The sequence below is a fragment of the Coptis chinensis genome, chromosome 8 (assembly GCF_015680905.1).
Source record: "Coptis chinensis isolate HL-2020 chromosome 8, ASM1568090v1, whole genome shotgun sequence".
NCBI classification, from domain to species: domain Eukaryota; kingdom Viridiplantae; phylum Streptophyta; class Magnoliopsida; order Ranunculales; family Ranunculaceae; genus Coptis; species Coptis chinensis.
In genome coordinates, this window is record NC_141463.1 from 9,537,176 (window position 1) to 9,759,862 (window position 222,687).

At 36.3% G+C, this 222,687-nt stretch overlaps 9 protein-coding genes, 10 long non-coding RNA genes and 7 pseudogenes across 28 annotated transcripts; 11 read left to right on the forward strand and 15 right to left on the reverse strand.

Moving 5' to 3' along the window:
- The first annotated feature begins 12,861 nt into the window (after positions 1 to 12,861).
- LOC147479797 (disease resistance protein RGA2-like) lies at positions 12,862 to 16,248 on the forward strand. The gene has a single exon (XM_086578500.1). The coding sequence runs from the start codon at positions 12,862 to 12,864 to the stop codon at positions 16,246 to 16,248; it is 3,387 nt and encodes a 1,128-aa protein (XP_086434626.1).
- Positions 16,249 to 17,841: 1,593 nt separating this feature from the next.
- On the forward strand, positions 17,842 to 19,070 carry LOC147479798 (ESCRT-related protein CHMP1B pseudogene; annotated as a pseudogene). Its single transcript, XR_015204153.1, has 2 exons — positions 17,842 to 18,024; positions 18,173 to 19,070. The product of XR_015204153.1 is annotated as an ESCRT-related protein CHMP1B pseudogene (transcript).
- Positions 19,071 to 26,566: 7,496 nt separating this feature from the next.
- LOC147479799 (uncharacterized) lies at positions 26,567 to 30,441 on the reverse strand. The gene is made up of 3 exons (XR_015205001.1): positions 30,141 to 30,441; positions 28,963 to 29,025; positions 26,567 to 26,588 (listed from the first exon to the last, which is right to left on the reverse strand). It is a non-coding gene; the product is annotated as an uncharacterized LOC147479799 (long non-coding RNA).
- Positions 30,442 to 33,031: 2,590 nt separating this feature from the next.
- LOC147479800 (G-type lectin S-receptor-like serine/threonine-protein kinase SD2-5) lies at positions 33,032 to 35,200 on the reverse strand. The gene is made up of 2 exons (XM_086576727.1): positions 34,192 to 35,200; positions 33,032 to 33,900 (listed from the first exon to the last, which is right to left on the reverse strand). Exons 1-2 carry the CDS (start codon positions 34,872 to 34,874, stop codon positions 33,384 to 33,386), a joined length of 1,200 nt encoding a protein of 399 aa, XP_086432853.1. The 5' UTR covers positions 34,875 to 35,200; the 3' UTR covers positions 33,032 to 33,383.
- A 4,900-nt stretch (positions 35,201 to 40,100) lies between these two features.
- On the reverse strand, positions 40,101 to 41,054 carry LOC147479801 (uncharacterized). The gene is made up of 3 exons (XR_015206096.1): positions 40,934 to 41,054; positions 40,311 to 40,542; positions 40,101 to 40,239 (listed from the first exon to the last, which is right to left on the reverse strand). It is a non-coding gene; the product is annotated as an uncharacterized LOC147479801 (long non-coding RNA).
- A 10,652-nt stretch (positions 41,055 to 51,706) lies between these two features.
- Positions 51,707 to 52,348, reverse strand: LOC147479802 (uncharacterized). Its single transcript, XR_015203705.1, has 3 exons — positions 52,314 to 52,348; positions 51,988 to 52,215; positions 51,707 to 51,870 (listed from the first exon to the last, which is right to left on the reverse strand). It is a non-coding gene; the product is annotated as an uncharacterized LOC147479802 (long non-coding RNA).
- A 3,395-nt stretch (positions 52,349 to 55,743) lies between these two features.
- On the forward strand, positions 55,744 to 57,433 carry LOC147479803 (general transcription and DNA repair factor IIH subunit TFB1-1-like; annotated as a pseudogene).
- Positions 57,434 to 61,914: 4,481 nt separating this feature from the next.
- LOC147479804 (PR5-like receptor kinase) lies at positions 61,915 to 65,247 on the forward strand. The gene is made up of 3 exons (XM_086577631.1): positions 61,915 to 62,357; positions 62,490 to 63,524; positions 63,812 to 65,247. The coding sequence occupies exons 2-3, from the start codon at positions 62,842 to 62,844 to the stop codon at positions 64,257 to 64,259; spliced, it is 1,131 nt and encodes a 376-aa protein (XP_086433757.1). The 5' UTR covers positions 61,915 to 62,357; positions 62,490 to 62,841; the 3' UTR covers positions 64,260 to 65,247.
- Positions 65,248 to 71,878: 6,631 nt separating this feature from the next.
- Positions 71,879 to 76,723, reverse strand: LOC147479805 (disease resistance protein RGA2-like). The gene is made up of 3 exons (XM_086577633.1): positions 73,093 to 76,723; positions 72,691 to 72,805; positions 71,879 to 72,534 (listed from the first exon to the last, which is right to left on the reverse strand). Exon 1 carries the CDS (start codon positions 76,698 to 76,700, stop codon positions 73,116 to 73,118), a length of 3,585 nt encoding a protein of 1,194 aa, XP_086433759.1. The 5' UTR covers positions 76,701 to 76,723; the 3' UTR covers positions 71,879 to 72,534; positions 72,691 to 72,805; positions 73,093 to 73,115.
- Positions 76,724 to 76,866: 143 nt separating this feature from the next.
- LOC147479806 (uncharacterized) lies at positions 76,867 to 79,858 on the forward strand. Its single transcript, XR_015204707.1, has 2 exons — positions 76,867 to 77,361; positions 77,448 to 79,858. It is a non-coding gene; the product is annotated as an uncharacterized LOC147479806 (long non-coding RNA).
- A 4,080-nt stretch (positions 79,859 to 83,938) lies between these two features.
- Positions 83,939 to 84,831, reverse strand: LOC147479807 (ESCRT-related protein CHMP1B pseudogene; annotated as a pseudogene). The gene has a single exon (XR_015204705.1). The product of XR_015204705.1 is annotated as an ESCRT-related protein CHMP1B pseudogene (transcript).
- Positions 84,832 to 89,546: 4,715 nt separating this feature from the next.
- On the forward strand, positions 89,547 to 90,925 carry LOC147479808 (transcription factor SRM1-like; annotated as a pseudogene). The gene is made up of 2 exons (XR_015206407.1): positions 89,547 to 90,077; positions 90,205 to 90,925. The product of XR_015206407.1 is annotated as a transcription factor SRM1-like (transcript).
- Positions 90,926 to 93,904: 2,979 nt separating this feature from the next.
- Positions 93,905 to 100,759, reverse strand: LOC147479809 (histone deacetylase 15-like). The gene is made up of 5 exons (XM_086580427.1): positions 100,657 to 100,759; positions 100,094 to 100,176; positions 99,945 to 99,990; positions 99,512 to 99,681; positions 93,905 to 94,358 (listed from the first exon to the last, which is right to left on the reverse strand). The coding sequence occupies exons 2-5, from the start codon at positions 100,150 to 100,152 to the stop codon at positions 94,325 to 94,327; spliced, it is 309 nt and encodes a 102-aa protein (XP_086436553.1). The 5' UTR covers positions 100,153 to 100,176; positions 100,657 to 100,759; the 3' UTR covers positions 93,905 to 94,324.
- A 12,733-nt stretch (positions 100,760 to 113,492) lies between these two features.
- Positions 113,493 to 114,173, forward strand: LOC147479810 (uncharacterized). Its single transcript, XR_015203694.1, has 4 exons — positions 113,493 to 113,585; positions 113,660 to 113,741; positions 113,821 to 113,944; positions 114,038 to 114,173. It is a non-coding gene; the product is annotated as an uncharacterized LOC147479810 (long non-coding RNA).
- Positions 114,174 to 114,776: 603 nt separating this feature from the next.
- On the forward strand, positions 114,777 to 115,275 carry LOC147479811 (uncharacterized). The gene is made up of 2 exons (XR_015206136.1): positions 114,777 to 114,843; positions 114,927 to 115,275. It is a non-coding gene; the product is annotated as an uncharacterized LOC147479811 (long non-coding RNA).
- A 1,997-nt stretch (positions 115,276 to 117,272) lies between these two features.
- On the reverse strand, positions 117,273 to 118,021 carry LOC147479813 (ESCRT-related protein CHMP1B pseudogene; annotated as a pseudogene). The gene has a single exon (XR_015204706.1). The product of XR_015204706.1 is annotated as an ESCRT-related protein CHMP1B pseudogene (transcript).
- Positions 117,273 to 123,095, reverse strand: LOC147479812 (disease resistance protein RGA2-like). 2 transcript variants are annotated; one of them, XM_086577635.1, is made up of 3 exons: positions 122,679 to 123,095; positions 119,602 to 122,565; positions 117,273 to 118,433 (listed from the first exon to the last, which is right to left on the reverse strand). In XM_086577635.1, the coding sequence occupies exons 1-2, from the start codon at positions 122,729 to 122,731 to the stop codon at positions 119,625 to 119,627; spliced, it is 2,994 nt and encodes a 997-aa protein (XP_086433761.1). In that variant the 5' UTR covers positions 122,732 to 123,095; the 3' UTR covers positions 117,273 to 118,433; positions 119,602 to 119,624. The 2 variants fall into 2 exon arrangements, with proteins under 2 accessions (XP_086433761.1, XP_086433760.1); XM_086577634.1 differs by having other exon boundaries at positions 119,602 to 123,094.
- Positions 123,096 to 124,450: 1,355 nt separating this feature from the next.
- Positions 124,451 to 125,008, reverse strand: LOC147479814 (uncharacterized). The gene is made up of 2 exons (XR_015205802.1): positions 124,939 to 125,008; positions 124,451 to 124,687 (listed from the first exon to the last, which is right to left on the reverse strand). It is a non-coding gene; the product is annotated as an uncharacterized LOC147479814 (long non-coding RNA).
- A 7,383-nt stretch (positions 125,009 to 132,391) lies between these two features.
- LOC147479815 (uncharacterized) lies at positions 132,392 to 135,878 on the reverse strand. Its single transcript, XR_015205093.1, has 3 exons — positions 135,620 to 135,878; positions 134,174 to 134,234; positions 132,392 to 132,616 (listed from the first exon to the last, which is right to left on the reverse strand). It is a non-coding gene; the product is annotated as an uncharacterized LOC147479815 (long non-coding RNA).
- Positions 135,879 to 136,985: 1,107 nt separating this feature from the next.
- LOC147479816 (putative disease resistance protein RGA4) lies at positions 136,986 to 137,621 on the reverse strand. The gene has a single exon (XM_086578501.1). The coding sequence runs from the start codon at positions 137,619 to 137,621 to the stop codon at positions 136,986 to 136,988; it is 636 nt and encodes a 211-aa protein (XP_086434627.1).
- A 5,360-nt stretch (positions 137,622 to 142,981) lies between these two features.
- On the reverse strand, positions 142,982 to 143,884 carry LOC147479817 (ESCRT-related protein CHMP1B pseudogene; annotated as a pseudogene).
- A 4,616-nt stretch (positions 143,885 to 148,500) lies between these two features.
- LOC147479818 (transcription factor MYBS1-like) lies at positions 148,501 to 150,164 on the forward strand. The gene is made up of 2 exons (XM_086578286.1): positions 148,501 to 149,229; positions 149,357 to 150,164. The coding sequence occupies exons 1-2, from the start codon at positions 148,847 to 148,849 to the stop codon at positions 149,826 to 149,828; spliced, it is 855 nt and encodes a 284-aa protein (XP_086434412.1). The 5' UTR covers positions 148,501 to 148,846; the 3' UTR covers positions 149,829 to 150,164.
- A 2,892-nt stretch (positions 150,165 to 153,056) lies between these two features.
- HDA15 (histone deacetylase 15) lies at positions 153,057 to 173,918 on the reverse strand. Of its 3 annotated transcripts, XM_086575848.1 has the most exons (19): positions 173,799 to 173,918; positions 173,249 to 173,513; positions 172,973 to 173,146; positions 172,452 to 172,566; positions 171,599 to 171,675; positions 167,789 to 167,864; positions 167,571 to 167,635; positions 167,319 to 167,374; positions 164,909 to 165,032; positions 164,693 to 164,818; positions 164,457 to 164,507; positions 163,341 to 163,409; positions 160,982 to 161,090; positions 160,416 to 160,495; positions 159,255 to 159,337; positions 159,106 to 159,151; positions 158,671 to 158,842; positions 154,923 to 155,801; positions 153,792 to 154,838 (listed from the first exon to the last, which is right to left on the reverse strand). In XM_086575848.1, exons 2-18 carry the CDS (start codon positions 173,501 to 173,503, stop codon positions 155,455 to 155,457), a joined length of 2,025 nt encoding a protein of 674 aa, XP_086431974.1. In that variant the 5' UTR covers positions 173,504 to 173,513; positions 173,799 to 173,918; the 3' UTR covers positions 153,792 to 154,838; positions 154,923 to 155,454. The 3 variants fall into 3 exon arrangements, with proteins under 3 accessions (XP_086431976.1, XP_086431975.1, XP_086431974.1); XM_086575850.1 differs by lacking the exons at positions 153,792 to 154,838; positions 154,923 to 155,801 and adding an exon at positions 153,057 to 153,507; XM_086575849.1 differs by lacking the exons at positions 153,792 to 154,838; positions 154,923 to 155,801 and adding an exon at positions 153,057 to 153,510.
- Positions 173,919 to 174,496: 578 nt separating this feature from the next.
- On the forward strand, positions 174,497 to 180,001 carry LOC147479820 (uncharacterized). 2 transcript variants are annotated; one of them, XR_015205627.1, is made up of 4 exons: positions 174,497 to 174,612; positions 178,798 to 178,898; positions 179,003 to 179,131; positions 179,240 to 180,001. It is a non-coding gene; the product is annotated as an uncharacterized LOC147479820 (long non-coding RNA). The 2 variants fall into 2 exon arrangements; XR_015205628.1 differs by lacking the exon at positions 174,497 to 174,612 and adding an exon at positions 175,304 to 175,568.
- A 4,423-nt stretch (positions 180,002 to 184,424) lies between these two features.
- LOC147479821 (uncharacterized) lies at positions 184,425 to 185,158 on the forward strand. 2 transcript variants are annotated; one of them, XR_015206920.1, is made up of 3 exons: positions 184,425 to 184,579; positions 184,713 to 184,814; positions 184,929 to 185,158. It is a non-coding gene; the product is annotated as an uncharacterized LOC147479821 (long non-coding RNA). The 2 variants fall into 2 exon arrangements; XR_015206919.1 differs by lacking the exon at positions 184,425 to 184,579 and having other exon boundaries at positions 184,698 to 184,814.
- Positions 185,159 to 189,570: 4,412 nt separating this feature from the next.
- LOC147479822 (3-isopropylmalate dehydratase small subunit 1 pseudogene) lies at positions 189,571 to 190,464 on the reverse strand (annotated as a pseudogene).
- Between the last annotated feature and the right edge of the window lie 32,223 nt (positions 190,465 to 222,687).

Here is a 222,687-nt window from a genome sequence, read left to right on the forward strand (position 1 = left end):
GTATGGTTGAAATGATGTGTTTTCTGTTGAATGCTTTAGTTCTCTTACCAACTTATTTTTTGAATGCCATGATACCCTTTTTTTTTGCTAACTCCTATTTTAGGCCAAAGTTCCTCACTAAGTCACTAGCAGATTATCCTAGCTTTAGATACTTGTGTGTTTGGAATTCCATGGGCAGGAAGGCTGGCTTCTTCTTGATCTTTATTGAAATTCTTTACATGCTTATGGTGGGAAATAATGGGAGAGAGGAGAGAGAATGGGAGTGCTACGCAACACTGTGCATACCCAGGGTTAACCTAGGTATTTCACACCTTTTTCTTACCAATTCTAGACTTTTTTCTAAGGATAAGCTCTCCATCTTCATGCCTTAGATAAAAAGCTTCCTTTTTTGGCATAGTTTGACGGGCTTTGACCTGTCAAGTTAGTACCTTTTCTATTCCCCGCAACTATATGGGTATGGCAAACGAACCAGCATGCCCTTGGGCTTTCTTAGAAGGTCTGGAAACACAAAACGAGTTAAATGTTGCAGATGGAGGGAACGCTAACATCCCAATAGCAACGATTAATCGAAAGGAACCTGAGGAAAACACTAGAAGGGTCTCTTTTGCAGACAAGGTAAGGGGAGAACAACCATGTCATCTGGATCTCTCAGATCTCCCTACACCTGAGATGAAAGGTAACATGCCGTCAATCAAACTACCCAAAAGAGCACTCGAAAGAGGAATGCAATACTGCAGATTCAGCCTGGTGGGTAGACTGGATTTCCAAAGGCTTAAAGTGGAAGAAGTTAGAAGAATGGCCACAGAGAAGTGGAAACCCAAGGGGGACTGGAAAATTATACCACTTGGAAAAGGATTCTTCATGATACGACTGGTTTGCGAAGAGGATTTTAGATCAATATGGTGCGGGGGGCCGTGGAAGTTTGGGGAACAAATTCTCAGGCTCACAAAATGGACTCCTGACTTTGATCCAGATGCACAGAGTGCTTCTAATGCACTGGTATGGACAAAATTTCCCAAACTCAGCCAACAATATTGGGACTATGAGATCCTCATGGCTATGGGGAAGACTCTTGGGGCTCCAGTAGGAGTTGATAAGCACACGCTGGAGCGCGATTTTGGCTTCTTTGCGAGTGTGTTAGTGGAAATTGACCTCTCGAAACCGATACCTGGCAAAATATGGGTCGAGGAGGAAGGCGGGAAATCTTTTCTTCAAGAGATTGAGGTGGTCAAAATACCCAAATACTGCCCACATTGTAAAACCGTCGGACATACCATGGCTGACTGTAGAATCCTCAAGAAGGTGAGAATTGATGAGGAAACTAAGAAGAAACAAATGGAGGAGACTACCGTAGCAACAAATAAAGAAGGACTGACTAAAAAGAAAAGAAAGAGGAGCAAGAAGAATAAGAACAAAGGTGGTGAAGCTGGTACTAGCGGAGCCAAAGACATGACCGGAAACATAGTTGAGACACCAACTGTTGGTGAGGGCGACAAGGGGGGAGAGCCAGCTATAGTTGATACTGCTTTCGGAAGCGGAGACACTGGTTGAGGAAACTCGAACGCTAGAGGCTAATATAGCAGTTGAGGTCCAATCGACGCCACCAACCGATGAGCACCTAAATGCAGTTGCACTTATGCCCTTAAGTCCCCGCTTTAGCAGATAATTCTCTTGCTGCAACCCCAAATGATAGGGAATTTGGCTTAATTAAGTATTTCTCCAAATTTAAATGCTCCCGAAAAACGCAAAGAGCTCCTCAAACTCTATTGTGTGGAAATATTGCAATGAATGATGCTAGTAACGGATCTGATTCCCCATCTCGAGGGGCGTGGTTGAAGACTCCCCTATTACTCCTCAATCATCTAGCGGAAATCGGCAAGCCATGAAGCACAAAGGTTCTTGGAATCACCTAGTTAGGGCGGACCAAACCGAAGGAGAATGGCGGACACAAAAGAAGAAAGGTAGCAAGTCCAGGCCGGGGAAGGAGCCCACTCCTCCCCCCACTAGGACAAGAACTCTCCCAGCAAGGTATAGATGAATTGCATTTACTGGAATGTAAGAGGGTTTAGACGTTCTCGTCCTACAACCTACCTTGTGGAACTGGTAAATGAGTATAAGCCGGACATTATATGTCTAGCGGAGCCTATGATAAAACCCCCCACCCACACACCTAATTTTATTAGGAGGCTGGGTTATTGCAGGAACTTCGTTCACAATGATATTCCTTCAAAGACGGGTAACCTTTGGGTTTTTTGGAAAGAAGAAATAAATGTTATTACTGTGGTTTCTTTGACATGTCAGCATATAACAATTCAGTTTGATAAGTTTACAGTTTCTACAGTTCATGCTAGCACTTCTTATGTTATTAGAAGAGCTCTTTGGCATGACCTGACGGGGATTGGGAGCAATGTGGATATTTGGATGGTAATAGGTGACTTCAATTGCATCACTCAAGCATCAGAAAGAAAGGGAGGAGGCCTACCTTGCCAAAGGGCGGTTAATGAGTTTGTTGACTTTATGAACGCTAACTGCCTGTTGGATTCCACTACCCTGGGTCACAAATACTCTTGGTCCAATAGAAGACTTGGGCATAAGAGAATGGTACAGAAAATAGATCGAGCCTTGGTTAACCAGCACTGGATAGATGCAGCAGCAGATTGGAAGTGCAAGATAGCCATGAGGAAGTATTCCGATCACTCCCCCATAATAGGTTGGAATGCTAACATACCGAAGCCTTGCAATATACCATTCAGGTTTAAGAAAATTTGGCTACAACATGAAGGTATCAAGCAAATCATTTCTAACAGCTGGAATCAAACATTGGATGATGTCCCAATTAGAAAGGTGATGAAAAAATTGAAGAGACTGAAAGAAGTTTTGAAATACTGGAGCTGGGAAGTCTTTGGTAGCATAAGGAAGAATCTAAAGAAAATGGATGATGAACTGGACCTTATTCAGCAACAGCTTGAACACGACCCACTAAACACCTATTTACAGCAACAAGAGTATGACAAAGAGCTCGATCTTGAAGAGCTTAAAGGCACCGAACTCAGTATTTTGCAGCAAAAAGCCAGGACAAGCCGGGCTTTTGATGGAGAAAGAAACTCTTCATATTTTCATGCCGTAGCGAAGTCGAGAATGAATAAATCTCAGATAGCAGAAATCGAAGATGCACAGGGTCAAGTGATCAGGGAACAGAGGGACATAAAGAAATTTATTGTTTCATCGTATGAGTTGAAATACGAGCGCCAACATGTCACAGTGAACCCATACATCATGAACTTGATTCCACACTTGGTTACTAAAGAAATGAACGACTTCTTGACTGCAATCCCCAATGCATTGGAGGTGAAGGAAGTTGTCTTCTGCATGGACCCAAATAGCTCCCCTGGGCCAGATGGATTCCAAGGCTGCTTTTACCAAAGCTTCTGGGACATTGTTGGACATGATGTAAGTAGTGCGATTATCTCTTTTTTTAGAGACAACAAGCTACCACAAGCCATGAATACTAGTTTTCTGGTACTGATACCTAAGACTCAAAATGCCAGAGCCCTTAACAAGTTCAGGCCTCTCTGCCTTAGTAATTTCTTTTTTAAAATTATTACTAAAATCTTGTCTTTAAGGCTTAAAGTGTATACTGACAAGTTGATTAGTAAGCAGCAGCTAGCATTTGTAAAAGGAAGAACAGGTATCACAGGAGTTGCTCTGGCTTCAGAAATGATTAATGAACTCGATACCAAAAGAAGAGGAGGCAATGTGGGGCTGGCCGGATGTGACTCAAGCTTTTGACACACTCAGTTGGGATTTCCTCATGGAAGTACTCAACAAGATGGGATTCAATAGTAAATGGTGCAGCTGGATAAAAACTATTCTCAGTAGTGCTAAACTCTCACTCATGATAAATGGTGGGCCTTGTGGTTTTCGCTGCGGCTGCGAGGGATTTGGCGGGGGATCCACTATCACCTATCCTCTTTGACCTAGCAGAGGATGTTCTCAGCAGGGCCCTTCACTGGATGTATACAAATGGGCATGTGGACTATATGGCTTTCTCTTCTGGGCCATCCCATTTGCTCTTTGCGGATGACATTTTTATCTTTGCAAATGGAGGCATAAAAGGTCTTAGGAGACTATGGAGATTACTACAAGACTACCAAGTCTCTACTGGGCAATTCTTTAATGTAACTAAGAGCTCTCTGTTCTTAGGTGGCATGGACGATCGAAAGAAAAGCAGGGTAGAAGACCTTTTTGGAATAAAAGAAGGAAAGCTTCCAGAAAAGTACTTGGGGGTTCCATTGTTTAGGGGAAGGGTTACCTCGAGACATATTCAACCACTTGTGGACAAGATCAAGCTAAGAGCATCGGGTTGGGCAGGAAGAATGCTTTCTTTCCAGGGCAGAGTGGTGCTAGCTCAATCCATCTTGAATAGTATTCCAGTTTACAATATGTCGATTGTGCAAATGGCCTTCGAGATGCATTAAAGAGGGAGAAGCGACCATTAGGAATTTTATTTGGTCCGGGACCCTACAAAGAGGAAGGGGATCACTTTGAAATGGGAGAAGCGTGTGCAAACCAAAGAGACGAGGGTGGCTAGGCTTGAAAAAGCTTAGGGACATAAACTTGTCTCTCCCCGATGAAGTTGGGGTGGCAACCGCCTTACACTTGACACCGACCGAGGTCTGTTTCATGCACACGACGGCATAAAAATGTTGAATGGGAACTGCTCACTTACCATAAAACATCTACTTGTTTGGCCTGGGATCAGTGGGCCTTTAACGGAGCTCAATGCACACACAATCGGATGGGTGGTGGGCCAAGGAAAGGACATAGATATGTGGAGGGACTCATGGGCGGGAAAAGCTATAACTGATTGTCTTCCCCAAGTAAACTGGAAAGGGTTCAAAGCTAGGGTGGAGGACCTAATAACGGACAACAAATGGGACATACCGGCTCAGGTCACATCGGTGCTTACTTCACTGGGTATAAACGTCACGCGAATTTCAGCAACCTCTTGGAGAACAAGACCGGAGAATATGGAAGCCCGATGATCATGGCAACTTCTCCGTTAAGTCCGCATTACGAAACGATTCGGAAAAAACGGAACAAGGTGAGCTGGTGGAAATGGATTTGGGCAACACATATTCATCCAAGAGCAGGTACCGCAACCGCTTGGAAACTTATCCGCGCGCCCTCCTCGGATGATAGAGTGAAGAGAGCTGGTATCAAACTAGCGTCCAGATGCCGACTATGTAGAAACAATGAAGAAACAGTGGAACACATGCTATGGGATTGTCCTACTGTCAGAGAAATTTGGGATTGGTTTGCAGGAGTCTTTGAAGTTAGGCTCACCAATTATAGCTTCCGAGAATTGATCAAAGCAATTAACAATAGAAGCCCGATTGTCAAAACACTATGGAATGCCGGTGTGGTGCATATCACGGTGCAAGTGTGGAAAACTAGAAACAAAATTTTTTTTGAAGGGAGATTTTTCAATAAAGATCGATTCAAAAGAGATATTCTTAAGGAAGTGAAAATAGCATCGTGGCTGTCCAAAGCCACTATGCATAATACTGTGCATGAACTGGCATTCCTTCACAGATTGGGGGTCACTTGCAAGCCTGCAGTAGTTCCTATAATCAAAGAAGTCAAGTGGATCCCGCCGAGGAAGGCGAGGAGATAAAAGCCAACACCGACGGCTCCTCTATTGGCAACCCAGGTAATGGAGGTGCGGGTGTTCTCTTTAGGGATAAAGAAAATCGGATACTAGGTGTTCTTGCACAAGGGCTTGGAGTAGTAACAAACTTTGAAGCAGAATATTGGGCAATCATCTTGGCAGCAGAACATGCCGTCGCGTAGAGGATGGCTGAAGTTATGGATAGAATGTGATTCATTGGGTCGTGGCTCAAAGCCTTATGGGAGAGAACACGCCATGGAAGATCGAGCAAGATGGAAAATAGCCACTTCAAACTTAGCTCTGGAGAATAACCCATACCTTTCGCGAAGCTAACTTTGGAGCTTTTGCGGCAAGGCATGCTTCAACTCTTGATAATAGACAAGCTGTTTGGAGTGACATTCGACCCGTTTTGTCCCAAGAGTGGAGTGTCCCTTTCGATCCTATTTTAGATTCTGTTAAGTCAGATGAAATGTAATCTTACTATCTCTCTGTAACACATTCTTTTATTCGTAATACTACTCCTTACTTGCGTGCAAAAAAAAATGGTGGGAAATAATGATGTGTAGTGTTGAATCCTTTAATTCTCTTGCTATATGATGACTGACAATTTGTCATCTGTTAGGGTTTGCTTGGTATAAAGCCAAAAATAGAGCAAATATTGATCAATTATGTCTGACTTTGAAGTCATAGAATGGACTGAATTTTATTTAACTTTTGTATCTCGATTGTCGTCGTATATTAGATTGGATTTGATTATATCTAGCTCTATGCAGGCACAGTCTTAGATGAACTCTGTTATTACTTGTCTTCACGAATCTAAACAACTCGTGCATGTCTTTGTGGATTTACAGGGCAGCTGAGAATATTAAACCCAAGGAGTTGGATTCAAAAATACCCAAGGATATTCCAAAGGAGGACAAGCACTGAGGTTTTTCTGGGGATCTATGGGCTGACTAGTATAACGGTAAATAGACGAGTGCAACTTCAGTTTATGTTGTTTTTCCTCATATTTTTGTCTCTGCGAACCTGGGTATTTTCGTTGTTTTTTTTTTCCTTTTCTTGGTGAAGTCTCCTTAAAATGAGATTCCTATGAGAGATTACTTTATTGATATTGTAGGTACTCTTGGTATTTCATTGCAATGGGTTATGTGTGATACTTAACTAGTTGTAATTGTACGTACGCTAACGAATAACTAAACCGTATATATAATTTTTTTTTTTCCTTCAACTGTTTCTTTTGTTTGGCTGATATGCTTGATTTTATTTCTACATCCATAGTAACATAGCAATGAATTCTAGTGCATCTAAACATCGATAGAGAAGTAATACAAGAGAAACAATAACCCTCTTCATTTTTTCTTGAAAAGACTTCACAAATGCTTACAGTGGAGAAAGGAAGCAGACAACTTACTTTTTTATTGTTTGCTTCAGGACTGAAAATAGAAAGTCAAACATGCCCAACGTGGCTATCATCCATAATTTTACATCCATTCTTAGAGAAGTTTATCCAAATCATATTTATTTGCCATAAATCATTATTATTTTAGCCTTAATTAGCAAAGTACGAGGTGATGACTTTTCGCCTTGTACTTGGATAGTGATGTTTCTTAAGCCCACTTGGCCATAAGTGACATGCCACCAGAACCTAATAGAACAGCAATGTAGGACTTCATTTGCAGCTTTATGCTACCTTGCAACTTTGGCCCTATGAAATCAGCTGCTAAAAGGTCTACCAATGGCATATAGATCAATAATCCTGCTGATGAAGCATTTAATAACCCTAACGTGGAGATGTATGTATGTTTGTTACATTGTATAAGTCGTGTATTAAGATTTCTGGGATGTTTGTATATTTATAGTTTTTTTTTTATTCGAGGATTGGTTACTTGACTTAACTGGCATTGGTCGAGATGGTTAAGTAGCTGGTTCTACGAATCAGTATATCTTTTAGTAGTTGAATGTACGACTAAGGTATGGGGTTTTATATTTGGTTTGAATGTATTTTTATTAAATTTTTAAGGTTATGACAGATTTTATATTTATGAAATACCAAAAATACAGAGGAGATTTTGTCGAAATTTTCCATAAAAATCACATATCTTCTATATGTAATTGCATGAGGTTTGGGGTGTTACATGCATGAACTTCTGACGAGAAGATACAGATTAGCAAGAAGAATGTGAACATGAATTTCAAAACTGAGGTGGCCATTTGAGATTCCAAGATCGAAAATGTGGAGATGATAGTTGTTTTGTGTTGCTTCTTAGAATCCATACTCTTTAAATAAGACTACAAAAGAATTTCAAAGCCTAAACTAACATTATCAATTCGGAGATCTAACAATTCTGTACTCTCGTAGTGATAAACTTACTTAGCAAATTTGCATCTGTATTCTGTACCACTTCCTCGCGACACTAGAAAGTTTAATTTTAATCCGACATAATGTTAAGAGAGCTCGTTTTCATTTCACAATTTGAATAAGCACTAGACTAGGATTTTTTGGAACACACGACATCAGCTAATAAAAAGTTTAAGTGTAACTGATAATAATATTCCTACTGAATTTTAATGCCATTTTAGATGTTTCGAACCGTCGGGATCAGCTCTGTTGTATTGGTTTAACAATTCTGTGAACAATCAAAATGTAGAATTGTGGATTACTAGGTCCGATGGTGTTTATGTACCAAGAGAGTTGCAATAGTAGCTCAAGACCAGGAGTACATGATCTGCACCAGTAAAAGGAAACGGAATGAAGGCTGTTGACTTTTTTATCAAAAAAAAGGTCGTTGACATCCTCTCATTTGTATTGGAGTATTGGACAACTTAAGTTCCGAACAGGTATTGTACGTTTAGTACTCAGCCGTACATGGCACATGGCATGTCATGGTAGATGACATTTTTATCAAAAAACAAAGGTCGTTGAAAAAAGGCTGTTGTCATTTTTATAAAAAATAAAAAGGTCGTTGGCATCCTCTCATTTGTATTGTACTAGTTAATGCCTGTGACTACGGCGGATTTCATAAAATGACATCATCAATGGTGTATGATATAAAATTGTACATATATTTATCTAATAGAAAAATTATCCATAAGAACTATCTATGTGATGCTAGAATTTTTGATTTGCTAGCGTGGAATGTCTTTTGAAGAATTTTTTATTTGTGTGATGTTGGAAAATGAATTATAGCACAACAATCTTTAGAATTCATCGTGTTTTGTATGTATTGATGTTTATTGTTTACTAATACAATATTAACGTATGAAATGAAAAACGAATATAAAACTTAACATTTTAATTGAATGGACATAAAAAATAAATTTACTGTACACCAACGAACTCCATACAACTTATGCATAATGCATTTGATAGAATAGAAACGGAAGGAAGGAATATACAACACAATGTATAGAGTGCAGTTACAAATCTTCCATAAGGTGGAAGCTTTAGAAGATTCATGCAAGGAGCCGATGTTGGCAATCGATAAAGAGCTTCTTCAGAAGCATCAGCAGCAGTCATGTACTTGAGCATGTTTACTCAGTAACAAATAGGAAAAGAGTTTTTAAAATGATAAGATGACAGTAATATCATGATTTCCTTCTTCAAGGATATATAACCTCTGGATGCAGAACTGCGGTTCTAGATACTTGAACCCAAGCAAAGGTCCGCGAGAGCATCCTGTCACAAACCTGCAAAATGTGTTTGATAAGTTGAACTGAACTTCAGTTAACCCTCCTTGTTGTACATATAGAGGCAGCAAACATATGTCCTACAATATTATGAGTACTTCTTTCTGCTTTGCAACCAATGCCATTAAGTAGCAGGAGTAAAAAGATCATTTAGACTGTACACTGAACTGAAATGTACCAAAATGATAAGGTCTATGGTACAACAATTACTTATTTCAAAAATTTCTTCTGATTTTCCAGTGAAAACTTCTTTAGAACCTCCCAGAACATCTCAATAACATAATTTTTCTGCCAAAAAAAATCAGGTTTATACAATTAAGTAGACTATGATTGAGATGTGCCTACGAACTGTCAAAAATACAAAATGCCTTATGATCTAACTATACAAAATCAGTGCAACCACATCATAGTAAATGTATTTTAGGAGATACTTGCGAACCTACCTACAAATTCTTTCTACAGAGAGCTTAAAATTCAATACGTTACATCATTGGTAATAAGTCTTGGCAATGTTAGGTTTCTCTTACCAATTAAAAATATAATTAGGAACCCCCCCCCCCCCCCCCCCAGAGATACTTGCAAAACGTACAAATTCTATCTACAGAGAACTTGAAATTCAACATGTTACATCACTGGTAATAAGTCACGGTTTAAGTTACCAATTTAAAAATAAGTGGCGCCTTTTAACATCCCCCCGCGCTTATCGTCACTTGTATATATATTAAAGAAAATCAAAAGTTTGTAGAAGAAAAATCATAACTTGAAAAAGATAGTGTAACATACCTTCATGCTATCCGAGAGATGCGCACTGAAGTAATCATCGGTACAGTAAAATTTCACGGGAATTAAAAAACAAATCTTTCTGTTGCCATTTGATCTATCCCTTAAGGTTTTCGAAAAGCAATAGCCCAAGTGAGAGGGAGATTGAGGGGCAAAAATAGGGAGATGGAGAACGAAGATTTTAGTCTTAAACTGGTGACTCTCTTTATATTTATTGAATCCCAACCGTCCAAGTTCTCAGGCGAGACCGAGAACGAAAGTTTTGAACACGAAGGGTTTTCCCAATTAATTAATTAAGAATTTTATTGTTTTTTATTTATTGCGTGGCACTCGTCCCGACCGTCGATTTATACCCCTTCAAAACAAATCCCAGCCGCGAGTTAGGAAACAGCTCTGTTTTGTTATATTGATAACTTGAGTTCCGCACAGGTATTGTATGTTTAGTACTCAACCGTATGTGTCACATGGCAGTCATAGTGCTAATCAGCTCACCCTGGAATAAATTTCTGGCTCTTCCACTGGTTTACGGGTACCACTTCTGCATATGACAACTTAAGTTACATATCTCTAACACTAACATTACATTAGTTAACAAATATGAAGATGGCCGGAGATAGTTCAGGTCAGTTCATCTCATCAATTTTGTTTTGAGAACTAGCTTGTGATTTCCTAGCAACCGAAATTGGTTGCAATTACAGACATCTCAAGGAAGACTGCAGTTCATAAGTCTTTGCTCGAGACTATATCTCTTTCTTTCTGATGAATAAGAAGATCAAGTCCACGACACTCTCATCAAGTAGGAAATTTGCAGGTGCATCGTCTTGAATTTGGAATTGTGATCTGTTCTTTGCATCCTCTGGGATTCCCTTTTTTTGAGCAGTTGAGAAAGAGGGTTGTGTATATGGACCTAGCTATGGCAGGCCAATACGTGGAAATAATTAGCTAAGGTCAGTTTATCTCATAGAGAGAGAGAAAGAGAAAGAGATCATCCCGGGAAAAGCAGCAAAGCGCAAAGGGTAAATGCGTTCAGTCCCTTAGAATTCGTTTGACCTCATCCCGGGAGCTAGCAGCCCTCTTCCAAGGCGCAATCTGATTTCATCCAAGAGGCATTGTCAGTCTGCTGGCCTGTTGTAAGGTAGCCAATCGACTGCCAACCTGCTTTTGTACTCCAGATTTAGCTGATCCAGTACCATTTAACACTGTTAGATCAACTGTAAATGGATGTCTAACGTTTGTGCACACGGAGACCGTGTGTGTGAAGGGGTTCTAGGATACTATTTTGGTCCCAATATGCGCTCATAGCAAAATCTAAATATTTCTCCCCTCCGAAACCTTGTCTATGCATAAATCTAAGCTCAACCAGCATTAGTTATACTTGATGATAGTACATTCACCTTGGCCATCTGTCAGGCAAAATAAATATACAGAGTAGAGTAAGAAAGCCTCTTTCACGTTCATAATGCTAAGGAGCTACAACGAAGAGAAATCCAAAGCTACAGCATACCAGTTCGAAAGTAAACGAAAAGAAGCAATTAGGTACTTGTTTTGGTACAAATCAATCACATTTACAAACGACTAGCAATAAATATTAAGCTTTTAATTGATAATTTAAACCCAACCTACACAAGCTTCTGATTCAACTCAAAGGCGTGGAAAAATAAATAGTTTGCACATGTCCAACCACCAAAGCCGGATTCATTCCCTGATTTTAAATCCAAAAATTCATAGAAAATGGCCAAAGAAAGAGAGGACCTGCGCTATATAGGTTGAGTGTTATCTGTTAATATATTAGTTTAGTATGAGATAGTTTAGAATGCTATGACTTTGGCTGAACCTGTATTAGTTTTCTAGAAATTAAGATCGAAAAGGATATGTCTACTAAACAATGAGAATGACTGAATTGGTGACAGGCTGACAGCATCAACATACAATTTTCAACTCACCCATTTTGGATGCACTTTCGACGATGTTCAACTTTTAGTGCAACATTATTTTCACATTAAAAATTAGAAGCGCATTAGGCATGGCTTTCACCTGTTCACTGGAATTTCCAGTGCAACAATGATCCATTTTTGCGTCAATAATTCTCAAATGAGTCTGGGATACAGAATGGGTATCAAAATATGTCGAGGTAATTCAGTTTAAAAGTTGTTCGACAATGTGTTAAAGTATATAATTAATATCACTTTAATTCTATGCAGTGAAGTAGTGAACATAGTCATTTAAGGTGCATGCTCCATTAGGATCTGATGAATATCTGACAGAAATATGTTCTATGCTCTAATCGATAATGTAAGGTGCTTGAACAATTGAAGAAGTATCAAGGTACGTTACATTGCTTAAACTTAAATCATTGCCCTGATTTCACTCTTCGATTATATATAATATATATAGCTTAGCTTAACTCTATCTCAATAGCAAGTTGACTACGTTTATTACAAGTCGCCGTCTTAGGCGCCTCTTAGCACATGGCCTTCCACTACTATAAATAACAAATGGGTTTTCATGCATAAAACAAGCTATTCCATCAAATGGTTTTTATATAAAACAAATGGAAGCTTCAACGTAGACACCATGTGAATTTCTCATCTCTATATAAGTAGAGCCTTTCATTGATTTGTTCATTGTAACTGGTAACATCTCATTTGCTCTGTTTTCTGATCAATTTTCTTAGCCTTTCTGCAAACACAAACAAGTTTCATCATTACTCACGACAAGAAGAGATGGCTGAGGTGCTTGTCTCTCCACTTGTCGACTCCATCTTAACAAATTTGACCTCTCTGATTCGCTCGGATGAGTTTGGTCTACCCTATGATGTTAGGAAGGACTTGGAGAAACTCTTAGGCAATCTGTCTAGTATCCGAGATGTCCTTGATGATGCCGAAACGAAACAAATTAGAGTCAAGTCGATTAGAGTTTGGCTTAGAAAGCTCAAGGAGGCTGCTTACGATGCTGAGGACATCGTGGATGATTGCGTATTGGAATTTCGACTGCCCGAGTCAGAGGTCGGCGAGATGAGTTATGCGGAGCAAGTAAGTTACTTCCTTTCAACTTTTTCTGGTTTCAAATTTGTGTTTGGTCACCAGATAGGAAAAAGAATTAAAGAAGTGCGAGAAAAGTTTGATGAAACTGATGCTGGGATATCTAAATTCCATTTAAATTCTGGAGTTGTGAACAATGGAGTTGAAGAGTTTGCTCAAGACCGAGAGACTAGCTCTTTTCTAACTGTGCCACAGATTTATGGGAGAGTTGAGGACCGAGAAAGTATCGTGAAGATACTGCAACACAATGCCAGCAGTCAAAATAATCTTTCCATATGTCCCATACTAGGAATTGGTGGTTTAGGGAAGACTACTCTTGCTCAATTGATCTATAATGATGAGTGGGTTTATGGTTATTTCCACAAAAAAATTTGGATTTGTGTCTCCGATGATTTCAGTCTCAAAAGAGTTACAAAAATGATGATAGAATTTCTCTCTGAAGAAGCCTGTGCTCTTGCAGACTTAACTTCTATGCAAAACTACCTCAAGAAATTATTAAAGAACAAAAAGTTTTTGCTGGTACTGGATGATGTATGGGACCATGATCGGGAGAAGTGGAATAAAATAATTCATCTTCTCACATGTGGAGATGAAGGAAGTTCAGTCATTGTAACAACTCGTCTCCCGACAGTGGTAGAATCTATACGTTTCCAAACATTTGTAGACTCTACCACATGCATCATTAATCCAACACATGAACTCAGTTTTCTACCAAAGCATGATTGTTGGCTTCTATTCAAGCAATATGCGTTTGGTATGGAGAATGATGAGATCACTCCAAACTTGAGAAAAATGGGTGAGGAGATTATAAGCAAGTGTGGAGGCGTACCTCTTGCTGTAAAAGCACTAGGAAGCCTGTTACACTCCAGAAATGATGAGTTTTGGAGATGTGTAAGAGACAGCGAAATTTGGACTCTGGAAGAACATGGGGAGAATACCATCTTACCTGCATTGAGATTGAGTTACAACCATTTGCCTCCAATCTTGAGGCAGTGTTTTGCCTATTGCTCCATATATCCAAAAGATTATACGATAGAGAAAGCAAAATTGATCCATCAATGGATGGCAAATGGTTTTATCCAATCTACTGGAGGGATAGAGGTGGAAGACATCGGTGGTGAAGTTTTTAACGAGTTACTGAGGTGCTCTTTCTTCCAAGATATGTGTGAAGATGTAACTCTGCAAAAAGTTACGTTTAAGATGCACGATCTCATGCATGATCTTGCATGCTCAGTTATGGCCAATGATTGTTTGTCTGTGAAAATTGGTGAGATAAGAGATGTCCCTCAGAAGGCAAGACATGTATCGGTGACATATGATTCGGCACCATCGCAAGCAACTCTGAACACAATTTTTAAATCCCAATCATTCTGCCGCACAATCCTTTTCCAGCACTGTGCAACCAGTTCCCTTTTAGAGCTCTTTGTATCAAGGCTATCACAACTTGAGTACTTAAGAGTGCTAGATCTCAGCAATTTATGGACCTTCAGTAGTTTACCACCTATTTTCGGTCGTTTAAAACACTTGAGGTATCTCAACCTCAGTAACATGAACATTGCATCATTACCCAAATCCGTCTGTAACCTAAGAAACTTGCAGATACTAGTGCTAAGCTACAACTTCAAATTAACAACTTTACCACCATCAATCGGAAACTTGAAGCAGTTGAGGTGCCTTGATCTTTATCAAGTTGGAATCAGGGTTTTACCTGAATCTATTTGCTGCCTAACAAATTTACAGACCCTTAACCTAGAGAAATGTAGCAATCTTAAAATGTTGCCGAAGAACTTGAGCAAAATGAGGAAGCTCAGAAAACTAGTGATTGGAAGTGACATTTACGTTGACATTAACATGGAGGATCCAATGTTGACTCACATGCCATTGGGAATCGGTGAATTGACTTGCCTGAAGCAGTTAAGTACGTTTGTGGTAAGTCAACTTAGTGACTCCGCTGGTATCCAGGAGTTGGAAAAGCTAGACCATCTTGAAGGAGAATTAGCCATAAATGGGATTCAGAATGTGGTTGATCACAGGGATGCTTACAAAGCCAACTTAAGTAGTAAGAAGAGCCTTTTAAAGCTACACCTACGGTGGCCGGTTGGTGGGTCTGACGTTGAAATTGAATGCAACAACAGCAAAGAGGTACTAGAAGCACTCCAGCCTCAACCGAACATCGAACATTTGCGTATTCATGGGTACCCCGGTGTGATGTTGCCTGGTTGGGTAGGGTCTTCTACCGCACTCCCAAAACTGATTCGCCTCGAACTTTATAACATGCCTAACGTGGAAGGATGGTCTTCAGAATGTCTGCTACTCCCTTCTTGCCTCCAAGATTTGCATCTTTATAATTGCCCCAAATTGAAATTACCCACGCCACTGCCGTCTTCTATTACACACTTATCTGTGGGGAAAGGCAACGATCCTTCGCTCGAGTCGGTGGAAAATCTCCTCAGTCTTTCTTTCCTTCGGATTACGGGATTTGATGAAGTGGAAACTCTTCCAGAAGCACCTCTACGAAACCTTACGCGTCTGCAATATTTGGATATCTACGATTGCGACAAACTGAAAAGGCTTCCTACGGAACCTGAAAACCTTTCGACAGTTACGAATTTGTTTATTTGGAGATGTGGAGGTTTGGAATCTCTGACGGAGGGCTTACGAAACCTGACTTCTCTCGAAGAATTGGTGGTTAGCAAGTGCCAAAGTCTAAAATCTCTGTCTGAATCATCGTTGCAACATCTAACAGCCCTCCAGAAGTTGAGAATTTGGGATTGTCCAGAATTGGAAGTCATGTCGGTTGATTTTCAGCACCTCATTTCCCTTGAAGATTTAGAGTTGGATTGGTTGCCTCAGTTGACGTCTTTACCAGAGGAAATAAAGCATGCCCGTAGACTTCGAAAGCTTGAAATTATGAGTTGCGAGAATTTGAGAAAGTTACCAGAGTGGCTGCTAGAGCTTCCAGCACTAACTTTGCTTCGTGTCATCGAATGTCATCCAGAGCTACATAAAAGATGCGAGGACTGGAACCGGATTCCCCACCTTCGAGTCGAGAATCATGTTGAATTGTGAAACCATCAAAACCAATGATTAGGGTAAGTTACTTATCTCATTCTCTACAGAATTTTCTAAATTTTCATTAACCGCATAATGTTCTCTTGACTTTATTGTTAATTTTGTCACCAAAGTTACTTATATGTTAGGAATCAATCCTGGGAGTATGCATGTTCTAACAATAACAGTTAATTTTAACCACATTTGTATATGTTTTATCTTTTTGGTTGGTTAATACTGATAGTTTCATATTGGTTCTTCACATAAATGGCTACTTGACTTAGATTTTACATTTTTTTCTTTTTGCAATTTTAATCTATATCTGAGGAGGAATACGTGTGATATGATCCTTTAGTCCTATGGTTTTGCTCTCCCCTGTTTTTTGTTTGAATGCTCCTTAGTTCTACTCTAGTTACATGTACAGGGGTGATGTACTTCGATGTTTGTGTGCCCGATGTTACATAGGTTCTCATATTGGTTGTGTTTTTACTCTTTCTCTTTACACCACACATTATATTTACGTTTCACTGATTCTCTATATGAGCATGTTGATATTTCCATCCATCTCACGGATTTGCTCTATAGTCATATCATATAATTCGCCAAAGTATAAAACCATTTGGAAGCCTTTTTTATGTAGTGAAAACTTTGTTTTGCCAATTTAACGTATAAAACCCAGAGGTGGAAATAATCTTTGTTCTTTTTAGATAATTAGTTGGAAATAAATAATCAGACAATATTCATATGTGAAAGTTGAAAAGCTAGCAGTGGAGCCCAACTGATGAAGTTTGACTATTTTTCTTTAGAAGTGAACTAAAGAATTTTGACAAGCAAGAAGCACAAGTGCACTCAAAATACTCGCGAGCTTATTTGTAAGACACTATATATGTGCATCTATAAGGTAAACCATTAATTGAAGTTATGTAAGACACTATGTAAATGATGGTTTGTTGCATGGGGTCCCTAGCTGTTGTGCCATGAGTAATCAGCTATAGAGTGTAGTACCTGGATTGTAGCCCTGTTGGTCTGAGCGAGATGTCTTCTGGATTGTAGCCCGTTGGTCTGAGAGATATCTTCCATGAGTATTCTTATACTTGTGTTGATGACTTGACCTGATGTGCTGCTGACTTATATTCCACGTGTCTTCCTGTGATTGGTGCTTGATAATTGATAAATATATGTACTTACAATTACTATGTAATCAGTTAGTAGTACTAAATACTAACTATAACTCATATTACTGTTTTTATCCACCATTTTTTGCTGGCGTGGTGTTCACAGCCCTTCGAGTGGTCCTAGTCACCATGGAGTCCTGCCACTAGCAGGCATTTAGAGTCCTGCCCGCACTCTAAATCCATTTGTTTGCAGCCTTCATTGTTTGTAGAGATAATTCATCGACATCCACATTTCAAAATGCAGTATAAATAAATATATGAAATAAAACTTACCTGAAAAAATATTTTTTTGTACATAGTCACCAGACACTGAAGTTAAATCAGTTTGCAGCATTGTTTGTAGAGATGAACATGAGTGAAATAAAAACTTATGAAAATATGTACATCCAGACACTGAAGTTACAGTTCATATGTTTATTGATTATCACATTGTGGTAATTTTGAAGCAAAAATTACCTATCGGTGTTGATGACAGGTAGCTAACTGATTGTAACTTCTGTGCAGGTTTTTGTCCGAAGTTGTACATCGGAAACCTTGTCACATACCAAAGTGCAGCCCTTGCCCAACCTGATCTGCATTTTTCTTAGTTTTTCTTCATGAAGATTGGTGATATTCAAAGGTGTTACTCTTTTTCACAGTGTTTTGCTTCATATTTACAGTTTACACTACTTTTCACTTTGTCGTACTGCCAATGGAAATATGGTAGACATGCATGCCAATGTTATTACTAAGCAGTAAGCATAACATCTACCTCCAAATTCCTTCAGGAAATGATGCACATGCGGCATCCCTACTTCATCAAATCATCCATTTCAGATATCCGATTGCTCATCTGAAGGGAACCCTGGGAATGCAGGTTGGGAAGCATTACTTAGTAAAAACAACCATTTCTTGAATCAACCAATGATTTTGAAGGCATGGCAAACACAGAGAAGTTGATGAACCAAATAATGGAACTAAAATTGACATCAAAATCACTCCTACGCCAATCTCAAAAATGCGCCAAAGAAGAAAAGTCCGAAAAACTCAAAGTCAAAAAAGCCATAGAAAAAGGGAACATGGACGGAGCAAGAATCTACGCCGAAAACTCAATCCGCAAACGCAACAAACAGATGAATACTATATCCAAATCCATGGGGTCAATTGTGAACTCGTTGGAATCTTCACTTACTACTGGTAATTTTCAGAAGATGTGGGAGACTATGGACCAGTTTGAGAAGCAGTTTGTTAATATGGAAGTACAAGCTGAGTTTATGGAGAGTTCGATGGCGGGGAGTACTTCGTTGAGTACTCCAGAAAGGGATGTTAATAGTTTGATGCAACAGGTGGCATATGATTATGGGTTGGAAGTTTCTGTTGGGCTTCCTCAAGCTCATGGTCATGCTATTGCGGTGGCGTCTAAGAGTAATGAGAAGGTTGATGAAGATGATCTTTTCGAGGCGATTGGCTGAGCTTAAGGCCAGAGGGTAAGGGTTTATAATGTTAGTGTTTATGTATAATTTAGATTTCCATTACTCCATTTGGTTTTAGGTTTCTGTTTGTGAACAAAGGAGTTTGTTTTGCTACTATCTTAAACTTAATGTGTTGCTATCTACGTGGGATGACTGTTATGATATCTAATGTGTTGTTTGGAGTATATAGTGGAAACTTGATTGATTTGTACAACTATGTGAACTTGCTCTTTTTTTGTTGTGTTGGTAAGTGCTTGAGTAATGTTGTGCATGATATAATTCTTGAGGTTGCATTTGGAGTTCTCCGTGGCCAATGCCATGACTTGGAGTATGATACAAACCATGACATTACCACATTGGAGCCTCTTCATTCCTGATGTTTATACTCTGTTAAATTTTGCTTTATACGAAGCACAGACGATAGGGTAAGAGTTTTGCATTCACATGTTCTTTTAGAAAATCAATCTAGCTAGTATCTGATATCCAATGTTGGTCTAGTATTCAGCTTAGTGCTTATGTTAGCATTGTGGTTAGTTATATGTTAAACAGTACCGTAATTATCAGCTGTGCTATGCGATTACACCACTTGGGGTTATATATCGGAATGACAAGACCCTGATGATTGAGCTGAAGAACATGATCAGGGCGTGAAGAATAGTATTAAAATTTGCAGTAAACAAACTTCTCCTTGGTTCGTTGTAAATAAGGATACCTTTCCACAATGTTTCATAAATTACAAGTACTCTTCTTTAGATAAGATATCTGAGTTTCATAGATTAGATATCATAAACTGTATCTTTGTGATGCATACAGTAATGTTCTGAGTCACAAGTATAGCGTACTTAGCTACCCTGTAGGTTTAGCATTACAATTTTGATATGTTTCCCACAAGATTTTACATAAACCTTGTTCTCTTCAACTGTTGGACTCCCTAACCAATCACAATTAGTTATCTGCTCTGGTTAAATTTTCATGTTCTGGTTTCTAAGTGTATCTTTATGTGATTTGAGTTTCAATCGTAGTTCAGCATTGGGGAATCTCATTTATGGTCATATAAACATCTTCTTATGGTCGTATAAACGTTATCTTATGATAATAAGAAATGATTCTATCCCTACAACTGAACCAAAAAATTCATATTATTTAGTATAGTTTACTGCTTGGTTGGACGTGATAACTTGAAACAGTAAAAAGACAAAAGTGAATATGTATATTACTGCATTGAAAATACTCTTTGAATCGCTCTGTTTGGTTGGACTTGTTTCTTTCTCCTTGGCTCCCACTTATAGGTTTCACTGTATTCAACATTCTCGAACTTACAGCTTTGCAGGGTTCCAAATCTTTGCAAACAAAGGCATAGGAAAAGAATGAGCTTTAGGGGAAATTTTGTCAAACTTAGAGTCGAGAGTAATTACCCATACTTAAATCTGTGCAGATGGCTACGTCTTTGTGACAAGGTTCTTTAGAAGAATCTTTTGCTCCTAATATGTTCTTAGAGAAAATTTAAAATGTATCTCTTCTTCGACGACTTTGGCATGCGTTTTCACATGTGGTGGTGGAGTGAAATGTTCACCAGTGTCTATAGCCTAGTCAATTTAGTACATACAGAAGGATAAGAGCTCAGCACTCACATGCCACATGTTTATTTAGAAGATCAATCTAGTATCTGATAGCCATTGCTGGCACTGAATTAAATGTAGATGAAATTGGCGGACGCAACAGTTAAACAAGATATATACTTTAAATAATTAAATCAAGAACCTTAAATAAAATTCACTCTATTTCTTCTAAAAAATTCGTAAAGCATCAACTAACTGAAAAGTGAAAACACTAATCACAAGGCCCTTATTTTAAAATACGTAAACTAAAGTGTATCTACGGGTCGTCATGGCTGAACTATAGTGCTATTGCCATTCTGGATGACTGCAGGCTTGCAGTACCTAATATGATACTAGTATGCGAACCTGTGCCGCGACTGGTTTATCAAAAAGTAGCCAGTGCAGGCGTGGATTTTACCAAAAAATTTCCAGTGAACTACAATTTAACATACTCATTTGCAATTTAACAAAAGTAGGCAGTTATTTTGTTGTGATAACTGGAGATTACTTTTTCTTGTTCCAACTGAACTAATTTGCAGAAACCATCAAAGCAGAATATTTTTAAAATACTTCAAGTGCTTCTGCTTTTATTGTGAAGCTTATCTCAAACAACCAAACAGATAAATTACACATCAATTGAGACTTCGAGAGATGTAACGGTTCAAAATAGGAAAATGTTCAAATTGGATGAACTAACAATTTTCCTATTGCACACTCGAGAAGAATTGCTAAAACATAGTTTTACTGTGAATCAACCGAGCAACAAATAAGAAAAATATATAATTAAAGCAACTTCAACATATAACTTGAGTGTATTTTCGTATGTCGCCTCCTCGCGACTCCTTCGTTTCACGCCATGATTCTATTGATGAGAAGCCTTATGAATTCAATCAATCCCTCAAGAAAGAATAATTTTAAATCTCATAATTAGTTATTATTTCAATATTTTATTTCCAAGTATTAGAGAATGAGTATGTTACCCTAATTTCTACACATTGTTTTTGGCATTTGGTTCTTCATCCTCTTGTTTGATGATTTTGATGCCCCGTTTTAAGATAGGTTAGTAGTAGAGCCCGAACATTAGCTATGACTATTATCGGGTATGAAAGGAAGCTAAAGTTCCACACAAATTGCTTAGGCAATAAACCGCAAATGAAGAAAATTTTAACAATGCATTATAAGCAACAATAAAATTTGTACTTACCTTTTCAATTTTGTCTATTTTGAGACGGTTAATGAGCTATCTTTTTCCATTTTCACAGCTTGTACTTTGTTATTCTAACTTCAAATTCATATTCCTTGCCAATTGGTTTTTCTAATATTTCGTAAAACCAAGTCGGGCCATTTTCCCGCATAAAATATTTTAATATCATCGCGGCGAGATTTTTGTAAATAAATGTAATTTTAAAGAGTTAAAGCTAATTAATACTGCTTTCTCAATTTTCAACAACATCCAAAGGACGCCAGTAACAAATATTCGCCTCATCATCAAACGTTGTTATCAACTTTTTGCATGTTGAATCTTCTATTTCAAATTGGACTTTGTACCGCATAGAATGTAATTACTTTAGTCTCTATGATAATATTTGTAATTTATTTAATAATATTTGTTTCAATACCTTTTGTTGGTTCTTTCATTGAAATGGAACAATAGTCACACCACCATTCCGATATTTTAGTTCTACCTTTCTTCCTCGACCGTCGCTTTCACAACAATTGTAATGCCAGTTGTATTTGTTGTCAATATCCTATATTTTTGCTTTAAATTTGTACCTTTTTCCCCATACATTGATAATTTCAAATTTTTGTTTAACAAAACAATAATTGAAAAGAATTACACATGAACTTGGATAAAAGGCAGAAGTTACCACCGATGAAGTACTCATTAGCAATGTATCAATTTCTTCTAAATTTTTCACTTGAATTGCCTCTCACAGATAGGTAGATGACCTTTTTTCGAAATTGGCAATTCCACCGTGGATTATTTGAACTCCGATTTTACATGAGAGATATGTCATAAACTTTAAAGTATGTACATGATTTTTTCCTATGAAATAAGTAATTGTTACCTATTTTTAAAGTATGAGCATCATCTCGCTTCCGTGTTTATATACACCTTTGTCGCCGGTGTTGCTTGTAGTACATATTTACCCGCCCAATAACTTTGTACATTAGCACATATCACTCAAATTTATTGAATGTACATATTTAGATAGATGTACCCTCGAACAACTGACCGTTGTTGAAGTCACGCTTATAATATCTCTCGGGCCATTTTTGTTAGGACTTGTGGTATTTGTTTAATCCGATCTCCCCGTGAAAGTAATTTCCAAGCATTCCATTCTAATAACAAATAAGGAAACAGAGTTAAAAATATACCATTGGTGATTAGTTGGTTTATTAAATAGTAGAATATCATTAATAAGAAAAGCATACCTCCCATTATCAATGTAGATTGATTTTTATCCGATCGTCCCATTCTTGTGTGAACATTTTTTGCAATTCACCGATGTTGTTGTAGAAAACCAATGACATCCGAATAAAAACTTTATTGGTAAGCTTATGATGAAAATTTTACCAATAAACTTAACTAATGTAATTTGAAAAAAAATGTTAGAATTACCAAGAAGAAATTGCCTTGCTTATCACGTAAATAATTTCTTGAAATCGACAAAGTTTGAATAGTTGTCGTGGAATTGATGTTTCATCCGGGGCCATTCCTCATGGTAGTATACTTCTCAAATGTTATCTTGTTTTTATTGTTCACGGACATGAAGACCTAACGCTTTTAATGCTGAATTTTTCCAAATGTACCAATCGAACCATCTTGAACTTTTTCCTTAAACCGTGGATAGATCTCCATAGGTATAGATGCATTAATTTGGTCACCCCGTATGAATGAAAAAATAATGGATATAAATCTTAAAGTGATAAAAAAAAAAATGTTGAATAAGTGTGGTACTTACTTTTTCGTCAATAAGGATCATATCCTTACTTAACAATGTCTCATTTCCAACCGTATAGTGGTCCCAAATTTTCTATCAATTCTTACTCTGAGCTTCAAATTCTAACTGACTTGGTGGCTTGCTTTATCAAATTGTAATGAGTTGTCATGTCTAAATGCCGCAAGTAGATCGACCGAGAACGGATAAGTAGGAGATTATCTTTTCAAAGTTAATATAATTAACTAAAAAATAAATATAAAAGGAAAAACAAATGTATGTCCAACGGTAGTAAACCGTAGTGATTTCAAACACTTGGCATATATAGAAAATGGGTGTGTATATTCCAATAAAGAACAAAAGAGAATATAAAAAAAATGGCTTAATGTGAATAATGTCTCCATAGTAGCCGATGGTCCTCTACAATCGCAATAGGATAAAAAAATTAATCGGGCTTAATAAGTAATTAGCTTCTATAATGGTTAAAAAAAAATGAAAATTTGAGATTAAACTAATATTTTTTTTACCTCATTGTAAATTGTTGAATGCTTCTTTGTAGACAATGTTCGAGTGTATCCTTCGGTTCATCACCATTTTTCTTGATTAGGAATTTAAATTCGATCTTGTAGTTGTTCCGCGGATAATCGCGAACGATAGTTGTCCATGACCTCAAAACCGCTTAGGCAAGTATACCCCACACGCTTCAATGTCCGTCCTGACTTTTATTTATTGTCATTCTAAACAAATCTTTATTGAAATCAGATTCTCTTCAAACCGAAGGCCGCTTAGTGCACTTATAAGTTGTCTCTATCCTCGTATATCGGTTTCCCGCCAATGTTGCTCCCTCGCTATAATTTTTGCTCTAATGACCTTTGGAGCTAGTTGAATAACAATAAGTCCGGTTCCATTACAAAGACCAAGGCTCTGGTTTATGTTTCTAATGAGCATGATTGGGCGCGTGCCAAGTTTCAACTCCAAATTGTGGTTTGGAAGACCGGATCCTTTAATTGTGTTAAGAAATTCAACCCTGGTATATCGTGATAAATCGCTTCTTCAATATTTTCGATATGGAGCTTATTGAATCGGGCACAAGTACTCCACGCGATTTGTCCCTCGAAAAGAAGATGATGGGGAGTTGATATCATCTACGCATTCGTTTGTAGGCTTACAAAATACATCTATCTCTCGGGCGTAGTTGTCATCCATGTATTTTGATGGTAAATCTTTGTAAATACTTGACACGATATCACTTATGCTTTGCCATCGCGGAATAAGAAGATCATTAGGAATTTGGATCCAATTTTTCTTTACCTTCGAATATGGAAATGCCGTAAGCTTCCTTCTCCGAGGTCTAATACCCACTTGCTAAAATCGACGCTTGAATGAAGAATGCACATTCTTTAAGCGATGTTTCTAGTTAGTTTGAAGACTTTGCAATGCCGCCAAATATGTGATCCGCTTATCGATGAAGAAATTATTATTTCCTTTGTACCTCTTGGAATGACAGGTAAAATCTGCCCGAAATCTCCCTAGCGTAATAATTTTACCTCCAAAGATCTTGTTTTCATTTTGCCCATTAGATCTTTCAGCCGCCTTGTCATCTTTCTTCAAAATCATGCCTCGTGGTCATAGGAGCTTAGTCCCCATACTATAAGATCACGTGAATAATAAGTCCGCCAAAGATGGTGTTTTGACTTATATTGCGTGTCGAAAGTACTCATCAATTTCTATTGGGATTTTAAATCTTGAATGCTACTGTCTTTCCACTGAAAAGTAGAGTTGCTATTCCCGGCTACAACCGCGAATGGCTATTTTCCCTTGTGACCGCATGATTGGTCAAGATGGTATTGTAGAGGAATGTCTTGCCGGTCCTCCTCCTCCATAGACAAAATAAACCCCACCTGAGTTTGTATTGATCGCATTTATAATTTCATCATATATAGTCCTCGGTCATGATTCAAAGTTTTGCATTTCATGAAATTGTCGGTGCATTTCATTGTGACTATAGTCTTGTTCTTCCGTGATGAGTCTATCTGGGTCTCTAGGTTCTGACCTCATGTCTTTGAACGGTATCTTAAAATCCTTCAGTTGACGGTTGACTTGTTTAAGTAATCATTCAATCTCGGTCGCATGGTTTCTAAGCTCTTCAGGTGTTAAAATCAGATCACCGTCATTTGCTCGAGTTCTTTCTTTGTCCAGTATGTCGTCTGTAAACAACTCCCAATGTTTGTTCCATAGAACCAAAGGTTCACTCACCTCACAGAAAACTAATAGTGTCGCAAATAAGCGCCTCCAAGGAAGCACTACCGAATTTTATTGACTTGCTTCAACGATTGCATCGTTCCATTCGTCGTCATTTTGCAACAGTCCAAGTGCAAAACACGTTGATTTGAAATCCTCATACACCTTGCCGTTGACAGTTCTAAGATCTTTATATGACCTTGCACCTTTTTGAACATTTAATACCATTCGCAAATAAAACCGTTCGCCTGACGTCGGATGTGCATAAAAGATCCTTCCGATTTTTACTCAAATTTTGTTGGGTTCACCAAAGTCCCATAGTTCTATATAAAGAAAAAAAAGATAAGAAAAAGGATATAAGTTATTAATCGAAATATTCAACGTATTTAATTTAATACTTACCAATATCGCGAGTACTGTTGCGAAGTGGAATGCTGTCAATGAAATCAAAATCTGACAAATTAAAATTTGTTGAATTGTTGTTGATGTTCTGAAAATCAACATCAGTAGTGATGCTTCTTTGCCTATTCACGGTTTCTTCTCTGTGCATAGACTGAACTTTTCGAATATTTGAAATTCTAGTAGCACGTGAATCATTTATAACCAACTCTCTTTGTGGGAGAAGATTGCATCTTAGCCTTGATTTACGAACCTGTTTATTCTTGTCCTTGGCCATAGGGATTTCTTATAATAAAGATAAAAAAAGGTAGAATTATAATTGTAAGGGACACTTAATATAGAGTATACAAAAGAAGTACTCAGATATAACAAAAAAAAATTAACCATGCACTCACAAAAAAATCTAATATAAAGAAAAGAAGTACTCAGATATATAATTACATGCACATACAAAAAAATTATGAATTAAATCATGTAATTTAAAATTTTAACATTACCTCGAAGAAACGACGGCATGTAAGAATCCAAAGAGGCAAACTCTAATATAAGGTTCTGTTAACAATAGCAAACAAAGTTTTGTTAGAAAATAAAGTTTTATAGCTTAGAAGTTTTATAACAATAGTAAATTCAGGACCCAACTGCAAACTTTAGGAAAACCAAATTTACAAATTGACATTAAGACATTTGATACCTGCTGTTAGGCCATGCATGGCAACTAACAGTCTCACTATCTTGTACTCTGACTTAGACACCATATATTATATTCAACTGTATGCGTTGAGGGTATCAGGAGATAGAGCAGCATATTACAGCTGCATGATCCTTTCCAATCAAGACACACTACTTGATGATGTAGGGAGGCATTACTATCACTAAACAGCCCAACACTCAAGTGAACAACAATACATTTGGAGTTGGGCTGGAACAAAAGAAAGCACTCAAAGGACTAATAAGTGACTACTTATAGAGTTTAGCACATTTATATATGTCCGGGATGAGGTGTAGGCTAGCACATGTTCTTATGGGAAAGGGAAGGTTTAAGGGCTAAATGAATAATTCAATGAAGTACAGACTGGAATTTGTTTTTAGATGAATAAAGTTGTAACTCTAAAAGAAAAGTATAAAAGAAGTTATAATGATCTTGTATGTTATCAATGTTGTTGTGGACTTGGGGCTTCAACACTGTTATATTGGCATCACATGGAAGTGGAGGATTTTTTGACTGTCATTAGTTCTATATAATGCTTAGATATTATGGAGATACTTTTCCCCCTTTACAGTTGCTACTAAGCAAGGTGTCCCACTTTTATCATAAACAGGCTCCAGCTGAAAGAGTTAAAGCCAAGATGAAGCTTCAACTTTCACAAACTGGTATTAATTTAGATGCCGATTTTACCTCTTCCTTGGTTCTATTCTTGTTAGTCTTTATATGCTTTTGTTTATGCTATGGCCTGTAATTTGTGTGCGCTGTATCCGCTATCCCCTTATTTTCATTAACCGTTAGATGACTGGGGTTTGTGCGTGGGGATGCAATCAAGGATTTGAACTTTGAAGCACATATATTTCTTGTGATCAGAAACACAAAAGACTTATTACTGATGATAAAAGGTTATTAGCTGTAAGGGTTTTCAGTTTTCACACGACAGTAGTAGAAATATGCCAGTGAAAGGCAGTGCTCAACAGATGAACAAAACTCTCTAAGCTAAAACCACTGGATCTCTATCCCAGATCTTAACCAATAAAATTAAAAACATCCCGCAAAAGATAAAGAAAAAGAAGTGGATCTCATTGAATCATAGATCACCAAAAAAATTCTTCATAGATGCTTCTTAGATGGTGATTTATTTGAAAAAGGAAAAACTCTGAAAACTTTAACTTTCTTTTAAACCAAAACTCCCAGCAGACAGTGTGATTTACATTTATATAAATTGTATTCCCTAGCAATAACTGCTTCTGACTAACCACACGGTAGCAGTTGTCTTGCTTTAGGGAAACTTTTTTTGCTGGGAGGGAAAGACACTTATTAGTTCTGACTTTCTTCCCCCAACCCACCCACACCACTACTTGTATGGCAGTAATGCAGTTGTATGTAGTTAATTACGTATTACCTAGTCTCCTATGTGCCCAATGCATAATAATTGTCTTTCTTCAATAGATATCAAGATATGCTCACCAAATGTAAGGATAATAGTATTGTTAATAACTTAATCTATAAATATTAAGATACTTTATTGTACAATGTTTGCAGACCCTAAACACACTCTAAGTTAACGTTGTCTTTGTCTCTATGATAAGTTCAACATCTAAACCCAGACCACCTATTGTTCTTCCTCAGTACATAATAAACTCCTGCAGTGGGAAAAGGGAGGCATTACTATCACTAAACAGCCCAACACTCAAGTGAACAACAATACATTTGGAGTTGGGCTGGAACAAAAGAAAGCACTTAAAGGACTAATAAGTGACTACTTATATCCGGGATGAGGTGTAGGCTAGCACATGTTCTTAAGGGGACTTTTAAGTTACCTAGAATAAAAAAGATGGAAAAAGATGTCCTGCAGTGGGAAAAGCACATGAAGCAGTGCACTGGCGAGTTCTATCAGTTATCAGTTGGACTGTGATATTTTGGCCTACAATTATTACTGTTAGTTGTAACATGCAAGCAACCAATAAACGCGAACTCAAAACAAACATTGACTTTTTGTTCCAAAATTGGTAAGGACAGAAGGGCACACATCAAATGCTGGAGCTATATAGTCTGTGTATCATATAAATAAATAAAAGAAGAAGCATAAAGTGTTGCAGACTTGCAGTCACTGGAAATCAAAGACTCTTTGACAGGGTTGATGTAACATGCCAATACGCAAAACCAAACAGGTCTCTAGCATAGAATAAAAGTGAGACAATGTCAAGTTGTATTACAAACCTCCTCTGCTTTCTTTTCCCAATCCTGAAATTCAGCTCTAGCACGCTCCCTAGCCAACAGTGCCTATTATAAGAAACAGACATAGTTATACTCCAGCATTAATTTATCCTTAATTTCATAATTTCTTTTAGATCTAAGAGATAAACACATATGAGCAAGTCAATATTTTCCACTCATACTACATGATTTGAAAATATGTCCAAATACACATCCTAAGAAGTACACCAGTTTCTAGGTAAAAACACTCTTGGCATATCATAGTCACCGTAGAGATAATGAAACAGAGCCCTGACTTCTGCGACGTAAAGCACAGCTCAAATCGTTTCCACTCATACTACATGATTTGAAAATATGTCCAAATACACATCCTAAGAAGTACACCAGTTTCTAGGTAAAATCAGTTCCAAATTTCTTATCTCCAGTGTATTACTGAAAAAATGCACGTCAAATTACTTTTAAATCAACGTGATCAGCCCATGTCAGTTTTTCCACTCTTACAATAAGTACAACAATCCTTATACCAAAGTTATTTCTAACAGAAACCTATTAAGGGTCGTATCCTATGTGCGTAGGGGGTTGTGTACTAAGGTCGAGAGAAGTCATTAGCTGAGAAGGCTTACTGCTACTGTCAAACACTCTTGGCATATCATAGTCACCGTAGAGATAATGAAACAGAGCCCTGACTTCTGCGACGTAAAGCACAGCTCAAATCGAGGGATGAGGACCATTACAAATTAATACTACTGGGTCTACACCTACGATTAGTTTTGCAGTAATGCATGCATTCCCTTGTGTTCCAATCCAACAATATTTTATTTCATGTACTTTAATTATGGAGAGAAACTAACCAGACATGGCTACTATGGAAAGAGCTAGAATGAGTGACAGAAAATAGGATGCAAAGTTTGGGCGAAGAGAATGAGTAACCAGACATGGCTACTGTCAAACACTCTTGGCATATCATAGTCACCGTAGAGATAATGAAACAGAGCCCTGACTAATCGAGGGATAATGAAACAGAGCCCTGACTAATCGAGGGATGAGGACCATTACAAATTAATACTACTGGGTCTACACCTACGATTAGTTTTGCAGTAATAATAATTACTGATTTCACATATCCATCAAACTTTTATAATAATAATTAAAAAAAAAAACAAAAAAGGCAAAATTCTAACCTTATACCTCTTCCACAGCAACCCACACTTGATAATGCTAAACTCTCAAGAAAGCCCTTCATATATATAGAGGTGTTTGATTCCGATTGAAATTAGTGAACTTGGTGTTTAATTTGGATTGGAATTGGTAATTAGTGTTTGATTCCGATTGAAATTGGTGGGTGTTTGATTTAGGGGTATTTAATAAATATTTCAAACTCAAAGGAGGAATGGCTAAATTATAATAAAAGAGAGATTTAAATTGGCTTACTCGAGAGTTGAAGAGGCTGCCCGATAGACCCGGCTATCATATAGTGTAGAGATGTGCATATCCATGTTTTTGAAGTCTGAACAACGGTGTCTCGTGCCATATATTATCATTGTACGAGGGCTCCATTAATTATGTAGTGATTGATCAGTGTGTGTGATTGTGTTCCATTCATCTCGACTGTCTTTTGCTCTGTTCAATATCCATTCCTGGTTCCGCTCTGAACTCGGGACTCATGGTGGAGATTACCTTTAGTCTGAGAAGATGAAGATGTAACCAGAATTACACATCAATCTGATTTTCTTGATTCCATGTTTGATTTGAAACAGTATCATTTGGTTCAGTATCCCCTTTCAATACCAAGGCAGAACTCTATTACTAAAATCTTGTTACCAGTAGAATCAGTGTAAGTTTCTCTCGGAGGTTTTGTAATCTGCTTCAAGTTTCTTTCGGGCCAAATTTCCTTCTGGTTAAATTTTGACGTTCTGGCTTCTGAATGTTTGTATATGTTATTAGAGTTTCAACTATAAGGGTGCTCCTAGTTCAGCTGTGCAGCTCCTCATTTTTGTAAGAAATGAGAACTTTTTACTGCTTGGCTGGACGTGATATATCAACTTAAAAAGGAAAAAACGAAGATGGTTTTATTGAACACAAGTTCTATTCTGAAAGTACTTTTTGATGGCTCTTTTTACTTAGATAGGTCATTGTTTTGGGTGAACTAGTATTACCCTAGATTCCCCTGATGGGAAATTTGGGTCTCTCTCCAAATACACACAAAAAAACACGGTCCATCTAATTTGATTTTTTTTTTTTTTTTTTTTTTTTTTTTTTTTTTTTTTTTATTTAGAGAAGAGATCCTAATTTCCCATTTAGTTGGGGGTTGGGGGGTAGGGGCGGTAATATTAGTTTCAACTATAAGGGTGCTCCTAGTTCAGCTGTGCAGCACCTCATTTTTGTAAGAAATGAGAACTTTTTACTGCTTGGCTGGACGTGATATATCAACTTAAAAAGAAAAAAACGAAGATGGTTTTATTGAACACAAGTTCTATTCTGAAAATACTTTTTGATGGCTCTTTTTACTTAGATAGGTCATTGTTTTGGGTGAACTAGTATTACCCTAGATTCCCGTGATGGGAAATTTGGGTCTCTCTCCAAATACACACAAAAAAACACGGTCCATCAGTTTGTTCTTGTAGAAATTTTTTGAAAATTACTCCTTGTCGAAGACCTTGCTATGCAATAGACGGCATACGTTGGCCTACTTGATGAATCGTTATGGATTGCTCTTACATCATTCATGTTTAATACTACTAAAAGTTCTGAACAATAAAAAAAAAATACTACTCTAAAGTTCTAAGCTAGATGAGTGATCACAGTGCCAGTGAAATATAATGAATAGCTTAAAAATGGTGGTTTTAGAAGCATGGTTAGGACTTAGGATCACGTTACTGCTGCACATACCCTGATAATACTTGTAACATCTAGAGACGTGTAATGTGTTTTTGTCAAGAAAAACAGAGATGCGTTGCCCAAAAGATATTTAAAAACTGATATTTGTTCTCAATATATTTTAACAAGCTAGTTAATGACTGGACGAAGCCAAGAAATAACACCTTACGTGTATAACAAGCAAAATGATCGAAAATCTCCTTTAATTAAGATCAAACAATTGTCCAATTCCATCGAATTGAGAATGATTGTTCGTGCATTGTGCAACAAGTCGAGCTCCTATGCCAACAAACAAAACCTCCACACCGCTCCAACCTGTCAGTGCTGCATCTTCCGTTGCTTTAAAGGAAAATCTTCCCTTGCTTTAAACGAAAATGCCATCCCGCTGATGATCTTCCCCACTCGCTTCACACTCCTTTGGTCCATTTTTGTTCTTATGATTCCACCAAAGAGAATTGAATAACAGAATTTCCAAGCTACCATTCATCAGCTTGTTCTATGATCTACTGTTATCTTCATTCATCTTATCACCTTTACTTGCATGGAAACCCCCCACAATTTTGTCAACTTATCTCTATCTCTTTCAAGTTGCTACTCTAGGCAATGAAACATGCCCAAACATAGACTAACAAACCCAGTGCTCACCATTTTAAACCTGATGTAAGTACTTTGTCATTCCTCAATAGTACCAGCAGCATGGCCCCAACTGCCTCTCCTATTCATTTTGAAGCCAATGTGGGCCGAACCCTCATTGTTGGCACCATAGTACAAAATATCAGGATATGGGTATTTATCGATACTCAATTTCTGGATATGTATCGTGGATATATCCCTCTCTTTGGGGATATTTGACATTGTTTCACATGTAAATATCGTGGATATATCCAAAATATCGACAAATATCGTGGATATTGTGGATATTTCTTGATATATCATGATACATTATTTATATTTATTTAAAATATAATGGTAAATATTAAATAAAATTGTTATATGTACAAAATATCGCTAAATATCGCTAAATATCGTAAAATATCCCCAAATATCACAAATATCGCAAATATCGTCAAAATATCACCGATATTTACAGTTGTATATATCTCTTAACATATCGTGATATTTATATATCTTTTTCTGAAATCTGGATAGATATCCCCAAATATCGCGATATATCAGGATATTTTGTACTATGGTTGGCACAACAAGGTTCATTGGTCAGTTCATCGTTGATACTAGCTTGTCGTTGATACTAGCTTGGTCTCAGGTATGCCGACTTACTTGCTTGTGAGGTCCACTTCTCCTTGTTCTGCAAAGGCCAAGATCATCAAGGTTCTCCAAGACAAAGGAGCCATCGTCATTACGTCATACATGTACATCTCATTCTCTTTGGATATTCCTATTGAGGAAGTCTTGCTTCCGTGCCAACAAACAAACCTCTACACTGCTCCAACCCGTCAGTGCTGCATCTACCCTTGCTTTAAACGAAAATGCCTTCCACCTAACAATCTTCCCCACTTGCTTCACACTCCTCTGGTCCATTTTTGTTCTTATGATTCCACCAAAGAGAATAGCAGAATTTCCAATTTCTCATCGGAATCCAACTTCAATATTTCATCATATCCACCTATTAATCTTCCTTTGACAAACATTATAGGAGGCTCTACATCCTTCTTCCCAAACAATGTTACCCATTCCTCCCTATAACTGTAATACACAGAAATGTCTCGCGTAAAAAACATAATTCTTTTCATTTGTAGACGTTCAACAATATTTCTAGAATTTTGAACGGCTTCCTGACTTCCTCTTGTACATGTGTAAAGGACAACATCATTCTTGCCTCTAGGTGGGCACCTTCTTTCGAAGGACTCTAGTAACAGTTTTGATCTACTCGCCGCTTTTGAAGAATCAGAAATCTTATAATGTTCTTTCTTTCTACGTTCTGGAGTGTTATTACCCAAACCAATTTTAACAATCTCTCTTTTCGGATCAACTAGATCGCTCTTAGAAGAAGATGGCCTCAAAGTTGAATCCTCTTCTCCCGCGATAGGGCATTTCTCAGACAACCTGAAAAAAAAAAAGGACCTTTAGTAACATATATTGAAAAAGGATAGTAGGGTAATGCAGACCCGCCTAACCTTAATAAAAATCGGGTATATATAAACCAGTTATTACAGTTGTTAATTGATAGTAATTTTCATGTAAATAAGTTGTGTTTACTGTAAGTGTCATGGAATTCAATTAGCATTAAAATACAAAAGAAGTTGTCTAGCTAAATCTTTTCAAGACTGATGCTCAACAATATCAAGTATCAATGCTCAATTTCTGAAAGAGAGATTTTACAGCTAGTGATGTTACCGTTTATCAGAAGTGGGTGGTCCACAACTTTCCGTGGAACCACCTGTTATGTTGCTTGCACTTGAAGACTCACTACAAAGATAATTTGGATTAGGAGGTTGTGGAAGGTGTATGTTCCCTTCAAGAATCTGCACCACACGGCTCATGGTAGGTCTGTCATCTAGCTTCTGTTGAGTGCACCATAACGCGACCGTAGATAAAGTCTTTGCTTTTTCAATATTCTTGTCCTCAATGCCACACTCCTCAAAAAATTTGTGCAATTGTTTCTTAGCAAACTTTTCCCAAACGTGACCAGGAAACCAATTTTGGCCTTCGTCAATCCTCCTCCTCCCCAAAACTTCAAACAGTAGCATGCCAAAGCTATAAACATCACTTTTGGAAGTTATTGGCATTCCCATCCACATTTCTGGGGCAGCATAAATTCTAGTTCCTCTAAATCCAATGACAGATCTATGACTTGAATCCCAATGAAAAATCTTAGCTAATCCAAAGTCACCAACCTTAGGGATAAGATTAGAATCAAGGAGCACATTACCAGCTTTTACGTCGTAGTGAACTATTAGATCATGGCAACTCTCGTGCAGATACGAGAGGCCTTTTGCTGTCTCAGTTGCAATATCATACAGCTTCTCCCACGGCAAAATTAAGGTGGTTCTTATATAAAATCTTATCGAAAGATCCATTCTCTAAGTATTCGTAGACAAGTGCTTTCATGTTGGCCTCAAAGCAATACCCAAAGAGTTTAACTAAGTTTCGATGGGAAGTACTACTCATTGTTGTCACTTCAGCTATGAATGTGTCTTTCATGGCATCCATCTTGATATCGTTCTTCAGTTTTTTAACTGCTACTAACATACCGCCAGGTAATTTACCTTTAAAGACGTCTCCATACCCACCAGAGCCTAGTGGAATAGTGAAATCCTCGGTAAAGCTCGTGAGATCCTGATGTGAATATGGATGTATTTTGTGTCTTACCAGTTCACCTAATGATGATTCAATTGGATTGTCATCGACCTTGTAGAGAAAAAAAAGGATTTTTTCTGCTTTTCGATCGATCAGCGCCAGCCGCTCGTATAGCGACCCGCTCGGGCTCCAAGATGTTTGGCGCCCCCCCGCCAAAGCGCCACCATTTCGGTGCTCGTTGATTTTGGCGACCAGCGCCAAAGGAGCCAAATCCGTCTTTTGTTTGCGGGCCACCGCTACAAGAATCGCGATTTTTGTTTTAGTATAAAAACAAAATCGGTTTTGGAAAACCTAACTTTTCCAAAACCAAAGAGTGATTACTGAGAGAACAATTCTTTGTGAGTTGAGTGTTCATCCTTTGTGAGTGAATCGAGAGAGAGACTTGTGTCGCCACTCCCCGACATCTAGTAAAGCTTGGAACTCGCAGCTGGAAGTAGGCAAATCGTCGAACCACGATATATCTCGCCTTGTGGTTTGTTCTTCTTTACATTGATTGTTTTATTTCATATGCTTGTTATTTGATATCGGAAGTGTTGGGATATTGCTTGGAGGGTGTTGAAAGTCTTGTTTATCGAGAAAGATCAATCTTTGTGTAGGATTGATCCGCTTGGTGCGGGTAACGTTGTTTCGCGGCTTAATTATTCACAACAATTGGTATCGAGGCGTAGGTATAATGACCTAGGGATTTTTGAGTTTAGTACTAAAAAATTTGTGTAGACAAGGTGTTCGATTAAATTCGGTGAAACCGTTTCTTTTGGATTATTGTGTGTAACTTGAAAGATGGTTCCCAAGATGTCAAAACGAGGTTTGAAGTGGAGAAGTTTAATGGGAAGAATAACTTTGGGATTTGGCAAGTCCAAGTAAAGGACATCCTCATCCAACAAGGTTTGCACAAGGCTTTGAAGGGATTAAATCTAAAGCGACAAGTATGAGTAATGATGATTGGGAAGAGTTCGATCTTGAGGCTTGTTCATCAATCCGTTATGTCTTGCTAATGAGGTCATGTATAGTGTGATGGGAGAAAATACATTTGCCGGTATTTGGCTCCAACTAGAGTCTCTATGTATATGACCAAGAGCATGATTTAACAAGATGTACCTTAAGAAGCGTCTTTTTATCGGTACATGATGGTCGATGGTTCAACGATGCAAGAGCACGTTAGTGAGTCCGCCGACGCCTAGCGGATTATTTGAATGTTGGTATGAAGATGGATGATGAGGATCAAGCGGCATGTTTAATATTCTCCTTGCCGAAAAGCTATGAGCATCTAATGACTACATTCATGAACGAGAAGTCGCCGATCTTGACGAAGTTCAGAGTGCACTTCTTTCTTATGAGTTGATGAAGAAGACACGCGGTAGAGAATAGCATTGATGCAAGTCGTACAGCTAGTGGCAAGAGGAAATTGCCCCAACAGAATTATTCAAGTAATGATAATTCTAGGTCCAAGTCAAAAGAAGCCTTTAAAACATGTACAATGCTACAATTGCAATGAAAAAGGACATTACGCAAGTAATTGTCCTCACCGAAGAAAGAGAACAAAGAGATGGTCGAAGAAAGGTAAGGCAAAATTTGAGGCAAATTATGCTTCGAGTTCTGAAGAGGGATGAGTTAGATCTCGTGTGTCCACAAGACTATATATGAATCGAGAGGTGGATCCTTGATTCGGATGTTCCTATCATATGTGCCCGAATAGAAAGTGGTTTACTTCTTATGAGAGCATTGATGGTGGTTCCTGTTTTAATGGGTAATGACGTTGTTTGTAAGACGGTAGGAATTGAACTATACGTCAAGATGTATGATGGTGTAGTGAGGACTCTAACCAATGTGAGACATGTTCCCCGAAAGCCAAAGAAAAGTCTTTTCTCTTGGTACCTTTGATCCAAAGGCCACAAGTTTTGGGCGGCGGTGGAGTCCCAAATATTGTTAACGGCTCTTTAGTTGTTATGAAGGGTCAAAAATATGGAACCTTTCTTAAATATCTTATTCTCATGTCATGCTAAAAATGTAAGCTCACGTTATTACATTCTTCCAAAAAGAATCAGACCTAAAAGAAAACTAACGGACTCGCTCGCATCTAATCCCAATCACCCGCGGTTCCTTTGCCTTCCACCTATGTTCCCAAGAACACACCCACGTTACCAAACAAAGCAAACATGGGTCGAAGCAAAAATGGAATTTTTGGTATGAGTAGACTAACCACATAAAACCATTATCATACTTTAATTATTCAAACAATCACTTTATATTATCCCATAACTTAATCATTCACAGCTTGGAAGGCGGGTGAAGTTCCAATCAATTCAACCAAACATAGTGTCTTCCCAAGCAAGACTTCCATTCTATTAACTTCATTATCATAACTTCGTTATTATAACTAGGTAAGCGAATTAAAACTTACCGATATCCACTTTTGGATAAGGGTAGGACGGCCCCTCTGCACAAAATATTGTTAAGTCCTACCCTCCCGCAAAAGAAAGTTAGAACTTCTATATAACTCCACGTAGATATTATATTAGGTATTCAAAAGTAAACCCAACGCCGTGATAATCAAATAATACAACTACCCGCAAAGGCGATACCTTAGTTCCTCTCTAGGCAGGTCAAAGACTCACGGTCATTCATGGCACATTCAATAAATACCCCTATATAACGCTTAACGGGCCATTTATGGCACATTCAATAAATGCCCACCTAACATATGGCATCATGGTCATAAAACTAAATTCCAAAACTTGAGGTGGAGAGTTCTAAAAGAGTGCGGTAAATTTTGTTTACGCATTATTGAACTTTATTGCATATATTATTTCAGAGAATGTAGGAATATCTTGATTCAAGTAATTTTGGTTTACGCGTTATTAATTTCATGGATGTATAAGTGTCATAACGTTGTGTATCGTAAAAGACTGAAAAAATCACAAAGCAGTAAATACACGTACACAAGTATATTTAGAAAGGTCCTAGCCTAAGTCAAATATGCTAATAGTCCTAGACTTATCCTAATAGACCGAATCATAATTTTAGGAAAAAGTCAAATTTTCGGGTCAACTGGTCAAAGTCAAAGTCAAAGTCCACTCTGGTCAACAGTCAAAGTCAGAGTCCACTCTGGTCAACAGTCAAAGTCAGCCATCCCCAAACTCTTCTAACCCAAAGGCCCAAAGTCTAAGGCCCATAGTCTAAACTTAAGCCCAAAAATAAAATCCAAAGGTTAAAACATATGAGCCCATCACGATTTGGCCCAAGCCCAAATCGATTTTGTTACTGTTCATCTCCTTCCTCTCAAATTTCCACCAACGCCTCCACCGCCTATACAGCCACCACCGGCCAGCTATAACCAAAAAGAACCCTGCGGTTTTCATCCCCACGAAAAACCCCACCTACCTATACCGTCAATTCATGATTCCATCATATTGTAAAAATTGAGATCGACATCAATAGAGCTCCAATCGTCCCCTCTCCATCACCCACTCCACCACCAACACATCCACCTCAACCCAACAACAATCTCCCAACCAAATCCAAACAAAAACTAATCCAAACAAAAACTAATCCAAACAATCAAAAACGCAGGACGGTTTGGTCACCATTGAGCTCTTAGGAGCTTCAAGACACCCAAATGCAACCATTTATCACCCTAATGGTTCCAATCTCCCATTCAAACAACAATCCATATCAACTTGATCTACATCAACACCTCAACCCAAAACCCAATAAAATCAGCTTACCCAAACTCCATGAACAAGCTTATATCCAACGATATATCAATAATTAAATTTGATTCAAAATCATCTTTTTATTTCTTAAGTTTGTTTACACAAAGAGACTAAGTCGATCACGCGATCGCAAACTAACTAATGATATGTAGAATAAGCAAGATGTAGAATAACACCGGCGAATAATTGAGCGTAAAGTAATTATGCATTATCGGATATCGGACATTAAAGTTTTAAACGGACTTAGAAATATTGGTTCGATTGAAAGATAAAATATCTACTCACACGTTTTAAAACCGAACCGCTTTCGAAGCGAAACCCGAAAGCCCGGACGTCTCACAATCCGCTTAAAAGATAATCTTCCTCGTTCAAAACATTTTCGGTAAAAACTCTCCTCTTTTTTTTTATAAACCCTCATTGTGTTTTTTTCCTCCTTTAAAACTCGTGGAGAAAAACTCTATTTTCCTTTCCTACGTTAAAAACAAAACCCCGAAATAGGGAAGAAAGTTTATCCCATAAACCCACGTCTCCTATTTCCATTAACATTTATCCTATTTTATTTTATCTATTATCTATTATTATTATTATTAGGAAAAATAAAAGAAATAAAACACGGGGTGTTATACTCGGCGTGTTATAATAATATTTATGTACATATGTTTATTTTTAACTTACTTTTTGCTGTGATCAACTCTAGCAACCTTTGTACATGAGCTTCCTATCAATAAAATATACTAATTTAAATATTATTAAATATATAGCTTATCTACATTATTCCTCCATCTGATCTTTTTTTTGTTCCAAATTCTTACTGCCAACCAGACTCAAAGATTTCAAAATCTTCCTAAGTCTACGATTTTAGAAAGCATAATTACCCAACTTATTCCATTATATTACAAGGAAATTCAATTTCAGATTTATTCGACACACCACCATCCAGAATTCGCCTTCCCCTTATCCTTCGCGTTCAACTCGCAGTCGCATAATTTCCTCCTTTAAACTACATATCGTTGTCTCCAACATGTCAATTTGTGCTTCACTTAAAAACGATTTCCATCGGACCATCGGAGATCAAACTCTTGGGCCTCTACCGGACCTTTCGGCGTCATCGATTTTCTTCTAGCTCTTCAACACGTTGATGATACTTATTTAGAGCTCTCTATCTCAACTATATGACGATTTCTCTCGGCAAACCACCGGGTTGCAACCTTCTTTTGTGGCTGCTCCTACGGTTTTCTTTCTTAACACTCCTCACAACATGGGTTCCAAAATCTAGCCATTCATCGTCAGCCACTAAACTAACAGTCTGATCGTTCTGTACGTCTAAATTTTCTTGATACTGACGTGCGACATCATCAAGCAGCAATTGAACCTATACAAAACATTTTACTTTATAAATCTAACAAGAAAGTCAATAAATTTATAAAAAAAAAAAAAACTTACAGAGGTCAATCCATTTTGAGCATTAGTAATTCGCCAACTGACACATCATTGTTCCCATCCCAAACAACCCCATCTATAAAACTAAGTGACCGACGTTCCTGACTTCTGTTTAGTTCCGAGACACTTGAAATGCTTAGACAATCCCAGCCAGTAGCATGTACACGTTCAACGCGTGTTGAAGACTCTTCCATAGCCTTGCGCTTCATATGCTCCTCGGCAGCTTCACCCTTGCCTTTTTTCATAACAGAAAAAAAACCAAATGCATCAAACCATTATATAGTTGTTTTACATCTCTCTCTCTCTCTCTTTGTCTATTACTACTTTTTTTTAAACGTTTTTTCTACTGAGGGTTATTTCAAACGTCTTTTAAAAATCATATGTATACAAAGCTTTGCATAACTCTTACACGAGACAATTACCATGACTAACATAAAATAGCCCAATATAGCATATTTAACAAAAAAGTAATAAAAAAAATAACGCTTTAAACTATAGTTTTGCCATACCTCATGCTCCTAGCCTTTTACACCTCCTTCAACTCAACCCCTTTCTCTCTTTCTGATATTATGATCACAAACAGTACTCTTTAACAACTTATTTTTTCGTATATATCCTTCCATTACCTTGACGTTAAAATCGGGCCCATTATATTTTTTCCTTTGACCCTTCTTTGTTGGCTCCTCCTTACTCATCATTGCGAAATAGTATTTCATCATATAAAATTTTACGGACTGTTCAGACAAAAAAAAATATATTAAATATATTAGAAAAAAAAATAAAATAAAAAATAAAAAATTATCACAAACTGTTAAAGAACAAGAAGCGAATTTATGTATGTCTAAGGAAACTCGGACGTTTCTTAAAGAATATATATTTTTTTAAACTAAAAAAAAAAAAAGACAAAGCAAACCATAATGTTTTAAATAAATTAAATAAAAATCTACAAATCAACTTTATATACTAAAAGCGCTTATGATTGAGTTAAGTAGTTCGGCCTTTACAAACCAAGTGACTCAATCCAATGAGTACAATAAACTAACTACAGATAACTTTGAATCTTGAATAAGGCCCAACTACCAAAACATTTAATGATATAAGGCCCACCTCATATAGCTAAATTATCATCCGACACATTTTCAAACCCGCATTCTAATAAAGATGCCACAAAAAAAAAAAAAAAAAACCCCATACAAAAGTCATGGCGATAGGCTCAAGGATTACATCATTGGCAAAAGGAGCACTGTTTACAAAATAGTCAATAAAAAACTACTTTAATTATAAGTGAAAACATTACGCATGTTCCCCTCAATAACAATTCATTCTAACATACGTATCACTGTACTGTACTTTTAAAAAATATCAAACATGTATTGAGACATACAAGTATGAACATGTGATGACTTTTAAAATACTATACAAACTAAACTATAAAATTTGCCATATATCATTTCATTATCATACGAGCTTTTCGCTGTACTAAAACAAGTTTTTTTTTCCTTTATAAAAGATGCAGGAAGGATTTGATAAGTTTAAAGTTCTTTTATTTATGCAAACAAAAACCGAGTCCAACAAAAAAAACAATTCCATAAATCCAAAGTATACTGCTGTGAGTTATAAAGAGTGTATGAAAAACCATGCTACTTCAATTGGTGGATATGCTAATGATGGTTGTTGCCAATATATGCATATGCTTTCACTTAGTACCACTGTTGTCAATGGAGATTTATCACTTAAATGTACGCTTTGTGGGTGTCATCGAATTTTCATCGTGAAGTTCTTGAGTCTAGGTAAGGTTGATAAAAAACGATTGTTAGATGAACCTGGTAATCATATGAGCAAAGAAGTTTGCATCAGTGGTGGTTCTAGGAGTGTCAAGAGTAAGAGATTTATAACAAAATTTACAGAAGTTCAGCAAAAACAGATGGTCGTGTTTGCTAACAGATTAGCTTGGAAAACAAAAAAAAGTGATGTTGTTGCCATTAGCCAGTTTTGTTTGAAAAATGGCATTGAGATAAATGTTTTCAAAGTGTGGCTATATAATAACAAAAGCAAAAGGTGAAGCAACACTAACACCTACCCCTACACCTCTTATTGCAGTTGCAACATGAATATTTAACCTACTATGTTGATTTCTACTACTCAAAAAAATAAACAAAAACTTTTTGATTTTGTCTATTTGTTGTATATATTTTTTAAAAACTTTTCAATACTAAATATTGCAAATCGATCAAAAAGTTATTTGATATGTAATTTTTTCCAAAAAAAAAAAAATCCCACCCTTACCATTAACTCCATTTTTTTTTTTTTTTTTTTTTTTTTTATAGTTTATCGATTAAGAAAACATTTACGACTGAGTCGTTCGAAAATCATATATTATTGGATGTTAACAACCGTCTTAATTGTACTTAGCTTGATGTAAACACTTTATACTTAAATTTTCTTTTAGTATTGTCAAACTTATCATGATTTAACTCCTTCTATGTTTTATTGTTTTTTTTTATAAACACCCTTTTTCTCCTTATTCAATAACAGTTTTAAACTTCACTTGGTCTTTGTTTTTTTTTTAAAAATTTTTTTTAACATTTCTTAAAATTTTATATCGTGTCGTACACTTTAGTTAAAGTTAGTTTACTCTCATAATGGATTGTTTACTACTTCAAAATAAGCTAATCTTTGTATAACGTATCAATAACGTATAATACATTGTGTTTGTTTTGATGCAGAAATGAAAACAAAGAAATCAACCTCAATGAGACTATTGCAAGCGCTTCTTCTATAACAGTTCCCTGCTTTAAAAAGAAGGACAGTCAATAGACCCTTGCATTTGTTTTTTTGCGTCTTCAAACATGTAACTCATGGTGCTCTCAAATTGCTTGATACATGTCACATGCATTATATTTACATAAAACGAAGAATGCACTTACAGTTAGTTCTGTTTTTTTTAATTGCATTTTTTTTTTAATTAACTTACTGCCAGGAACTGCTACACAATATATAGTTCCAACATTGTCGATGATAGACGCTTAGCAAGATTTTATAACTGGCCGTACGCCTGTACTTAACGTTGATGGCTTCCAAAGGCTGCAAAACCTTTGCCTTATTGTCAAGTTTGCAGAGTTAGTTTTGTTAACTATTTGATTCTGCGGCTTTGACAGCCAATTGCTCAAATCGATAGTGGCCAAACTTTTTATCCATCTGTAAATTTGTTTTGTAATTTAAGCAAAATACGGCGTCGTTCTATTAAGTTTTTAAAGCTTTCTATAATGTTATTTTTTATTTATGGGCAGACATCTACATGTTATTTCCTCAACTGAACATGCAAATAATATTACATTAGAATTAAATAAAAAAAAATGTGCACATTGCTTGATTGAGATAACTTACGATTCTTGCGAGAAATTAGTATCATTCCGCACATTTGACGTGGCTTAAAACTAGATTATGAAAGTAACCTTTTCTACCTACTTGACACTTCAACTTTTTCTTTTAGAGCCCACCCACGCTTCCACATATCAACTTAAAATTATTACAGAGTCCCCACATTTTTAATTATGTCTTAATATTTAATTATTTTTTTTGCCACTATAAAGCACAAATTTTATTACACTTATATTTTGATTCATACAATAATTATATTCCTCATCCAATCTCATTAGTCCTCCTCATCATAAACCTAACTTCTCAATGACTCCAAAACCGGCCGGAGAATCCCTCCCTCACCTCACCCCGATCCAAATAGATTACTTTGGCTGAAAATGCCCCCAGATAACACAGTTGATCCCATGGAAGGGATCCATATTCTTCACGGGTGTATCAAGGCAATGTATGCATGTCAAGGATTTATGCATGAACAATTAACAGATTTTACAGCGGCGTATTATAGTCTTTGATGAAGGCAGGGAACAATTTCGGAAAGGTACTCGCAGTTCTTAAAAAACCACTCACAAATTTTGGAGAGTCAAAGACAAATTTTCGAGCACCAAGGAGACCTTCAACAACAAATTCTCCAACATATAGAACAACTTCACACTATTGTCACAACTTTTCTTCCACATCCTCCCCGTTATAATCGTCCGCCTGGGCCAGCGTAATCTAATTATGCTTCAAATTAAAGGTCCTCAACTGTCTTCTCTAAGATTCGTATCAGTTGTGTAATATTGAAGTTATGTCACATTTTCGTTGTGTGAATTTATGTCTTTGCATACTGTGTGTAATATCTATTATTATATCAGAAGCAAATAAACACTTTTAATAAACGTTTACGTTACCCTTAAAAAAAATACATATAGCACTAACATCACACCTGACACACAAAAAAACTTAAATAGTATAATCAATCTGACAACAGCACTCATTACCACAAACATCATAATTGACAACATGGGTGATTTTCTTTTCATTTGGCAACATTGGTTGGTTTGAAGCAGTAAATTGCATCACCTTACTAAAACATCCAACCCAGTCACATTTAAGCCACATTTCAACAACTTTACCTGACCAATCCCATCACTTAACCAAATACATAATACCTCTGCAGCTTGCTTCCCTGCATCTTCGATTAAGGTAAGGACAGATTTGAACTGTGTGGCCTTCTTGCTCACAAAGTTGACAAATCTAGAAAAAAATTAACCAAAAAGCAAATATCATAATTTAACTCATGTCATGATGTGGTCTTTATTGATGTATTTACTCTGTTGTTAGCTAAATTAAGCTTTGTGCCTAATTTAATAACAAAAAGAGTTGTACAAATGAAGTTTTAAATTAAGTTATCTAAAATACCTTCGTTGCTACAAATGTTCGAAAAGCAGCTCCACCCATTTATGTTAAACTTATCAACCTAAGAGAAAGAGTTTAACACAAAAAAACCATATAAAGAAATAACTGCTATGAAAAGTTCTGGGTAGCCTTTTATAATACATTTGTTTAAAAAAAACATTTTTTTTTTGCCCATTGGATGAAAATGAAGATTTTTGACACGTCGCATTAAATATAGTTGAAAATGAACAATCCAATTATATTATTATACTATGTCGATATATAGCATACATTAGGTTGACCACCCTTACTATCCAACATCCCATCATATTTACGTAAGTCACGTTAATCTAAAGCGTTTCCTTTAAAAAATTTAAATTCATTTTGCCCATGATATATTAAAAATTTCCAACGGACTTACACAAAAAAGTACGGACCCCTCTTTCTCCAACTCACGGACTAACTTTGACATATTAACCTTATCTCTTTCTTCTCTAATTTCTTAAGAAAACGACTCAACCACAATATTCATACCTCTCGCATCTCGTGGATTCCAACCACCAACCTCCCTCAGGTAATTCTTCTCTTAAAATTTTTTCGCTTATTTTATGCCGTTTCTTCCTTAAATATATTATTCGTCTGTTACACTGTCTTCTTCATACGATTTCCATTTCAGATCATCATAACCTTCGAATTTTTTTTTTACTTAATAGTTAACTGATTTAAAAGATCAAGCTACAAAAAAAAACAAAAAAACATTGTAAGTTAGAAAATAAGAATTTTCATAATAACCATAATAATACTAATTATTATAACAATAACAAATCAGATGACTTATTTGTCCCAGTCGTTATCTTTACCATGTTGAGCCATTTTTCCCACACAATATATATCATTTTTAAATATATATTTAACTAAGTTTGATTTTCTATACATTCTTTACAATACTAATTGCGTTTTTTTTTAAAGATACTATTTCGTTATACTTCATAATTGTTGGAATTGGCATCAAACTAACGTATGATTAATTTATTTAACTTTTGTTATTTTTTTCTTTAACAACAGTAACAACCATGTCCAACAGATTTGATGTTGAGGAAAACGAGATTGGAGATGCAGTAAAAGTTTTACTGTTAGCAGTAATTATTTGTGTTTTACTCCTTTTATGGAAAGTGGCTTTAGGTGTCTAGACCTAAACAAATGTATGTTTACTGTTTAACATATCACTGCTTTAAATTCAGTAAAGATATTAAACCATGTCATTACATTTTTTAGCCAATATGTTTTGTTATTGAAATACTTACTTCTTCTGTAAGACACCTGTTCGCAATTTCCATTTTAAATACATTAATGCAACACATGTCAGTAATTATTACTACTATCAGTAAATCCAAAAAATGCATCCTAATAAAAAAAAGGTCTTCTTAACTTTTAAATAATGAACGTTATATATAATCACATTCCCTTTAGAAAACGGATTGTGGTAGGAAGAAAACTTGAGACTCATCTGATGGCATTGGGTAAATGGATTGTTGTTCGGAGTTATACAAAGGTACTATTTAAGATAGTGATAGTACCCATATCTATATATTATTACATACTATTTGAACACATATAGCTAAACAGTTTGTTTGGGTTATCTAGAAATACCATAAAATCATATGAAAAAAATGGTGTAGTTAGTTTTATTGAGCTACACCAATATCTTAGTGATCTTCCATCATTTTTTTTACGAAGTAGATGTTTGTTAAAAAAAAAAAAAATCAGCTTTGAAGTAGTGTTAGAATGTAATTGTTTATTACACTGCAAAATATGATAATCCAATTGTCTGATCAATTTTCTAATAAATAAAAATTTATAAAAAACCCTTACTACATGTTGAGACAAAACAAAAAACGTTGGCGAACAAGGGGACAACATTGTAATTTATTTTTTACTTTCCATTTATAACATGTGGTTTAGTATAAGTTACGTGCATATACAGAGGGCTTTTATCTAACTAACTCTACCTAGCTTTCGTAAATCCCTTTTTTACAATTTCCATATTAAATGCATTAATGGGACACGTGTAAGTAAGTATTAGTCCTATCAGGAATCAAAAGCATTTGTAATCATAAAAAAACAGGTCCTCTTAAGTTTTAAATACTTAACTATATATGATCACATTCCCTTTAGAAAGTCTTTTTTAACATCCACGTGCAGAGCACGTGCACTAATGCTAGTATGCTTTAATGTGAATGCAAACACTATGATTGATAGTAATAACCTATTGGAACTGAGGCAATATTCACCTACTTCAGGTTACAGCTTAAGAAAACAATATAATTTCTCTATAGCTTTTGACCACGATATAAAATTGCAATATTATTAAATCAAGTAGATTATGGAATCAATCCTTTCAATGTTGGGGTCGTATACTCTGTAATACATATGTGCTTACATTGGTTGTCCTTACAAATATACATTTGTTGTAGCATTACAAAATAAGTTCACATACAAGATGTAAGAGTATGTATATATGTGGACATTGTGGAACATAAAAAATGCTTCAAACATCAAAACAATTATACTTAGCCGGGCTTTTCTGTTTTTCTCGGTCAATTTATCCACTTTCATCCACGGGGATCGATCACAACCTTCTTCTTCTTCTTCTTCTTTGTAGGATCAAAGGAAGCAAGCTCCAACAAAGTGAATTGGTAAAAATATGTTAGTAAGATCGATAACATACCGAAGAGCAATGATCCCGAATGTTATTGTGATCATTGCTCTATCAATTCACTTCAAGAGGGTTCCTTTAATAATATCAAAATATTAGTTGTGATCATTGCTTTGTATCAGATTTATAGAAGTCGGGTGGGGAATTGATTGGCAAAAGGTCTATTGAGTTTGACAATTTTCCGTTTGAAGATCTCATCATGAGGAAATGATGTTCAGAGTTATGTTTAACACTTTTTTAGGCGATCAAATATTCGAGGAGGAGATTGATGCACCGTGGGATGCTAAGGACCAGTTACCAAAGGACTTCAAAGCAGAGGTACATGACAATCATTTAATGGGAGTATCTATTGTTGAAATTGGGAATGGGTGTTTCCACCACATATTTTCATTTATAGCTTATTTGTCTTGTGGATGGCATAGTTCAACAATGGGAATATTCTCGCGTAGATTGCTTTTGATCTTTGCTTTACTCCATAGAATTGGATGACTGCTCTTTGGTCCGACACCTAAGAAGACAGAGTTAGAGCGATGTGAACCGCCACAAAGGAGACCATATGATGGACCCAATGGAACCCGATGATGAGGCCAAGAGGATTGCTACCGCTTCTATCGGTGATTAAAAGATGCGGCCGCCGCTTTGCCGCCGCCGCTACCATGGGAAGAGGAAAGATAGAAGTAAGCAATATTTGTCAATTTCTTATTTGCTATAAATTTCTGATGTATATATGAATTTCTAAGGATTCATCGTGATTTTGTTAAGTGTGAGGTTTTGGGGCAGAGTTTTATGCTTCATCAGATTAGGGACGTGCATAAGCTATTTTGTTCAATTATATTATGAATCAAGATTTAGGGAAGAAGTTAAAGGTGGTGATGGGATTGTTTGATAAGCTGCTGGAAGGGATCATGAGGGAACATGAAGAGAAGAGATGTCATGATAAAAGAGGAGGGATCCGATGGATGTTTTACTAGAAATTCTGAGAGATGAGAATTCCGAGGTCAAATTGACTAGAAACGACATCAAGTCTTTCATCCTTGAAAGTGATCTTTTGTGTTTCCATTTCACCAAGTAGTGGGTTTTTGCAGAAAAAGACACTCTTCGCTGCGATCTTGTATGTAGTCTTTGTCAGATACATACCGAAGTCCCCGACCAATGGCTAGAAGCAAATCGCTTAATTTTTTTTTTAAGATGAGACCATTACATGGCTATAGTGAGTTTTTCTATATTCCTGCAGACCAATACTAGAAAATAAATCTGACCCGAGATAGCCCTGTTAAACCTTGAAGTTTATTGGCACCTTCCATAAAAACAGAATCAAATGGATGAGACATGAAAGACAAACACTAAGACTAGCATCATTCATAACTTAGTAGTTTTTGTTGAATTGCCACCCTATTTTGTTCTATTTTTCACTATTACGACTTGAACATCCTTACATTCGAATCTAATTGGCTATTAGTCGATTACTATATCCTTTTTCAGGAGCTTTTCAGAAGCAGTACGTGACTCGACTTCTACTTCAATCCAATGGGCATTGGCAGAACTTATAAATCATCCAAACAAATTCAAGAAACTTTGAGAGGAAATTGATGTAGTCGCCGGGAAAAGTAGGCTTCTTCAAGAATCTGATGTAATCGCTCTCCCTTACTTGCAAGCGCTTGTAAAGAAACGCTTAAGGTTACACCCTCCAAAGCACCCTTTATAATCCGGCAAAGGTGTGATGAGGGACTGCAACATTAAAGGCTTCAACATAATGAAGGGTACTAGGACAATTATTAATGTGTTTGCTATTATAACCGTGCCTATGAGCCAATTTCTTGAGAACAAAATGTCCAAATCCTTCGGACCCGGCAACTACAGTGGAAATGGATCCTAGAAGCTCTCTCTCCTTCGACACCACTATTATCAAGCTCTTACACAAAAACAGGGGCCTCTTTTCGGTTGACGCAAAGACTTCTTACCAAAGATTGGTTTGGCCAAAGCTAGCTATACAACTCTGAGAATGGCAATGCATTCATGGTACAGCTTTGCCAAATCCATGTTGAAGATGGGAGCAATAGAAGTACTCTTTGGAAATGCAGGGAAATAAGGAAGAAATGTCGATAGTAAACCCCTTAAGTTATTGAAAAAAATATCGATAAACCCGAATGTCTCAGATTTCTTTGTGCAACCAAAAAGTGTAGAATGTAATATGTCGTGCTTGACCTACACGTTTATACCAGAAAGGTTCCCAAATGAAAGTTTCGGGCATAAACAGAAGGAGATAAAAGGACAGGGTTTTCATTAACTAGGGTGATTAATATCTCAATAATTTCTATTATGATGTTAGTTGGTTAGGTTCACTCTTAAATAGAAAGTGAAACTGATGATGAATTTCAAGATGAGATGAAGCTTAGGAACTCTAAAACTTCTGAAATTGGAGCAAAAGATATTCACAACTGATTTGCCAAACTCAATACTTAACGCCCCAAAACTATCTAAACGTTATATACCTCAATTCAAATCGATTTCACTAAAGATCTCCGTTTCGTAACTTATTGGTCATGAATCCAGCTTCGCATCAATTTCAAATTCCTCACAAACTATCAGTATGTTTGTAGCAGCTTCCCCTAAGGCTAGATTCCATTTGATGAGGATATATTTGGTGCAGTCATCTAGAGATTTGTTGCAAGTCAGAAGGATATTGGACAATAAGGGCTCAACTTACTTCAACTGAGTTTGAAATATTCAAACTAGACTTCGATGGCCTTTAAGTAGGATGAAGTGAAGAGTCTTTCTGCGAATCGACCATTGTTTTTGGGCGATAATTCTTCAATATGTCTATCTCCATCAGTCTTCCCCGGGTGCAAGACAATTGCATATACTTCACAGATGATTATTTTGAAGTTGTGTGTATGTTTTGGTATACATGCATTTTGGTATTTTTGTAGAAGATAACTATTTTGTTGTTTACGTGTGATTTTCAGGTTTGCAGCGATTCAGCTCCACTGCTGTTGCTAATAGAAGCAAATATCTTGGACCTCAAATCACAAGGCCCGCAGCGATTTTGCCCTCGGTTGCTAAGAAGCAAACATCTTTCAGATTAGGGGTGGTCCGACATGATTTTAGTTACGAACTTCGTAATTTTAGTTTTGAAAATTCTTTTGTGTAATTTATCACATGGTAAGACCGTTCAGATTGAATGTGAAATGGAACTTCGATCAAGTATGATATTGGTAGAAGACATTGGTAGACACTCCATATTTTAGTTGACATATATCGAACAATAGAGTAGTCTAACAAATATTTTAGTTCTAACATATGTTAGTTCCAAACTAAAGGAATTACCAATGGAAGTAACAAGCACAACTTCTTGAATTGATGCATGACTAAAAACTACATAATCACTAACTAATCGGGATGGTAAACATGGTTTGAAAGTCATCCGAGCAAGATAGAGCATTCCTAATGGTGCGAGTCTACACTAATAGCATTTTCTAATAAGAGAAATCTGATTCGATTGGAACAAATTGATCGGCAACAATTTTATCTCCAAACTAATAAAATTGGTAAATCAAACCGGTAGTCAAACTTAAAAATGAGTAGAAGTGATCTCATTTGAGACAATAATACTACTACAAGTGATCTCATTTGAGTCTATAGTAGATCCTTAAATGACTTTCTAAATTACAATTCAAAACGAAAAAAAAAACAGTCATCCAAACACTAAAAAACTAACTTCAGCCTTCAACTTTCCTATCCATTTACGTGTTCAAGAACAAATGGACACATTTGTTTTCCCTATACATACTCTGCCATTTTACTCCGAACGCAGGTTAACTACCAAACTTGTCAAATCAAACATAAAACATTCAATTCAACAAAAATAAAAATTATGATAAAAACAAAAAACGACGAGTAGATGATATAAAGGAAACAACCTCTTCATCAGATTCATCCAAATCAATATACTTCGTAAGAACTTCAACCAAATATTCTATACAGTTCAAGAAACTTAATCCATCAAAGTTTTCCCTATAATACGCGCATAAATTATCCGCTTCATTATTTAACCAGAACATCTTTATAGCATACGAACGAATAACAATACTTCACAAAACAAAAAATTAAAAATTAAAATAATAATAATAATAATAATAAACATCAAACTAATAACATTATAAATAAATAAATTACAAATAAAATAAATAAATAAATAAAACTTACTCATCTAATCTGTTCCTCATCCTTAGAACCGACTGATGAGTTTCACTATTCGCGTAAACATTAGATTCACCACGGTGTATACAACACCTCTTCTGCTTGATTTTTTTAATGAGATATTCAAAAAAACCAAAAACAGTCATACACTCATAATTATATCGAGCATGCGATTTGGCAGACCATTTGTCTTTTGGAGAACAAAAAAAATTACGAAATTTACAAGAACAATCACTACAAAACATTAAAAAAAAAGAGAGAGAGAGAGAGAGAAATTAGTAATCATAACAAATATAAACATGTAAACATAAAACAAAAATAACTCAACTTACACTTCCATTTCGAACAAATTGCAAGAAAACCAGAAGAAAAAAATGGTACATTCAATATATCATGTATCAACATAAACACATACATTTAGTTTAGGATTTAGGAAAATGTTAAAAACTTACATATAGTTTTTTGAGAAATAAAACAAAGTATGTATTGAAGATTTGAACAAAACCGAGTTGGGTAGAAATTAAGCCCCAAACCCACTAGAATTTTATTCAAAAATACAATATAGAGTGCATGTTTGCCATTCAATTTACCGTGTGTTTGATTCAGCCCATTATAATTCGGACATTCAAACTGTGAACACAGCGCTTTACCTTAAACAAATACAACTCAACACATTATATTTGAACAACAAATAAACACGAAATTTCAAAATCCACTTTTCTTACTATATATATATACATATTCTTATAGTTCTAATATTCCATCACTCTCATCATCATCATCTCAAAGCTTGATCAGCCAAAAAAATAAAAGAAAACCCTAGCTCCATTCAAGAACAGTACTTGAAAGAGATCGAGTTCTTTGGTCAAGGATATACTGAAGAGAAGAATAGAAGATAGAGGAAACCAGAAGAAAGAATCCCAACAATATTTGTTTTAGACGGCTAATGGGTTATCTAATGGGCTTTTTATGGGTTTTTTGAAAAATAAACAATGAGGTCCAAACAATTTAAAAAGTTCAACAAATTAATGGACTATATACACTATTCGCTTTTACTATAAACTACTGTGCAAATTTATACACACTTTATTAACCCTATTATACGGGCGAAAGATAATCAAGAAGAAAAAAATTCGATGACGATCGTAGACTTGGTGAGGTGGAAAGAAGGTGACAGATACAACAAACACACGACGCCGCGGCGATGGTCACTTTAAGAACTACGGAAAATATTAGCACTCGAGAGATTTGAGATGGACAAAGTGTATGAATTTGAAACGAAAGTCGAAGAAGATGAAGTAGTAATGGCGTACTCACAATTAAATTGCGGGAGTGCAATTCCGTTGAACAAAGAAATTGCGCAATTATTGGAGTGGTGGCAAATTGCACCGGGACAACTGCCAATTATTACTAGAAACTCCAGTGCAAGTTTATACATGAACAAAAACTTATTAATAAATAATACTCTGACCAAACACTTGCAAAGATGCAATCACATTTTTTCTTCATGCTTTACAACTTCAATTTGATACACCTAAATAGTAGATAAATAATAGTTCAATTAATAATAAAAAAATCGTTCTAATTCGTTGATTTTTCTTCCATCACAACTTAACGTTTTGAACTAAAAGTTCTTAATGCCTTTCATAAAATACATACATATTTAGAAAATTTATTCAACCATATTGATAAATAATAGTAGATAAATAATAGTTCAATTAATAATAAATAAATCGTTCTAATTCATTGATTCTTCTTCCATCACAACTTAACGTTTTGAACTAAAAGTTCTTAATGGATTTCATAAAATACATACATATTTAAAAAATTTATTCAACCATATATTCATCTATCAAGGTAGCAGGCCCGACCATAGGTCGGGCTTAATGGCTAGTATATATAATAGCATTCCCTTTTCCTGGTCTATGAGGGGTCTATGAGGGTGTCCACGTAATCAAATTTTAAGTGCCCTCTTTACTCCCGAGAAATCAGGAGACAAATCCAGAGACTAAAATATAGGAAATAAAACTTTCACAGTGAACAAAACACTAAACCCTAACAAAACAAATTCCTCTATTCTTCACAAAAAAACCCACCCCAACTTTTCTATCGTCCACTTTCTTTGGAGGGCTTGATGATCTATTTTTTTTTTTTTTTTTTTTTTGGATAGGAAACTTGATGATCTAATTAACAGGCTAGGTAAGTGATTTTGAGCCGAGCCTCGAGCTCCTCCGTGAGATGCTAGATAAAGGTCTTCAACCAACAATTGTGGCGTTTATTGTTGGGGATGAATGGGTTTAAATGCGGGGATGCCGAGGAAGATGGTGAGAGACGTACTACTAATAAGCTGGATGGCATCATGCCTAACTCAAGCACCTACGATTCTCTTATAAAAAGCAGCCTGAAGTTTTTGTATAACTCACGAGTGCTCACGATGCAAAAGGCATGACTTGGAATCGGGTTTCTTGCTAATAGGGTTCCTCCTCCCTCTTGCTGCCTTATGATCCGAGAACCATATTGGTGAGTTTGCTCTTATTTCAATCATGTGTTTTCTTTAAGTCATCATATTATCTAAATTCAGTGTCGTGAGTTCTCCGGTGTTGAGTGTTCTACTAATTTCTACTTGATATTTTACCAAATCTATGATTACCACCAACCGGGAATCGGAGTAAATTACCATCAACTCAAATGCATAACGTGTTCATCGACACTCTAATCAACTTTTTTTTTACCACTAAAGGAGTAAAGAGGTTAGCATGTGGGTAGCACCCATGTGAATCCCACATAAACAACCCCACACCAAATGAAAGAAGAAAATAACTCGTGGCCTGAAAATTAACAATTAATAGCAAGGACACATTACTAAGGAATTACTTTGTGTTGGAATTGATTTATTGTTTTCTCTCCTTTGAAAACTTAGTAGCAGATAAGAGTGAAAACGCTTAATGACGATATCGCGGTGCTCTTTTTCAGTTAGATTTGGCAACTAGAGAGCTGGTATGCTCTTGAAATTTTTTTATTTCCGGCATACATTTTTGTTCTTGAAAAATTATTGTCGGGGCGATATTTTAAAAATGGTTGTGTTCTTTGAATATGGAGTAGTATGAAATTGCTTAAGGACTGAGGAACAAGCTTACGGATGTACCTCTCAAACTTAAATGGTTATCCGGAGTAGAAAATTTGTATGTTTGAAAACCGAAAGTAGATATCACATTTCGATGGAATAATAACAAAGAAATATCTATCTTCTTGGTTTTAATGTATTCGATAGTTTTTCATTTTCTTTGATAATTCATTATATTATTAATATGAAGAATTCAAGTGATTGATTTTGGTTTGGAGCATTGTTTTTAATAGTAATCAATTCGTTGAAGTTGTTGTGCGGTGTAATTATAAGACCATGGTAAAGGATCTTGGCGTGAAGGGCGTCGATAATGATGGAAGACGAGAATAATCTTTACACCTAATAATCCTATACGTGAAGCTTACCATTGGGTTAGAATCAGTCCAAAAGCACCTATTTAACATGAAGGGGAACCACAAAGAAGCTATTCTAAATCTTATACTAGATACTACTATCAATGGGGGCGTTGCAATTTTGAGTTTGCAAATTTCTCGAAAGCACGATGTTTCTTTGTGAATTTATCAGCAAGTTCCTTACTAATAAGCTTCAATCTAAGAAATCATGTCGGAAGGATCCCAAACCAGTTTTGAGATATTTTTGATGAACAACTTAGTCTTCTTTGGGATGGATTTTTAAGTATGAAGCTGCTTGAAGAGAATAATGAGTTGCAGAAATTACACAAACAATTTGTGTCGAGTGGTGTATGCGTGTTGTCGGAATCTGAATTTTGGGTAACAAGAAAGGAGTTGCTTTCTCTTCGATGCCGACAAGGCTATGAAACAATAAGTAAGGTTTAAAAGTGCTATGATTACAGATATCAATCCGGTGATAGATGGGAGGGGCAACAAAGTCACTTTTAACTTGACACGGGGATCATTGATCAAATATTTCTTTGGAAAACCGGTCATTCACAAGGCATATATGAAATTTGTCCCTTACAAGTTCTCGAAGTTGAGTTTTGGACAAAATATTGTCAAGCAAAGTATCCGTCATGGGGAAAGCAATGTTGCTCTTGTTGTGGATGCACGGTGATAATGATGAGGTGATTGCTTCTTTTTAAGGGTGATGAAAGCGTTAGCCAATGATTTCGGCGAGAAGCTTAAGCGAGTTGATCCAACCTTAGACATGGAAGCTAATCAAGGCGATGATTACATGCATCGTGATGAAAGTTAAGGAGATATTGACTTAGAGTGTGATGAGTACAATCTCTCACATAATTTTAACCAAAGCATGCAGTAGTTGTTCTTCAAGGAAGAGCCGAACATGTTGCATTAGGAAACACTTAGGCTAGCAAATGTGAAGCACTTTCTAGGTCCAAAGCGAGGGGTGAGTTGGATGAGAGTGCAACTCAAAACAAGGATGGAAATGGTCTACCGGATGGTTGCAATTGAAGATTTGTAGGATCCTCATCATAAGCTTCCGTTTGCACCTCTTTCTATTAAGGATCCTCGACAATATTATGATTCTCGGCATGCTACTTATTTGTTAGAAATGTGGGAGATCACGAGAATTCAACACAAAACCAATCAGTCATGACTTGAACTTTCAAAGATACTTGCGGTTTTGCAAAATCTTATTTCGGATATGAGATAAAATGGGTTTAGTGATCTGTTGTAAGGCCGATGTTGCACTTAAGGTTCTAATAGACTTGACTCAACATCACTCAAGTACCAAGTATCACATTGGCAAGTGCCCTCGGGAAAATGTCCTTGACCCGACTACTAGAGGGAAATAAAGAGGAAGCCCCGCATCACTTTCGACATCTACACAAGAATTCTTGAAGCACTTCGGTCATCCTATCCAATTACGACAAGTTACCACTACACTAAGGTAAGTAGATTAATTGACGCAGTGTCGGAGATATATCTTAAGCTACAGGGGATAAATATCTCAACTAATATATATATATCAACTGTACAGTCAGATTTTCGGCATCAAATATCTCAACTATATATAGCATATAATATGTCATTTAATCTAAACACCAATTCAACGATTAGGTTTTCCTTTCGGCCATTCCTCTGACTGTCAAGGACGGTCTACCTTTAATTCGAATTTAATTTGGTAATACTAATGGGTGTTTCAACAGTCATGTTCCTTATATTCTTCGTTTTAGAGTTGGTATCATTGCTTTCGTATTCATTTTTTCTTAATAATCATTATTTTTTATAAAATATTGTGTTTAGGGATTTTTCACGCTGGCGCCTTTTTACCCAATAATATTGTAAGTGTTCACCTAAATTGGTGTCTCTTCATTTGCAGGCTTCGAAGAGGCAATATTTTATTCGCCTAAATCCTAAGCAAGACGCACGCAAACAAGAGAGGTGAAAAAGGCTTTACGGGTCTCAAAAGCTTTTCGTTTAGGTTGACCTTTGAGGGCTTGACTAAGTTTTCTACATAACAGATCAAGTAGTGGCAACATAGCCATAACCGTCAACATTCACAACCCAAGTAATATTCTATCCTTATAAACAATGGTATTTTTATTTTCAATCAGTAGTTTTCTTCCTGCAGATTTTATGTCTCATAATTGAATGTGTTTTAATATTGTTTTATCGCTTCTTATGTAGCATGGAGGTAGTTTCTTTGCAATTCAACAAGTTGCTCTATGCATGCCTCCCATAGCTATGTGAGAAATGTTGACTGGAACCTTCTTCGTCATCGACTTTCTAATTTGATGGACAACCAATGTGAGAACAACTTAACGTTTCCCCCAACACCTAATGTTTATGAAGTAAGGTTTCTTCTTCTTCTTTTTTCGGTGCATCTCAAAAAAATTGTAAGCATGTAACATGCTCCAAGATATATTAGGTTGAAAATGTGTGGGTTTAAATTTTACCACTTTCATATCATATGCAAAATGTAAACAGTTTTGCCTAATTAGAAAAATAGATTAACCGATTAGAGAATATATCAACCAGGTTTAGGTATTGAAGCTTTCAATGGGGTTTTTTTTTATATAGATAATACGCAGGTACTTCTTTTCATGATAATTGCTCAAGTACGACAGGTTATTTGTTGTTAGATCGAGATAATGCTATCTCTGGCCTAAGTTTAGGCTATGTTTGCTTACATTTTACTTGGCGATGAATGGATTATTAAGTACATTTGGTGTGGTATTAATGTTAGGTGTTGCAATGACAAATGCTAACTAATGTGACGGCCATGCGATAATCACAGTGAAGGCTGCAGTTATTGCTAATGGGCATTGGAATGTTCATCTACAAATAGGTTCAGCAATACATTTATGTTACAAGAGCAATAAACATAAAATCTCACTTTTGGTCAGATCTACCTCGGGTGAGCTCTCTCCTTTTCTTAATAATATAATTATCCTTTTATTTGTTCAGTATCAACCTAAGCATTCATTAAAACTTAGTACCAATGTACAGTGGGATATCCTAAAACCTTGAGATGAAAATTTTGACACTAACCCAGTTGTTTATAATTGCATGTATGGTGTTGTCATACCAAATATTAGTATATAGATTAACGAGTTGATGCGTTATGAGTGCGATAATAATATTTTAATAAAGTTAGTGGAAGTTGAATGGTGTAATTGTTATTTAACTTATGGTTGTAAATCAATTAAATAGCACATGAGTTTTCTTTGCATGTGCTTTAGTCAAGAGACTTATTTTGTTGTGAATTAAAATGAGTATTCAGCGGGAATGGAGTGTACTTTTTTTACTTGACTTCGTCCTCAAAATTAGAAACTGGATAGTTTAAGTGCCTACTAATTAGCGAGTAATAGCTGGCTACTTGACCGATCCTATTAGCTATCTCATTACTACAATGTGTTGTTCTATAAATTGTTACTACTTCATTATATTTTTTTAACAACAATTGTGACTTAATTTTATAGAAAGAGCAAGGTAAATTGATCTGGAAGATTTGAAGCCATACTATCTCTCTAATTGAAAAGGTGAGGTGAACTTACTGTCAGTTGTGCTAATGTGATTCTTTATTCTTTCTAAAATCTATTGATTAACCACGTAATTTTTTTGTTGCCTTTGTGAACTATTTGTATAATGAACATTTTGTTAACCTTTAGACTTATTATTGTGTTTATAAGCTATCTTTCATTTCTTTTGGACATGCATATACATATTGGTTAGGAGAATCTAATGGTACAAAATGTATGTATTTTTGGAAGCTTAAATGGGATTTAGGAATGAAGTCTGAATGAAGAAAATAATGTTTGAGATTGAGTTGCAAAGAAGAAATAGTTAGGGGCTAGGAAGAGAACAATTTGAACCTGCACCGAAAGGTATAAAAAGAAAAGGGATCTTATATTGCTTAATTATACTTCTCATTTATTTTATATCTTGCTTTTGAATCTTATATTGTTTTTAATTACTTAGGTTTTCTCTATTGGATTGCTTTGCTAAATGGTACGTTCGTAGTTGAAGTTTGAACTTTGAACACTTTTGATACTTCTTATAGCATTATATACACATAGTAAAGTGTTTCTTGGTTGTTTGCAGATTGATTAAACATATCTAAAACCAAAATTTAGCACTATCAATACTAAGGTTGGTGCCCTTTGGATATGGAAAAGCAAAGCATCTCTACTCATTATATGAATTTTGTCCGTCCTACTTCGTGCAATTTATGGATGAAATTGGTTTTGGTTAATTGATTTTGTTTTTTATATATTTTTGCATTTATATAAGTTATGCAAGCTTCATATAAGTTATGCCATCTCTGAAAATTTGATTTTTTTTTTTTTTTTGTCAACAATGGTATATCCAAGAAATAAAGTGGAATGCAATGATTGTATGACATGCAGGCATGCAGCTTAAGATATACACAATGCAAGAGCTTATGCATGTTTTAATTGATGCTGCCATTGACAGATCATCAGGACAAGGAGCCGCTCACAGAAGACATCAAGCTAGAGATGTAGAAGAGGCAGAACTTAAAGTTGCCCAAGTGGCCTTAATATATACGTATAAAAAAAAAATGGTTGTGCATGAGGTGAAAGTCAGAGGTGTTTAGGGTTACATGTTATGGATATATATCTACACACCACTCATTTAGGATTGGGTGAAGAAATGATATCTAATAATCAAAAGATTTTTACTAATATAAGAAGCAAGTGTTTGAACGCATTCATTGCATCCCTTGAGCTAATCATGGGAAATATAATCTATGAACATAACAAATATATCTGAACAAGTCTTCTTGAAACCTTGAGCTACTTCCAGTGCTTTTCAGCATTCGAATTCATCCTTAATCTACTCTTAAGAATTCTGGGGGTGGGGTGTGATAGCTTATGAGTTACGACATGCAAATCTTCGGGGAAAAGGAAGAAAATAGTATTGCAAAGCTACATAACAGACTGAGTCTCCTCATGGGTAAATATTCCTTAAGATAAACATGCAATAGAGATTTAGGATAATTATTTAAGTTCCCAAAAGTTCAGGTGACAAATAAAATTCATTACTGACACATGCAATTAACCATTGAGACAAAAAAAAATTCCATCTATTACATAAAATATACTACGGTGAGTAAAGTTAAAACCCCCATCAATTAGGAACCAACGTGAAAGTATTCGAATAAATTAATATAAGTCTGCCATACAGCTCAGTGCAATAATTATCTGTAGTAAAAATACAATTTCAAAATCAACTAAAGAATATACATTTAGTAAAAGTGTCATGTGTTAAACGATCAATTTTTTCAAACATTACAATAAATAAATAAATTATTGACAGAAGCAAATCCTTTCTGCACACTCAAATCAATTATTCATAAAATAATAATAATAATAATAATAATAATAATCTGTAAAAAGCAAACAAGGAAATTTGCAGTACAATCAACGATGGGCAGATGCAGATGAAGGTATTATCAGTGAATTTTTTAAAAGAATAAAGTGTGAGTTTACACGTGTTATCTTTTGGTGGAATAAATCAAATCTTACCACGTGTTCATTATACAAACAAATGGGCTTATGCATTAAGCACATCAAACAACATTAAAAGCCTAAAAATTGACAGCCCATAAATAATAGACTTGAAAAAAAAAAAAAAAAAAAAAAACAGGCCCGACCACATTAATTGTACGGGTTGAAAAACAATAATAATTTTAAAATCAGAAACCCAAGCAATGTATTATACTTCAAAAATCAATACATTGATTATTAATTCAATTGGACTTTGGCCTATTTAACCATTAACAGTCAATGTACATATATTATTTTTTCAAGTGGACTTTGGGGCCTTTGGATTGTTAACTATCAATATAGCAGGCCCAACCTATAAGTATTTTTTAAAATTTTACCAAAAAAAAAAATAAAATAAACTGTATTTTTAATTACCGTTACAAAATATATAATAGAAAGTAAATAAAAAAGTAATAATGGCAAAGCCATAATGAAAAAAATTGCTATTAGATAACACATAGAATAAATAGTAGAAATAAATAAAATAAAAAACAATGCATTTCACAGGCTAAACACGCTAACAAGTGTCTAAACATATTTAATTAAATATATATACCGGCCTTTCATACATTTCTTCATGACAATCAACAAACTCATTCTGATCATGGAACAAAACTCATTAATGGAATTAATTGTGTTCGAACTAAAGTATTCTACCACTAATGAATCGTGTGACGTATACAAGTATTGTTTTCTTTTCATTTTAGTTAAATAAAATTGTAGGGAAAAAAAATCAAAAAAGACAATGTTAATAATTATTTATTAATGAAATAATTAAAAATAACCTTTTATGAAAACAATATTATAAAACGCAACCCGTTTGTAGGACGGGTTCAAAAACTAGTTCTAACAGAGTAACAGTAAAATGAGAAGTGCAAATTTAAGGAAATATGTTGCTGGCTGATCTACAAGAATTTGTGGACAGACTTGTCCACTGTCCACAAACAGCAGATTTCTATTGGTTAAATCCATTCTCGGTCAGTTTAACAGTATTTTTGGGCAGTAACACAGTTTCCACCGATCAGAAACGGAGATCTTGTGGACAGCAAACAGTTGCTTGTCCACAAACTTATTCTGATCTCCAATATAGTTCACAATCGTTCTTTCTTGATTGGGCTTGGAGTTGGAGGGAATATTGGTGGGAGCCAAAAATCACTGCTAGAGGGGTTTTACAAAGTCGAAAAATAAATAATAAGATTAACAAACTCGTCATTTGCCTCTTCAGTTTCTCTTGCCTAATCTCAACCCTCAGAAGCACAATTTATAAATTAAACACACCCGCAACAGAGACTTTACCAGGTGAAATAACTCATAAGTATTCAAAGTTTTCATTTGCTGAATTGCTTTATTATATTTTATAATCTTTAAATTCTTAGAATGAAACGTTTCCATCTTTTGTTTGCTTTCTATTCATTTTTTTTTTCTACTTAGATTTGGCTCATGGAGAAGGAGGTCGATGACAATCCAATTGAATCATCATTAGGTGAACTGGTAAGACACAAAATACATCCATATTCACATCAGGATCTCACGAGCTTTACCGAGGATTTCACTATTCCACTAGGCTCTGGTGGGTATGGAGACGTCTTTAAAGGTAAATTACCTGGCGGTATGTTAGTAGCAGTTAAAAAACTGAAGAACGATATCAAGATGGATGCCATGAAAGACACATTCATAGCTGAAGTGACAACAATGAGTAGTACTTCCCATCGAAACTTAGTTAAACTCTTTGGGTATTGCTTTGAGGCCAACATGAAAGCACTTGTCTCTGAATACTTAGAGAATGGATCTTTTCGATAAGATTTTATATAAGAACCACCTTAATTTACCGTGGGAGAAGCTGTATGATATTGCAACTGAGACAGCAAAAGGCCTCTCGTATCTGCACGAGAGTTGCCATGATCTAATAGTTCACTACGACGTAAAAGCTGGTAATGTGCTCCTTGATTCTAATCTTATCCCTAAGGTTGGTGACTTTGGATTAGCTAAGATTTTTCATTGGGATTCAAGTCATATATCTGTCATTGGATTTAGAGGAACTACAATTTATACTGCCCCAGAAATGTGTATGGGAATGCCAGTAACTTCCAAAAGTGATGTTTATAGCTTTGGCATGCTACTGTTTGAAGTTTTGGGGAGGAGGAGGATTGTCAAAGGCCAAAATTGGTTTCCTGGTCACGTTTGGGAAAAGTTTGCTAAGAAACAATTGCACAAAATTTTTGAGGAGTGTGGCATTGAGGACAAGAATATTGAAAAAGCAAAGACTTTATCGGCGGTCGCGTTATGGTGTACTCAGCAGAAGCCAGGTGACAGACCTACCATGACCCGTGCAGTGCAGGTTCTTGAAGGGAACATACACCTTCCACAACCTCCTAATCCGAATTATCTTTACAGTGAGTCTTCAAGTGCAAGCAACATGACAGGTGGTTCCACGGAAAGTTGTGGACCACTCACTTCTGATAAACGGTAACATCACTAGCTGTAAAATCTTTCTTTCTGAAATTGAGCATTGATCCTTGATACTGTTGAGCATCAGTCTTGAAAAGATTTAGTTAGACAACTTCTTTTGTATTTTAATGCTAATTGAATTCCATGACACTTACAGTAAACACAACTTATTTACATGAAAATTACTATCAATTAACAACTGTAATAACTGGTTTATATATACCAGATTTTTAAGGTTAGGCGGGTCTGCATTACCCTACTATCCTTTTTCAATATATGTTACTAAAGGTCCTTTTTTTTTTCAGGTTGTCTGAGAAATGCCCTATCGCGGGAGAAGAGGATTCAACTTTGAGACCATCTTCTTCTAAGAGCGATCTAGTTGATCCGAAAAGAGAGATCGATAAAATTGGTTTGGGTAATAAACTGTTACTAGAGTCCTTCGAAAGAAGGTGCCCACCTAGAGGCAAGAATGATGTTGTCCTTTACACATGTACAAGAGGAAGTCAGGAAGCCGTTCAAAATTCTAGAAATATTGTTGAACGTCTACGAATGAAAAGAATTATGTTTTTTACACGAGACATTTCTGTGTATTACAGTTATAGGGAGGAATGGGTAACATTGTTTGGGGAGAAGGATGTAGAGCCTCCTATAATGTTTGTCAAAGGAAGATTAATAGGTGGATATGATGAAATATTGAAGTTGGATTCCGATGAGAAATTGGAAATTCTGCTATTCTCTTTGGTGGAATCATAAGAACAAAAATGGACCAGAGGAGTGTGAAGCAAGTGGGGAAGATTGTTAGGTGGAAGGCATTTTCGTTTAAAGCAAGGGTAGATGCAGCACTGACGGGTTGGAGCAGTGTAGAGGTTTGTTTGTTGGCACGGAAGCAAGACTTCCTCAATAGGAATATCCAAAGAGAATGAGATGTACATGTATGACGTAATGACGATGGCTCTTTTGTCTTGGAGAACCTTGATGATCTTGGCCTTTGCAGAACAAGGAGAAGTGGACCTCACAAGCAAGTAAGTCGGCATACCTGAGGCCAAGCTAGTATCAATGATGAACTGACCAATGAACCTTGTTGTGCCAACAATGAGGGTTCGGCCCACATTGGCTTCAAAATGAATAGGAGAGGCAGTTGGGGCCATGCTGCTGGTACTATTGAAGAATGACAAAGTACTTACATCAGGTTTAAAATGGTGAGCACTGGGTTTGTTAGTCTATGTTTGGGCATGTTTCATTGCCTAGAGTAGCAACTTGAAAGAGATAGAGATAAGTTGACAAAATTGTGGGGCGTTTCCATGCAAGTAAAGGTGATAAGATGAATGAAGATAACAGCAGATCAAAGAACAAGCTGATGAATGGTAGCTTGGAAATTCTGTTATTCAATTCTCTTTGGTGGAATCATAAGAACAAAAATGGACCAAAGGAGTGTGGAGCGAGTGGGGAAGATCATCAGCGGGATGGCTTTTTCGTTTAAAGCAGGGGAAGATTTTCCTTTAAAGCAACGGAAGATGCAGCACTGACAGGTTGGAGCGGTGTGGAGGTTTTGTTTGTTGGCACACGTACAATCATTCTCAATTCGATGGAATTGGACAATTGTTTGATCTTAATTAAAGGAGATTTTCAATAATTTGCTTGTTATACACGTAAGGTGTTATTTCTTGGCTTCGTCCAGTCATTAGTAGCTTGTTAAAATATATTGAGAACAAATATCAGTTTTTAAATATCTTTTGGGCAAGGCATCTCTGTTTTTCTTGACAAAAACACATTACACGTCTCTAGATGTTACAAGTATTATCAGGGTATGTGCAGCAGTAACGTGATCCTAAGTCCTAACCATGCTTCTAAAACCACCATTTTTAAGCTATTCATTATATTTCACTGGCACTGTGATCACTCATCTAGCTTAGAACTTTAGAGTAGTATTTTTTTTTTATTGTTCAGAACTTTTAGTAGTATTAAACATGAATGATGTAAGAGCAATCCATAACGATTCATCAAGTAGGCCAACGTATGCCGTCTATTGCATAGCAAGGTCTTCGATTTTTTCTACAAGGACAAACTAGGACCAAAATATTCTCCTGAAAACCTTTTCAAACACCCACCGGAGTACCGGACCCATCTAAGTACTATCAAAAAAAAAGGGGGGTTAACTAATATTACCACCCCCAACTAAACGAAATTAGAGTCTCTCCTCTAAATACACAAAAAAAATAATAATAAATAAATAAATTGGGTTGACCGTATTTTTGTGTGTGTATTTGGAGAGAGACCCAAATTTCCCATCAAGGGAATCGAGGGGGTAATACTGTTGGAATCTCTTGTGTATTTCTAAATACTAGTGTGTGTGTGCAAAGTGGAGGAGATGAACAAATGGTATTCTCGCCACTTTAGTGCATAGTAGATAGTCCCATTTGGTTATCCACCACATCGGGTGGGGTTAGGGATTGGGCTTGGGCTTCTTGTTGTGGGTAGTGGTTAGACCAATAGCCTAAACTTGTTTTGCCTTTTTCTTGAGCAAACAAGTTTGATTAAGTGTTCTATTAGGAGTTGGTCTCTCTTTCTCCTAACCTCTATAAATAGGAATTTGTGAGTCCATAGAGAGAATAGACTTGATCGAAACTCAACTCAAAGAAACGAAACTCAAACCGGTTCTTTTTTTCTTCTCTTCTTCTTTCCGGCATTGGGAGAGAGTTATATTCTTTGTTAGAGGGTAGTACGTTCTAGTGCAAAAGTCGTCATTTCGGCATTAACCATTGAATCTCGTGAGGAAGACGCCATTTGTTGCCTTTCTCGCACCATTGGAAGGGCGAAATCTTTTCTTAAGGGACTGACCTAATCCGCCTTGGTTATTCCGGTTATTCTTCGTCCTTGTTTCTTTATTTACTCGTCCCTTCGTTTCTACTTACTTAGTTTCGTGTTCATACAACTATTCTAACAATCTTAAGGAAAGAAGTTTTGTATTAGAACAAAGGAGAGTGCTTTAATAACGACAATCAAAAGATAAGTCTTTTACTTTGAGTTATTGTTTGTGTTATTGGGTTATGACTTTAGAAATTTTCTAATAATTTCGTTTTTATAGGAAACCAATTAAAGATTGAATATTTATTGATCTTTTGTGGTTTATCAAACCCTATATGGTTGTAGACTTTTCTCCTACGTTTGTGGGGAGTCAAATATGAGATTTCTATCAAGAAAACGTCAAAGTTCGTCTTTTTTGACAGCTGCGTCAAATTCGTTACGGAAACTGCTATAACTTTCAGCTCAGAGCTCGGTTTTGCAATCCGCTTCTTGTGTTGGATAGCTGATTCAAAGAGCTTTCCAGTGGTATAAAGCTTGATACCCAATTCTTCATGAGCTGGTTCAGAATTACAGTTCTTTTGAACTGTTTTTTTCTAGAAGGAGGAAAATATGGTAATCCGGTTTTTCAATCGGTTAGGTATCGTATTCTTTCACTCTTTGCAATTCTTTTGGTTTAATTATATGGTGATATTCTTGCCTTGAGTTGCATGCTAGTTTTCTTAGGAGGAAATCCTAAGCTTAAACTTCTTTAATAACCTAGTCAACAAATTATACGTGTTTATCACTGAGGAATTAATTGGTTTGACTAGAAGTAGTTTGATATTATTTTCTTTGTACATATGTAGATGTATGTAGATGGTCTAAGAGTGACCTTAAGATATTTAATATCAACCACACTCAAATCTTGGATAGTAATTATAATGTATTCAATGCATAAATTGCTTACCTTTATTGAGTGAACGTGTTGTTAGACGATGGTTATAATTGTATTGTTGTGAAAATACATGTTAGATGAAGTAACTTGTAGCATATATCCAATATAGCATATGTTAAAGTTGTGTAGCATGCTAGTTTTGGATATTAATCATCGTGGATGGATTTACTTTTAAACTTGATAATAGTTTATTGGTAAAATTTTTCTAGTTGAAGACATTAATGGGTTCGAGCCATTAGATGTTGTGGTAGTACTTGAGGTCTTGTTAATAGGGTATCCTATCTTGCTTGAGCTCATGTAAAAAGAGGAGGTGAAGTCCTCAGTTGTTTTGCATATTCAGTGGCTAGATTTGCTTAAATATCGTATACTTTTTGTTGTGAGGGGTACAATTAAAGTTTACTTTTCCTGAACCTATGATATGATATTTACCATGTTTGGCATGAATGCATTATTTAACATTGACATGAAGTTTAACCATGTCATATATTATTAAGTAATGAGTATCGTTGTATACGAGAGGAAACAATATGGGAAACAATCATATCCTCATAAACCTAATTTAGCCAAGGAGATGTAAGGTTATGGATTGTCTTCTTAGACAATATCCTCCGGTGACTATTTTAGACAAAGAGATGTAACGCTAGTGGATTGTCTTATTAGGCATTATCCTCCTATGACTATGGATAAATAGCTAAGGTGATGTACAAGTGCGTGGATTGTCTCCCTATGATAGTTGGAATGTTGAATGATGAAAAGAAGGATGATAATGATATTATCTCGGGTAAAACCCTTTTCATCTGATTCTTCTATTCTTTAAGATTCATTAGAATCTTTTGTGGATTTCCTTTCATATAGATAACATGAACATAATATGACTATGTTTATATGATCCAGAATCATAAACTTGAGTAAAATATATTCTTGTCATAAGAGTGCATTTTATTGTTGTTGTTTCTTTTAGTGTTTGTAGCGGTATAATGTGTTTTGCATGTAAGTTTGATTAGGTTGAGTAACTATTGAACTGTGGGGGGTGGTGACCCATATGCATAACACTGTTTTACCATAGTTTATCTCACAAGATAATTGGAAAGACACTGAACTACAAAGTATGGAAAGGTCTTGGGACTATCCAAAAATGCTCCAAAATGTGGGGGGTGTCTTGCCAAGGCTATTGTGAATGAATCTAAAAGAAGTCTTTTTGAGACCTAGAATTATCTAGTAGATATTCATTGGTGAAACTCATAATAGTGATGTTTGTTTTCAGTTGTCATGAGTGATAACAATTTTGTAGATACCACACTATTATTGAATGTCTTATATGCTAATTTTATTTGAGGTTGTACTTTCTGAGAAATTGGCATAGAGTGGTTGAATGTTCATACTGAACTACATAAGATAATCCCATTATTTACGCACAAGAAATTTGGAAGACTATCAATGAGTATTTCCACCATTAACTTGGTGATGGTGTTTATATGTTTCTTAAGGAAGATTCATTAACCTATAAGGAAGTTGTGCAATACATGAGAAGTGTCCTTTTTTTAAGAATACAACTCCTCTAAACTGGACTCTTGATTTATTGGGGGATCTATAGGTTGAATTGGATCTTCAAGAGAAAACTAAAACGTGATAGTTGTATTGCAAAATACAATGCTAATAATAATAGCCAAGGGGTTTCAATCAGAGACAAGATTTATACTATTTTGAAACCTTGCTCATATAACTAGAATTTCTTCTACAGAATTCTAAAGACTCTAGTTGAGTAGTTGTGCGGAACTACAATACCAAGTAGTACCAGGTGATGAGCTGAAGGTATACAATTTAGTTAAATCTTTGTATGAGTTGATTCAAGCGTCTATAAATGGCATGAGCAATTCAACAACATATTAGTGTCATATGGATGTCAAAGTACCGTTGTTGATAAAAAATGTGTACTTTCTTTAGAGCAAAGCAAGACATATGTGTTAATCTCTCTTTGTTTAGATGATTTAATATCATGAGTGCTAGCATTGAGAATGTGTATGAGACAGAGAAATTCCTATTTGAAACACGTCATAAACCATCATTGAAAATGATAGTTTATTATGTTGTTAAACTCATTTACATGAATCGCTATATTAGGTTGTCAAGATGTTGACGTTTGAATATGGTTGAAGGCCACAAGTACCTTAAAACGGGCCCGCCGGATGGTATAGGGAATTTCGGGCACTATAGAATTGAATGATGGTGAATATAGGAATTAAAACTCATGTTGGTCTCATTATATTGTTATAACACTTAGTAGAAATATTTTTCATTGAAAAGTATGGGTATTATGATAGTAAGCATGTGTTAACACATTTTGTGGCAAATATCCATCTTATGAAAAATAATCTCCTTGTGTTTTCTTATACTAAATATGTCAATATCATTGGTAGCCAATTGTACTTGATGGATAATGTATGTGAGACATGACATTGCCTACATTAATGGCATCTTGAAATGATAACCTATTGTGTCCTTATAAGGAACTTTGATGTATATTGTCGATTATCCAAGTACTTATAGCGAGCCATTGATTATGGATCGATATTTAGTAGATTTCCATCATTGTTAGAAGGGTAATATGTTATAAACTGGATCCAAGAATGTTTATGTGTTTACCTATGGTGGAAATTGAGTGTCTTGGATATCATCAAGCTAATCGCCTTTAGAAAAGGCATGTGATGATCCGAGTGGGTTAGCAAGCTCTTGGCAAATCTTCCCATTGGCTCTAAAATGACCTCGATGTGTATATGCTTTGCAACTATCTCATTGCAATAGCTAAGACATGTTATCTTATGTGCAATGGGAAAAGAATACATGTAAGTTGAGATATAACTTAATCAAGCATTTGCTAGAGATTATGTTAGGTTGGACTTAGTTTGGCCACATGTCTAACCGAACTTCTTTGGAGGCAAGTGGTTATCGTCGAAAGGGGATGAGACTTTTGCCTTAGATATTAATCGACGGCAACCCCACCTATGTGATTGGAGATCCCATGAATTAGGTTCAAAGGGAAAAACAAGTCACCTCGTCGCTCTGGTATGCTATTGTCTTTCTTTGAGACGTCCCACCCTATGACTAGATAGCATTTTTGTATACTTTGTATAACTTGAATAGCAATGAGAAAAGAATGAGTTACTTTACTCTTAATGGAATCCATAGTCCATTTTTTTTTAATGAGATAGTGTATTCTAACTGCTATGTACACTTGATGGATATCCACCTACGTGAATGTAGAACTGGGTCGGTTCTTATGAGTATTCAGGCAAATACTCTAGAGCATTCACATAACACGAGCAGTAGAAGGGCCAAAAAAAGCAACAACACCGCAGTAACGGCATATAATGAAAGAGCAATGTGGGTGCATGTCCTCTATTTTACTACAAGGGAATGTTGGTTCAAAGATTTTTTAATCCACCACTTTCCGTATTATAAGACATGTTACCCTATGACCTGGTTCAAGCCCAGAAAAGCACCAATTATCTTATGCATTGTTTTTTCGATTCTCTCGGCATTTCGTTAACCCATTTCTTTTGTAATATCCTATTCCAAAATAGTGGGACTATTAGTATTTTGAAATAGTGGGGGATTGTTGGAATCTCTTGTGTATTTCTAAATACTAGTGTGTGTGCAAAGTGGAGGAGATGAACAAATGGTATTCTCGCCACTTTAGTGCATAGTAGATAGTCCCACATTGGTTATCCACCACATCGGGTAGGGTTGGGATTGGGCTTGGGCTTCTTGTTGTGGGTAGTGGTTAGACCCGATAGCCTAAACTTGTTTTGCCTTTTTTTGAGCGGCAAGTTTAGGTGTTCTATTAGGAGTTGGTCTCTCTTTCTCCTAACCTCTATAAATAGGATTTGTGAGTCCATAGAGAGAATAGACTTGATCGAACTCAACTCGGAGAAAGTAAACTCAAACCGGTTCTTTTCTTCTCTTCTTCTTCTTGTCCACCGCTTGAGAGAGTTATATTCTTTGTTACAGAGGGTAGAGTTTCTAGTGCAAAAGTCGGGCTGTTAACCATTGAATCTGTGAGGGAAGACGCTTGTTGCCTTTCTCGCACCATTGGAAGGGGCGAAATCTTTTCTTAAGGATGACCCTAATCCAGCGCCTTGGTTATTCAGGTTATTCTTTGTCCTTGTTTCTTTATTGCTACTGTCCCTTCTGTTCTACTTTAGTTGCTGTGTTCATACAACTATTCTAACAAATACCAGTTCACCCAAAAAAATGACCTATCTAAGTAAAAAGAGCCATCAAAAAGTATTTTCAGAATAGAACTTGTGTTCAATAAAACCATCTTCGTTTTTTTCTTTTTAAGTTGATATATCACGTCTAGTTCTCATTTCTTACAAAAATGAGGTGCTGCACAGCTGAACTAGGAGCACCCTTATAGTTGAAACTCTAATAACATATACAAACATTCAGAAGCCAGAACATCAAAGTTTAACCAGAAGGAAATTTGGCCCGAAAGAAACTTGAAGCAGATTACAAAAACCTCCGAGAGAAACTTACACTGATTCTACTGGTAACAAGATTTTAGTAATAGAGTTCTGCCTTGGTATTGAAAGGGGGATACTGAACCAAATGATACTGTTTCAAATCAAACATGGAATCAAGAAAATCAGATTGATGTGTAATTCTGGTTACATCTTCATCTTCTCAGACTAAAGGTATTCTCCACCATGAGTCCCGAGTTCAGAGCGGAACCAGGAATGGATATTGAACAGAGCAAAAGACAGTCGAGATGAATGGAACACAATCACACACACTGATCAATCACTACATAATTAATGGAGCCCTCGTACAATGATAATATATGGCACCAGACATCGTTGTTCAGACTTCAAAAACATGGATATGCACATATCATATTAGGTACTGCAAGCCTGCAGACTTCAAAAACATGGATATAGTATTCATCTGTTTGTTGCGTTTGCGGATTGAGTTTTCAGCGTAGATTCTTGCTCCGTCCATGTTTCCCTTTTCTATGGCTTTTTTGACTTTGAGTTTTTCGGACTTTTCTTCTTTGGCGCATTTTTGGGATTGGCGTAGGAGTGATTTTGATGTCAATTTTAGTTCCATTATTTGGTTCATCAACTTCTCTGTGTTTGCCATGCCTTCAAAATCATTGGTTGATTCAAGAAATGGTTGTTTTTACTAAGTAATGCTTCCCAACCTGCATTCCCAGGGTTCCCTTCAGATGAGCAATCGGATATCTGAAATGGATGATTTGATGAAGTAGGGATGCCGCATGCGCATCATTTCCTGAAGGAATTTGGAGGTAGATGTTATGCTTACTGCTTAGAAAGTTAGAAATAACATTGGCATGCATGTCTACCATATTTCCATTGGCAGTACGACAAAGTGAAAAGTAGTGTAAACTGTAAATATGAAGCAAAACACTATGAAAAAGAGTAACACCTTTGAATATCACCAATCTTCATGAAGAAAAACTAAGAAAAATGCAGATCAGGTTGGGCAAGGGCTGCACTTTGGTACGTGACAAGGTTTCCGATGTACAACTTCGGACAAAAACCTGCACAGAAGTTACAATCAGTTACTCAGTTAGCTACCTGTCATCAACACCGATAGGTAATTTTTGCTTCAAAATTACCACAATGTGATAATCAATAAACACACAATGCCATGACGAATCATGTTCATATGGACTGTAACTTCAGTGTCTGGTTATGTACATATTTTCAGGTAAGCTTTTATTTCACTGCATTTTGAAATGTACAAAATTAACAATAAAGTCAAGAGAACATTATGCGGTTAATCAAAGTTTAGAAAATTCTGTAGAGAATGAGATAAATAACTTACCCTAATCATTGGTTTTGATGGTTTCATAATTCAACACGATTCTCGACTCGAAGGTGGGGAATCCAGTTCCAGTCCTCGCATCTTCTATGTAGCTCTGGATGACATTTGCTGACACGAAGCAAAGTTAGTGCTGGAAGCTCTAGCAGCCACTCTGGTAACTTTCTCAAATTCTCGCAAAACTCAATTTCAAGCTTTCGAAGCCTATGGGCATGCTGTATTTCGTCTGGTAAAGACGTCAACTGAGGCAACAAACCCAACTCTAAATATTGAAGGGAAATGAGGTGCTGAAAATCCACCGACATGATTTCCAATTCTGGACAATTCCAAATATCCAACTTCTGGAGGGCAGTTAGATGTTGCAGCGATGATTCAGATAGAGATTTTAGACTCCAGCAATCTTCAACCACCAATTCTTCGAGAGAAGTCAAGTTTCGTAAGCCCTCCGTCAGAGATTCCAAACCTCCACAATTGAAAATATACAATATCGTAACTGTCGAAAGGTTTTCAAGTTCCGTAGGAAGCCTTTTCAGTTTGTCGCAATTGCAGATCTCCAATTGTTGCAGACGCGTAAGGTTTCGTAGAGGTGCTTCTGGAAGAGTTTCCACTTCATCAAATCCCGTAATCCGAAGGTAAGAAAGATTGTGTAGATTTTCCACCGACTCGAGCGAAGGATCATTGCCTTTCCCCACAGATAAGTGTGTAATAGAAGACGGCAGTGGCGTGGGTAATTTCAATTTGGGGCAATTATAAAGATCCAATTTTTGGAGGCAAGAAGGGAGTAGCAGACATTCTGAATACCATCCTTCCACGTTAGGCATGTTATAAAGTCCGAGATAAGTCAGTTTTGGGAGTGCGGTAGAAGACCCTACCCAACCAGGCAACTTCGCACCTGGGTACCCATAAATAAACGACTCTTCGATGTTCGAGTGAGGCTGGAGTGCTTCTAGTACCTCTTTGCTGTTGTTGCATTCAATTTCAACGTCAGACCCACCAACCGGCCACCGTAGGTGTAGCTTTAACAGGCTCTTCTTACTCCTTAAGTTGGCTTTGTAAGCATCCCTGTGATCAAGCACATTTTGAATCCCATTTATGGTTAATTCTCCTTCAAGATGGTCTAGCTTTTCCAACTCCTGGATACCAGCAGAGTCACTAAGTTGACTTACCACAAACGTACTTAACTGCTTGAGGCAAGTCAATTCACCGATTCCCAATGGCATGTGAGTCAACCATGGATCCTCAATGCTAATCTCAATGTAATTGTCACTGCCAATCACTAGTTTTCTGAGCTTCCTCATTTTGCTCAAGTTCTTCGGCAACATTTTAAGATTGCGACATTTCTCTATGTTCAGGGTCTGTAAATTTGTTAGGCAGCAAATAGATTCAGGTAAAACCCTGATTCCAACTTGATAAAGATCAAGGCACCTCAACTGCTTCAAGTTTCCGATTGATGGTGGTAAAGTTGTTAATTTTAAGTTGTGGCTTAGCACTAGTATCTGCAAGTTTCTTAGGTTACAGACGGATTTGGGTAATGATGCAATGTTCATGTTACTGAGGTTGAGATACCTCAAGTGTGTTAAACGACCGAAAATAGGTGGTAGACTACTGACGGTCCATAAATTGCTGAGATCTAGCACTCTTAAGTACTCAAGTTGTGAAAGCCTTGATACAAAGAGCTCTAAAAGGGAACTGGTTGCACAGTGCTGGAAAAGGATTGTGCGGCAGAATGATTGGGATTTAAAAATTGTGTTCAGAGTTGCTTGCGATGGTGCCGAATCATATGTCACCGATACATGTCTTGCCTTCTGAGGGACATCTCTTATCTCACCAATTTTCACAGACAAACAATCATTGGCCATAACTGAGCATGCAAGATCGTGCATGAGATCGTGCATCTTAAACTTCGTAACGTTTTGCAAAGTTACATCTTCATCCATGTCTTGCAGGAAGAAAGAGCGCCTTAGTAACTCGTTAAAAACTTCACCACCGATGTCTTCCACCTCTATCCCTCCACTAGATTGGATAAAACCATTTGCCATCCATTGATGGATCAATTTTGCTTTCTCCATCGTATAATCTTTTGGATATATGGAGCAATAGGCAAAACACTGCCTCAAGATTGGAGGCAAATGGTTGTAACTCAATCTCAATGCAGGTAAGATGGTATTCTCCCCATGTTCTTGAAGAGTCCAAATTTCGCTGTCTCTTACACATCTCCAAAACTCATCATTTCTGGAGTGTAACAGGCTTCCTAGTGCTTTTACAGCAAGAGGTACGCCTCCACACTTGCTTATAATCTCCTCACCCATTTTTCTCAAGTTTGAAGTGATCTCATCGTTCTCCATACCAAACGCATATTGCTTGAATAGAAGCCAACAATCATGCTTTGGTAGAAAACTGAGTTTATGTGTTGGATTAATGATGCATGTGGTAGAGTCTATAAATGTTTGGAAACGTATAGATTCTACCACTGTCGGGAGACGAGTTGTTACAATGATTGAACTTCCTTCATCTCCACATGTGAGAAGATGAATTATTTTATTCCACTTCTCCCGATCATGGTCCCATACATCATCCAGTACCAGCAAAAACTTTTTGTTCTTTAATAATTTCTTGAGGTAGTTTTGCATAGAAGTTAAGTCTGCAAGAGCACAGGCTTGTTCAGAGAGAAATTCTATCATCATTTTTGTAACTCTTTTGAGACTGAAATCATCGGAGACACAAATCCAAATTTTTGTGTGGAAATAACCATAAACCCACTCATCATTATAGATCAATTGAGCAAGGGTAGTCTTCCCTAAACCACCAATTCCAAGTATGGGACAGATGGAAAGACAATTCTGACTCCGCGCATTGTCTTGCAGTATCCCCACGATACTTTCTCGGTCCTCAAGTCTCCCATAAATTTGTGGCACAGTTAGAAAAGAGCTAGTCTCTCGGTCTTGAACAAAATCTTCAACTCCAGGACTCAAAAGAAAAAAGTGTCTCTCAGCAGCAATTTCATCAAAATTTTCTTTAAACTCTTTAATTCTTTCTCGTATATTGTCACGAATGGAAAAAGTTGTGATGGAGTTACTTACTAGATTCTCGCCAACCTCTGACTCCGGGCAATGAAATTCCTCATCTATGATATCTTCAGCTTCGTAAGCAGCAATCTCTGACTCCGGGCAATGAAATTCCAATGCGTAATCATCTATGATATCTTCAGCTTCATAAGCAGCAATCTCTGACTCCGGGCAATGAAATTCCAATGCGCAATCATCTATGATATCTTCAGCTGCGTAAGCAGCATCCTTGAGCATTCTTAGCCAACCCCTAATCGACTTGTCTTTGATTTGTTTCTTCTCGGCGTCATCAAGGACAAGTCGAATTATAGAAAAAGTTTTGGAGAGTTTCATCAAGTCCTTCTTCAGATCATTGGGTAGACGAGAGTCCGTGCCGATCAGAGAAGTTAATTTGGGAAGGATGAAATCAACAATGGGGGAGACAACTACTTGAGCCATATCGTAGTGAAGGGGTGATGATAAATTTTTTGTTATAAGAATGAGAGAAAGATATCGCACAAATATAAATAACTGGAGAAACAATGGAGAAAATTTTCCACCACTCATTTCGCTGCTACGTCACTGTTAAACTCAGCAAAGACCCACACGGCCACAGAAATGGATGAAGTTGGTGGTCAATGGAGACTTCTGAGTCTTTAACAGACCCACACGGCCACACCATGAAATTATGTCCTTATGTCGGCTACTCGTTTTACTTTTGAACAATTTTCTCTCTCAACAACTCTCAAGGCTGTGAAGCAATCAAAGAATAACCGCGCCTTCCTTATTTGAAAATAAATGACAGCTTGACGGATTTTAGTGGAAGAAAAATATTTTAAACCAAAGACTTTGGTCAATGGAACAGTTGACTTTTTCATCTGCTAATTTACGCAGCAGCAGGCGCAAATTAGAAAAATTTCACACTCTCAAAAGTCAAAACACTCTTCCATCTCACACTTCACCCCAGAAAGGCGCGAAAAATAAAAATGTCAAACAGTATTGTTGACCAAGACCAAGAATGGTTACTCTTTATCTCAAGCTTCTTTATACAACCAAGTTTGTTCATTTTTTCTAAAAAAAACTTCATTTCTTTATTTAATTTGAATTATTTAAAATTTTTTGGAAGCTCTCTGGAGCCCACAGACGAGAGAGCAAATTCTCTAGCAAATTTACATTGTTTGGTACGCATCGCCTCTCGGATTTGGACTTAAAATTGATAAGCTTAGAGGTATGTGTATTCTTATTTCAAAAATGAGTAACTAACTATTTGACAAGATAGAGTCTTACTGAAGCTATATAATCATTTCTCTGCAGGGCATTCATATGTTCTGAAAGCCTTTCGGTTTCTATAATTTATTTGTGTGTTTATCTCGTCAACCTATTGGCGATATTGTGATTGGTGAAGCTTGAGATCAGCTGGCTTCTCTCATGTCCAAAAGCTTTTTGGCTAATAAAATTTGTTGGCTAAGAAACATCACTGCTAAGGAAACTTGCTGGTTAAGAAACCAGCTTATTTCCTTCATGCCAGCTATTAGGTGTTCCTTTTTCTAGTTTTAATTAGTGGACTAATAGATCATTAGACCCGCTAATCATATCAGTCGTTGTCGGCAAGTATCGAAAGGGGGAGCCTGGGTGTAGTGGGTGGTCCTTGAAGATTCTGACAAGATTTTTCGAGGTAGTTTTGCATAGGATTTATCTCTGCAAGATTGCAGCCTCTTTCAGAAAGAAATTCTATAATCATTTTTGCAACTCTTTTGAGGCTGAAATCATCAGAGACACAAATCCAAATTCTGGTATTAAATTGATCTACAACTCTCACATCATTATAGATCAATTGAGCAAGGGTGGTCTTTCCCAAGCCACCAATTCCAAGTATAGGACAGATGGAAAGATTACTTTGACTCTTCACATTGTCTAGCATTATCTTCACAATAATTTCTCTGTCCTCATCTCTCCCATAAACTATTGGTTCAGTTAGTTTAGAGCTAGTTTCTCGGTCGGGACCTAACTCTGTACCACCATCCTCTTTAAGTCCACTACTCAAATGAAACTTGAGCCTTTCAGCAGCAATTTCATCAAATTTTTCCCTGAGTTCTTTAATTCTTATTCCCACTTTGTGACGAAACACAAGGTGTGTGAAATCAAAACAAGTTGAGAGGGAGTTACTTGCTTCCCGGCTTCGGTGCGTTGAAATTCTAATGCGCAATCATCCATGGTGTTTTCGGCTTCATAAGCAGCATCCTTGAGCTTTCTTAGCCAATCTCCAATCAGCTTGTCTTTGATCTGTTTCGTCTCTGCGTCGTCAAGGACAGATCGAACAGTGCCCAAAGTGCTGGATAGTTTCTCCAAGTCCTTCTTCACACCATATAGTGAACGAAACTCGTTCCTGATCAAAGAAGTTAAATTGGAGCGAAGAAGTTCAACAAAGGGGAGAGACAAGTACATCAGCCATATCTTAGTGAACGGGTGATGATGTAATCTTTGTGTTGTGTTTATTGGAAGTATGAGAGAAAGATATCGCACAGACACTTGTATAAATAACTTGTTGGACACTTGCATGCTTGAAACGTAACAGACGAAAGGAACATCATGCGCTCGCTGCACATAATGGCATACTTCATTTGAATAGTAATCTTTAGTAAAAGGCGAAAGAATACTTCGCTTTGTGCCTCCTCGCAAGATATGCTTTCAGTAAGTCATAAGTTCTGCTTGGTGCTTATGATATGTTATTGTTTAATTAGCAAAAGTCGAAAGAATAGTTCGCTTTGTGCTCACCGCAAGGCTGCGTTGATGTGCCTAATAAGTCACAAGTTATTAGTCCTTATGATGTTATTAGAATTTCACCTATATTCATCATTACAAGTATGTATTGGAGAAAAGATGCGTAGTAAAAATGTTTCAACTGCTTTACAATCTTTTGTCAAAATTATCTACTTATATATCATGTCGTCTAAAATTTGCAACAATTTCCCCTCTCATAGACTTAGAAGTTTATACGTATACCATTACAAAAGCTAATTCTAAATATTAAGAGTTAAGTGATAATTCTAAATATTAAGAGTGAAGTGATCTACGTGTAGTACGTATGGAGGTCAAATGATTCTGCCGGACTGCAACATATACGATATACCCTTACCAGAGGCCTTTGAGAAAAGAGCCCTAGATACATATTTTCTTGAAATGTCTGTTCTCTGTTTCTATTACATACAACAGCAACAGCAACAGCAACAGCAACAGTAAGAGGATTATAGTAAGGCAAACTGACCTTAACTAACTCTTTCTGAAATTGGCCTGCCATACGTATGTCCAGATACACAACCCTCTCTCTCAAACAAGCAACGAAGATCCTGAGGTTGCAAAGAACAGATCCCACTTTGTAGTTCAAGTGTCTCACGTACTGACCCTTGCTGTCCTATTTGATGAGTCAATACCTTGGACTTGATCTTTGTTTTCATCTGAATGAGGTACAGGGACACTAGCAAGAGACTCTCGACCACACACTGCTGCTCCCATGAGAATATGATATTGTCTTCCTTGAGATGACTGTTAATAGTGTTATTGCTACCTATTTCACAAAAGACAACTGATAGGAACCCAGTTTGATAGAATTTCGGATGACGGTTCTAAGCATGTAGTTTTTGTTCAAGTTATAATGTGATAGTAAATAGATTGTAGTACTTTTGTAATTGTGGTTGATGTGGCTAAACAATAAATATCTGAGTTTTTCCTATTTCCTTTGAAGTGGTCTGCTTTGAACTATACTTCGAGACTGGTTTACTATAGTCTATAGATAACTAGATCGAAGGAACCTCTATGATTGTGTTTCCATGGAATTCAATGAAGTATTGTCCATCAGTTAAGAGAAATAGCTCCTTAGCATTGTGAGCTTCATGAGTATGTTCTGAAAGAAATGCAGTCGCCAGACCATCTTACTCAACAGATGGCAAAGGTGCATGCACTCACGTACAAGTGCCGTTTGAGCTTAGACTAACTAAAGGAAATCGAATCAGGTGGTCTTAAGATCAAAAATCAATTTCCAAATATTTTTGGGTAACACATTCCTAGATGTCAGAAGTATTAACAGGGAAACTGTTTTCCACATATAGCATTTGTATCAGTAACATAATCATCTCCATAATCACAACCATGTCTCTTAACCCACCATACTGAAATTATCCTGCACTTGCACAGTATTTAGTCATCTACTTCAGATTAGTATCAGTTTCCTAAAATTTCAATCATGAAGTGAAGGGCAATCCTTAAAAGTTAATAATGTAGTCCAACAGGCACAGTTGACCACACCTCAAAAACACATGAACTGTTGCATAAACAAGCTTTTCAAGGAAAAAAAATTTAACTTTGCTCCAAGCGCATATTTGGAGCAAAATATTTTCTCCTAAGAACCTTTTCACACACACCACATTAGCCATCTCGACAAACATCTCAGGAGAATAATTGCTCCTAACCACTTTGGAGTAAAGTGCTCCTTAAGAGCAAATTCCTCCGCCTTATTACACAAAGATTCAGTTCCCTGCAACGCTGTAGGTTCGAAAATGTTGACTGTGGAAGGGTCTCTAAGTGGGAGCCAAGGAGAAAAAAACAACTCCAACCCAAACAGAGCCATCAAAGAATATTTTCAGGATACAACTAGTATCCAATAAAATCCAGCGTCGCCTTTTTCTTTCCTGTTTTAAATTTCAAATATCACATCTAGCTAAACAGTTAAAAGTTCTATCTAATATCATTAATGATACACAGACCTACTTAACCGACCTACTAATGGTAATCATTGATTTACATAGAAATACGTGTCCGTGTGTATTGCAATCCAAACCAACATTATCCAAATAGTGAGTCGCAATAGTAGGTCTAAAAAGTAGGTCCGTGTAGCACTACTCATCTAATATATGACATTTCGGGTCAATAATTGCAGATGGTATCAAATCCTATTATTATATGAGGATATGCATATGACCAAGTGCTTCATACAAACATAACATCGGTGCCATCAAATGAGGTTTCCCCAATGCTGAACTAAGAGTACGTTAGTTAAAACGCAAGTAGGAAGTACAGATCACATAAAGAAACATTCAAAAGCCAGAACATCAAAATTTAACCAGAGAGGATAACAAATGATAAGAGCTGAGGACTTCTCTACTGAATTAGACCTGTAAAGAAACTTGGAACAGAGTAACAAAACATCTGAGAGACTGCATTGATTCCACCAAGAGGTAATAAGATTTTAATAAAAGTGAAGTTTCGACTTGATACTCAAAAAGGGGACTATTAACCAAAATGATATTGTTTCATATTTAAGCATGGTTTTATGAAAAACAGATTGATGGGGTTATATCTTCAGTGTCTCAAATTCAAGTAAGCATACCTCAATCCAAGTTCAGAGCAGAACTAGGATAGGGATATGAACAGAGTAAAAGACAGCTGGAATGGACGGAACACACACATACATACACACACAAAGAGGACTGGGAAGATAGCTTTGAAGCTACTTTTCATAAGAATATAGGTAACTCTTTGCTGCTGCGGTCAGGGGCAATGGTGGCTGCTGCAACATGAGGAAGGGCAATATCAACAGAACAAGCTAAGCTGCAGGCAGCAGAACCAGCAGTTACTCTCACTCGAAAGCTGCAGCTCAAGTGCTCAACAGCTGGGAGGGAACACTGAACAGCAGGGAAGGTGATCGCAATCATCAAGGAACATAACCAGATTTTTTAATTGTCATAAAGGCCAATAGTTGAAACTTGAAAAAAACATGGTTTTTGCGGAATCTTGTAATTCGGTAGTTTGTAGAAAAACTAATATAATCTCTAAAGTTCAAGCAATCAGAAAAGCAATCAAGGAAGCATAACACAAATCAGGAGGTTCTATGAATAATACGCAGCAGAACTTAGCTACTCTCTATGCTTTTGGACTACCGAACAAGCTTAGAAGAGCACCAAGGACATTGGAGTGTTACTGGACTCCACCTCCACCGAACACTATCAAGGTAAATACCGATGGAACTCAGGAGTCAGGACCAGCCGGGTGGGGTAATCTGTTCAGGATACACACAGGCAAGTAATAGGAACTCTTATAGGTGGCTTGGGAGTGACCACATGCTATGTTGCAGAGTCTATGGCTATTGTTCAAGGATATTTTGGTACCTAAGTTCTATAATATGTGACTCACTAGAGTACTCATATGCACCATGAAGATGCAGTTTATGATATCCTATGTTACATCGACATGCCATAATTTTTTATATTTCACCATGTGTAATATAAATCTGTATCAGATACGTATCCATGTGTCCATGTCGAACACATATCGGACACTTATTGTATGTGACATACCTTCATTTTTTATATTTCACCATGTCAGACACTACATATTTGTGTTGGATACGAACACACATATCCGTGTCAATGTAACTTAGATGATATCTAATATGTGAACTTCAGATTTTCATCCCAAAACAAAGAAGCGGGCAGGAATCTGCCTGCTGCAAATCTTACTACTCTTCTTCACGTAACAAAAGTCCTTATTTTAAAGGACGTTTTACTAGACAACGAGGCTTACGCCTCAATCGCCTTTGAGGTTTTCCTTAAGCCTCTAAGAGGCCTAGTGCTCGAGGCTCTTATGTGTTTTTTTCTATGTTACATGGACACGCCATATTTTAAAAATAATCCATGTCGGATGCGTATACACGTGTCTGTATCGAACACATATTGTATGTGATATACCTCAATTATTTATAATTTGTCGTAATCAGACATTTCGTATCCCCATCAATGTAAACTTATGTTTTTTTCAACAATGCCAATATGCTATTAAATCCCCAATTGCTATGGGGAAGAAAGGATGAAGTACAATCTATTCCTACATTTCAAAGACTACACATTCATTGAAGATGTCTCCCACTCAAAACCAAATCGACTTGGTATCCGATTTTAACAACACATAGTTTAACAAATCAACCAAGCTTGCACCATAAACTCCACGGCCAGAATGCTAGAATTTTGCAAGTCCAAGCTACACCAACATATTATAAGTTCTATAATGATAACCCCAAATCAATAGCACAGTATACGTTTGACATAGTAGCAGACCCATATCAACCACCCAAGAACACTTCACTAATTCCACAAACATAAATCTAAAACCATCAAATAATAACAACTATCTAAAGTTTAAAAACCAAATGGAGCAATAACAATCTATACTCACAACCACAATACTCTCATATCGCATGTCCAAACAACACCAAGATATTATGACATAACCCCACATGGCTAGCATCATAATAAGTTTGAGATAAGGGATGGGTTCTAGGGACATTTTATCTTAACACGTAAACAAACTCAAAATCGTTAGGGCATTTATAAGTTTTGGATTAGACTAATTTTTAGTAGATATGATCTCTTAACTATTCTAAACATTGTTACAAATAATAAAAAAATCCAAAAATTCCAAACTTGCAAAATGTAGTTAGCAATTTACAAAATTTGACTAATTGTAGACCATTTATTTTCACCATTTTTTATATTATATTAGGCAAGTTTAGAATTTTTTTTATTTTTTTGATTATTTGTGACAATGTTTAGAATAGTTAGGAAATCATATCTAAAAAAAATTAGCCTAATCCAAAACTTATAAATGCCCTAACGATTTTGAGTTTGTTTACGTGTTAAGATAAGATATGTCCCTATAACCCCTCCCTTGAGATAATAGCAAACAACACAACTACCCAACAACACTTAAAATACAAAACTAACCTGTTCAACAAACAAAAACCTAAAACCATCGAATGTTACCAATTACCGAAGATTTAATAACCAAATGGAGCAATCATAATCCAAGTTCATAACAATTTAAGTATCTGTATCTTCTATCCTCCACACACACAATCAAAGCTCCACAAATAACACACACTATACATAAAAACTTAAAAAACCCATCATAAACCCTTACCCTCTGGCCTTAAGCTCAGCCAATCGCCTCGAAAGATCATCTTCATCAACCTTCTCATTACTCTTAGATGCCGCCGCAATTGCATGACCCGCAGCTTGAGGAAGCCCAACAGAAACTTCCAACCCATAATCATCCGCCACCTGTTGCATCAAACTATTAACATCCCCTTCCGGAGTACTCAACGAAGTACTCCCCGCCATCGAACTCTCCATAAACTCAGCTTGTACTTCCATATTAACAAACTGCTTCTCAAACTGGTCCATAGTCTCCGACATCTTTTGTAAATTGCCAGTAGTAAGTGATGATTCCAACGACTTCACAATCGACCCCATGGATTTTGATATAGTACTCATCTTCGCTTGCGTGTCGAGACGTGCAACTACCGCGTCTAGACGGGACGCTAGGCGTAAGTAATTCATCTGTTCGCTGCGTTTGCGGATTGAGTTTTCGGCGTAGATTCTAGCTCCGTCCATGTTTCCTTTCTCTATGGCTTTTTTCACTTTGAGTTTTTCGGACTTTTCTTCTTTGGCGCATTTTTGGGATTGGCGTAGGAGTGATTTTGATGTGAATTTTAGTTCCATTATTTGATTCATCAACTTCTCTGTGTTTCCCATGTCTACACAAAAAAAAATTGGTTGATTTCAAGAAATGGTTTTTCTTTTTTCCTTCGTTTTGGGAAACAAAGATTTTAATATATGATGATGAGATGGTAGTGAAACCGTGTTACAAAAGGACACGGTTAGGAATCTGGGCTGTTGGGAAAATTAAAGAATAAGTCCCAACTCCCAAGTAGATTGAGAGTATGGCCCAAGTTGTAGATATCTCTGGACCTTATTTGGCCCATCTGGATCGTTTTCGTTGATGTAATGATTAATGAAAATGTCGGGCAAATGCAATATATCGGATAAATTGATGTTGGCATTGACCGCCATGAATAATTTTCCGATATCTGTTGCCAATTTTTCTAAACGCAATTTTCAGTAAGTATTTATGAATTATGATGAGTTGTGTCACGATGGGTATCTGAAATTGGATGATTTGAAGAAGTAGGGATGTGCATCATTTCCTGAAGGAATTTGGAGGTAGATGTTTCTTATTAACAACTTCAAACATTCCTGTTCTACTTCGAAATCATTGCTAGTCTAGTTCAATTAAAAACTAGAAAATGTTTTGGGTGACGTCAAATATTTTCATTACTGACGAGTGTTTGAAAATGGATTCAGGAATCAGGAGTATAGAGTATAGACAGAGCTATATATCGACATTATGGCCTTATGGCAAGACAATATCAAAGTTTTATTATGTACAAACTGATTTCTCGATCAAACCTACCTTGACCTTGAAAATATATACTGCTGAATAGCTGACATTTGCGTGATATATTTATATCAGAAAAAAGTGTTCATTCTCTTGAAAACGCAAATCTTGTAAAGGAATATGCCGATATTACAAGACATTCTGTGAGAACGTTGTAATAGAAAGAGTTCTGGTGAACAATTAGAAACAGAAGGAGCACCAGTCTGAGAGTTTGGATTGAAACTAAATGTATAAAATACATTTGCCATATATACATTACACTTTGAGGTTTTTCAATTCGATATCATATTCGAGGCAGACCTACATCATGTTGATAGAGCCAAGGGACTGGTGCATGATGCTACCCGGGTATCCTTCTCTGGAGCTGATTTAATGTCGTAATCCCCTACCAGAATTTTGGATTGTACACTCTTTTACTGATTCTAATGTACTGTTGCCTAGTAACAATATAGATTCACTGGAAACCCAGTCACTTTAAATGAAAGCATTAAGTAAGCAAAGAGATGCCTCCAAAGCAAGTCTTTTTCTTGTCCGTACTCCATTTCGCCATCGGTTAATGAGTTTCAAGGGACAACACAGAAATGTCTTATCAAACAACTCCTCCCATCTAATTAAGTAAGAGAGTAATTATATTCCATCCCAAATAGAGTTAGTAAAAAAATAACCAAATATTTAACTTTGATGCAATATACATAGTCCCAATGTATTACGCTTTCTCTTACGAAACAAATTCTGTAAAGGAACATCTCTACACTATATGATAGCCGGGTATTTAGCAACTCCTCTCCACTCTCAAGTAGGCAATTTGTAATCTCTATAGTTGTTAAATTTTGAGTAAACACCTCCCTCACAAATATTAGAACAAACCCCCTATTTATTAATAATTTAAAAAGCCTCCCTAATATCACTTAAATTATATAATTATCCCCAATTTTCCTCGCTAATATTAGAACAAGCTCTTTTTTATTAATAATTTAGAAAAACTTTTTTACTATCACTTAAACAATTATAATTAGAATCCAAAAAAATCATGTAATTATTTCCTATTAAAAAAAATAGATGAGCTTTTCCTACATAATTACAATTACCAATTAGAATTAGAATCCAAAATAATCATGTTAACTATCGAACTCGAGAGACGGATTTCAATACTTTTAAAACTTTAGAAAGAAAAAAAACCAGTGCACAGCATGGTTTGCATTTGCATACTTGTTCCGATAATACTCCAGAGCCTGCGAAATTGTTTTTCCATATCCCTTAATGTGATTGTACTTGGAGAACCAATTACTTGATCTGGGGACCATGTATGGTCATTCTTCTGGAAATAACGAAATTGAGGTTTAAACCTTAAGGTACCTATTCAACATGGCCTCAAGATCAGTCAATTCGTTCTCTTTTAACTGTTATTTCAGTATTGCCTCTGGATGCGGTGAATAGCCTATATTCCCTAACAAATTTAGTGGCAGTATTTATGTCAGACCCACATCTGTGATGTACATGTACTGAAACTACTGATATCAATTTGAGACATATACATGATACCATGGTAATAATTTGGGTCTATTTTAGAAATATTTCCAAATCTAGACAACTGAAAGTGAAAACAAAATGTTATAGCTCTAGGACCACTCATCCAAAATATCAAGGAAAGTTCCATGAACAAATTAATTGATAGTCGTTCTTTGAGGACAGCAATATCCACTTTATGTGATATTCACAATTCTCTTTCTGATGCAGTCATGTTGTCAACATTGTCACATGATGCCATTAAAGTAAGATGTCTTTTCTTTTAAATATGTTCTTCAACTATACATCAAGAATTACCTTGTATTGAAGAAGCATTATTTTTCAAGAATATATATACTAATGATTGTTTTGAGTTTTACGTTAGAGCATTCCCAATGCAAACAGTTTTGAGGAGAAATAACAACTTGTCATCCTTATGAGCCAAAAAACAATAGTCCAATACAAATGTGACAATGAGGGTAGTAGCACTTGCTATTGAGATAGTTGTTGATTTGTGATCTTTAGATGAAACTTTTTATTTCGTCTTACGTCTTTTTTTTTTTTTTTTTTTTTTTCGGACAGGATGTTTCATTCCGTCCCTTGAGTTTTTAAACTTTTTTTTTCGTTTTTTTTCTTTCGGATGGGATATTTCATTCGTCCGACGTATTTTTTCGATATTTTTCATTTTTACCTTAATAAAACATTATGTCCGAATTTTAAAGTTACATTTGCATTAGCCAACCCTTAATAGCTTATCACCAAGAAGATAACTATGAGAGGAAATAGTCCTATGTGGCGTCTATGTGGAGGTAGCAAGTTGTTGTTTGCATTGAAAATGCTCGTATAGATTTTCTATGCTTAGTAATAACATTGGCATGCATGTCTACCATATTTCCATTGGCAATAAGACAAAGTGAAAAGTAGTGTAAACTGTAAAATATGAGGTAAAACACTATGAAAAAGAGTAACACCTTTGAATATGATAGGGAATTGATGGGTGCACGCCTATAGTTTGGTCTCCAAGAATGAGCGCACACACCTATGGGCTATTTTATATCGAATTTATTATTTGGGGGGTTTTAATTAGTGAACTTTAGGGTTATGTTAGTCTTTATTTACTTATAGTTTGGACTCCTATTTAAAGTCTCTTAGGCCCTGTTTTACTTATTAGTTTGGACTCCTATTTTTTAAAGCCTCTCTTGAGAGTTTGTATGAAAACGGTATCAGAGTTTGTAAAAGACACTTCTTGTTTAGTCAATTTATTTGATCGACTATTGATTAAAGATTGATTATTCAGATTGTTTGAGAGCTACGGTGCATTACTCCTACATCAGAATATCACCAAGTTGGGAAGGGCTGCACTTTGGTACATGACAAGGTTTCAGATATACAACTTCCGAAAAAATCCGCACGCAAGTTACAATCAGTTAGCTACCTGTCATCAACACCGATAGTGGTAATTTTTGCTTCAAAAGCACATGATTACATGACGAATCATGTTCTGATAAACTGTAACTTTAGTGTCTGGTTACCTACGTATTTTCAGGTAAGTTTTTATTCCACTGCATTTTGAAATGTGGATTGCGATGTATGATTGTATCTCTACAAACAATGAAGACTGCAAACAAATGGATATAGAGTGCGGGCAGGACTCTAAATGGCTGGTGGGCGTGGTGACTAGACCACTCGAAGTAGCTGTGAACACCACACCACGTCAGCAAAAAAAATGGATTTAAAGTGCGGATAAAAACAGTACGTAAAGACTGAAAACAATGCAGAAATTAAGAAATTAAGTGATTACTGATTTCTGATTACATAGTAATTATATCTGGCCCTTCCTATCGAGAAGGGGGCAGATCCCATTGTGGCTTTTGTACTAAGGTTTCGAGTTTTATGAATTGAAAATACCCTTAGCTAAGAATTAACTTTAATTTCAATCCATCCATACAAATGTTAGTAGTGACATTTTTGTCTTATGCAATTATTATTATCTAACTAGAAAGTATATACAGCTCTTGTTCTTGCTGAATTCTGCTATTGGATAGAGAGTTGAATCTGAACTGTAGTACTAGTCGTGCTTCCTAAGATTTCAAAGACGGTTAAAGTCATGACTGGGCTTAGCTATGCCTACTGCTAGTTTGTAAATTTGTTTCATAATTCCTGGCAATTTTTATTCTTAAGTCTTAACATAAAGATTTTTTTTTGACAATTTGCACAATGAATAATTCTGTTAGGTGCATCATAACATTGTCATCTGCCTTGAAAAATCATCATGAGCATGTTGTACAAAATAACAGAATGAGTAGAAGAGGAAAAGGCCACGTCTGACAATCACCTTCAACATATGTTAGAGACCCCACAAAGCTAAAAACAAGAAAGTTTTTCTAGGCAGGAAACTGAACCAATTGTTTTGAAAGATTCTTTACCTCTCCCATTCCATGATTTCAAGTTTTGAGGACTTGAGGCGCAACTTACACTCACACTCACACTAGTAGTGAATGAAACCAAATAAAAGAAGTCACAAGTGAGTGAGTGAGACAACACACCCATCCCTACATTGTGGTCCTCTTTTCTTCTTCACTAATACCCCCATCTCCCTCCTTATCCTGCACCCTCTCTAGCTTCTTTCCCCGTCCCTCCTATCCTGCACACACTCAATTACTCTCTTAACTGCTATGACTCAAATGAATAACCCCATTGAAAAAATATCACTACATCTTCATCGGCTAAGTTATTAGGTTTAAGTACATATATACATAGAGGAAGAAACATGTCGGACGATGGACAATGGACTAGAGAAGAAGATAAAGCATTCGAGAATGCAATTGCAGCGCATTGGATTGAGGACTCAAAGGATAAATGGGAGAAGATTGCTACATCGGTTCCAAGAAAAACGGTGGCAGAAGTTAAGCGACACTATGATATACTAGTGGAGGATTTGAAGGCAATTGAGGCTGGACATGTCCCAGTTCCTAATTATGTAGGAGACGAAACGACGACAAAAGAACACCAGGAAGATAGTAAAATGAATTATAATTATGCAAATGGATTCTATGGAGTAAGTGGAGGTTCCACCAGGCAAGGAAGTAAAGGAGGGTCTAGATCGGAGCAAGAGCGACGAAAAGGAATTCCATGGACTGAAGAAGAGCACAGGTACAAATGCAAAAATATATTTGAGTTTGAACTTCCATTTATATACGGACTAATGATATAAACATGATGAAGAACAAGGACACATTTCCAAGTACTAATGGATCTAAATGATTGTTTTGCATTACAGATTGTTCTTGCTTGGACTTGACAAGTTTGGAAAAGGTGATTGGAGAAGTATATCGAGAAACTTTGTCATTTCAAGGACACCTACTCAAGTGGCTAGTCATGCGCAAAAGTATTTCATACGATTGAATTCCATGAACAGAGATAGGAGAAGGTCAAGCATACATGACATTACAAGTATAAACGGTACTGATGTCTCCTCGCCCCAAGGACCAATTACAGGTCAACAAACCAATACAACTACCTCAACTGCAACTGCTGTAGGACCATCTATGAAGCATCGGCCAATGCCGCCTAACATGCCTGGTGTAGGAATGTATGGAGCTCAATGGGTCAGCCAATTTCTGGTCCGGGAGCTCACATGGTATCGGCAGTTGGGACTCAGTTATGCTTCCCCTGGACATCACCCTGCCCATTCTCCATATGTTGTTCCAGTTGCATATCCAGTAGTGCCGCAGGCAATGCATCAATAGCATTCACAAACTCTTTTTGCAACTCCGGGATAAAGTACGACTTGATTTGAACTCGTTGAGAACGCGTCGCCTCAAGAGAAGACCACTATTGATTAGTGCAGGACATTGAGTTACTGTAATACTGAATCCTGGCTAGTGACACTCAGTAGGAAATTTCCACTTTCTTCATTGCATCCAAGGTGTAAATTAATTTAGAGCAGAGAATGATTGTTTTAATAAAATAACTACCAGAAAGTAGGAATTATGATGGAACTGAAGTACGTCAAATGTACAAAACTTTTGGAAGAACTTATGGTTGGGAAAATCTTTGTTGAATAAGGGGAATGATTTACATTTAGTAGTCAATTGAGCAATCATAAACCATGTAAACATGTTACGGAACATATACTCTTCCTAACATACACACTTTTGAATATATATATATATATATATATATATATATATATATATATATATAAACCTGAAACATAAGTTTGCCATTCTATATACAAGAAAATCACAAGGACAAATTTGGAGAAAAAGTAATTCTACGAACCCACTGTTTCAAAATTAGAACCCTCGAGCACAAAACTTAGGAGAAAAGTAAGGAACCGAACCCACTATTCCAAATTGGAACCCTCAAGTACAACTTATTTCAAACTTTGGGTGACTATTAAACAAAGTTGGATCTTTACCATTACTAAGACTCGAACTTTGGGTGTTATTAAACAATATAGGATCTATAAATAACATCTAATAGCTTTTCTTGCTAAAGAAACATTTTAATTTTTGAAAAACATAATCTGTATAGACTTGAACTTTGGTTTATTGGAAAATGAAATGACTCTAAGACCAACCTGGGCCACTAATGAAGTTGTGAAAATGTATGTACTAAGTGAATTATATAATATTTTCAACTTAAGTATTGACCCACTGGTTGAACCAATGACCCACTGGTCGAACCCGGTGACCAGATGACTTGATTTCATATGAGGTCAAGATCCGAAGTTGGGTCTAATAGCTATCTTATGAATGTTCATACGAAAGGAGGGTATGAATATTCAATGTTCATACTAAATCTGTAGGTGTCATTTTAAATGCAGGGCGGGCCGTTAATTATTTCGTCGAGGGGTATACTTGACATTTCATTTACCCGATCCGTTTTTATTTCGTCAAAGGGTATATTTAACCTTTCATTTACCCGTCCTTGTGAATTCGAAAAAAAAATGTGTCCTTGAGAGTTACTTTTTCGAATGATTTTGTCCTTGAGAGTCACTCCATGTTCTATATACACGCCTAAAAGTGGAAAGCATTCATGTTATTTTAATGGCTTCAAGGGAATACTAACCAACAATGCTATAATGATTATCATATGTTTTTTTTCAGTAAAATAACGTTACTTTCATTTAAATATAGCAAATACAAATATATATATATATATATATATATATATATATATATATATATATAGTACCAAATCTAAAACAACTCACAACTTTATCTACAAAATGAATTAAAACCTAATTTTTTTGTGGATATGATATACCAACCATAAAGATTATCTCTACAAAAATTCAACTCGTTTGATATCCTCTAACCTAGATAAAAATTGTTGTTCACTTTTGAAAAAATATCTAATAGTCTAGAAATGTCAGGTTTTTCTAATCATCTTTTGCCAATATTAAAATTGTCAAAGCAATTGAATTTTTTGACATCCACAACTTGCACAATGAACTAAGAGGGCTGATTTTCTGGGAATATGTTCTCCATACAATAGAGATCATCTCCACAAAATATCAAGATATTTGAATATGTCTAATCTTGTCAAAAGTTGTGTTTAAGTTCAATATTTATCTAACGATCTACAATTTTAACACTCTTTTTAATAAAGGCTAGACACATCCAATTGAGAGACGAGTTTTGGTGGAGATTCTATCCATTGTAAGAAGATCTTCTCTATCAAAAATCAGCCTTTAGTTTAATGTGCAAGTTTACTTTTAGGTTTTGATTCAGATGAGCAGAAGCTAAACTCCTTTTTGAATTGGGAATTTGGGATGACCTTGCAAAAGGAAAACTTAGTAAAATTCACTAATGCCTCTTCCAAGAAACTGATATATTCAGACCATCCTGCTTCAGTGCTTCCTGTTAAAAACCTTTACTTAACTTCGACTAAATTCTCAACACCCACTTCTAATGCCTCTAATAGTCCATCCCCTTTGGAGTTCTACTACCTCTGACTCAGTTTGCTATAATTGGCATGCTTCCTGCAGTACTAATTTTGCTAACCCCATATGCTAATTCTTTAGCTTAAAGCACTTCGCCATTTCAGGTGCTCATCCCTTGCTCGTTGGTAGGCAATGCCTGCCTGATAGGGTTATGGGTCCATAAGGTCAATATCGAGCAAGAACAGATTGTTAACAAGACCAGGAGATGTTGGGTTGATGCTTATGGAGGTTTATCAGGATAGAGTTACTGGCATGCAATAGAATATTCCAAATGTCTAAACTCACTATTTTATTTATGGGCTAAAGATGATAATAATCCTATTAAACCATATAAAGTAAGCTGTATGGCGAAAATAGTCCCGGCATGGACGGCGAAAATAGTCCCGGCATGGACAATGTCAAGTTTGTTGACTGAATGCGTTGTCACTAGTGACTTGGATGATTATGTCAAAAGTAGGGTGAACTAGTGTTACCCCCTAGATGGAAAATTAGGGTCTCTTAGATGGAAAAATTAGGGTCTCTTATCTAGATTACGGAACTTGATTTGACCGTTAAAGTCAAACAACTGAAAATAACATAAATACCTCCTACCTAATTAAAATTGAATATTTTCTTTTTTTACAAACAATGAAAGCATTTATGTAATTTTCAATTGTTTGACTTGAAAATTAACGGTCAAACCAAGTTAACCGTGTGTTTAGGGGGAACCATAATTTCCCAACTAGTAGGGGGGAAATCCTAATTGGCTCATCTAGTGGGGGATAATACTAGTTAACCCTTATGTCAATGCATTCCGAAACTATTGACATGTAAAAACTGAGGAACAAGCGAACAGATGCGAGCCACATTCTAATTCCACCATACAAGCCTGTAATTCAAGAAAGAACTCAAATATGAAAAGCTCGCCAAACTTTTAATCAAGGCAACATCAAGTGGAAACAGAAAACACCAAGTCCATATTATCGAAAAAGAAAAACACCAGGTCCAAAGGAGGTAATGAGATAAATTACTGAGCAAAACGCAAAAAGAAATAAAACACTTCTATAACAACCATCAAAGGCAGCCATACTACAGTAAATTTGCAGTCATGCGTTAAGAAATGCAACTTTGTAGTCGTCAACTTGTCTATACAAGGCTAAAGTCTCAACTCTATTGGACGCTATTTCATTAAACTACATTAACGCATTCGTACATAAAGGCATTGACAACTGACCAGAAAATAAACAAAAAAAATGTCAATGCCGCCAAAAAAATCATTCCCATCTACATCAACTTGATACAAAAAAAGATGGAAATGAGAGTAAGCAAATGAATAGAAGATGCTCATAACGTGACCAAAAGTTGATATGCTGGAAGAGGTCACGTCCTTTTCCGTTTTCGTTGCCCACTCAAGAGATGAAACCATAACACTTTCTGGCCCCATCTCCACCACAGCGGAGGGAGTAGCCTACGTTTCTTCTTGGCTTGTTTGCCTGCAACTGCTGAAACAAAGATGTTTAGTAAATGATTTGTAGCCAACAAGAAGTAAAGCTTAATTGGTTAGTCAAGAGATTTCCAACTGCTATTTTCGCACTTCAAAAACAATAGATTCAGCTCAAATCTGGAATCCAAATGTAACTTATCAGACTTCGTAACATAGGTGTCCAATATAGGAAACCATTCAGGGTCTCAGTTCTATGCTAATCCAAAATGTGAGGGAGTGATATCCTCATTCAGGAATATCAAACACGTGTTCAGCATAGTAAAAATATCACACCGACCTCTGACTTAGTTCCCCGAACTGCCTTTAGAGCGACTTAAATCATCAGCTCACATCCACGAGCTACGAGATAATTCCAAAATGGATTGACTCGCACATCTTCACATAGAGCGTTCTATATCATGACTCAGCTTATCTTCTAGAAGCAATCATTGCCAAAGCCTTACTTATACATTCTGTTTCCGCAAATTACGAACCACTATAACCACTCCCCATCATTATAGAATTCCTACCAACACCATTCCAATACTCCTCAATCTCGACCATACATTTGTATTTGCCCGTACACGTGTTGGATAAAGATCCATATTCACCAGTTATAAATACTCCCTGCATGAACTACGTCAGACCTGATTCTTCTCTCCGCCCGAATCGAGGCAGATCGTGGCGGTTAAGCTTCAACAACGAACTCGGTCTTTACCATTTCCAAACACATTCTTTTCTCCTATCATATTTGTAAAGGATAACTAAAACACTCTTTTACATTGGTGTCGTCTGTGGGGACCGAACAATCGAGAGACCAGCAGCTTCCACATTCACAAACACGTCCGACGCAACCTCTTAAATTTGGGACTCAACGACCTCCAGAGCAGTTCCAGGCAAGACATGAGCATCACATGCATCTCCCGGTACACTTAACACTGTTGTACTGGGAGCCCCGCATTCATGCTCCTCTCTGAAAACTTTATACTCTGCTTCTAGCTCGAGGAAATCAGCGTCCAGAACGTCGTAAGCTGTGATAGCCTGCTGAGCGACGTCCTTGCAATGCTGGGCATAGCCAGTCACCCTGACAATCTCTGCATTCGCAGCATCAAGTTTCTCCTCAGCGGCATGTAGCTTCAGCTTGGCGTCCTCCAACTCGGTGCCCATCAGAAGCTTTGCCAAACAAACACCCTGGTGCTCTTTCTTCAGCGCTTCAAAGTCCTCACGATCCACGAATACGGCGTCACGGACATTTTGCAACTCTTCCTTCAACTTGGTGCCGGACTCCTTCTCGATTTCGGCAATTAGAGCAATCTCCTTCAAACCACGGTATCCACTCACAAGCTACACACACAAGCGTGCAACAACGGTCGATAAGTGGCGTGCAAATACAAAGCTAATGAACAAAATCTGAAGAACGTCACTTACCGGACAGAGCCATGTCCATTTGCCTTAGATTATCGCGGAAGACCCTTCCGTGTCGTTCTTTACGGCTACCATCTAGAGATATGTGATCAAGCAGGCAAGATGCAATCTTACTTGACTTGAAGCTTACATCAGTTCGCTTCACAGTTCGTTGCACCCCCTGGTCGTCCACATACACCACTTGGCGCTCCAAGTCATCATCAGCCATAATAGACTTCCCACTCACCATACTCGGGGCCTTCACCCGGTTGCGGGTTCTGGGTATTTGGGAGTGAACTCTGACCGACCCCAAAGGTCTCCAGATCCAAGAGTGGTGCAGGCCTCAACCTGGTGCTATGAGTGGTCTTGCCACCAACTCGTTCACCACCAGAAGCGCCCCCAACTTCGGAGCTATCCCCAAGCACATGCCTTGCAGCCTTGGCAGTCTTAGCAGCTTGTTGCTCACTCATATCAGCCTTCCTCTTGGGTACCTGAAATTTCGAGGCTTGAAGCTGATAACCTCCAAGTCCAAGGGTGAACTACTAGACCCCCTCCCCTTCAAATTAAACTTCTTTTGGACCCACAAGCCCCGAAACACCCGGCACCTCATACTGGTCGCTTTTAGGACCAACACGGCCTAGGTTCCTATCCTCCCTTGTCACCAGATTGCTCTTCCGTTTCTCCATCGCTACTTCACCAGAAGATTCACCAACAGCAAGGCCCCGAGCCCTTTCTTTCTGATACCTCCTCCTCTTCTCCCTGACCACGCGCCCTCCTCGCTTTACAAAATAATGCGCGACCTCCGGTAGTTTTTCCTGTTTCTGAGCCCGAGTTAGCTTAGCGAACTTCTCTATCACCTCTCGTTTAGTTCGTTTATTTATAACGAGCTCTGCAAAAACAGCACAAAATCATGTTAGTTAACATATCAACAATTCAAACATCGAAACAACAACATAATTTACTCCTACCCACCCGAAAAATTGCAAACCCTAGTTTGCAAACTACATCCTTGGGCACAGAAGTTCCCACTAACAGCAACGGCTTCCTCTCCCAAGCCTCATTGCTCACACCATCCAACACGCTAGATTTTCCAGTCACCGTTTGCAAGCTAAAGTTAAAAGCACTAGATCGCTTTACCGAGTAATGCTCAATAATGTCAGCGACCTCTATGCGGTATTCACCACTCGCATTCAGCAGATCAAATACCCTAAGCAGCTACCAGGTATTACCCACAAACTGGTAGGGTACTTTCCAGCAAGACGTCAAAATCTCACAAGTCAGCTTCGAAAACGGTATCCTCATACCAGCCCTCAGGGGCACCCTCGCAGACTACTATCCCGTAGTTCGGCGGTGTATACCTCTCACTGAACACCTTTATGTTCTTGTCTAGTTCATGTATCTCCAGGTCGCCCCCTTGATATCATTACACTTCCATAGATCAGCGAAGCTTTCGCGGGCACGCTTATCTACAACCCTACGGGCAACCCACTAGAAGGCGTCCCTTTATCACAACCTGAAAGTACTAGCTACAACAGCAGCAGATTCAGATCGTACTTCACCCCTCCACATCCTCACCCTCACATTCTATTGAGTCATCCCTCTCATCCTCCATTTCCCCACAGCTCAACGATACCTCTCGAATCTCTTCAGATCGAGTATCGTCCGAATCAGACATTCCTTTTTCTTAGTGATTACAAGTCCTAAACAAGACAAGCTAAAAACAACCTAACAACTCAACGAAACAAGCAAGGACACAAGAAAAATGAGCAACAACAATGGTGGGAGCACTAAACTGAAGAGTTTTAGTCTCTGCGATTCTGGAAACGAAACAAAAAATGACTTTTCGAATCTCCAAAAGTTATTTTATATAACCACCCCTCCAATTCCCAATGCATCATGATTACAACCTACGCCCTAGCCCACACACGTATACCAAAGACCTGTCTTTTCAAGATTATGAAAAAACGGAGACACGTTTCCTCACCAACTGCCCAGATTCTGTCACGAGCCAGTCACATGCTAACTATCACCCCACATCGGTTAGGTCATACAATTTAACTGACTTCCATAATGCGGTGGGTATTTTCCGCCGACCAGCATCTTCAATCATGCTCAACACGCACTACCATTTTCTTTCAGCAATCGCTTCAATGAACAGCACACCCTACTGAGAGGGGGCTGTGTGAGAGAGTGATATCCTCATTCAGGAATATCAAGCACGTGTTCAGCATAGTGGAAATACCACACCGACCTCTGACCTAGTTCCCCTTTAGAGCGACTTAAATCATCAACTCACATCCACGAGCTACGAGATCGTTCCAGAATGGATCGACTCGCACATCTTCACATAGAGCGTTCTATATCATGACTCAGCTTATCTTCTAGAAGCAATCATTGCCAAAGCCTTACTTATACATTCTGTTTCCGCAAATTACGAACCACTGTAACCGCTCCCCATCATTATAGAATTCCTACCAACACCATTCCAATACTCTTTCTCAATCTCAACCATACATTTGTGTTTTGCGATTACGTGTTGGATAAAGATCCATATTCACCACTATAAATACCCTCGCGATGAACTCATTTCGGACGATTCTTCTCTCCCCTCGAATCGAGGAGGAGATCGTGGCGGTTAAGCTCAACAACGAACTCGGTCTTTACCATTTCCAAACCCATTCTCTTCTCCTATCATATTTGTAAGGGATAACTAAAACACTCATTTACACAGAACATTTATACCACACTTAAGCTTTTCTATTTTGTTCTTTCCTTTTAGGACTACAAATCTGGAGCAGCAACAAACATAATAAATGTAATCTGGAGCAGAACACGCCACATTGTGTACAAGAACATCTTCAATACAATACCCAAGAGGTTCAATGGAGCCATAACAAAGACCATCTCATCAAAACAGAGAAAATGAATTGGTGTTCCTAAAACAGTAGCTTAACGCCTTAACTCCCAACATGATAATTACAGGTAATAAAAAGCTACTCAAAAGGACCCCTTTAATTTGGTTAATGGAACCAAGTGTTTCTAAATTTTTGTTGTCCAATCAAGAAGACAGAACTATGTTGAGAACTTCATCCTCAACATAGTTCACCAAAAACTAGAAAATCAATAGGGTGACAAATTGATGCCCCAACAAATCTATCCATGTATCTAAAAACAATAGGGTGACATACTGACATATCTTCCTGAAATTTCCCTCAATTATTCCCAGTATACGGGTTAGTCATATAATGCAAAGAAAACATGGGCATCGCTGAGCTCAATTCTTAAATAGAGCTCAGCTCATTGAAACCTCAAACAACTATCAGTTAGGCTCCCGTGATATGAGACTATCGTGGGGACAAATTCCATTATTACCTTTCATGCCATTTTATACAGTTCAATGTACTCTAAAGAGATTGCCCTTTTTTCTGTTAATAAGTATACTAAGAAATTTCAAAAATACATTTTTTTCAATCAAAATGTTATTTTTATTTAACAGCCAAAATAACTGATTTGACATGCCTGGCCTATCTCTGCGAGCAAAAACAGATGCCACAGAGTCGAAACAACCAGCCAAAATTATTTAAAATAAGGGTTAAACAAACCAGTTTTTCCTACAATCAGAGCCCCAGAGATTAGTCAATTAACAGCCCATCAACTCACGCATTATTGCATTGTACAAATCGCGGACTGAGTAAAATACAAGACACTACAAATGCCAATGAACAGAAAATAAACCAATCAAACTTGCAATAAGGAGAACAGACTCACTGTGGCTTTCGAAAGAAACTGATGGCCACTGTGACTGTAGTCTTGTGAGGTGGGCTTCCAGCAGGCCAATATTTCATTTGAATTTGCAAGACTTCCATAACCGTCCGAAGACCAGCTTTGGTAGGAAGAACAACATCGGGCTCACATTCAGGAGTTTCACCAAGTAGTACCTAGTATATATATATATATATATACACAAAAGAGAGGTAAATATCTGATAGCAAAACCTGCTACTGAATCCATAACTATAACACAGTGCTCTTCTTAAATATACATATAGAGAAAAGAGAACAATTGGATCTAGTAAGTAACTTCAATGTCTCATACAATGTAGTCATCTTCAAAATTGTATTCACCTAACAACCTAGGTCTCCCTATTACTACATAAAATAATTGAAGGGTACAATAAGTGAATGTCCATTTCTGGTAATACCTTTATCACTGCTGTAGCCGAAGATGATATTGACCGAAGGTTGTACCTGAAAAGCATACATTGGTTAATTATATATATATAAAAACTCTCAAGTAGATTAACGATACACATTTACTTGTGAAATAAATGGAATATGGAAGTACTCCCACCCTCCTTCCAGAATAACTAGCAGCTTTCCATCAGACAGAGCACTCAACAGGTGTGTCATCCGTGCAAAACCAGAGGGAGTAACCTTAAAGAAAAGTTAAATATGTAAGAAAACAACCAGAAAGATGCAAAAAAAAAACAAAAAAAAAAAAAGTTGATAGATCCAAAGCTTTGAAACCAGTGCAACTCAAACCATATAGGTGAGTTAATCAGAGCTGTGGCTATTCAATCAAGGTGGAAACCAAAAATATGTAACAACAGCACAAAAAGCGTGGAACCAAACACACAAGAATGTTTTCTAAAGTGCACATTGAGCTTCAAAATATCATACTATGGATAGAAAAGAAAAAAGTGTTTTCCCTGCACATTGATACTACTTCAAAATGTCACATGTAAATCTGCTAAGTTGCATAATATTTTCATGTAAATATGAAAAATTCGCACGTGCGCGGAAACACTTGTACTGAAAGAGCTAAAATAAGAATAAAATGAAATGGTACATTTTATGTACATATAATCTTTGTAAAACGTACAGAACAAATGCCACATATTTGCACTTTCGTACCTGCCGGTTTTCAGGTAACCAAGATAAGACACTTTCACGAAATATGGTATCCCAGCCCCCTTCATGTGTCGAGATTTTTAGAATTTCGCTTTCAAAGGTACCGCTGTTTTTAAGGAAGAGACATTTCTATTATATGACATGGTTACAGCAGGTATTTAACATTTTTTTTTACAAAAAAAAAAAACAAACACAAAAAGTCTCATACTGCTGGGCAGCGTCACAGTTACACTTAATACACCACTCCAGCAAATCAACAGTCCATGTTGGAGATGAATGCTAATTACTTAAGGTCTGTCTTATAATAGATGCACATACAAGATAGAAGTCGTTCGGAAGTCCATAATAAAAAAAGAGGAATTGGACCACAAGTTTTAAGTAAATCACAGCCTCTAGTTGTCATCTTAGTGTCTTAGAATTTATACAGCTGACAACTGTTGAATTTTATAACAGTACATCTTATGAAGCTTCTTCTTACACATCCAAGAAAACAAAGCGGTACCAAATGCACAGGGTTTTCATAGATCAATTAAAACAAAAAAAGGACATAAACACGAGATAAAAGTTACCATTTTATCAAAAGATAAAATTCTTATCATCACAACAACAATGGGGATCACCTCTGGCAGCGCCAATCCTGCCGATATAATTGTGAAATCAGGGGGCAAACTCTGGGGCTGCCATCAAACAACAAAATATAATGTTAGATACATTTACTCTAGGTGAGGGTAGAAAAATTTTACAAGTGACAAGGTATCGGATGAAACAAACAAAGGAAAAGGTTACATTGACCCAGAAAAGGTTACATGTCGATTTATCCAACACGGATACGAAGTGTACGACCGACAAAATACCAAGAATTGAGGTAAATCACATACAAATATACAATATGTGAGCATGTTGTGTTCGACACGATACAAGGACACATGTCCGACATGGATTATTTCTAAAATATGGCGTGCCCCATGTAACATAGGAAACACCAAACATCTTGTGCAAAAAATTAACTCGTTACCTCCCTAAAGGAGACAGAAGTCTTTACAATTTACATTTTTCTTGATTAGGAACTCTACAATTGTAATCCACAATCCATTCTTCAATATCATAGATTATTATAACAGAAAGATTTCCTTCTTCAAACAAGAAATGGAAAGGATGAGTAAACCCACCTATAGGAAGGCACAACGTGCTGGAATGCTAATATGTAATCATTGTCCCCACACCCCCACACTTCCATGGAATATTTACACAATAACCTTCTGCACCCATACTTCCAACCTACAATGATGTAACATGTATGTCATTTTGGACAGGACAAAATACAAAATTAACTTTAAAAGTAGGGTCAAAATCCTGATGTTAATATGCAGATTCTCATATGATAGACTCTGAATTTTGGAAGCGATTTTAAATTGTCTCACTCAAAAATTTTGACATTTTAATCTAAAAAACAATATGCAACATTCTAATAATAATTTATTCATTTTTCATCTCAGATAAAAAAAATCAAACCATTGTTGAATTACAACAGTGCAACTGAAAAAATAATGCAAAAGGCCCACATAAAACCTCCGACAGCAAAATTCAAAAAGAAGAAAGCCACAAACTAAAAATTTCTTGCACTCTTTCCCATGCTTTAAACTTGGAGGATGCTAAATCGCTATAAGTCCCTTTTTATGTTTAAGCTATAGACCCACATATTCCAAATATGAATGGTAATTAAATTTCTTACACCAATATGCTTAATATTTATGAATGTTTTAAAGTTTAAGTAGCAAGGGAGCTGTCAAACCTCACTCCAAACTCCCCAACTCTCAAATTACAATAGCTCGCTCATCTCACAAACTCATTTCCAATTGCACAAACAATCAACAAAATCTACACCCCTAAACAATGGAGTAGCAACACATGACCAATCAAAAAGAACCTCATTCACTTCCGCAGCCAACTCATGCACATGCACCTCCTTTTTCCTTGTGTTCAAAAACTTGTGTTTCTTTCCATAGTGTCCACATAATAGCAATTGGTAATTTATCAGCTAACCATGCGGCTTTGTTAGTGGAGCCAACATTATATTCTTCCCTAAAGCCTCTTTAATAATAGATGGTGGCACCCAAACAATGTTAAAAGATGAGAATAATGTTGTCCAAACCCCAAAAAGGGAAGGAAAATTTAAGGAGAAGGTGATCACATCTTCCTCCACAGCCTTGAAAGTGAGCAGTCATTATCAATATCCATACCCCTTGATTTAAGGTAACAATAGTTTAAATCCTACCCAAATAAGCACCTTAACAAAAGGCAGATACTCTAAATAGGATACAGTTTTTCCAAAACCGTTTCAATGGAAAATTAGTGATCCATTCATTCTCCTCAAGCACTACCGATGCGTACTCATTAACCATAACTTGGTAAAATGATTTCATCGCGGAAGGCATCCTTATCATCAATACACATAGTCTTGAATCCACTTCTCAAAAATTTCTACCCACTTGTAAATTGCAGCCGCGAGATCTCCTTATCTTCCAAAATCTCAATCATTGAATCCCTCCTCAGTATCACATTCCATTCCACACCATTAGCACCCCTCTCCATGTGTCCAAGCAGAACCTTTTTATCAGTAGCAAGTAAAGATACAAAGTCTTTCCCAATGGTACAGTGTGTGTACTATCTATTGGTTTGAAAGCACAAAGACATGAGAGGTAATGCTTATAATTCAAAGAAGGCAAAAGGTGTACACAACATGGGGAAGGGAATGAATGTACTTCTCGGTTTTCTACATTCAAAATGTCATAACACTTACGCAGATCTACATTTAACACTCTCAACAAGGGTTTTTATACTTCATAAAAGCCTAAGGTGACGAAATTGTACAGAAAGTTTACATAAGTGCCTGAAAAGGATGGTTTGCATTTATCTAACATTGTCAAAAAGACCACAAATTCAAAAAAAATGGAACATTAATTTAATCGAAGTTGAAAGCAAAGTTTTACAACGTTAGGACTTTGAGATGGAGTTGGTTACATACTTCCATATAATAAACTTCGAGCATATTAGTTCATATCATTACAAAGCACATTTGAGGCTTAAGAATATAAAGCGTGTATGAGCATATCAGTTCCTTTAGAATGCCTTCTCTACTACTCTCATGCAATTGCCTTCATGCAAGATTTTTTCATAATCAAGTAGATCAAAGATTGAACTTGACTTCTGGTCATTCATTTTGTTATCTAGAAAAAGTAGAAAACAAAACATCATACAACTAGATGAACCAATTGGTGGGATTTTATGCAATCAAAAGATAAAAGATGCCTCAAGTCCTCAACTACAGCTAAATACTGTAAGATACAAGAAAACTTACTTATCAACTTATTTATAATTACTTCCCATTACTTCCAAAAACATGTCATTAAACAAATATAAGAACTAATCTGCAGTAGTAGAATACAAACAACTTGTACCCAAGAAAATAAAGTATCATCAAATATTAAAAACAAACCACGTACCTCAACAGCTGCTCCAGTACCAGGATAGAACCTACCACCTTCATGTCTATGCATGGATATATACAATACCTAGAGAATAGTAACCCATTCAGTAAGCAATAAGAAATTGAAACTAATGCACCTTCAAATCAACCACAAACTTATATTATGGAATTGGTATTGATTTATCTTTTTCGTTTTTTCAGTATATTATGTTCTTGACAAAACACATTACACGTCTCTAGATGTTACAAGTATTATCAGGGTATGTGCAGCAGTAACGTGATCCTAAGTCCTAACCATGCTTCTAAAAACCACCATTTTTTAAGCTATTCATTATATTTCACTGGCACTGTGATCACTCATCTAGCTTAGAACTTTAGAGTAGTATTTTTTTTTTTTGTTCAGAACTTTTTAGTAGTATTAAAACATGAATGATGTAAGAGCAATCCATAACGATTCATCAAGTAGGGCCAACGTATGCCGTCTATTGCATAGCAAGGTCTTCGACAAGGAGTAATTTTCAAAAATTTACAAGAACAAACTGATGGACCGTGTTTTTGTGTGTATTTGGACCTAAATTTTCCCATCCACGGGGAATCTAGGGGTAATACTAGTTCACCCAAAACAATGACCTATCTAAGTAAAAAAGAGCCATCAAAAAGTATTTTCAGAATAGAACTTGTGTTCAATAAAACCATCTTCGTTTTTTTTTTTTTAAGTTGATATATCACGTCCAGCCAAGCAGTAAAAAGTTCTCATTTCTTACAAAATGAGGTGCTGCACAGCTGAACTAGGAGCACCCTTATAGTTGAAAACTAATATTACCGCCCCTACCCCCAACCCCAACTAAATGGGAAATTAGGATCTCTTCTCTAAATAAAAAAAAAAAAAAAAAAAAAAAAAAAAAAAAAATCAAATTAGATGGACCGTGTTTTTGTGTGTATTTGGAGAGAGACCCAAATTTCCCATCAGGGGAATCTAGGGTAATACTTAGTTCACCCAAAACAATGACCTATCTAAGTAAAAGAGCCATCAAAAAGTACTTTCAGAATAGAACTTGTGTTCAATAAAACCATCTTCGTTTTTCCTTTTTTTAAGTTGATATATCACGTCCAGCCAAGCAGTAAAAAGTTCTCATTTCTTACAAAAATGAGGAGCTGCACAGCTGAACTAGGAGCACCCTTATAGTTGAAACTCTAATAACATATACAAACATTCAGAAGCCAGAACGTCAAAATTTAACCAGAAGGAAATTTGGCCCGAAAGAAACTTGAAGCAGATTACAAAAACCTCCGAGAGAAACTTACACTGATTCTACTGGTAACAAGATTTTAGTAATAGAGTTCTGCCTTGGTATTGAAAGGGGGATACTGAACCAAATGATACTGTTTCAAATCAAACATGGAATCAAGAAAATCAGATTGATGTGTAATTCTGGTTACATCTTCATCTTCTCAGACTAAAGGTAATCTCCACCATGAGTCCCGAGTTCAGAGCGGAACCAGGAATGGATATTGAACAGAGCAAAAGACAGTCGAGATGAATGGAACACAATCACACACACTGATCAATCACTACATAATTAATGGAGCCCTCGTACAATGATAATATATGGCACGAGACACCGTTGTTCAGACTTCAAAAACATGGATATGCACATCTCTACACTATATGATAGCCGGGTCTATCGGGCAGCCTCTTCAACTCTCGAGTAAGCCAATTTAAATCTCTTTTTATTATAATTTAGCCATTCCCTCCTTTGAGTTTGAAATATTTATTAAATACCCCTAAATCAAACACCCACCAATTTCAATCGGAATCAAACACTAATTACCAATTCCAATCCAAATTAAACACCAAGTTCACTAATTTCAATCGAATCAAACACCTCTATATATATGAAGGGCTTTCTTGAGAGTTTAGCATTATCAAGTGTGGGGTTGCTGTGGAAGAGGTATAAGGTTAGAATTTTGCCTTTTTGTTTTTTTTTTAATTATTATTATAAAAGTTTGATGGATATGTGAAATCAGTAATTATTATTACTGCAAAAACTAATCGTAGGTGTAGACCCAGTAGTATTAATTTGTAATGGTCCCTCATCCCTCGATTAGTCAGGGCTCTGTTTCATTATCCCTCGATTAGTCAGGGCTCTGTTTCATTATCTCTACGGTGACTATGATATGCCAAGAGTGTTTGACAGTAGCCATGTCTGGTTACTCATTCTCTTCGCCCAAACTTTGCATCCTATTTTCTGTCACTCATTCTAGCTCTTCCATAGTAGCCATGTCTGGTTAGTTTCTCTCCATAATTAAAGTACATGAAATAAAATATTGTTGGATTGGAACACAAGGGAATGCATGCATTACTGCAAAACTAATCGTGAGGTGTAGACCCAGTAGTATTAATTTGTAATGGTCCTCATCCCTCGATTTGAGCTGTGCTTTTACGTCATGCCGAAGTCAGGGCTCTGTTTCATTATCTCTAATGTGACTATGATATGCCAAGAGTGTTTGACAGTAGCAGTAAGCCTTCTCAGCTAATGACTTCTCTTCGACCTTAGTACACAACCCCCTCGCATAGGATCTGACCCTTAATAGGTTTCTGTTAGAAATAACTTTGGTATAAGGATTGTTGTACTTATTGTAAGAGTGGAAAAACTGACATGGGCTGATCACGTTGATTTAAAAGTAATTTGGCGTGCATTTTTTTCAGTAATACACTGGAGATAAAAATTTGGAACTGATTTTACCTAGAAACTGGTGTACTTCTTAGGATGTGTATTTGGACATATTTTCAAATCATGTAGTATGAGTGGAAACGATTTGAGCTGTGCTTTACGTCGCAGAAGTCAGGGCTCTGTTTCATTATCTCTACGGTGACTATGATATGCCAAGAGTGTTTTTACCTAGAAACTGGTGTACTTCTTAGGATGTGTATTTGGACATATTTTCAAATCATGTAGTATGAGTGGAAAATATTGACTTGCTCATATGTGTTTATCTCTTAGATCTAAAAGAAATTATGAAATTAAGGATAAATTAATGCTGGAGTATAACTATGTCTGTTTCTTATAATAGGCACTGTTGGCTAGGGAGCGTGCTAGAGCTGAATTTCAGGATTGGGAAAAAGAAAGCAGAGGAGGTTTGTAATACAACTTGACATTGTCTCACTTTTATTCTATGCTAGAGACCTGTTTGGTTTTATGTGTTGGCATGTTACATCAACCCTGTCAAAGAGTCTTTGATTTCCAGTGACTGCAAGTCTGCAACACTTTATGCTTCTTCTTTTATTTATTTATATGATACACAGACTATATAGCTCCAGCATTTGATGTGTGCCCTTCTGTCCTTACCAATTTTGGAACAAAAAGTCAATGTTTGTTTTGAGTTCGCGTTTATTGGTTGCTTGCATGTTACAACTAACAGTAATAATTGTAGGCCAAAATATCACAGTCCAACTGATAACTGATAGAACTCGCCAGTGCACTGCTTCATGTGCTTTTCCCACTGCAGGACATCTTTTTCCATCTTTTTTATTCTAGGTAACTTAAAAGTCCCCTTAAGAACATGTGCTAGCCTACACCTCATCCCGGATATAAGTAGTCACTTATTAGTCCTTTAAGTGCTTTCTTTTGTTCCAGCCCAACTCCAAATGTATTGTTGTTCACTTGAGTGTTGGGCTGTTTAGTGATAGTAATGCCTCCCTTTTCCCACTGCAGGAGTTTATTATGTACTGAGGAAGAACAATAGGTGGTCTGGGTTTAGATGTTGAACTTATCATAGAGACAAAGACAACGTTAACTTAGAGTGTGTTTAGGGTCTGCAAACATTGTACAATAAAGTATCTTAATATTTATAGATTAAGTTATTAACAATACTATTATCCTTACATTTGGTGAGCATATCTTGATATCTATTGAAGAAAGACAATTATTATGCATTGGGCACATAGGAGACTAGGTAATACGTAATTAACTACATACAACTGCATTACTGCCATACAAGTAGTGGTGTGGGTGGGTTGGGGGAAGAAAGTCAGAACTAATAAGTGTCTTTCCTCCCAGCAAAAAGTTTTCCTAAAAACAAGACAACTGCTACCGTGTGTGGTTAGTCAGAAGCAGTTATTGCTAGGGAATACAATTTATATAAATGTAAATCACACTGTCTGCTGGGAGTTTTGGTTTAAAAAGAAAGTTAAAGTTTTCAAGAGTTTTTCCTTTTTTCAAATAAATCACCATCTAAGAAGCATCTATGAAGAATTTTTTTGGTGATCTATGATTCAATGAGATCCACTTCTTTTTCTTTATCTTTTGCGGGATGTTTTTAATTTTATTGGTTAAGATCTGGGATAGAGATCCAGTGGTTTTAGCTTAGAGAGTTTTGTTCATCTGTTGAGCACTGCCTTTCACTGGCATATTTCTACTACTGTCGTGTGAAAACTGAAAACCCTTACAGCTAATAACCTTTTATCATCAGTAATAAGTCTTTTGTGTTTCTGATCACAAGAAATATATGTGCTTCAAAGTTCAAATCCTTGATTGCATCCCCACGCACAAACCCCAGTCATCTAACGGTTAATGAAAATAAGGGGATAGCGGATACAACGCACACAAATTACAGGCCATAGCATAAACAAAAGCATATAAAGACTAACAAGAATAGAACCAAGGAAGAGGTAAAATCGGCATCTAAATTAATACCAGTTTGTGAAAGTTGAAGCTTCATCTTGGCTTTAACTCTTTCAGCTGGAGCCTGTTTATGATAAAAGTGGGACACCTTGCTTAGTAGCAACTGTAAAGGGGGAAAAGTATCTCCATAATATCTAAGCATTATATAGAACTAATGACAGTCAAAAAATCCTCCACTTCCATGTGATGCCAATATAACAGTGTTGAAGCCCCAAGTCCACAACAACATTGATAACATACAAGATCATTATAACTTCTTTTATACTTTTCTTTTAGAGTTACAACTTTATTCATCTAAAAACAAATTCAGTCTGTACTTCATTGAATTATTCATTTAGCCCTTAAACCTTCCCTTTCCCATAAGAACATGTGCTAGCCTACACCTCATCCCGACATATATAAATGTGCTAAACTCTATAAGTAGTCACTTATTAGTCCTTTGAGTGCTTTTTGTTCCAGCCCAACTCCAAATGTATTGTTGTTCACTTGAGTGTTGGGCTGTTTAGTGATAGTAATGCCTCCCTACATCATCAAGTAGTGTGTCTTGATTGGAAAGGATCATGCAGCTGTAATATGCTGCTCTATCTCCTGATACCCTCAAGCATACAGCTGAATATAATATATGGTGTCTAAGTCAGAGTACAAGATAGTGAGACTGTTAGTTGCCATGCATGGCCTAACAGCAGGTATCAAATGTCTTAATGTCAATTTGTAAATTTGGTTTTCCTAAAGTTTGCAGTTGGGTCCTGAATTTACTATTGTTATAAAACTTCTAAGCTATAAAACTTTATTTTCTAACAAAACTTTGTTTGCTATTGTTAACAGAACCTTATATTAGAGTTTGCCCTCTTTGGATTCACTACGTAAAGTCGTTTCTTTACGGTAATGTTAAAATTTTAAATTACATGATTTAATTCATAATTTTTTTGTATGTGCATGTAATTATATATCCGAAAGTACTTCTTTTCTTTATATTAGATTTTTTGTGAGTGCATGGTTAATTTTTTTTTTTTTGTTATATCCGAGTACTTCTTTTGTATACTCTATATTAAGTGTCCCTTACAATTATAATTCTACCTTTTTTATCTTTATTATAAGAAATCCCTATGGCCAAGGACAAGAATAAAAGCGGGTTAAGTAAATCAAGGCTAAGATGCAATCTTCTCCCACAAAGAGAGTTGGTTATAAATGATTCACGTGCTACTAGAATTTCAAATATTCGAAAAAGTTCGTCTATGCAATGAGAGAAGAAACCGTGAATAGGCAAAGAAGCATCACTACTGATGTTGATTTTCAGAAACATCAACAACAATTCAACAAATTTTAATTTGTCGATTTTGATTTCATTGACAACATTCCACTTCCTTGATGCGCTACTTTCGCGATATTGGTAAGTATTAAATTAAATACGTTGAATATTTTAGATTAATAACTTATATCCTTTTTCTTATCTTTTTTTTCTTTATATAGAACTATGGGACTTTGGTGAACCCAACAAAATTTGAGTAAAAATCGGAAGGATCTTTTATGCACATCCGGCGTCGGTGACGGTTTTATTTTGGCGAATGGTATTAAATGTTCAAAAGGTGCAAGGTCATATAAAGATCTTAGAACGTCAGCGGCAAGGTGTATGAGGATTTCAAATCAACGTGTTTTGCACTTGGACTGTTGCAAAATGACGGCAGAATGGAACGATGCAATCGTTGAAGCAAAGTCGGCCGGGCTGGTAGTGCTTCCTTGAGGCGCTTATTTGCGACACTATTAGTTTTCTCAGAGGTGAGTGAACCTTTGGTTCTATGGAACAAACATTGGGAGTTGTTTACAGGCGACATCTTGGACAAAAAGAAAGAACTTCGAGCAAATGGCGGTGATCTGATTTTAACACCTGAAGAGCTTAGAAACCATCTTGTGACCGAGATTGATGATTACTTAAACAAGTCAACCCGTCAACTGAAGGATTTTAAGATACCGCTCAAAGACATGAGGTCAACCTAGAGACCCGGATAGACTCATCACGGAAGAACAAGACTATAGTCACAATGAAATGCACCGACAATTTCATGAAATGCAAAACTGCTGAATCATGACCCGAGGGACTATATATGATGAAATTATAAATGCAGTCAATACAAACGGTGGGGGTTTATTTTGTCTATGGAGGAGGAGGGACCGGCAAGACATTCCTCTACAATACCATCTTGACCCAACCATGTCACAAAGGGAAAATAGCCATTCTGCGGTTGCTTCTTCGGGAATAGCGACTCTACTTTTCCAGTGGAAAGGTAGCATTCAAGATTTAAAATCCCAATAGAAATTGATGAGTACTCAACTGCAATATAAGTCAAAACACCATCTTTGGCGGACTTATTCAACGAAATCTTATAGTATGGGATGAAGCTCCTATGACCCACGAGGCATGATTTTGAGGCAAATGACAAAAGCGGCTGAAAAGATCTAATGGGCAAAGAAAATGAAAACAAGATCTTTGGAGGTAAAATTATTACGCTGGGGAGATTTCGGGCAGATTTTACTGTCATTCCAAGAGGTACAAGGGAAATAATAATTTCTTCATCGATAAACAGATCACATATTTGGCAGCATTGCAAAGTCTTCAAACTAACTAGAAACATGCGCTTAAAGAATGTGCATTCTTCATTGGCGTCAGATTTTAGCAAGTGGGTATTAGACCTCGGAGAAGGAAGCTTACCTGGCATTTCCATATTCGAAGGTAAAGAAAAAAATTGGATCCAAATTCTAATGATCTTCTTATTCCTTTGGCGATGACAAAGATAAGTGATATCGTGTCAAGTATTTACAAAGATTTACCATCAAAATACATGGATGACAACTACTTCAGAGATAGATGTATTTTGTCGCCCTACAAACGAAGTCAGTAGATGATATCAACTCCCACATCCCTGCCTTCTTCGAGGGACAAATCGCGGAGTATCAAATAGATTCAATAAGCTCCATATCTGAAAATATTGAAGAACAAGATATCAAGATATACCAGGTTGAATTTCTTAACACAATTAAAGGATCCGGTCTTCCAAACCACAAGGCGGAGTTGAAACTTGGCACGCCAATCATGCTCATTAGAAACATAAAACCGAGCCTTGGTCTTTTGTAATGGAACCCGGACTTATTGTTATTCAACTAGCTCCAAAGGTCATTAGAGCAAAAATTATAACGAGGGAGCAACATTGGCGGGAGAAACCGATATACCAAGGATAGAGACAACTTATAAGTGCACTAACCGGCCTTTCGGTTTGAAGAGAATACAGCCCAATAAAGATTTGTTTTAAGAATGACAATAAATAAAAGTCAAGGAGACGGACATTGAAGCATGTGGGGGTATACTTGCTAAGCGGTTTTTTCAGTCATGGACAACTATACGTTCTTGATATCCTAACAACTACAAGATCGGGACTGAAATTCCTAATCAAGAAAAATGGTGATGAACCGTAGGATACACTCGAACATTGTCTACAAAGAAGCATTCAACAATTTACAATGAGGTAAAAAAATATTAGTTTAATCTCAAATTTTCATTTTTAACTTCAGATAGAGCGAATTACTTATTAACGATTAATTTTTTATCCTATTGCGGTTAATGAGGACCATCACTACTATGGAGACATTATTCACATTCGCCATTTTTTTTTATATTCTCTTTTGTTCTTTATTGGAATATACACACCCATTTTCTATATATGCCAAGTGTTTGAAATCACTACAGTTTACTACTTCGTTGGACATACATTTGTTTTCCTTTTATATTTATTTTTAGTTAATTATATTAACTTTGAAAAGATAATCTCCTACTTATCTGTTCTCGATTCGATCTACTTGCAAAAGCATTTAGACATGACAACTCATTACAATTTGATAAAGCAAGCCACCAAGTCAGTTAGGAATTTGAAGCTCAGAGTAAGAATTGATAGAAGCTGGGACCACTATCTGGTTGGAAATGAGACATTGTTAAGTAAGGATATGATCCTTATTGACGAAAAAGTAAGTACCACACTTATTCAACATTTTTTTTTTTATCACTTTAAGATTTATATCCATTATTTTTTTCATTCATACAGGGTGACCAAATTAATGCATCTATACCTATGGAGATCTATCCACAGTTTAAGGAAAAAGTTCAAGATGGTTCAGTGGTACATTTGGAAAAATTCACTGTTAAAAACGTTAGGTCTTACTGTCCCGTGAACAATAAAAACAAGATAACATTTGAGAAGTATACTACCATGAGGAATATTTCAGATGAAACATCAATTCCACGACAACTATTCAGCTTTGTCGATTTCAAGAAATTAGCCCCACGCGATAAGCAAGACTAATTTCTTCTTGGTAATTCTAACATTTTTTCAAATTACATTAGTTAGTTTATTGGTAAAATTTTCATAAGCTTACCAATAAAGTTTACCTTATTCGGATGTCATTGGTTTCTACAACAACATGATTGTGAATTGCAAAAAAATGTTCACACAAGAATGGAACAAATCGGATAAAAAATCAATCTACATTGATAATGAGAGGTATGCTTTTTCTTATTAATGATATTCTACTATTTAATAAACCAACTAATCACCAATGGTATATTTTAACTCTGTTTCCTTATTTGTTATTAGAATGGAATGCTTGGAAATTACTTTATCGAGATCGGATTAAACAAATACCACAAGTCCTAACAAAAAATGGCCCAAGAGATATTATAACTGTGACTTCAACAACAGTCAGATTGTTCTCAGGTACATCTATCTAAATATGTACATTCAATAAATTTGAGTGATATGTGCTAATGTACAAAGTTATTGGGCTTCAGGTAAATATGTACTACAAGCAACACCGGCGACAAAGGTGTATATAAACCTGGAAACAGATGATGCTCATACTTTAAAAAATAGGTAACAATTACTTATTTCATAGGAAAAAAATCATGTACATACTTTAAAGTTTATGACATATCTCTCATGTAAAATGCAGTTCAAATAATCCACGGGCGGAATTGCCAATTTCCAGAAAAAGGTCATCTACCTATGCAACAGAGGCAATTCAAGTGAAAAATTTAGAAGAAATTGATACATTGCTAATGAGTACTTCATCAGTGGTAACTTCCTGCCTTTATCCAAGTTCATGTGTAATTCTTCTTTTCAATTATTGTTTGACTCATTAAACAAAATTTGAAATTATCAATGTATAGGGGAAAAGGTACAAATTTAAAGCAAAAATATCGGATATTGACAACAAATACAACTGGCATTACAATTGTTGTGAAAGCCACCAAAGCGAAAGAAAGGTAGAACTAAAATATCCGGAATGGTGGTGTGACTATTGTTCCATTTCAATGAAAGAACCAACAAAAGGTATTGAAACAAATTATTATTAAATAAATTACAAATATTATCATAGAGACTAAAGTAATTACATTCTATGCAGGTACAAAGTCCAATTTGAAATAGAAGATTCAACATGCAAAAAGTTGATAACAACGTTTGATGATGAGGCCGAATATTTGTTGCAACGTCCTTTGGATGAACTGTTGAAAATTGAGAAACAGGTATTAATTAGCTTTAACTCTTTAAAATTACATTTATTTACAAAAAATCTCGCACGATGATATTAAAATATTTTATGCAGGAAAATGGCTTCGACTTGGTTTCTGAAATATTAGAAAAACCAATTGGCAAGGAATATGAATTTGAAGTTAGAATAACAAAGTACAACTGTGAAAATGGAAAAGATAGCTCATTAACCGTCTCAAAAATAGACAAAATTGAAAAGGTAAGTACAAATTTTATTGTTGCTTATAATGCATTGTTAAAATTTTATCATTGCGCTTTATTGCCTAAGCAAGTTGTGGAACTTTAGCTTCCTTTCATACCCCCAAGAATAGTCATAGCTAATGTTTCGGCTCTACTACTAACCTATCTTAAAAACAGGGGCATCAAAATCATCAAACAAGAGGATGAAGAACCAAATGCCAAAAAACAATGTGTAGAAATTCAGGTAACATACTCATTCTCTAATACTTGGAAATAAAATATTGAAATAATAACTAATTATGAGATTTAAAATTATTCTTACTGCAGGATTGATTGAATTCATAAGGCTTCTCATCAATAGAATCATGACGTAAACGAAGGAGTGCGAGACGACATACGAAAATACACTCAAGTTATATGTTGAAGTTGCTTTAATTATATATTTTTCTTATTTGTTGCTCCAGTTGATTCTGGTAAACTATGTTTTAGCAATTCTTCTCGAGTGTGCAGTAGGAAAATTGTTAGTTCATCCAGGCCTGAACATTTTCCTATTTTGAACACGTACATCTCTGAAGTCTCAATTGATGTGTAATTTATCTGTTTGACTGTTTGAGATAAGCTTCACAATAAAAACAGAAGCACTTCGAGTATTTTAAAATATTCTGCTTTGATGGTTTCTGCAAATTAGTTCAGTTGGAACAAGAAAAGTAATCTCCAGTTATCACAACAAAATAACTGCCTACTTTTTGTTAAATTGCAAATGAGTATGTTAAATTGTAGTTCACTGGAAATTTTTTTGGTAAAATCCACGCCTGCACTGGCTACTTTTGATAAACCAGTGCGAAGCACGGTTCGCATACTAGTATCATATTAGGTACTGCAAGCCTGCAGTCATCCAGAATGGCAATAGCACTATAGTTCCAGCCATGACGACCCGTAGGTGTCCATGGTCTTCTATTTTAGTTTTACTTCAGTTTATCTTCTTATTTTTTAAATACACTTTAGTTTACGTATTTTTAATTAAGGGCCTTGTGATTAGTGTTTTCACTTTTCAGTTAGTTGATGCTTTACGAATTTTTTAGAAGAAATAAAGGAGTGAATTTCATTTAAGGTTCTTGATTTAATTATTTAAAGTATATATCTTGTTTAACTGTTGCGTCCGCCAATTTCATCTACATTTAATTCAGTGCCAGCAATGGCTATCAGATACTAGATTGATCTTCTAAATAAACATGTGACATGTGAGTGCTGAACTCTTATCCTTCTGTATGTACTAAATTGACTAGGCTATAGACACTGGTGAACATTTCACTCCACCACCACATGTGAAAACGCATGCCAAAGTCGTCGAAGAAGAGATAAATTTTAAATTTTCTCTAAGAACATATTAGGAGCAAAAGATTCTTCGAAGAACCTTGTCACAAAGACGTAGCCATCTGCACAGACAGCTAAGTATGGGTAATTACTCTCGACTCCTAAGTCCTAACCACTCGGGAGCAAAATTTCCCCTAAAGCTCATTCTTTTCCTATGCCTTTGTTTGCAAAGATTTGGAACCCTGCAAAGCTGTAAGTTCGAGAATGTTGAATACAGTGAAACCTATAAGTGGGAGCCAAGGAGAAAGAAACAAGTCCAACCAAACAGAGCCATCAAAGAGTATTTTCAGTGCAGTAATATACATATTCACTTTTGTCTTTTTACTGTTTCAAGTTATCACGTCCAACCAAGCAGTAAAGTATACTAAATAATATGAATTTTTTGGTTCAGTTGTAGGGATAGAATCATTTCTTATTATCATAAGAAGATGTTTATATGACCATAAATGAGATTCCCCAATGCTGAACTACGATTGAAACTCAAATCACATAAAGATACACTTAGAAACCAGAACATCAAAATTTAACCAGAGCAGATAACTAATTGTGATAGGTTAGGGAGTCCAACAGTTGAAAAGAACAAGGTCTATGTAAAATCTTGTGGGAAACATATAGAAATTGTAATGCTAAACCTACAGGGTAGCTAAGTACGCTATACTTGTGACTCAGAACATTACTGTATGCATCACAAAGATACAGTTTATGATATCTAATCTATGAAACTCAGATATCATATCTAAAGAAGAGTACTTGTAATTTATGAAACATTGTGGAAAGGTATCCTTATTTACAACGAACCAAGGAGGAGTTTGTTTACTGCAAATTTTAATACTATTCTTCACGCCCTGATCATGTTCTTCAGCTCAATCATCAGGGTCTTGTCATTCCAATATATAACCCCAAGTGGTGTAATCACATAGCACAGCTGATAATTACGGTACTGTTTAACATATAACTAACCACAACGCTAACATAAGCACTAAGCTGAATACTAGACCAACATTGGATATCAGATACTAGCTAGATTGATTTTCTAAAAGAACATGTGAATGCAAAACTCTTACCCTATCGTCTGTGCTTCGTATAAAGCAAAATTTAACAGAGTATAAACATCAGGAATGAAGAGGCTCCGATGTGGTAATGTCATGGTTTGTATCATACTCCAAGTCATGGCATCGGCCACGGAGGCTCCAAATGCAACCAGAACTCACAAGTACACCAACGACCTCAAGAATTATATCATGCACAACATTACTCAAGCACTTACCAACACAACAAAAAAAGAGCAAGTTCACATAGTTGTACAAATCAATCAAGTTTCCATTATATACTCCAAACAACACATTAGATATCATAACAGTCATCCCACGTAGATAGCAACACATTAAGTTTAAGATAGTAGTAAAAACAAACTCCTTTGTTCCACAAACAGAAACCTAAAACCAAATGGAGCAATGGAAATCTAAATAATACATAAACACTAACATTATAAACCCTTACCCTCTGGCCTTAAGCTCAGCCAATCGCCTCGAAAGATCATCTTCATCAACCTTCTCATTACTCTTAGACGCCACCGCAATAGCATGACCCGCAGCTTGAGGAAGCCCAACAGAAACTTCCAACCCATAATCATCTGCCACCTGTTGCATCAAACTATTAACATCCCCTTCTGGAGTACTCAACAAAGTACTCCCCGTCATCAAACTCTCCATAAACTCAGCTTGTACTTCCATATTAACAAACTGCTTCTCAAACTGGTCCATAGTCTCCGACATCTTCTGAAAATTACCAGTAGTAAGTGAAGATTCCAACGAGTTCACAATTGACCCCATGGATTTGGATATAGTATTCATCTGTTTGTTGCGTTTGTGGATTGAGTTTTCGGCGTAGATTCTTGCCCTGTCCATGTTTCCTTTTTCTATGGCTTTTTTGACTTTGAGTTTTTCGGACTTTTCTTCTTTGGAGCATTTTTGGGATTGGCGTAGGAGTGATTTTGATGTCAATTTTAGTTCCATTATTTGGTTCATCAACTTCTCTGTGTTTGCCATGCCTTCAAAATCATTGGTTGATTCAAGAAATGGTTGTTTTTACTAAGTAATGCTTCCCAACCTGCATTCCCAGGGTTCCCTTCAGATGAGCAATCGGATATCTGAAATGGATGATTTGATGAAGTAGGGATGCATGCATGCATCATTTCCTGAAGGAATTTGGAGGTAGATGTTATGCTTACTGCTTAGTAATAACATTGGCATGCATGTCTACCATATTTCCATTGGCAGTACGACAAAGTGAAAAGTAGTGTAAACTGTAAATATGAAGCAAAACACTATGAAAAAGAGTAACACCTTTGAATATCACCAATCTTCATGAAGAAAAACTAAGAAAAATGCAGATCAGGTTGGGCAAGGGCTGCACTTTGGTACGTGACAAGGTTTCCGATGTACAACTTCGGACAAAAACCTGCACAGAAGTTACAATCAGTTAGCTACCTGTCATCACCACCGATAGGTAATTTTTGCTTCAAAATTACCACAATGTGATAATCAATAAACACACGATGCCATGACGAATCATGTTCATATGGACTGTAACTTCAGTGTCTGGTTATGTACATATTTTCAGGTAAGTTTTTATTTCACTGCATTTTGAAATGTGGATGTCGATGTATGAATGTATCTCTACAAACAATGAAGACTGCAAACAAATGGATTTAGAGCTAGGGACCCCATGCAACAAACCATCATTTACATAGTGTCTTACATAACTTCAATTAATGGTTTACCTTATAGATGCACATATATAGTGTCTTACAAATAAGCTCGCGAGTATTTTGAGTGCACTTGTGCTTCTTGCTTGTCAAGATTCTTTAGTTCACTTCTAAAGAAAAATAGTCATACTTCATCAGTTGGGCTCCACTGCTAGCTTTTCAACTTTCACATATGAATATTGTCTGATTATTTATTTCCAACTAATTATCTAAAAAGAACAAAGATTATTTCCACCTCTGAGTTTTATACGTGAAGTTGGCAAAACAAAGTTTTCACTACATAAAAAAGGCTTCCAAATGGTTTTATACTTTGGCGAATTATCTGATATGACTATAGAGCAAATCCGTGAGATGGATGGACATATCAACATGCTCATATAGAGAATCAGTGAAACGTAAATATAATGTGTGGTGTAAAGAGAAAGAGTAAAAACACAACCAATATGAGAACCTATGTAACATCGGCACACAAACACGAAGTACATCACCCCTGTACATGTAACTAGAGTAGAACTAAGGAGCATTCAAACAAAAAACAGGGGAGAGCAAAACCATAGGACTAAAGGATCATATCACACGTATTCCTCCTCAGATATAGATTAAAATTGCAAAAAGAAAAAGAAAAAGAAAAAGAATGTAAAATCTAAGTCAAGTAGCCATTTATGTGAAGAAACAATATGAAACTATCAGTATTAACCAACAAAAAAGATAAAACATATACGAATGTGGTTAAAATTAACTGTTATTATTAGAACATGCATACTCCCAGGATTGATTCCTAACAAAATTAACAATAAAGTCAAGAGAATGCGGTTAATGAAAGTTTAGAAAATTCTGTAGAGAATGAGATAAGTAACTTACCCTAATCATTGGTGTTGATGGTTTCATAATTCAACACGATTCTCGACTCGAAGGAGGGGAATCCGGTTCCAGTCCTCGCATCTTCTATGTAGCTCTGGATGACATTTGATGACACGAAGCGAAGTTAGTGCTGGAAGCTCTAGCAGCCACTCTGGTAAATTTCTCAAATTCTCGCAATCGTCAATTTCAAGAGTTTGAAGTCTACGGGCATGCTGTATTTCCTCTGGTAAAGACGTCAACTGAGGCAACCAACGCAACCATAAATATTGAAGGGAAATGAGGTGCTGAAAATCCACCGACATGATTTCCAATTCTGGACAATTCCAAATATCCAACTTCTGGAGGGCAGTTAGATGTTGCAGCGATGATTCAGATAGAGATTTTAGACTCCCACAATTAGCAATCCGCAATCTCTCGAGAGAAGTCAGGTTTCGTAATCCCTCTGTCAGAGATTCCAAACCTCCACATCCATAAATAAACAATTTCGTAATTGTCGAAAGGTTTTCAAGTTCCGTAGGAAGCCTTTTCAGTTTGTCGCAATGGTAGATCTGCAATTGTTGCAGACGCGTAAGGTTTCGTAGAGGTGCTTCTGGAAGAGTTTCCACTTCATCAAATCCCGTAATCCGAAGGTCAGAAAGATTGTGTAGTTTTTCCACCGACTTCAGTGAAGAATCGTTGCCCTTCCCCACAGATAAATATGTAATAGAAGACGGCAGCGGCGTGGGTAATTTCAATTTGGGGCAATTATAAAGAGCCAAACTTTGGAGGCAAGAAGGGAGTAGCAGACATTCTGAAGACCATCCTTCCACGTTAGGCATGTCATAAAGTCCGAGTCGAGTCAGTTTTGGGAGTGCGGTAGAAGACCCTACCCAACCAGGCAACTTCGCACCTGGGTAGCCTTTAATACACAACACTTGGATGTTCGGGTGAGGCTGGAGTGCTTCTAACACCTCTTTGCTGTTGTTGCATTCAATTTCAACGTCAGACCCACCAACCGGCCACCGTAGGCATAGATATAAAAGGTTCTCCTTACTCCTTAAGCTGGCTTTGTAAGCATCCCTTGAATCAAGCACATTCTGAATCCCATTTATGGTTAATTCTCCTTCAAGAAGGTCTAGCTTTTCCAACTCCTGGATACCAGCAGAGTCACTAAGTTGACTTACCACAAACGTACTTAACTGCTTGAGGCAAGTCAATTCACCAATTCCCAATGGCATGTGAGTCAACTTTGGATTCTCATAGCTAATGCCAATGTAATTGTCAGTGCCAATCACTAGTTTTCTGAGCTTCCTCATTTTGCTCAAATTCTTCGGCAACATTTTAAGATTGCAACATTTCTGTAGGTTAAGGGTCTGTAAATTTGTTAGGCAGCAAATAGATTCAGGTAAAACCCTGATTCCAACTTGATAAAGATCAAGGCACCTCAACTGCTTCAAGTTTCCAATTGATTGTGGTAAAGTTGTTAATTTTAAGTTGTAGCTTAGCACTAGAATCTGCAAGTTTCTTAGGTTACAGACGGATTTGGGTAATGATGCAATGTTCATGTTACTGAGGTTGAGATACCTCAAGTGTTTTAAACGACCAAAAATAGGTGGTAGACTACTTAAGGTCCATAAATTGCTGAGATCTAACACTCTTAAGTACTCAAGTTGTGAAAGCCTCGATACAAAGAGCTCTAGAAGGGAACTGGTTGCACAGTGCTGGAAAAGGATTGTGCGGCAGAATGATTGGGATTTAAAAATTGTGTTCAGAGTTGCTTGCGATGGTGCCGAATCATATGTCACCGATACATGTCTTGCCTTCTGAGGGACATCTCTTATCTCACCAATTTTCACAGACAAACAATCATTGACCATAACTGAGCATGCAAGATCGTGCATGAGATCGTGCATCTTAAACTTCGTAATGTTTTTTGGCAAAGTTACATCTTCATCCATGCCTTGCAGGAAGAAAGAGCGCCTCATTAACTCGTTGAAAACTTCGCCACCGTCTTCCACCTCTATCCCTCCACTAGATTGGATAAAACCATTTGCCATCCATTGATGGATCAATTTTTCCTTCTCCATCGTATAATCTTTTGGATATATGGAGCAAAATGCAAAACACTGCCTCCAAATTGGAGGCAAATGGTTGTAACTCAATCTCAATGCAGGTAAGATGGTATTCTCCCCATGTTCTTGAAGAGTCCAAATTTCGCTGTCTCTTACACATCTCCAAAATTCATCATTTCTGGAGTGTAACAAGCTTCCTAGTGCCTTTACAGCAAGTGGTACACCTCCACACTTGCTTATAATCTCCTCACCCATTTTTCTCAAGTTTGGAGTGATCTCATCGTTCTCCATACCAAACGCATATTGCTTGAATAGAAGCCAACAATCATGCTTTGGTAGAAAACTGAGTTCATGTGTTGGATTAATGATGCATGTGGTAGAGTCTACAAATGTTTGGAAACGTATAGATTCTACCACTGTCGGGAGACGAGTTGTTACAATGACTGAACTTCCTTTATCTCCACATGTGAGAAGATGAATTATTTTATTCCACTTCTCCCGATCATGGTCCCATACATCATCCAATACCAGCAAAAACTTATTGTTCTTTAATAATTTCCTGAGGTAGTCCTGCATAGGATCTAAGTCGGCAAGATAACAGGCTTCTGGAGAGAGAGAATCTATCATCATTTTTGTAACTCTTTTGAGACTGAAATCATCAGAGACACAAATCCAAATTTTTGTGTGGAAATAACCATAAACCCACTCATCATTATAGATCAATTGAGCAAGGGTAGTCTTCCCTAAACCACCAATTCCAAGTATGGGACAGATGGAAAGACAATTCTGACTGCGCGCATTGTCTTGCAGTATCCCCACGATACTTTCTCGGTCCTCAACTCTCCCATAAATTTGTGGCACAGTTAGAAAAGAGCTAGTCTCTCGGTCTTGAACAAAATCTTCAACTCCAGGACTCAAAAGAAAAAAGTGTCTCTCAGCAGCAATTTCATCAAAATTTTCTTTAAACTCTTTAATTCGTTCTCGTATATTGTCACGAATGGAAAAAGTTGTGATGGAGTTACTTACTAGATTCTCGCCAACCTCTGACTCCGGGCAATGAAATTCCAATGCGCAATCATCTATGATATCTTCAGCTTCGTAAGCAGCATCCTTGAGCATTCTTAGCCAACTCCTAATCGACTTGTCTTTAATTTGTTTCTTCTCTGCGTCATCAAGGACAAGTCGAATTATAGAAAAAGTTTTGGAGAGTTTCTTCAAGTCCTTCTTCAGATCATTGGGTAGACGAGAGTCCGTGCCAATCAGAGAAGTTAATTTGGGAAGGATGAAATCAACAATGGGGGAGACAACTACTTCAGCCATATCGTAGTGAAGGGGTGATGATAAATTTTTTGTTATAAGAATGAGAGAAAGACATCGCACAAATATAAATAAATGGAGAAACAATGGAGAAAATTTTCCACCGCTCATTTCGCTGCTACGTGCGTCACAGAAATGGATGAAGTTGGTGGTCAATGGAGACTTCTGAGTCTTTAACAGACCCACACGGCCACACCATGAAATTATGTCCTTATGTCGGCTACTCGTTTTACTTTTGAACAATTTTCTCTCTCAACAACTCTAAGGCTGTGAAGCAATCAAAGAATAACCGCGCCTTCCATATTTAAAAACTAGGGTATGCCCGTGCCGTACGACACTGATAGACTCGCTTGCGACACTAATTTTGTAGAAGCAGCCTAAACTTGAACACACCCCCCTCCCCCGTTTTGATTCTATTATACTGGTAGTGACACGTGGTTTTTATAATAAAATTTTGGTAGTATCTCTTCTGTATTTTTGACATTTCATTAATATAAACCTGTCATAACCTGAAAATCACAATCATATATTTCTCATTGGTTAATCCAGCTACTTAACCGTCTCGACAGATGACAGAGCAGCCAAATAATTGGCTTACAAAAATGAGAGCACTTCAACATTATGACTTAGGCTAACTCCAATGGTGCGGCAAAACACCAAATTTAACGTAAAATATGATCCAATGGTACGTTAAAACGTTATACCGCCAACGCTATCTTTATAAATTTCTCTATTTTTGCAGTCAATTTTAACGTTATAGCGTATGCTCTGTACGCCATTGCCAATGGCGGGCAATCAAAAAAATCCAAATTAGTCTGCACGCCGTAGCCAGTGGCGGTTAGGAATGTGATTTAATTTAAATAATAACTTACACGCCACTCACAATGGCGTACATAATTCACACCAATGTAGAATCTAACTCATTTCCAAACTAATAACTCTATTGATTGCTAATTTTGATCGATGACCTCAATAAACAATCATGCACACACGTATAAGTGTACAACTTGAGGTATAACTTGTAGATAAAAATAGAAAAGCTTGATCCAATCAAGTCTCATATCATTGTTGTTAAATGACAGAGACATCAAACTTTATATTATTAGATTGGTTACGAAAAAAAATAGATGATTGGTTAAGCGCAACTTTCTATAGCTTCTGCATGATTGCAAATTAAATAGGTTTGTTAAACGATCTACTTCTCGCACTTCTAGTGTCTAATGTGTACATTTAACATTATTGAATGAATACGTTTGTCCTGATAACACGTGTACTAACATAAACCATGTGTATTAGCCGATATTTAATATTTTGTGTTGGACGCCATTGTCACTGGCGGCTGGAAAAATAAACCATTGGATTTGATTTCGCTATCCCACTAACTGTATCTACTGTGCTATTGTGGTTTGGTGTTTTGGTGCACCAAACCATTGGAGTTAGCCTTAGTATGCCAAAGTATTTGAATGTCTCGACTAATGCTAGATCATCAAAGCACCTCGTACAAAGTCATTACCGAAAACACAAGTAAAATACATACATTCGAGTCCCATAACTATCAAAACGTCTACACCCTTAACAAATGATATTTACAATGTATACATATACCATATTTCCTAAAGTTTCCATTGGGGTAGTTCCATAAACGCGACTTTCTGTAACAACACTAATAAATCAAAGAACAAACAATAGCCACCGAAATGCTACCTGCACTAAAATACCTATAAAAGCAGCAGAACCAAATCAAAGCTCAAATCAATCAAAATTAATAATTTTCGACAAACCCAAAACCAAAAAATAGAACCCTTAATAAATAAGCAAATAAATACATGTAACAACACCAGAAGAAGCTCAGACTAAACCTTTACATAGAAGAAAACAAATAATTCATCTCTGGCTAAACGATTTTAAAAACGAATCAATCTTTACATGGAAAATCAAAGAGATTGAGTTATAAGAGAAGAGATGTTACCCGTTTCACTTGACTTGAGAATCAACAGAGATCACTAAGTTATAGTGATTGGCCAAGGTCCCATCACCACGCTCACGGATGAAAAAATTAAACAACACAATAAGTAGAAAAGACCGGGGAAGGAAAAATGAAAAAATGAAAAGGAACATACCCGAGAATCAGTGAGAGATCACTAAGTTTGAAGATATGAGAATTGAAATTTCCTCGCTTCAAATAAATACCATATAAACGTAGGCGTCACCATTTAGTAGGAATTGAAATAGATTTGTATAGAACTATATATTCAGTGTTGTAAGATCAAAAAGAAGAAATTAGGGGAAAAAACTAACCAAGGTTCGCAAAAAGTTCTTCAACTAATAATGACAAAATGTAATTACACACCAATTCGCAAAAAACCTACATAATTTGAACGAAGCAAATTAACCAAGTAAGAGCAAATACAAATGTATCAATTTGATGACTATAAATTCAATGAGTAACTACTCAACACGCGACTATAAATGAAAAGAACTTACGGATTATAGTAAGACTTCGGGTAAACAAAGTTTGGGGTGTGACTTTCCTAATTTGGAGGGAGGAGAATACCGATTAAATTCCGAAGAAGTGCACCTTGATAGTCGCGACATATAATTGACCGTGGCTGAAAACTTCAAAGGCGAAGGTCAATCCCAACATACTTCACCGATTGTCCTTGTGACTTATTTATAGTCATTGCATAAGCAACACGCATGAAACCGCCTTCTTGTCATATGAAAAGGAAAATCGAAGACGCGGTGACAAAGATATTCTTGGAATAAATGCATGATTACCCGCTTTTCACTTTGTCCAAAATTCTTGCGAAAAGAATGTGAGGTCGACAATGGACCACCATCAATCGGGTTCCATTGCATAATCCATCTTTGGGAGCAATATTTCGGCAGAACAACATTATAGACAACCAACTTTTAGGTTGAGACGAAAACGGTGGTAGACCACCGGATCAAGTGAGTTTAGGTACTCATTTGGGTATTGATTAATATTGGATTGGATTCGTTGCATCCTCGTCTCACCATCTTGTCTGCAGCTAGAAAGAGAGTACTTTCCCCAACATATTTAAAGCTCCCATTAATATCATTGACATCATCATTCAAGTGCGATAATTGTGCTTCGCTTAAATATTCGGTGTAACCGTGGTAGGTTGATTTAGCCGAGGATATGTAGTAGAAATGAGATCCCGAAGATTTGCACATCGATGAATTGTTGATGGTAGTTCAACCGCCTCGCTTGGTCACTTCCTATCTAATTAACCAGAAAATAGTAATGAATATTAGTACCTAATAAAAATAGTACAAAGAATGATGTAAATGAATATCAATATTAAGCAAAATAGTACAAAGAAAAAATACACGCTTTGGTACCTCCATTAAGAAATTTTGCGAACTTGATATTTGCAGAGTTTCCATTTTCCAATCGCATGTTTTGGGCAAGAGTTAGAACATGAATGTGACTCCGGAGGAAGGAAGACCGCAAGGAAGCACGCCTGTCTGTTCTCGAACCCCTTTGGGTATAACTGGAAGGCATTGACTTTCACCACCACCAAGTACAACTATTATTCCACCAAAAGGTTTATTATTGTCGGTATCCCGGCGTGTCGCGATCAATCGCCTCCACACAAAACTTATTTTGCATTGGGACTTCATCCCAAATAATAAGTTTAGCTTCCCTCAATAATTCGGCATGTATTGAATTCTTACTAAACCCACAAACAGAGGTATCAAGAATATCTAGTGGGATCGCGAAAGGTCGAGCGAAAGAAGACGACCGCCACCCGATATAGTAATGAAGCTATTCCGGATGAAGCGACCATAATAACAATATGCCCTCAAAGACGACATGCGGCGTGATTGTGTTGTAAACAAAAAGTTTTGCTTGTTCCTGCCGCTCCATTCAAAAGAAGAGTTTCCCTAGATTTTGGGAAACGGAATCTATCAACGTTTGATATGAAAAGCGTTGCTCTGCATTTAGGAGAACCCCGCTTGTCATGTGCTTTTGCATTTTGAAGATCAAACCGAAATTGTCACCGGTCCCATATGAGTCGGGTTTGCAACAACTAAGTTCCATCTTGTAGTTAATGTAAATGCAGATTAGAGGGAAATTAGCCGCTGATTTACCTCGACTCTATCAAAATCTCATTTAAGAGAAATAAACCATAATCTTGCACTTCAAAGGGTAGGTTCTCAAAATGTTGAACATTGTGCGAAGCTTATGTGGAAGGTCATCACATATATTTTCCCAAAAATCATTCCACAATGTTTGGGGTTGCAAAGGATTGCACTCGCGAGAATAACACAAAATAGTCGGCGAAGATGATATCCACCGCATGATGAAGCTTCCCCGTAGACATTGCACCCATTTGCTATCATCTTCTAGAAGTCCACGGCAACACATGCATCTTTAAAAGTTGGAAGGGGAGGACCATTACCAATCCTTTCGGATCATCAAATGATTGAGGTCCTTTTACAAATTAAGAAGTAAGCGTGAGGTAAAATCGCCTCCACCGAATTAGGATCTGGCGATTGTTTGTTCCGACATAGTATTCGGGAACTCTTGATAAGTGAGGGCTTCTTGCTCTTAAAATCGATGCACAACAATCAAAGAAGGCAATCAAAGTTGACTTTTGGTGCTCCGCCTTTGATAGTATATCATGTATTGGTTCATCGGCTTTATAAACTACGGTGCATTCCAGGAGATGAAGTGCCAAGCGCCTTAACCGTGGGAATCTCCTCATGTAGATGGAAACTTAACAATCTCCAAACCGCCTCGGTGGGCCAATGTATCTCGCGATCCAAGTATTGTTGGATCTCATCCAACTCATTCAACACTATTGTTGTCATGTCATGCCCTTTAAATATATACTTGTGAATGTATTTAACACAACGGATCCCAAAGACAAACTTCGACATTAATATGGCGGTTGAACATCTTAGAAAGATAAGGATTATAAGGAACAACATCCCCGCTATCAACCGTATGCCCCTCATTAATATATGATCTACCATTGTCACGACGATGGTAGATAGGATATCCATCTTTATCCATGGTGGTAGCATCCGCAAAAGTCCAGGATAGTGATGCTTCATCTACCATTTACCATGCACGCGGAGTTAGGATTATTTAGTCCACATGGACCATAAACCATACATGTGAGGGCGGTCTAAAATAACTCCGGTTCGGTTTTACGGATCGAAAACTCGCATTACTACAATCGCGATCAACTTGAAAGTGTATACGAATCTTGTCTAATGTCGAAGATATATAAGTGCATGCATATGGGGCAACCCGCGTTTACGAACTCAATGGTGTAGACATGTGCAACGCCAAGATTACCAAGCACACCTTTCTTTTTAATTTCCTTCATCAAGGCCCTTCGCTTTAGTTCAAAGATTATCGCCACGACCTCCGGTCGATGAGTTGCGATTTGGTGCTCGAGACAATGCCTCAACAACTTCGTCCCGGTCAAGGATTTGCGGTCATTGTGAGAAATATATCGATGCTTATTGTAACGCGGTGATGGCCATTGAATCCTCGAAAAATTTTGAACATATGTCTAGTGGTCGCCGACAAAGATGATGGTAAGACCACTCGCCTTCCAACTGGTTTGGTCGAAAAGCTTCACCGCAACATCGATGATACCTTAATAAAGTTCAACCCGAAACTTGTCTTGTCAGAATCTATAATATCTCATTTTGTTTTGTTCACCACGCCCATCCATCCACCAAAAACTCTTGAAACAGCGGTTTGTGCCCGCAGAAGATTGCGGAATATTCTCCGCATTCAAATATCCGATAAGAGTAGAAATCCATCCGTGTCAATCGGTCATTAGTATTTGAACGCTTCATATCGTGACCACCCAAGCTTTCCGTAAAGAAACATTAGCACATAATGCAAAGGCAAGTAAAATTTGGATGACATTCATCGATCCGCATGAATTCTTGCCCTCCTTTAAGATATATCACAATATCCCTCATATTATTCCGCCACCGCCATCCCCGTAAAATGACAAACAATCTCATCCAAGGGTTGGCAAGTTGTAACGACGTCATCTCTAGTAGCACCAGAATGCAAATAAGGTACATTGAAGTTCTCACCATGTTGAAGAGAGGCGGATCTAAGAACATCGTGATCGTGGCGAAAAGTAGCGAGAAGCAATTATACCGGAGCATAGTTGCATGAATTATCTTCGTAACATCCGTGTTCAAATGGGGATTACGGTTGACGTGATATCCAATGCAAAGACTGATCATATATGTAAAGTCGAGAGTAAGTTGTTGGCCACCAATGTCGAATTAGAGATCCAGTTCTATGACGAATCGACCATGTATAGTAAAAGCGCCTTGGACCTCGTCCAAGAAAGACACGCTTTATTTCCTCCAAGGCTCGTAAATGCGAAAAGCTTGGTTGTATTGTCTCATGTACTTCGAAATGACTTTGACTTGCGATCATTTCCATCATATAAAGCTTTAAGTATCGGAGGTAATGGCCGAAGGGAGGCAATTTGACTTTCCTTGCAAAACAACAAGTCCCGGAATCGAGGGCGTGATAATGATGAATCTTTTAGTCGCTCATCCATCCAATGGAGTGCACTACAAAATGGATGGACCAACATCCATTCTCCCCAAGGAATGTCTTCCTTGTTCAATCGATGGTTAGAAACAATATTGTCAACTTCATCTTCATCATCACTTATGTCAACATTATTAGCAGAAATTGGACGGTCAAAACCATTATTGTGAACCTCCTCACAATATTGTGCAGGATCCCCAAATGGTTGACAAATAATTGTATATATTTAGACAAAGGTGCCATTTTTTTGGTATTCCAATTTCAATAAGTGTGAAGAAGTATACCGCGAATTTCGGTTAGTTGATGATGATGCGAAGTCGTGATTTGTCGAATGTGATATTGGATGGACAAAAGATGAGGTAGAAGACCCCGCAGCTTCTTGCGTCTTGTGAAGAAACTTGTGATGTTAGGAGGATCTTATGGTAACCAAACCACAAAGAACCAAGAGAAAGATGTAATAAACCATGTACTAACCTTGCATTTTGGTGAGACGGTATTGGTACAAAGTTCTCATTGGTTGAATGTGGAATTGCATGAGGTAAGGATGAGGGAAGCGTAAGAGATACATGTACTCGCAAATGAAACTTGCACAGTGAGTTATATATAGATTTTGATTAAGGAAAACCGCTAAGAAGTACTCACGTGTTGTTTTGATCCGGATGAATCGATGGGTACTTGATGTGACACGCTCTTCTGGAGTGTAAATAGCCTTACGGGATTAAGGAATGATAGAGATTCCGAAGAGACTCAAGAAGAAAGACGCCTGGTATGGTGTTGCATGAGGTGTAACCGGACTATTATGTGTTTGATGCTTGTCGGCCTTGAAGTGGAGTTTGTGGAAGTGAATGAGAACCATTCAATGTTGAACCTTGTGCACCTTAGATGGTGAAGTTTGTCTTTGCCAATTAGTTTAGTGCTCCTTTCTCTTTCCCTTTGAGCACCGTCCCTAGTATTCTATTTGTTATCCGCACCTAATTATAAGTATAATCAACCTAATAGATTGGGAGAAAGAGGAATGCATGGATAATAGCAAAGATGGCAATTAGTATTAAAATTAGAAAACGCGAAATGTAAAGATATAAAGAAAGTAGTGAAAGGTAATAAGTGATCAAGACTCAAAGGCAAATTATAAATGAATAGATGGATGACCACATGCAACACGCTTAGTGGGTAAATATTATACATATAAGCAGCATTAAATGGAAGTTATTAAATAGTAGTGAATTTACTACAATTATAGTGTACAAAAACACCTTTTGGACAATGCATGAACAATCATAATATTATTTTAATTAAAGCTCATCTTACATGAGAACCGGATGGCGGGAGAAGTGTTTGAAGTGGAGTCTGTGGAAGTGAAGGAGAGCCATTCAATGTTGAACCCATTAGTTGGTGGTCAATGACATGCATGACGTGTGACTACTTGTGCACCTTGGATGGTGAAGTTTGAGCTGCCAATTAGTTTAGTGCTCCTTTCTCTTTCCCTTCGAGCACGCTGTCCTAGTATTCTATTTGTTATCTGCACCTAATTATAAGTATAATCAACCGAATAGCAAATATGGCAGTTAGTATTAGTGGCATTACATTTTAATTAAAGCTCATCTTACGTGAGAACCGGATGGCGGGAGATGAGATAGAGGAACACTATCCGATGGTATTTTTTTATAAAGTAAAAGAAGAAATAAGACAATGCAATATACATAAGCAAATAAAGTAGAAAAATAAATAAGGCAATGCAACTTAGCATAAGACAATGCAAGCAAGAAATACGGAAGCCAAGAGGCGTTGAAGATTGAGCCTATCTTGGGGGCAACAAAGACATGTTTGTTTTGGTTTGAAGGTTCCTTAAAGGAGTCTATAGGGCATTTTCCTTTGTCAAGAATTGGTTAAGTAGAAGCTATAAATATTTGAAAGAGAGTTCAAAAACATGATGTAAAACCAATAAGAGTATTAATATAATTTGGGTAACTCAAAATATGTTAATAGAAGTTATCAATAACGATATTGTTGATTGTAATACCCGGAGTGAGCAGTCGTCGAGGAGGAGTAGGTGGTCAAGGTAGAGTCCATCTTGAACTGGAACATAATTATTGTTTTTCTTGCAAGGGTCCTTATAAGGGTCCATTGGACGCTTACCCTTATCTATGGGATAATTGTAGAAACAAATAGAAATAGCTAGATACTCAATAAAATTTGTAGAAACAAACATAAAAAAGGATGGGTAGGGATAACATACCATTGAGAGGAAAATCTGCAACAAAAAAATGGTGCCTAAAAAGACAAAGCAAAGAGCCTTAATCAAAACCTAAAAGCAACTTAAAACACACTAAATCAAGAAATTGATTAGTACATGTTCTATCCTAACAATCATAGATAAACGAAAAAGAATTTTCTTGTTCATAACCATCATCTCTTATATTGCAATCGAATAGTGTTAACACCTATGTCTCCACCATGAGACACCCCCAAAGAGTAGAGTAAATTATCATGGGTCCCCTATCCAAACCCACTCCCACATTCCTCCACAGGGTAAGCTTCTTAACTTATATAATGAAAGCACTGACTCCACCGGTTGTAAGCTCAATTAATGTAGGCTAGTTGGCACTTGGGCTTAAGCCCTGCAAATTTTTCAGAAAAAATCCATCAACATCCCATGTAAGTTTCTCTCCTGCTTTTAAATTTCAACTGTCACATCACTTCTGGTGGAAAATTTTCCCTCCATAAGAAAGAAAGAGTTTTACTTAGATTAATTGAAGGATATCTAACCCCCTATATTTTAAAACAATAGAATTAACACATTTAAAATAATTACTAAATTGAGTACTAAAAACATATAACTACACACGGACACTATTCGTGGTGTCATCCGCTTTTATTTTGCTTTTCTCCAACTCAAAGTTTCATTTTTTTTTAACCAAAGACAAAAAAAATACATTTCAAACTTTAGGAGAACTAACATAAATGTTGACAGTTTAAAGGTTCTAAAAGGTTTCCTTGCTTACTTTCCAACTCTAGCTCCTATGCGCCCATGAGACTTTTTGGAGAACCGGTGAGTATAATGAGCTGAAGTCCCAAACTACAAAGGGTTGAACAAGTTTGATAAAACAAAATAAATTAGGAAAACAAAATAATCACACATTACGTTAAAGAATATTTTCCGAATAATTATTAATTGGAAGTCAACTCTATAAGGGATACATACATATTTAACATTGCCTTTAATATTTCAGCATACACATAGTAGAACTTTGATTACTATACTCAAAAGTCAATCCAATCTTCAAGCTAGACAAAAAATCACTGCCATTTGTTCGAATTTAAAAAGAAGGTGGACCCCCAAAGAAGAGTGTGGAAGACAAATCCAATATCCCTCACGATTTATTAAGGATAGAAGTTTCTCTAAAAATCTTGGTGATTTTTGAATCTTGTACAAGTCAACATTGTAAGTGGGAGGAGCCTAAAAGCCGAAAAGGACCACATATATCAAGGACCAAAATATCGATATCGGTTAATATATCTATGTACCTAAAACCGACCGATATATATATCGAATATATTAGATATATCCATTTTTTTTGTGACCACTCCAAACCAAGGCTCAAAATATCGATATCGATGAATATATCGGTGTACCCAAAAACCGATATATATCAGATATATCGGATATATCCATTTTTTTGGTGACCAGGCCAAACTATTTAAAATATCAGAAATATAATATCAAAATATATTGGAAATATCAGATTTATATTAAAAATTGGTAAAAAAGTCAATCGAAATATATCATAAATATCGGATATACCGATTATATCGGCAATATTAAGTTTTATATCGAAAATTCCGATATATATCGGGAAAAAAAGGTCCCATATTCGGTGGATATATATCGAAAATATCAATATTGGTGTACCAAAATACCGATATATATCAGCGATATATCGGATATATCGGCAATATTTTGGTCCTTAGTCCAAAACTAGTTAAAATATCAGAAATATCGGATATATCGGAAATATTAGAAATATATTGAAAATATCGGATTTATATTAAAAAATGGTCAAAAAATCAAACGATATATATCATAAAAAATGGTGTAAAGTTTTATATCGTAAATTCCGATATGTATCGGGAAAAAAAGGTTCTATATTTGGTAGATATATATCGGAAATATCGATATCGGTGTACCAAAATACCGATATATATCGACGATATTTTGGTCCATGCCACATATATAAAAGTAGTGGGGTAGTGGAGGTCGCCTTCCCCATCCCCGCCCCTAACCTAACCAGACACCAAAACAAAAATGAAAAACATAAGAGATATTAACCTTCAACGGAAAATGGAACCAAGAGATCTAAGCTGGCGAAACCTTTTCAAAAGGGAGATTGAAAAAAAAAAAAAAAAAAAAAAGAGACCCATCCGATCCATTTGAAGGAAAAAGACAGTAGCCCTTTTCAACCACATCAGCAATAACCATAAAATCCTACGACAATCTCTCCCATGTATATAAAAGTGTATATAAAAGTAAAAGTGTATATAAACACATCAACACTAAGAATAAAACACTAACCAAGAGTTAACACTTAACACATGAGCTCATAAAAGTACTTGCAAGAGGAGGTTGGTAAGAGACCTAGCATAAGAGCTGCTTGGTTTATTTCACTTGTCAAACTTGAGGTCTTCAAGAAAATCCCCTATTGTCAGGTCCCACCAAACAAAATAGTTAGTAGAAATTAAAGAAAATATAATTAAATCTCTCTAAGCCCCAAAAGTTCAAAGAATGAGATATCTACCAGAAGACCACCCACTTCAGGGGATGAGAAAATCTTTCAAGAGAAGCCTAGTTATTTCAATATAGAACTCCAAACCATATCTCTTTTCCAGACAGGAAAAGGAAGGGAGAACATGAGGCAAATCCGCCTGAGACTAATACTTTGTACAATATGAGCACACACATAATGGAACACTGATTTATCCAGAGACAGATATTCTTACAAGAGATAGCAGCAGAGGCAGTTGAAGGGACATCTACGCTAGACCTCCTCTTTCACTTTTGTGGAAAATTTATATAGAAGTACGGCAAGTAGCATATTCAAACTCTATTTCATGGCGAAACAAGCAGATCGACTTTACTTTCGAAGTTTTCTTATTTACAATCATTAATGTGACCTTTTCAGATGCTAGAAACAGACATTTCAACACATGGCTATGGTTGTTAGGAGAATACATAATTACATACTACATTTGGAGAACTGAGTTAGCAAACACATGGAATTTTCTAGAGAGACACCTTGAGTCCCTGACATTGTTCAGAACATTGAAACTTGACAAACCAATAACCCATCCATTGTACGTGCTCAACAAGTAAAGGTAACACATCTCGTCAGAGTTCTAATGTTGTTCTTGTTTCTCAGCATTTTTCTGGGTCAAGTTGAATATTCTGAGGCCCCTCTCAAAAACCAACCATAATCCCATAGTATCCCTTCCTTAGCAATATAAAGATTTTCCACAAAATCCACGTCCACTCCTAATTTGCTATCCTATTATCTAGGAAGTTAGGAGAGCAGGTGCGGACTGGCTTAGTACTTCATATTTGAAGCAGTTTTTACCACAGACCTCTATTCAAAAGTCCACAGCATCATGACCAACTTGCCTCTCAAAAGCCAGTATCTGGGAGAGCCATTAACCTTCCTAAACCCAAGGTCACCAAATTTCTCAAGAATTAAAATTCCATTTAAGGGCAACAAGAAAGTCCAAGAACCTTCTCTACATCATTTTCAAGTAAGACGTTGGAAAAAAAAATAATAAATTGCGGCCAAAAACCTTTTCCAGACCAATATCACTCTCTTGGGTAACTTCATATCACCTCAAACGGCAAAAGAATAGGTCGACTAACCTCTTCCCCCACACATCAAACTAAACAAGGGAATAATATCCTAAGAACCATTGTCAGAAGCTACAAAGATACCAGTGCAGTTAATAATATCCTAAGAAGTACAATGACTTTCCTTCTTTCTTAATAATATCCTAAGAATAATATATATGTTTCTTGCTTACTGTAAAGTAAAAATAAGCATACCCAAATAGAATAACAATTTGAGCCCACTCTTGCTGGATTATAGAGTGTGCTTGGTTTTCTTCTGTTGCTGAAAAAGACATTTTGAAGGCATTGGCTGTGGAGGCAGGCTACTGGTGGTTGGTGCTCAGCAGTTGGTGAGAGAGTGACGGCGGCAGGAAGAAGAATAGGGCATAAACTGTTTTGCTTCAAGAATATAAGGAATGAAGATCCAGTAGATCCGAGTGTTAGAGCGTAAAGAAGCATACTATTTGGGATTGGCTTATTTTCTTGGCCATAACTTAAAAGAAAAAAAGACAAACCATATGAAGATGGGGTTCCCGGCCCACACCATTGCTTTTTATTAGATAGATAAATGACAGCTAGTGGAAGAAAAATATTTTAAACCAAGGACTTTGGTCAATGGAACAATTGACTTCTTCATCTGCTAATTTACGCAGCAGCAGGCGCAAATTAGAAAAATTTCACACTCTCAAAACACTCTTCCATCTCACACTTCACCCCAGAAAGGCGCGAAAAATAAAAATGTCAAACAGTATTGTTGACCAAGACCAAGAATAGTTACTCTTTATCTCAAGCTTCTTTATACAACCAAGTTTGTTCATTTTTCTAAAAACTTCATTTCTTTATTTAATTTGAATTATTTAAATTTTTTTGGAAGCTCTCTGGAGTCCACAGACGAGAGAGCAAATTCTCTAGAAAATTTACATTGTATGGTACGCATCGCCCCTCGGATTTGGACTTAAAATTGATAAGCTTAGAGGTATGTGTATTCTTATTTCAAAAATGAGTAATTAACTATTTTACAAGATAGAGTCTTACTGAAGCTATATAATCATTTCTCTGCAGGGCATTCATATGTTCTGAAAGCCTTTCGGTTTCTATAATTTATTTGTGTGTTTATCTCGTCAACCTATTGGCGATATTGTGATTGGTGAAGCTTGAAATCAGCTGGCTTCTCTCAGCTTGTTTGACTGTCCAAAAGCTTTTTTGCTAATAAAATTTGTTGGCTAAGAAACATCACTGCTAAGGAAACTTGCTGGTTAAGAAACCAGCTTATTTCCTTCATGCCAGCTATTAGGTGTTCCTTTTTCTAGTTTTAATTAGTGGACTAATAGATCATTAGACCCGCTAATCATATCAGTCGTTGTCGACAAGTATCGAAAGGGGGAGCCTGGGTGCAGTGGGTGGTCCTTGAAGATTCTGACAAGATTTTTCGAGCTAGTTTTGCATAGGATTTATCTCTGCGAGATCGCAGCCTCTTTCAGAAAGAAATTCTATAATCATTTTTGCAACTCTTTTGAGGCTGAAATCATCAGAGACAAAAATCCAAATTCTGGTATTAAATTGATCTACAATTCTCACATCATTATAGATCAATTGAGCAAGGGTGGTCTTTCCCAAGCCACCAATTCCAACTTCCAAGTATAGGACAGATGGAAAGATTACTTTGACTCTTCACATTGTCTAGCAGTATCTTCACAATAATTTCTCTGTCCTCATCTCTCCCATAAACTATTGGTTCAGTTAGTTTAGGGCTAGTTTCTCGGTCGGGACCTAACTCTGTACCACCATCCTCTTTAAGTCCACTACTCAAATGAAACTTGAGCCTTTCAGCAGCAATTTCATCAAATTTTTCCCTGAGTTCTTTAATTCTTATTCCCACTTTGTGACGAAACACAAGGTGTGTGAAATCAAAACAAGTTGAGAGGGAGTTACTTGCTTCCCGCAACTCAGTGCGTTGAAATTCTAATGCGCAATCATCCATGGTGTTTTCGGCTTCATAAGCAGCATCCTTGAGCTTTCTTAGCCAATCTCCAATCAGCTTGTCTTTGATCTGTTTCGTCTCTGCGTCGTCAAGGACAGATCGAACAGTGCCCAAAGTGCTGGAGAGTTTCTCCAAGTCCTTCTTCACACCATATAGTGAACGAAACTCGTTCCTGATCAAAGAAGTTAAATTGGAGCGAAGAAGTTCAACAAGGGGAGAGACAAGTACATCAGCCATATCTTAGTGAACGGGTGATGATGTAATCTTTGTGTTGTGTTTATTGGAAGTATGAGAGAAAGATATCGCACAGACACTTGTATAAATAACTTGTTGGACACTTGCATGCTTGAAACGTAACAGACGAAAGGAACATCATGCGCTCGCTGCACATAATGGCATACTTCATTTGAATAGTAATCTTTAGTAAAAGGCGAAAGAATACTTCGCTTTGTGCCTCCTCGCAAGATATGCTTTCAGTAAGTCATAAGTTCTGCTTGGTGCTTATGATATGTTATTGTTTAATTAGCAAAAGTCGAAAGAATAGTTCGCTTTGTGCTCACCGCAAGGCTGCGTTGATGTGCCTAATAAGTCACAAGTTATTAGTCCTTATGATGTTATTAGAATTTCACCTATATTCATCATTACAAGTATGTATTGGAGAAAAGATGCGTAGTAAAAATGTTTCAACTGCTTTACAATCTTTTGTCAAAATTATCTACTTATATATCATGTCGTCTAAAATTTGCAACAATTTCCCTCTCATAGACTTAGAAGTTTATACGTATACCATTACAAAAGCTAATTCTAAATATTAAGAGTTAAGTGATAATTCTAAATATTAAGAGTGAAGTGATCTACGTGTAGTACGTATGGAGGTCAAATGATTCTGCCGGACTGCAACATATACGATATACCCTTACCAGAGGCCTTTGAGAAAAGAGCCCTAGATACATATTTTCTTGAAATGTCTGTTCTCTGTTTCTATTACATACAACAGCAACAGCAACAGCAACAGCAACAGTAAGAGGATTATAGTAAGGCAAACTGACCTTAACTAACTCTTTCTGAAATTGGCCTGCCATACGTATGTCCAGATACACAACCCTCTCTCTCAAACAAGCAACGAAGATCCTGAGGTTGCAAAGAACAGATCCCACTTTGTAGTTCAAGTGTCTCACGTACTGACCCTTGCTGTCCTATTTGATGAGTCAATACCTTGGACTTGATCTTTGTTTTCATCTGAATGAGGTACAGGGACACTAGCAAGAGACTCTCGACCACACACTGCTGCTCCCATGAGAATATGATATTGTCTTCCTTGAGATGACTGTTAATAGTGTTATTGCTACCTATTTCACAAAAGACAACTGATAGGAACCCAGTTTGATAGAATTTCGGATGACGGTTCTAAGCATGTAGTTTTTGTTCAAGTTATAATGTGATAGTAAATAGATTGTAGTACTTTTGTAATTGTGGTTGATGTGGCTAAACAATAAATATCTGAGTTTTTCCTATTTCCTTTGAAGTGGTCTGCTTTGAACTATACTTCGAGACTGGTTTACTATAGTCTATAGATAACTAGATCGAAGGAACCTCTATGATTGTGTTTCCATGGAATTCAATGAAGTATTGTCCATCAGTTAAGAGAAATAGCTCCTTAGCATTGTGAGCTTCATGAGTATGTTCTGAAAGAAATGCAGTCGCCAGACCATCTTACTCAACAGATGGCAAAGGTGCATGCACTCACGTACAAGTGCCGTTTGAGCTTAGACTAACTAAAGGAAATCGAATCAGGTGGTCTTAAGATCAAAAATCAATTTCCAAATATTTTTGGGTAACACATTCCTAGATGTCAGAAGTATTAACAGGGAAACTGTTTTCCACATATAGCATTTGTATCAGTAACATAATCATCTCCATAATCACAACCATGTCTCTTAACCCACCATACTGAAATTATCCTGCACTTGCACAGTATTTAGTCATCTACTTCAGATTAGTATCAGTTTCCTAAAATTTCAATCATGAAGTGAAGGGCAATCCTTAAAAGTTAATAATGTAGTCCAACAGGCACAGTTGACCACACCTCAAAAACACATGAACTGTTGCATAAACAAGCTTTTCAAGGAAAAAAAATTTAACTTTGCTCCAAGCGCATATTTGGAGCAAAATATTTTCTCCTAAGAACCTTTTCACACACACCACATTAGCCATCTCGACAAACATCTCAGGAGAATAATTGCTCCTAACCACTTTGGAGTAAAGTGCTCCTTAAGAGCAAATTCCTCCGCCTTATTACACAAAGATTCAGTTCCCTGCAACGCTGTAGGTTCAAAATGTTGACTGTGGAAGGGTCTCTAAGTGGGAGCCAAGGAGAAAAAAACAACTCCAACCCAAACAGAGCCATCAAAGAATATTTTCAGGATACAACTAGTATCCAATAAAATCCAGCGTCGCCTTTTTCTTTCCTGTTTTAAATTTCAAATATCACATCTAGCTAAACAGTTAAAAGTTCTATCTAATATCATTAATGATACACAGACCTACTTAACCGACCTACTAATGGTAATCATTGATTTACATAGAAATACGTGTCCGTGTGTATTGCAATCCAAACCAACATTATCCAAATAGTGAGTCGCAATAGTAGGTCTAAAAAGTAGGTCCGTGTAGCACTACTCATCTAATATATGACATTTCGGGTCAATAATTGCAGATGGTATCAAATCCTATTATTATATGAGGATATGCATATGACCAAGTGCTTCATACAAACATAACATCGGTGCCATCAAATGAGGTTTCCCCAATGCTGAACTAAGAGTAATGCGTTAGTTAAAACGCAAGTAGGAAGTACAGATCACATAAAGAAACATTCAAAAGCCAGAACATCAAAATTTAACCAGAGAGGATAACAAATGATAAGAGCTGAGGACTTCTCTACTGAATTAGACCTGTAAAGAAACTTGGAACAGAGTAACAAAACATCTGAGAGACTGCATTGATTCCACCAAGAGGTAATAAGATTTTAATAAAAGTGAAGTTTCAATTTGATACTCAAAAAGGGGACTATTAACCAAAATGATATTGTTTCATATTTAAGCATGGTTTTATGAAAAACAGATTGATGGGGTTATATCTTCAGTGTCTCAAATTCAAGTAAGCATACCTCAATCCAAGTTCAGAGCAGAACTAGGATAGGGATATGAACAGAGTAAAAGACAGCTGGAATGGACGGAACACACACATACATACACACACAAAGAGGACTGGGAAGATAGCTTTGAAGCTACTTTTCATAAGAATATAGGTAACTCTTTGCTGCTGCGGTCAGGGGCAATGGTGGCTGCTGCAACATGAGGAAGGGCAATATCAACAGAACAAGCTAAGCTGCAGGCAGCAGAACCAGCAGTTACTCTCACTTTCGAAAGCTGCAGCTCAAGTGCTCAACAGCTGGGAGGGAACACTGAACAGCAGGGAAGGTGATCGCAATCATCAAGGAACATAACCAGATTTTTTAATTGTCATAAAGGCCAATAGTTGAAACTTGAAAAAAACATGGTTTTTGCGGAATCTTGTAATTCGTAGTTTGTAGAAAAACTAATATAATCTCTAAAGTTCAAGCAATCAGAAAAGCAATCAAGGAAGCATAACACAAATCAGGAGGTTCTATGAATAATACGCAGCAGAACTTAGCTACTCTCTATGCTTTTGGACTACCAACAAGCTTAGAAGAGCACCAAGGACATTGAGTGTTACTGGACTCCACCTCCACCGAACACTATCAAGGTAAATACCGATGGAACTCAGGAGTCAGGACCAGCCGGGTGGGGTAATCTGTTCAGGATACACACAGGCAAGTAATAGGAACTCTTATAGGTGGCTTGGGAGTGACCACATGCTATGTTGCAGAGTCTATGGCTATTGTTCAAGGATATTTTGGTACCTAAGTTCTATAATATGTGACTCACTAGAGTACTCATATGCACCATGAAGATGCAGTTTATGATATCCTATGTTACATCGACATGCCATAATTTTTTATATTTCACCATGTGTAATATAAATCTGTATCAGATACGTATCCATGTGTCCATGTCGAACACATATCGGACACTTATTGTATGTGACATACCTTCATTTTTTATATTTCACCATGTCAGACACTACATATTTTTGTGTGTTGGATCACGAACACACATATCCGTGTCAATGTAACTTAGATGATATCTAATATGTGAACTTCAGATTTTCATCCCAAAACAAAGAAGCGGGGCAGGAATCTGCCTGCTGCAAATCTTACTACTCTTCTTCACGTAACAAAAGTCCTTATTTTAAAGGACGTTTTACTAGACAACGAGGCTTACGCCTCAATCGCCTTTGAGGTTTTCCTTAAGCCTCTAAGAGGCCTAGTGCTCGAGGCTCTTATGTGTTTTTTTCTATGTTACATGGACACGCCATATTTTAAAAATAATCCATGTCGGATGCGTATACACGTGTCTGTATCGAACACATATTGTATGTGATATACCTCAATTATTTATAATTTGTCGTAATCAGACATTTCGTATCCCCATCAATGTAAACTTATGTTTTTTTCAACAATGCCAATATGCTATTAAATCCCCAATTGCTATGGGGAAGAAAGGATGAAGTACAATCTATTCCTACATTTCAAAGACTACACATTCATTGAAGATGTCTCCCACTCAAAACCAAATCGACTTGGTATCCGATTTTAACAACACATAGTTTAACAAATCAACCAAGCTTGCACCATAAACTCCACGGCCAGAATGCTAGAATTTTGCAAGTCCAAGCTACACCAACATATTATAAGTTCTATAATGATAACCCCAAATCAATAGCACAGTATACGTTTGACATAGTAGCAGACCCATATCAACCACCCAAGAACACTTCACTAATTCCACAAACATAAATCTAAAACCATCAAATAATAACAACTATCTAAAGTTTAAAAACCAAATGGAGCAATAACAATCTATACTCACAACCACAATACTCTCATATCGCATGTCCAAACAACACCAAGATATTATGACATAACCCCACATGGCTAGCATCATAATAAGTTTGAGATAAGGGATGGGTTCTAGGGACATTTTATCTTAACACGTAAACAAACTCAAAATCGTTAGGGCATTTATAAGTTTTGGATTAGACTAATTTTTCGTAGATATGATCTCTTAACTATTCTAAACATTGTTACAAATAATAAAAAAAATCCAAAAATTCCAAACTTGCAAAATGTAGTTAGCAATTTACAAAATTTGACTAATTGTAGACCATTTATTTTCACCATTTTTTATATTATATTAGGCAAGTTTAGAATTTTTTTTATTTTTTTGATTATTTGTGACAATGTTTAGAATAGTTAGGAAATCATATCTAAAAAAAATTAGCCTAATCCAAAACTTATAAATGCCCTAACGATTTTGAGTTTGTTTACGTGTTAAGATAAGATATGTCCCTATAACCCCTCCCTTGAGATAATAGCAAACAACACAACTACCCAACAACACTTAAAATACAAAACTAACCTGTTCAACAAACAAAAACCTAAAACCATCGAATGTTACCAATTACCGAAGATTTAATAACCAAATGGAGCAATCATAATCCAAGTTCATAACAATTTAAGTATCTGTATCTTCTATCCTCCACACACACAATCAAAGCTCCACAAATAACACACACTATACATAAAAACTTAAAAAACCCATCATAAACCCTTACCCTCTGGCCTTAAGCTCAGCCAATCGCCTCGAAAGATCATCTTCATCAACCTTCTCATTACTCTTAGATGCCGCCGCAATTGCATGACCCGCAGCTTGAGGAAGCCCAACAGAAACTTCCAACCCATAATCATCCGCCACCTGTTGCATCAAACTATTAACATCCCTTCCGGAGTACTCAACGAAGTACTCCCCGCCATCGAACTCTCCATAAACTCAGCTTGTACTTCCATATTAACAAACTGCTTCTCAAACTGGTCCATAGTCTCCGACATCTTTTGTAAATTGCCAGTAGTAAGTGATGATTCCAACGACTTCACAATCGACCCCATGGATTTTGATATAGTACTCATCTTCGCTTGCGTGTCGAGACGTGCAACTACCGCGTCTAGACGGGACGCTAGGCGTAAGTAATTCATCTGTTCGCTGCGTTTGCGGATTGAGTTTTCGGCGTAGATTCTAGCTCCGTCCATGTTTCCTTTCTCTATGGCTTTTTTCACTTTGAGTTTTTCGGACTTTTCTTCTTTGGCGCATTTTTGGGATTGGCGTAGGAGTGATTTTGATGTGAATTTTAGTTCCATTATTTGATTCATCAACTTCTCTGTGTTTCCCATGTCTACACACAAAAAAAAAAATTGGTTGATTTCAAGAAATGGTTTTTCTTTTTTCTTTCGTTTTGGGAAACAAAGATTTTAATATATGATGATGAGATGGTAGTGAAACCGTGTTACAAAAGGACACGGTTAGGAATCTGGGCTGTTGGGAAAATTAAAGAATAAGTCCCAACTCCCAAGTAGATTGAGAGTGTGGCCCAAGTTGTAGATATCTCTGGACCTTATTTGGCCCATCTGGATCGTTTTCGTTGATGTAATGATTAATGAAAATGTCGGGCCAATGCAATATATCGGATAAATTGATGTTGGCATTGACCGCCATGAATAATTTTCCGATATCTGTTGCCAATTTTTCTAAACGCAATTTTCAGTAAGTATTTATGAATTATGATGAGTTGTGTCACGATAGGTATCTGAAATTGGATGATTTGAAGAAGTAGGGATGTGCATCATTTCCTGAAGGAATTTGGAGGTAGATGTTTCTTATTAACAACTTCAAACATTCCTGTTCTACTTCGAAATCATTGCTATTCTAGTTCAATTAAAAACTAGAAAATGTTTTGGGTGACGTCAAATATTTTCATTACTGACGAGTGTTTGAAAATGGATTCAGGAATCAGGAGTATAGAGTATAGAGTATAGACAGAACTATATATCGACATTATGGCAAGACAATATCAAAGTTTTATTATGTACAAACTGATTTCTCAACCGTTTTTCTTGATCAAATCTACCTTGACCTTGAAAATATATACTGCTGAATAGCTGACATTTGCGTGATATATTTATATCAGAAAAAAGTGTTCATTCTCTTGAAAACGCAAATCTTGTAAAGGAATATGCCGATATTACAAGACATTCTGTGAGAACGTTGTAATAGAAAGAGTTCTGGTGAACAATTAGAAACAGAAGGAGCACCAGTCTGAAAGTTTGGATTGAAACTAAATGTATAAAATACATTTGCCATATATACATTACACTTTGAGGTTTTTCAATTCGATATCATATTCGAGGCAGACCTACATCATATTGATAGAGCCAAGGGACTGGTGCATGATGCTACCCGGGTATCCTTCTCTGGAGCTGATTTAATGTCGTAATCCCCTACCAGAATTTTGGATTGTACACTCTTTTACTGATTCTAATGTACTGTTGCCTAGTAACAATATAGATTCACTGGAAACCCAGTCAGTTTAAATGAAAGCATTAAGTAAGCAAAGAGATGCCTCCAAAGCAAGTCTTTTTCTTGTCCGTACTCCATTTCGCCATCGGTTAATGAGTTTCAAGGGACAACACAGAAATGTCTTATCAAACAACTCCTCCCATCTAATTAAGTAAGAGAGTAATTATATTCCATCCCAAATAGAGTTAGTAAAAAAATAACCAAATATTTAACTTTGATGCAATATACATAGTCCTAATGTATTACGCTTTCTCTTACGAAACAAATTCTGTAAAGGAACATCTCTACACTATAGGATAGCCGGGTATTTAGCAACTCTTCTCCACTCTCGAGTAGGCAATTTGTAATCTCCATAGTTGTTAAATTTCGAGTAAACACCTCCCTCACAAATATTAGAACAAACCCCCTATTTATTAATAATTTAAAAAAGCCTCCCTAATATCATTTAAATTATATAATTATTCCCAATTTCCCTCGCTAATATTAGAACAAGCTCTTTTTTATTAATAATTTAAAAAAAAAATTTACTGTCACTTAAACAATTATAATTAGAATCCAAAAAAATCATGTAATTATTTCCTATTAAAAAAATAGATAAGCTTTTCCTACATAATTACAATTACCAATTAGAATTAGAATCCAAAATAATCATGTTAACTATCGAATTCGAGATACGGATTTCAATACTTTTAAGACTTTAGAAAGAAAAAAAAACCAGTGCACAGCATGGTTTGCATTTGCATACTTGTTCCGATAATACTCCAGAGCCTGCGAAATTGTTTTCCATATCCCTTAATGTGATTGTACTTGGAGAACCAATTACTTGATCTGGGGACCATGTATGGTCATTCTTCTGGAAATAACGAAATTGAGGTTTAAACCTTAAGGTACCTATTCAACATGGCCTCAAGATCAGTCAATTCGTTCTCTTTTAACTGTTATTTCAGTATTGCCTCTGGATGCGGTGAATAGCCTATATTCCCTAACAAATTTAGTGGCAGTATTTATGTCAGACCCACATCTGTGATGTACATGTACTGAAACTACTGATATCAATTTGAGACATATACATGATACCATGGTAATAATTTGGGTCTATTTTAGAAATATTTCCAAATCTAGACAACTGAAAGTGAAAACAAAATGTTATAGCTTTAGGACCACTCATCCAAAATATCAAGGGGGAAGTTCCATGAACAAATTAATTGATAGTCCTTCTTTGAGGACAGCAATATCCACTTTATGTGATATTCACAATTCTCTTTCTGATGCAGTCATGTTGTCAACATTGTCACATGATGCCATTAAAGTAAGATGTCTTTTCTTTTAAATATGTTCTTCAACTATACATCAAGAATTACCTTGTATTGAAGAAGCATTATTTTTCAAGAATATATATACTAATGATTGTTTTGAGTTTTACGTTAGGCATTCCCAATGCAAACAGTTTTGAGGAGAAATAACAATTTGTCATCCTTATGAGCCAAAAAACAATAGTCCAATACAAATGTGACAATGAAGGTAGTTTTTTACTAAGTTATAATGAGGGTAGTAGCACTTGCTACTGAGATAGTTGTTGATTTGTGATCTTCAGATGAAACCTTTTATTTCGTCTCACGTCTTTTTTTTATTTTTTTTTCGGACAGGATGTTTCATTCCGTCCGGCGAGTTTTTTAAACTTTTTTCGTTTTTTTTTTCTTTCGGATAGGATATTTCATTACGTCCGACGTATTTTTTTTCGATATTTTTTCATTTTTTACCTTAATAAAACATTATGTCCGAATTTTAAAGTTACATTTGCATTAGCCAACCCTTAATAGCTTATCACCAAGAAGATAACTATGAGAGGAAATAGTCCTATGTGGCGTCTATGTGGAGGTAGCAAGTTGTTTGCATTGAAAATGCTCGTATAGATTTTCTATGCTTAGTAATAACATTGGCATGCATGTCTACCATATTTCCATTGGCAATACGACAAAGTGAAAAGTAGTGTAAACTGTAAAATATGAAGTAAAACACTATGAAAAAGAGTAACACCTTTGAATATGATAGGGAATTGATGGGTGCATGCCTATAGTTTGGTCTCCAAGAATGAGCGCACACGCCTATGGGCTATTTTATATCGAATTTATTATTTGGGGGGTTTTAATTAGTGAACTTTAGGGTTACATTAGTCTTTATTTACTTATAGTTTGGACGCCTATTTAAAGTCTCTTGAGGCCCTGTTTGGTAGCCTGTATTGCCCAACCCATTCATGGGTTAGGGTGCACTATCCCGATTTTTATGTTTGGTTCCTATTTTTTGAGCCCAAGCCTGTAGACCTTAAGCTACTAGTTGGTTGGCCCAACCACAAAAGTATGAATAACGGTATCAGAGTTTGTAAAAGACACTTCTTGTTTAGTCAATTTATTTGATCGACTATTGATTAAAGATTGATTATTCAGATTGTTTGAGAGCTAACGGTGCATTACTCCTACATCAGAATATCACCAAGTTGGGCAAGGGCTGCACTTTGGTACATGACAAGGTTTCAGATATACAACTTCCGAAAAAATCCGCACACAAGTTACAATCAGTTAGCTACCTGTCATCAACACCGATAGTGGTAATTTTTGCTTCAAAAGCACATGATTACATGACGAATCATGTTCTGATAAACTGTAACTTTAGTGTCTGGTTACCTACATATTTTCAGGTAAGTTTTTATTCCACTGCATTTTGAAATGTGGATGTCGATGTATGATTGTATCTCTGCAAACAATGAAGACTGCAAACAAATGGATATAGAGTGCGGGCAGGACTCTAAATGCCTGGTGGGCGTGGTGACTAGACCACTCGAAGGGGCTGTGAACACCACGTCAGCAAAAAAAATGGATTTAAAGTGCGGATAAAAACAGTACGTAAAGACTGAAAACAATGCAGAAATTAAGTGATTACTGATTACTGATTACATGGTAATTGTATCTGGCCCTTCCTATCGTGAAGGGGACAGATCCCATTGTGGCTTTTGTACTAAGGTTTCGAGTTTTATGAATTGAAAATACCCTTAGCTAAGAATTAACTTTAATTTCAATCCATCCATACAAATGTTAGTAGTGACATTTTTGTCTTATGCAATTATTATTATCTAACTAGAAAGTATATACAGCTCTTGTTCTTGCTGAATTCTGCTATTGGATAGAGATTTGAATCTGAACTGTAGTACTAGTCGTGCTTCCTAAGATTTCAAAGACGGTTAAAGTCATGACTGGGCTTAGCTATGCCTACTGCTAGTTTGTAAATTTGTTTCATAATTCCTGGCAATTTTTATTCTTAAGTCTTAACATAAAGATTTTTTTTTGACAATTTGCACAATGAATAATTCTGTTAGGTGCATCATAACATTGTCATCTGCCTTGAAAAATCATCATGAGCATGTTGTACAAAATAACAGAATGAGTAGAAGAGGAAAGGCCACGTCTGACAATCACCTTCAACATATGTTAGAGACCCCACAAAGCTAAAAAACAAGAAAGTTTTTCTAGGCAGGAAACTGAACCAATTGTTTTGAAAGATTCTTTACCTCTCCCATTCCATGATTTCAAGTTTTGAGGACTTGAGGCGCAACTTACACTCACACTCACACTAGTAGTGAATGAAACCAAATAAAAGAAGTCACAAGTGAGTGAGTGAGACAACACACCCATCCCTACATTGTGGTCCTCTTTTCTTCTTCACTAATACCCCCATCTCCCTCCTTATCCTGCACCCTCTCTAGCTTCTTTCCCCGTCCCTCCTATCCTGCACACACTCAATTACTCTCTTAACTGCTATGACTCAAATGAATAACCCCATTGAAAAAATATCACTACATCTTCATCGGCTAAGTTATTAGGTTTAAGTACATATATACATAGAGGAAGAAACATGTCGGACGATGGACAATGGACTAGAGAAGAAGATAAAGCATTCGAGAATGCAATTGCAGCGCATTGGCTTGAGGACTCAAAGGATAAATGGGAGAAGATTGCTACATCGGTTCCAAGAAAAACGGTGGCAGAAGTTAAGCGACACTATGATATACTAGTGGAGGATTTGAAGGCAATTGAGGCTGGACATGTCCCAGTTCCTAATTATGTAGGAGACGAAACTACGACAAAAGAACACCAGGAAGATAGTAAAATGAATTATAATTATGCAAATGGATTCTATGGAGTAAGTGGAGGTTCCACCAGGCAAGGAAGTAAAGGAGGGTCTAGATCGGAGCAAGAGCGACGAAAAGGAATTCCATGGACTGAAGAAGAGCACAGGTACAAATGCAAAAATATATTTGAGTTTGAACTTCCATTTATATACGGACTAATGATATAAACATGATGAAGAACAAGGACACATTTCCAAGTACTAATGGATCTAAATGATTGTTTTGCATTACAGATTGTTCTTGCTTGGACTTGACAAGTTTGGAAAAGGTGATTGGAGAAGTATATCGAGAAACTTTGTCATTTCAAGGACACCTACTCAAGTGGCTAGTCATGCGCAAAAGTATTTCATACGATTGAATTCCATGAACAGAGATAGGAGAAGGTCAAGCATACATGACATTACAAGTATAAACGGTACTGATGTCTCCTCGCCCCAAGGACCAATTACAGGTCAACAAACCAATACAACTACCTCAACTGCAACTGCTGTAGGACCATCTATGAAGCATCGGCCAATGCCGCCTAACATGCCTGGTGTAGGAATGTATGGAGCTCCAATGGGTCAGCCAATTTCTGGTCCGGGAGCTCACATGGTATCGGCAGTTGGGACTCCAGTTATGCTTCCCCCTGGACATCACCCTGCCCATTCTCCATATGTTGTTCCAGTTGCATATCCAGTAGTGCCGCAGGCAATGCATCAATAGCATTCACAAACTCTTTTGCAACTCCGGGATAAAGTACGACTTGATTTGAACTCGTTGAGAACGCGTCGCCTCAAGAGAAGACCACTATTGATTAGTGCAGGACATTGAGTTACTGTAATACTGAATCCTGGCTAGTGACACTCAGTAGGAAATTTCCACTTTCTTCATTGCATCCAAGGTGTAAATTAATTTAGAGCAGAGAATGATTGTTTTAATAAAATAACTACCAGAAAGTAGGAATTATGATGGAACTGAAGTACGTCAAATGTACAAAACTTTTGGAAGAACTTATGGTTGGGAAAATCTTTGTTGAATAAGGGGAATGATTTACATTTAGTAGTCAATTGAGCAATCATAAACCATGTAAACATGTTACGGAACATATACTCTTCCTAACATACACACTTTATATATATATATATATATATATATATATATATATATATATATATAAACCTGAAACATAAGTTTAGATGATTCTATATACAAGAAAAAGTCACAAGGACCAATTTGGAAAAAAAGTAACTCTAGATGACCTGTTTTTTCAAAATTAGTAACCCTCGAGCACAAAACTTATTTCAAAATTAGGAACCCACTATTCCAAAATAAGAACCCTTTGTTAGTACTTATTTCAAAATTTGAACCTCAAGCACAAAACAAACTTGGATTTGTTAGTACTTAGACTCAAACTTTTCCTGTGACTATTAAACAAACTAATATAAATAACATTACCCCAGTAAACTTTTAAAGAAAGTTATTAACTATATAAGAAATATACATAATCTGTATAGACTTGAACTTTGGTTTATTGGAAAATGAAATGACTCTAAGACCACCTGGGCCACTAATGAAGTTGTGAAAATGTATGTACTAAGTGAATTATATAATATTTTCAACTTAAGTATTGACCCACTGGTTGAACCAATGACCCACTGGTCGAACCGGTGACCCAGTGACCCAGTTCATATGCCGGGTCAGTATCCGAGTTGGGTCTAATAGCTATGCTATGAATGTTCATACCCAAGGACTATGAATATTCAATGTTCATACTAAATACACCAGGTCATTTCGTCTGGGCCGGACTGTTAATTATTTCGCGTCAGGGGTATACTTGACATTTCATTTACCCGATCCGTTTTTTATTTCGCGTCAAGGGTATATTTAACCTTTCATTTACCCCGTCCTTGTGAATTACGAAAAAAAAATGTGTCCTTGAGAGTTACTTTTTCGACAGTTTTGTCCTTGAGAGTCACTCCATGTTCTATATACACGCCTAAAAGTGGAAAGCATTCATGTTATTTTAATGGCTTCAAGGGAATACTAACCAACAATGCTATAATGATTATCATATGTTTTTTTTTCAGTAAAATACGTACTTTCATTTAAATATAGCAAATACAAACATATAATATATATATATATATATATATAAAAGTACCAAATCTAAAACAACTCACAACTTTATCTACAAAATGAATTAAAACCTAATTTTTTGTGGATATGATATACCAACCATAAAGATTATCTCTACAAAAATTCAACTCGTTTGATATCCTCTAACCTAGATAAAAATTGTTGTTCACTTTTGAAAAAATATCTAATAGTCTAGAAATGTTAGGTTTTTCTAATCATCTTTTGCCAATATTAAAAATTGTCAAACGAATTGAATTTTTGACATCCACAACTTGCACAATGAACTAAGAGGGCTGATTTTCTGGGAATATGTTCTCCATACAATAGAGATCATCTCCACAAAATATCAAGATATTTGAATATGTCTAATCTTGTCAAAAGTTGTGTTTAAGTTCAATATTTATCTAACGATCTACAATTTTAACACTCTTTTTAATAAAGGCTAGACACATCCAATTGAGAGACGAGTTTTGGTGGAGATTCTATCCATTGTAAGAAGATCTTCTCTATCAAAAATCAGCCTTTAGTTTAATGTGCAAGTTTACTTTTAGGTTTTGATTCAGATGAGCAGAAGCTAAACTCCTTTTTGAATTGGGAATTTGGGATGACCTTGCAAAAGGAAAACTTAGTAAAATTCACTAATGCCTCTTCCAAGAAACTGATATATTCAGACCATCCTGCTTCAGTGCTTCCTGTTAAAAACCTTTACTTAACTTCGACTAAATTCTCAACACCCACTTCTAATGCCTCTGATAGTCCATCCCCTCTGGACTTCTACTACCTCTGACTCAGTTTGCTATAATTGGCATGCTTCCTGCAGTACTAATTTTGCTAACCCCATATGCTAATTCTTTAGCTTAAAGCACTTCGCCATTTCAGGTGCTCATCCCTTGCTCGTTGGTAGGCAATGCCTGCCTGATAGGGTTATGGGTCCATAAGGTCAATATCGAGCAAGAACAGATTGTTAACAAGACCAGGAGATGTTGGGTTGATGCTTATGGAGGTTTATCATGATAGAGTTACTGGCATGCAATAGAATATTCCAAATGTCTAAACTCACTATTTTATTTATGGGCTAAAGATGATAATAATCCTATTAAACCATATAAAGTAAGCTGTATGGCGAAAATAGTCCCGGCATGGACGGCGAAAATAGTCCCGGCATGGACAATGTCAAGTTTGTTGACTGAATGCGTTGTCACTAGTGACTTGGATGATTATGTCAAAAGTGGGGTGAACTAGTGTTACCCCCCACTAGATGGGCCAATTAGGATTTCCCCTAGATGGAAAATTAGGGTCTCTTATCTAGACACACGGTCAACTTGATTTGACCGTTAATTTTCAAGTCAAACAACTGAAAATAACATAAATACGCCTCCTACCTAATTAAAATTGAATATTTTCTTTTTACAAACAATGAAAGCATTTATGTAATTTTCAATTGTTTGACTTGAAAATTAACGGTCAAACCAAGTTAACCGTGTGTTTAGGGGGACCATAATTTCCCAACTAGTAGGGGGGAAATCCTAATTGGCTCATCTAGTGGGGGATAATACTAATTAACCCTTATGTCAATGCATTCCGAAACTATTGACATGTAAAAACTGAGGAACAAGCGAACAGATGCGAGCCACATTCTAATTCCACCATACAAGCCTGTAATTCAAGAAAGAACTCAAATATGAAAAGCTCGCCAAACTTTTAATCAAGGCAACATCAAGTGGAAACAGAAAACACCAAGTCCATATTATCGAAAAAGAAAAACACCAGGTCCAAAGGAGGTAATGAGATAAATTACTGAGCAAAACGCAAAAAGAAATAAAACACTTCTATAACAACCATCAAAGGCAGCCATACTACAGTAAATTTGCAGTCATGCGTTAAGAAATGCAACTTTGTAGTCGTCAACTTGTCTATACAAGGCTAAAGTCTCAACTCTATTGGACGCTATTTCATTAAACTACATTAACGTATTCGTACATAAAGGCATTGACAACTGACCAGAAAATAAACAAAAAAAATGTCAATGCCGCCAAAATAATCATTCCCATCTACATCAACTTGATACAAAAAAAGATGGAAATGAGAGCAAGCAAATGAATAGAAGATGCTCATAACGTGACCAAAAGTTGATATGCTGGAAGAGGTCACGTCCTTTTCCGTTTTCGTTGCCCACTCACGAGATGAAACCATAACACTTTCTGGCCCCATCTCCACCACAGCGGAGGGAGTAGCCTACGTTTCTTCTTGGCTTGTTTGCCTGCAACTGCTGAAACAAAGATGTTTAGTAAATGATTTGTAGCCAACAAGAAGTAAAGCTTAATTGGTTAGTCAAGAGATTTCCAACTGCTATTTTCGCACTTCAAAAACAATAGATTCAGCTCAAATCTGGAATCCAAATGTAACTTATCAGACTTCGTAACATAGGTGTCCAATATAGGAAACCATTCAGGGTCTCAGTTCTATGCTAATCCAAAATGTGAGGGAGTGATATCCTCATTCAGGGAATATCAAACCGCGTTTCAAAGATAGTAAAAATATCATACCGACCTCTGACCTAGTTCCCCGAACTGCCTTTAGAGCGACTTAAATCATCAGCTCACATCCACGAGCTACGAGATCGTTCCAGAATGGATTGACTCGCACATCTTCACATAGAGCGTCCTATATCATGACTCAGCTTATCTTCTAGAAGCAATCATTGCCAAAGCCTTACTTATACATTCTGTTTCCGCAAATTACGAACCACTGTAACCACTCCCCATCATTATAGAATTCCTACCAACACCATTCCAATACTCCTCAATCTCGACCATACATTTGTATTTGCCCGTACACGTGTTGGATAAAGATCCATATTCACCAGCTATAAATACTCTCTGCATGAACTACGTCAGACCTGATTCTTCTCTCCTTCGAATCGAGAGCGATATCGTGGCAGTTCAACAACAACAACGAACTCGGTCTTTACCATTTCCAAACACATTCTTTTCTCCTATCATATTTGTAAGGAATAACTAAAACACTCTTTTACATTGGCGTCGTCTGTGGGGACCGAACAATCGAGAGACCAACAGCTTCCACATTCACAAACACGTCCGACGCAACCTCTTAAATTTGGGACTCAACAACCTCCAGAGCAGTTCCAGGCAAGACATGAGCATCACATGCATCTCCCGGTACATTTAACACTGTTGTACTGGGAGCCCCGCATTCATGCTCCTCTCTGAAAACTTTATACTCTGCTTCTAGCTCGAGGAAATCAGCGTCCAGAACGTCGTAAGCTGTGATAGCCTGCTGAGCGACGTCCTTGCAATGCTGGGCATAGCCAGTCACCCTGACAATCTCTGCATTCGCAGCATCAAGTTTCTCCTCAGCGGCATGTAGCTTCAGCTTGGCGTCCTCCAACTCGGTGCCCATCAGAAGCTTTGCCAAACAAACACCCTGGTGCTCTTTCTTCAGCGCTTCAAAGTCCTCACGATCCACGGAATACGCGTCCTGGACATTTTGCAACTCTTCCTTCAACTTGGTGACAGACTCCTTCTCTGACTCAGCAATTAGAGCAATCTCCTTCAGCTTCTGGTATCCACTCACAACCTACACACACAAACGTGCAACAACAGTCGATAAGTGACGTGCAAATACAAAGCTAATGAACAAAATCTGAAGAACGTCACTTACCAGACAGAGAGCCATGTCCATTTGCCTTAGATTATCAGCAAGACCCTTCGTGTCCAGTTCTTTACGGCTACCATCTAGAGATATGTGATCAAGCAGGCAAGATGCAATCTTACTTGACTTGAAGCTTACATCAGTTCGCTTCACAGTTCGTTGCACCCCCTGGTCGTCCACATACACCACTTGGCGCTCCAAGTCATCATCAGCCATAATAGACTTCCCACTCACCATACTCGGGGCCTTCAACTTCGCTGACGAGCTGGGTTCTCGGGGCGCTGGGAGTGAACTCTGACCGACCCCAAAGGTCTCCAGATCCAAGAGTGGTGCAGGCCTCAACCTGGTGCTATGAGTGGTCTTGCCACCAACTCGTTCACCACCAGAAGCGCCCCCAACTTCGGAGCTATCCCCAAGCACATGCCTTGCAGCCTTGGCAGTCTTAGCAGCTTGTTGCTCACTCATATCAGCCTTCCTCTTCAGCGAGCTGCTACGCTCGCGAGGCTTGAAGCTGATAACCTCCAAGTCCAAGGGTGAACTACTAGACCCCTCCCCCTTCAAGTCGCTTACTGGACCCACAAGCCCTCGAAACACCAGCACCTCCGCTGGGTCGCTTAGGACCAACACGGCCTAGGTTCCTATCCTCCCTTGTCACCAGATTGCTCTTCCGTTTCTCCATCGCTACTTCACCAGAAGATTCACCAACAAAGAAGGCCCCCAGCCCTTTTCTTTTCTCGATACCTCCTCCTCTTCTCCACCCCCGACCACGCCCTCCTCGCTTTACAAAATAATGCGCGACCTCCGGTAGTTTCTCCTGTTTCTGAGCCCGAGTTAGCTTAGCGAACTTCTCTATCACCTCTCGTTTAGTTCGCTTATTTATAACGAGCTCTGCAAAAACAGCACAAAATCATGTTAGTTAACATATCAACAATTCAAACATCGAAACAACAACATAATTTACTCCTACCCACCCGAAAAATTGCAAACCCTAGTTTGCAAACTACATCCTTGGGCACAGAAGTTCCCACTAACAGCAACGGCTTCCTCTCCCAAGCCTCATTGCTCACACCATCCAACACGCTAGATTTTCCAGTCACCGTTTGCAAGCTAAAGTTAAAAGCACTAGATCGCTTTACCGAGTAATGCTCAATAATGTTAGCGACCTCTATGCGGTATTCACCACTCGCATTCAGCAGATCAAATACCCTAAGCAGCTGCCAGGTTTTACCCACAAACTGGTAGGGTACTTTCCAGCAAGACGTCAAAAACTCACAAGTCAGCTTCGAAAACGGTATCCTCATACCAGCCCTCAGGGGCACCCTCGCAGACTACTATCCCGTAGTTCGGCGGTGTATACCTCTCACTGAACACCTTTATGTTCTTGTCTAGTTCATGTATCTCCAGGTCGCCCCCCTTGATATCGTACACTTCCCATAGATCAGCGAAAGCTTTCGTGGCACGCTTATCTACAACCCTACGGGGCAACCCACTAGAAGACGTCCCTTTATCACAACCTGAAGTACTAGCTACAACAGCAGCAGATTCAGATCGTACTTCACCCTCCACATCCTCACCCTCACATTCTACTGAGTCATCCCTCTCATCCTCCATTTCCCCACAGCTCAACGATACCTCTCGAATCTCTTCAGATCGAGTATCGTCCGAATCAAACATTCCTTTTTCTTCCTAAACAAGACAAGCTAAAGACAACCTAACAACTCAACGAAACAAGCAAGGACACAAGAAAAATGAGCAACAACAATGGTGGGAGCACTAAACTGAAGAGTTTTAGTCTCTGCGATTCTGGAAACGAAACAAAAAATGACTTTTCGAATCTCCAAAAGTTATTTTATATAACCACCCCTCCAATTCCCAATGCATCATGATTACAACCTACACCCTAGCCCACACACGTATACCAAAGACTGTCTTTTCAAGATTATGAAAAAAGCGGAGACACGTTTCCTCACCAACTGCCCAGATTCTGTCACGAGCCAGTCACATGCTAACTATCACCCCACATCAGTTCGTCATACAACTCGAACTGACTTCCATGGTACGGTGGGTATTTTCACGCCAGTTCGCATCTTCAATCATGCTCAACACGCACTACCATTTTCTTTCAGCAATCGCTTCAATGAACAGTACACCCTACTGAGAGGGGGCTGTGTGAGAGAGTGATATCCTCATTCAGGAATATCAAGCACGTGTTCAGCATAGTGGAAATACCACACCGACCTCTGACCTAGTTCCCCTTTAGAGCGACTTAAATCATCAACTCACATCCACGAGCTACGAGATCGTTCCAGAATGGATCGACTCGCACATCTTCACATAGAGCGTTCTATATCATGACTCAGCTTATCTTCTAGAAGCAATCATTGCCAAAGCCTTACTTATACATTCTGTTTCCGCAAATTACGAACCACTGTAACCACTCCCCATCATTATAGAATTCCTACCAACACCATTCCAATACTCTTTCTCAATCTCAACCATACATTTGTGTTTGCCAGTACACGTGTTGGATAAAGATCCATATTCACCAGCTATAAATACCCCCTGCATGAACTACGTCAGACCTGATTCTTCTCTCCCCTCAGAATCGAGAGACAGATACGTAGGCAGTTCGCTCAACAACGAACTCGGTCTTTACCATTTCCAAACCCATTCTCTTCTCCTATCATATTTGTAAGGGATAACTAAAACACTCATTTACACAGAACATTTATACCACACTTAAGCTTTTCTATTTTGTTCTTTCCTTTTAGGACTACAAATCTGGAGCAGCAACAAACATAATAAATGTAATCTGGAGCAGAACACGCCACATTGTGTACAAGAACATCTTCAATACAATACCCAAGAGGTTCAATGGAGCCATAACAAAGACCATCTCATCAAAACAGAGAAAATGAATTGGTGTTCCTAAAACAGTAGCTTAACGCCTTAACTGCCAACATGATAATTACAGGTAATAAAAAGCTACTCAAAAGGACCCCTTTAATTTGGTTAATGGAACCAAGTGTTTCTAAATTTTTGTTGTCCAATCAAGAAGACAGAACTATGTTGAGAACTTCATCCTCAACATAGTTCACCAAAAACTAGAAAATCAATAGGGTGACAAATTGATGCCCCAACAAATCTATCCATGTATCTAAAACAATAGGGTGACATACTGACATATCTTCCTGAAATTTCCCTCAATTATTCCCGGTATACGGGTTAGTCATATAATGCAAAGAAAACATGGGCATCGCTGAGCTCAATTCTTAAATAGAGCTCAGCTCATTGAAACCTCAAACAACTATCAGTTAGGCTCCCGTGATATGAGACTATCGTGGGGACAAATTCCATTATTACCTTTCATGCCATTTTATACAGTTCAATGTACTCTAAAGAGATTGCCCTTTTTCTGTTAATAAGTATACTAAGAAATTTCAAAAATACATTTTTTCAATCAAAATGTTATTTTTATTTAACAGCCAAAATAACTGATTTGACATGCCTGGCCTATCTCTGCGAGCAAAAACAGATGCCACAGAGTCGAAACAACCAGCCAAAATTATTTAAAATAAGGGTTAAACAAACCAGTTTTTCCTACAATCAGAGCCCCAGAGATTAGTCAATTAACAGCCCATCAACTCACGCATTATTGCATTGTACAAATCGCGGACTGAGTAAAATACAAGACACTACAAATGCCAATGAACAGAAAATAAACCAATCAAACTTGCAATAAGGAGAACAGACTCACTGTGGCTTTCGAAAGAAACTGATGGCCACTGTGACTGTAGTCTTGTGAGGTGGGCTTCCAGCTTAGGCCAATATTTCATTTGAATTTGCAAGACTTCCATAACCGTCCGAAGACCAGCTTTGGTAGGAAGAACAACATCGGGTTCACATTCAGGAGTTTCACCAAGTAGTACCTAGTATATATATATATATATATACACAAAAGAGAGGTAAATATCTGATAGCAAAACCTGCTACTGAATCCATAACTATAACACAGTGCTCTTCTTAAATATACATATAGAGAAAAGAGAACAATTGGATCTAGTAAGTAACTTCAATGTCTCATACAATGTAGTCATCTTCAAAATTGTATTCACCTAACAACCTAGGTCTCCCTATTACTACATAAAATAATTGAAGGGTACAATAAGTGAATGTCCATTTCTGGTAATACCTTTATCACTGCTGTAGCCGAAGATGATATTGACCGAAGGTTGTACCTGAAAAGCATACATTGGTTAATTATATATATATAAAAACTCTCAAGTAGATTAACGATACACATTTACTTGTGAAATAAATGGAATATGGAAGTACTCCCACCCTCCTTCCAGAATAACTAGCAGCTTTCCATCAGACAGAGCACTCAACAGGTGTGTCATCCGTGCAAAACCAGAGGGAGTAACCTTAAAGAAAAGTTAAATATGTAAGAAAACAACCAGAAAGATCGCAAAAAAAAACAAAAAAATAAAAAAGTTGATAGATCCAAAGCTTTGAAACCAGTGCAACTCAAACCATATAGGTGAGTTAATCAGAGCTGTGGCTATTCAATCAAGGTGGAAACCAAAATATGTAACAACAGCACAAAAGCGTGGAACCAAACACACAAGAATGTTTTCTAAAGTGCACATTGAGCTTCAAAATATCATACTATGGATAGAAAAGAAAAAAGTGTTTTCCCTGCACAATGATACTACTTCAAAATGTCACATGTAAATCTGCTAAGTTGCATAATATTTTCATGTAAATATGAAAAATTCGCACGTGCGCGGAAACACTTGTACTGAAAGAGCTAAAATAAGAATAAAATGAAATGGTACATTTTATGTACATATAATCTTTGTAAAACGTACAGAACAAATGCCACATATTTGCACTTTCGTACCTGCCGGTTTTCAGGTAACCAAGATAAGACACTTTCACGAAATATGGTATCCCAGCCCCCTTCATGTGTCGAGATTTTTAGAATTTCGCTTTCAAAGGTACCGCTGTTTTTAAGGAAGAGACATTTCTATTATATGACACATGGTTACAGCAGGTATTTAACATTTTTTTTTTTTTTTTTTTTTTTTACAAAAAAAAAAAAGTCTCATGCACAACGGGCACGCGTCACAGTTACACTTAATACACCACACTCCAGCAAATCAACAGTCCATGTTGGAGATGAATGCTAATTACTTAAGGTCTGTCTTATAATAGATGCACATACAAGATAGAAGTCGTTCGGAAGTCCATAATAAAAAAAGAGGAATTGGACCACAAGTTTTAAGTAAATCACAGCCTCTAGTTGTCATCTTAGTGTCTTAGAATTTATACAGCTGACAACTGTTGAATTTTATAACAGTACATCTTATGAAGCTTCTTCTTACACATCCAAGAAAACAAACGGTACCAAATGCACAGGGTTTTCATAGATCAATTAAAACAAAAAGGACATAAACACGAGATAAAAGGAACCATTTATCAAAAAGATAAAATTCTTACATCACAACAACCAAGGGGATCACCTCTGGCAGCGTCGAATCCTGCCGATATAATTGTGAAATCAGGGGCAAACTCTAGGGCTGCCATCAAACAACAAAATATAATGTTAGATACATTTACTCTAGGTGAGGGTAGAAAATTTTACAAGTGACAAGGTATCGGATGAAGCAAACAAAGGAAAAGGTTACATTGACCCAGATACATGTCGGTATCCAACACGGATACGAAGTGTATGACACGACAAAATACCAAGAATTGAGGTAAATCACATACAAATATACAATATGTGAGCATGTTGTGTTCGACACGGATACAAGGACACATGTCCGACATGGATTATTTCTAAAATATGGCGTGCCCATGTAACATAGGGAAACACCAAACATCTTGTGCAAAATTAACTCGTTACCTCCCTGTGCGAGGAGACAGAAGTCTTTACAATTTACATTTTTCTTGATTAGGAACTCTACAATTGTAATCCACAATCCATTCTTCAATATCATAGATTATTATAACAGAAAGATTTCCTTCTTCAAACAAGAAATGGAAAGGATGAGTAAACCCACCTATAGGAAGCACAATGTGCTGGAATGCGAATATGTAATCATTGTCCCCCACACCCCCACACTTCCATGGAATATTTACACAATAACCTTCTGCACCCATACTTCCAACCTACAATGATGTAACATGTATGTCATTTACGACAGGACAAAATACAAAATTAACTTTAAAAAGTAGGGTCAAAATCCTGATGTTAATATGCAGATTCTCATATGATAGACTCTGAATTTTGGAAGCGATTTTAAATTGTCTCACTCAAAATTTTGACATTTTAATCTAAAAAACAATATGCAACATTCTAATAATTTATTCATTTTTCATCTCAGATAAAAAAAATCAAACCATTGTTGAATTACAACAGTGCAACTGAAAAAAATAATGCAAAAGGCCCACATAAAAACCTCCGAAGCAAAAAGGCAAAATTCAAAAGAAGAAAGCCACAAACTAAAATTTCTTGCACTCTTTCCCATGCTTTAAACTTGGAGGATCTACTTAAATCGCTAGGGTCCCTTTTATGTTTAAGCTATAGACCCACATATTCCAAATATGAATGGTAATTCGAATTTCTTACACCAATATGCTTAATATTTATGAATGTTTTAAAGTTTAAGTAGCAAGGAGCTGTCAACCTCACTCAAACTCCCCAACTCTCCAAATTACAATAGCTCGCTCATCTCACAAACTCATTTCCAATTGCACAAACAATCAACAAAATCTACACCCCTAAACAATGGAGTAGCAACACATGACCAATCAAAAAGAACCTCATTCACTTCCGCAGCCAACTCATGCACATGCACCTCCTTTTCCTTGTGTTCAAAAATCCTTGTGTTTCTTTCTTTCCATAGTGTCCACATAATAGCAATTGGTAATTTATCAGCTAACCATGCGGCTTTGTTAGTGGAGCCAACATTATATTCTTCCCTAAAGCCTCTTTAATAATAGATGGTGGCACCCAAACAATGTTAAAAGATGAGAATAATGTTGTCCAAACCCCAAAAGGGAAGGAAAAATTGAGGAAGGTGATCCACATCTTCCTCCACAGCCTTGAAAGTGAGCAGTCATTATCAATATCCATACCCCTTCGATTTAAGGTAACAATAGTTTAAATCCTACCCAAATAAGCACCTTAACAAAAGGCAGATACTCTAAATAGGATACAGTTTTTCCAAAACCGTTTCAATGGAAAATTAGTGATCCATTCATTCTCCTCAAGCACTACCGATGCGTACTCATTAACCATAACTTGGTAAAATGATTTCACCGTGAAGGCATCCTTATCATCCAATACACATAGTCTTGAATCCACTTCTCAAAAATTTCTACCCACTTGGTAAATTGCAGCCACGAGATCTCCTTATCTTCCAAAATCTCAATCATTGAATCCCCTCCTCAGTATCACATTCCATTCCACACCATTAGCACCCCTCTCCATGTGTCCAAAACGAGTACCTTTTTATCAGTAGCAAGTAAAGATACAAAGTCTTTCCCAATGGTACAGTGTGTACTATCTATTGGGTTTGAAAGCACAAAGACATGAGAGGTAATGCTTATAATTCAAAGAAGGCAAAAGGTGTACACAACATGGGGAAGGGAATGAATGTACTTCTCGGTTTTCTACATTCAAAATGTCATAACACTTGCCGCAGATCTACATTTAACACTCTCAACAAGGGTTTTTTTATGCTTCACAGGCAAGCCTAAGGTGACGTAAATTGTACAGAAAGCGCACAAGTGCTGAAAAGGATGGTTTGTCATTATCTAACATTGTCAAAAGAAGACCACAAATTCAAAAAAAATGGAACATTAATTTAATCCGAAGTTGAAAGCAAAGTTTTACAACGTTAGGACTTTCGAAGTGAGTTGGTTACATACTTCCATATAATGAAAACTCGAGCATATTAGTTCATATCATTACAAAGCACATTTGAGGCTTAAGAATATAATAGCGTGTATGAGCATATCAGTTCCTAAGCTTTAGAATGCCTTCTCTACTACTCTCATGCAATTAAAACGCTTCCATGCAAGATTTTCATAATCAAGTAGATCAAGATTGAACTTGCTTCTGGTCATTCATTTTGTTATCTAGAAAAAGTAGAAAACAAAACATCATACAACTAGATGAACCAATTGGTGGGATTTTATGCAGTCAAAAGATAAAAGATGCCTCAAGTCCTCAACTACAGCTAAATACTGTAAGATACAAGAAAACTTACTTATCAACTTATTTATAATTACTTCCCATTACTTCCAAAAACATGTCATTAAACAAATATAAGAACTAATCTGCAGTAGTAGAATACAAACAACTTGTACCCAAGAAAATAAAGTATCATCAAATATTAAAAACAAACCACGTACCTCAACAGCTGCTCCAGTACCAGGATAGAACCTACCACCTTCATGTCTATGCATGGATATATACAATACCTAGAGAATAGTAACCCATTCAGTAAGCAATAAGAAATTGAAACCAATGCACCTTCAAATCAACCACAAACTTATATTATGGAATTGGTATTGATTTATCTTTTTCGTTTTTTCAGTATATTATGTTATAACGACACAGGACCTTGACAAATGCGCTTCGTTTAGCTATGTTGTCAGAGGGAAGGCGAGCTGCCAGGTTGCCTAAGTGGTGCCTTGGGCCATCTGTGGCAACACCTTTGCAACAACATGCAGCGTTTTTCACAACAAATTACTGACTTGGCCACTTTATACCGCCTCGGCGCCGCCTTTGACAACATAGTCTACTAGCTCATCAAATGAAATACAATTTAATCATAAATTAACCAACAATGCGTACGTGATGCACTAGATCTACCATTCGTTAGCCACATCAGCGAAAACAATAATGTCATGATATTCATGCCATCCAAAATCGTTCACAAGTCGCAATGAACCCCAAATATACTAGATATCTCCAGTGATGTTTTAAAACAACAATAACGACCACTTTCGGTAGCACCTCATTGCACATAACACATCGGACCCACAACAACCAGTTTCATATAAAATAGATATTCATGGGAATTTTTCTTCCTGGAAAGTACAAAATGGCTCTTATGTTCTGATAAAATAATCCTACTGAATACTCTTATAGACCCTCAAGATACTTTGATAAATAACTAGGACCAGGGAAGTATTGTGTTTGAGGCACAATAGATATAACCAGGGAAAAAACATGTTGTAATAACTATCCGATCTGAGCTCAATGATCAATGAACCCCAGCCTAATACTTTTTGTACGAAATTATGGCATTGAATTATGATCCTTCCTCTCTCAAGATACAAAAATACTTAATCCACTGCTAAGAATAAGGACCAGTTCAACAGAACATTATTCCACTTGATACATGGAGTACATAAAACAGCAAAAGGCTTCTATACATATGTTCTGAACAAGACTCGCAAGAGCCATTGAGTTTAAACTCTCTCCTCCGATTTGAATTTAGGTTTAACAATCACAGAACTCACCGATTTGTTGGCCTCAAATATTTCTTGCGTCCCATTCCCATGATGTACATCCTGAAAGCAAAATAAACACATTTCATATATACAACACCAACTCCTTGGAGCAATCACAAAGTATCCAGAATTCACTATTCCGAAGCAATATTATTTCGTGAAAAACAAACTATGAAATTTCATGTGTCAGAAGACCGAACAAGCATTGCATACAAAAGAACGATAAGATGATTTATTGGCATTACCCAATCAAGAATTAACACTTTCTTAGCATTTGCACGCTGAGCTGCTAATGCAGCAACAGCAGCATTATTATGGAGACAAAACCCCATCACGTCTTTTACACCTGCATGGTGCCCTGGAGGCCTGACCTGAATTATGAAATAAACCAAGTTAGACTCAGCCAAACCACTGCTTCAACACATATTACAGAATTTGACAACACCATAGGTCGATCCTACCAAAGCAAAACCATTTTTCGCATCCCCAGCCATTATTGTGGAAGAAAGATCGGCACATAGTCCAGCTGCGAGTCTTGCAGCACATGCCGAGTGCTCATTAGCATATGTATCTGAAGTGAAATAGCTGTGACATAAGTGCAAGCATTCATAATTAGCATCGCTTATCTCTGTCTATTTGATGATACATCACCAACAAGCAATTTTTTCACCCTCATTTTTGGATCGGTAAAGTAGGGATAGATATTAATTATAAACTAGGTGAAAGATAAGATGAAATTTCCTATTACAAAGCAACGAAAAGAAAGGACATCAAAACACTAAATAGCAAAAGCATCAACAACCAATACTAAGAGTTTTTTCCCTTTTTTTTTTCTTGGTGAGTTAATAAGTGTACAACAAAATGAAGAAAAAAGCACTCCTCTTGGAGAGAAAAAATATAGCGAAAGCATCTATAACCAAATACTGATAGTTACAGCTTACAACAAGTCAACAACCCAAACAAAGACTCCCAACATGTTAACATGACATAGTATCATAAGATTGTGATATATAATTATGTCACAAATCATGGAAATAAACAAAAAATGGAAATTTTGGAAATAGGATTATATCAGAACCATTCATACAGTAACATGAAAGAGAAAACACCACGGTATGCACCAAAAAAATTAGTCTTATAAATCAAAACAAATGTTCAAAAGCCTAGGCAATCAGTATCAAAGCAAAAACGCACGTAAAAAGCACATATATAGATCCAGAAAAGAAGCAGAAAAATTAGTTGCTTGGAACAAAATTTTCATCCAAAATCAACCTTTACTTTTCCAAGTGCAGGGTATAGTGCTCTGAGCATGAAAGTGAACTGTGGCAACTAGTTCATTTAACAGAGATGCTCAGGAAGCACAAAATACGAATACAGGTGTCTTGGACACAATAGATACGGTAATCTTGCAAACTACGATATGACATGGCAAGTATACGTCAATGAAGTAGTACATAATTAAACATCAATATTATCAAAAAAAAAAAAAAAATTAAACATCAAGTCTACATATACATGAAACAATTATATCTTAATTACAGGATAACCACCATATACATCATCCATGTTTCTCCTTCTCCCATAAAGAATTACATCCACGTAAAGAAAGACCGAAAAGAATCTCTTTTACCATATTATAGTCCATAAGTATCTAGATTCTAGACCATATCCATAAGCATCTTGCTGTATTAAAAATTCTTCCAAGAATATCCAAAAAAGCAAAAATGGATATGGAACTTCTTCATAGCAGCAGTGCTTCCCAGAAAGAAATTTTTGACAGACTAAAAGAAAATAGCAAGAGAGAGAGAGAGAGAGAGAGAGAGAGTATATCAGTCAAAGACGGCAACCCAATAATAATTTTTCCCACTTAAGTACTAGACAAATTCATACTTTGTAAGACAAATCTGGGTACATGCTTGTAAATATTTATTTTTCAGTTGTTCTCTTGTAATGTAGGCCTTCTTAGCCTACTTTTCTTTTATTAATGGAATATCACTTTTACCGAGCAAAAAAAAAAAAAAAATCTGGGTACATGCAAATATGGGGAAAAAAAAAAAAAAACTAAATTCAAAAACAGCTTATTGAGTTCTTTTTCCCATTCAGTAGTCTAACACCTCCTGATAGGCCAATTCTACCCCTTTAATCAGAATTCCGTAGAACCTAGAGAGTAGCTGGAGAGAAATTTTGACACGCAAAGTTACTTCTAACTGAGCAACCTTGAAGGGAAAGAATCTGAGTTGAAATGGTTTCCCCATGGTTCTTCCTGAGCAATTTATCTGCCTTTTTAATACTAGTTACATCTATTTTCATGCATGAGAGTAACAATATCACGAAATTGGTCATACGATATGATCACATTAGTGTGTGTGTGTGTGTGTGTTTCTCTGATTGGTGAAGTGAAGATTTTCATTTATAAAAAGTTGAAACAAAATTACAAGAACATCATCAAAGACCAAAACCCTAACAACCCCACATCAAGAATAACTATAAATAATGTCCCCCCATCTCGCAATAATTGACTCAAAACAAATTATTCTAAAATCTACAAGCACTTTACTCCGATAGCAGAGAAGGCCTTTTATGGCCAGGATGACCTTCTGGGTATCCATAGCTCTACCCTCAAACTGTCATCTATTATGTTCCAACCAATATCCGCCACATCATTGCAAAATTGGAAGCACATTCCAAATACGTCGGCCTCTGGATGAATAATAAACTGGATGCCATTGAGTAAAGAGATTGACCACCACCGACAGGACTAACCCAGATACCTCATATTTTTTTTTAAGTAATATTGATAATAGGGGGCATAACAAGCATACAAAGAATTTGCAAGGACTAGATTGCAAACCTCCCTTTCATGCATATTACCTAGATAGCATAGTGCTTGTCGATTCCACAGCTTCAATGTGCTCCAAAGAGTGCACCTGATGTTGAAAAGTGGAAAAAACACGTCTTTAACTCAATTCTCATGCATAGAATAAAAGGACCGAGCAGGACCGTCAAATCATCATTACCACCATTTCACATGAACTAAGCAATATAAGTAAAAGAATGTAGCAATGACGAACATATTTCTGACTGGACTTTTTGGCGTTCATGAAAGTAAGTTTGGTAGCTTACCATCTCGAGCTCTTCTTTCATAATTTCTCTAGCAGAAACTGGAATGCATCTTCCAGGAAATATACCTATGCGTGCCAACAAAGAAAAACATACACAAATGGCTTGAGAAAGGGAATTTACAATTTACGAAATAGAAAATAAATTAAAACCCAGTTTTATAAGGCAATTTGTACAGACAACAATAACTAGATTTTTCACAAGAATAAAAAACAACAGACCAGCAGTAGAAAGGCTAGCAGCGATAGCTCGAAGGCGGTCTGGTCTTTCTGGGTGTGGATGTGACTTCATTTCCATCTGTTCTGACACAAGAAAAACTAATAAAAATTATTATCACAACGTAATCAGAAGGACAGAACAATGTTCTAAAAAAACCTAGGCGTGTGGGATGGCGCCTAGTCCTTCTAGGCGGCACTAGACGGGCGAGGCGCTAGGCAGTTTTTTTCTGAATACATATTATGTATTGACACACTACTTATCAAACTTTACATGTTCACAAAAATTTATATTTCAAATATTAATACAACCAAAAATGCTTTAAAATATGGCAAAAAAAAAAGTTGAAGATGACAAGTGAACTGCTCAAGTAGAACATGGATAAGAGAGGATTGAAGAATGTCATCTACTTTGAAAGAAATGAGATGAGACATACTCTCTTTTGCTCTTTTAACAACTTGCAAAGGGCGTTTTTCTTTTAAGTTTCATTAGGCTTTTGACTTTCAAACCCATATTTAAAATTGTAAGCCTTCAAAGCTAAATTACATTGACACAGACACGCGTGTTGGTGTCCGACACGGATACGGGGTGTTGGATACGACGAGCTCTAAGAGATCGACAAAGGGACATGGCGAATAATTAATTAGTTTTTTAAAAATTATTAGAGGATTGCTAGCATCCTGCCCCTTAAAGGGGTAGGACGATCCTGACCCAATAAAAGACAGAAAATGGTGACCAGATACTTGTAAAAGTTTAGAAATTTCTAAAACAAATTTAATTCAGATTGACTCTTGACTTCTTGAGTCTTCACTCAATCACTTCTACCTTCCCTGGCACCACTGTCCAAAACCACCACCGTCACCTCCCATTACCACCTGCCACAGCCTCGCACCACCGCTGCCACTCTCTCCACCTCTGCTATTAAATCGTTGAATCAGTGAGTACTTGCTACTCGCTACTTAGCCGACCCAACTAACAATTTAATCCCCGATCACAATCGGGCTCAAAAACTCCCCGAGTACTCGGCCAATTAGGCCCGATTAGCCAAGTAATTGTGTTCACTATTTCAACTATTTTAATGTTAAACATTGAACTCGACATTTCGCCGATTCGACCAACCCTCGATTCTGTAAAGTTCTGCACTTTAATCATATTTATTTTAGTTGATTGAGTGTTTTAATTGTTTATTAATTGATTGGGTTCTTAATTGGCTTCATTACGTTGGTATTTCAAAGTTAAATATATTTAATAATTATTTGTAAAGAAATATAGTGTTATGAAAAATCGTCCGATTAATCCCCGACCGATTACACCTACTCGGTCTTCAAACGAGTAGCGACCGATTAGCAATTTAACTGCACAGCTCTCCACTTTGTTGATATTTCTTGTCCTCAACTTTTTCTTTGGACTTTCTTCTCAATCTAGCTCCACACCACAACCCCACCTCCACTTGCCAATATCAATTACATGGTTGATTTTGAAATTGAAAGAAAGTGTAGTCTTCTACTAGTTTGATTGTTTTAAACTTGATGAAGAGGTTTTCCTTAGTTGTGTTCTTAATATGCTTTGTTTTTGGGATTCAAAACTCACTTAAAATTGCTCAAAATGTAGAGAATTGAAACTTATTGTTTTGGGTATATTGGTTCTTTGATGATTTACATCTCAAATTAGTATGCATCTTTGATTGATGCTACGATTTTATGTTCTCTCTCTAATTTCAAATGAATAAGATTGTATGGTGGAAGTGAGGATTATTTTAGTTGTTCTCTTTTTTCTTTTTTTTTTTAAATGATAAGATAAACAAAGAAAAAACTTGCTTGATCGGAATCCGGCGACCGGAGTAATGAATAGCAGTGTTGGGGCCGGTTGGGAGTTGGTCAGATTGTTGTTGTGTGAAAGAGGAGAGAAATGAGTCAACTCAGATGAAGTGGAACCTTTTAGAGTTTAGACTATAGGTGAACAAGTAACAATTTCTTGTCTGTTTTGGGTTAGGATGGTCCTACCCCTTTAAATGGGTAGGACGCTAGCAATTCTCTAATTATAAATTAGAAGTTTTTTTTTCAGAAAAACAAAAATAAATTGGGGAGAAAAGTTTTTCTTACATACAAAACAAATATTAAAAATATTAAATTGATTAAAGTGATATAGAAATACAAAATGAGCTTACAAAGTTCAGGAACTCACAATGTTAAAAACTGGACTGTTTTTTTGGCCCAATTTGTTTTTAAAAGGTCCATCCATAATAAAAGACGGACTTAAATCAAACAATTTAAGTTATAAGCCCAATTAAAAAGCCCACTAGGGCTTAGAAAAAACCAATCGTGCCTTGTCCCTCTTTCCCATCTCCTTCTCCTGCGACTGCAAGTTGTTCTCTCTCTCTCTCTCTCCTGGTCTCTCTCTCTCCCATCTGCTGCTCGGCAACCATCAGGTACATTATTCAACAGCCATTTCCTGCTCTTTCTCTCCCACCTCCTCTCCTGCTCTCCCTCTCCCAATCTATTGCCGTATTTGGACGTTTTTAGCCGTATCGACACACATATCCGTGTCGACATTGTCGACACATTTTTTTCAGAATATGCCATGTCCATGTAACCTAGCTTCTAGGGCCTTGCTTGTGGACAGCTCACCATGTTTATAAAAAAATGAAAATAAAATATGAGAGAGAGAGAGAGAGAGAGAGAGAGCCCAACTAAAACACTTAGAGGACCATTAGTCCACCAAGCCATCTAGCTTGACTAATTGGTCCCTCTAGACCCGCCTAATAGCCACACCAGTTTGTGAAGCGAGAAGGTTGGGCACCGCCTAGAAGACCGCCTAGGCCGTCTTTTTAAGAACACTGGGACAGATGCAACTAAAAGACAGTTTCTAAGGTAAAAGCAAAGGAAAGGAACTCCACTTGACGAGTCAGAAGAAATGAGCTCGAATAGTAGACAATTCGTTTACACTTGACAGTCTATTTGCACAAAAATAACTATGATATATAAATGTGCAAATCACAACTATCACATGCATAGTACAAAATATCGCGATATCTATCCATATTTCAGAAAAAGATATATAAATATCACGATATGTTTAGAGATATATACGACTGCAAATATCAATGATATTTCGATAATATTTGTAATATTTGTGATATTTTGCGATATTTTGTGATATTTTGTATATATAACAATTTTATTTAATATTTACCATTATATTTCAAATAAATATAAATAATGTATCATGATATATCAACAAATATCCATATATAACAAATATCATGATATTTGTCGATATTTGTTGATATTTTGAATATATCCACGATATTTGCATGTGAAACAATGTCAAATATCCCCAAAGAGGAGGATATATCCACGATACATATCCAGAAATTGAATATCGATAAATACCCATATTCTGATATTTTGTACTATGATCACATGATCTATAAATACAAACAACACTCTTATACAAGAAAGCAGAAACATAAGTTCTCGGATTTAATTATGAGGTTCCTCTAAAGATGTTGTACAGCTGAAATACAACAAAGAAAGCAATATCATGAAGATAATAGCTTTACATGAATATAATAAGTATGTGATCTCATGGCACAATCAAATCTATCCATGCCATAAGCGCAACTGATGGATTAAAACAGGTTCAAAGGAAACTATCGCTGATAGTGATAGGCATGACATATTGAATAATTAATACTCATAGAACAACAGTAAAATAGGCAGGAACACACAATAGTATGAAAAGGAAAGACAGATCATGATTTAACAAAATCAATACATAAAGAACTGTCCAGCTAGTAAAATGCAGTGACATACCTCTGAATGAAGCAGCATTCTCTCATCAAAACCAACTGCAGTCCGATTGTCTGTCCCCAACTTCAGTATGGACAAGTCTACAAAAGAAATTTAAACATACTTTATAATATTGAAAACAAGCATAGCATATATTTTATCAGTTCTGGTCAAGCGTGACATAACATCCTCTTCCCTTTTTTTTTTTTTTTTTTTTAATTTGATAAAGCAAGGACACCATATACAAAAGCAACAAAGGTAGGAAAAGCTGTTCTACAAGTGCGAGTCAACAAAGAACCAGAAAGCATACAATTAATACATGTACTCATAAAACCTAAAAAAGAGGGATTGCAACTGGAAACAAATAACTGAAAGGGGTCTAAAACTGAAGAAGAGATCAGGAAAGCCTTGTTCTCTATTGATGAAAAAAAAAATACCATGTCTATGATTGCTCATGATTTTATCTCGGCTATTAAATGTGTATTTGCGATTGGATTTGTGCTCAAGAATTTTAACTCCCCTTTTCCTTGTTTATCCCCGAAAACTAGTAAACTTTCTAAAGCAGAGCAGTTTCGACCTATTTCCTGTTGTTATTTGTCTTGGTGCAGGCCATCAACACTTACGAGTTCAGACTAATACACTGTACACTCAATATCCTTCGTTTAACAACAGAGAAGCTTGATTTTAAGGGGAGTAATGAAAGTGCTTAGCCTTATCTACCATACGCATCCTCATTTCAGCAAATTTTAGATTTTTGCGAGGAAACACAGAAAGATTTCATCTACTAGAAGCAGCACCATTCATTATAATATGACACAACATAAGAACACATGTACCCATAATCTAAGGTGGTGGGGAGGAAATAACGTGTAACCACCTTTGTATTTATCTCTTACTTCTGACTCGATTGGGATGTGATCTGCTTCTTGTGCAACATCAGATGCAAAATATCCATGCCTAAGGATTTCAGAGTCTTTATATTCGCCACAGACCTGCATTAGCAAAAAAATATCAAAGAAATTGCAAAAGCATACAAACCATTTTTATGTGAAATGTAATACCAAAGCAACACCAACCAGTTATGACGTGTTTACAAATACACTTTCACAACCCACAAATCTCTCAATTATATGAATTTTCCATATCATTAGTCCCATAAAATTATTTGTTGCAGTTATCTTTTAGTATTGAAAAAGATAAATTCAGCTAGAATGGAGCAAATGTGACAAACATCTCATACCCATAACAATTATGCTGTGTCTATAGAGTATAAACTTAGGTGTCTTGCAAGATCAGGTGTGGCATGAAAGAGCATCAGAATATCTAGGAGGAGCATAATAAACAAAGATATGAGTAGATAAGTTGTAACCCAAGAAGAGGCTAAATACAAAACCATACATCACAGTGGAGAACATCATCATCGTTGACCATCGTACAGTTGGTGCAAAACCACTTCTCTATAACGACTTGTGAGGGTGCCCAATCGCTGTCCTCGTCATCATCATCATCGTCATCATAATCCTCCTTGTAAATATCTTGAAATGTCATTTCCTCCAGATGCCTCCGTTTTTTCTGTAGAGAAGTCACATTACAAAGTGTCATATTTCTTTAGCCCATTCAGTCAAATGGTAGACAACATAAGCATCAAAAACATTATTGATCAGTTTTGCTTACAGGTATAGTATCAGATTCTATTTCCCCATCGCAAGGAACACGTGATGACTTTTCTTCACCGCAATTTCCTTCGTGACATAAAACACCACCAATTCCTTTATGTTCTAAAATTTGATGGGTTCCATTTAAGTAACTTCCATTGCACTGGCCCTGGCCATTTTGTTTTTGACAATTGTTAACATCCTCTCCTCTTATTTCAGTATCCATGGTACAAACTTTATCCTTTAAATCATTCGTTAGCGGCGAATCAATCATTGTTAAGGTCCTAAAAGCAAAATAATAAAAACCATTAATATAAGTAAGCAATGTTAATCTTCAATAAGATATACATAATAATCAAAGTAACAACAATGCTAAATACTCATTCCAAGACATGCATAGAACTTAAAGCAACTATTTATTTAACATTTAAACTGTACATTTATTTTAACTGAAATGAAGTAAAAAAAAATAACAGATTAAACAGAATACACTTATTGAAACTTATAAGTAAATAAATTAACAGAGTTATAAATAAAAAAGAGTAGTAGATTTGAAGAAAAGAAGATACCTGTTTTTTTCTAGGGTTTTAGAAAGAAACAAAAATAACCCGCTCTTTCTCTCTCCAGTGAAAATTTTAGAAAAAAAAAGAGATCTGTACTGAAAATAAAAAGAATTTTCTGTGTAGAGATGTAAAAAGAATGATCTAGTGGAAGACAGTGTCTTTTAATATCTATAAGAAGCTAACGTGGCGAGTTTTTACTGGGTTGTTTCTTTGCTTCGATATGAGGTGGTGTGTTAAACGATTGTCTTTGCTAATGGATGGTGTAGCTGATCATTGGTTGGATTGACTCAAGTCCAACGCGAAAAAAATTTGGCCCGTGGTAGTACTGTAGTAGTCATATAGACTGTAATCTCGGTCCAAGTCTGCATTGTGTTATGTACTGAACCAGAAGATAGACTGTGCCAAGCCAGCATTGTAATTTCAGGTGATTCCACGTTGAAGGTCACTAGAGAATAGAGATGCAACTTGTGAAGTTGCAATGCTATTGATATCATAGTACCAAACATTGCACTATACCGCGATTTGTATCGAGATCTCAGCAAAAGATACGAATATATCAAAGATATGATTACCATATTTTCTTTTGCAAAAACTGCAAATATTCTCTATATATCTTTAAATATCACTATATTTCATCGATATATCGATACTTTCAAAATATCATGATATATATACTATATTTTGTCTTTCTCTCTCATTTTGACTTTTCTTCAATATACAAACAATGACGGCCTTCTTCAATAAACTTCAAAAAGAGTCAAAATATGCAAAATTTGCTAATCTCTTTAAGTTTTTTAGAGAGGAAGAACTAAGAAAGGAGGTTTGAGTCTTCTAATCTCTTATATCATGCGGATATATAAGATTTGATGTTGATGAACTCTATCTTCTCAATCTCATCTCTTTTATTGTCATTTTTTTTTTTATCCAAATTTTTTGATACAATCAAACTATTGTTTGTTTTTATTTTTCGAATCAATCTTTTTTAAAAACCTTTGAATTTAGATCCAATTAAATATAATCTCTATATATGCATAGAGAATACCAATTATCAATTTTTTTTCGGTAAATCCAATTTTGTTTCCTTCTTTTTAGTTTTTGTTTTCCTTTTATTCTTTTAGTTTCTTGTTATGAATTTAATCTAAAAAACTAAATAATGAAATTAATAATCTTTTGGTTCAATCTAATTATAACAAATTTATTATTGAAAATAAAGAGGAAAACTCCAAAAAACAATAACAGATCTTTTATTTCCAAATAAATCATTCTTAACAAAATTAAGAATCCTTGAATATAGATCTGAAATTAAGAAATATTTTATTAATTAAATGTATTGTTTCACATAAATATTTTCAAAAAAATTCTTTTCCTTTTTATTCTTGATTATTTAACTGAAAAATCTCTGAAAATTTGGTTTATCGTCGATATTTGACGATATATCATAATGTATTGTGGATTTTCACAAATGCACCAATGTATAATATTGACACATAAAGTGATATTTCGATAATATATATCGAGATTTTGATGGTGGATATATCATCATATCGCGATACTTTGTTCTATGATTGATATGATGCATAAAAGAGGGGGGCGGGGAAGACTCCATTAGACTATGTCGTAACAAAATTGGTGAAGGTTCAATTTGTGAAATTCAAAAGTAAATTATGATAATTTTTGTAGAAGGGGTGGGAAAATTTATTGTATTTGAAACAAATGTTATCTTAATAGGGTTCGAAGTGTTTTGGGTGATAAGGTTCTAGCTTCTGCATCTATTTGGTACTAGGGTATATGCCCGCCGTGTGCGCAAGATCGATAGAGTCGCCATGACGCTAACTCTGTAGAAGCAGCCTGAACTTGAACACACCCCCCTCCCCCGTTTTGATTCTATTATACTGGCTATTGTTCTATTTATGGTCAAGAATGATTATTAGGCTAAGAAACTCGACATCACACTAACTTGAACCACCTTAAGGGTGATTTGGATAGAACCTCCCCATTATTTGATGATTTTCCAATGTTTTGGATCATGTTAAAAGGCTGCCAAGACAATTCTCATTCAATAAATCGGGTAGTGATTTAGTTACATGCTTTAATTTTAATTAAAAGGGAGAGGTAAGACTTGGCACTTAATTCATTTGGGTGAACTCCCACTTCTCTTGAAGTAATTTACAGTATGGAATTGTGAACCTCCAGAGCATGACAAACAGATGATCCTTCTTGCGACTATCCATATTCTCTCTTATGTATTTTGTGAAACAATGACAGAGGAAGCTGATTATGTTGTAGTACCTAGTACCCAATATCCCTTAGTATATTTTCTTATCAATTCTATACGTCCTGACCAACTAATTAATTGCGGTTTACTTGCGACTTAACACAGTCTTCATTTCTTCGAATATCCATCACAACAATTTGAATTGTTTCTGTTTCTAACAGGTAGCAGCCTACTGCCCACCGAGTACTCCTACCCTTCCAAATATCTATCTAATGGCTTCAACACACTTCAACACACTGCTCTCGAGTCTCAAACTGTCAGGGCCTTTTTATCCTTCTTTCTACTGTCTCTCGAGTCTCAAACTGTCCTTCTGGGTTAGAGTGAGAGTTGCAACTTTGGATTGATCAGCAAGCTTAACATCCCTAAATTATGATCTAAATCTGCTCCACTCAACAATCTCGATTAAAATGCGTCTCATGTGCCATTAATGAACGATCGTTGATCTAAATCTTTTCCACTCAACAAATCTCGGATAGTCTTTGGGTGCCAAACGACACATTTATACCATTGATCCACATATTTTCCACTAAACCTTGGATATCGAGGTTAAATTAACCATTCATCCTTGTAACCCGCTTTTACAATAAATCTAAGTGGACTACTTAGAACAACAAGATATAGGATATGAAACTGAATTTTAATATTCGAAAGATCCAAACCAGAAAAATCAAATTGCGAGTAAAAATTCAGAAGATAAAGACTTTTATTGAACAATTGCTTTATATATATACCGGCCAAAATACTACACCTATTAGTGTTATAGAAAACGGCCTATTAGTGTTATTATTAAAACGGCCTATTAATGTGTCTGAACATTCTTGGATTACATTCTTGGATTGCTGTTATATATACCGCCAAAATACTACACCTATCTTCCTGAATATTAATGTGTCTTATTATTAATTAATGTGTCTGAACATTAAAACGCCCTATTAATGTGTCTGAACATTGTTTTAAAACGGCCTATCAATGTCTGAACATTAAAACGGCCTATCAATGTCTGAACGTTGATATCTAATGTGTCTGAACATTGCTTTTGAACTTCAACACACTTGATAACATAAGCAACAGATGACCACCACTTAAGCAAATAAAATGTTAGAATCATCAAAAAGCAACAGAAATTTCAGCTATTTGGCTCCAAGAAAGCCACTTACAGCTTTTTAAATCACCTTCAACAAGAACCAACCAACTTGAACAATTCATAATACAACCAAACTCCTAGATTCGCTTAAAAAATCATTGAATGGGTATGAATATGACAAACCTTTAGATTCGCTTAAACAGGTAGTGTCAGTACTCCAAGGTCACTTACTCTCGACTCTTGCTGGACACGTAGACCGCAAAGACGCAGACTCTCCCTTCTCGCAAAAGTTTTGTTGAAGCAAAGAGAAGAGTGAAAGTGTTGAACAGTGGCCAGCTCGGGAAACCTGGTGCTTTGAAATGCTATTGGTGGTTGGTGCTCCCGACCGCAGTTGGCGCATCAAGAATAGACGCAGTTGGAAAATAACTTATAAACAACAACTCTTGACGGCGGCAGGAAGAATAGGGAATTGATGTTTTGTTTGAAGATGAGGAAAAGATCCAGTAGATCCGAGTGTTAGGGCGTAAGGAAGCATACTCTTTGGGATTGGCTTATTTTGCCATGTCACAACTTAAAAAAGACAATGGTAACCACTGGATGGAGGTCCTGCGGGCCCCACACCATTGTGTTTTATTAGATAGATGGTAGATTCTCTCGACGCCTTTTGTAATTTTTGTTTATCGTTTTTTAAGATGATTTTTTTTTTAATGTTTTAATAGATTATCTCATTTTGAGAATGAGATAATAGTTGGTTTTTAAAATATTTTACCAAATATGAATTATATCGCATTTACATGACAAGTATTTTTGAGTTGTGACCAAAACATAAATCATAGTCATCACTTAAATGAGACAAGTTTTTCCACGTCCGTAAAAAAAAAAGGACGCGAGTTTTTAGTCTTGATTGTTTAAGTTTTTTTGTCATATGTGTACTTACTAACATCCAAAACTCATCCATGCCAAAATGAAATAAGTCATAGTTAGCTAAATAGCCAAACTATTGACAGTAGGTGTTGTAATATAGCAATACTACTAATAAGTTGTGCTAGACTAAAACATCACACAATTCTTTAGCATATGATGAATGATACATCTATCCATTAGTAAATCAATGCATTAAGTTACTGAAGTTTTTAGGCAAATTTAACTTAATATGTTAATATTATAGCTTCCTGTCTATCTATCATTCAAATGTTTATTACCTTCTCTCAAAACAATTGGTCATATATTTTTCAACATTCAAACTAAAAAGGAACAATTAATACTCTTAGTAAATAAGAAAATAACATAGCAAACATTCTATAGAATATTATCCTCAAACACCTATTCAAGTTTCAGTTTACCTACTTTTATTAGGTTTATATCCACCATTCAATTTAATCATACACTATATATATATATATATATAGTTACTTCTATTAATTCCATAACCTTACTAAAATCTTAATTGGCAGTGACTTATGTGCACCCTAAAAATCTAGAGGAATTGCTCAAACTAGGCCAAGATAACATATTTCGTAACAGTATAAAAATTGGCGATGGTGAATGTAATACCTTAACACTTATTTGGTTTGAAATGTAATCTAATAACTAGTTTGAATTTATTTAAACTTATTTATCATTTTTGCCCTCTATTTAATTTGTAGTATCCGACTTTCTTGATGGAAAACATTGCCAGCTGGTAGTGATAGCCCACGACATGGACAAGGACCTGACCAAAACAATTGTTTTAAAGGATAAGACACAGGTAAACAATGTTTTGCATTACTACTTCATAGTTATTGACTTAAATTTATTAAAAAACAAAATTTAATATGTTTTTGTAACACATATTAATATTACAATGTGCAGGGTGCTCCACTCATGAACACTAATTACACAAAAGCCGAGCTCGCATCTACCTATAGTGATCCGTCCTCTACTATCCCTTGTTTCACTGTTGTTGACGATTTTGATGGTTTATTGAGCAAAGTTATTGTGGTAATTATTTTTTTTTTATTTATATTTTTTTGAATATCTTTTACCAAAACAAACTCTCACACATGTAATTGATGTCACTTTATAATATTATGATATTTCATTTTACAGGAATCATATACTTGACATGTTTGCTCCAAGACAAGCCCATCACTGCGTACTCAAGCTTGGGTGTAGCGGCCCCTAATAAATTGTAGTAGTTGGTTACATATTGTTACATGACAATTCCTTTGTGAAGTCATATCTTATCTTGTCATTTATTTTTTGATATCATCTACTCATCATAAATATCATCTTACAAAATTTCAATTCATTTGGAAATCTCTAACCTAGGCAAAAGATAATTGCAAAAATACTATTTTCTAAATTGGTAGATTTCTTTTTAAATATGACAACAATTTTTATCTAGGTTCGATGTTTCCAAATAAGCTAAAAATTTGTGGAGATGGTATTTACGGTGAGTAGATGATATCCACCAAAAAAATATATTTGAATTCATTTTATAGGTAAAGTTTTAGTTATGTACTTTTGGTATGTTGTTAACGAGATGTGGAGCAACACAACTAAAATTATTACCTAATTTTGTGTGGGTATCATCTACTCACCATAAACATTATCTTTACAAAATTTAAACTCATTTGGAAATCTCTAACCTAGGCAAAAGAGGATTGCAAAAATATTATTTTATGGACCGTTATATTTATTTTTAAAGATGACAACAATTATTATCTAGGTTAGATGTTTCCAAATGAGCTAAAATTTTGTGGAGATGGTCTTTTACGGTGAGTAGATGATATCCACAAAAAATTGGGTTTGAATTAATTTTCTAGGTGAAGTTTTGCTTACGTACTTTTGGTATGTTGTTAACGAGATGTGGGGTAACATAACTAAAATTTTAACTAATTTTGTGTGAATATCATCTACTCACCATAAACATCATCTCTACAAAATTTCATCTCATTTGAAAATCTCTAACCTAGGCAAAAGATAATTGCAAAAATACTCACTACACCAGAATTTAAGAATTAGGACACACTCTTGGGACTCTATACCCCGTCTCTAATTAGGAACAATAATTACCGTCTTAAATTGTTTGAATCCCGTCGTACTGCTTTTTTAGGTTGACTCAGGATGACTTTGGTTGACTGAACGACATTAGTTTTCGTCCCAAATCAGAGACTAGACATTGCGTGCTTTTCCAGTTCGGTGACCGTCGTAGATGATTTTTGAGAGAGAAAAAGTGATTCACTTGTCTTTTTTAAGCTCAACATTTAAGTGAATATTTTACTACCCGCCCATTATTTCTTTCTTTCACTAACCCTAGTATAAAAAGAAAGTGAGGATTTGGTGGGAGGGCTCTGACAATAAATCTTTGGTGGTAGTGGTTTGATAGTAAGAGCTTCAAATCTCTCTCAAAATCGGCAAGAGCTTCATCTCTCTCTCTCAAGTTTTGGTAACCCACACACACTCTCTCTCTCGTCAACTTTCGTTTTTGTTAGAACCCCAATTTCTAGTCAAGGGTTGTGCAAATTTCTTAAATTTTCAGGTTTCTTATTTTAAACTTCAAATTTTCTTTGTAGATCAGAGAAATTTCGGAGAAGAAGATGAACAACAAAATTGTAATCGTCTGCGACAATGGCACCGGGGTAATAATAATTTTTTTTTTATGGTTAGTGTTTATTACTTTGATGAATTAGATAGTTTCATTTTTGTAAGGGTAGTTTGATCAAAATGTTTGCTTTTGGTTTTGATTAGTGGTGAAATTGCTTGTTTTGGAGGTTTTATGTGTTTGATTGGTCAAGTTTTAGGTGAAAGTGTTTTTTTTTAATGTATTTTTTGGGCTGTCCCCTGCGATGGTGTTTCTGGTTAGATATTGATATTCTGTTAGCATGTTAAAACATGAAACCTATTTGCAGTTCAATAGTTTTTGTTCTTCTGGAGTTATTCAGTAAATGTATTTGGTTATTTGAATGCTAGTTTAATCAAAATGTGATGAAGTGACCATGGACTGTGAAGTTGTTGAATTTAGGATACATAAATAAATGAATTTATTCCAAAATTAACATACGTCATTTGGTACTAAATTAACATGATCTTTTTAATAATGGGATTGTTCAGAATTGGGATGATATGGGCCATGTTTGGGATCATGCTTTTCAATGAACTAAAAGTAAATCTTTTCATTGGTCCTGACACTCTTTTATTGTGAAAGATTATAGGATTGGTTCTTATATATATATATACATATACACAGATAGATCCAACAAAATGTAAGATTTTACTAACTGACCCACATCTTAATCCTTCAAAGAATCGTGAAAAAATGGTTTAACTGTTTATCTTTCGACCAAACATCTCAGATTAGTGCAGTAGCTGGTCCAGAGCTAGTCAAGATACCTGCCCTGTTATGGTTTTATATTTGTCAATCTTGTTCTGTTGGGTGTGTGTGGTGTGTGTGTTTTTATTTTCAATATGCAAACTTAAGGTAATGTGATTATGTGAGCAGTGATTAGCTACTAATGCATGTCTAGCATATTATGCATTTAATAAGTTTCATCTAGTGGTGTCTTGACTGCTGCAGACTAATAACTTGTTGCATATTACATGTTTAGCGTATTCCTAATCTAGCTTGCGACTAATAACTTGTTGCGCCTCAAGCTAGCCAAGGAACTTGGGGTTAAAATTGGAAGTCCATGGGTTACTTTGTTCAAGGCTGAAAGCTTACCTGCATTTGTTTCTCTGTTTCTCTTTTAGCTAATCCATATATCCTATATAAGATTTTTCCACCTGAAACTGAAGAAACTCTAAATGCCCCTCGGCCAGAGCGCTTTGAAACTAGAGCAGATGGGTCTTGTGACAAAGAATGAATGGGTGATGGTGGGTACAATGCTTTTTGCAGTTTCATTGTGGATCTTTGGGTGAGTTTTCAGCTCCTTACTTTACGATTCTATTGCTCGTCGTGACAACATCTTTATAAACATGCATGGTTGACAATCAGATTAGTGTGTATTTGACTTTTTAAGCAATACAAGCGAGAAGCAAAAATAAGGAAGGAAGTGTCAGGCTACTGACATGTATATTTGGACCTTGTTATGTGCATGAACTTAGTGTAGACTCCCTAGAAAATCGAGTGTCTTTATTTGTTATTTAATTTTTGTGCTCCTGAAACTTAATGGTAATAAGCTTTGGCTTGGAAGTAGCCTGAGTTCGAACACATCATGGTTATTTAAATACCTTTGAAAGCTTTGGCTTGGAATTTAAAAGATGAAGCTGACTTTCGGTTCATGGAAGGATCTCATTTTTGTATGAACCATAGAACTGGTAGTTATTATTCATGTGACTAAAATGATGTTATGATCTTATTCATAGCTTGCTAAAGATCCTGCTAATCCCCCCTTCCGAACTGATATAAGAATAAGCGAGTCAGACACACAACTTTTGAAAAATATTATATTCTGAGGTATTATATCTTTTTTCACTTTCGTGTTTTTATTTTCCCTCCCCTACTCCTGCTAGGGACTACTTTTTTCTCAATCCGAAACCTTAACCTTTCTCAATCGCGAAAGAGTTGCAAGTCCCATATGTTCACTTCTCTGGAAAGGGGCAAGCTCTAAAACCCCACTTTAAAACTATGGCCCTAGCCAATAATCCCCAATAAACATATGATTTTAAGTAACTCATAGTAGCCCAAGCTCGGGTAGGAGTAAATACTCTCTTTAAAAATCCAGGGAGATACGGAACTTGCATTAGCTGAGCCCATCTGGGTTATGAAATTTGCCATACCATTTACAGAGTTAAAGCTCCCCTCCAGTTTGGTCAGCCAATCCTTTATTATTTTATATTATATTCAAAGCAAGAAAAAAAAAGAACCGCTCCTGGTGATCTCTCTATATATTGGCTAAGATTAATATGTGTTAGTTTGAGTTGAGAACTATTAGCTCTACTCGCCATGCCTTTTCTCTCTCTTACTTTTGGATAGCTCTTTTATAAATAAAAGAAACATTGCACATTTGGGTCGCCCTTACCGTTTGGAGCAGCTCGGAAATCCTTTACTTTAGTAAAAGTTTGCTTGGGAAAGATAAAATGCGTAGTTAAGCATCATTAAATTATATATTACTTCTTCACATGTTCCCTAAAGTTATTAATGTGTTAAATTTGCTGACAACACAATCTTGTGATGGTATGAATCTATACTCGCGCATGTTTTGCCCCATCTTAACATTCGATGACGATTGAGATTTTTTCTGTACATATCTTTGAAATCTTTCAAATGTGATGGATATCTAGTTTTCTATCTACTTTTTGTTTAATTTTGGAGAACATTCGGAGCAAATTTACTTTTTTTTTTTTTTTTTTTTTTGTAAATCTGTACAGTTAACTTTATTAATATTGTATGTTGTTTCTTTACGTGTTCCATTACATTGTTATGAATCGACAATGTCCCGACACTGAAATTTTGAGTTTTTGACAATAATGTGTTTTTTTTTTCTTTTTCTGGTAATTTACAACAAAAGGTGTGGATGGTTGGTTCTACACTTGCATTTATTGATCTCTAAATTTGTAAACTGCATAAATTTCACAAATTTAAGATTACATCATGTGTAATATTCTCAGAGTAGTCGGTCTTGAATTCATGTCATTTATATGCAAGTTTCATGTTAAAGCTAATTTGCCGCATTTATCAAACGCCTATTTCCTTGTTTTTGAAGTGCTTGATTCCTAGAACCGCAACTAATGTTGTATGCTATCAGAATCGTGTGACTATTGCTTCTAGTATTGTTAATGCTGATGATTATTTGGTTATTTTTGTTTTCTAGTTGGTGTTTTCCCCGTATCATTTTTCTAAATGCTTTTGTTCTTGTAGTGTGTCAAAGATAAATGAGTTTCTCAATCCCTGGCCAAAGGAAAAAGTACTACAATCCAGAGGCGCGGCGGTAATGCGTCGAGGCGGAAGAGGTGATGGGAAAGCTTTGCACGAGGCTCAAGAGCAAGAAATAAGACAAAAACAGGAGAGATTATATCGTGAACGGGAGCAGAGAGAAAGGGAGGAGAAAGAGAGAGCGAAGGAGGCCGGAGGCTACAAGGGAGGCACGGAGAGAGCAAATGCGATGCTCGCCTAAGGGTGTAAAAGGTTGTTGTTGATAAGGTCAATCTTTGAGGCACGTCTTTGCTGTGCAGAGAATACAAGCTCGAACACGTGAAAGGGCAGCAACCGGCGCTAAGGAAAGAGCAGAGAAGGTAGCTGCGAAGCAAAGAGAGAGTTCTTTGTTGCAAAGAGCCGGGGCATTACCACGGCAAAGAGCAGAGCAAGCTTCTGCTGAGAGGGCAACTACAGAGGCTCGTGAGAGGGCTGCTGCGAGAGAGAGTCAACAAAAGAATGAGAATGATCTAGAGTCTTTCTTCGGCGGTAGAGCTAGCAGTGTACCAAGGCCTAACAGAACCACAACTTCGGTACACTTAGGGGAATAAGATTAGAAGCAAGATATTGTTTTTTTTTCCAAAATATTAGCAGACTATTATTTTCGTCTTTGCTTTCTGTATCAGGAGTTTACTTTTGAGTCCCAATTTTTTTAAAAAAAACCAGCACCTGAAACAGCCCGTCAGACATCTTCTGGAACCTCGTCGACCATGCGGAAGGCATCCTCAACTACAAATATTGTTGATGATCTCACTTCAATCTTTGGAGGTAATCTTGTTGATTTTACACTTTCTCTTGTGCCAGTAAGAAGCCTTCCTGGCAATAGTAATCAAGAGAGCTCCCAGAAAGTATGCTAATTGCTTAAATTCTACTTTGTTAAAGGTGCTTCGTCATCTGGAGAATTCCAGGACGTTGAGGGGGAAACTGAAGAAAGACGAAGAGCGAGACTGGATCGCCACCAACGTACACAGGAGCGCGCGGTCTGTGGAGATTAGCTTTTCTCTATTTGTTTGTGTTTATGATTATCTTTACTTGTCATCTTATAAATGTAGAAAACCTATTCAAGTGCATTGACTAGTTTCATACTAAATTATTCATCAATATTATTTCTCTTTTTTATGAAAATTGTTGTCAAGTTTTTTATGGAGTCTCATCCCTCGGGCAAAAGCATTGGCGAAAAAGAATGAGTGTGACCGTCAAACTCGAGAAAGATCGACATTGAGAGACATGTAAGTTTTGCAGATCAACATCATTCTGACGGTTTGCTCCTATTGTTATGAGTTTATATCTAAAATGCCTCTCGCTCTAGATGTTAACACTTCCATCCAATCAGTTTTTAGATGCTTAGCACTTATAAAGGAGTTGTGTTTCTCATGTATGCGCCTTCTATTGAGCACTTGAAATAAACATCACTTCTCAAATCTTACTTTGTTTGTTTGTTACAGAGGATTGGAGAGACAATCGGATCTTGAGATAAAGCGGTGGTCCGCAGGGAAACAAGGGAATTTTATGGGCTCTACTCTCAACATTGCAATATGTGCGTTCTCGAATATATAAGATACATTCGCGTTATTATATTTTGGCACATGCTTTGCCTCTGCTAGGCTATCCATATATTAATCATTGAACTTTTTGTTGCTAAGTAAAAAGAAAATACCATTTACAAACTACTAGTCTCTGCTTTTCACTTTCTAGAAGTCACTAAGATAAGAACATAAGTCGCTTACTCAGTAGTAAGTCGACTAAGCCGTGGTCTAATCGGACGGGTCTAAAGCTAAGGCGATCCCTAATAGAAAATCTTACTTTGTTTCCTCGGTCTTTTCAGATTAGAATTAGTTAAGATCCCGTTTTCGATAAGTCGACTAGAATTAAGTTCAAACTCAACTATATGAGGTTTAAACTTACTTCGGAAAGAACGCGTAAGAAGCCTACTTTCCAGGCAGAAGACAAAGCTGACTTTTCTAAGCAATTGCCTATCCGATACAAAGAAATCTACAAGATTAGCTGTTTCTTGTAGACGAGAACGCCTGTATAGGACTCTTTCTAGGTTAAACCTACCCCGGGCATGGTTAAACATGTGATTCTGCGCATAGAAATTAAGTTTCGGATAGAATCCTTTACTAGCAAAGCTGTAGCCAAAGAGAAATCCAGTTGTTAGTTCTGAAGGTAACTCCTGTAAGCTATGCTTTCGGTCAGCTACTTTCTTTATATACTATAAAGAAAGATGAGCAGAGGGTACACTGAGCTAAGCCGATCCAGGTTTAGGAATAAAGTGAGTCTTTTCTCTGAAGGAAGTTCCACATTTGTCTTCACAGTTGACAACACCCTTTTTGCATAAAGGCAGTCGAAAAGTAGAATAGGATATATTATATTCCCGAGTTGTTGCAGTTTTTTGTGATACTCAATGCATCCTGTCTTTGCCTAACTTCAAGATTTCAGTTTCCCATTTTTCGTATTGTCTAACTTCAAGATAAATTGGTTTTGTCTATTCTTTGCTAGTATATCTTCTAGATTCACTGCAATACTATTTTACGCTTATTGGGTTTGTGTATTTATTTTAGATTAAGGATAGTTCTGATGGTAAGGTCACAAGAACGTCATAGCTATTTGTGGCTGCTTATACAAGTATGGATGGGTCTTGTGCTTTTCCTGCATTCTTCATTTTAAAGAGAAACTAGCTCAACATACAAGAGGAATGATATGTTTGGAAGTATTTCTTAAATGATATGTTTGGAAGTATTTCTCAGGTACTTAAAATTGAATGACTTGAACAATTCTTGATTTATAGTTAGGAATTTGCTTATAACATCACATATCTTTGCTTTGGTTCTTTTTAGAATATAAATTCATTTATATGCTTTTTGTGCTTCCTTGGCCCCCATATGTGTTTGGTTTTTTAAGTTATTCAGTTTGAGGATACTACCACTTCCTTCTGAAGGCGGGGTGCACCTTAAATCCATTGAAGTAGGAACAAACAACTAGCCCATACACAATTTAGAGGTTTCATATCTTTGTAGACTCCCAAGTTTGAATGGGTAAGTTTCTACGAACATGAGAATTATATCATCTTGAATCTGTACATTTTTTTTTTTTTCTTGAGTTAAATTCATATGATAGTGTTAAACTCGCTTTCACGACAACTCTTATCTTACATGATAGTTTCAATGATAAATAGTCTACTAGATACTTAAACCTTGATGTTTTCAGTAGTGCCCTTTGTGTTAATTATTTGATTTTAGTGTTTAATATATGAATGTTATTATTAAGTATCTGGCCATAATTAGTAGTCTTGTACATTAACTTCCAGGTTCATTCGGACGAACCGTAATCTGCTCTTGCTGGAGTGGTGCTGCATTGATAATGCTCTTGTCGTGTTGTATGTTTGCCTCTGCTTTGGCTAGCTGCTTGTCCCATCTCTAGAAAATAAATTCTCGAGGCTCTTTACCCTCATGAAAGGTTGTGCGACTCAATGGAAGAACAAATTGCGTAAAGGTGATGAAGATAGGAATTTCAAAGCACAAATTGTTTTTCCCATTATGTTCTTATGATGCCTTGTGTACTTTGAAAGCCTAGTTATTTATTGGCAATCAACAACTCGAAAACATTGTAAATTTTGAAAAACCAATGTACAATATATCAATTTTTGAAATGTGTTGTTTTAGTATGTTTGTGTAATTGATTTTATGATTTGAGAATGAGAATTAGGTAGTATTTAGTAGCAATGTCGGGGAAAAATATGTTCTACAAAAAAAAAAATTATTAAAAAAAACATTAATTTAAACAAATACGACGGGGCATAGTGTCGTTAATTGACTTTCCAACAACAATGTATCACGAAAATGTGTGTCCTAAACTTAGGACGCAAATTTACGACGGGTTGGTACGTTCTAGATTTGAAAATATGAAGTTGCCGTAGAAAGGAGATTTGCGACGGTTTTGAATGTCATATAATTTACGACGGCAATAAATGTCTCACACCCATCGCATTTCTAATTCAAGTTACCACGCAGTTTCCCGTCGTTAATATTAACGACAGGGCTTTTCGCGACGAACTCTGGATACCATTTTCCGTCGTAAATCTCGATTTAGGACGGCAATTACCGTCGTTTTTGGCCTTTTCTGGTGTAGTGACTATTTTTTTGACCGTTATATATATATTTTTAAATATGACAACAATTTTTATCTAGGTCAGAGATTTTCCAAATAAGCTAAAAGTTTGTGGAAATGGTTACTTCACTGGATTAAAATTGACCGTGGGTGTCTGCATATGTCCGCTTGAACCCTCGCTCCCTCTAGTCACTTTTAAGTTACACTCACAATACTATGAATCCTTGAAATGGAGGGAGGGTGGATTGAGCAACATGGCTATCAGTTCTCTCTCCTATCAACATGTATTATTATAAAGACACATGTCAAAATGTTTTATTTCTTGTTGAACAAGAAAAATACAATGCCTAATGTTATTGTAAGCTATTAGGCATTCTTTTTGTTATGCGTCCATTATTCATTTTGAGGGAAGTCGTGGAGCAAGTCTCTCCCACGCCCACCCACCTACCAAAAATAAAAACTTTATTTTAGTTATTATATTTTGTTTCACTGCCATTCTTCATCCTGCCTTGTAGCACCTTTGACCAGTTAATATATTGTTCGATACCCCCTTCCCCCAGAGAAAATCATAAAATAAAGTCATGTGTTTTGGATCATACCATATAATAATATATGTATCTTTAAAAACTCATTTTTTGCTATGTTACATGGACACACCATCTTTTTAGAAAATTCCGTGTCGGATACATATCAATGTGCCCTTGTCGGACGCATATTGTATGTGATTTACCTCATTTTTTCATATTTTGCCATGTCAGACACTTCGGATCCTATCCATGTCAATGCAATTGAGATTTTTATGGTAATAAATCATACTTCATAAACATACAAGTAAAAAAAATACATTGCAATAAATCATCCATACTTTGCCCATATTTTGTAGCATAGTTGGTTAGGAACACGATCAATTCTAGTCTCGATATTACATGAAAAAGGTGGCTTTTCTTTCTTAAATTTTTTGGACTCTGTTGGGTTTTTTTTTAATTTCTTATATTTTTTAGAGTTTAGTTTTTTCCATAGTTTGCCCTATTTTTTCTTTCATATTTTAAACTACACCCACAATACTAATAAAATTATCTCACATTTGGTTGTAACAAACAAGATTTATTAGTGTTTCTTTTGTATAGGGCTATATTTGATAAGGTGGACAATCTACACCTTAATGGGTACTCTCATGGAGATTTGGCGGATCTGAGTAATATTGAATATATGAATTACAATTGCAACTCTCCGTTTTAAGGGTTTAAGGGTTTCTCGTAGACTGATAGAACTCCATTATGCAAAAGCGAATGCTTATATATGGTGATGGTGATAACAAGTTATATATATGAAAGACAAATAGAAGCTAAGCCGGTTTTCAAACATAATATGCAGGTTCAAACCCAGGAACTACATACATCACAATTCAAACAAATGATTCTCTGGAGATATGATGCAAATTAAACAACACCTCAGTATTGCAAAAAACAGTTGGAGTCTATGGAAAGTTAAAAAAAAACCAACGGCAACAAAGAAACACCAACAACTAGACATACTACGACAAACGAACACTATCTCTGATTGCACTAAACATCCATTGAAATTAAATCTTAAGAAGATGTAGCTGATGGAATCATCCCAATCTTCCTGGCATAAGAGAAAATCCCACCAGCATCAATAACAGGTCCAACATCACCAATAGGTTTCAACTTATATTCCTTCCCAGTAGTATGATTAATCAACAAACTTTCCCCAAGCTCAACAGTAACAACATCTCCAGTACTACACTCATCACACAACCTTCCTTCTGATTCCAACGGATAAACTTCCCCCGTCTGCAACTGAATTCCTAAATAATATCCTCCCATATGACTCCGCCACTACGGCCTTCACCCCGGCTGCGCCTAGCGCCACTGGGGCGTGCTCCCTGGACGAGCCACAACCGAAATTTTCACCTCCAATAACTATGGAGTATTTGGATTGGTCTTCACCGTGTTCAATGAAGCGAGTTTGGTATGTCTCTGGAAGACCAATTAAGGCATATGATCCAAGTTTTTTATATTCGTCTGGTTTCAAAGAAACTACTATAGTCGTATAGAGTGAGATATTCCGCAGGGATGATTTGGTCAGTGTCGATGTTATCGCCTAAAACGTAGCATACACCATGAAAGGTGGTGATGGTAGTTTCTGTGGAAGGGGAAGATGATGGGTTGGAAGTAGCATACAGAGGTGTTGTCAGGGAATGAGATGGGACTGAGAGATGTTTTTGAATGAGAATTTTATGGTCGACATTCTTAGATTTGATGGAAAAGCATCTTGAGATTGAGGTTTTGGGTGTTTACTCAATGCTAATGATGGATTGACAACTGAAAACGAAGTAACCGCGCGCCATGGTTTGACATAGAACAACAGAATCTCTCAACATAAACTGAAGTAGATGAAGGGTAGGAGACAAAGGTAACTGCTTTTTTCGGTTTCTCATTCTTTGGTGGGGGGGTGTTCGATTTGGTGGGCTGTGCACAATCACAAGTACAAACCCCAAAATTGGGCCAAGTTGGGCCGGGGTTTGCCTAACACAAAACAGGGGTATGTCAATAATAGGACTAAACGTTTGCAAATTAAAATTAACCGTGGGTGTCTTTCTGAGCTAAAAGCATCAGCTGAATTCTTGCGGGAGAGTTGGTGTTCCTCGCAAGGAACAAGGTTGTCGAACCCATAAATTGACATGGCTTTGGAATTCGGTTTCAATGTCATATCCTGGTCACAAGTGACCATCCTTTATTTTAGTATAGTTTGCTATTTATAAGTGCCAAAAGTGTTAAGTAGGAAAATCTGACTTACTGAAACTTATAAGTAGCAAACACTTATGTATGTTACTAGGATACACCTTTGTGGGTAAGGTCTTGTGAGGGCAGATGACGTGGCCTAGATCACCATGGTCCATGAGCATGTAGTAAAACAGACTAAGAAGGACGGCTTGGAGACTGAACGGTGAATTGTGTGTGCAGATGAGAACAAAGTGAAGTGAGCAGGTGTTATGCCCATTGGGTGTTTATAGTACTGGTTGTGGTTCTGGATGGGACATGGGGCAACTGTGGATAGCTAGATATCTCAGTAAGAGGGCGGCTAGTTTGAGAGGTGGTTGATAGCCAAGCTGGCAGTGTCCACCTGGATTACCAATGCATTGACCCCCACTAGCTAATTAAAGTTTAGTCGTGTGCTTGTATAGTGTTGTGCTCAATGGAATGTGAAGTGGCCTCACGATTTAGCATGTTCATTATGGATCCTTTACAACCCTTAAGTGAATCTGTTTCCTGGAAACGCACAACGGTATCTCGCTTTTCACTGGAAGTCCCTCTCCTTGAGTGTGAAGACCACGAGCCCATCATATGGATGTTCCCTATAATCGTCAAGTGTGTATATCTTTTTTGAATTCTATTATTTGATTTGCTGGTAAACAAAAAGTTGAGAAAAGTTTCCATTTGTAAGTGTCAAATGAGAAATCAGTCAAATACTCAAATACATGTCTATGAATTCAAAGGAATGAGGCTAGGATTTCAGTTGTTGGTAAATCATCACATTAACCCCCTTAGTTTATTTTGCACACAAGTAAGGGAAATATTATTAATCCGTGGGACACTAATACAAGAAGGGAGATGTTCTGTTAACCACCATTACAACACGAAGCATTCACAGGCAGAAAAACTAGAGTAGCAAACTAGCAACTATAAGGATTGTCACAAACTCACCCTGACTAAGAGCTGCATCCATCTGCTGCAGCATCAGCCCCAAGTTTAATTTCCCTGTAGGTATGAGTCATTCTGAGGTTCTCAATCTTCTAAGTAACACATATCCATCCGGATGTCCATAGCCGTGGTACTAGTTTAGATGGCCATTACATTACCACTGTTTTGAGTCTGACTATAACACCCCGTATTTTAATTTTTGCTTTTCCTATTACCATAATAATAATAATAATAATAATAAGTAAAACAATAAAATAGGATAAACTTTTGTTAAGGATAGGATACCCCGTAGGTTAAGAGATAAACCTTCCTTCCTTGTTTTTCGCGGGGTTTTAAAACAAAAAAGAGTTTGCACGGAGAGTGGGAAAAAAAGACAAAGAGTTTTACACAGAAGAAAAATGGAGAATTTTACTGAGAGAGGAAAAAGAAGTTTTCTGGAAATCTACTGATAGCTAGCGGATAGTCGGAGCGTGCTACAGGTGAGTAGATATTTTATGTTTTTATAAAGTTCTCATTTACTGTAGATTGCATGAGGCTGGAAAACATATGATTTTTACTGTTCAGTTGCTGTTTTAAGATTTAGTTTTATACTAGATACTATTTAGTGTTAATTGCGTATACATCTTGATTATCGTTTGAAGAACCGTTTGTCTCCGAAAACATGCCCCGATACGTTGAAACAAAACGAGTAAATAAATTGATTAATGGTTACTGTAAATGTCGGGGTCGAGATAGGTAAATATATATGCGTTTTGAATGGACTGTGATTGTTTGGTTTATGGGTGAGGTCGGGTGTAGAATCGGTGGTTGGGTGTAGAATCGGTGGTTGGGTGAACTGTGATGGTTAAATATTGGTTTGGTTGTGTAATGGAGGTTGGCAGAGGGGCTGTTGAAGCTTAGAAGCTGGTTGTTAATGGCGGCAACAAAGAAATTTCTCAGTAGGTTATGTGAACATTTGTTGATTTGGTTTTTGATGCATGCTAGAATGATGATTGATGTCGGGGGAGTAAAGATTTGATGGTTGGGTTAATGAGTATGGTTTGGGGTGCTGTTGGGAGCTTTGGAAGGGCATTAATGGCGGTCGAGATCTAGAATTGGGAGTGATCTCGACAGTGGATAAAAAGGAGTGGTGTGTGTATGAAAGATGGTTGGTTTTTTATGGGGAGTCAAACCGATATGATGAGGAAGGGAGGAGAGGTGGTCGGAAAATGTGAGCTGGTGGTGGAGGGGATGACCGAGATTTGGATCCGGTGCTCCCACTCTCACATGTTCTAATTCTATTTCGGTTGGGCTTGGGCTTTAGATTTGATTTGTTTGGTTGGGCCAAAATCAATGAGTTGTGTTGGGCCGAAACCTAGTAGTTTTGGGACCAGTTTCTATTTTATTTTATTTGGATTTTAGTTTTAGACTTTGGGCCTTAGACTTTGGGCTTTTGGGTTAGAAGAGTTTGGAGATGGTTGAATGCTGTTGACTTTTGGCAGGTTGACTTTGACTGTTGACCAGTTGACCCAATTTGATATTTTAACTCGGATTATGAGTTGAGATATTAGGATAGGTCTAGGGCTGTTAGCATGCTTGGTTTTAGGCTAAGACCTTTCTATATATACGTGTGTACGTGTATTAACTGCTATGTGATATTTCAGTATTTTATGAGCAACGTTATGATACTTAGACATCGATATATTAATAACGCGTAAACAATAATACATGAATCAAGATACTCCTACGTTCTCTAAAATGATTTATGCAATAAAGTTCAATAATGTGTAAACAATTTACCACAACCTTTTAGATCTCTCAACGCATCAAGTTTTGGAAATGAGACTTATGACTAAAGATGTCATGTGATAGGTGGGCATTTATTGAATGTGCTATAAATGGCCCGTTAGCGTTATAATTGGGTATTCATTGAATCTGCCATAAATGACTAGATTGTTTGGGCTGCCCTAGAGAGGAACTAAGGTATTCGCCTTGCGGGTTAGTTGTATTCCTTGAGTGTACGAGAATGTAAGGTTGGGTATTCCTTGAATGTGGCGGGAATGACCTAAGATACATAGGTACTAAATGGTGGGTGTATAAGAAAAATAATCGATTAATTAATAAAAGAAATTGATTTGATTGTACGGGTGTGCTTGGACTTACATTTGAATATCTATAGGATATCTACATATGTTATATAAAATTTATAACTTTCTTTTGCAGGAGGGTAGGACTTAATAATATTTTGTGCAGGGACGCAGTCCTACCCTTATCCAAAAGTGGATATCAGTAAGTTTTAATTTTACCTAGTTATTAAAACGAGTTATGATAATGAGTTAATAGAATGGAAGTCTTGCTTGGGAAGAAACTATGCCGGTTGAAATGACGGAACTACCTGTCTCCCAAGCTGAAAAGGATTAAGTTATGGGAAATTATAAAGTGATTGTTTGGATAATTAAAATATGATAATGTTTATATATGGTTAGTCTACTCATACCAAAGAAATTCCATTTTGTCAACCCATGTTTGACCGTTTTTGGCAACGTGGGTGTGTTCTTAAGGAACATAAAGGAAGGCGATGGAACCGCCATGCGTTTGATTTGGATTTGTTTCTGGAGCAGTCCAGGAATTTACTTTTTTTTTTTATAGGTCTGATCCTTTTGGAAGTATGTAATAACGTAGTTGTATATTCATATGACATGAGAATACGATGTTGAAGACCTATTATTCTTAGAGTTTTATATTGATGATTTTTGAACGGAAGATTGTCTTTTAATAAAGTGATGGTTGAGAAATTTGGAGATATTTTGTTGTTAAGTTGATTCTTTATGATGTGAGTTTTAGGTTTTGACATGTGTTGTATCCATCCCGTCATAGCCTGGGTTTTTAGACAATTGGACCGAGTGATGTTTGAGATATTTATATTTCAAATATTCACTTTGTAATTGTTTAGAAATTCGGGCTGTGAGACTGACTCAACCCAACCTTAATCCATCCATTATCATCTGCAATTTCTGCTGCTGTAACAACATCTTTTCATTACCTTTATGCAGATACATAATTAGTTACCACCTCCCAGCCCACGGCTAGAACTTCAGCTCAACCGTCTCTAAAAATCTGCCAATATCTCCACTCCCTTTGTTACCCAAAGAAGAGCCATCAGTATTGAATTTGACCTCCTCTCCATCAGATGGTATCAATGAATCCTCTCTTAATAGTTTCAGAAGGCCATGTTCTGCTCCTTATTTTGAAGATATCCAGTAGTCTAAATTCTGCAAGTTCATTGTTCGTAGTCCTACTAGAAAAAAGACCAGTTACACCGAGGCCTCTAGGTACTAACTTCTCTAGTGCATTAGACTGGAAGTCTTTATCCTCAAAGTAACATGCTCCTTGCTTTCCACTTCTGAACCAGCCATTCAACACATCTGAGTTCCACAAGACTTGGACAACACAACTTCTGCTCTTGGCTGCCTGCAACATGTTTCTAGGTGCGAAGTTTGATATTCGGACATTAAAGAGTTGCTTCAGCCAGTTCCAGAGTGAAATATTCGCCGGACATTCCCAGGATAGATACTGAATAGAATCCTCTTCATATTTGCAAAGCCTGCATATTGTAGGTGAGCTAATGCATCTACTTTTGACTCTGTAATCTTCCAAAGCCGCTTATGCCAGCACAGTGTTACTTCTCTCTTTCCTTAGTACTTCATAAGCTGATCTTACTGAGAATGTACAATCTCCAGTTCTTCCAGACTCTTATGTCCTTTGCTTAGGAAGAGGAGTAAGAATGCAACTTTTTAAGAGTCAGATGATGGCTTCGAAAGTTGATTCGTATGTTCAGTTTTATAATAAGTGTTCTTGAATGTTAGTACTTCTCTTTTTAAACATTTTGTCTAGAAAGCTTAGAAAAATTAAGAAGCCAACTATACGAGCGGCGATTGTAATTACTTTTGAAGTGTTTAATGGCCCCGTACATGTTTAGCACATGTAAACTATCCATGCTTTGATAAATTAAGAAAAAAAAAAAAACTATTCATACTTTGCTGCAGTGAAGATATTATTTCGTTCTACGGCTGAGAACTTTTAGAGACATTACGGTATTAGACACTATATAACCTATCAAAGCAAATTCCAAACGTTTTTTGAGTTGCCGGTGTCGATATCCCAGCTTCCTATAACTTTATATGTAGCGCCAAACATAATTTTATGTTGCGCTCAGAGTAGTTCTCCATATATGTTTGGTGTTGTTTGCATTTATTACGGTATGTTTCACCCTCAAGTATATGGGCATGTTTAAAATTTGTGTGTTCTTTATGCATTTTAATTGTGTGGCTGGTTTCCTTCTATGTTAATGAGTTATTGATTTTTTTGGTTTGTTGGATGGATCAATTTTGATTTGTGTCTTTATTTTTTGTAGGAAATTTATTTCAAAAAATATATTTATTGTTAAGTAAACAAAAAAATCAAATTGATATAACAAATATATCATGAACAAACTTTTAGTTCAACTAATGAACTTAATTTACCAATTATTAAATCCGAGCCTAGTGAAGATTCACTATGTCCCCAAGATGATTTTTTTCCCCTCACTCTGCTTGAAGATTGATGGAAAACTGCCTCCCAAGATAGAACAAATTTCCTTCTATAAAAACCAAGACTTCAATTCTATAGATCAACGAACACAACATAAGTATTTGACTTAAGAAACGGGAGAAGAGAAAGATCAAACTCAGTGTGATCTGGTGTGTCTTTCTCTCCAAATTTATCCACTATTTATAGGTGAGTGATGCCTCTTCGAAACAACACAATGACTCTTGGAAAAAAGTATGCAACTCTTTGAAAAGTCACATGTTTCGAAAAGACACACCATTTCGACATAAAACACTGTTTCAAACTAGTGCACATTTTAAAATGTCACACCTTTTCGACATAATGCACTGTTTCGAACAAGTGCATCATTTTGAAAATGTTTTTCTCACTTTATGTACTGTTTCAAGAAAAACCCATTTTATTTCAAGTGGAGTAACTTGAGAGACAAACTACTCATTCATATTTTAATAGATTTGTGCAAATTCATTTTTCTAACATTTTTCATAATCAACATTGTGTGATCTAGAGTAAGGGTAATTCCACGGTAGTGTCTGAGGTTGTCTGAAAGCTCATCCATTGAAATCAAATAAATCTAGGCATATCGTATAATTATTCAAAAGCCTAATAGAGGGTACGTAGTTTCAGGAGATGTTAAACTTAAGGGCCAAGTGCTATGAATTTGGAGAAGAGTTGTTCAGATTAAAGCCTGCTTATGATTGTGCTTACAATCATCCTATTGCCATGTGAGTTGAGTATTTAATTGTACATGGTCCAGTTTAGTGAATTGAGGTGTAGATCATCTCACTGCCTTCTTATTTAACTATTGAAAATAAAGCAAAATAATGCTGGTTACTAGTATGAATTGTAATGAGGTTTGAAAAGGACTTGAGATTTGTTAGTTGTGACTATAAAAGGCTTGTGATTGCTATATACGGCTTTTGTAGTTTGAATTGGTCGGTAGCGTGATCTTGTTTTTCAGAACCATGTGTACTATAATTGCTATTATCTCAGTAACGACATTATTGATCTTGATATTTGGGTTTCTGATAAACTCTGTATGAGATGATTGTAACGCCACTGTTAAACCTGTCACTTACACATATGTATACAAGGTATAAAACCCTATATGTCAAAAAATTATGCCTACATGTATATTGAATTTTGGGGTGAAATTCTTGTAAGTGATTTCTTCTTCGTAATGCACGTAGCTGTATATGAGAAAAAAAATGATGATTGAACATATAAATTTCTATTGTACAAAGGAGTGAAAGACGAAAGAAAGAACTGAACTAGAATAAATGATATATGACATCCTTGTCACTTCTTCTGTTGCTAGTATTGCACCAAGGTTGTACTCATGGTTCAGTTAGGCAAGTATATAAGTAACGTGTAAGTCAGCTACTCAGCTTGAGTGAGGTGCTGGTTAACAGTTGTATGCTAATAGTTGTACGCGATATATTCTGTGCATGACTTGTGCTGTTTCTTCTTTTGAATTAATTTGTTTTGTTAAGTAAGACCACAGTGCTTGATGGTTGTAAACATGTGCGTGAAATTTAAAGTTCAATGATGCCGATCTGTTGGGATTGAAATCTGATTCAGAAGTTAAGCTTAGTGATTATTTTGTGATATAGAGTTAGACGAGAAATCTTATGTTGTACCATCATTGAAATTTTGGTACAATTACCATATACTTTTAGGTTACCACATAATGCAATAAGTGTTTTTTTTTTGGTTGATTGCAGGTGAATTATGTAAAGAGGGCGTCAGAATTGAAGAGAACTTAAAGAGAAGGACTATCTCGATCTTCGTATGCTGTTAATAAATTATTCACAAAGCCTTTGATAATCGTTCATGCTTTCCTCTCGACTCTGAATCCAGAAAGTTTCTACTTTCTACACCAACTTGATACACCAACTAGGTAACTATTTTTTTCTATATGTTAAAAAGAACAGAGTTTATAGATTTTTATTTTTTTAGTTTTTGAAAATTATGATGGGAATTAGGGGTGGGAATATGGCCCTAACGACCCTAACCCGGCCCTGACCGACCCGACCCTAAGCCCTATAAAGCCCTCACAACTAAAGCCCTCACATAGTTTAGGGCCGGGCCGGCCCGGCCCTAATGCCTTCTAGGGCAGGGCTAGGGCTAAGATTCTAAAATATAGGCCACCCTAATTCAAATTTCATTAGTCCGACCCCTAACCCGACCCTAACCAAGCCCTAACCGCCCCTGCTTTCACACTTTCACTATAAATACACATACCATAATTGTCCAACTCTTTGTTAAATATTTTCAATTAAAATAACATTGTTTTTGTAATTTATCACTTACACCCCAAGTGGTTTTCAATAACTTGTCTTTATATAACAAAACTTGTCAACTTAGCGTACCATGAAGAATAATGAGCACTAAATTTTAATAAAAATAAGATTTTATTCCTTTCGATCATCAAATCAAAGTCCATAACTTATTATTCTCAATTTCTTTTCTCACTTATTTCTTATAAATTATATTTTTATTCACATCCAAGTCAAGTCTAAAACTAAAAGTTTCCTTTCACACCATTAAAGCAAAATCTGAGCGCGGACATTTGTAACATAAAACCAAAACAACCTTTGTCGGGAAAAATGACATTTGTAATCTCAAACCTTTCTCCATCACTTGTTCAAAAGCCAATATTTTCATTTCCATATACAAAGCTTGAATCACTTTTAAATTAGAAGAAATGTAATATTATATTTGTTTGAATCTATTATAGAAATAATTTATGATATTACAAATAGTTTAACAACTTCCATGACCCATAACCAAAACTATTATGTTTCTTCTTTATATCTATTACTTCTTCCTTTAAAATGATAATATAATTATTTGTCTATGTATTTCAATGTTAAATGTAATTTTAAAGGAGGTTTGAGTACAAGGAAGAACAAATTTCGAACTCTCGATGTACTTGATTTCATTAGATTGTGGATGTGCATTTTAAATTTTTGACTTATACGAGATTATTACTAGATTGGTTGGACTTTGAGTTTGTAGATTATTGTACATTTTTGTAATATAAATGAGTTTTAAACCTGATGTAGTAAAAAAGAAAAATATATAGGCTCCCTAAAGCTCCAATTCTAAAGCCCTTAAAGAGGGGGTAGTGGTCGGTCGAATTTGAGATTTAGACTTGTGACCCCTACCTTACCCCTCTATATATTTTTTTGAGAGTCAGGTGATCTCTCTAATATTTGAAGGGCTTTAAATGTTTAGGGCGGCTAGCCCGATCGACCCGGCCCATTGCCCACCCCTAATGGGAATACAGCTCTGACTAGAGTTGGCAATTGGCCTGGCACTAATCATTTTGTCCCAAGCTTATATTTGGGCCGGGCTAGCCAAACCCTAATCCAATATCTGTATAGGTCGGGCTTTAGTTCTTTACTAGATTTTGGACCGGGCATACCGGGATCTATTAAATATTTTGTGTGTAAAAAGCTTTACAAAATGTCTCACACAAATTTTCGAATCAGAATATATTTTTATTAAAAATAAATCAAAATATCGTTAATGAAAGCGAGTGATTATGGTGCATAAGTACTTGGAAACTAAGGGATCAAATTGAGATAGCATATTCACTTTTGTGGTTTAGGATATTAATCCGTGTAATTTTTAAATAGAATTATCTTAAACTTCGGTCTAGCTTGTATATAATAGTTTTCTTAGATTTATAGTGATTTAGCTGCAAATTTTCGAATCGAATATATTTTTATTGAAAATAAACCAAATATATTAATGAGCAAATGATTATGGTGTATAAGTACTTGGAAACTAAGGGATTAAATTGAGATAACCTTTTCACTTTATGGTTTAGAATATTAATCCATAATTTTCAAATAGAATTATCTTAAACTTAATCTAGCTTGTATAATAGTTTTATTAGATTTATGGTGATTTAGGCTCAGAATCATCACCATTCAAATTTTATGTACTAATGTGTACAAATCACTAAAAAGCAGATTGATTATTTTCATATCATCAAAAATACACTACTCTCATTTGAAAAGATTTATCACATGAATGTGTCCTATGAACGGTATCATTATATTAAATTATTCTAAAAATATTAGCAACTATGCATAACTATGAAAAATAAAAATTATATTAATTACTCATTTAAATTTCTTGCACCATTCTCTATAAAAGGAAACACCAAACCTTGATAAAACTCATTGACTTCTTTTTATTGTTAGGTTTAATAATATAAGTTTGATTAAAGTTTTGTGAGAATGTCCAATGTGGCCAAAATAATATTGAAGTCTGCTTGAATAGCAAGACATTCCCAATCACAATAAAAAATTATAATAAATACTATTTAAAATGCAAAACTATATTTGTCGAGACATTTATTCTCTCTACATATAATACAAATATGTTTTTAGAGTTATTAGTTTAATGCATTTGCATCAAGTTTTTGATTTTCCATTAATTATATATTCTTTGAGATTAGTTTAATGTAGTACGTTGCATCCAGGTTTAATTTTTCATTAATTATTCTTTAAGGCTAGTTCAATGCAGTTGCATCAAGTTTCCAATTTTCTCATTAATTATTATTTGAGGTTAGTTCAAATTGTAATTGTATTCACTTTATGATTTCCAATTAGTTATTCATTAAGGTTAATTCAAGATAGTTTGCATCCAATTTTCGATGTTTAGTTAATTAGTCTTTGAGATTAGTTCATTGTATTTGCATCCATGTTCCAATCTCCCGTTAATTACTCTTTTTGAGGTTAGTTTAATACATCCTCAGATCTAGTTTAGATTTCCTATTAATTGTTTTTCTAGGTTAGTTCGATAGTTTACAATTTCTATACAGCTTTTACATATATGTAAGTGGTCCTGCTTTTATAAATTCACTTTCGTTTTGGGTTCCTAATTACCGTAATTATTCATGTGAGAAGGTTAAAAAGTTGACATTTATGCTTTGAGGTCAAGTCGCGATCGCTTTACATCCGACTTCGATTTCTAGTTAACTATTTTTTGAGGTTATTTCAATGCATTTGCATCCAATTTTTGATTTTCCGTTAGTTAATCTCTTTATTTTAGTTTAATGCAATTGCATCCAGCTTTTGGTTTTCCGTTAATTATTCTTTGAGGTTAGTTCAATGCGGTTTGCATCCGATTTCGATTTTATGTTAATTGTTTTTGAGATTAGTTCAATGCATTTGCATCAAGTTTCGATTTCCATTAATTATTTTTTGAGGTTAGTTCAATGCGTTACATCAAATTTATAATTTCTCGTTAATTATTCATTAAGGTTAGTTCAAGTATGTTTCATCCATTTTTCAATGTTTCGTTAATTAGTCTTTGAGATTACTTCATTGCATTTGGATCCAGTTTTCAATTTCTCGTTAATAACTCTTTAAGGTTAGTTCAATGCATTTGCATCTAGTTTCTGATTATTTATGCTTTGAGGTTAGTTCGATACAATTATATCCGGTTTCTGATTTCCCGTTAACTATTCTTTGAGGTTATTTCAATGCATTTGCATTTAGTTTCCAATTTTCCACCAATTATTCTATGAGGTTAGTTCAATGCAGTTGCATCCAGTTTTTTATTTTTTGTTTATTATTTTTTGAGTTAAGTTCAATGCATTTGCATCAAGTTTTTGGTTTCCCATTAATTATTATTTGAGGTTTGTTTGATGTATTTGCATACTATTTTCGATTTTTCGTTAAATATTTTTCAAAGATTTGCATCCAATTTCTAATTTCCCATTAATTATTCTCTGTCGTTAGTTTAATGCAATTTGTATAAAGCTTCTAATTTCCCGCTAATTACTCTTTGAGCTCAGTTATATATTTGAATCCAGTTTTCGATTTCTTTATAATTATCTAATGTGGTGTGTAATACCAAGTTCTACTGATCCATCTGTAGTCTCATTGCAAACATGACATAAAAGTAAATTATGCTTAATTTACTATGTGGGATCATCGAAGATTATTCAGTTTTCGATTTCCAGTTAATTATTCTTTAAATTATGAATGACTCACTATATGGAATCGATCTTCAAAGATTATCTACGAACAGGTGTTGTTATATATATTAATTATTCTGAAAAATATTTGCAAATATGCAGAACTATTATATATTAATACTATATTTATCACTAAACCAAATTTCTTATAACGTGAAAACCTCACTCTCCATTTAAAAAAAAACTTGCATTTGATAAAATCCTTCAACTTCATTTTGTTGTTTAATAATAGAAGTTTGATTGATGTTTTGTGAGATTGCCTAATAAAGCTTAAGTTCATATATATTGAAGCTACTTGAATACTTAAAAGAGATAAGATAAACACCATTTTAAATACAAAACTATATTTATCGAGACATTCCCACAACATATAACCCAACTATGTTTTGAGGTTAGTTTAATGCATTTGCATCTAGTTTCGATTTTCCGTTATTTATATTTTTTAAGGTTAGTTCAATGCATTTTTAATCAAATTTTCAATTCCGTTATTTATATTTTGAGATCGGTTCAATGCAGTTGCATCCAGTTCTGATTTATCGTTAATTATTCTCTTGGTTTAGTTCAATACATTTGCATCAAATTCTCAATTTTCTATTAATTGTTCTTTGAGGTCGGCCTCAATGCATTTGCATCCAGTTTCTGATTTTCCGTTAATTATTATGTTAGATTAGTTTAATACATTTGCATCCAGTTTCTGATTTCTCGTATTTATTATTTGATAAAGTTGCATTTGCATCTAGTTTCCGATTTCCCGTTAATTATTGTTTGAGGTTAGTTCAATGAGTTTGCATCCAGTTTCCGATTTTCCGTTAATTATTTCTTGAGGTTTTGCATCCAATATATTTTTTGAGATTAGTTCAATGCAGTTGCATCCGGTTTCCGATTTCTCATTAATTAGTTTTTAAGATTAGTTCCACGCATTTGCATTATGTTCCCAATTTATAATTAATTTTTCTTTGAGGTTAGTTCAATGCGCAGCATCCAGGTTTCCGATTTCCGTTAATTTAATCTTTGAGGGTGAGCTCAATGCATTTGCATCCAGTTTCTGATTTTTCGACAATAATTTTTTGATGTATTTGTATCCAAGTTTTGATTTTCCATTAATTATTCTTTGAGGTTAGTTTAATACAGTTGTATCCGTATTCCGATTTTCTATTAATTACTTTTTAAGATTAGTTTAATGCTTGCATTTGCATTCGGCCCGATTTCCGTTAAATATTATTTGAGGTTAGTTCGATGCATTTGCATCCAGTTTTCCGCTCCCCATTAATTGTTTTTGTCGTTAGTTTCATTCAAGATATATATATTTTAAAATATTTGTCATTATTGCTTTGCTGTAATTTTTTTTTTTTTTCTATTATATATTTTGTATAATTGTTTTTAACTATGTTTTGAGGCCATGTTAAGGATATATTCGAAATAAGTCGGTGTTTTATCATAGATACTAAAATTGTATGATTTGTAATAGAAAATTAGTTTATACAAATCACCTATTTTTTAGCAATTTTTTTTTATTTGATCAAATATAAATTAGTTTCTACAAATCACCTATTTTTTAGCAATTTTTTTTATTTGATCAAATATATAAGAATTGGAACACTAAAAGTGTTTGATTCGTAGTAATAGAAAATTACCTTCTACAAATTACCTATTTTTTTAGTAATTTTTTTTTATTTGATCAAATATATAAGAATTGGAAATACACCCAAACTCTCCAAATATAGGAATTAAAAATACACTCAAACTCTCCAAAGATGTTCCATGTGCGTGGGATTGTAGGCTATTAAAAAAAACAGAGATTGGGCCTGAAGCCCACCATTCTAATTTAATTTCGGATAAAAGACATAGACTTTTGTAATTATGTTAAAAGCCCACCCAGTCAATTTTTTGGTAATATTACAAATTTGTCCCTCACCCCATCTTTCCCAAACAGAAATCTAAATAGTTTGAAAACAAAAAAACAAACCCTAGTTCCTCCAAATTAAACTGAAAGTATGAAAAGTGTAACATGGAAATTTGAAATTTGAAATTAATGGCGATTCCACCGATTTTGTACATTAAAAACCGAGATCTACTCGAAACAAAAAACAACCAACTATTACAAAAGTGAGAAACTAAATTTAAAATTTCCATATATATATATATATTTAATTTTAGTTGTATTTTGTGTTTTGGTATTTAATTTTAGTTGTATTTTGTGTTTTGGTTTAATGAACTTGCTTTTTGCTTAAATGAACATGAAGCTTAAATGTTGATGCTTGTTGTTTGATTTTACATGTTGTTTTCAATTGTCAACTCCTACTACAACATGGGTGTTACACTATACGTCAATTACCATTGCAACATGGATGTAGCACAATCAATTACCATTCCAACAACCACACCAACTCATATTACAACATGGATGTTGCATCACAATTATCATTACAACATAGATGTTGCATAGTCAATTACTACCGCAACAACCATTGTCAACTAATATTGCAACATGAATATTGCAATCGTCAATTACCATCGCAACAACCAATCGCAACATGAATGTTACATCATTAATTACCACCGCAACATGGATGTTGCATCGTCATTCTACTGCAACATGGATGTTGCACTGTTACATTGACATCAAATAATTGAGATTACATGTACTCATATATGAATGTTAAAGAACTTAATGGTTATACACAATAGAAAGTGCACTTATTACTTTTGATTCAAATGTACTATAAGTATTATCGTGATGAAGTTAACATAAAAAGAATGGATCTTTAGCTCAAAAAGGTAGAGCGCTTGGGAGAAGAATCCCAAGAGGATGGTGGTTCAAATCCACCAAGATTCGTTTATATGTGTATATAGCATTAAGTCTCACGCATAGTTCTAGCATTAAGTCTCATGCATTACATCAAAAGTAAGTCTCACGCATGGTTCTTGTACAACATCCCACTGCAATATGGATGTTGCACCTTCAATTACAACTGCAACATGAATGTTACACTCTCAATTAGAATGTTACACTCTCAATTACGACTGCAACATGAATGTTGCATTCTCAATTAAAATGTTACACTATCAATTACGACTACAACATGAATGTTGCACTCTCAATTACGACTGCAACATGAATGTTGCCATATCAATTAGAATGTTGCACTATCAATTATGACTGCAACATGAATGTTGCACTCTTAATTGATTACTTTGATTGTGGGAGATGCGAAGGTCGACAGCTAGTGTATGTTGGAGTGTGGTGATGAAGATATATTTTGAGAAGAGAGGTGTTTGTGAGGAAAAACTTGAAAAGGGTAAAATGGGCATTTTGAATAAATGAAACACAAAGAAAAGACTTAAACTCGAAATTTACCGAAGTTGGAACCTTTATTTCACATTTCAAAAAATCGGGTGGGCTTTAGGTGTAATTAATAAAGTCAATGGGTTTTAAGCTAATAAAGACCGGAATTAGGGTTTTAAACCTAGTTTTATGTAAAAAATACTATCTTTCATATTAGAGTGTCACATATGATAGAAAAAAGGCTAACTCTCATATTAGAGTGCCACATAGGAGAGAGAAAATCCTCTTTTAAAGGTCTCTGCTTTAGTATATAGATAGTAGATTTGTTTTTTTACACCAAAATTTATTATTTTCTAGCATTTAATCTGTAATTCGTATTCCAATAAATCTATTTTTCTTTTCTTTATTTCCCCAATAATTGTTTTTCTATCTTGCTCATGTTATAAAATGAAATGTAGTAAAAATGAAAACAAATAGTAATTAGTTTGTAGCTAATGTTACAAAATAACTAGCCACTATAAACAAGTTGTGACTGAAGTTCCACCTCGTATTGCCAAAAAAGACAAAAACATGAGTCTAATATAATCAAAGAATACATTTAATTCTCAAAACAATTAGGGCTAGGCCAGGTTTCAAGGCCGAGCTTCGGGTTTGGTATACAAGCGAAAGCTGAAGCCCCTTAATATGTAAATAAGGACCGGGCTTGGCCAGGCCTTTTCAGGATTTGGCCATTTTATTGGGTTGGGTTTCGGGCTTCGGGTAAATTGCCACCTCTAGCTCCAACCGTCCAACAATTGCGTATGCCATACATTTCATACATTAATTATTGCATATTCTATGTACACAAATCATTCATAATATATATTTCATTTACAATTGTGTAGTTTTCATAGGACCATATCTGGTTCATGTTAACCAGGATATGGCAAAAATTCGGTACGAGAATAATTCGAGAATTATTCGGTGATTCAAAAAATGGTAATGTAAAAATTCGCAAATACGGTAATTATCGCGTTTAATTAATTAATGCGTTTTAAACGTTTGGTTGCAAAAAATTGAAGTAAAAATTCGTGATATTATGTTAGTAAATATTAATAATAGTTGTCATTCTTTACAACATAACAAACATATCTAAACAATTTAGCTACAAAAACATTGAAACCAATTGAATGGTCTATATAAGTACTTTCATTTATTTGTTCTTGGATTGAAATTAACGTTCAAATTTTAAAATACACATACACCATGACATGACACTTTAAATATTGTCCAAAAAATATAAAAACAAAGTTTTTAGATTAATTTATCACTAAAAATGTAAGAGTGATGGATTTAAAATAAGAGTGAGGATATATAAAATACATAAAAAATAACAAAAACGCAACCGAATTTTCATTTATTTATTTTTTAGCCGAATTTTTTAGTTGAATTTTTGGAAAATTTGGCAAAATCCGTATTATTCGTTTCATGGCAAAAAATTGCAAATTATTGCAAATCTTTCAAACATTCGGAAGTATTATACGTTTTGTCCTTCAAAAATTTAATTCGCGAATAATTCGGCAAATTGCTAACAAGGTCTGGTTCACGAGGTCCATGGGTATCTATTTGTATTATAATATACATGAAGCCTGCTAGACAAGCCTATATAGCAAAGTTAAATCGTATTTTCTTTCCTCTTGGCTTCCCAAACAGCATACCAACATTGGTTCCTTCAAATTCTGTTTTACATATGGTTTATGTGAACAGAGATGTGAGAACAACGTTTAGTGACATACAGGAACGGAGCCAGGATTCTAAGCCAGGAGGTGCAAGATTATGTGGACACCTCACCCTACAAAAAAAAAATATGTAATTTTTTTTTTAATGTCAGAAGGTCTAAAGAATAAAGATTAACAAAATTATGTATTTAATTATTTTAATTCACAAAACTAGAGTGCGTTGACTACTAAGAATTGAATATGAACTGACGAAGTTAATTACTTAAACACTTAAGCCATTAATTGATACTATTATGTCTATATATATATCTACATAATCTAGTCTATAAGTCTACAACAATATAATTCAACAAATTGTTAACTTTCTATAATGCTATAAGTCTATATAACTGTCACAACCCGATTTTCTAAACAATTAAAATTAATGAATATTTGAAATATAAATATCTCAAACATCACTATGTTCAATTGTCTAAAAACCCAGGCTATGACGGGGTGGATACAACACATGTCAAAACCTAAAACCCATTTCATAAAGAATCTTAACAACAAAAATAATCTCCAAAATTCTCTTTATTGCTTTATGAAAGAACTTTCTTCCATCCCAAAAAAACATCAAACCACTCTAAGAATAACAGTTTCCAACATCGTATTCTCATGTCATATGAAAATGTAACTTACGTTATTACATCCTTCCAAAAGATCAGACCTAATAAACTAAACTCCCGTGATCGCTCCCAAAGAAATCCAAATCATATGCCGTGGTTCCACTGCCTTCCACCTGTATTCCCAAGAACACACCCACGTTGCCAAAACAAAGCAAACATGGGTCAGCAAAAATGGAATTTGCTAGTATGAGTAGACTAACCACATATAAACATTATCATACTTTAATTATCCAAACAATCATTTTATATTTTCCCATAACTTAATCATTCTCAGCTTGGAAGACAAGTAGTTCCATCATTTCAACCGGCATAGTTTCTTCCCAAGCAAAACTTCTATTATATTAACTCATTCAAATCACTCGTTTTAATATCTAAAACATTGCATTAAAACTTACCGATATCCATCAACAGATAAGGGGTAGGACCATCGCCCTCGCGACAAAATGTTATTAAGTCCTACCCTCCTGCAAAAGAAAGTTAGAACTTCTAACATTTGTCGATATCCTATAGGTATTCAAAAGTAAACCCAAACACACTCGCACAATCAAATTAATTTCTCTTATTAATTAATCAATTACTTTTCTTATACACATATTTCACAACCTATGTACCTTAGTTCATTCCCGCCACATTCAAGGAATACCCAACCTTATATTTTCCGTACACTCAAGGAATACAACTAACCCGCAAGGCGAATACCTTAGTTCCTCTCTAGGGTAGTCCAAACAATTTGGTCATTCATGGCACATTCAATGAATACCCGGGTCATTCATGACACATTCAATGAATACCCCTATATAATGCTAACGGGTCATTTATGACACATTCAATAAATGCCCACCTAACATATGACATCAACAGTCATAAAACTCAATTCCAAAACTTGAGACGGAAAAAGTTCTAAAAGAGTGCAATAATTTGTTTACGTATTATTGAACTTTATTGCATATATTATTTCAGAGAACGAAAGAGTATATTGATTCATGTATTTTTGGTTTACGCGTTATTAATTTCATAGATGTATAAGTGTCATAACGTTGCATATCATAAAAGATTGAAATATCACATAATAGTTAATACACGTACACACGTATATATATACAGGTTTTAGCCTAAAGTCAAGCACCTATCCCAATAGACTTAATCATAGCCAAGTCAAAGGTCTTTATGGCTATGTCTCTTAAAATATAAATCTTGTCACGTGTCTAAAATACGCCATATCAACGCCAAAGTCAACATATCATGGTCAAAGTCAAACTGTCATTTTCATGTTCGACAGGTTCAGGGTCATAGCCATGGTTCATGGCTAAGGTCAATGTGCATGGCTCATGGGCTCATGACCAAGGTAATGGTTCGGACCCAACTGGCCAAGCCTAAACCTTAGAACCCTGAAGTCTAAAACCAACTTATTTATTCTACCCGACCCAATTGGGATCTATATTAAGTCCTATGGACCGCCCATGCAATATTAGAAACTGGCCTAAAAACTTTAGGATCGAATCGCCCAAAACACAACTGAGTTCGGCCCGAAAATTAAACTGAAACCGGCCCAACAAAACAATCTAAGTTTCTGGCCCAAAGACTTAAAAGAAAATTGACCAAACCAACTAAAATAGAATCCGGGCCCAAACAAAACAACCAAGGCCCAAAGAAAACAAAAATAGAACTGGCCCAACATAGCTAATGTTTTTGGCCCAACCGATTAAGCCCAAGCCCAAAATCGGTTACTGTTCATCTTCCTCCCCAAATTTTCTCCTCCACCAGCCACCAAAACGCGCCGGCCACCCACTCCCATTTCATTAAGCCGGTTAGACTCCCCCTCCAAATCCAAACAACATTAACAAAGGCAAAAACTCAAATGGTTAAATCTCAACTTCACCAAAATTAGATCTGGGAGAAATTTCGGCCTCCATTAAAGCTTGTTTCAAGCTCCACTCGACCCCATTTACATCCCCTACACCCACACTACACTACCCCATCATCATCAAACCCAAACAACAACAATATCAAATGATTCAAATAACGAAAATCACACATCAAAAACCCAACCCTCAGTATCACAGTAATGGCGTTCGGCGCCATTAAAGCCTTCTCAAGCTCCAACAGCACACTACACAACCAATCACAACACCATACAAAATAATAATCTAGCATCACACCTAAAACCGAGTTCGACCAAAACCACCATCAGTACGGTTTCACAACCACCATCAGTATGGTTTCAAACCAAAACTATGGAACGATTTGTGGTCATTGGGGCAAGGCCCCTTTAACAAGCCCAAACAAGGTTCGGCAGAAATCGGGCGATTTCTGTTGACTCAAGGACGACGCCATTGACGACTTCCGAAGTTCCAACATTCCGGCGATTTATGTTCGTGAGTATCACAGTTCAACAAAAAATATCAAATTTAGAGTTTTAAGTTTTAACAACCCGGCAGATTTCAACCTAAAAGAAATCGACAAAGAATAAGGATTTTATAAACTAAAAATCCATAAAATATCTACTCACCTTTAGCTAGCTCGACTATCAACCAGCCTACCGGGAAAAATCTCCTTTTTGTCGCCAAGAAAAACTCTCATCTTTTTTTTTTTTTTTCTAAAACCCTCATTTGTTTTTTTCCCAAAAACTCTACGTTAGAAAACTCCCCAAAAAACAAAGACAACACTTATCCATTTACCTACGGGCTTTTATCCGTAACTGCTGATATCCTATATCTGTTTTATCTATTATCTATTTTCATTATTATCTTTATTATTATTATTATTAGAAAAACAAAGAATTAAAACACGGGGTGTTATAATAACCGTACTATTATGTATATAAAACTATACAAAATTAACATTGAAAGTAAAAAATCATCTCATCTCATTTTGTTTTTTTTGTTTTTAAGTGAAAATTTTATTAATAATGGTAAAAAGTTTTACAAATAATTATGACAAATGTGCAACAAGTTGCGCCTCAAGTTCTTTATGAATTTGTTTTTTGTTTTTTTTTTTGGTTGAGGTCTCATGCTTGTTTAAGATTTGAGAGTGAAAGAAAGTATGGGTGATTATACCGGTTGGGCTTTGGGCTTTTGACTATTTGTTTTCGTTTCATTAACCATCAAATATATAAAGACACATTTGTCCTCTTCAATGGTTTTGGACTCAAAATAAATAATAAATGATAATTTTGTAAGCGCAAAAAGAGAAGTAAGAAAAATGTTGGTTTATTGAGATGTTTTTTATTAGTTTTTTTTTTCATACTATTTTTTTTTTACTATATTCTCACTGTTGTGAAAAATTTAGGGGTACAGTAGTGGAAGTTTGCTAAAAAAATTGGGGGAGAGAGAGGGAGAGTGGGTAGTAGAGCTTTTCTAATTTGATAATAAGGTATATCAACTTTTCACAAATTTATTTTATTTTTAATTTGTTTTGCAGAAAAATATTATAACTGGAGTTGAGTTGGAAAGAGAGTTACATTGTTTGCGTTCTATCCATCTCTTATAGGTGATATCCAGGAGTATTCGAAGGGTCATGATTTGGCCAACAGGACATGATATCCTTTCCTTTTCATGACTTTGTGCTCAAACTGCTATCCTCTCTTTTCATGATTTTGTTAAGAAACTTTAGTTATACTTGTTTTTCTTCTTTGATCCTGCAAGTTCAAAATGAGTTATTCTGTAGTATGTACGATACATAATAACCTTATATGTACTTATGTAGCAATGTTAGATGAAATCTTATGTTATACATGCAATACCTAGACGTACAGAGGTATGATGAATAAGATTACACTCTTATATTCGAAAGATGTTTAGTTGAATAAAACTATATATATATATATTTTTGCTAAGGATAATTTGTATTAAGCAAAAGAAACAATTACAATGAAAGAATCATTAGAACTGGCTGGAGGCACTACTGTGCAAGTCTCCTTATTACGTTGTTAAGGCGCAAATCTAAATTAGGTTGTGTTTTGGTCTTCGAGCTTTGATATGAGTTGAATAAAACTCCAAAGGCAGCAGTGCACCAAAAAGCATTTTACACATTTTAAAAAAGGGTTAACGAGTATTACCCTGCCCCAACTAGTTCCCCCACTAGATGGGAAATTAGGGTCTCCCCCTTCTCCCCACCAAAAAAAAAAATACACCAAAAAAAACATGGTCAATCTAAGTTGATTTTTTATTTTATTTATTTATTTATTTTAGTATAGTATTTGGGGAGACCCTAATTTTTTTTCTTTTCGAAAAATAAAAGACCGGAAAATAAAAGACATGCTGACGTGGCAATAAACGGTGTTAGAGAAATTTGACAGAAGTTCCTAAATTGCAAAAATCAAATAGTTTGGTTCCCATATTGTCAAAATGTGTAAAGTTTGATACCCTTTTTAGTGGTTTTTTCGTTTGTAATATTAATTAATGGTCTTAGCTATACAATAATATACCTAAGTCAGTTTTCTACAATGTAATACGCTCGTACTAAACAGTTATCTTTCCTGTCCAGGTTGTTTTAGTGGTTTCATTTAATGGAGGCGACAATCTCGACCCTGTTCTTGGATTGGCTATCAGGAATTTTCTCTGGTCAGGTGATCCCTCAACAAGTTAAATGATTACTCTTAAGTGGGAAAAGTTTGCAGACGAAGGGAAGAGGCCAGAGGGTGGACTAGGAATAACGAAACTCAGAGAGTTAAAATTTTTCCTAAGCATGAAATACGTGGCAACTTTTGACTCAAAAATCTCATTGGAGTGAATTCATGAAAAGAATATATACAATGGTTAACGGGGACGCGGGGTTACTTACCATAAGCCTTCTTCTGTATGAATGGATCAATTGGGTACTGGAAGAGATGGAACCCACACAGGGTGGATCATTGGACAAGGACCTAATATTGATCTTTGGAGGGACACATGGGCAGGACCACATGCAGTTTTTGATAGGGTTCAGGGTGTGAATTTGATGGACATGAAAGCTAAAGAAGATGACCTAATCACTGAAGCTAACTGGGACATTCCCTAATCAGTGCATACTATCTTCCAGAGACTTGGAATGGACCTAAACCTTCTACGACCACCTACTGGAGAAGAAAGAGATGCCAGAATTTTGAAACCTAGCAAGGATGGTGTCTTCACAAGAAGCTCGGCTTTCGAGGTCGTTAGACTCAAAGAAAGCAAGGCATGGTGGAGCGCGCAACTGCATTTGGAGCTCACATATTCACCCTAGAGTTGCAGGAATAGCATGCAAACTTCTTCAAAATGTTGTGCCTACGGACGACAAAGCTCAGTCTAGAGGCATTAGGCTAGCATCAAGATGCTTTCACTGCAGGAACACTGACGAAACAGTATAGCATCTTTTCTGGGTTTGCGCACTAGCAAGAAGGCAATAGCAGTGGTTACATGGGCTGTTTATGCTCAGATTTATAAGGTTCAATGCAAAGCATACTATGTCAGCAGCTCAAGCTTGTAGTCATTCCATGAAACAAGCTTGGTCAGGAGAACTACACCTGATGGTACAATTATGGAAATGAAATCAAGGAACAAGATTGTCTTCGAGAACAAAGTATTCAGCCAAGAGATGATCAGAAATGAAGGTCACAGTGCAACTTAGGACACCCTCATACAAGTCAGCTGCAGTATATATAGATTACCTTTGGCCCATTAGTCTTTGTATCTAATCAGCAAGACTAACTTTAAGTAATGGGTTTCAATCGGAGTTTATTAAACAGGGCTGCACTTATTGCCCCTAGATACATAAATTGTAGTCTGAGGTGTTGTTTGTTTTTTGACTTTTCAGCATTCAGAGCTTCTGAATCATAAGTTTTAAGCATTAAGAGGTGTAAAGTTGTTTGTTTTTTTAAGTTGTTTCAGTGATCAGTAGCTAAAAGTGTCTTCAGCGTTCCGTGCCTAAAGTCTCGCGAATGCTGAAATTAGAGATGTTAAAGTACGGTTCCCTTTTTGCCCTCACATTTGTCTCTCCAACTTTGAATTGAAAAATCATAATTTTCTTCAATGTCCACCAATAGTCGACATGTATAATAACCTCATCTCATATTTAAAAGTTAAAACAATCATTTTTCTTAATAAATAATAAATAGATAAATGATTTATTATTAGCCGAAATAATTAAATAGATAAATGATTTATTATAACCTCATCTCATTTTTCTAACTAATTAGCCGAAAAAATAATAAATAGATAAATGTATTTATTTTCGCTTCTATAATAATAACATGTAATTTAATTTAACTTGGTATTTTCATATCTTTTGTTTTTATAAACAATTAAGTTGTGCTCAAAATAGATAACAACGGGTGAAATTGTCCAAATGATTTATATTCAAGATTCGTGAGCCGGATCATTCCTTTAAAAACAAACATGTATTTCGAGTTCAAAGAATCAAAGATTCAAGATGATGTGTCATTTAGCATTCAAAGATTTAGCATTCGTGAGGCTCGAAAAAAAAAGCGACCCCTCGAAAGTTAACGACAAATGAAGTGTTAATTTTCATCTCTCCAAAATTTGGCATATTTCTGTTCTTCAAAGAAACTATTAATCATCACTCACTTAATGAAAAGAGAAATCTACTTTAGTTCTGCTTCGTTGATCCTCCAATAAGCAATTGTTATGGTTTGTTATGGACTAAGGGGTAAGGGTGTTACTTGGTTGGAGCCCATCAGAATGGTCTAAAGACTTCTACTTCTACTCTGGGCTGATTGGGCCGGGCTTTGTTTTTCTTTCTGGTATGGGTGGGGTCCCGTGATTATAAGAGCATTTGCAATGCAGGTGATAGTTTTCCCCCCCTTATTCACCGCCACCTCATCACTTATTTATCCCCTTTTCACCAACCTGGTGAAAAACAAGGTGAAGTTGTGCAATGCAAAGGTGATAAAAAATATCTCGGACGGGATGTTAGATTCCGTCTGGAGGTTTTTGATACGAGACGGAATGTAACATCCCGTCTGATGACTCAATATGAACAGACGCTAACATGCTCCATTTTCACTTCCTTTCTAGCCAAAATTGCGATTTTCTAGCCTCCATTAACAACCTTTTGACACAAACTTCCATTCATAATGACTTCTCCACCCCCCAATGCATCCCCACCAACCTCACCACATGAAGAGCATTCCCGATGGTTTGGAAATGTTAAAATTTCCAAAAAAAAGGGACAAAAAGGATCGTCGTCGAGAACGCGTAATGTGGGCGAGAAGAACAAAATTGAACTTGGGTTCAATTTTTCACCGCGTTGTGAAATCGAGGAACACCCACCATTAGCGTCAACATCAGTCCGACACGTAGCAAATCGAGTGGTGGAGTCTCAAGTAAGTTTTTGATTTTTTTTTATTAATTATTATTATTTATGTTAGTTTATATCAAGTTTGTTGTTGTGTAATTCGTTTGAATTTGTCGCATTGTTTTAAAAAAAATTAGTTGTAATTATATCGTATTGCGTGTTGGTTGAATGTAGGAAGTACACCTATGGAAAGTGCGTTGTGCACTTTCAAATGTTGTGTCGTGGTGGCGTTGTATGAAATAAAAAACGGATCCTAATTTTGTCACGGTTACCGACGTTATATCCGCCACACCATTTGGGAACTTTTTGAATTCTAATTTGGGACAAAATGATCAGGCGTTGTTGTTTGGGATAGTTGAGCGGTGGTGGCAAACTACCCACACATTCCATTTCCCATGGGGTGAGCTTGAGATTACCCCTCTTGATTTCACAATGCTCACGGGTATCCTAATTGGTTATGGAGATGCCGTTCCTTTTGATGAAACTTTAGAGGTTTTTACTACGGCAATGAGTTTCTTTGAAAGTTTTGATTTGGTTGAAGATGATGAGCAAAACGGGTTTTTGAGATTATCGGCTGAGCAGTTTAAGGGAGGAGCTATAAATATGAGTTAGTTTACTTCGAGATATTTGAATAGACTCAAGGAGAAGCCGAAAGACTATCATATTGGTGAGGAGGCGATCCACGAGTATGTACGTGCCTTCCTCTTCTACTTTGTTGGTGCGGTATTATTTGGATATGCTGATAGTTATTTACCTATTGGGTGGATGGCCGCTGTCTCAGACGTAGAGATGATGTGGGATTATGACTGGGGTCAATCCATCTTGGCATACCTTTACCGCTGGCTAGACCTCGCAGTTGAGACGAAAGCCGCTAAAGGCAATTTGTGTGGTTTTGTTTGGATTATACCGATAAGTCTTATTTATTAAGTTATTGTTTCATTTCATTTATTTATCTAATTATTAATGTTGACATGTTGTTGATAAAATACAATATCAACAACAATATATATATATATATATATATATATATATATATATATATATATATATATATATATATATATATATATATATTGATATATATATATCAACATGTTGATATTGTATTTTATTTATTGATGACAGTATTGGTGGTACAAACATTTTCGTGTGATGCATCCTGTGTTGAAGAGGTTGGAAGAGGATGAGACTCATGACCTGATTCCACGTATTCAAGCATGGGGGCTTCATCGTAGGCAGAGGGGGTATGAGGACCTATCACATAATATTCATAACACTCGTCAGCAGATTGAGCTTTTAGGAGCTACCCGAATTGAGTGGCAACCTTGGGCCGAGTCTTTCATCTTTCAGACCCCTTATGCGGATATTCCAGATGTTCTAGAGAACACTGAGTACCGCAGACTATCATATATGTGTCATAGAGCAAGGTTTCTTTCTCAGCGGCAAATGATACTTATAGGGTCAGTCACTGCATGGTACCTTGGGGACAGATGTTGGCTGCAAGTATCTGGAGAGATTGTTATACCTTACCCACCACCCATAGATATGACACCCTCTGATATTCTTCCTGCTGTTCTTTCACACTATAGAGCAAACCCAAATGAGTGGCCGACGCATCGCCTTTCATTTTACGGCTTACTATGACTTATATTGGAAGAGGGTTGGTCGAGGTCTCTTGCTAGGTGCGTTATACCGGGGCACCAATTTTGAAGGGGTTACTTCTGGAGCATTGAGGCCCGACATTCATTTCCAAGGAGGAGTGGAGTTGCCACAGTCATAGCCCAGGGTGTTTCATGATATTCAGATGCCGCAAAGAACTCCATAGATATTTGATGATGATGACCTTTGGCACTGGAGCATGATTACTTCTCAGGGGCAAGATATGAGAATACCTATTCCACCAGTAGATGTCGCAGTGGTAGCATATTTGTCAGTACAGTTTGAGCAGTTAGCCAAGGTTAGTATGATTTGAATTTATTCATGATTTGTTATTATTAGTATTCACTATAACCCCTAACATGCATTTGTTTTGTTAAACAGGATGAAGTAAGGTCGGAGCTCCTTAACTACAACTCTCTCAGTTATGCCATGCGTGAGTCCCTCATGGAGTCCTCTCGTCGCAGTTTTGAGTACTTACAAGAAGAGCGAAATCGAACTTTGCAGCTTCAGAGACGTGTGCAAGAGTTGGAGAATGCTGGAAATGGAGTACCTCAAGCTCAACCTCAACCAGAGAGGCGACAACGACGTAGGGGGGGAGAGCTCTTCGACCGAGCCTTCTCGTAGGGGGAGGAGGTCTTAGTAGATATTTTTTTGTAGTTTGTAATAACTGTGCGCCATTACTTATCTTATGGCGTTTGGGATTGTTGTTTGTAATGAATTTTTGATTAGCAGGTTTTTCTTTGATGAGTTTTGGATATGAATATGTCATTAAACAAAGGAGATTATGTCCAATTTTTAAAGAAATTATAAGTTAGTTTTTTACCGAAGTTTTACGTGTTAGACTTGGGTGTTGTTCATGATTGTTGTTTGTCTTATTTATTATTTTCAAAGTATATTAGCAGGTTTTGGATATGAATATGTCAATAAAACAAATGAGGTTATGGCAAAAAAAATTAAAAATTTATAAGTTCAGATGTTTCCAAAAATTTCACATTCGTTTCACTCATTTCCTGCCTTTGTTGAAACGAAAAAATTTTGATGGAATATCACTCATTTTGCGGTGGTTTGGTTCTCGACAGAATAGTGTATGGGGATACCGGTGACGAATGTAACATCCCGTCTGGTTTTTAAGTCCTTCTTACTGCATCTTTTACTATTCCAAACATTGGAATTATGGATGTGGATGGTGGCCCATTGGAATTATTGAGGGTACATTTGGATAGACATTTGGATACAATGTGTTGTCACTTGGAGAGTGAACAAAAATCTGATAAAATGTGTTGTCAATTGGTAAGTGGACCAAAATCGAAGTATCACATGTGACCTTATCACATGTGATCTTACCTTTCATATTTCGTTTTACTCTTCTTTCTTTTAGATCAAACAAACAAATAACCATCTTCTTCCCCACAACCAAGCTAAAAATAGGAAAAATGTCTAGAGAAGAAAGAATTGCATATAACCAAAGGTTATGGGGAGGATCTAGTAGTAATAGTTCGTCTTCTGGTTTCACCGGGTCGTCTTCTAGTACTTCTGCTGAAGATGACTACATGGAAAGAGTAAGAGATGAGCATAATGATATGATGAGGCGAAGGAGGAGGAGGAGGTTGCGCTTATTATCCATCACTTTGGGGAATTAATGACTCAAGCAGCCATTGAAATTGAAGATGTGGATACAGACAAACGCGGTGGATCTGTGAAGGGTAGAGAGTACACGTTTAGAGATGGTGGTGATTTCAGTAAACAAAAGATAATGAGGGATTACTTTACAACACCTTGTAGGTGGCCTCCTCATAAGTTTAGACGAAGGTACAGGATGACAAGAGAGCTTTTTATGTATATGTTGCATACTGTTGCATCATTCGACAATTACTTTAAAGACAAGGTGGATGGATTGGGTCGGCAAGTAATTTCTGGGTTACAGAAGGGACTAGCTGCAGTTGCACAATTAGCAACTGGTTGTTATTCTGATTCAACGGATGAGTATTTACAAATTGGAGATTCCACAGCAAATGTATCTATGAAGCGTTGGTGCAAGGCAATTATCACGGCGTTTGAGGAAGAGTACTTGAGACGACCAACTGAGGCAGACACTGCTAGGATATTAGCTGAAAATGCGGCAAGGGGTATTTCCAGAAATGCTTGGATCAATCGACTGTATGCACTGGGTGTGGAAGAATTGTCCAAGTGGATGGGCTGGAACACATGTAGGGTACAAGAAGGAACCAACTTTGATACTTGAAGCCGTTGCAGACAAAAATTGTTGGATCTGGCATTGCTTATTCGGCTTACCAGGTTCGCATAATGACATTAACGTGCTTCATCGTTCTCATGTTTTTGAATCATTAGAGCAAGGTGAGGCTCCTGCTGTTGCATTTAATGTGAATGGTAATGACTATGATATGAGATATTATCTTGCTGATGGTATTTACCCAAAATGGGGCACATTTGTTCAAGCTATTCGTTATCCAATAAATAAGCATGAAAAGATCTTTACTTAACGTCAAGAAGCTGCAAGAAAGGATGTTGAAAGGACGTTTGGAGTTTTGCAGGCACGATGGCATATTGTTAAGGCTTCTGCACATTGTCATAGTGTTATTGTTCTTGGAGACATAATGAAGGCATGCATTATAATGCATAATATGATTGTTGAGAATGAACGTGAAAGTGGAGTTTGGAATTGGAAAGGTCAGAGGAAAGAAACAATACCGCTTCTTCGTGAAGATGATGGTTTTCATTTTGTCTATCGATGATTGAAGCAATAAATAAGATCAGAAATGAAGTTACACATACTAATCTTCAAAAGGACTTAGTTGAACATGTTTTTAATTGGACTGGTATTGAAGAAACAGCAGATCCGGTACCAATTTATGATCCAAATTGGTCGGATCCAAATGAGGGAGAAGGAGGCAAAAATTAAAATGGAAATGAAAGTGTATTTCCTATGTATTTTCTAACGTGAACTATTAAGTTTCAACGTATTTCCTATGTATTTCCTAATGTATTTCATATGTAATTCCTATGTATTTCCTAACGTGAACTATTAAGTTCCAACATATTTCCTATGTATTTCCTAATGTATTTCCTATGTAATTCCTATAAGTTCTTATGTGTTTAATGAGTTGTGTTTTAATGAACTAAATGCACTATGTATTTTAATTTTATTGGTAATTGTATTTCTATGAAAATAATTATATTGGACAGAATATACATAGTGCATTAATTAAAAAGACAATGAAATTAAAATACATAGTGCATTAATTAAAATACATAGTACTTTAATTAAAATAAAATACTAGATATTACATAAGTTTAGTTAGAGCTAGAACCACCTCTAGCCCTTGCCCATTCAGCACGTATTTCAGCTTATTGTTGCTCGATTATAAAAGCTGTATCGGGATGGAAGACACTTGTATTGGTCGCTAAAATCTTAGCTTCATATTGCATCTTTTGAAGCCGATTTTTTTCCAATTGAACTTGATTTTTTTCTGCTTGAATCCGATTTTTTTCTTCTCTTGCCATCACAGTTCTTTGACCATATGCAAGTTCCCTTTCCCTAAGTTCTAAGCATTTTTGTGTTTCATTTGCATCTTGTGAAAATGTATTCTTTAAACGTGTAAAGTAACCCTCCAATATACCAACTGATTTTTCTTGGTTCCTTTTGGACTTGACTTTCTTCGATCCAAGAGGACGTTCCATTTCTTTTGGACGCTCTATTTCTTGAGAACCCTCCAATTCAACTCCACCAACACTTGGTGAATTAGAAGTTGAATCTTCACCATCATTTTACGACCTTTTTCCTTTTGTGGGGCGGCTTGACCTTGCCTCAAAAACGCGTTACTCCACTTTGGATTATCCTTGAGTATAACGTAACAATGATCAAGTGAAAAGCCGATTTTTCTTGTAGTTGGTAATGCATCCTTGCCTCGGACAACTAAAAATAAAATGGTGGTAATTAGACTAAAATAATCACTAGGACTAAGATAATTAAACTAAAATAATAATTAGACTAAGACTAAAATAGAAATAATAAATACACTAAGATAATTAGACTAAGACGGAAATAATTAGACTAAGACTAAGATAATCAATAAATTTCAAATTGACAACGTTGTAATTACCCGGCTTTGTATTGTTGTACCACTTGTATGTCGAGCCTCCACCGCATTCACAATTGCAACAAACTTGTTCATCATTTTTGAAATATATTTCCACCTACCGCTAATTGAATCGGGAGACCTATCCGACCCACGTGCTTGATTGAACTCGTTTGTTACACGATTCCAAAATCTTTTTGCATTTTGGAAAGCACCAACAATGGAGTCTTCACTAATTTTTATCCAAGCAAGACATAGAGTTTGATCATTGGACATGCTAAAGTGAGTTATCGCTTTTGCTTGAGTGCTACCACTTGCTTGAGATGCTTGAGTTGATGCCATTTGATATTTGGTTTTTTTTTAAGAACTGATTTTAAAGAAGAAAAAAATATGATATATGATTGTTGGAAGTGTGAGTTGAAATGAAACAAATGTTATATATATACCAAAGTTTTTTATTTTGACCGTTTTTTCCCGTTATGACTTTTTGACCGTTGGTAAACTAGCCGTTAGGACTCCGGACGGGATGTTGGATTCCGTTTGGTGAGTTTTGTAATCCAGACGGAATCCAACATCCCAAGTTTTGTAATTCAGACGGAATCCAACATCCCGTCCGAAGTTAACAAGTCAGTGAAAAACTCGGTGGAAGGTTTCACCTTGTTTTGAGCTGGGGAAAATAGTCACCGAGTTTATCACCCTGCATTGCACAACACTTTTGGACCCAACTAGGTGAAAGTTTTCACAAACCCCCCTTATTTCCCTGCATTGCAAATGCTCTAAAATGTGGATGTTGCCCGTTAATAAGTTAACCGTATTTTGACTAAGGTAGACGGGTAGAACTGTAGAAAGTATTGTTTTTGCATTGAAGAAATAGTAATGCAGTATTTGAAGCCGTCTTTCCTGGCATGTGTGATAACGATTAACACATTATAAAATGTGGTAGTTCATATCAAATTTCTTATTTATAGTTTATCGAAAAAAAAAATCTTATTTATAAAGCCGGTCCCCAATTATCCCCATTGCACCACCATAACCAACATGATCCAAAGCTTTTACGTAAGACTAGATTTGAATTTTCGTTCAAGTTTGGGGATCCTAGAAGAAAAGGTCAATCCTTGCGAGTTTTTTCAGTATCAAGTGTTTGTATATTGTAATATACAGTAATTTTCTCCACAACTTCCTTGTGTTCAGGTGTGTGGTAAGATCTGAAGCATAACATCCATTTCGAGGATCATATTACAAAAGTGTGTGTTTGGTTGCAGAATGCAGATAACTATTAACAATTCAATTTAGTCACCAAAATCTCAAGAACCCCAATTTCAGACTAACTTATTTGGCATTAATTGCGTGCTTTAATATAATCAATTGGTAATTAAGGATTTCATATTCATACAATCATACATAACGAACATAGATCAAGATGTCGATAACATGCAATCATAGACTGGAAATGACGTGTTGGATAAGATCATCTTATATCAAACAATAATAATTGCACATATATTACCAACATCTTAACAAATT

Bases quoted from the DNA above. Each gene is read 5' to 3' on its own strand.
- LOC147479797 (XM_086578500.1), top strand. From the start codon at position 12,862: ATGGCTGAGGTGCTTGTCTCTCCACTTGTCGACTCCATCTTAACAAAT.
- LOC147479800 (XM_086576727.1), bottom strand. From the start codon at position 34,874: ATGGATCTTTCGATAAGATTTTATATAAGAACCACCTTAATTTTGCCG. The intron at 33,901-34,191 runs GTAACATCACTA...TTTTTTTTTCAG, and splicing joins CCACCCACTTCTGATAAACG to GTTGTCTGAGAAATGCCCTA.
- LOC147479804 (XM_086577631.1), top strand. From the start codon at position 62,842: ATGGATCTTTTCGATAAGATTTTATATAAGAACCACCTTAATTTACCG. The intron at 63,525-63,811 runs GTAACATCACTA...TTTTTTTTTCAG, and splicing joins CCACTCACTTCTGATAAACG to GTTGTCTGAGAAATGCCCTA.
- LOC147479805 (XM_086577633.1), bottom strand. From the start codon at position 76,700: ATGAGTGGTGGAAAATTTTCTCCATTGTTTCTCCAGTTATTTATATTT.
- LOC147479809 (XM_086580427.1), bottom strand. From the start codon at position 100,152: ATGACACACCTGTTGAGTGCTCTGTCTGATGGAAAGCTGCTAGTTATT. The intron at 99,991-100,093 runs GTGGGAGTACTT...TATGCTTTTCAG, and splicing joins CTAGTTATTCTGGAAGGAGG to GTACAACCTTCGGTCAATAT. The intron at 99,682-99,944 runs GTATTACCAGAA...TATATATACTAG, and splicing joins CGGCTACAGCAGTGATAAAG to GTACTACTTGGTGAAACTCC.
- LOC147479812 (XM_086577634.1), bottom strand. From the start codon at position 123,080: ATGAGCGGTGGAAAATTTTCTCCATTGTTTCTCCATTTATTTATATTT.
- LOC147479816 (XM_086578501.1), bottom strand. From the start codon at position 137,621: ATGGCTGATGTACTTGTCTCTCCCCTTGTTGAACTTCTTCGCTCCAAT.
- LOC147479818 (XM_086578286.1), top strand. From the start codon at position 148,847: ATGTCGGACGATGGACAATGGACTAGAGAAGAAGATAAAGCATTCGAG. The intron at 149,230-149,356 runs GTACAAATGCAA...TTTGCATTACAG, and splicing joins TGGACTGAAGAAGAGCACAG to ATTGTTCTTGCTTGGACTTG.
- HDA15 (XM_086575848.1), bottom strand. From the start codon at position 173,503: ATGATTGATTCGCCGCTAACGAATGATTTAAAGGATAAAGTTTGTACC. The intron at 164,508-164,692 runs GTAATGCCAATA...TTTTGCTTTCAG, and splicing joins AAGTGTTAATTCTTGATTGG to GATGTACATCATGGGAATGG. The intron at 160,496-160,981 runs GTGGGTTTACTC...GTTTGATGGCAG, and splicing joins GCACATTGTGCTTCCTATAG to CCCTAGAGTTTGCCCCTGAT.